Source organism: Melopsittacus undulatus, chromosome 6, assembly GCF_012275295.1.
Source record: "Melopsittacus undulatus isolate bMelUnd1 chromosome 6, bMelUnd1.mat.Z, whole genome shotgun sequence".
Taxonomy (NCBI): Eukaryota; Metazoa; Chordata; class Aves; order Psittaciformes; family Psittaculidae; genus Melopsittacus; species Melopsittacus undulatus.
In genome coordinates this window covers 46,133,688-46,377,480 of record NC_047532.1, presented here as the reverse complement: position 1 = coordinate 46,377,480, position 243,793 = coordinate 46,133,688, and the positions used below count along the sequence as shown (strand labels likewise).

The following is a 243,793-nucleotide window of genomic DNA, read 5'->3' as shown; positions in this document are numbered from 1 at the left end:
GTCCTTCCCTGGAGGGGGAACGGCAGCCCTTGCCTGCGCGCTCCTTAGCGCCTACGGGCGGTGCTCCTCGGCCTGGCGGGAGGAGGAGGCTCCACGCCCGACCCTCGCTCCTCGCTCCCGGAGGCAGTGCTACCTCCTCTCACCGCTCCGAACCACAGCTCCCAGCATGCACCGCGTCACAGGACTACAACTCCCGGCAAGCTCCCGGGGGTACCGGCTTTTCCCACCCCGGCCGAGCCCCGCCCCCGCCCGACCAGCCCCGCCCCGCCGTGGTAGCGCATGCGCGGAGGCGGCGGGGCGCGGGTGGGGCATGCGCGGCAGCGGCTCTGCAGTGATAGGGGGGGCTCGGAGGGAAGGGGGGGCGGTGGCCGCCATCTTGCGCACTGGGCAGTGAGCGGTGGCGGGCAGCGGCAGGTGAGTTGCTCCGAGCCGTTCTCCTGCTCCTCGGCGGGCTGTGCACACTGCTTCTCTTCTTCCAATGGCCTCCCGCGGCGGGGCTCGCTCTGCGACCGCGCCCGGGCGGTGGCTGAGGTGCTGCGGCTTCCTCGGCGCTCGCCGGGGATAGGGGTCCGCGGGCCTATCCCGTGGGGCGCGGCATGGCCCTGACAGGCTCTGGGAGTGCTCTTGGAGAACGAGGCTCCCAGCTGGCTGCTCCCGGGAATGGGCACAAGAGCGGCCCTGGAGCCGCACCGCGAGAGAAGCAGGGCTTCCCTGGGACTCCTTTTCCTGAGAGCCCTATGGTGGGCAGCCGGCCGACCCCAGCCCCGCCGAGGCCGGCTCACCTACTTGCATGTTGCTTGGGGTTGAAGGGCTTATTAATTGTTTCTGTTAATCATCTAGCTGTCTGGCAGCCCTGCGGTGCTGAACCGGGTGCGGGTGGGGATGTCGTCAGGCTCTGTGTAGCTTCCCCGCCAAGGGAAGGCCTGCACTGATGCGCTAGATCAGCCTGAGCAAACGTCTTGTCATTGCATCTGGCAGGATCTTCCCTGAAATTTCTTTGCCTGTGCTATGGATATAAATGTGAATTAGCTAGGTCATGGCTTGCACCCTCTAGCTTCCTGCCTGGAAAACCTGCTGAGGCAGAATGTGATGCTGCTGAGGGTAAACTGTGTTTGTTCTGAGGCTTAAAATGGGCTCTTTCCAGTGGCTCTTCTAGATGCATTTCCACTTCCATTCTTTCCTGGGCTAGGTTTTTGGAGTCAGTAAAGCTGCAGGAAACAGGAATCATCCAGTGCAGTTGACTTATTTCCCCACCGGGAAGTGACTTGCTTATGATCTAGCATTCTACCCATAAGCTGTGTGATTCTGTGATCTGTTTTTTGCTTGCTTTAGTATGACAAAGCTGCTATCAAGCTTTAGCCTCAGGCTGACAAAATGTGAGTCTGGAACTTTCCCAGATAGGTGAGTCTGGATGGCTTCTAGGGCTTGGAAGCCTAGGTATTACTGGTTCCTTACTGCATACATGCTCACGTGGTGTCTTGTTGGGTAGCGTTTGCTTGAAAGCTGTCAGAGCTGTAGCTACTGTTTTTTGCTATTGTCTTAACTCTTAGTGGGTTTATAAGAATGTCTAAGTATGTGGTCTGTATGTGATGCTCTTCATGATTCTTTTTTTCTATTTATGGGTTGCAGTAGAAGTTACGGGAATGCAGCAGAGTAGGAAGTTTTGCTTGGAGGGGCAATCTAATCTGAAGACATGCTGCCAAACTGCTTACATATGTTCCCTGTCAGAAGGGAGGCATCTTTTTTCTGTAGAGAGTTCCACGCTATTGACATCTAGTGGCAAAGATACCTGGGCCTTCTTTGGGCTGCAAACTGGCTTTTTTCCAGGGAGAGCATTTGAGATATTTTTTGAAGGGGACTATGCCTAGCTGCTGCTTCTTCCTCCTGAGACAGCACAACTATGGCCTTTGAAGAGTTGAGGCCTCAGGCTATGAAGGATTATATCTTGAGTTTTTTGGAACACAGATGACTGGAACTCCAGTTTGGTGGTATCTCTTTTCATGGAATGGGAACAATCACTAAACAAAATGGGCTTTGTAAAGAAACTTCCTGTGGCCCTAGTTAAAATCTTCTTGTCTCATCCCTGCATCAAGAAGAGATAAACCCAAAACTGTTGTTTGCAGCGCAATGTCTTGCACTGATTTTCTCAGCTTATACTGCTGAAGGGTATTAGAGTATTTAAAGGCTCTTTTTTGAGTCACCTGGAGGATGGACAGAAATATAGCCTGGGGTGTCAGAATATAGTTGATCTGTATGGCAGAATTAGCTTCTCTCCTTTAGTAAATGACCTACAGAGTCAAAAGTTGTCAGCAAGCCATATATATTATTTTGATCTCAGGAGGAGGTTGGCAGCTTAGCTAGAAGCTTGCAGGTTGAGGCACAGGATGCGAAATGCAGTTATCTGCTCTACAGTAGCAGGAGAGAGAGAAACATTAGGGCACCTAGACCACTACTGGTTCACAGAATATAAGCTCTTACTCAGTGCTCAATCTTTGTTAGAAGATTAATGGAATGCAAGTTAGTGTTCAGGTTTCTAGCTTAAGAGTGAAAAGCAAGTTGAAGATGCTTCAGATTGACTTTAAAAGTGCTTTGGAAGAACAGGTAGAAATGAAAGAAGGCATTGGGGCTGTTCAGAAAAGGTTGGACTCAAGGTGGGAAGGTGTGTTAAGTGTTGTTCCTGTGATGTTTTACCAGAAAAAGGGAGTTTTTCATGTTTTCCTGTGTCAGTATTTGTCTCTTGCTACTCTACAGACTGGCTGTGTGCAGTATGGCACTGAGAAGTAGACCGTAGGAGGAGAGCCTGGTAAGAGCTGAATGTGCTTCTCTTCCTGCCCACTGATTGTGGGGATTTATGGGATTGGGTTTAAAATAGGAACAGTTTCTTTGAAACTGATGGGTTTATCTCTGTAGCTCTTTAGCTCACGGTATGCCTCTTAATTAAATTATAGAGCCTATCTTCCCCAGGACGAAGTGATTGCAGCTACTCTTGTTGAAAAGCAAGTGCAGCCCATGGCCTCGTGGAAGGTGGCTAATGCAGCCCTCTAAGCAAAGCTTAGATGCTTGGATTAGCTGGTGGGGTGATGACATTGTTGTAAACTGTAAGCTTTCTGGCTTGATAATGGCTAGTCTGAAAGGACTGGTTTTCTGAATAACTCCAGTTTGCCAGAGCAGCCTGACTAATCCCCTTCCTGTTTCAGTTTTTGTCGCTTGTCCAAGATCATACTGATTTCTGGAATGCAGGAACTGTTATAGTTGGTAACTTATCCTCAGCTCTGTACAAGAGCTGCAGTACCACTCGCTTCTTCCTGGAGAGAGCTCTAGCAGCTAATGTACCTTGAACTGCTTAGTTAGCTAAGCTCATTAATGCACAGAAGTCTTACTGTTAAGTCAGAACTCAAACTTTCTTTTAATAGACTACTAAATGGGTTGGTTAATTTACACTAGCTTATTAGCTGACTTGTGATTGCTGTTTCCTAGGTGTGCTGTGTAGAATGGAGAAATAAGCATTCCTGGTTTAAATCAAAGTAATGTCTGTGCTGTGGAAAGCTCCTGGCCCCCACTCCTGAGAGTGACAAAGCCGAAGTAGCTGGGTCTTGGGCTCACTGCTGATCATCTTGTGCTTATTTGTGTTCTGTACTTGATGACACAGGGAATTTGATTATGCTGACAGCTTGTCTCACAGTGGGGCTGTAGCCAGAATGGCTTCACAGGTGAGCAGGAATCCCCTCAGCTCTGCTTATCAAGCCTCAGTGGGTTGCTCTGTCAGTGGCTAAGTTGAAGGCATCTTTATCTTTCCCTGGACTCTCTTGGTTCAGACTAACCTGCTGCAGACTGGGGCTTTGTCTAACATGTTATGGTTTGAGAGAGGGATACTCCCTAATACACATCACCTGCACAGCATGAGCAAGGACATGATTTGAGTATGCTTGATTCTTTAAGAGGATGCATGGTACCATGTCCATCATTGAAAGTTCAGCTAATCCTGCTGCTTTTAAGTGGTATAACTACTGGAATGCATTCAAATCCACATTGTAGTATTTACATTTTATCCATGTTCTTTTTTGTAGCTGGATATTTTAATGTTGTTACTTTGTCACAGTTGCTATAAAGGTGTATCTTAATGCTCTGACTTTCACTTGAGCAGGAATGCATTTCAATCTAGCCTTAACTCTTAGTGGGTTTATAAGAATGTCTAAGTATGTAGCCTGTATGTGATGCTCTTCATGATTCTTTTTTTCTATTTATGGGTTGCAATAGAAGTTATGGGAATACAAGTACTTGGCAGCTGAGTAGGAAGCCTTAGGTGTTTGTAGGAGCAGCATTCAGATGTTAGAGTTTACTCCTACCCCACTAGCTAGCTGCTTGAAGAATGCTGAGTGTATTGGGAGAGAGACCTGTTCCTATATTAAGGTGATTAGTCACCACATGGTGTGAATTCAACTTACATGGGGTGTCTTCTCTGTACCTTAACTGGAATAAATTCGCCCATACTATAACTAGACACAGGGTAGCAGTGTGGGGTAGGTTGCCATATGTTCAAGCTAGTGAAACAAGGAGCAGAGCTGGAAAGCTCTAGTAATGCAGTTGATGGACCATTAACTCAAAGGCTTCAGCTAGAGTCATCTTGTTTTCGAGACACTTGGTGATCAACAGTTGAAAAAGCAATGGACTTTGCTCTTAAACTATGTCTGGCAATCAGCTATTAGCCTGAGGAAACTCAAAACCAGTGTAGGGCAGGCTCCCTAGAAAAGGCTGACCGTGGAGAAGAGCAGAATGAGTCATTGAAAACTGAGCGATGCTGCAAGCTTTCTGAGTCACGTTGCTTATGCACAGAAAGCAGATGAACCCATCTCCTGTGGTGAATTTCATATTCTGGGGCCTTCTGATTCCAGCAGCCATGAGTCACTGAATGTCAGTCTCAAATTAATTTGAGCCCTGTTCCCTGCAGTTCTTAACCATTGCAAAGACTAGGATCTTTCTTTTTCGAAAAGAAAATTAGAGGGAATTTAATCATCTGAAAACAAAGCTATGCATTGTTTAAAATGTGTGAAAGATCATACCAACTGTACCACTAAAACCCCTATTCTAATTATAATGTAACCTTGAAATGCTTGAGTCTGTGAAACTTGTACAGAAACACAAATGAGGATCAAAACAAAGCAGGCTTGTTTTCACTGCAGTCACTTCAAGGAAAGCCATTGTCATCTTAAAGAGCCATTTTTCTTGCTAAGCTTTAAGCAACTTTCTTTTGCATGCTGCCCTTTGTATAGATTTCCTCTCATCTGTTCATATGTCTCTGGGCTAGTCATTTCACCTCTTGAGTGTCCATCTGCGTGGACATGCTCCAATTGGCTGATAGAAGTAACTGTAGTGGGGAGGAAGCATGGTCACTTTTGTTTTGTGGATCTTGTGTCTGGGAGGCATGTAATGCAAGGCTAGAGCAGAAGGCTGGGCTGTTGTCAGTGTTCCCTAAACTTCCATTGTAGGCAAACTTGGTGAAGGCTGGCTGAGAGAATACCACTCCCTGGCTGCTGTTGTGCTGGCGGCTGTGCTTGCAAAGCTTGGAACTCTCAGGATGCTGGACTGCAAACATTGAGCAGAGCAAGGCGAATCTGCTTATAATTGAGTTCAATATTTTGTGCACTTGAGGCCACTTTGGTCCCCAGTGTCATTAGTGGGAATGCAGCAAAGAGGTTTATACTGCATGTATCCTTCAATTCCTGCAGAGACCTGACAAGTCACTGGTGGAGTTGGTTTAGCTATCTAAAACCATTTCCTTGTCTCTACTGTCCTTAGCCCATGTGACTTTGCTTGGTACCTGGAAGCACTTTTATCAGTTGTCTGATGCAAATCAAGTTAGGTAACTTGAGCTTAAATATGAATTCAGGTTTAATCTGCAGAGTTGTAGAACTGTGCAGTTTTCCCAGTTTTGAGGAGAATCATGACTGGTATGGAGGCAAGCTCATACTACATGTGAAACAATGCTAGTGCATATCTCTCAGGAATATTTAAGCTGGTAGGCTGCCATTCTGAAACAAACTGGCAGAATGGTCCTGATCCTGTGGCTAAATCTGAGCTACGTGAAACTACCACCTGAGGTATTAGCCAGGGGTTTGCACAGCATGGAGAGAGTGTCTTTCTGACTTGGAGCAGTTGCTCAATACAGGGTTGCATTACTGGTGTAGCACAGGTACTATGCATCAACTGGCTCATGGCAAATCTCTCTGTGCTCCTGTTTTGTAGAGAATGATACACATTAAGAGCAGTCCTGGTCAGTAGGCATGGCATGGGGTGTGTGTGTACATAAGAGGGTATTCACAATAGTAAGGGCAAAATAGGTCAAAATCAACACTGAGGTGCAGTGATGGGACTATAACTTGGGACACTAAATTCAAGGTATGTAAATGAACAGTGGCACATATAGCGGATGGATTAGGGAGCAAATTCTTGCTTTACTTGTAATGTGGTTAATCACCTTGAAGATAGAATTCAGTGTGATCTTAGAGTTATGGTAGGTGATTAAATGGTCAGCTTCTTGCTGAGTGATAGTTTAAAAATGTAAGTCAAATACTGAGAATCACTAGGAAAGGATCAAAGCAGGTTATGTATGATTGTCATGTTGTCTATATTGTGGCTTGCTGACATCTTGAATAACTTGTGCAGCTGTATGCTCACATTCAGAAGGGAAATATTTAGAGGAAGGCACTGAGAAAGACCAAAGCATAAAGCAATTTCCCTGCAAAGAACAACTAAGTTGGGAACATCCCATTCTGGGAAAGGGGTAGTGAAGGCATTGGAGAAGATCTACAAAATCCTCAGTGGCCTGGAGATACAGGGTGGGGGCTCATTCATAATTGCTTCTTCCTGCATTGAACTGGAAGACATTAAACAAAGTTGGAGGAAGAAAGAAAAATCAGGCTTAAAACAAAGAAGATGTTTTAGGCTGTGGATTTTGGTTTTCTTTTTTCCATAAGATGCTGTTGATGCATAGATTCAAGAGGAAACTGAGCAAATACTTGTGGGAGATCCACTGAGAGTTCTAAAATAAACAACCCAGTACAAGGATCTCCTGGAGAGTGGTTTGTTGTTTGGGTTTTTTGACCTGTTCTTACTGTTAATCTGACTGTCCTTTCATTGCTGATGTTGAAGACAAGACACTGAGCTAACAGATCTGAAGTATGAGCCTGTGTGGCTCTTAAATGTGCAAATTAAGCTGGCTAGGTTAGGGGCTAATTCTGTGTGGAAAGTTTGAAGCCTGAACTTAGCTCCCAATGTGTTTGTGTAAGGAAGCAGCCTAGCATTTTATTTACATTGACAAATAATTTTTTTTTTAAAGGCTAAACGCACTTGAATCATGTTGTGTTCACTCTCCATCTAATATGTTTTTACTAATGTACAAGATAAGCAAGCAGTTGACTCGGCTGCCTAGTAGTGTGATGCAATTAAAAATGCTCATGTTTTCACCTGTAACTTAAGTGAAGCTGTTAGAGTACGTTCTAACCTAACCAATTAGAAAGCGTAGTCTCATTATCCCAGTCAGCCTTTAAAGTTTGTATGTCTTCCCCAGAGAAGGTTTTCAATGTTTAACACTAAGCTTGATCAGCAGTCTTTTACGTGTTTTGTAATAATGTAGTAAATATTCAAATCAATGCTTTTTCAACAAGCAATTGGCTTGTCATGCCAGCAAGCGGCTTTGTCTTACATATGCTGTGTGTCTGATCCTGTTGCTCATCAAAGCAGACATTTCCTTTATGCAAAAAATAGTGAAACAAATAACTTAAGCAGTATTAAAACCCAGGAGGGATAATTTTTTTTTATAAGACTAGGATACGCTTTCTAGGAATCTTCTGGAACAGGTTTATTGGATTTATGATCCAGCTTTGACCAGTTACATAAGCTTCCATGGAACAATTCAATACAATGTAAGTCTTAATTTGGTTACAAGAGGCCCTATCTGAATGTGGAAGCCAGCAGTGTAGTGGTCTGAAAAGACATCTTATGTGGAATGAAAAAATACTAATTAGGGAAGTATTTTCTAGAGCAGGCAACAAGTTGCTTTTGTTATCGTAATGGTTCTAATTCCTTTTATCATTTGGTCTATGTGAATGACCTGACAAATGTTTGCTGAATTACAGCTTCTGCATCTGCCAGACTTGTGGTCAACTACATTTGAACAGATATTCCCTGTGTTTTGGGGTTTAGCCCTCCATATTAACCTTTCAATTATCTCCTGCATGCCTCTCAGCACTGTGTATCTTTCATGTCCATAGTCATGTGCGTGGTACAGCCACTTCCTTACACTTGAGAACCTGGCTTGTTCTGTTGATGAACTGGATTGACTCCATCTTCTGGCATGGGGATGCTGGCCTTGCTGCCAGCTACACTGTGTAGCCTCAGTTCCTTTACGTGGGGCAGTAGGCAGCTACAGGAAGCTTTTCCCACTCTGTAACTACATGGGAATCTCAGACTGTGTGATGCCTTTGTCTTAATAAGTTTGGCTACAGAGTCTGATCCTGGAAGGAAATGAAATGCTTGTATCCTGAAGTTCTAAAGTGTCACTAATGGGAATAGAGGAAAAACACATTTGAAAGCCTATTCTGTGCTAGTCTCAGACATCAAAAAATGTTAATGACAATGCCACATGAAGCCACTGACAGTGACAGGAGGCAGCCTGTTAATAGCCACAGACACTTGGTCAACAGAGTGTGGGAGGAAAAGCCAGGAAGCTCACTATTGAGCTCTGGGAAAACTGCCTGTTTGTCTGTTTCTCGCTATTTGAGCTTAACAACTGACTTTTTGATTCCCCCACACACTTTTAACGAGCAGAAGCAGCCATCTGGTAGCTGAGGACCTGTAGCAAAGAAGTATGTGTAATGTTAGTCTGAGGACTCACTAGGTGTAGCTAAAATTGTTGGTGTAAAGGCTTATGAAATTTAAAGTTCCTTTGTTCTGCAATTCAAAGTAGAGGCTGTACTGTAAGTCTTGTTTTAGTGCAGAATTCATGTCTGCAGTAGTTCCTTCAAATGGACAGCTAATTTAGGTTTTTGACTATAACTTTTAGAGAGTAATGCACCAGGCTTCTACCCTGGAAGTTCTTTTGTCCCTTGATGTGTATTGCTTCTGCCTTTTTTTTTTTCTCCTCTGTTTTTTCCCCCCGACCTTTGAGATGGTCTGGGGCTGGGTCACTTCAACTTCATGTTGCAGTGTTCCTGAGCAAACACATATCAGGTCACTGTCAGCATCTGTTTGTAGGCTGGCCTCTCCCTATCCTTTCCATCCACCCTGGACAAGTGGGTGTAGGCTAACCCACCCTAACAGCAGTGAAGAGATGGTTGGTTATCTAATGCTCTGCAGTGCCAAAGCTGAGAAATACCTCTGTGATCACTCCAAGACCTAGTCAGGAGGCTTGCCCTGACACATCTGTAGTGCTGTTCTCTGGACTAAGCCAACCAAGTGGTTGCTCGAGTGGGTATTGTAACTTGGACCTAACTGAATAGGGTTGCATATGACTACAGGAATATGATCTGGTGAAGTAGATGTGTATTAAAATAATCTTCTGCATCAGTAATGCCTACCAGCTTTATAGCTATCTTCAAAACAATCTTCTTTTGAAGAAAAAGAAGATTAGCAGTCTAAGAAGGTAACCTCTGAGGCATTAGCCCCCAGTTGAAGTGGGTCATGGTTGAGATCTTCCTTTCCAGTGGCTCCTTGTGGCTAAACTGCTCTCAGTTTGGACTCTGAAGTGCTTCTCAGTTCTGGTGCTAGGGATCAGCAAAGGCTGCAATGTTGCTCTCTAAAATATATATAAAAGCAATAATAAACCAAAGCATACTTGCTGCAAAGGACACCCTGCCCTACAGCGGTAGGTTTAGTGACACGTCAAACACTTCTGTGAACTCTCTGCAAGAAGATTTACTATGAATTGCATCTGATCCGTGTTTCAGTCACTGGGGAGATAGATGCTCTATAATAGAAATAAAGGGTCTTTGATTTGCTTGTCATTCCAGGCTTGTTTCTTTCCTTGCATTCAGGGGAATAGACCAGGTACTACTAATAGTTGAGGCTTGATCCATCTGTGCTGAGGAGTGAAAGAGGTGTAAGCCTGCGTATATTTTGGTGCTTATTTTAAGCTTCAGGCCTGGCTACAGATTGCTGTCACGTTCAGAGCCTCATGTGTTACAGAATGTACAGTAGAAGTAGGTCCTCACCTAGACCTCAGCTCTCTTGGGCTGCTTCAAGCATGCTCAGGAAGTCACTCAAGTGGGTCTCTGTCAGGATTCCTGTGGTGGCTCCTTAGGTCTTGAACAAGGCAGTTGGTTCCCAGTCTTTTCCTTCACTGAATCCTTTGGTGTGCCCCTGAGAAGCAGTTCTGCACCAAACATGAGAGAATGCTGATCAGAGAGACTGGCTTGCAGTTGTGACTTAGGTCTGTTGTCATATTTACAGTCTGTACTGGGACTGAGAACACACACTTCTCTGTATCAAACCCCAGCAGATCAAAAAGTACAATCTGTAACTGCAGCAATAAAGGCTACATTTCTCCTCTCCAAAGTAAAACACTGTTTCTAATAATCCTTTATAAGGGGTCTTGTACTCTGCTCTCCAGGATGTAAGCACAAGGCAGGCAAGCATTTCCAGCGTCTGAGCTGCTCCTGAGTGAGTCGCTGGCTGCCTTACAGGGCCTTACCTATAGTGTGTGTGCTATGAGGTCAGTACCACAGGTACTGTAAGAAGCATCTGGTTGAGCATGTGTGTAACAAAAGGTGTCTGTGCCCTGGCTAGTAGCCAGCAGGTGTCAAAGTCTGTGCCTGCTGCACTGCTTGTTTGCTGTGCAGCTTCTGATACATGCTCTCTCTTGCTTCAGGTCTTAAGCAACATGGAAAGAGAAGACTGAAGTTCCACCATGATCGGCGGCTTATTCATCTATAATCACAAAGGAGAGGTTTTAATCTCTCGAGTCTATCGGGATGACATTGGGTAAGTGCTTCTGTTGCATCCCTGGTCTTTGCATTTCTGTCTCATTTTGGTGTGGACAGCAACCTGGAGCTGCTTTATTATGCATTAGCTATGCATGCATGTAAGACTGCAACTCAACTTGCTGCTCTAGGCTTAGTGCAGAGGCAAACACCAGTTTAAGCTCGGGTTACCTACAGAGGGTAGTAAAGAATGGCCTGCAGGCAAACCTGGGGCTTTTTTTTAGATGGTAGAGATCTGGTTGTTACTCCAAAGGCTTCAGTCACATGGGCTACCCCTGTAGGAGTCTACCAGCACCACTGTAGTTGCTAAAGCTTTATGGGAGCAGTAATGTGGGATCTGTCTGCCACATACTGTAACCAGGGCTCTGAATTAGTTTAATACACTGATATTTAGCATCAAGTACAGGCATGCAGAAGACTGTCTATGGCCTGGGGAAGTTGTCTGCAAGCAGTCTTATCGTAACCATGGCTATACAGTTAAAGCTGGCATTCTGTACCCCAACTTTGTATGGCAGCCTTGTATGTCAACAGCTTACATTCCTGGATAGTTAAAGTTGTGAGAAGCACTGAAAGCCTTTAGTAGGTTGTAGGGGTGTCATTGCACTTCCCAAAAGTATTACAGTGCTTACTTAGAGTGGAACTGTGCAGTCCTTAGGCTGTTAGTTCCCAGAAGGCACCTGACTAAAAATTTGTGTCTTAAGGGAGTGGATAGTGCTATAAGGAACCCAGTATTAAATGATGCTGCTTCTTGGACTAAAGCCATGAAGTGGACTTCTTGCAAAATGCTACTCTTCCTAGTGGGTTTTCAGTAGTGTTAGACATTAGGTGGAAGTTAGTAATTAGTTAATGGAGTTAAAACATAGGTAATGGAAGCAAGGCTGTGGTAGGTGCTAATTCAAAGGCCTGTGAGAGAGATCCTTCTCTCTAGTTTAGTTAAAAATAGTTTGTATCAGGTCTCCAGAGTGAATAGTAGCCTGATGTGCTGTGAAATAGCTTGTTGCCTTGAATGATAAACTGTCAAGCTGGTGTGCCTTCAGACTGCTCTAGTCTGAAGAGTTTGTCCTTTCTTGTTATTAATTGTCTAGTGGAGATTAGAAGTTGAGGTAGAACCAATAGCTACTTAGTGCTTGTGCTGGTCATTGATGGGGTAGCAGTCAACACACCACTTGTAATAAAGCTTCACTTAATAAGCTTTAAATCTCTCTGCTTGTTCTAAGGCCAGTAAGGCAAAGTAGCTGCTCTAAGGTTGCCTAAATTATTCTAAGACTTCCGCAGAGATCTGACCCAAGAAACCATTGTATTTCTGAAGCAGAAAACTACTGGCTATGAAGTTTTGCCTCTCTTCTGATGTACTAATTCATTTCAGTCTTGACTACTTGTTAGCTGTAGATCTTCAAAGCAGTTCGTATGCTAGAACTTTGTAAAGTTCCCCTACTGAATAGTTATCATAGTGATCAAGCCAAGCCAGTCTGGATTATAGATAATTTTTGAATTTTGAGAATATGTTGGGGGAGGACAGGGACGGGATTAGGGATACTGTTACTGCCATTACTGGCAAAAATTTGGGGTGCTTTTTGTTTTCTTAGTTGGGTAGGGTTTTTTTTGGTTGGGGGTTAGTTTGCTTTGGGTTTTTTTGGGAGGTGTGTTGTTTTTTAGTGGCTTGCAAACTTAAAGCAGTTAAAGATAGGATTGGGCTCAAACTGATATTTATTCAAGAAGGCCTTTTAATTTGAAGGGCATTCTGGCTGTGGAGATGTAAACTGGTGAGTGAAGTAGCTATTTTTAATGTAGTTATTTTTAATGCACCGGGTTTTCTATTGCTTTTTATCTTGGCTCGCTGCTCTTGCAAAGTGAGTGACTTGTGTTCCGTACCTGATAAAGTACTTCCTGCTGGGTGGACAAATGAAACTAGAAAAAAAAGATTTCCTGCCTGTTCCTGTCTTTTTCATTTGGCAGAAGGTGTCAGAAAGAGTCAAGTGTTTTCTCTAGGACTTCGGAAGTCAGTTTTCCCTGGAGTGAAGTCCTCCATTCAGTTCCTGTGAAAGTGTCAGTCTTGTGACTTAATAGCCAGCATCAGCTCCACCTAACTAAGCTTCTTCCCCAGTGTTGGATTCCTTCTGAAACAGGCCTTCACACCTTGTTTGGAATCTTTTTAGACATGTAACCTTGTAAAACAAGTTGTCTTAAAATGGCTGTGTCTCGTGGTGTAATCTGCACCGCAAGTAAGTGAGTATCTTGTCATTTCCTAGTGTGAACATTGGCATCAATACCAGATCTACTTTATAAAAGCTTTTAGTATCCTGGCCTTCAGAAGGAGGTAGGGAAAGGAACAGCTATGGTACTGTAGCTTGTAGTCTGTAGGAGTTCTGTTTCCAACCAAGCAACCAGGTAATAGACTTAGGAATCAAGAACTGTATAGTATTCTATATGTGGCAGATCTGAAGTTCTGAGCCCATCCATCTTACTGTGTGGTAGATTGAATTGGAAATGAGCATAGCTGCCTGTCTTTGAGTATTTGACCCTTAAGACTCCTTCCTTGGCCTTGGCATTTTTTTTGGCATCCTGAAACCTCAGCTGATGTGCTGGGAGAGATTAAAGGTTAACTGTGGTTATGAGAACCCTTCTCCTTGCATAGTGTAAGGATCTAAATAAACACATACTACCTCAAATGTTAATGAGCAAAGTGATAATGAAGAAGCCCTTCCACTGACATTGTTAAACACAGGAGTACCACAAAACTTGACCTTTCTTTGCTTGCAACTTAGAATGGCTTCAGTGCATGTAGTGCATCTGTCCATACAGCAGCTAGCTGCATGTAAAGCAGCCTCTTTTTAAAAACAAGTGCAAATCACTATGCATTTACTTCAGGATACTGTGCAGGGCTCTACTGAGATTGATAAGTGGCTTGTTCTTCAGTGACATGGTCATTGGGAGAACCTACATGCATTTAAAAATGTAGCTATCTAACAAAAATAAGCTATTTGAAATTGAGCAGCTTACATGACAAACTGCATGCATTTTAAGTGTAATAGGCATTTGGTTTCTGAGCTTCTAATACATCACTTCAGTTTCGTGGCTCTTGATCCATAAGGAAAAAGTGCAAGGTGGATAGAGCAGTGTCTGAATCTGCAGGATGTGCCCTATCTCTCCAGATGTGCTCCAGCTCTATCAGACTTACTGTATTTCCTGCTGGCTGCACCCAGCCAGAAAGCATCAACCCAAACAGCTTCAAATGAGAAGTATGGTCATAGAAATGCCCACTCAGACTTGCAGTCCTGTTCTGAGGCAGACTGGGAAGAAGATACTTGATACTCTATGGTCCCCAGGTGATGCCTCAGACTGAGGCCTTGGGGCTTTTCCCCTCCAAGGCCTGCTACGTATGTTAGCAGAGCAGATTGGGTATCACTGATGTGATAAGGATGCAGCTCATCTGGATTAAACTCCCACATAGCCCTAAAATTCAGCCAAACACAAGTCTGTCCATGCTGGCAACCTGACCATAGCATGTCAGTGTTGTGCCTTGCGAGGGCTTCATTGCTGCCACAGCTTATTACTGTCCATCCAATACCACCTTGGCCTTTTGTGCCCAGGAGCAGGGGGAGGGGGTGCTGTTTGGTCTCTTCTTATCTCTTTAGATTCATTGTGCCTTGTGTGTGTGTTTCTAACCCTTTCTCTTGTTGCTGTCACTCCTCCTTTCTCCGCTGGCGCCATTTCTGTCCATCCCATCTCATTGGCTGCTGTAGCAATAGGTAAGAGACGCGTGGTTAGCCCATGACTGGCACTTCATAGTGGGCAACTGGTGTACTAGAAAAGCTTCATCAGGCTGAGGCTTCTGCTCTAGTGTGCACCAGTCTGATTGCTGGTTCTGATACTAGTTCTAGGGGGTTAGAGCTTGAGGCTGGGAGGGCTAATGTTCCAGAACAAGCTGAATTTTCCTCGTGAAGCTTTCTGGAGGGGAGGAGTGGGGCTTTTAGATACTGTTATTTTATAATAGATTAAAATACAGTCCTTTCTACCTTTGTTTTTCTATAATAAATATTAATGTAACTCAAACTTGCAAACCTTCTAGAGCACTAAAACTTGACCTATTTGAAGGCTGGAATTTTGCGTATGGGGGAGCATATTTACTGATGAAGCTTCTACATACATATCTAGACCTTCAACAAGCAAACACGTGCTGTGGTAGCATATGTTCCTTGAGTATTCTTTTATCTTCAAACTTAGAACATTCTGCTGGATTGTTGACAACTCTCAATGCTTACAAGCATTTGTATGCCTGTATCCTTGCTTGCAAGGGTGATATTACTGTCTGCTCTCAAACATGGCTCTGCATAGTAAGTACCGTGGCCTTGATGCTGCAATCAGGAGCCCCCATGTTCTACTCAGTGTGTGAGAGTATGGGCAATAAAGCACAACTGGATGAGTCTTGACTCAGTGTGTGGACTATAGCTTTAAGTCTTGGTCTTGTCATGTAAAGCACTTAGGCTTCCTTCCTGTATTCTTAGGATTGGCAGACTTTAATCTGGGGAGTTTATCCTGGCCTGGATAAGGGTCCTAATCCTACAGGATAAGGAAACTCATGTGAAAGAGCTGGCATCCAGAATACCCCTTGGACATACTGATTTACCCAGGAGGGATTTGTTCCCGGTCACTAATGTACAGACAGTGTGGACTGAAGATGACAGCAGCTGGGAACCTTGCACAGCACCTTTTCAACACTGTGCAGAATCTCCTTACTGTAAATGGTATTGCACCATCAAGTGCATGTAATGCAGTGCTACTAGAACATTGCACTGTGGGGACCCTATGTCTATGTGCAGGAGACCTTTTCTGAAGCCTGATAGGCTTGAGAGGCTGTGTAACTGGAAAGTCAGTGTTCCTCATCCTGCTTCCTGCTTTGAGCCTGCCCTCCATGGTGTGTGGGGGTATGGAGGTGAGGTGCATCTGAGAGCTGAGGCTTTCTTTTGTGGTGTACCTGGGCACTGACAGTGTGTCAAGTTTTGGTGTTTTTTTCCTCAGAGGTACACCTGGGTAAAACTGCCATTGGTATTATCTTGGGAGACTATAGCTTGCCTTGGGGGAAGAATAAGAAGGCCTGAGCATGAAGAATAGACAGTAACTAGGTGTTTGGTCAAAACTGGTCTGCTCTTGGAGTCATAAGTTGCTACTCTGCTCCCAGCTATGGCAATCAATCAGGAGTTCTAGCAAAATGAAAAGGATGGTTCCTTTGCTGTCTGACTCCAGATGGAGGTTAGCTTCTCCTTCTGACTACAGTTACACTGTGGTCCAAAGCTCCTTGGAGACAAGTAGCACTCTGTGTCTCCTTTAGTTCATGCAGAATTTAATGTCCAAGTCTGCTCAGAGCCTTCAGTTGTCCCTCTTGGAGACATCCCCAGGCACCCTTCCTGAGCAAGCTGGGTGTATGTAGTTCAGTGTCTGACTGTAAGTGCATAAGCAGAACTATGCAGCAGCTTGTTTTCACATCCTCTGTGCTAACTCCTCTTTGGTGCTGATCTCGTAGGCGGAATGCTGTCGACGCCTTCCGCGTCAATGTCATCCATGCACGGCAGCAGGTGCGCTCACCTGTCACCAACATCGCCCGCACCAGTTTCTTCCATGTCAAGCGTTCCAACATCTGGCTGGCTGCTGTCACCAAGCAGAATGTCAATGCTGCCATGGTATTTGAGTTTCTCTACAAGATGTGCGACGTGATGACTGCCTACTTTGGGAAGATCAGTGAGGAGAACATAAAGAACAACTTCGTGCTGATCTATGAGCTACTGGATGGTGAGATATGTCCTTTATCTGCTATGTGATATTGCGCTTGGTCATTCTAAAAGCATTATCTTGGTTTGATGTCGTAATAATCCTTGAACTATTTTTAACATGTGGTGAGTTCAGAATTACTTGCACTGCTTTTTAACGCCACCTGTGCTGTACATGTGGATAACATCCCAAGCCTATAGCCTTGTGTTGGCTGTTGCTCGCTTTGCTGAAGGGTTGGGAGCTGTGCGCTTGTATAAATGAGGCATCTGGTACTGGACCCCAGATTCTGAGTATATCCTGTGTAGTTGTAGGGCTGTTGTTATACTGAGGTGTATAAAAAGGGTTATCATTAGCACCTCCAAGGCCAGGCATCCCAGCTAGTGCCCCGGTAGCTCTAGCACTGTATGGCAGCAGTCACCCAGGCTGCAGTTGGTTGCCACTCTTAGGTTGCCTTTTGGAGGCAGTTCTGAGACAGAAGATCAATAAAACCCAACTTGATTTGTCCAAGCCCTACCTCTCCCAGTGATACAGGTCTGAATTTTGCTGAAGATGAATAAATGTCCCTTCAGTTGCCTGTGGTATCAGCCTGCCTGTGGAGATTGCTCTTGAGCTGTCCTGTTCCACATAACATGAGGTTTTTTTTTTTTCTTTTTTAGCTATGCTTCAATTTGTTTTACAGACAAGGCATCATGTCCACGTGTCCTGGGACTCTTAGCCAAGGGTCACAGTGACGGATGTTTAATCTGTTCTCTCTGGGCAGATCAAGAGGCTGGTGTTTCTCTGCTTTGGTCAGTTACTGCTGCCTTCTAGTAGATGCAGTGAGATCAAACCCTGTCAGTGTGGCTTTACAAAGTATTCATGTGTAACATAAAGGGCTCTTTTCTCCCCTGTGAGTTGTCTCTCTTGTGGGTTGTTCCCTTTCTCTTTGAGGGAACTGGGTACTAAGTGCACCATCTATAAGAAACATCTGTTCTTTCCCACAGTGATCATTCTGCAGTGCCACTATTCTGCTATAATTTAATCTTTTTAGGGTTTGATTCTTATTGCATCTTCATAAGAAAATACAAATCTAATGAACATGCAGTGAAGATAAATTGTTCTGCTGTTGGATAAACCCTTGTTATTGTCCCTTGGATTTTTTTATTTTTTTTAACTACTTGGTGTGCTCTATGCACATAACTAGATTGGTTGGTAGTTGCTTCTTAGTTCTGAAGAGCAGTTATATTCAAAGCCTAGCAAATTGATAAGTTGGATAGCTTTTCATTGCCTCTCCTCTTCAAAATACTGCACTGGGCAGTCAATTTAGCAAGGCTGTTCCTTTTCTTCTGGTAAGGAGTGCTCCATCAATTCATCTAAAGATTTAGTGTGTAAGCAATGTCTGTGCACTATTGGCTCTGTCCCTGTAGGAATGGTTAGCATGGCTGGCACTTTTATACCTTGCAGCTCTGGACTAACTTTCTTTTACTTTTCTTTAGAAATCCTGGACTTCGGCTATCCTCAGAACTCTGAAACGGGGGCTCTGAAGACCTTCATCACTCAACAAGGCATCAAGAGTCAGGTAACCAGGGGAATTTGGGATACAGCACTTCTCTGCTGGTAAATTATCTGTAAGCCTGTTCAAGAAAGTACAGTCTTAATTACCAGCTAACCATTTGACCTATGCTGGTTGGAGGTGCTCGAGTAGATTAAGAACACCCCAGCAGGGATGTAGCTCAGTAGCATCTTGTTCTAGGTGTCTCTATGCTTGTGTGACCTCATATTCCCTGGCATATGGTGCAACGTGTGAGAAAGGGCCCTGAGCTAGAATAATGACAGTCCCTTGTATATAGATAATGGCTGGCTTCAGTCCCTGTTCTGTGTCAGCTTCTGACAGAGGATAAACAAATCTACCTGCTGAACCAGAAATAGCTCTTCTGTGTGTGTGGATCTCACCAAGCAGGTCTGTTCTTCACCAGCCTTCAGTGTTTTAGCTGTCAGGCCTTGTAATGAAGTATCGTTCAGACTTGTAAATCTTCCTGTCAGTCAGGAAGCTGATGTTATTCTGTCACTACCTGTAACAATATTGCAGATCAGCATCAGTACAATCTGAGCTTTCTCATGTTTAAGGATTAGAATCTCTGCTGTGCATTTGGCACAGTATGAACTCTTACAACAAATTTTACATGGAAGTGCACCTGGGGAAAAGAGACTTAAGTTGGACTGTTAATGTGTATTAAACTAGCTCTAATCCTACTTAGGGCAACAGCCCTCAAAACTAGGCTTCCAATCTTTAAACAGCTCATTCTCACTTCAGAAACCACAAGACTGTTATAGTCACTGTTTCTCATTTCCCCAAGGAATATTACTCACCTTGTCCATTTCACACAACTGTGGAACTCATAATGAGGACTTAGCCTAAAACTTGGTCCTCTCCCCAGCATAGCAGGTGAGTCAAGAAAAAAGCTGGGAGTCAGTTTGTACTGGAGCTGTACAGCAGAGACCTGGGTGAATCTTCAGCTTCAGGGTACAAACAGAAGCAAAGTGCCAAGCAAGAGCCTGCCTACCTGACAACTGTGTTTAGGATAAGCAGAGGTCAAAGTTTCTGGAGGTTCTGTTTCTACTCTGCTCATCAGCACTGACTTCTGAAGAGCTTTGTAAATTTTTAACCTACTGATAACGAGGCTAGCTGCATCTCAAGGAGGTGAGAGAGAAGCTGCCTCTAAGCAGTGTATTTCCTGCCAGAACAGCAAACAGTGTTTTGCAAGAGAGTACACATATCAGTGGCCAGATGTGAGTGCATCCGGTCTCAGTGCACCATCCCAAGCCCTAGTGTAAATCACTCTTGCCTTTTGCAGTGTGACATTTTGGGCAGTCAGCACTCAAGCTGGCTGAGTCAGCTCCTGTTCCTAGAAAAGCTTTAAACTAACCACCACCCTCATTTCCTTCCCTAGCTCTTTTGGGTTTTTTTGCTTTTGTCTGTTTTAACACTCTTATGCTGTTTGTGTGCAAACCACTGTCACAGCATCTTGCTTTATGCAACAGCAGGTTTAGTCCTTTCTGTACAAAGAGGAGTTTGGACTTCTGCTTGACATACAGAGCAGAATGACTGCTTACTTGTTGGAATTTTGAGCAGCCCAGTTTAAAAAACAGAAGTAATCCTTTCCGGGCACAATATGGCAAAGAGCAGCAACTGAAACAATTACTTGCAATCTTCTGTTCTCTACTCTGGTACATCTAGCCTCCACCTCCTCTTTCACTTACAGCCAACTTCTGGCAGGTACCTTGAAGCAGAATCTGGGTCTGGGTGGCCTGTCTTCCATGTTCCCTCATGCATGCATAGTTCCTGATGATGCTTTCTTGGGCTTGTATCCTTAGGAATTTAAGGAGCAAAATCCCCAGTTGTGGCAGAATTTCCAAACTCAACTTTTAAACTTTGTCCTTAATGAAAAATTTTAGGCATACTGAGCTGCTGTTCTCTGAACGCCCTCCCTGTATGGCTGCAGTGTCCTTTTCAGGCCTGGTGATTGCAGAATAAAAGATCTGCCGTTTTTTTAGTGTCTGATATTGCTGCATTGCTTGCCAAGGGAAATGCCCCTGTGCTCTGGGAATGGGGTGATGTGGCATGCAGGTTTTAAAATGTGCTGGTGTGCAATGTGGTTTCACTTCTAATCTTTACCCACAAGGTTCCTCACTACTCCAATAGCAGGACTGTACGCCATGCCAGTGTTGTGTATCAGAACTGATGTTCTTCCAGCAGAGGCTAAACCTGCTTTTACAGTTCAGGGTGGGCTCTGTACTCATCACTCTTTGATCCGGTCTGCATCTGTCCTGACTTTATGAACTAGATAAATGCTGTAACTTTCTTCCCCTCTTAAATGCTTTCTGGGAGTGTGACTTGGTCAACTCTTTAGTTACAGCATTTCTCCAAACCTTAGGTATACTTTAGTGCTAAAATGCTATTGTTACTTTTTGAAAGTGAGGAGCAGGCTGCCACCAGCTGCAGAAGCCTGGAAACCTGCTGGTAGCTATCTGCCTCATCAACATGCTGGCAACTATGTACAAGTACAACTGGGTATTTCTTGTCCTAAGTTAAAGCTGGCTTATTTGTCCAGTTTGAGGAAGCTTCCAGTTCTGAGGAGTTTCAGACCCAGGTGCCTTCAGTCCTTCACTCCCTTGGGGAACATTCATGCAGCTGAGTGCTCTTAGCTTCAGTACTCTCCAGGCATCTGCTTCTAAATCTACCAAGTCACTTTCTGTAGCAGCCAGCAGAGGTTCATAGCACTGATGCTGTTGCAAGAGATGGGAAAGTCAGCACATGAGCAGTGTCCTTTTGGAAACCAGAGAACTGGGTGTTATATCTGTGTGTCTTTTATTCCCCTTGAGCCCAAACAAGGCAGATAAGGAGGCTTTTTTTCTGTGGGACAGACAAGGGAGGTGCTTTGTGTGGCATTGAGCACTCGCCTAGGCAGTTCCCAAGGGAGTGTAAAACTCTGTCTCTTAGGTGTTATAATAAAGGCTCTGCTTGCTCAAGGAGTGATCTCATCTGTGGCAAGAGCATGTGTGAAACCAAGCCACTGTTGATTTAAAGCTGAGATCATGTACTGCCACCCTGTGGGCCCAGTGCAATGCTGCTGCAGCAAGACCCACTTGCACAGTCTATGTTGTGCAGTTGTGGTGGAAGAGGTAGAGTTAACCAGGATATAACTTCATACAGGACCTGGGCTTAAGATGTTGGCAGTCCTGAGTGCCCAGTGCTTCCCTATGCATCTCTGCCATGATAAATAGTCAAGGCTTGCTTTAGGAATGACAACATCAGGAGTTCAGTCTGTGAGGGATCATTACTGGGTGTGGTATTGGTCTGTCTGTCGCTCCCTCTGCTCTATCTTATATTTGGGTGGTGCATAATGGGTCAGGTAACTTGGGTACAAGTTACTCCCGGGAATATTCCAGTTGGACACTAAAGGGGAAATTTTCACAATGGGAACTATCAGCCATTAGAATAATCTCCCCAAGGAAGTGATAAATTCCCCAATGTTGGACACTTAAGATTTGGCTGGACAGGGTGCTGGGCCATCTAGTCTAGGTCATGCTTTGCCAAGAAGGGTTGGATGTGATGATCCTTGAGGTCCTTCCAACCTGGGATTCTGTGATGGAAGTCTGAAAAGCCATTTCACTGTTAGTACTGCTGGCTTTCCTGAGGGGAGCTGAAGGGCAAAGCCCCTCATCTTGTTTGTGGTAATTAGCTACTAAATTAGTGATGAGTGGCCTGCTTTGTTCTTGTCCTGATGTAGCCTTAAGCCTAACCTGCCTCTTTCTCCCCTTCCTCCCTTTTCTTGCTACTGACCTGCTTGCCTGTTAACCCTGTGTGCACCACACTTGCTGCTATACATCTTCTTGACTTTCTGCGTGTGACTGGACCCCACCTGTAGCATCAGGTAGGAAATCTCCCTCTGCCTCTCAAGACAACCCTTAGCACTTTTAGGAGGTTTAGAGCCTGGATGCTGTTAGATGCATGCTAGGTTAGTGTTGGTATGTAATTCTGACTGCAGTCATTAAGAAGCAGTCCTTGGAGACTAGCTGTCTTGTGGCCCTATGGTTTCATGTTGGATAAGGGTGCAAACTGGTCTGCCAGCTGCTTCTCTGCTTAACATGGATTGATGCAACACTGTGAAACATGATTTGAGTGTTACTAGTTCAGTCCATGCATCCCTGCCCCTAGATGTAGCTTAATGGACTAGCTAACAAAATGGAAGAACCTTTCTTGCTGTCATTGTGGCCAATTTTTAGTTATCTATGGAATTTGCTGTATTGAGGAGAGAATGACCAGACTGGGGGGGATGTGACAGCACCCATATCTACTTGTCAAAAGCAGCTGTGTGTAATAAATGACAGATGGTTGGTCTTAGCTTTAGTGCAAGGTTTCTTCACCTTTGAATTTCTCTGGAGGTTTAAGATGCCATTTTTTTCCCTTCAGACTAAGGAAGAGCAATCCCAGATCACTAGCCAGGTGACTGGGCAGATTGGATGGAGACGTGAAGGGATCAAATACCGTCGCAATGAACTCTTTCTTGATGTGCTGGAGAGTGTGAATCTTTTGATGTCTCCCCAGGGTAAGTAGGAGGTGATGAGCTGTCATTCTTCCCTTCAGGCTTTGTAAGTGAGCACTCATGTAAGTGTTCTGAACTGTGCTTTTCTCTACACCAGGTCAGGTTTTGAGTGCTCACGTCTCTGGCAGAGTGGTGATGAAGAGTTATCTGAGTGGAATGCCAGAGTGCAAGTTTGGCATGAATGACAAGATTGTAATTGAAAAACAGGGCAAAGGGACTGCAGATGAAACAGGGAAAAGGTAAGAGACATTGGGCTAAAAGCCACTGCCACTAGGGACTCTCAGGGAAGGGCAGCAGTTAATAGCTTATCTGATCTCATAGACAAAGCTGGTTTCTTCTTCCTTCAGATGTTACTGCTACTTTTTTTCTGGCTAGAGCAATTGTCTGCAAGCTACAAGCCTGAGGGCCTCAGTACAGAGGGCTTCTGTCCAGTTCTTCAAGTATTAAGATTCAAATGTAATGTTAAGTGTGGAGCTCTTGCAGCCAGAAACACTTCCACAAGATCTATTTTTCCCTGGAATTTGTGTCCGTAGCAGTTCTAATCAGCACAGAGACTCTTATTCATATGATGCAGTAGTAGTGCTCCTTAGGAACTGTAAAGGAACCTCTCTGACCATAGCCTACTCTACCTGGACTGTGCCCAGACTAGAACAGCTGACACACAGGGGATCAGTGGCTGTGTGGATTGGAGGGAGGCTTATTCCTTCTGGGAGCTCAGCTGCTTTCCTTCCCAGTTGTACCTCAGTCAGTGCCCACACTGAAGCTAAAAACTGGGTCTTGCGCTTTTTCCAGCCTTCCTGCTTGGGGTGAAGAGATAAAAGCAAAGGGACTGCCACTGTTCTCTTGCTAACCATTTTCAACTCAACTGTGTTTCTCTTGGTTGTTTTTTGTTTGTTTGTTTGTTTGTTTTTTGCTGACCCCCAGTGAATTGGGAAGGTAGATAATCTGCTTGAGCTGTGTGTGCACTCTGCACTCCCCCTGTCTCTTGCTTTATGTTGACTTGTGCATGTAACTTGGATCTCAGACACTTTCCATGATGGTTCCCGTAAATGGAGCTGAGCTGCTATTTGCCTTTTCTCTCAGAACCAAGCCAAGAGCTATCACTTCACTGTCACCCTTAAGCCATCTTTCTTATACCTGAACCTACCTAGTAAAATGGATGAGCCTCAGATGGCTGCCTAGGGGAGATATATACTCCACTGAAAATGTCACCTGCGTAGGCCTCTGAAGAGTCAGTAATGCTGTTCCACAGCTTCTATGCTATGACTGTGTTTGCCTTTCAGTGTGCTATTGAGTTACAGAAGCAAGATGGACACGGACTCTTGCTAGGTGGTTCTCCCTAGCTGTGGTTCTCTAGTTGGAAAGAGCTTGGAGGTGTTGCTCTCCAGCAGTATTTAGTTATGAGGTGACCAAAAGGAACAGCTGCTGCTCTTTCTTTTTTTCTTTTTTCCTTTTTTTTTTTTTTGCATCTAGCATGTGGCAGCCCCAAGCCCCGAACAGTTCTGCCTGAGACCTGGAGCAGTGCTAGGCTGCAGGGATTCCCAGCAGTTTTCAGAAGAAACGGGAACTTCTGAGCTAACACTGGCTGTCATCTGGACAACAGATTAGGGAAGAATAACTCCCGCTTATGAAACACAGACCATACCACTGGGTTGTGTAACTAAATAGCTAGTCAGCCTGGGGTCACTCTGCTTCCTGTTTGTGCAGGTAATGGTGGCCCCTAGGGCAGCTGAACCTGCTTGTAGTGCTTATACTATCTCAGCACACTTGCATGGTTGTTCTGTTCCTCCCAGCAGTTGAGGCAGCCTAGATATCACAGTACTACACCCCTGCTGCTGCCTTGTTTTCTGGTCACTCTCATATCTGAGAGTTCTCAGCTGATCTCAGGACCTCTGTAGCAAGGAATGTGTTCTCAGAGACCAGAACCCAGCACAAGTCCTTTGCTGGCAGGTTAGGCTACTGCACCTATGAGGACAGATAGTAGCTCTGTAGATTTTTACAAATGAGAGATGCAAACTTTTATGGCATAATAATTGTCTTTGGCAAATGGGCTCATAATCAAACCACCTGCTAGCAGTGTGGAACTCAACAGCTGTGAAGACATTTCTGAGCAGAAGACCCTGAACATGGCATTTCCTGGCTGTGTGGCAGTGGGATAGCTTTGTGGACAGGAAAGTGGTTGTTTTTTTTTTCTCCTTTGAACTGTGCTGTGAGAAGACTTGGGCTAGCAGGGTTGCCTCTGCAGTTCTGAGGTGCTCCTGGCAGGGAGACCTAAGCATTGTGTTGCTGGCTGTGACAGAAGGGTGCTCCTTTAATCTCCCTCCTCTCCTTAGAGAGAAGGGAGAAAATTCTTTCAAACAAGCTTCCTGAAATAAGATTTTTGTGGTGGTGAAACAATAGAAGTCTGAGCCAAGAGGCTGCTGTCCCCTAAGTCTCCTTGCCTCCCCATTTCCTGGATACCTGTGATGGCATCATGCTCTGTAGAGTAGTTACTGCCTGGGCAGTCTTTGCACCAAGATACCAGGGCTGCAGCTTGCACTTGTTTAACTGTGTTTTGTGTTTTTAGTGGCAAACAGTCAATCGCCATCGATGACTGCACTTTCCACCAGTGCGTGAGGCTCAGCAAGTTTGATTCTGAGAGGAGCATCAGTTTCATTCCACCAGATGGAGAGTTTGAGCTCATGAGGTACTGTGGTGGGGAGATGAACAGGTTGTTGTTGGCATTTGCTTGCTGCTTTCAAATAGGCTTGCAGCCCTTGAGCACTGAATAAGAATGCCCTTGCCTTCTTGTTTTCAGATTGGAATCTGTAGGGTGTCCCACAAATCCTTCTGTTAATAGTAGCAGCCTAGCTGTGTGGTTTTTCTTTGCCACAACCATAGTGTTTGACATGGGTTTCCTTACACTTTAGCTTGCTGTATTTTTTTTAGTGCTTAAAATTGGTGTCCTTGAACAGAGCCATTGGCAGGAACCAGATATAAAACTTGGGACTCAAGAAACCATCACTGCCCTACAGCAGCATTATATCTCACTGCTGCTTCTTCCTGGGATGGCTCCCTTTCTGGCTGATGTTTCTAAGCCCTTTCCCATATGCAGAGGCTGTACTACAATTTGAAACTGTAAAGGAGTTAACTCCTCCTTAGGGTTCACTGTTGCTTCTATCCCTGCAGATACAGAACCACTAAGGACATTATCCTTCCCTTCCGTGTGATCCCATTGGTGCGGGAGGTGGGTCGGACCAAGCTGGAAGTGAAGGTGGTGATCAAATCAAATTTCAAACCTTCCTTGCTGGCCCAGAAGATAGAGGTAAGAGAATAAAAAACTATGGTCTCCTGTACTTGAGAATTGTACCTCTGCTTTGTCCCTGCTGCAGAGTCCTTATAGGTGATCCAGTAAGTCCTCAAGCTTGTACAGAGCTAACAGAATGAACTGGAAGCCTCACAGATGTGTGGTGCTGCTGTGCTGGGGAAGGGAACTGCTGTAAAGCAGGAAGGCAGAAGTTATTTTCAGTTGCACAGCCATACTGGCAGAGGCCTCATTCCCTGCAGCCTGATTTCCCCCCCAGTTCACGTAATGTCTTGGCTGCTGTGAAAAGTTCATGTTCTTACTTCTGTGTGATCTGATGGTGTGTCAGACATGCAGCAGGCTATAAGTTGGTTAAGACAAGCTAATGGTGGTTTTGCAGCTTAGCCGCTCCTGGGAGAGGCTTGCTGCTGCAAAGCTGGACTGTCCGGAGCCTGGTGCAGCTAGGCCAGCATTCTGGGCTCATCTGCCTGACACTAGGCAGTTCAGGCTGCAGGAAGACTGGCGGGTTCCTCATTGACTGTTTGGATTCTGAAAATGTGTTTGAACTTCAAAACAAGAAACCAGAGAGCTAGCCTAGGATGCCCTGGAACATCAGTGGTAGCTGATGTTCTCTTGAGATGGGAGGGAGAAAGCAGAGGGTTCCAGGACAGGTGGTCTGCTGCTGAGACTGCACAGAGTGCCCAGGCTGCAGCCTTCATGCCCCTGTTCACCAGGCTCTGCCTTCCAGGTCCGGATCCCAACACCCCTCAATACCAGTGGAGTGCAAGTCATCTGTATGAAAGGGAAGGCAAAGTACAAGGCCAGTGAAAACGCCATTGTCTGGAAGTAAGCGATTGTGTTGGGTCTGGGGTGCTGCAGGGGAAGGGCATGGGGAGCCAGAGTCTGTTTAGTGCTTCTCTCTGCCCCGAGTATATGTAGTGGAAGGGAGAATAAATTCTGGCACCTTCTCACTTCTGGGCTTTCCCTGGTAGGATAAAACGAATGGCTGGAATGAAGGAATCCCAGATCAGTGCAGAGATCGAACTGCTGCCCACTAATGACAAGAAGAAGTGGGCTCGGCCCCCGATTTCTATGAACTTTGAGGTGAGTCCCTGTCTGCCTTCCAGGGAGCAGCTAACTTTGGAGAAGCTTTGTCAATCCAGTCCCTTCTGCCCTCATGGGAATTGCATGCACTTGAATGCTCCCTGTCCCAGGCTGGCATGTGACTTAACATGAGGCCAGCGTGGTGGCAAAGGTAATGTGTAAAAATGGCCCTTGAAGCCTCTGGAGTCTGCCAGCATGCATGCAGGGAACAGGGAAAGGAACTGTGGCTCTTGGTGTCCATTCCTAGATGCATAAGCCAGAAGTTCTGGGGCATTTCTGTATGAAGAACATCTTACCCTTCAGTTCCAATGCTCTGTTGCCTTTCCCTTTCTCAACAGGTCCCATTTGCACCCTCTGGGCTGAAGGTGCGCTACCTGAAAGTCTTTGAGCCAAAGCTGAACTACAGTGACCACGATGTGATAAAATGGGTGAGGTACATCGGCAGGAGTGGGATCTATGAGACCAGATGCTAGCCCCAGCGGGCTGGCGGGCTCCCTGTTCTCCAAGCCATTCTCCGCCTCTCCTTGGTCGTCAACTACGTTCAGAGAAAACATCTGCCTGGCCCCTCTACGCAGATTGAAAGACCCTGTGGCTCACCTTGGGTGCGGACTCGCCTGCCTGTGCTGTTACCACTCTCGCTGCAGCTGAAGTTCAGAACCTAGTCACGCGCAGGGGTGCATCCAGCCTCCTGCTCCCTATCCCAGGGTGAGGAAGGGCTAGTCTAACTCCCATCCTCGTGATCTTTCTAGGGAATGTCCACCATTAAACTCTTCTTCTGTTGGTGTCTCACTACTTGCATCATATCCTAGTATTTTTGAAGTTCTTGTGCATATGTACCAGTAGAATAGACCTAAACATAGACTGGACAAATCTGAGTTGAAGTTACCCTGGCTTCTGTACTAGCTATTGCTGTTGTGGTAGATGTTGCTGGCCTGTCCAAGATGCCTGGGGTGGTGAGTTTGTCGGGCCTCAACCAGAGGAGATGGTGGGCTCGCCAGATCTTGTCACCACCTTCTATTTCTTGCAAAGTTATCAGTATAGAGTCCTGCTGTGGGAAGGTTTGTGACCAAAAAGGATGAGGGTTTAGGCTCTTGCTGATGTGTATGTGGGTTGCATGGCATTTCAGGCCCTTGGAGCACTTACCCCACCCACTGCTGGCTGAAGCCAGTCTGTCCTTTCCAAGCCAATCAGAGATGTGGCCCCTCTGTCCCAGGGATGGTGAGCCAGCTGAGCTCTGTTAGGATGTGAACAGGGTCTGTCCTCGAGGAATCTAACATGTAGTTGGCAGTAAGAGCCCCCTGCCCCAGCCCACCCTCTCTACACTTCTACCAAATGCTTCTGGGCCATAGGAATGCTGCTGCTACCCACAGTCCTGCTTCTGGTAGTGTGGTCTCCATTTTGTACACTTTGTGATTTGTCCAGCTTTGAATCTAATAAAGTATGTAGAATGGAGAAGGCTACGTGTGCTGCTCTCTGGGATTTGTGGTGTGAGAGCCTGACTTGCGTCTGTGGCTCCCCCAGCCCTGGGCTGCCTCTAGATTAGCGTGTCAAATGAGCAAATGATGCTTCGGCTTTCAGCTGCTGCTGCAGCCCGCCGGGGCAAGGAGGGTGCTCCAGGCTTTCCCTCCAGGGCTGGCTCACGGAGACCTCCGGCTGGGATGAACCGATCCTTGCTGCCCCTTTCCGGCACGTGTGCCGCGCCCAGACACGGTGCCGGTCGCAGGCCCTTGCCCCTGCCTGCTGCCTCGCTCCCCTGCAGGCGCCGGAACTGCCCTTTCCCGTTCCCAACGGTGCACACCGACGCCGGCCCGAGCGGAGCCCCGCGCCGCTCCCCGCGCACGCGCGCCCCGCCCCAGACTCCACTTCCCGGCAGCCCCCGCGCGCGCCGTCCCTTCCGCCTCGGCCGCGGCGCCGGGCTCCGTGCGGCGGCGGCAGCGGAGCCCGGTCCGGCCCCGCCATGGCGTCCTGCGCCGACATCCTCCGCAGCGAGTTCCCAGACCTGGACGGCGAGGTCTTCGCTTACGTGACGGGTGAGCGGCGGCCGCCTCCTCGCGGCTCGGCCTCCCGCCCCGCCGCATGTCGCGACACCTCCCGGCTGTCGCGACAGGCTGCCGGGGAGGAAAAGGGGTGGTGGGAGAGGGTGGGTGCCACCTGCCGGCCGCATCGCGACACGCGGCCGTCCGTCGCGACAGCGCTCGAGCGAGCGGAGGGGTGTGCATCGGCGGCGCGGTGTGCCCGCAGGGATCTTGCACGGCGGCGGGGCCGACTTCGAGTCGGTGGACGACCTGGTGGAGGCGGTGGGCGAGCTCCTGCGGGAGGTGTCGCAGGACACCAAGGACGACGGCGCCATCCGGGAGATCTGCCAGCGCCTCTTCAACACCCTGCAGCTGTAAGGGTCACTGCCCCGGCCCCCAGCGCCCTCACACCGTCCTGAGCCCCGCCGCCTCTTCCTCCTCCTCCTCCTCTCTCGCAGGGATGACGCCCAGGCTCAGCGCTGCAGCCAGGTGCTGCTGGACACCCCTATCCAGCTCTCCCAGATCACTGATGGATGTGGTGAGTGCTGCCTCCAAGGATCCCTGGCCATGCATATCACTTCCCCCAGCTCCCACGCTCCATCAAGGGTGCCAGCAGCAGGGATGGGCTCGGGGCACTGAGTGTACATGTGCTGGACCTCAGGGAGCAGCTCGCCCCACCACTATGTGCCTCGGGCTGCCACTCAGAGGTGCTGGCCTTCTTGCTCTTCCCACTTTTGAGCTGTGGCCAGTGGCACCCTGCTGCCTGCTGGGTGCAGGGAGAGGAGACACCCTTTGGTACCCCCATCCCACCGGGAGAAGGGACAGGCATGTCTACTCACAGGCAGATGTTCAAGCAGCACTTTGTAGAGCCTCCCTGGAGCACATGCTCACCAGCCCAACCATCTTGTTGCAGCCGATGCCAGTGCGGACATGCTGCCGGGGCTGCTGCTGAAGAGAGGCCAGACCTCGGTAAGTGGGGACCATGCCCTTGTCTGTAAGGCAGCAGAGCTGGTGGGACCAACTGACATGTAAGGCTGCAGGTGTCCTGCTCCGGTCAGCTTGAACAGCCAGACACCCTGGTTAGGGACACAGCTACAGGGGGTCCTGCTCCTCCTTGTGAGATTCTCTGTGAGTTGGGAAACTTGATCTTTGTCTGGTAAAGAGGCTCAAGAGGAGATAATGGTATATCAGTTTGACAGAACCTATTTTGCTGTGATTTCTTAATGAGCTTCAAAAGGTGGTTGATGCAGTGGTGATGCTCAGAGTGCAGCTTCTCTCTCATGAAGACATCTGGCTTTTACAGCAGGGCCTTTGATTGAGCAAACAGGAAGTACTGGGATGACATCTTGTCATAGTCAATGAGATAAAATCCCAGTTCACAGTCTGATGTTGGGATGTTACTGGTGGGGAGTTAGCAGGGAGCAGCTGATTTCCAGAGAGCTGCTGTGGTTAGGTTGTACGCCCAACTTTAGCAATGTCTGCTACAAAATACGTAGCTGCTCACTCAGGAGTGCCTTGGCTTCCTCTCTGCACTGGATGTGCCAGCGTTTGAGTACAGGTGAGATGTGGTGGTGCATCTGCAAAGCAAGGGCAGCTGTAGCTGTACAGGGTGGGCAGTCCCTCCACCGGGCCAGTCTCTTTTAGAGCTCTCCCGTTCTGGGGTAACGTATTGAGGATGAGAGCTCCTCACTTAGAGACTGAGGCTGAACGTGATCCCCACGTGTCTGAATGGAGCCCTAGGTGAAAGATGGCAGCTGTTGCTGGTTTTGGCACTGGAGCTGTTGCTGCTGGGTTCACTTGCTGGCTCTCGTGTCCACAACTCAAAAGGATCTTCACAAAAATTGGAGGAGGTCTCGGGATGCCTCTCAGGCTGTGGAGGACATGTCTTACTGGGAGATCCAGGGAGATAAGTGCAGTTTACAGAGTGACTCAATCTGTCTGTAGGTATGGGGTCACAGCTTCAGTATACTCTTCAGTCTAGCATGTAGGTCTGTAATGTGCTCTGGTGGCTGAAGAATTGCCTAGAAATATCTAGGAGTGTTCTTGGTCAGCCACAAGTATTTGACTTGACACAGGAATAAGCTGGAGTGGGCTGAGAGCCTGGCCAAGACACGAGGCAGGTTAAAACACTTGGCTCCTTCTTGCCTCCAGGTTTAATTAAATGCTTTTTGTCTCTGTTGTGATCGATCCGTTGCATAAACTGAGTTTTTTCCAAGCTGGCTAAAGTTTAACGTGTCAGGAAGGAGAACACCTCAGGATCTAGGGAAAGGCTGGGTGCAGGGTGTAGGGATTGCAGGTTGCTGCTATTGAAGTGACTTGGCTGACCCAGCTCCCTGGAACTACAGAAACTGGCTGTACCTTAGGGTCAGCCAAGCCCTTTGCCTTGCTGTGGCAGAACTGTTGCCTGTGAGCCATTGATTTATGACTTCATTCCTGGAGTGACTTCCTGGCCTGATTAGCTTCCTCAAAATGCAGTTGGATATATCACAGTTCGCCTGTCCTACCTCCCTCCTGCTCTCCCTCCTTTCCATTCAGGCTTGAGGGGTTGACTGATCTCTTCTCCTGGAGTTGGGCTTTGCTTCTCATCTTTAAACTCTGTTTTGTGCCCCAGATGGTGAATGCCAAGAAACTGGAGAAGGCAGAAGCCAGGCTGAAAGCCAAGCAGGACAAGAGGATGGAACGGGATTCCTTGAAGACATCTGGCCCTCTGTGAGTACAGAGGATGCATCAAACATTCCCATTCCATCCTGCTGGGATCTGACTGTACCAGAGCTTTCCAGTTGAGCCCCTTTCTCTGTCCTCTGCCTGCCCACAGGGTCCTTGAGGAGGCATCTGCTAGCCAAGCTGCCAGCAAGAAGGAGACTCGCATGGAGTCATCAGGCAAGAACAAGTCGTATGATGTGCGCATTGAGAACTTCGATGTGTCCTTTGGTGAGCGGTGAGTGCAGGTGGGGAGGTGGGAAAGATCCTGGCTGGGGCTTCGGACTATGGGGGATTGAGACTGGATTGGAGAGTGGTTGAGAAATGACAGAAGGTATGGAAAAGATCAGAGAGGAAGGTGTGCACCTACCCTCTTGCCTTTGGTCAGAAGTCTGTGACAGTTGCTTGCCTCCAGCGCAGCCTGAAATATGCTGTATGCAGGTGGCTGGTGGTTATCTCCCTCTCTGTGGGGCATTCTGATCCCTGCATGCCTGCTCTCTTGCTGTAGTGTGCTGCTGGCAGGAGCCGACCTGAACCTGGCGTTTGGACGGCGCTATGGGCTGGTGGGCAGGAACGGGCTGGGGAAGACCACACTGCTGAAGATGATTGCCAGCCGGAGCCTGCACATCCCCTCGCACATCAGCATCCTCCACGTGGAGCAGGAGGTGGCAGGGGATGACACACCGGCGCTGCAGAGCGTGCTGGAGTGTGACACCACTCGTGAGAGCCTGCTGCGAGAGGAGAGACACCTGACAGCTAAAGTTAATGCTGGCAGGTGAGATGTTGCCACAGCGTTTCCAGCCCTTATATGGCCTCTTGACCATCAGGTCTTATTCTGAGATCTCTTCCTTCAAACGAAGGGCTCCGGTAGGGCTGAGCTGGATCTTGCCCACCTTGGTCCTGCTTGTGGAGATCAGCCTCCCCCAGCACTCAGACCCTGATCCTGATCAGTTCCACATGCTCCTCTTTGTCCTGCCACAGGGGAGAAGGAACAGAAGGTGCCAGGCTATCGGAGATCTATGCACAGCTGGAGGAGATTGAGGCAGACAAGGCCCCAGCAAGGTGAGACGGGCCCTGAGGGCACTGCTGTCTGTTGGCATGGCCAGAGCTGGGGAGTGGTACAGGGCATGGAAGGGTGATGCTGTGGCCCTGGGATCTGGCATGTGGGGACAGGGGGCTCTCCCGACTTCTTGTCTCTTCTGTCTTGTCAGCTTCTATCACAGCTCTGCTGGGTTAGGAGTAGTCGAGCTTTCTCCCGATGCTGCAGGGATTTTTTTTGCCCCAGATGGCTTGCATTGTTGCTGCTGCTCCTCAAAACTTCCCCAGGTTCCTGCTGTCTGGGAAACGTTTCTGGGATGTTGGTGGTAGTGACTCTCTTCCTGGTCAAAGAGCTGAAAACTTGCAAATCATCTTGGACTTCATGTGGATGCTGTTCCCTGCTGGGCTGCATATCCCAGCCAAGCGCTGCTCTTGGGTGTGCAGGGAAGTTTTCCTGCACCAGAATGGCTTTAAACCAGGCAGTAGAGCCCACTTGGTGGCCATGGGTCTGAGACCTTGGACTGTGCTCTGCTGTTGGATGCTGTAGCTGGATTCCTGTTCTCTCCCCTTTTCCCCAGGGCATCCGTCATTCTTGCTGGGCTGGGTTTTAATGCAAAGATGCAACAACAGACAACCAAGTAAGTCTCCAAAGCCCTGGGCACTGAGACAGAAATGGGTCTGGGGAGATGCTCCTGGTGAGCTCCCAGGCACTGCTCTGGCTGTAGGGGAGGGAAGCCCCGTGTGGAGAGCAAGGATCTATTCCTGCTGATCCGATGTGGCCTTCTGCCCTGGGAGTGCCTGCTGGGCCACTGATCTTGTGCTGTTCCCAAGATCCCTGCAGAGACAACGTGTCTCTGGGTGACAGCAGAGCCGAAGAGCTGCTGGGGAGCAGGGAGCCTGGCAGGCAGGTAAACTTAGAAGGGTCCTGCATTAAACAGTAACCCCTCTGCAACCTCTTCTCTCCTCAGAGAGTTTTCTGGAGGCTGGAGAATGAGACTGGCCTTAGCCAGAGCCCTGTTTGCCAGGTTGGTGTCCAGGCCTTCATGCTCTGGAGTTAATGCTCCTTGCTGCCTGTGCTCTGAGTTGCAGGGATGCTGCCTGGGGGTCCCCTTGGTTCAGACTCTCAGAGTGGGAAGCACTGGAGGCATCGCAGCTCTGAGTGTGTGATGAAATGTGCTTTTCATTAGTGATCCTGTGCTCTTTGTTTCTCATACCCATGTCTTGTTTTTCGTAGGCCAGATCTCCTTCTCCTGGATGGTAAGTCAATACTGCGAGTCCCCTCCAACACTGCTGCTGGACCTGCCTATGCCCTTGCTGGGGTTGGGAACACACTGTGGCCTTCAGCTGCCTGCTCAAAATAGTCCTGTGTGACAGGGCTGGACTGGCAGGGCTGCTGGTGCTCCCCTGGCATGGCAGTGGTGCAGGGAGTTCTGCTTGGGCAGCCGCTTTCACTGCACCCAGCAGAGCTGCGTGTCACCCTGCCCTGAGTGGTCCCTGTGATGTGCCCTGGCAGCCAGCCCACACTGGGGAGTGTCCCTTCACTGCAGCGGGTGACTCTGGGGCCAGGAGGCACCCACCTTGGGAGGAGGTTCTGGGCAAGATGCTGCTGCTGGGCATCAGGGTCTGGGTGCTGGTATGGTGTGTGGGGAGCATCCCTGCCCCTGTGCCCACACTCCATTAAAACCTACATGTGTGAGTCCCCTTGAGCTCGGGGGCGTAAAGGTCCCTACGCAGGGTCTCTTCCTCCAAAATGCTGAGTGCTAGTCTTTCCTATGTAAAAAAAACATAATCCAGCCATCCTCATCCCACCTGATCTCAGTGCCTCTCTCCCTTCCTTCAGAGCCAACAAACATGCTGGACGTGAGGGCCATTTTGTGGCTGGAGACCTACCTGCAGGTAAGGAGTGGTGGGAGGCCCTAAGACAGAGCAAGGGTCAGGCTGGTGTCTTGCCTCACCGGGTAGTGGGACTAAGCCATATGCTTTATGGTGCTCAGGCCTCCCTCTCGCTGTCTCCTCCAGACCTGGCAGTCGACCATCCTTGTAGTGTCCCATGACAGGAACTTCCTGAACGCGGTAGCCACAGACATCATCCACCTGCACTCGCAGCGGCTGGACATGTACCGTGGGGACTTTGAGAACTTCATGAAGATCAAAGAGGAGCGGCTGAAGAACCAGCAGCGAGAGTATGAAGCCCAGCAGCAGTACCGTGAGCACATCCAGGTACTGGGAGAAGCCAGTAGTGCTGAGGCCCTTCTCTTCAAGCCTTGTCCCTTCCTCCATGCTTCTAGACCCATGACATACCTGTATTGCTGCAGGAGGTCTGGCGGCAGAGCAGGGTGGCTGGGGCTGAAGGGGACATAGAGTTCTGTGATACTTTTCTCTCTTGTAGGTGTTCATTGATCGCTTTCGCTACAATGCCAACCGGGCATCCCAAGTGCAGAGCAAGCTCAAGCTGTTGGAGAAGCTGTGAGTGCATCTTCTTCTTTTGGCAGGTGGGGAAGGGGCAGTGCTCATGGGAAGAAACAGGTTCCCAGTGTGCCTGGGGGTTACAGTGGTGGTTTGGGCTTTTGGGTGCTCTGTCTCTACTACAGAGGCTTTGGCTAGGCTGAGGTGTTGCATAGCTGAACACTCTTGTCTGGGCTTCTGATGTGGGAACAGACCCCCAGTGCAAGGCACCTCAGTTATGTATCTTCTCTTCTTGCAGACCAGACCTGAAACCTGTGGACAAGGAGTCTGAGGTGATCATGAAGTAAGTGTCTCCTGAGCCCTTGCTTGGAGAATGCCTGACTGTTTCTGATGTGAGCTGCTCTTGGGTCCTGTCCTGGCTGGAATAACCACCCCTTCCTGCAGGCCAGCCTTACTTACTGTGATGGGGAGCCCAGACAGACCCCTGCATTCAGACTGGGTTCCCTCCTGGGGCCAAGGCTGCAGATCTGTGTCCTTTTCTTGTGATCATCCTTCCAAGAGGCCCTGCACGTCAGGGAGCATCCCTTGCCACCTGGGGGGTTGCAGAGGCTGTCCCAGGAGCTGGGAGCAGGATCTCTAAAGTTCCTCACCATCTCTTGCCTCTTCCTGTCTTCCCAGGTTCCCCGATGGCTTTGAGAAATTCTCCCCGCCAATCCTGCAGCTGGATGAAGTAGACTTCTATTACGACCCAAGTCACTACATCTTTCATTCCCTCTCTGTCTTTGCTGACCTGGAGTCCCGCATCTGTGTGGTATGTGGGGTTGCAGAGTAATGGTGGCTGTGAGGGACTTTGGAGGTCCCTGCCCAAAGCAGGGCCAGCTTTGTTGTTAGGTCAGGTTGCGCAGGTCCTTGTTCAGTTGATTTCTGGTTATTTCTAGGGAGGACTGTTTCTCCCATTCCTCTGGGTCCTATTGCAGCATTTGATTACCCTTGATCCTGTTATCGGGTGCCTCTAAGACGAGAGTGGCTCCATCTTCTCTGTAACTCCATGTTAGCTGACAACAGTGGGAGCTCCTGCTACACTGGATGGGGCAGCAGAGAGACACTATGGTTTGGAAATGAGGCTGGGACCAGGTAGTCCTTAGGCTCAAGGACTGGGGAAGAAACATCTTCTAGCACTGCTGCCTGTGCTGTTCATCAGTGATAAAAATGGAGCTGCCAGGTAGCTGGAGTCACTGGTTAGAGTCTCAGCCTGCTCCCCTCTGTTGCGTTATCATCCAAGAGAGCTGAAATTCCCTGATCACTGCCCCGCTCTTCAAAGTACCTTGGTGGGTTTCATGGTCTCCAATGCTGCTGCTGCTGCTTCTCTAGGTTGGGGAAAATGGAGCTGGCAAGTCGACCATGCTAAAGATCTTAATGGGGGAACTGGCACCAGTCAGAGGGATACGACATGCTCACAGGTACCTGATAGGAAGGGCTGGGGGACTGGGAAGAATGGTGCAGCTGCAGGACTTCTGGGCTATGCTTTGGAGTGATGGGGGGATGGGGATGAGTCCTGCACACCCATGCGTGTGCCCCCTTTCCTCTAGCTGCAGCTGCGAGCACTGGCTTTGCAGGGCCTAGTACCAGCTCCCAATCTCTATTACTCTGCAGAAACCTAAAGATCGGTTATTTCAGCCAGCACCATGTGGATCAACTGGATTTGAACATCAGTGCTGTAGAGTTACTGGCAAGAAAGTTCCCAGGTGAGTCTGCAAGATCCCAGAAGATCTGGGACATTGAGGTCTCCTCTGCTGTGTGTGGAGTGACATTGATTTGTTCCATGGCCCTGGGCAGAAGGCTGTGTCACATCAGTGCCTGAGGGACACGACCTGCTCAGGGTTATCTCCCCACGTCCAGCCAGGTTCAGGACACCAGCCATGAGAAGTGGGTAGCTGGCAGCCTGCAGACCTCAGGCTGGCGCTCCACGGTGGCCAGGTTTTGGGGACAGATGACCCGCTTTCCTCCTGGGTGCGAAGTGAGCCCTGGCTCCCCCTTCCCCAGCTCCCAAAACCTCTGGCTCCCTCCTCCATTATAACATGGTGACAAGGGGACTGGGTGCACCATCACTCAGAGCCCTGCAGCCGCTGTCCTGATTGTGTCAGTCAGGTTTTCCCCACAAACCCCCTGCTTGGGAGGGAATTTCCTGGAAGCAGATACTGAATTCCTCCACCACCACGCTGGTCTAGCACACACTGCTCAAACACATGGCACTGGACACCCTGTGTTACATCGGGTGTGCCATAGCTGTGTTATGACACGTTCCTGCAGGAAAGACTGAGGAAGAGTACCGGCATCAGCTGGGGAGCTACGGCATCTCGGGGGAGCTGGCCGTGCGCCCTGTGGCCAGCCTGTCCGGAGGTCAGAAGAGTCGCGTGGCCTTTGCCCAGATGACTATGTCCTGGTAATTTTCTCCCAGATGCTGTTAATTTTGGCATGGCTTCATCCCTGGAGCCTGCTTCTCCAGGAGGAAGGCAGACATCCAGGGACTTTCCAACGCCCTGTGGAAGCCTTGTCCTTGGCCCTTTGTGGGGAGGGAGGTTGTCAACTTGGGAGGACTGTGTGGAAGGAGGCAGGTGGTTTTCTCCTGTCTTGGGATAAGAAGCATCCCTGGAGCTGGGCAGTGTGGATCTTGAGCCAGGCACGTGCTGATGGCTGTGGCTCCAAGCAGCTAAAGCAGCAGCCTGGTGCAGGTTGCATCAGTGCAATGGGTGCAGACCCAGCTGGGGCCTATTCCCGTGTGTGCTCAGAGCTGTCTTCTCTTCCAGTCCAAACTTCTACATCCTGGATGAGCCGACAAATCACCTGGACATGGAGACTATTGAAGCATTGGCAAAGGCACTAAATAAATTCCGGGTAAGGATCTCGATTTCTGTAAAGCTTCCTGCAGCCTCCAGCTCAAGTTCCTGGGTATCTCAGCCAGAGGTGGATGGTCAAATACCAGTATTGGCTTTAAGCCCAGGACAGTATTTGGGGGGTTGGTCACGTTTCAGCCTTAATTGTCCACCCTGATAGTTTGTTTCACTTGTTGGCTTTGGCTGGGAGTGGCTGAGGCAGGCAACAGCAGACCAGAGAGCCCCCATCTTGCTGTGACTTCTTGCATGCCCCATGTGGCACTCAGCCCTGCCTTGGGGCTGCTTGGATCTTCCTTAGGCATGTTTTATGGCTGATCTCCAATGATCTCCAGGTACCTCTGTGATCACTCTGGTTCTCACTGTTCAATAGTTGCTCAGGTTGGGACAGTTTTCTTGCAAAAGAAAAGCTTAACTGAGGTTGCTTTGCCCAGCCACATTTCAGCTGTCATTGGCTCTATCTGGAATCTCCGTCCCTAAAGTTGTCAGAGACCTGGAAAGCCAGTAACAAACCCTGTGGTCACCTTCTGAGAGCGGAGGCTAAATATGTTTCTGCTCCACGTGCCTCGTCCAGGTGTGATCTATCTCTCCCCCTGAAGGAAAGAAAGGCTGGGATTAGGTCCCTGCCAGTGAAATACCATTCCATTTTCTCTGACGCAAAAGGAAACCCAAGGTTCTGGGCACAGGCTGGACAGGGGCTCAGGATCTCTCTGCCAGCAGTGCTGGGCCCTGGGTTGTGCTCCACTAAGTTCCCTCTCTCCCCACCTTGTGTGTCGGCAGGGTGGTGTAATTCTGGTGTCCCACAACGAGCGCTTCATCCACCTGGTGTGCCAGGAGCTATGGGTCTGTGAGAATGCCACCGTGACCCGCATCGAGGGTGGCTTCGAGCAGTACAGAGACATCCTGAAGGAGCAATTCCGGAAGGAGGGTTTCCTATAAAGGAGGCGAGAGCCAGACTGCGCTTGGGCTGGAGGGTGAAGCTCGACTGCCTTGGCATCCATCCCAACTGTGCCTGGCAGAGCGCCGAGGACGCTGCTGCCCGCATGGACTGTCAGCCATGCCATCGAACTGCTACCTGAACTGCTCTCCCGGGGCCGGGTGGAAGGACAGTGAGGGAGCAGGAGCCCGGTGCTGTGTGTGCCTCTGGGGACACTGCTGCCGGCCTGGGCTGTGCCTGGTGCTGGGCACACGGGAAAGGCTGTGCCTGGAGCTGCTGCTCTGCTGAGAGGAGGGAAAGAGGTGTCACATCCCGACCCCCCGGTGTCACTCCGTGCTCTGGAAGGCAGGAGAGGAGCTGTTGTCCATGTTTCCTGGCTTCTCCCTCTACCTTTTTTAGTTTGTTTTTTTTTTGTCCGGCTCCATCTCATGCCACCATCCTCCTGCCACCCTGGAGGGAAATGAGGTTTCTGCTGCTAAAAATTACCCCGGCCTCTTCCCCCAGCCCCTGGAAGCTGGGGCTTGCTTGGCCCGTCCTCCCCCGGGGTTTGTGTTTGTAGTGCCGAGGGAGCCAGTGCCCGGCTCTGCCTGGGCCCTGCTCCCGGTCCTTTCCCTGAGCTGCTACCGGCGCCTTTGTGCCTCAGCACCTGCCTCTGCTTGCAAACCGGCCCTGGGGTGGGCTGTCCCGGGTGGGCTGCCCCGGGGTCCCTCCTGCCTCCCTGCGCAGAGGTTGCCGTGTAAATAAACCCAGGATGCAGTGGGTGCAGTGCTCTCTGTCCTTGGGGGGGCTGCGGGGCTTGAGTGCGGGAGGAGGCAGGAGGGGTGTTTCTGCTGCCCTGGCACAAGGCAGCCGGGGGGGGGGGGAGATGCTTTCTGAGTGGGTGTCTCCAAATTAAACGGCTCCCCCTTGGTGTGTGGGAGGCGGGTGCCCGGGCCGGGCTGTGCGGAGCCGCGCCGCTGTCCCGCTCGGCCGGGAGGGGAGGCGGGCTCCGGGTGTGAGCCCGGGCGGGTGCAGGATCGCGTTGTTAGGGGACGGTGAGAGGAGGGGGCAGCGCAGGTACCCGGAGCAGGCGCTGCCGGTGCCCCGGGGCTGTGTGCGGCGGACCCGTTCCGCGGCTCCCGCCCCGCGCCGATGGAGGCTCCCCCCCCACGCCGGTCCTCCCGAGGCGGCCGGCGCGAGGCTCCGCCCCCGCCTTCCCCGCCACCAGGTGGTCCCGCCCCTGCGGCCGGGGCGGTGCTCGAGCCTCGGTCCGACCGGCGGCGGGTACCCACCGCACCGGGCACAGCACGGCACAGCACGGCAGGGCAGGGCGGCATGAGCGCTGGCGGGGAGGCGGCAGGTGAGGGCCGAGGGGCCGCTGCCCCCGGAGCACCGTTCCCCCATGGCGGGCCGCGCTCGGCGGGGAGCAGCCCCGTGCCCAGCCCCGGATCCCCGGTGTCCGAGGAGGTGAGCGGGGCTGGGGGGGACCCTGAGGAGGCTGTTTGTGTGAGGTGCGGGGTGAGGGCCCGCCGTGGGATGCGGGGGGACCTCTGTGTGCACGGGGGACCGTGTGTGCTGGGGGGGGGGTGTCCTCGTATCGAGGGGTGCTTGGAGCTGCGCTCGGGGAGGGTGTGACTGAGGGAGGCTTGGTTGGAGTGGGGGGGCTGTGTGTGGTGTATGTGCGAGGGGGGGAGCGGTGTGTGTGTGCTGGGGGAGGGGGAGGCGGGTGTTTGTGTGCCCCGTGTGAACGGGGGGCGGGGGGGATTTGTGTGTGCGCTGGAGGCCTGTGTTCCCCATATGAACGGGGGGGGGGAGCTAGCGGCTCTGTGTGTGTTCGCTGAGGGGGGGGGCGTCTCTCTGTGTTCCCCTTGAGAACGGAGGGGGGGGGAATGGCTCTGTGCGTGTGCGCGGGGGGGGTGTCTCTGTGTTCCCTATATGAACGGGGGGGGAAGCGGCGCTCTGTGTGTGCTGGGGGGGTGTCTGTGTGTGCCCCGTGAGAACGGGAGGGGGGAGCGGCTCTGTGTGTGTGCGCCCGCAGGCGGCTGTACCTGTGTGAAGAGCCCAGAGGGGCGGCTGTGGGCAGGGACGGGCGATGGTGCCGGGAGAACGGGAGGGGGGTAGCGGGCGGGCGGTGGCACACAGGGTCCGGGAGGTGCTGGCGGCGCGGCCGGGGACCTGCGTGGCCGGGGTGTGTGTGTATATGTGTGTGTGCATGTATGTGTGTGCATGTATGTGTGTGCATGTATGTATGTGTGTGTGTGTGTTTCGCGGCGTGCTTGTACCGGGGCGGGCCGGGGGCTACCGGGGTGTGTGTGTGAGCGGTGTGCGCGCGCTGTTGTGCGCCGGTTCCGGAGGTCCCGTGCCGGGGCGGGTGTTACTCGTGCGGGGGGGGGAGGGGGATGCCCGTGTGCGGGAGCGGGGTCTCCCCCGCCCCCGTGCGCCGCATGCCCCCCCCCCCCCCCCCCCCCCGCCGTCGGTCGGGGCAGGACCGGGAGCGCGGCGCCATCTTGGGAGCCATCAGGTGCCCGGCGCGGGGACGGGCGGTGGCCGCCCCCTGCCCTCCCCTCCCCGCCGGTTCCGGCCGCCCTGTGCGGAGGGGAAGCGGCGCGGCCCGGTGCCGGCAGGGATGGGGGGGGGCGTCTGCTCCTGCGCACACGGCTGTGGGGGCGCTGGCGCGGGGATGGCGCTGCCGCGGGATCCCGGAGCTCCGAGTGCGGGACTCGTTCCCGAGCGGCTCCGGCCTCTTCCGGCTGAGCCGGGGAAGCCCCAGTCGCCGTGCACCTTCTCCCTCTGGCCCTGAGTCAGCCGCTGTGGGCGGACGTCCCTGGCTCGGAGCTCCCGAGCCTCTGACTCACGCTGTGCCGGGCGGCTGCTGGTGCTCCAAGTGTCCCACCGTGTCCCCCTGCGGTACGGGCTCTGACGGGAAAGGCTGCATCTGGCGAGCCAGGTGATGCAGATGGGTTAGGGGATGGATGGATGGATGTTTGGATGACCTAAAAATCATGTGCTTGTATAATTGCCTGGTGGTCCAGCACTGCCTGGCAGGATTGGTTGGGATGCTCAGCTCAGGTAGGGGTATGGGGCATGGGGCAGTTTAATTGACACATGGTGTTTGTTGCAGCCATTGCAGAAACGACAGAGAACCGTGGAGGATTTCAACCAGTTCTGCACCTTCGTTTTGGCCTATGCAGGTTACATCCCCTACCCTGAAGAGGTAAGCAGGTTTACAGGGTGTTCCTCTATGAAAAGACTGGTTTCTCTGGGCTCTCTACTTTGTGCAAACACAGCTTCTAATTTCTTTTCTCAAGAATTGTTCTCCATGCCCAGTTCCTTCCTCCTTACCCTTGAGTGTCTGCTTTGCAGTCTTCCATGTTAGTCCTGCGTCTTCCCCTCTTGCAGAATGAGCCCTGGACCCATGGAGGCAGCATGAGTCCCCAGAACAGCACGGGGAGCACTCAGGACAGTGATAGTTGGGCCTCATCCCACTCCTCTGACTGCCATGTCCTGACAGATGATGGGAAGAGCAGGAACACCATGGCCAGGGGGGCTGTGGAGAGCAGCTTGCTCATGAGCTGCCCAGCCTTCCCCACCAGCTTCTATGATATCCGGCCCCAGCAAACCAAACGGAAGAAGCCACCAGCAAAGAAACTCATTTTGGAGCCAGAGGCGAAGAGTGTGCTGCTGACCACTGGGAAGGGCTTTGGCACAGAGCAGGATGGGGTGAAGGAGCCGGCTGCACCAGAGGGACAGATATTTCCCGTGAAAGAGCAGCTCTTGGACCCTTCCCTCAACACGGCTGGGGACTCCCAGCCCAGCTCCCTCCTGGAGGAACTGATGAAGGAGGAGAAGGACTGGATGCTTAGAGAGCAGGGGACCGAGAAGCCAGCAGGAGATGATCCTCAGCTAAAGGAGCACAACCTCTGCTCTGGAGGGAGGAAAAGCCCCAGTTCTTGTAGTACCTTGGACCAAAGCGAAGAAGATGCAAGCAGAGGGAGTTCCCAGCTTAGTGGTGAGTGCCTGAGGCAGTGCAGAGGGCTCTGTTGTGCTGCAGCCAGTGACCCCTCCATTAGCTGGAGCTACCTATGCTGGCTGCAGGGAGGCCCTGTGGATGGCCCAAGCCTCTCCCAGCAGGGGGAATACCACTGGGACCTGGAGGGGCCTGAAGAGCAGAGCAGCTCTGTTTGGCAGCTCTGTTCTGTGGAGTGTCTGAAGTGGGGTGCAGGGCTCTCTGCTCATCTGATCTTTTTTCTTTTCTCCCCTTTTACAATTCCAGCAGTTGAATTCACAGCAGCACCCAACACCAAAGCAGAAGGTGAGTGGGGGCTATCCCATTTATCACCAGTGGAACTGGCTAGTCTGGCTGCAGCTGGTAGGGTGGTTTCTGACCAGTGTCTCTTTCCCTGACCAGATGATGATGCCTGGGATCTGATCACCTGCTTCTGCCTGAAGCCCTTTGCAGGGAGGCCCATGATTGAATGTAACGAGTGCGCGACTTGGATCCACCTCTCCTGTGCCAAGATCCGCAAATCCAACGTGCCTGAGGTTTTCATCTGCCAGCGGTGCCGCGATGCCAAGCAGGAGATTCGCCGCTCAAACCGGGCTCGGACGGTGCCCCGCAAGCGCTTCTGTGACTGAAGCTCCTGCAAAGCAGGGAGGTGGGGGTCCCCTTTTCTCAATCGCTGACTGTAGCCTGGTTTGGCTAGACAATCAATGCACAGTAATGGCAGTGGAGGGGCTGGGCCAGGGGCTGGACTGTCCCCCTAGCACTTCTGACTCCTGGAAGCTGCCATGTGTGTCCTCCCTGAGGATTGTGTTGGCCGCAGAGGTCGGTTACCCCAGAGGTGCGGGGGGGGGGGGGGAGGAGGGTGGCCCAGCCATGCACTAGGTCATTCAGAAACATCTCTGTCTTTGCACAAGGCTGTCCCAGTGCCTTTCCCTCAGGACAGCCAAGGAGAACCTAGTCCAAGTAGTTTTTCTGTGGTGTAGTGGAAGCTTACACTTACACTAAGATGTGACACCCCTTCTTTCTTTTTCATCACCATTTCCCTTGAACCTTCAGGTGTGCTGCAATGGCAAAGCCCCAGTGACCAAAGTTCTCCAGCAAGTAGGTGCAGTCCAGGCAGGGCTATACCTACTTGCTACACTACATCAAGGGATGTAGTGTGCTGCTCTCCAGGATAGGCAGGGAAGGGACATTGGTCCTGTTGATGCCTGAAGCAGACTGGGGCTCTTGCATTTTGGGGCATTGGTGGAGCCATCCATCTCTGGCTCATCAGCCTTGTAGGCTGCACAGGGGAGGTCCATCCCGGGGTGATCCTGATTTTGTTTGCTGTCCCCGTAGCCCCAGGATAGCCCTGATGGGTCAGGCTTAGCAAATGCATCCTCTAGTAGATGATTGCAATGACTTATGCTGAGCAGCCCTCCTTGGTTTATGTTCTCCAGCTTCACTGAGGTCTCCTATGTGAAGAGGGGTGAGATTCCTTGTAGGAGACTGAAGTTATTCTCTGAGCTGGCTGTGGCAGGGCAGGCAGCCCTTCAGAAAGGGATCAGAAGAGTGCTCTGGTTAGCTTTCCATGTTTTCCACGCCCAGTTTAAAACAACTGGAGCTTGTACCCTGAGGCCATTTCCTACCTGCAGGGCTGCCTGGTGGAGCATGTGGTTCAACACCAGCTGGATGCTGAGACTTGAGCTTGGATGGAGCCAGGAACTGGGAGGCCTTTGCTTCCCAGCACTCCCTCCATCACTGAGGTTGTTGGGTTTGGGTTTTTCTGTCCTGAATGTGTAGTTAAACTTAATGACTTGTCAAGAGTGGGCCCTGAGCCCCTTCTGCTATGCAACTGCTGCTCCGGAGACATGGGATGTGCCCTCTCCAGCCCCCTGGTGAAGTTCGGCAGTGGAAGACTTTACCCCCTCTGTGTTCCCTGTGCGCTGTGTCTGTGTGTGATCTCCTGGGGCCCCACGTGCACTTGGATCCCACCTCCTCCTCAGAGCCCCTCCAGAAAGCCTGGCCCACGTGCCTTCTGCACTTTCCCTGGGGGACACAGCCTCTGCTCCTGGCCTGGTGATGCTCAGCTCGGCCCCCGGTGCGCTGCTGACTGAAGCAGGAGTGGTACAGCCCCCACAGCTGTATTTCTTAACTGGGTTCTTTTCTACTTGTACATCTGGTTACTGTGGGACCACAGCTTGGGGGAGAGTGTGGGGCAGCCCCTGTCACTCAGCAGCCCCCAGGCTCATCCCTGTGCCTCTCCTCCTATGGAAAGCCTGGGCCCCAAAAGTGCTTTATGTTTTTATAGTTATTTTGTATTGATATGTAAAATAGTGAATTCTGGTCCTTGCCCTGTGGAGTGTGGCTGGAGTCTTATGTATATAATAAAATACTTTTGCCATAACGGTGGTGGCTTTGGGTCTCATGTCCCTCTGGGACACAAGTGCTCCCCTTGTGCTGTGGCTGGGAGGGGACCTGGTGTGGGAATACCACTCAGCTCTGATAACCCACCCCAGGTAAACACCAGGGTACACAAACAACAGGGAATGAGCGGGCCAGTGCATCTTGTGTTTAATAGAGTGATGACCACCTCCCCACCCTGCTGCAGTGCACAGGGATGCTTCACAGGAAGGTCCTCTGGAAGCGGATGGGCTGGGGGATAACCTCTTCAACAGACGCCATCTTCCCAAGGCTGCAGCCAACTCATTGTGAACATCATGGGTTACTCCAGAGAAGAAGCAGGTCTGATGGTTCAAGGAGGACATGTGTCCACGTGCCCTTCCTGTCATTCTTACAGTACATCACTATTTAGCTGAAAAGCTGTTTCATTCTTGGGCTTTGACAAAACTTCCCTGGCTCCAGTTCAGAGCTACAGTTTAGTCCTGACAGCAGTTGAGATGCCAAAGGATCCAGTTTTCTCTACAAAATAAGCCTGTTACTCCAGCATGGAGGTATTAATGGCTTCCCTTGCAGATCCAGGGGTGTATGAGCTTCCATCAGGGAGTGTTGTTTGGTCAAATGGGGGATACAATGAGGGTGACAAGACAAGAAGGCACTAGAGGTTACTGTTCATGGAGACCCCCACCAAAGCAGGGTCCTGCTGGCAGTGCTTCAGTCCTGAGACAGAGAACAATCGAAGAACAGCAGCAGACCCAGGAGCATTTTCTATGCCAGGGACCAAAGGTGGGTTTCTGGGGCAGATGAGCAAGATGGGGCAGGGGGTCTACTCTTCTTTGGCCAGGGCAGAGCTGCCTGCCTTCTGCTGCAGGTGGGGAAGCACTGCCTCAGTGTAAAACTTCTCCAGCTTGGGCACTGTCTGTTCCCAGAACTCAGAGTCAAACTTCACGGGGACCACGGCTGTCTCCTTGTTGGTGTGCACCACGAAGTCGGCTTGTTGGAAGCCGGTGGCTGCCAGCTGGCACTGGACCTGAGTGAAGTAGGCATGATCCTTCTTCAGGGCATAGGAGTCCCCATCCATCTTCAGGCAGAAGTCCTTGTCATTGCAGGCATCACGTACCGTATTGTTCCTGTGCTTGTAGGGACACTTCACTTCCAACAGCCCTAGGGCCTTCCCTGTGGCTGCCTCCTTGATGATACCATCTGGGCTGGCAGCGATCCACTTCTTATCCCGGTCAATGAAGAGGCCACAGTCCTCCACCCGCACTGGCTTGCCCACTGCCTGCGACTTCAGCTGCTCATAAGCCTGCACGGCCACCTTCTCATTGTCGATCCCCCAGGCCATGGCTCTTGTCTGCACACCAGGGCTGGAGTCCACCACCGCTTTCAGGTAGGACTGTGGCACCTTGTCAGTCTTGCCATTGGCAAAATTGCTGTTGGCGATCCTGGGGGCCATGGAGGCAGTGATGCGGTTCGCCCGCCACTCATACCACTTGGGGTTGCTCCGCTGGCCACGGGTCTCCTTCTCCACACGTGGGATGTCCTGACTCTCCAGTGGGGGCAGGAACCAGCCACAGGCCCTGCTCAGGTCATCCTCAGGCTGCTGCTTCTGCAGACATGGGTTAAGTCTGGCTGGACTGGCAGCTGCTTTGGTGTTGGGTCTGGCTGGACTGGCAGCTGCTTTGGTGTTGGGTCTGGCTGGACTGGCAGCTGCTTTGGTGTTGGGTCTGGCTGGACTGGCAGCTGCTTTAGTGTTGGGTCTGGCTGGACTGGCAACTGCTTTGGTGTTGGGTCTGGCTGGACTGGCAACTGCTGTGGTGTCGGGTCTGGCTGGACTGGCAGCTGCTTTGGCATCTGGTGCCTTCTTCTGGGTTGTAGAATAATTCCCAGTGGATACTCTGTGCTGGTCCCCAGCACCTCCTTGGGCTCTGCAGGATGCTGTGGGTCTCTGCTGAGAGAAGTCTGGCTTTGCTCCCTGCCCCTGGCGGGAGCCAGTAGCCCTGGCAGCTGCAGTGCCCCTTGACCTGCTGCCCACAGCTGCAGTCCGGACCTGGGTAGCAGAGGCAGAAGATGGTGGTGTGGCAGGGGCAGTTTTGGGGGCGGTGGTGGCCAGCCGAGGGGATGACCCACCGGTGGCATTCTTCTGGGGTCTCCCCATCACCGTACGTCAAAGGGTGTGGTGCTGTGGGGACAGAATGAAGTTAAACACACACCCCCTTTCCCTTCCTCTGATCCTCCCTGCACCTGCCCCTGGATGCCGACATGGCCTGCCTGTGCAAGCTGCCATCGCTGTCTGTCCCCACACCTTCTCCCCGGTGACACAGCCCAGGGGTATGCTGCCACCCCCCCAAAACCCACCCCTGCGAGAGACCGGGGCAGCCCAGGCAGGCTGTGCTCCTGTCCAGCACAGGGGTACAGGGATATGTTCCCCAGGCCACCTCCGCAGCGTCAAGGGAGCGGTGCCCTTGGGTACAGCGGCAGCACCGGGACCTGGCCGGTTCCCCGAGGGCCATCGCGGGACACGCGTGGGGAGGCGACCCCAGCACTGCCCCGGGAGCCCCAACCCGTGCCCCAGGCCGTGGAGCGAGGCCCGCAGACCCCCCCGTCCCAGCGCTGCCCGCTCTCACCGCTCCGGAAGCGTGACCCGCCCGCACCACGTACCCGTAGGAGCGGGATGGGGCGGGGAGCCGGGGCTGGGTGCAGCCGGCCCGGCCAAACCGCTCCTTCCCTTCCGCCGCCGCTCCCCGCTAGAGGGAAGCAGGCTCTCAGCCATTCCCGCCAGCGGGAATCTGCCCGGGCATGCCCGCATCCGGTTCCTTTTCCCCGCTACCGGTGCCCCCAGCCCCGAGCCTTTTGGGATGGTTTCTCTTCCCGGTTCTCTTCCCCCGTCCCATCTCCCTTCTCCCCACCCGACCTCTCCAGCCCAATTCCTCAGCCACCGCTCCTAGGAGGGGTTCCCACCCCCCTGCACCCTATCCCTGTCTCCGAGCCTGGCTGGGAGGCAGGCCAGCACAGCCCTACCCGGCATGCAGCATCCCAAATTTACCCTCGGGTTCCCATGCAAAGGGACAGACTAACCTCATGGGACCCACTGTGTTGCTGAGCCCCAGTTGCTGCTGACACTGTGTTGGCCTGAGCTGGTCTGAAACACCACAGTCCACCACCACCCGCACCTCGGAAGATGATTAGCAGTGAGAAGCTGGAGCTGTAATACATACCCTTGGGCACACCGCTGCCGCTGCTGCAAAAGGAGGCTCCCCGTGGAACCTGCCTCAGAACCCGGGCAAACGCTTCAGCCTCTGTACAGGAAGCAGAGGCAGGCGTCAGCAGTATGTCGGGTTTCTAGTTCCCAAAACCCAAGGAGTTTCACTTTCAACAGCAAGCTTGATGCCTCAGCAAGATCTACAGTGAGCCAGGGTTAGGTTGCAGAGTGAGCCCAGCAGCCCCATGGGGTGGATGCTGCGAAATCCCTGTGCCCAACCCACAGCTGAAAGCCCCACTATTTTTGGCTGTGGAAAGAAAACCCAGCAGCCACCAGTGCATGTCCTGGGTCTGTGTCAGAGCTATGCCTGCTTGCTCCAGCATCCTGGGAGGGCCTCCATTAAGTCTAGGCAGGAGCACTGGCAGCTTTCCCAGCTCTTTTCCCCAGGGGTTCCTGATGTCTCCATATCTCTCTCTGCTTATGTTTCATTTCCTGCTGCCTTCTCCCTCCACTCCTGTAAATCCCTGCAGCTGAGCAGGCCAATATTACACAAGTTAAACCAAGGCGTGCCTGATTTCAACCAGAAACACTGCCGGCATTCTCCTCATCCTCTATGGCTATCCATCCTCAAGATCTCCTTTCATTTGTTCTGATTAATGAGCAGCAGAGAGCTGAACAGGACACACCTGCCCCTCTCCCGGCAGGCAGAGACTCTGCCTGGGAGCACAGCTGCTCCTATCCTGACACCAGTTGTTATCACCTTGGGCTTCAGGTTATTTCTTCCCATAGCACTAAACTATCAGTGACTCAGGACCTGGGAGCATCTGTAAGAGTGTTGTGGTCTATGCTTCCCTCCAGCCAGCCTATCTCTGTGTGCTAATCCAGCTCAATAAACCCAGCACAAAGTACAGCTGATTGGGGGATAAATACCCAGATCAGGACTGGTCCCCTGTGTGGTACTACTGCTGGTGAGGGCTTATGGGCTGAGCCAGGCCTGCGTTGCAGTGTTTAATGCACACCTGAGCTCAGCTCTCTGCTGAAAGGCAATGCTGAGCTCTCAGGCATCCATTTGTGGCTATGACGAGCTGCTGTTGGGAAGCTGTGACAGTGCAGAGCAGGGACACGCATGCCTGTTGTCTGACGCTGGTGTGAGAGCTGTATGGAGCCTGTTTGGACCTCCCCAGGGCTGCTGTGGATCACCAGTGGGGTGGGGGAGGCTTGGTGTGTCCCGGGTGATATGCACACCATGGTTATTCACCTGCTGTAATGCTGGGGCTGCAGTGTCTGATGCTGTGGGCTGGCCAAGTCCATCACCCCAGCTGCTGGCACCAATGCAGAACTTGCATTTGGATGCTTTTCTTCACCTCAGCTTGGCCTAGAAACAGTATCTCAGAGAAAAATCAAAGCTTGCGGGTTTTTCTCTGGGACTGGAGCAGCTGTGACACTTGCCATGACGATGGGAGTGGGAACCCTGTGCACGCTGCAGGCTGTGTGGATGTGCTGTGGCGCACGCTGTGCCTGCAGCAGCTCACAGAGCTTCCGTCTGTCATGGGGGTATAATATATGGGTTAGCATCCTCCTCCTGTGGCCATAAATGATGGGGAAGGAGAGCAGCTGCACGCTTTAGCTCTCCTCTCTCCCCTTGCAGCACAAGGAGGGGAAGCAGTGTGCCATGGGGTATCTTGCATGGAGAGAGGGAATGGCTCAGCATGCTCTTGCAAACACCCCAGGGACATGTAGAGCACCTCTGTTCCAGACAATTGTGTTGGCTGGAGGGCAGGGTAAGGGGTCGGGAGTGTGCTCTACACTTCCATGTGCAGCAAGGGGTGCCTTCCTCTGAAACTTTCCCCCTTTGCTCCTGCTGCCACCAGTGAAACCTGTGCCGAGGGGATGGAGCCATAGCAGCGTGTGGGTCGGCTTAGGGGAGAGGTCTGGTGGGGAGCCCCTGATGTGCCAGGCCTTCTCGCTCTGGTGCCACTCCGAAACGCCCTGCCAATGACCAAGTAGCCCCTGCCGGTGCTGCCTGCTCCGTGTGCCCTGGTTCGTGCCGGTGTGCCTGAGCCGGCTCCAGGCTCGGTGCGGTTGAGGCGCCGGCAGTGTCCTGCGGTGCGCGGAGGGGGTGTCTCTCCTCTGCATGCTCTATAAAAAGAGCAGCGGCAGCACAGCCCTATCTATAGCAAAGCGAGGGAGCTGCCTGGAGAGGCAGCGCAGGGATTAGCCCCAAATCTGACGGTTTTCTCCTGTCCCGCTTGGGAATGCTGGGCCGGCAGTGGCAGCTGAGGGATTCCCACTATGCCCCGGGCTGTGAGATCCTCCCTATCAGAAGGCATGTCCTGGCTTTGCAGGGTTTTCCTGACTGTCTGCACCCTCCCCAAGGGGGCTTATTGTCACACTTGTCACCCAAAGACTGGGGACTCCCCAGATCCCCCCTGTTTCCTGCTGTTTGGGGCTGGGATTTCACAACAGCACAAGGTGGCTGATGAGGATATAGCCCTGGTGGGACTCCAGGACACTGGGTTTGGTGTGGATGCTCAGCATCCTTCTGTAACCGATCCTGTTGTGGTGGTCTCAGGACAGCTGAGACCTTCCCTAGGGAACCTGGTTGTGAAAATTGTGGCCCATTGTATTTGTACTGAAGAGCTCAGCTGACTGATGAAGTTTTGCCCTGTTTTGTTGGGGGGGGGGGGGGGGTTGGAGCGGGGGGGACACAGGGAATGGCTACACACGTCCTGAGCAGCTGAACCCCATGTTTGTGGGTGCACAGCGTCACCGTGGGGTCTCACCAGCACCCAGGTTTGGCTGGACATTGCCATGCTGTGGATGCAGAGCAGCCCGCAGGGTTGGGCTCTGCTTTTGGCCGGTGCCTGTCACCCTCTGGGCGTGCTGGCCATCCCCTGAGACTGCCAGCGCCACCCGTGAGAGCATCTCCCGGCCCTCCCCGGGGTGCAGGTACCAGGGAGTGTGTCTCTTTAATGAGGCTGGGCTTGGAGCAGCTCTGCTGCTGGCACAGGGAGCGAGGGATGGAGCGAGGGCGGTGAAGGAGCCAGTGCCAGAGAGGGAGCCTGCAGCAGAGAGAGGCGGGGAAGGACCGCTCATCTCCCCTGGGTATCGCAGACCCCAGACCGAGGGGCAGAGAAACCCCCTGCAGGGCAGAGAGCTTTGCGGAGGGCAGGACCCCAGTGGGTGCTGAGCCGAGCCTGGAGCCCCTGTGTCATCCTTCTCCTCCTCCAGGTAAGGGCCAGGGAGGGAGGGAGGGTGTCAGGGGCCGCGGTGAGCCGGGACCCTGCGGGTATTCTGCAATTCCTGCGTGCCCCAAGGTCGCATCCCCGCTGTCGGGGCAGCCGCGGATAGCAGGGGGGTGAGAGGTAGGGAATGAGGCAGCAGGGCCACAAAAGTGCTGAAATCACCACCCGGCACGGACCCAGCTGGGCTGGCTCTAATAACTGCTGGGAATGTGCCCCAGGATATCAGCAGCTGGTCCCTGGTCCACGCCACAAACATCCCGCGGCTGGAGGAGCAGCGGGATCCCTCTTTTTGGCTGTCCTGCCGGGATGTGCCTCTGTCAGGGGAAATCCGTGGGGCTGGGACATTTGTTTTGGGGATGCCTGTGTTAGGGTGCATCGGGGGCAAGTAATTCCTGCTTTCTGGCACGGGGCTGGGCTTTTCCAGGGGTCTTAGCAGCTCTGGGTGGGAGGCGAGAACAGCAGCACAGGTCCTGGAGACCGTGGTCCTGGATGCAGTGTGTGTGCCAGGGCATGTGTGCATGCATGCACGTGTGCATTTGGAGCAGACCCTACTCTCTGTTTCAGCTTCCCAGCAGATGAAGCAGCAGTACCAGCCAGGGGACAGCACCCCCTTCACCCTGTCCCCTTCGTCTGCAGCTGCCACGGAAATCCCTTTCCCCTCCACTCCTCCTCTTCTTTGGTCTCTCTGCAAAACACACCCCACGGGCACTGGGCAGCAGCGCTGTCACCTCCTTCTTCTGTGGCCTCCTCCCTGCTCCAAGAGTTGGGATGGATCCTGCTCTCTTCTCCTTGTGCCTCAGCCTAGCAGAGTGATGCGGGGATGTCCCACAGGGAGCGAGGGAAGTAGGGGTAACTCAGAGCAGCAGGAGGGGCAGCGATATCTCCTTGCTCCAGGAGCTACTGCAGAGGTTTGGGCTCCTCTCCTTCCATCCTTCTCTCATACCGGCCTGTGCATCTGTCACCAGTGGAAATTTCCATTGGGTTTGCCTGTGCAGGGGCTGGCCTCATCCTTCCCCAGGATGAGGAGGGACGAGGCACCCACAGGCACAGGGTTCTGAGGGCTGCTGTTGCTGCAGCAGCTGAAACTCTGACAAGTTCTCAGGCAGCTCAGGAGGGTCGGCTGGGCTGAGGCTCCTCGCTTGCTGCAGCAGCCTCACTGCAAACCCCAGCCTGCCCACGGGTGAGAGGAGACGTGAAGTTATTCTGACCTACTGAGGAGTTAGCTCCTCCTGGCCTTCACTGAGGGCCTTTTGCTGGTGCTAGCATGGCGAGCTGCCCCCAGCCCCACTCCTGCTGCATCGCCCTCCGTATCGGGGGTGCTGCTGGTTAAATCAGCTCCTGTGGGCAGCGGGTGGGAAGGGAGGAAGAGGAGGGAGCTGTGAAAGCACTGGCAACCACGCTGGGAACAGGGAGGGGGGTGGAGATGTGTTGGTGATGCCATGCTGGCAGCTGGGGACAATTTGATGCCCTGGAGGAAGAGGACGAAGAGGCCAGGATGAGGACCATCAGGTCTAGTTTTATTCATTACCACAGGGCTTAGAGCAGGCAGCACAAAGCATAGCAGGGACAGATGGGTCCTGTTTACTCTGCGAGTATAAATGTAAAGCAAAGTGATAAAAAGCAGCCAGGATGGCTTCTCCAGTAAGTCCCTGGTAAACAACCTGGCAGTGCCCCGGCCAACGGGCAGCATGGCAAATAGTAGGCATGTTGCTGAGCATTAAGCCAGTGCCTTGGGAACAAATGAAAGGACTTTGGGGTAAAATCCATCTTTAATTGCTCAATGTGGCTGGGATGGGGGAGTCACAGTCCCCAGGGCCTAGCTGGGTGCTGTGGTCAGAGAAGAACCTGACTGATGATGTTACCAGCAGTGGCATGGCTGGTGTAGAGGAAATAACAGTCTGTGCAGGGACCCTGTGCTGCCTTGTGTGGTGGGAGAGCAGTTTAGGGGGCTCAACATCTTGCACACAGGGTGGAGGATTGATGATAGTAGGGAGTGGCTGGGCAGGCAGGACCTGCAAACATAACTCTGTGATGCCAACTGAGTATGTAAACAGCTCCCCTCCGGCATAATGGACTTACTTTCCTGGGGTGCAGCCATGTTGCTAATGTACTTCCATGCTTCTCAGGGGCTCTCTGCCTCACACCAGCCAAAGGCTCCATCCTGGTGCTGCCTCCAGGGATGTAGCCCTGCTCTGCTTGCAAGAATGCTCTGCGAGGTGCATCCTGTGACCGTGGGCAGAGGCTGCCCTGAGCCTTCCATTTCCAAATGCTTGTACAAGCTGTTCCCAGGATGAAGGCCACCAGAGCGGGGGTACAAGATGGTTCACTTGTACCTGGCCTTGTCCTTGCCCCAGCAACGCTGTGCGTTGGAGCACCAGCACACAGTGTGATGCTGGGACATTGTTGCTGTTGGGTTGCAGGCACTTCGAGTGGGCAGGGGATGCAGCACGGAGGTGCATACCCATGCCTAGAGCAGGACCCACACACGTGGTCCATGTATAGGCAGGACTCAGGCTGACCCAAATACTGTATGTGAATATTTGATGGCACAGACTGGGGGAATGTTGGAGAGATGCCTTGGCTCTAGGCAGTCATTTGGGATGCTGCTTCCAGGTGGTTTTCTCAAAGGGAAGAGGGGTGTGGAGTGGGTTCATGCCCTAGCTGGAAGGCATCCCCACCACCTTTCTTCCAGCAGCCAGTGCCGAAGGGTGGGCTGCTGGATGTATCCATCTCTGGGCAAAGCATTACTCACACGGATGAAGACAGCATCGTCCCCCAAGCAGAGCTCCCCCCCTGCAGTGCTTTCCCCTCTGTGCCGCTCTTTTGTGCAGCACTGACCTTGTTGTTAATTATTAAACCCCAGCAAACACTGCTCATGGCTTTGCCCCAGATACACTGTGGACTCCTCTCCCTTTGGTTTTTGTTTTTTTTAACCAATTACCCTGGTAACCTCTGTGGGTGGATGAAGATGGGAGCAGTAGATGCTCCTCTCTCAGCCAGTGCAGGAGATGGCCTGGGGAGGCTCTGGAGCCACTGAGCTGCTGTGGGGTGTCTGAGAGATGGGCTGCATGTGGCTGTCCATTATCTGTCCTGTGTAGGAGTCCCTGCTTGTCTGCTGGGGCTTGGGGCTTGCATGTAACTGCTGCTACCCATGGGAGAAGACATTTCACTGCCCAGGTTTATTTACCTGTTGGGTGGAAGAGCTTTCTGCAGGCTTTTGTGGCTCCAGACCTGGTTTGTAGGTGGGCTGGGGTCCAAGCAGAGACCTGGGCCCAGGCCCATGTGTTTCGTGGATGCTGCAGGGCAATGTCTCTGGAATGGGAAGGGCTGGGGACCTGCTCCCCTCCTTGCGGGCTGGGTGGATGGGAACAAGTCACATGCAGAAGCCTTTTTGTGGCAGATCCTGTCCCTAAACACCCAGCGCCTGCCTCCCCTCTGCCTGCAGCTGCCCACTGAGGGATAATGCCAGGCCTGTACATCCTGTCCTCCTGGGAGCCTCTGCCCCTGAAGAGCTCCAAGGTGAAGGCTTGTGCCAATGGGTACTCCTTGAGCATCACTGCTCACCTCACGTACACCAACCCCCATGAGGAGCCCGTGGAAGGTAAGAGGGAGCTATGGGGGCTGGCAGGGACCTGGGCTGCCTGCATAGCCCCCTAAAATCACCCATGCTGAAGAGCATCCCAGCCCCACACCTTGCTCAGTTTGGAGAGTAAAGGTGGTGCGATGGCGGCACCAAATGCAGCATCGCCCTGTGGGCAGGAGAAGAGTGAGGCTGAGCAAACCCATTCCTGTTGCTGAGGAAGAGGGGGATTTCATCCTCCCTGCCCTCCAGGCTAGTGAGGCTCTGGGTCTTCCCTGTGTGTTACCCGTGCACCTAAATCACCCTGCCAGTCAGGGCGCTGCTGCCATGGGCTGTACTGCGCCACAACAGGGTCCATACCTGGACCTGCCTCAGGGCTCTCTCCTACCCACAGGCATCTTCATCTACCCACTGGAGCAGTCGGAGGTGGTGGCCAGCTTTGAGGCAGCAGCAGGCAGCCGGCGGGTGACGTTCCAGGTCCAGAACCGGCACCGGGTGCAGGACTGCTGCCTCCAGTGCATCCCAAACCCCAGCCAGCCGCAGCACTGTGCCAGCGGTAGGTGCTGCTGCACAGGTTGTCCTGCTGGGTCCTCCTGGCTGGGAGGCTCAAAGGAGCAGGGATGAAGCGTAGGGGGATATGAGGGGCTGACAGCCCCTGCCAAGCCACCCTGGTGCCTTGGGACGGCGTCTTTGGGGTGGAGATTTCAACATTTCCTTTCCCCTCCTTCCACTTCTCCTGGGGTTTACCTGTCCCTTCACATGGCCATTCTTACACCTGCACTCTTGTCCCCTTTGAGAGTAGCTACTGCAATTAATGTCCCCCCATTTCACACACCACTGACCCCCAAACTATCCTTCCTCTGCCCAGGCCACCTCGTCCTGGACGAAGATGTGGAGCGCTCCACCTTCATCATCGTCACCGGCACACTGTGGGCATTGGAGAGCCTGTCCATCACCCTGAGCACAGCGCAGGAGCTGGCCACGCTGCCGGATGGGGCCCTGCGCTTCCTCCTGCCTCCCGTCCTCACACCCCGTGTCCCTGCCGACCCCGAGAGCGAGCCGGCAAGCTTGTGTGACGACAGGTTGGCCCTATGGTGATTTTCATGGCTTCCTCAGTCTCCGCCACCCCGGGGGGGGGTGGGATGCCGATGCCAAGTGAGCAGGGAGAGGAGCGGGAGCCATCACCACCTCTCCCCTCACAGCCCCACCAGCTGTTTTGGGGGGCCGGGTATCCGGAGCCAGCCGCCCCCCATGGTGCCTGTGGAGAGTGTGGACATCTTTCGAGGCCAGACCTGCAACCCTTTTCCTTACGAGTTTGCCTTCGAGCTGCTGGTGAAGGGCCCTTGTTTGCTGGCAGGTAGGGGGGCAGCTCAGGTGGTGGAATTTGGTTAGGCAAAGCCAACCCCAAAACGTGGACACTGTCCTGCTGGTCCCTCCATGCTTCTAAGAGGATGTGATACCCCTTCCCCCAGCATTGCCTTGTATTCCCTACATGCAAAGAAGCCCTTTCCCCATCTCACCCCCAGGGCTGGGACCCTCCAGAGTCACCCCACAGATGGCTTTGAGCAGCTCTGGCTCGGCAGCCTCCTTCCCTGGGAGATTTGATGGATGGGGGAGAGGATGAGCAAGGAGGGGATGTGGGTCAGTGGGGACACAGTCCTGGCCGCTGGCCCAGTTAATCTCATTAGAGCTGGCAGCGAGCAGCCACAGCCACAGTGCCGGGTCCAGCACAGGCACAGAACCCAGCGGGTGGGGGGCCGAGGGGCTGCCCTGCTGCCACCTCTTCCCTGCAGGGCTGGAGAGCCCATCCCATGCCCTGCGAGCCGACGCCGACCCCTGGGCCAGCTCTGCCACCACCACCTGTGTCACCCTGGCTGAGCCCCACCGCTACGACAGGGACGTGGAGATCATCCTCTACCCCTGTGGTGAGGGGGGACGGTGCCATCGGCGGGTTCGAGGGAGATGGGGCACTGCTCTGAAAGCATCTGGAGCATCCCCCAGCCCCCTGCAGCACAGGGCGGCTCTGAACATCCCTGTGCCCCACAGAGCCCCATCACCCCCACCTGGTGATGGAAGATGGCACCATGACATACCCTGAGTATGAGGCCCTCGTTCGGAGCCGCCGGGATTACATGCGAATTGCCAGGAAGGACAGCAGCGGCGAGAGACAGGTGACATAGCATGGTGGAGAGGAAGAGAAGAGCAAGAAGCAGTGGGGTGTGGGTGAGGAAGACCTTGGTATGGGTCAGGGGTATGAGAAAGCCCCTGGCCTGCCTGGCTTGCAGGTAGCTTTCGTGCAGAAGCGTTTCCACAAAGACATCTTCCCCAACCCCGTGCTGATGCTGAACTTCTGCCCAGCGGCAGAGGGTGTCCCCGGGAATCTGCAGAGCATCACTCGCGAGGTCCTCTTCCTCATCGACTGCAGCAGCACTATGAGCAGCCCAGACCTTGACAAGGTCAAGGTGAGGCACAGCCATGGTGTCAGGAATGCTCCTTGGGTGGCCAGTCCTCAGCAACCCCCCCCGATCTTGACTGTCTCCTCAGGAGGCTTTGCTGGTGGCCCTGAAGAGCCTCCCATCAGGAACACTGCTCAACGTGGCCAGCTTCAGTGCCAATGTGAAGCCACTCTTCCCGTCCAGCCGCCTCTGCAGCAACGTGAGTGCCGCCAGGCAACCCTGCACCAGCCCCGCTCCAGCTCCCTGCTCCCTGGCATGAGTCATGGCTGGCAAGTCAGGGACCACTGTGAGCCCGGCTCTCCCTGTGGGCAGGAGACGCTGCAGCGCGCCTGCGAGCACCTTGGCCGGCTGCAGGCAGATGCGGGCAGCACCAACCTGCTGGCAGCCCTGCGCTGGGTGCTGGCACAGCCGCTCCACCATGGCTACCCCCGCCAGCTCTTCCTCTTCACCAACACGGCAGCAGGCAACAGGGGCAGGATCCTCCGGCTGGTGCGCAGGCAGGCCAGCACCATCAGGTATGGCACTGGCACCGTGACAGAGTCCTCTCCATGGCCCCTGGGCTCTTCCCAATGATTTCTCATCCTGGAGTCCCAAATCTCACCTCCACCAGCCCTTCACCCATCACATCTCCCAACAGCAAAGGCTCAGCTTCCCCCAGGATTGCACTAACCTGGCATGCAGCTGGGGTGGCATCTCTGGCTATCAAACATCCCTACCCATTCCTGCTGCAGGGATCACCACTAGGCTGCCCAGCCCCAGCACCAGTCCGGCCATGGCGTCCCATTGCCTGGCTCTCTCCCACAGGTGCTTCAACTTTGGCATGGGCCCAAGGGTGTGCCGGCGGTTGCTGAAGGGCATGGCCAAGGTGAGCCGGGGCCGTGCTGAGTTTCTGAGCCCAGCGGAGAGGCTGCAGCCCAAGGTAATGGCCAGGCAGGGATGGAGGTTGTGGGGAACATGGAGGCCGCTGTGGTGCCTGGCACTGGCTCCTCTCCCTGCTACAGCTGATCAAGTCCCTGAAGAAGGCAATTGAGCCGGCCGTCAGCGACATCACCATCGACTGGTACGTCCCCGACAGCATGGAGGCTCTGCTCTCGCCCACCGAGTTCCCAGCCCTCTACCCCGGCGACCACCTCATCAGCTACTGTGTCCTCTACAGCATCGCCCACTTCCGCAGCAGGCGCCCACAGGTATGGCCAGCACTGCCCTGGCACGGGGAGGATGGCACATTCCCGGTGCCGCCGGCTTCTCCCTGTGCCGGGGGTGACAGCAGTGCCCTCTCTCTGCCAGGGCCGGGAAGGGCCTCGCCGGGGCTCAGCCTTTCCCTCCCAGGAGGATGTGCCCAGCCCCGGAGAGAGCTGCCATCCGCCCCAGCGCACTCCGGGATCCGGGGACATCTCCCTGGAGCTCCTCACCAGGAGTACGGAGGCATCGGAGCAGAGTGAGTGGGGCTGAGGCTGGGGCAGGGGTCAGGCATGGGGGCTGTGGGCTGACGGGGTGTGCATTTGCCGGGCAGGTGTGGATCCTGCATCAGGGGGAGACATCTGGAAGAGGATTTACCAGCCGTCCTACATCCAGGAACAGTACGTCCTGACACATTGCTCCGTCAGCACTGACCGCAGCCGGGGGCTCCTCTCCCACAGCTCCACCAGCAGTGAGTCCACCGGCTCCCGGGACGTGGCCCCCGAGGTCCCAGGCACTGATGCCACCTCCCAGCAGGGCCAGAAGAGCCTGTCCCTCTGTGAGTCCTCCACCAAATCTGCCCCACTGCCCTCTGCCCCGGCTGGCACCAAGGTAAGAATGACAATGGGGTTCAACAGCCCATGCATGGGGGGTTGCTGCCAGCTTACCCAGGGTCTCACTGCCCTGCCGTGGCTGGACACGTGCCTGCAAGGCTGGAAACTGGAGTGCTGCAGCCTGGGTTTTAAGCAAGGGTCAGCTGTGAGAGCCACAAGAAGGCTCCTCAGGTGGTTTTGCCCTACTGGAGTGGGACAGCTGGGGACCAACGAGATGGTCCGCCAGTTTCGCTAGCCAGGAGCCAGCTGCGTGACTAACAGACCCCATGGACAGCTCAGTTCCTCAGTGATGTTGCAGAAATCGCGTGAAAATAGCTGGGCCAGCTCGAGGTAATAAGCCTGCCAAGCTGGAGAGGAGGGGTGGGCTGGCTAAGCTCCTGTCTGGCTCCTTCAGCCCTCTGCCAACACCACCTGATGCTTCGTTAAGTGATTGGTCACATCCCTGCTGCTTCATACTTGGGTTTAAAACCCAGCCAGGTCAGTGTGATGGGGAGAGACAGTTCCCTGGGTGATGCTGGCCCCGAGGCCAGGTGAGGCCAGGTGTCACTCAGCTCCGGGACACGCTCCTTCCTGGTGACATGGGGCTCCTGCAGCACAACAGCGCAGCTGGTCACCTTTGCTGCTGAAATGTCAAGCGTAAGTGATTTCTTTGCTGCATAAATGATCCTCCCCCAGCTCCCTGCTGATGGGGTGAGAGGTGGCATGGGTGCTGCTGCCCTGCCATAGCTTTTAGGTGAAGCACCTCATTGCGGGGACACCACTCTGCGCTGGGAACTGCATCCCACTGTAGCGTCATCCAGCCTGAGCAACAGTGCCAAGACGCCCCACACACAGACACAGAAAAATCCCTGCCAACTCCTCCTGCCTGGGCGTCAGCTTGAGTCAGCCCCAGGGATGTTTGCAAACTCCTGTCTGGGTGCCATCAGGCCTTCCCACGTGTATGAGGAGCTTGGCGCGCATCAGCCACTGCCCTGGGAGGCTGCTGGGTGCCATCCTGTGGAGCAGTGGGGCTGGGTGACAGCCAGCAGCTCCGGACAGCAGCCAGCTGGGGCTGCAGGTGCCCTATCACGGCTTGGTGCAGTCTGCGCTCTGTGCCAGTGCCTTTGCCGGGCTGGCCGTCAGCCTTGCCCCCACCGCAGGTGATGATGGCCCTGAGCATGGAGGATCTGGCACGGCAGAAGAAGGTGCTGGCACGTGCCGCCCTGGCCAGCCGCAGCTTCTCCTCACCGCACGGGGAGCTGGACACACACCGGCTGTACCAGGCCCTGGAGAAGGTGTCACAGAAGAGGAACCAGTCCCTGGAGGGGCAGCTGGATGAGCTGGGACCACAGGGACAGCAGCTGCAGCCCAGCACAGTGGAGTCAAGTGTGTGCTGGCTCTGAGGGAGGGTGGAGGGCAGGCCTGGTAGCCCTGCCTTGCTGAGCCCATGTCTTGCTGTTCACAGATAACCTCCTCTCACCCACCCACCTGGACTGGGACATGCTGGTGGAGCCCTCCTACCTCTTCAGTGCCTCACCAGTGCCTGAGCCAGGGGAGCCCAGCCTGGGCGATGCCAACCTGCCCCTGCGCTGCCAGGTGGTGATCCATGCGCTGCAAGCTGGCAAGCCGGTGTCCTGGGAAGTGACGGCCTCACTGGAGTCAGTGATGCAGCCCCGGCCCGAGGGGCCAGGCAGGGAGGACCGCCCGCAGCGGGCGGGCAAGGCCTGGGACAAGCCTCTGCACCGCCTGGCAGCACGCTCTGTCATTCGGGACAACGAGAACGCGGCACAGCGGGAAGCCGAGCTGGAGCAGGGTGGGTGCCAGTGTGTGTGCCCCAGCCCCAGCACAGCCCAGCATCTCCCCACCTCTGTCTGCTCTGTTCTGGGCAGGTTTTGCCCGCCGGTTCCGCCTGAAAGCTGTGCAAACCAGCAAAGCCTGCAATGTGCCTTCTCTCTACACCCGCCTGGTGCCCATGGATGGTGCCACACAGGCAGCCCTGCCTGCAGCCCCCGAGGTGTGGGGCACAGGTACAGCCAGGGGTCCTGGCATGCTGGGGATGGGACAGCGATGGTGCAGAGGGCTGAGGTGGTACTGTCCCTTGCAGCCGGTCCTACCAGGCAGTCACGAGCCACTGCAGCAGGGAGCTGGCACCACAGGAGCTCTTCAGCAGGTCTGGGCCAGCAGCGGGATGTGGAAGGGCTGGATGAGGCTCCTGTCACTGCAGGTACTTGTATCGGCTTATGCTCCCCAGGGAGCTGCCTGAGCACTGGAGTGAGTCCCTGTGGACCCTTGGCTCACAGCTGAGTGGGGCATTGTCCTGACTGGAACACTGGATGCCTGGGAAGAGTCATCTGCCCCATGCTTGGGAGATATGGGGGGGAGCAGCATAGCAGCTCCTGGCAGCAGCTGTGGGCTGTGAGGGTCTTGGGAGCCTAGGGTCCATCAGGGCTTCACTCTTTTGCAGAGCGAGGTGAGACCCCTGCATCTCCAGCCAGCGTCTCCTCCCCTACCTATGGCTGGGAAAAGCAGAACTTCTTGAATGGTGAGCCCAGGGTGGAGAGGGCCAAGGGCTGGATGGTGGGGAACGGGGGTGCGCCCTAGATGCCAGGGAGCAGGGTCCACCTTTAGGTGCGCCATGACCTCTCATGCTCAGTTCCCCCCCCTTGCAGGGCCTCCATCCAGCCCTTCCACCACCTCCATAGGCTCCCAAAAATCCACAGAGAGCATCACTGGCTCCAGGTGAGGCTCTGGGTGGAGCTATGCAAAGGCTGCTTCTTGGGTGCTGCACGACTGATGTCCCCTGTGAGGTCCAGCAGAATAAGAGGGGTTGATGCTCCGGCCCCTTCCCTGCAGCAGGCTGAAATTGTGTGTCCCCTCTGTCAACTCACCTGTATCCCTGCAGGTTTAGCCTGAGCAGGCGCAGGGGGCCCAGCCTGGCACTGCGCCTGCAGGGCCTCAGCCCGGAGACAGAGCGCTCCAGCAACCATGACTACCTCCCACTGGTAAGGACCCTGTTCCCATCCCACCCTGTGGGGTTGCAGTCGCACCACTCAGGCAATGCCTGGAAGCACTAGCACACAGTACACTGGGCAGTGCCTGTGCCCCAAGGACACTCCTGCAGACCCACCAGTGGGTGCTGGGGGCCGCAGTGGGTCTGTGCCCCTGCCTGCCCCACCCCAGTCATCTGCCCCGCTATTGCAGGTGCAGCTGCAGCAAGCCAGGGGCCCATTCCAGCTCACCGAGAGCTTCTCTAACGTGGTGCAGATCCCGCTGGACCGCCTGCGCCGGGCCTCCCCCTATGCCTCCCACCGTGCCAGCCTCAGCCCTGTGTCCCCAGGTGCCAGGAGCAGCCTCCAAGCAGGGCCCAGCTGTGAGGAAGGCGAGGAGCCCACCACAGCCCCGCAGCCCAGCTCATCCCCATCCCAGAGCACTTGCTCTGAGGTGCCCAGTGCAGCTGTGTGGGCACAGGCAGACAGCGGGCACGGCTCTGAGTCTGACACCGGCCCCCACTCGGCTGCCCCCTCCGAGGCTGGCATGAACTGGCAGGATGTGGGGCCGGAGGACCTGGAGAGTGCCAGCTGGGCCACAGCAGTGGCCTTGGCATGGCTGGAGCATCGCTGCGCTGGCTTCTTTGAGGAGTGGGAGCTGGTAGCAGCCAAGGCGGATGCGTGGCTGCAGGCACAGCGGCTGCCTGAGGGGGTGGATGTGGCCTGCCTCAAAGGGGCAGCCAGACACTTGTTCCTGCTGCTGCGTCACTGGGATGAGAACATCGAGCTGAACATGCTGTGCTACAACCCTAACAACGTCTGACAGCTGCCAGAGGGGCCAATAAAGGTGACCGGCTTCACGCTGCATGCACAAGTGTCTGTTATGGGCAGGGAGGTGTCAGCCCTGTTCAGGTCACACTGGGGCTCCCCACAGCCCTGGGGAAGAGCTCTCCCCTTCCCAGCCATCTCCTATGGGAGGGAGCACGCAGGAGACTAGGAAAAACTGTACTGGAGGGATCAAGTACAGCTTTGGGCTGCATCAAGGCAATTCAAACCTTGAGGCAAAATAGTTCTGCAGATCTCTTGCAACCTTACCCCAGAGTCTGCTCCCCTGCCCTGGGCAGCACTCTCCCAGGGTTGGGAAGGGATCTTCCACAGGCTCAGCAGCTGCTCTGCCTTCCCACAGGTGGGGCAGACCGAGGCATGGCCATCCAGACACCATCATGGCACAAAGATGCTGCAGCTGGAGAAGGGCACACAAAGCCCCTTTTATTGGGGAAGTCCTGCCTGTTGGGGGTTCCCACACGACCCCCTTTGCACAGTTCCAGGGCTCGCAGTCCCTCCTGGGATGGCTGGAGGCAGTCTGGGAGCGAGGTGGGAAAAGAGCAGGCAGATGAGGCAGTCCCAGAGGCCATTTCCCATCCTCCAGCTGGCTCTGCTCTCACTGGGCCTTCTTGGAGATGGCTGCAGGCCTCCTGCTTGGCGGGGGGGTGTGTGTCACCGGCGGGGGGGCTGTGCCGTACCACAGCTGGAGCAAGACGAGTCCATGACAGATGTGGAGGGAGAGGGAGCTGCAGACCGTGGAGGGGTAGGTGTTCCAGCAGAGTTCGATGACACCCAGCAGCAGCACCCTGCAGGGGAGGAAACTGTAGGTTATTATCAGAGGGACACAGCAGCCCGTTTGCTCCCAGACCCCACCAGCAGATGAGTGGTCCCCCTTCAGGGCAGCACGTACTTGGGCATGTGGGCAAGCTTGGCAGTAGGGGTGCACCACAGTAAGTAGGGCAGTGTGTGGAAATACCAGACATAGAACTGGTAGTGCAGGGAGCGGCTGCAGCAGACACCCAGAAAGTTGGAGGAGAAGAGGACAAAGATGATCTGTGCACTGGCGTTAAGGGGACATAGGCAGGGGGCTGGAGGTGCAATGCAGCAACAGCTCCCAGCTGTACAGCACAGCTCCTCCCGCCAGGATAGGACAGTCCTAACAGCACCAGGACCAGGTGGTGCTGTTCACCCTGTCTTCTCCCCCCTTTCTTGTTGCCCACCCTGCCAAAGGATATTGTTGACAGTCAAGGGAGGGGACGCATGTTTCCGTTTGGCAGGATCCTTCAGCAGAGCCAGGATGCTCTCTTTGGACCTGAGTGGGAAGCATAAACATTGATGTCAACAGCTGCTGAAACCCCTTCCCACCCGAACCTTCCCCTGTAAGCCACACTGCCTGAGCAGTGCACTCCCCAAACCACGACAGTAACTTGCCCCTACTCCTGCCTGCAACCCCAGAACTGCAGCAAAGTGCAGGCACAGAAATCACAGACCCGTATCCTGCACCATGGGGTGCTGACTGAAATGGGGTTCCACGGGGGAACCAGCACCCATGGGGAATACTGAGTCTCACCTGTGCCACCGGTGCAGTGCAAAGAGCCCCAGGCCAGCCAGGTGAACCAGGAGCAGCATGGCATGGAAAGCCCGATTCTGGAAAACCTCTTCTGGGAGGAAGCGCCAGTTTACTGTCCATTTGAACTGGAACTGGCGGCCCAGGTCGAAGGAGCGAGTCAGGTACCCCACAGGGTTCACCAGCAGGAAGGGCAGCCCCAGGACCACCTGACAGAGACACACCAGCAACCTCACAGCAGCTGCAAGCCAGGTCTCCATCCACCATTTCCACTTCCCGAGAATCCCAGCAACAGAGACAGTCAGCCAAAGATGGGAGCCCCATGATTTAAATTAGTTGTGAAGCTCCAGCTTGCTGCGTGGGGCAGACTCAGGTGCCTGTGCCATTGTGCATCCACTCAGAGGCCGCCAGCCCCCAGGACACCCAAACAGGATGTTGTGATGCAGGAAGGAGAGCCCTCTACCCCTTACTGATGGGGCTGCCAGCCTGCCCCTGCACTGATGTCTCGAGCAGGGACTCACCTGGAGCAGGGCACAGATGCAGAGCTTGGGGATACAGCCCCAGAGACCAAACTGTTGGAGGAGGAGGAAGAGAAGTCCTGGTGCGAAGAGCAGGATGTTCATCTTCACGGACACAGCCAGGCTGAGTGGGAAGCTGCATTACTGCTGTGGCCCCCACCACGGGTGCCCAGGCAGTCCCTGGACCAAGTGCAGTCTCCTCCCTGGTGCTGAGCTTGTTCACACACACAGCACACCATGGAAGGCAGCCACCATCTGACCCCAGACCCTCACCTGAAGAAGAAGCATCCCCAGGACCAGTGCTCCTCCAGGAAGAGGTTGATGGCGAGGAAGAGGATGGCCATGGCCACAGGGTCGTTAAAGAGCCGCAGGACAAAGATGGAGTGGATGCGGTAGGAAGCACAGCACATGAAGAAAAAAACATATGGGGGGACCTTGCAGGGGACAGAGAGATACGAGGGCAATCAGCATCCTGTCCCAGACCCCTTTCTGCTGCCAAGCCCCTCCACACCTCCGAAGCCAGCCCTGATTTCCTGCCCTGTGTGAAGGCTCAGCAGAGCAGGACAGTCCCCCCCAGCTCCAGGCTACCTTGTTGGTTCGGCAGTAGATACGGAAGACGAGGAGGAGATTGAGGAGGTAGAGGCCGGCGAAGAGGTACTGTGCCAGGCGGATGTCAGTGCCGCGGCCCGTGGCATAGTACAGGCCCAGAAAGATGTAGACGAAGCCGGCAGGGTAGCTGTGGAGAGACGGGAGTGAAGGGCCAGGCCCTGCTGCCCCCCTGGGACCCCGGTGTGGGCAGGTCCGCCACCCCCGTCACTCACACCAGCGGCCCGGTGTCCCCCTTCAGTCGGGTGTAGTCGAGGGTCCCGTTGGCAAACCCCTCCACCTCCTCCATGTAGGCCTTCCAGTCGATCTCGGTGTCTGCGGGCACGGAGGGGCTCAGGTGAGGGGCGCTGGGGGCACGGCGGGGAGGCTCCCCCCGCCAGACTCCCGGCCCTGCCCCGCGTCCCGCTGCTCTCTCCCAGCCGAAGCTCCGTGTGTCCCCCCGGGTGTCCCCGGCCCCGTTCAGGCCCCGCCGCCGCCCTGCCCGGGCGCTGCTGTCACCCTGACACCCCGCGGTGCCCAGGGCCCGCTCCTACACCCCCCACCGCGGGGCCCGGCCTGGCTCCGGCACTCACAGGGGACCCTGCGGATGACCCATAGGTTGACACCGCCCTCCGCCAGGCAGAGGCAGGCGGCCACCAGCGGTGTGTAGCTGGGCTCCAGCAGTGCTGTCCGCCGCTGCCGCCAGGCCCGCCGCAACACCGCCGCCCCCCGCCCCGCCGCCATGGCCGATGCCGCTCCGTTCCGCTCCGTGCCGCGTTTCCGGCCGGAGCGCTTAGGGCGATGCAATCGCCGAGGCCGGAAGCCGCACGTGGGCCGCTCCCCCGCCCGGCATGGAGCGGCGGCACGCGCCCGCCGCGAACCGCCGGTACCGGCAGCGCCGCTTCTGGGACGAGCTGTACCGGCAGGAGGGCGCCGAGCCCCGCGAGTGGCTGGGGGGGCTGTCCCGCTTCTTCCCGCACCTGCAGCCTGAGCTGCGCCCCGCTGACCGCATCCTCGTTCTCGGTACGTGCCCGGTGCCCAGTGCCGGCCGGGCGGGCAGGGCTCAGGGTTCTTGCCGCCGGATGCGCTGGCTCCGGCCGCGAGGGGGCGGTGCGACCCCGGGCCGGTACCGGGGAAGCGCCCAGCTCAGCGGGGCCCGGTACAACGAGCCTGTAATCCCACCTGCGGGATGATCCAGCGCTGATCCGTCGCCCTCCCGGCAGGTTCAGCCGCGCCGGGCGGGCGGGATTAGGCGGTGTCATCACCGATCCTGTTAGCGGATCAGCCGCCGCCAGCTGCGATTAATGACCCCCAAATCCGCCCCCTCCCGGATCCCTCTCGGAGCCGCTGAGCCCCGGCGGAGCGGCTCCCCCGACGAGGCGAAGGGAAGGCAGAGGGACTCTCCCCTGCTTGTCACACCGGGGACCCGTGTCCTGCTGGAGCTGGGCTGGCACTGGCCGAGCGAGATGCTGGTCCCCTGGGACAGCCGTTCCTCCGTCCTTCTGTCTGTCCATCCCAGTTAAGTCCCCCCATATGTAGCACGCTGCCCTAATTTGCCCCTGGTGCCGGCCCCACAGCAGGCTCGTGGGGGGTACAGTCATCTCCTGCCCCATGGCTATGAGGGAAACACTTGCCACCCCCTCCCACCACCAGCAAGCCCACGCCGCCCATGCATCCCACCGGGGTGGGGTGTGCGAGGGCTGCTCTCCCCCTGCAGCCCTGCAGAGCCAGGAGCCCAATTCACCCACCTAGGAACTAGCCAAGCACATGCTAGTTAACAGCAAGGTGATGACCTGCTCCCTCTCTAGATGCCCTAGCCCACCCGCACACTTCCCTGAGTCTAAGGGCATGGGGTTGGGGTGCTGGCAGCCCCTCCATGGGCACCCCACACCCTGGCTGAGCAGTGCCCCACGCAGGCTGCGGCAACAGTGCCCTGAGCCACGACCTGTACGAGCTGGGCTACACCGACGTCACCAGCATCGACTACTCTCCTGCCTGCATCACGGCCATGCGTGCCCGCTACGCCTGCTGCCCCAGCCTGCACTGGGCTGTCATGGACATCCGTGCTCTTGCCTTCCCTGACGCCACCTTCGACGTGGTGCTGGAGAAGGGCACCCTCGATGTGCTTATGGTGGAGGAGACTGACCCATGGAATGTCTCGCCCCAGGCAACCGCCGCAATGCACCGGGTCCTGGCAGAGGTACAAGGTGGAGGGAGTTGTGGGGGGGGACAGAGGGTGAACCCCATTTCCATTTTGGGTGGGTGAAAGTACAGAATATGTCAACACCCTGCTTTCCTGTGGATGCTCCAGCCAGTGCCTTGCCCTCCCCTCCCCCCAGCTGGTGCTGTCCCCTCTGCTGCCCTGTAAGGGGGCACCTGGGGGGCTTCCAGCACCCCTTGGAGTAGTAGACAACCCCCCCACACACAGCTTCTCCCCTGGGAGGTGGATAGAGACAGGTGTGTCCCTGGGGACCCTGGGTCCTGCTGGGTTGGGGGGGACCTGGGTGATGCTTTTCTTTATTTGCACCCTGAACATGAAGGGGTGGCAGAAAAAATGGACCCCATCCTGGTATGGGTGGGTATAGGGGCACCCAAGGGTGCCTGGAGGGGCATGGTGGCCGTGCCTGCCCAGGGTGAGGTGAGGACTGCAGGGCTGTGACAGGCGCTCACCCCTCCCCAGCTCAGCTTCCATCTCGTTAGTGGGGTCCCCAGCTCTCATCTGGTCCGGGGTTGCCATGGCAACCCCCGTCAGCATCGACATGGCCTTGGCGTTGCCACGGGGATGGGCGATGCCTCTGGGCCCTGATTAATTGGTGGTGTGGGAGGCAGGGAGAAGATTGAACCTACTCTGGTGCAGGGTGTGGGTCATGGCAGCCTGCACTGCCCTGTGGGGATAACTACAGGGGGGAATGACCACTGTGCCCCATGGCACCCCTGGCAGCAGCAAGGGGTGCTGGGGTGCTTGGGGGTATTTGCCCCCCATCCTTTCTTGCTCCTCTGAGCCCAGGTGGGAGCAGAGCCCTAGTGCTCACCACCCATGCCTGGCCTGCCCACAGTGCTGCCTGACCTTGTCACTTGGCCAAATGGCAAAGGATTTAGTTCTGCTTTTTTCCCTGTTTCCCTTTTTAATCCCCTGCTCAATCCCTGTGCTCCCCCAGCATCACTGGGCACTGGCCTCCACCTGCAGCTGGTCCCTGCTGTCCCTGTTCCCAGAGGGATTCACTGGCTGTTCCCACCCACTCACTGCTTTGCCAGGCCCTGTGCAGGGGTCCAGCAGTGGCTGGCACCCCCATTCTCACTCCTATCCCTCTTCTCAAGGCAGGGAGTTCATAACCTCTGTCTTGCTGTCCCTGGGAGGAGTGGGGAGGGGCAGGGACCCACAATGCACAGGATATATGGGTGATAGGGAAGCAAAAATCCACCCTGTCTGGGGGGATGCCTCTGGGACACCCCTGTCCTGGCCATCAGGGAGCTGTGGGGGGCATGTCAGAGGGGGAAGCAGCTTGCCTGAGCCAGCTGTCGGATGGCAAGGTTTCCTGCACCCATCTCTAAGCAACGGCCATTAGTGCTCTATTAATAAGGACGGGATGCAGGATGCCTTGCTCAGCTCCAGCTGGAGATCCCTGCCTGCCTTCAGCCCTAGGGACCCCCATGCATCCGGTGCTTTGTAGGAGGGATGCTGAGCTGGGTGCTGGGGGGGGGGAGTGCAAGGACATGCTTTCCTTTTCCTGACCAAATCCAGTAAGGTTTGGTTTGAAAGCCACTGCCGCAGCAGGGGGGAGGGACACACACAGAGGCTGGCTGTCCCCTGTGTCCGTTCCTGGTCCCAGCCAGCACTGAGCTCTGGAGCTTCCCAGCAGGATTAAACCAGAGCTTGGGAACTCCGCTTGGCCCCCAGCCCTCTCTCCTGCTGCAGTGGCTCTTTGCCCTTGCGGGGGGGGAGGGGGAAACTGGGGGTGTCCCTGCCTGGGGCAGAGTGCCGGGGGGTGGTGAACGGGGGAGCTGGCCACCCGCCTGCCCCAGGCACTGCTTTTGCATGCCGAGCACATGAGCACTGGCCGTAAAAGCCTTTTGACATTGGATAAAGCCAAGCAAGAAAATTGATGTTCTTTTCCATCCTGTTAGTGGGGGCTTAATTCCAGCAGGGACAAAATGGTGATTAAAGGGGTCAAGTCCTTTCCTATCCAAGCCTTCCCCCTCCCACCTTGGATGCTGGCTGTTGGGGGGGCTGGCACTGGGTACCCTGAGGAGGGGTGGATGGGATGGGGATCCCATGCTGCTCTGGGAGGGTCCTGTGCTTGGGAGGGTGAAGCTTTTCTCCACACTAGGGTTGGGTCTCTGCTGTCTGCTGGGCATAGGGGTGAAGAGTTTTGGGATGCAGGGAGAGATGGTGCATGGGGACCCTCATTCCTCATTGCCACTGGGCTACAGGGGGTCTGGGTAAATGCCAGAACCAGGGTGGGTGTCTGTGGGGGTGGGGGGAAGGTTAGGACAGGAGATTTGGGGGTGTGATGGGAGAGGCTGGGGGGGATCTTTGGCAGATGGTAATGTGGGTCCCTGGGGACAGGGCTGTCTGTGCAAGGGGGGTGAACCTCACTGTGTCCCCACCCCATCCTGGGGATTCTGCCGCTGCAGGTGAGCCGGGTGCTGCGCCCAGGGGGCTGCTTCATCTCCATCACCTTCGCACAGCCCCACTTCCGTAAGCCCCACTATGCCCAGGAGACCTTCGGATGGTCCCTGCGCCACGTCACTTGCGGGGATGGGGATGCTGGCACCTTCCACTACTTCCTCTACGTCATGCGCAAGGGGCAGCCCCTGGACCCCCTGGACCTGGCCCTGGGGCGCCATCTACACCAGCCCCCTCCACCTCCCGACCCACCGCCACCCCCGGCCCCCCCGGACGATGAGGACTACCTCCTTGCCATCCAGCTGTGACCCAGGGCCTTCCCTGGCCTCCCCCCACCCAATAAAGCCTTAAGCTTCTCTGCCTTCACGGTGGGGGACGGGGGACCAGTGCTCCCTCCTCACCCCACAAGCTGCCCGGTGATGTGAGCAATGGGGAGAAGGGGGGGGGGGCTTGGCCCCCTCCTGGCCCTTCCCTCGCCCAGCTGGAGAGCAGCCAGGGCTCCGGGCTTTGTGGACAATAATGAAACCAAATCGGGTTTAATTCCACCCATCCATCTTGCAAAGAGCAGCTCCCTGTGTCCCACCCACCCCTCTGGGGGCAGCTGGGCTGGGGGGTGCCCACTGTCCTGCACCAGGACCCCTGCACCAGCCTCCTTGGCCACGGGGCTGTGCAAGGACACCATGTCCTTGTCGCCCCCCAGCTGAGTGGCAGGAGGTCTGGGATGGGTTGTGCCATATATGCCTATGTACCCCCTCAATTCCCACTCCTGGATGCCATGACAACACTGGTGTGCCACACACCTGATCTGTGATTTCCCGTCCCTGGGGCTAGCAGCACAGTGACACGTGTGTGCTGGGGCTGGTGACAGCCCTGCCACTGTGTGCTGGTGGGGCTGGCTGCATGTGGGTGCTGGCATGGCAAGTGGCACCACGGGTGTCCCCACTTAGGCACCAAACCCCCTCAAGGTTGGTGACACTGATGGGGGGGTGCAGAGGGGACCTGTCCTTGGGGGGACAGTGGTGACACCAAAGAGGCAAAGCTGCCAGGCTGCTATTCCTGGCAAAAGGCATAAGTGGGTCAAGCACTGGCTCCCCCCACACCGGGAGCTGGGGAAGAACTCTGGGCTCAGCCCCCCGCCCAGCCATGCCACCCCATCCCACCGGCACCCCAGAAACCTGCCAGCACATGGCAGGGACGGAAAGGAGCAGGCGCTGCCAGCCTCACCTTGGTACATGAATGTAGTTTATTCATCGCATTTTGTTCACCAGTACAGTGAAAAATGGCATTTAAATTTACAATGGATCATTCGTAGAACATCATGACACAAGTATCTTTTTTTTTTTTTCTTTTTTTCGTGTTTTTTTCTCGGTTTTTTGTTTGGGATTTTTTCTCTGTGTTGTGGGGTTGGTTTTCTTTTTGCGTTGTAGTCTCCATAAACGCCACTCGCAGGTTATTGAAAAAGATGGCGAGTTCCTCATGCACATCAGACCCCCGAGAAGCCTCTTAAAAAATAAAATTAAATTAAAGTACAAAATTAAAACCGACTCAGGCCGGTCCCTGCCCCCCCGGCTCCCCCCGCACTCCGCGAGGGGCCGGTGCCTGCCGCTGCCCCGCTGGTCTCTGCCCGGTGCTCCGGAAGGGCACTGCGGTGGCCGGTGGTGCTGTCCCACTGCCGGGGCTCGGGCCGGGGGTCCCCGTGCTTCTCCCCATGCCTCTGGCTTTCCTCATGCTCCCTCCGTCGCTCTCGCCCCCTTCATTTCCCCCCTCCCCTCGGTTTTTTCTTCTTTTTTTGTCTTTTTTTCTTATGGAAAAAAAATATGAACCTTTTTTTTTGGTGGTTTTTTTTTTTTTCTCGTTTGCGTGTTTGTTTTCTCGGTGCGGTTACTTCGACATCTCAACGTCAGCAGATCGTTTTTAACAAATATTCGGATATAAAAATACAAATATGAGGAGTTTCTGTTTAAAAAGAAGCGTGCCGGAGTGGTGGGGCTGACCCTCGGCCCCTGCACCGGGCGCCCGGGCCACCAAGCTCATGCAAAAAACGATGGAGCAAAAAATGTCTCTGGACAGCAGCGCTCCCCCCTCCGTTCGTGGGGCCGGGTCCGCCCCGGGGTGGGGGGGGTCGCGCCGCGGAGCGGGGGGCAGGACCCCCCGCACCCCCGGGGAGAGGGGGGCTGTCTTTGCCCAGGGCGGGGGCTCGGCGGGTCGTCCCTCTCCCGGGGGAGGGGTAAAGTGCATGGCTGGGGGGGGTTGGTGTTGGCCGCAGAGCCCCCCTCCCGGGCCGGGGGAGGGGGGGCACTGGCTCGGCCTCCCCCTCCTCGTCGGCGGTGCAGCCAGCATGCGGGGCCGGGCAGGCTGGGAGCGGGGCACAGCCGGCGGGTCCTGGCGGCGGGTCCCGGCTTACACCCCCGGCGGCGACTTCTCCGTCATGCCCTTGAGCACCTCGTCTATCCGGTCATCCTCGATCACCACTGCGGGGACAGGCGGGGGGCTCGTGGGCGAGGGGACGCGGACCCGGCTCCTGCCCCACACCCCGGCTCTGGCCCCGCTCGCCACCACAGGAGGGCTCCAGATGCGCCCACAGATGTTGGGGAGCAGGGCCAAGGGGTTCAGGTGGGTGCAGTGGGAATGGGGGGGTGCCCCCCTTCTCCTTGCCAGGTTTGGATAGGGCAGCATCCCCCCTCCCCCGTAGCCAGGCGGCCGCCTCTGGATGAGCGGTTTGGGAAGGGGGAGCAGGAACAGACCAGGAAGGACCCCCCCCTCCTCTCTGCGGCAGGCGCTGATGAGAGCAACAGGACTGGAATGGGTAATGACCCAGCGGGGGGGGCACCGCTAGATCTGCAAGGGGAGCAGCCAGACCCCTGCCAGCATCACCCACTACACAGGACATCCCCCCACCATCGGCATCACCGTCGGGGGAGCCAGGCAGGACCCCAACCCTCATCAGCATGTCAGCCTGCACAGACCCCCAACATCGCTATCACCATGAGGGGCTGGACAGCCCCCTGTCAGAATCACCCTCCAGACAGACCCCCCTCAGCATCACTTGCTGGGCCGTCTCCCCCCTTCCACAAGCATCACCAGTGGGAGGCTGGACAGACCCCCATCAGCATCACTGTCAAGGGGCTACACAGACACCCCCTCTCCCCCCACATCAACATCACTGGTTGGGCAGATCTCCCACAGCACCATCATCCCCAGGAGTGGAAGGCAGAACCTCTCCTATCATTACCGGGGTGGTCAGCAACCCAACCCATCACCACCCTGGGGGTGAATTGGTCAGGCACCCCCCCAACACCACCATCACTGGGGAACAGCCATAGCTCCCCAGCACCAGGGAGGGAGATCTGTCTCCCCCATCACCTCCCGGGGGGTTGCTAGACCCAGAACCACCATCCCAAAGGGGGGCAGGTGGAGCAGGCAGTGGCTCCACTGACTCAGGGCTGAGATGTATTTATGCTGGAGGGGGGAGCTCTGGTGCCCTCCCCTTTTGCCCCTGCAGCTCAAAGAGGGATGTTTGCCTATAGACATCCCCCCAAGCAGGTGGAGTGGGCGCTGCAGGGAATGTGGGGGCCATTCTTGGGGTCTGTAAGGCACCGGGGAGGATCGATGGTGGCAGATCAGGGTGCAGGGAAGTGGGGCCGTTTATTTGGGTTCTAATAGAAGCAGAGGAGCTGCTGAAGGGGGTCTCTGCGGCAGGGAGTAAAGCAGGTGGGGGGGGAGGAGCAGGACACACACAGGCTCATGGAGTCCTGGGGCGACAGTAAACCGGGGGGGGGGGGGTTGTTTGTTGATCAGCATCACCGGCTGCTGCTGGTGGGGGTCTCTGCGGCAGGCAGAAATGTGGAGGGAGAGAAGGTGATGGAGCTGGAGGGGCAGTTCCTGGTGATGGGGGGGGGGTGGGGTGTTTATAGGTAAGGGGGGGGAACAGTCCGGGGGGATCCGGGGACAATCCCAGGGATGCTGAGGAGCAGTTCCAGGGGGTCCCGGGGGCACTCGCAGAAGTGCTGGGGGGCAGCTCCGGGGATGCTTGGGGACAGCCCCAGGGGCAGCCCCAGGGATGCTGCAGGGTAGTCCCGGGGGGAGCCCCAGCCTGCCAGGGGTGTGGGGCAGCGCTGGGGGGACAGCGCTACTGTCTTAAGCTGGGAAAAGGGGCTGCTGAGGTTTTGGGGTGATGCTGGGTGCCATTTGCAGAGCTGGGGGTCCCAGGGATGCCGGGGGGCAATGCCAGGGATGATGTAGGGCAGAAATGGAGATTCTGGGATGCCTGGGGCAATGCTGGGGATACTGGAGGGTAGTGCCAGGATGCTGTGGGGCAGTGTCAGAGGTACTCAGGGGACAGTGCTGGGGATGCAAGGCAGAGCTGGGGGTCCCAAGAATGCTGTGGGGCAGTGCTGGGGATGTAAGAGCCGGTGCCGGGGTTGTAAGAGCCGGTGCCTGGAGTACTGGAGATGCCGTGGGGCAGTGCCGAGGATGCTGCAGAGCAGATCCGCGGGATGCCGTGGGGCAAAGCCGGGAACACAAGGGCAGAATCGGGGCTCCCGGGGATGCTCTGGGGCGATACCGGAGGTGACAGGGATGCACTGGACAGTGCTGGGAATGCCGGGGATGCGAGGGCAGAATCACGGGTCCCGGGGATGCTGTGGGGCGGCGCTGGGAATGCAAGGGCCAGTGCAGGGGATGTGGGGGGCAGCGCCGGGGATGCTACAGTACAGATCCGGGGATCCCGGGGCAGAGCCGAGGATGCAAGGACAGATCCGGGGGTAGCAGGGATGCTGTGGGGCAGCGCTGGGGATGCAAGAGCCAGCGTCAGGGGTGCCGGGGATGCCGCAGGGCAGACACGGGGGTCCAGGGGATGCCGCGGGGCAGCTCCGGGGCTACCGTGGGGGCTGAGGCGGGGGTCGGTGGGGGGCAGAGGCGAGGGGTCGGGCTGTACCTCTCTTGGCGCGGCCGATCTGTCCCAGCTTGGGGGGCCGCTTGCCCTGGTTGCCCCCGAAGAAGGCGTTGGTGTCCTGCAGGCGGCAGCTGAAGGGCAGCTCCCCCGCCTCGGGCTCGGCGCCGTAGCGGCCCACCTTGTCCTCGCCGTAGGGCAGCACCTGCGACATGGCGGGGCCGAGCGGGCCGAGCCGCGCCGCGCCGAGCCGGGAGCCGGTCTGCGGCGGCGGCGGCGGCGGCGGGGAGGAAACCCGGGCGGAAGGATGAAGTCATGCATCCGGGGGGAGCGGGGACCCCCCCGGCGGGGGGCGGCTCCGGAGCGCCGCGGCCCGGCCCGGCCCGTCCGGACAGGGACGGAGACCTCCGCGGTTGCTGCCCAGTGCCCGCCCTGTTGGGATGGGGACACCCCCCCGCCCTGCCCGCAGCCCCTGCCCCGTGCCCAGCGCAGGACTTGCTGCGGCGGTCGCCCCAACCCGGGGGTGCCTCTAACCACGGGGTGCCCCTGTGGAGTGGGGATCCCATGGCACAGCCAGGTCAGATAGGCTGCGGTCCACCAAGCACAGCCAGGCGCTACCCGAGCACACCGAGGTGATGTCAAACAGACCCCCCAGCACCATGCTCTGGTCCTTTTAAACCCCATTCCTCCTCCAGCAGCCCTGCAGGCTCAAGCCCCCCAGAACCTCCAGGCCAGCTCCCACTCCGGGGCTCCCCAGCCAGGTTGTCCCCACTGGTGCCTGTTGCCCAGCACCTAGGCAGCATTCCCTCGCATGGACTTCCCAGTTTTGGGGCCCTCCCTTGGAGCCATACCAGCTCCAGCCTTTTCCAGTCCCCTTGGCCCCCACAAGTGGGCCCCTGCACATGTGTGTGCATGTTTGTACACATGTGCTCTTTGCATGTGCTTGCAGGAGTGCAGGGGGCACACTGGTGTGATTCTGCAGGTGCTATTGAGTCTGACCCAGATGGGGACCATGCCCTGGGATGCCCCTTGCTCCATGGGTTTCCCCTTCCCTGGGGGTTCTCTGTGGACAGGGGGAAGGGTCATCCCCCATGGGGGACTTGCCATGGGTCACCAAGGAGAGAGCCACACAAGTAGCCTCAGTGTCCCCCCAAAGCCCTATTTGTGTCCCCTTTGCACATCCCTACCACAGATTTGGACTGACCCTTTCTGCCTGCATTTTCTGCTGCTGGGACAGTGGTTGCACTTGGCGCCCCTGAGCAGCCATTGGTGCCCCTGAGCAGCCTCACCTGGCATCCCCCATCAGGGTCACCTGGGCTAGGGGGCTATTTAAGCTTAGGCTGGTGCTGCTGTTGCTTCTTGTCTGAGCTGTGGGTGCAGCTCTGGTATCTGGGTCTGGCTGGTCCCTGGACTTGGAGTAGTGGCAATGGCTGGTTGGAGAGGATCATCCTGTCTTGGGACAGCTCTGTTCCTCATGCTCCCTCACATCCAGGCCCCACTGCTCACCTGGGTGTGCTGGGTGGTGGCAAAGCCAGAGCCTTGTGTGGGAATGGCAAGTACCAGCCCCATGAAAACCTGCCTCTGGGTATTTCAATGGGGCAAGAGTGGGATTTTTACAGACAGTCCTGTGGTCCATCTCTTCCATGGCCTGAGATCCTGTTGAAACATGCTGCAGAAGAGCATCAGCTGGGCTGGTCCATGCAAAAGGGCAGGTACATCTATTTTGGGAAAGCTCAGCCATGCCTTTCCCTTTGTAGCCTGCTCTGCAGAATGTTGCTCCCCACCATCCCCTCCCAAAGCAGAGATGAGGAGGGATGGGGCAGCAGTGCCTGTTCTCCTGGCAAGGCAGTGAGCGCCTTTATTCCTGCCTTTGCTGGGGAACCAGCTTGAACTTTTTAATGTAACAGCTTCTGCTCCTGTGAAAAGCGCCTGGGAAAATAGGCGAGAGGCCCACGCTGAGATGTGCCCTGCTTTCCCCACTGCCAGGCCCATGTGCTGCTGCTGTGGGCAGGGACAGGCAAGCCATGGCACGCGCGGGGCTGGGGATGAGCGGGAACGGGAGCAGATGGGCTGTGTGGGATGTGAGCAGGGCTCGTGCTGCACACTGGGAGGGCTTCCAGCCTGGCAGGCTCCTGAAGAGGCTTGAGAGAGGTCACCCTGAGAACGGCCCTGCTTCCCTCACACCTGTACCTGCACAGTGCCTTGCACCCCGGGAGCAACTTGGCTTGGCTCTGGGACTAGGGGAACTCTGTGGGGCTGGCTGGGGTTTGGGAGACTGGGAGGGACCTCCATCCAGGAGGATGGCTGGATTCATGCCAGCATAGCTGGGCTGTAGTGGGACTGGGCAGCATTATGCATCCAGGCACCGCATCTCTTTGGGACATCTCCAGTTGCTGTCTCCCCATGGGTGCAGCTGGTCACCCCTGGGAGGGGGAAAGGCACCAGGGCCCTGAATGTGGTGGGGGTGCAGGAGGGATCCCACCCTCACCCCTCATGATGAGCCAGACAGAGCGCTCTCCTTCTCCTGGCTCTCATCCCACCTTCATTATCCGCCTTTTAGCAGCCACATAATCTCCTTTCTCGCTTCCTTTGCAGACTTTTGTCCAACACAAAGCCAGCTCCAGCGGCTGTGGGAGTGGGAAGCTGGTGGTTCTTCCTGCCCTGGCTTCTTAAAGCTGGGCTACAGGCCAGGAGCTGGAACACCTTGAGGTGATGCAAGGGCTGGGGGCTGGCCATGACCAGTGTGGGGGGTATGGGGCCAGGCAGGGGGCAAATAACCAGGCTCCCAGCCATAGTGGGGCTGGTGATAGAGACGGTCCTACATTGCCTGGCATGAGGTGATGCTCTGGGAGCCCACTGGTGCCTGCTGTGACACAGCCCCACAGCTGGATGCTGCCCCTGAGCCCTTTACTCTTGGTGGGGATTTGGGTGGCAGCTCTTGGTGCTGTGATGGGGGTGAGCAGTTTCCCTGCAGTCACTGGTGCTTCAGGTGGTTTTAGAGCAGAGAAATGTGTGGTGGAGCATGTTCTGCCCTGGCTCTGCAGGGACCCCCAGGCAGCTGGAGCTGGACCGAATGGGAGCGATGAGTGGTCCCTGAGGCCTGGCAGGGATGGAGTCAAGTGACCTGGCAGGCAGCAGCTGGGTCACAGGGGGCTTAGGTGAGGTAGGAGGCATTGGCCACCAGACCTGGGGCTTTCTCTGCTACAGGTCTGGGAGCTCACCAGTGCCATCACTGCTAATGCCTCAGGGCTGGTGGCTGCAGAGGCGTGCCTGGAGGCTGGCTCAGGTGCCTCCATCTGTGCTGCTTCCAGCCCTGCCAAGAAACGTGAAATGGCACTTCTGCTCCACGGCAGTGGCAGCCGTGGTCTGGGGGCCTTGCAAAGTGTCAGCTCCCCACTGCCAGCACTGCTGTGCTCCCAGAGCACCCGTGCCCAGCCTGGTGTGGGACACTGGCAAAAGTAATCAGGGCGGGCAGGGTTGTGTCCATCCTTGGCTGCTGCTGCTGGCTCTCAGTAGCCAAAGCCCAGATGTAGGTGCTGCTGTGTGTGCTGCCTGTGCTACTGTAGGGCAGCTCCCTTATACGGGAGTTTTGGGTGACTGGAGATGTGCAGCCAGACTGGGTGCAGGTGGTGAGGATGACCAAGCCCGCTGATGGTTGTGTTGGCCCTAGTCACCATAGTGAGGAGGTGGTGGGGCACAGGGGACAGGCATCCTGCTCTGTAGCTGTGGGTCAGCCCAGGGCAAGCATACAAGAGCGGTGTGCTCCTCACCCTGGGCTGTCCCTTCCCATGGTTGGTGATGTGGGAAGATGAAGCTAAAAAGCCCTCCCTTGGAGGGACAGTGCCTTCCTTTCCCAGGGGGAAGGGCTCGAGCCTTTGCAGGGCAGCCAGCCAGCAGGTTGTCACTAGTGACATGAGTTTGTCTGCCCGGGTGCACAGGCTGGCTTCGGGAAGCAGGGGCTCCCGAGGGGAATCCAATCACTAAGTCGGGGCAGGTGGAAGGGGTATGTCACTGTCCCCATCCCTCACACGAGCTGCCCAGGCACAGCTGCAGTCCCGGTGATGCCAGGGCCGCACCTGAGCATGTGGAGCACCCTCAGCACTCCGCCTGGGGCAGCGACTTTGTTTGTGGAGGGTTCCCTGCCCAGACCCAAACAGCCCTGCTGGGGCGTGAGGCTCCATCCTCGTCTGTCGCCACATCTTGGTCACCATGACAACAGACAGAGAGAAAGGCGGGAGTGGGCTGCCAGCCCTGGGGGTGTGGATGGGGCCATGGCCATGGGCTGGCACCCACGGGCACCCTGCAGGGTGCGTGGGTCCCTCTTGGGCCCTGCATGGTGGGGATGGAGGCTGGCAGGGCTCAGTGCAGGACCGCGAGCTCCCTGCTCCGGACCGGAAGACCCTGAGGACGATGGACAGCAGGTTCGGCGGCGGTGCGGGCTGCGGCACGGCCGGACAGCCCCTGTGCCGGGCGGTCTGGCACAGCCAGTCCTTGGCTCCCTCTGAGCTGAGCGGTTGAGTCACGCTGCCGCCCAGCTCAGCGCCAGGCAGGGCTGCTCAGCCAGGTCCAGGCCATAGCGGGGCTGGTGGCTCCCCCGGGGTGGCAGAGCCCCCCGAGGGGTGTGGGGTAGGGCTGTGCCCAGCGTGGGGTGGTAGCCTCCCTGTGGGCAGGGATGTGTTCCCTGGGCAACTGTGGCCCCCCTGTGGACAGAGGGCAGCGGGTGGCTGCAGGTCCCTGCCTGGGTGTCCGTCCCCGTCCCCGAGTGGCTGCAGGGCCCCGGGGAACGAGGTGAGCAGTCTCCGGAGCATGGGCACCCGCCGCCCTCCCCGGCCCACACGCGCCAGCAGCTCTTGGCACACGGGGAGTGTGTTCCTGGCAGCCCAGCCCTCGCCCATCTGGTATTTACCTCCTTCCCGAAATCCCTCCTTGCTGCGGGGGGGGGGGTGCCCGGTTCCAGAGCTGGGGGAACACCCGGGCCCCACTGCTCACTTTGCAGTGTGGCACTCGCCATGCTGGCATGGGGAAGCAGCTGAGTTGAGACACTGGGTGGGGTGGAGGAAGGGAGCCACACAGACACCTCTTCCCCAGAAATGCACACGAGACCCAGGAGATTTTGCTGGGTGTTCCGGGGCATCATCGCTGCCTGCAAGCTATGGGGGCAACACCACAGGAGCACCTTTGCGCCAAGTATGCCCCCTGCCCCAAACTGGCAGCAATAGGGGCCCCTGCCATGGGAAGGGGCATCATCCCCTCTTATCCCAACACTGCTGTCTGGCTGCCAGTGCTGCCCTGTTCCCCTCTCCCCGCCCCCCCAAATAAATCCTGGGTGCCCCAAAGCCGCAGGAGCCAGGAGAGCCTGTGGGTTGCCTGGGCAACTGCAGCCAGGCAGTGATGGGGAGCAGTCCAGGGAGCAGTTGCCATGGAGACCAGAGGAGCACGATCGCCTTGGCAACAGTCCTGGTTTTCCCCCACCTCTGGGGCTGTATCCCGAGGTGATGCAGTCTAGCTGGGGGTCCCCTGTCCACCATTGGTGAGTGTGCTGAGGCCAGCCCTTGGTTGGCGGTGGAGGTGATGGCACTGACTTGAACCCTCTCCCTTCCTCCCCCTCCCTCCCCCCCCCCACCGGGAGAGCCTTGGCTCTTGGCACATCTCTCCAGTCCCCCGACTTGATGGTGCAAAGGAAGAGGCGAGGCCAAGCTCCACTCCTTGTTTTTATCACTCCACACACCACCACAACCCGTGCCTGCACTCGGTCCCGGCCAGGAGGCAGGCAGGAAAGTGGGGTGCAGCAGGGGCTAGAGGCATGGGCAGGCTCTGGGGTGCTCTATGGCTGTGCCCCTGCTCCAGAGGAGAGTGGAGACTCTGCAGAGATGGCAGAAGGACACTCTCCCTCCCTGGGTGGCACTGCAGATGGTGAAGGGGCACAGTTCATTGCCACCAGTCCCTGGGTGCTGAGCATGGTCTGGGCAGTGGCTGCAAGCACATGGGGCAGAGAGCACAATGGTGGCACCAAAGTGTGCCATTGCAGTGACTCAGGGGGAATTGGGTTTCTGTCACTCCACTGTATCCCACCAGCCCTGGTCTTGCCCCTGCCATGCTCCTCATAATGTCACACACCAGAAAAATGAAAGTCCCACATGGCTTTGGAGGGGCCAGGCCTAGGAAAAGGGCACCCTGGCATGGGGCAGGGGACTTGGCTCTTCAGCTCAGGCACCAAGCATGTTCTCCCCAAGCCTTCACATTGTGGGGGGCAGGGGCTTCTGGCAGAAAAAGGGAGCATGAGGAGGCTAGAACTCTCCACCTTCCAAAAAAGACAGGGGGAGGCACACCAGGACCCCTCTCCCCCAACAGGAATCACACAACTGCACACCAGGGGACAGCTGAGATTACTGCAGGCCCCAAGCTTGCTTCACTTTAACAATCTCTGGCTGCTCCCCAGATGTTCTCAGGCCTGGTAGAGGGGCACCACGCGGTCAATGGGCCCCCGGCAAATGGGGCAGAGGTGGGAAGGCAAGGCCTGGAAGCAGCGGAAGCAGCAGCAGATGTGGCCACAGCCCAAGAGGACGCACTCGCGGGGTCGTGACAGGCAGATGACACAGGAGTCCTCAAGCCCCCCGTCCTCGGCCTCCTCGCTGTCCAGCTCCTTGTCCTCGCGCTGCTGCCTGAGGCGAGCGTGGCGGAAGGCACGGCACAGGGCATGCAGCAGGACGGCCAGGCCTGCCACGGCACACAGCATGGCCGCCCCCTTCCAGAGCCCACTGGCAGACTCCAGCTCCTCCAGCACCGTCTGCCAGTCCCCCAGGCACAGGAAATAGTCCCCCCCCTGGGATGGTGGCTGGAGGTGCAGGGAGCCATCGGGGTGCAGAGCCAGCTCTCCGATGCCTGTCAGCCCAGCTCCCACACGCAGCAGTTCCTCTGTCTCCAGGATGCCCTTGGGCTTCTCCCCACTCAAGTACTGCCCCAGCAGGTCACGGAAGCCGTGGGCTGGCTGTTGGAACCTCTCATACACCACCTCCAGTGGCAGGCAGATGGCTCGGAGTGGGCTCTCCACGCTCACCTGTGTCACCGCCTCAGTGTCTGGCGAGGCCAGCAAGAAGGGGACAGTGTAGACCTGCTCTGAGAGCACCCGCTCACTCTCGCTCCTGCAAGTGGAGAACACAGCACGGGGATGTGGACAATATGGAGGAGCTCTGGACTCCTGCGACAGAGCCAAGTGTAGGGACTAGAGCATTTAACCAGCCCAATTTCTGCCTTGCCAGTGGCCCCAAAGCATGGTGGTTTAGGCCCACCAATACAAGCCTGCCCTCTTGCTGTCCCCTCCCATTGCTCACCAGCTCCGGGCCAAGCTGTTCCAGACCAGCCGATGCTCTTTCAGAAGCAGCTTCTGGATCACACCCTGCAGCCTCTCATGGTAATGGCTTGTCAGCGCAGCCTTGGCTGGCAGCACTATGCCTAAGGACCGTCGAATGCATTAAGGTTAAAGGAGAACCCAGCTTCTGTCCCCAGTGTGGGGCCACAGCATCTCCCTACCTTCTAGAGCAACATAAGGCAGGCACCTCCCATCAGCCGCAGACACCAATGCTGGTAAATCATCATCAACCTGGAGCTTTGGAGCCTCCTAAAAGAGCAGAGACTAAGAGTGAACCTGGGCAGGGGCAGACAGGCTGGCAGGTGGGTCATACATGGCTTTGTGAGGATCTCTGGCAAGATGCAATCTGCTTGGTCCTAGGCATCATGACATCAGTAGAAGATGCAGCAGGCTGCAGTCATTTAGTGAGGTGTGCCCAAATCAAAGGCTCTGGGCAGCAGGGAAGGGACAGTGGGGGCTGAGAGCATCTGAGGGATAAGGCTACCTGTATGCGTGCCACAACTCTGGTTTTCTTCCTGTAGAGGTAGTAGAAGAGGCCGGAGAAGGCGAGGCTGGAGCCCAGACACAGCAGCTCCCCGGGTGTAATGAGTGGCGCGTCCATGGTGCCAGGCTCGGGCAGCACGCCTGCAAGGTGAGCGTGTTAGCTAGAGGGCAGGGCAGGGGAAGGCAGAGTGGCAGGGACGTGCCACTGCCCCCGTCCCCAGGACACTGCTGCCCTAGGGCCAAGCCTGTCCCTAGCCCCGGCTGGAGGCAGTTCAGCTCCAGCACCCACAGGACTTCGGCAGCCCCAGCCCGACGCAGAACACCTCGCCCAGTCGGGTTCCAGAGGCGCCCTTTTTGCCTTGCACCCAGGGCCGGGCCGGGGCCCAGCCACCGTGACCCAGCCCAGGCCCTGCACCAGTTACCACCTGGGTCCGACACCCCCAGTTCCGGCCCAGCACCAGGCCCGGTCCCAAACCCCAGGCCCCGCCGCAGCCGCTCACGCCGGCCCGGCCGCGCTGCCCCCCACAGCCCCGAGGTGCCCAGGCCCGGACCCTCGCCCCGCCGCGCTGCCTGCTGGGAAATGCAGTGCGGTCCTCGAGGCCCGGCAGTGGGGCGAGCCCTGCTTGAAACTACGACTCCCAGCGTGCCTCGCGCCGAAGTACAGCTCCCGTCGGGCTGTGCGCAGGTCTACAACTCCTGGCGGCCTTTGCGGACCATTGAAGTTACGCTGTGCGCGGGTTTGTGGGGTCTCAATGCACACGGAGGGACCCCTGTACGGGGCATGTTGTCACCCGTGCCGTCACCCGTGCCCCCTTGCCTAGGGGCAGTGGGTCCTCGTGGCTGCTCTTTGCACCGGCGTGCCCTTCCCAACGGGGCTGTGGGGCTGTTGCAGCCCGGCTCCTGCCTTCGGTGACTCGCAGCCATCTCGGGGCAGAGCTGAGGGTCAGCTCTGCGGCTGCTGCCTCCTTCCTCGCACACCTGCCCCCCTCCCTCTGCCCGTCAAGACAGCTCATCCCCTGCTCCCATCCCTTGGTCCCTCGGATGTCTCACCTCCCGCTCCCCTCCCTCGGGATGTTTCATCTCCCTCTCGTCCCCCGGCTTTTGAGTCACCCCGCTGCTCCAGAGCCCACCTCTCCTCCCGCACCGGCACCGCGAAGGACGCGCAGCCGCCAAAGTGAAAACTGCTTTTAATCGTCAAATAAACTCAGCAACAGCCACCCACAGCGGAAGGCACCAGAGTCCCCGCTGCCGCTCGCTGGTCGCAGCAGAGGTGGATGGGGAAGCCAAGCCGGATCGGGAGGGGACGGGGGAAGAGCGGAGTCGGGTGGCCCCCAGCCTCCATCTCCGGCAGGTCGGGGGGACCCGGCTCTAATGCTCTCCCTGGGATTCCTCTGCCTGCCCGCACGGGGTGAACGTGGCACTGGGAGGGCTGCGCTGTGCCAGTCTCTAGCACATCAGGGTTGGGGGCAGAGCTGCGTTTTGGGGGCGCTACGGTTTCTCTGCCGGCCATGCCCGACTCCAGGCTGTGGATGGGGCTGCGGTGGGTGCCCGGCATGTGCTGGGGAGGGGGGCAGAGATGGGGCGAAGAGGCGCGCGGTGTGTGCACTGTGGGGACCACGATGGAGGGTGACTCGGGGAGTGGCCCCGCTCTCTGCCTGTGGGCCACTGCCGACAGCAGGCGAGGGCGGGGACACACACAGAGCAGAGCATCGTCCCCTCTGTCCCCAGCACCCTCCCCGTCCCTACCACACCTCACAGTGCTTGCCGGGGTTCATGGGGGAGCCCAGGGGACAGCCGAAATGTTCGACAAAGTCCCTGGAGTTGCTGAGGGTGCCGATGACGCGGTACTTGTCAGGGCTGTGGGGGTCTGTCACCAGCCCTTCGTGGGAGCTCTCGGGTGTTCGGACGGAGCACCACACCTGACGGAGCGGGAGTAGCCTCAGGGATGGACAGGATTGATAGGGGGCTGCGGGGGGGGGGGGGGGGGGGGGGGGGGGGCTCGGAGGGGCAGGAAAAGGATGAGGAACCCACCTCTGGGTGCCCTACCTGCGCAAAGCCCACAAAGAAGAGCTGGTGGTTGGTGAGCTCCAGGGCTGGCAGGCGCTTCTCCTCCCCATTCTTCTGCAGCCAGGATTTGTATGCCTATGGGAGAGATGTCCTGAAGCCTCTGGGAGGGACGGACAGAGGGGTCCACATCCTCTCAGGACAGTGGCACTCACGTTGTAGGCTGCCTTGAGCCCGCCATTGTCAGCGATGTTCTCGCCCAGTGTCTGCCGTCCATTGACCTTCTCGCGATGGACGGTGTAGTGACTGTACTGCTCCGTTATGCATGCTGTCCGGTTCTTGAAGGCCTCCAGGGAGGAGTTCTGCCACCACGGCCGCAGATTGCCCTCCTTGTCATACTCCCGTCCTGTGGGATCATCCCATGGGTGGGACCAGGGGACAATGGTCCTCTGCAAAGCCCCAGCTGCAGGAGATCCTGAAGCAGTGTAGGACAGCCCAAGCAGACACCGGGAGACCTGGCACCTTGGGTTCATGCCCAGGGGAGATAACCTCCCACTATGCCTGCTCTGTGTGGGCTCTGGCTGGAGCTCAGCCTGTGCTTGGGTCTCCAGCCATCCCCTCGTGTATCCCCACTATCCCAAGCCAGATTTGTCACCCCAAATTCCCCCATTGATTCCATCTCAGCACAGAGCAGAGCGGATGTGAGAGGGATGTGTCCCGCACCCTTCAGGGAGTAGGATGAGTGGGGCTGCAGACACTGTGTCCTCACCAAGCGGATGGAGCGAAAGCTGCACAGAGAAGCCTGGGGGAGATATCGGCAGGTGCCACCTGGGGAGATAGGATGATAGAAGCGGGGGCCAGAAGGGCAAGAGCACGCATGATGCAATGGATGGCAAAGCAGAACCCCTGTGAGCCTGTGGCACCCCTCCACATCTGGGGAGGGGGGGCAGCACTGCCCATGGACTCTCACCTTGGTCATCGAAAGCGTGAGTCAGCTCATGTCCCATCACCACACCGATGCCACCAAAATTAAGGGCTCTGTGGGGCCACAGGAGAGAGACAGGTAAGTGCAGGAGAATGACGCCACTGCAAACTGCCATGGCCTGAGCACCCCCTTCACAAGTGGCACCCCGTGTGTGTTCAGAGGACCCAGTGAGCCTCTGCTCCAGCTGGTACCTAGCTGGAAATGAGTACTGTTGGGGACCCAGGTGGCCCCACAGGTGCTTGTCTTGGCTGCTGGCTGTAAAGCCTTGAGGGACCCTCAAGCCTCCCAAGGCTTTGCTTCATGACTGTGGAGAGCTCTGTGGGGTGCTGGTCCTGATCCAGCCCATGCCCCCCCACCAAGGAGATGCTTCCATCCCTGTGCCAGGCTCACTTGGGGTGGTTGCGGGCGTAGAAGGGAGCCTGCAGGATGCCAGCAGGGAAGACGATCCCATTCTTGGTGGGTAGGTAGTAGGCATTGACGGTCTGTGGGGTCATGCTCCACCTGGGGCAGGGAGGTGGGACATGGGCAGGCAGGGATACGTCCCCTGTCCCCATTACCCTGCCCCACCATCCTGTGTTGTCTCCCACCACAGGTGCCCTGTGCTGCCCTGCCCAGGGCTCGCACCTTTACCCTCACCCATGACCAAAGGATCCTGTCCTGTGGACAAGCCAGAGGCACCCCGGGGGACATACAGTGCTGTGCTACCCCCTGGGGGGACCTTCCCGCAGTGAAGCAGTGCCACCCAGGCCATGCTGGGGACAGTGCTGTGGCACTGCCAGTGTCACATCCTCTGCTCCCCCGGGGCTCTCTCCCTTACTGGTCGCGGTTGGGGGGTTTCCGGAGCTGGTCGGCCATCACTTTGGCAGAGAAGTTGTAGAAGTTGAGCATGTTCTGGAAGAAGGAGTCCTCCGAGACCTCGTACTGGTGAGGAGGAGGAGGGATGAGGAGGAGCCCACTGGCTGGTTCCCCCCACCATGGCTAGGATGCGCTTGGTACCAGGGTGACTCCACACAAAGCCCCATCCCAAATGGGTCCCCCAAACAGGGACATTGCCCTGCCAGGGCTTGGTATAAGGAGAGACTGCAACCCCTCCCCACAAGCTGGATGCTCTCCTACCCCATCATAGACATCATCCAGCTCCTTGTTGTCCAGGATAAAGTCAGGGAAGCCGATCATGTCATAGATGGCATCTGCCTGTGTGGGGAGAGGCCCTGGCAGTGAGATGGAGCTGAGGGCTTACCAGGAGAGGGGGAGGTCTTCCACCTGCTGCCACCCCCAGTCACCTTTTCCTTTGCAGCCTGTCTGGTCGCCTCATCCATCCAGTCCAGGTGGTCCAGGGACACCTCAAAGGCTGCCCGGATCTCGCTGATCATTTCCTCAGCCTGGGAAGGGAATGAAGCCCCTCTGTACCCACAGCCCCTTGGACAGGGACAGGGTGTGCAGAGTGGGACCTCTCCAGGGCTGGGGGTCCCATTTCACTGCTCCATGCTTTCTAGCCCTGGGGTATGGGTGGGGAAGGGGAAGGGGAGGAATTCCCATGAATGCTGATGGGGAAGGGACAGGGGAAGAAGTGTCCTCACAATAGCTTTGCTGTCCCGGTCGAAGGTAGCTTTGACAAAGAGAGAGCCCAGGGCAAAGCCCAGCGTGTCATCTGTGTTGGAGATGCAGGTTTGCCAGCGAGGTGTGCAGGACTGTGGGAGCAAGATGGGGGTCTGTGAAACTCCCAGTCCCCTCCCCTGCTTCCCTCCTTCACCCAGCCCAGCTCTGCTCCCTTCCCAGGAAGGAGATGCTCAGTGGCTAAACCCCAACCCCAAAAGATGATCCCTGGCTTCCCTCTGCAGCATCCAGAGCATGCCAAGGGCATCCTAAGGGCAAAGGTGGTTCTGACTTCTTCCAGGCTGAGGGCAGAGGGGGCTCTGTCTGTTACCTTCCTGGTGCCATAGAGCGTCTCCAGCAGCCTCTCCTGCGCTGTCTCAAAGCGCTGGTCCAGGCTGGAGGCCGTCTTCTGCACCAGGTTCCAGATCAGGTAGTTGTTTAGGATGCTGCAGGGGAGCAGAGCGATGCTGTGGCTCACTATGCGCTAGCCTTCAAGCCACCGGTGAGCCCACAGTGTGCCCTCACCATGGGGACAGCCCCAAATGGGACCTGGCCAGCTGCCCAAGGGGGCCTCACCTCCTGTCAGTGCTATTGATGAGGTCGGAGACCTGCTGCAGGTAGGTGTCCCCATACACCACCACAGGCTCTGTGTCCGCCAGCTCCAGCGGGGCCAGAGCATAGGACAAGTAATCCAACCAGTCGATGGTGGGGGCCAGGACCTGGAGGGGATGTGGGGACACAGCACTGAGGTGCTTGGCATGGCTTTGCCCCATCCTGCCCAGTGTGGGGGAGCCTCTGAGGAAGGGTCTGGGCTCCCTGGGAAGGTCCAAAGGTCCCTCAGCACTCCAGATCCCTTCTCTGCCCCAAGCACCCTTCTTGTGGCTCCTTGCTGCTCTCAGTGCTGCTCTGAACCCCCTTTTGGCAGCTCCCCCAAATCCTAATGACCAGGAGGATGAGCCCTTCATTCCAGCACCCAGCACATGTCCCAGAACAGATGGGACTGCCCAGGGTGTCCTGGGAAGGGGGGCAGCAGCTTGGAGCCCTTGGTGTCCCACTGGACAAGCCCCCCTCATGTCCTCAGAGGGTTCCCCAAGCTGTGTTGTGTTGTGCTCACCTGCAGCTCTGCAATGCTCATCTTGTGGTAGATCTTCTCATCGTCCCGCCGTTCAGCCTGGGGCACAGTGATGTTGGCCAGCTGGGTTTCAAAGTCCAGCACCTGCTGCATCTGGAGGCGGGTGGGCTCCGGGACCCCCCCCAGCAGTGTGCCCAGCTCCACCATGTAGTCCAGGTATGCTGCCAGGACCTGGTGAGACCCCGTGCCCAGGCTCAGCACTGCCCACAGCTCATTCCATCTCCCTGGACACTGTGACACCCAATGAGCAGGGCGCAGGTGCCTCCCAGTACTGCTTGCATCCCACTGCTATGGGTTTCTCCCAATTGCAGTGTGCCCTGCCCCCAGCCTCACCCTTTCATTGGCGGTCTTGTTCAGGTAGTAATCCCGGGATGGGAGAAAAAGCCCCGACTGGTCCACCTGGAGAGGGGGAACATGGGTAGCGCGGTGCCCCTCTGGTGCCCGCTGCCCCTCCGTGCCAAGGTACCAACCTGGATGACGTTGCTGTTGGAACTCTTGGAGTCCGGACCCACGTACACCGTGAAGAAGGGGGTTGCCCGGTACGTGCCTGACACCATTTTGAGTACCTCCATGAAGCTCGTCTGGTTCCAGGAGCCAGTGATGTTCCACCCCCCGATCTGCCAGCAGATGGACCCAGTGCCTCAAGGAGGGGTAGGATCCGTCCCCGAGGGCTGCCCCCTCTCCAGTTACATGAAAAGCCAAGTGGGAAATGTGCTGGGCTGAGCTCAGCTCACGTGTGGATGGCTGCCCCACCTTGTCGATGAGCTCTACAAGGGGCTGGGAGCCCAGCTCCTCTATCCTCTGCTCCTTGAGGCAGGACAAGTAGTACCGCTGCGTCTTCCGCTCTGCCTCGCTGCTGGAGTTGAAGGTGGTGTTCTCTGCGGGAGGCTGCAGGTCAGCCCCGCGGATGCTGGGGCTCTGCCTGCCTGCGCCCAGAGGTCACCCCCCGCCATGAAACCCTGATGCCTACCTAGGAGATGCTTCATGATGGCCTGGTTCTGGTCCCAGATGCTATTGAAGGTGCTCCACTTGGAGCGCCCATTGGGCAGCGGGTTCCTCTTGATCCAGCCCCCACATGAGTACTGGTAGAAGTCCTGGCATGGATCTGTCTCCACATCCAGGGCCTCCAGGATCTTGCTGGCCACCCGCACGCAGGCATCCGTCAGGCACGTGCTGTGAGAGGGATCTGGCAGGGAAGGCATGCCCAGGGCTGTGCACATGTGCCAGGGGAAACTGAGGCATGGAGCTGGGCCAAGACCTGTCTGCACCCAGGGATGGGCAGAGCACCCAAAGCGGGAGCCCCTAGCTGACCTGTACCTCCCCATCCTGCCACGTTCCCCCCAGGTGTGGGAATGCCACCACCACCCTGGGCAGGGCCTCTCCCTACCTCTGCGGTACTGGATGGCCAGGGCGATGACAACGATGCCGAGCAGCAGGGCCAGGAAGATGGCGATGACGCAGAGCACCAGCTCCAACTGGCTGCGAGAAGCCAGGCGGCTCAGCAGCGGCCCCGGCCCCTTCCGAAACCCCACCTGGGCAGGAGCAGGACCTGCAGCTGTATCATGGGGAAACCAAACCTTGCCCCTTCTGCTTCACCCTCCCCACTCCCGTGCCTGGCTCAGCTGCATGATAAAGTGCAGCATGACGAGGTGAGGATCAGGGCATCCTCCCACGGGTCCCCAGGGCACTAGCCCAGGCAAGCTGGCAGTGGGTGCTGGTGACCCCCAGCCACAAGGAATGACAGTGGCCCAGGCACACTGCTGCATTTTGTCTGCCTCCCAGCACATCCCTGGGGACAGCCAAGGCTGGCTTAGCTCCCAGCTCTGCTACTGCTGCCTACTCGGCTGCAGGCAGGCTCTGGCTGAGGGTGAGGAGAGGGACCAGGGAGAATGGAGAGGGAAAGGATGGAGGGGGTCGGGGCAGACCTCACCTCCATGCTGTCAGGAGAGGTGCTGCCATCCCCCGCTGGCTCCGACCCATCGTCGTCCTGCAGTGTGGCACGCTTGTAGTCGGGCATCTGCCGAGGGAGGCAGTGGGCTAAGACGAGGGGTGGGGATGGCTGCCCCCCGCCCTGCCCCCCCTCCCGGCTCTTACGGCGGTGGACGGTGCCTGCTCAGCAAGCGCACAGGGGGCCGGGACAACCCCTGGCCCCCCTCGGCGTGCCTCGACCTCCCCCAGAGGTTGTCCCCAGCCCCGGGTTGCCCCGCGGAGCACGGGGAGAGCTGCTGGTAAGGGGCTCCGGGACTAGCGCCCGAACATCCCTCCACGTCGCCATGGCATCTGTGGCATCAGCCCTGCCGACAGGTGCCACATCTCCACGGAGACGTGGTCCCCGTTGCCGAGCAACCGTTGCCTAGCGCTGCTGTCTCACCCCTCCTCCCCTGCCTGGAACTTTCCATGCAGATGTGCCCCGTTCTGAAACATCTGGAAGCACCTCCTGCCCTATTCTGGCCCTAGGGGTGACCAGGGCACAGGGTCGAGCCCATGCGGGCAGAGACTGTGGGGTAGAGGGGGCACTACAGGGGCTGCAAATTGGCAGGGATGGGTCCCCTTTCCTTCTTGCCTGCAGAGCAGCCTGGCAGGGGCTGTTTGCACCAATACAGGCATGAGAGCTGCCAAGGATTCAGCCAAGAGGAAAGTGGTGGAGCTGAGCCAGCAGCTTTGGAAGTGGGGATAAGCTGGAAGAAAAAGCTGGAGGCTTTGGTTGAAGAGAATCAGCAGTGCTGCTGGTCATGAGCCATCCTTTGGCTTCAGACTGATTACCCGAGTGGGTTGCAGCTATGTGCTGCAGACTATGGTGGATGCTCTGGGACTGCCTGCAGGGCTGGTACTGGAGATGAGGAACGAGCAGAAAGGATGATGGGTAGGGGAGAAACAGAGCAAGTGCCCCATACCCAGCTCTGCCCAGTGCCACACCACCAGAACACGGAGGGGGCTTCACCAAGGGCTGCTGCAGTGAGGGTGTGAGGCTGGGATTGACAGCTGGCAGGAGCCCCCTGCCAAGCTGCTGGGAGGGACAGCTTGGCATCCTGTGGGAGCTCAGCCAGCTGGGCACCCCCACAGCCCCCAGTGCTCCCTTCTCATCACTTGGGTGGTCCTCATCCTCCTGAGCACCAGCTGGCAGCACCCTCTCCCCAGCACCTCTTGGCACCCTCGAGGCACGAGGAGGACATGCTCCTGGAGCTCCTCTTGCCCACTCTGTGGAGCTGAAACCCGCAAGAACAAGGCCCTCTGCTCCTTCCAGGAGTGCTGCTTTGAGGGGCACCCTATGAGCAGCATCACTGTACCCCAGGTGGGCTTCATGCCCCGGCAAAGCAAGGTTCGTGGGGCCGCCTCTGAACTGCCCCATCTCCTTCTGCCCAACCACAGGCAGGGATTTGACGGATCTTTCTTCCCCCTTCTTCCCCCCACCGTGGGGCACAGGGACCCTCCAGCCACGCCGTTCCTCCAGACCGGGACCCACACAGTCCTCCGCATCCCACAGCTTCTTGTTTCCCGCAGCCCCTCCAGCCCTTCCATCTTCTTGATCCCTTCAGCCCCGGGGCTCTCCTCTGCCCCGACCGCCCTTCCGTCTCCCGATCCGGTGCCCCCGGTCCCCGTACCCGCCCGTTGTTCCCTCCTTGCTCCGCCGCCACCTCCGGCCCGGCCCCCGCTGCTGCCCCGGCACTCACGGTGTGTCCGAGCTCCTGGAGGGCCACGTTCATCCTGGCCATCCCGGGCTGCCTCCCGCCTAGCTCCTCTCCCCGCCCGGGCCGCGCCGGGCCCCCGCCGCCGCCGCAGCGCCGCCTGCCTCCGCCGCCGCCATGGACCTTACCGGGCGCTGCGCCGCCGCCGGGACCGGGACCGGGGCTGGGCAGGGATGGGGCCGCGCCGCAGGGATGGAGCCGCCGGCACGGAAACCGGCGGAGCGCGGCCCGCAGGCAGCGGGAGGGGACGGCTGGGGCGGGCGACCGGGGGGTCGCTGGAGCGGGGGCACCGGTGCCCAGCCCTGTCGCACCGCACAGCTCCGCTCCGGCCGGCTCCACCGCCAAGGTGACCGCCGTGCGCACTGGAGGAGCTCCGCATCTAAAGCTGCACCGGTGCCGGCACCGGCACTGCCACCCGCACCCCCACCGGCACCCGCACGGGGAATTGCACCGGCGCTGGGACTCGGACCGGCACACACACCGGCACGGGAGCAATCGGGCTGACAGCAGGGCACCGACAATGGGCACTGGCACACTGACATACATACCAGCATTGCCATACGTTTTGGCACCGGGAAAGGCACACCTGTACTGCACAGCACTGGGCACCAGCAGTGGGGTGGTAATAGTGCACAGCTACAGCAGTGCACTCTGCTCTGGTACCCCGTGCTCACTCCAGGGCACTGGCAGGTGCCTGGGGGCATGCACACACACACACACACACACACACTGACTGACACCCCAGCCCCCGTAGCTCCAGGCACGCCGAGGTCATCCACAGACCCGTGCCATCATTGACGTGTGATATGACACGGTTGCATATATACATGCGTCCACAGACACAGTCACTGTCGTCGTGAAGGCCTCATACCCTACCTTGAAACCTCCCGACCCTGCGCCACTGCCTGAATGGGCAAGGTGTGACCGGCAGGTCACCCACCGGGTGCCCAGGGTGCTGCCTGTGAGGCAGCGACGTTTGGAGTGTCCGAATGCAGATACCCTTGTAGGCTGCCCCATACCCTGCGGGATGCATGACACGCAGCAGCTGTGGGCGTGTCCAGCAGTGCAGCCTGGAAAGAGGTCGGTGGGAGACGCCTGGCAGCACACCCATTGCCCAAGGTTTCCCCGGGGAGCACAGCCAGGGGTGCCCGGTGGGGCTCGGCCAGACAGTGCCGGTTGCCTGACCTGGGGGATGGGGAATGCAGAGCGGCACGGGTAGGCAGGAAGCGTATGTGTGTGCTCACGGGTGCTGGTGGCGTGCTGGGGCCTCGCCGAGCCCGCCAGCTCGGGGCAGTGCTCGCTCACTTGCCCGGCCCGGGTGGCACCGGTGCCCAGTGTCAGGGTGCAGAGCTGCGGGTCTCCGGCCCCGGCTGCCTCCCGCTCCCGCCGGGGCCGGAGCCGATGCACGGCGCAGCGGCACAACACGTACACCCGCCTCCCCCCGCGCCCTATCCTCCTGGTCCCGCCCTGCGCCACGCCTCCGGCGCGCGGCGGTGCCGTCACGGCAGCGCTGGCCAGTGATTGGCTGTGGGCGTGTGCGGCGCGCAGGCGCGGGGCGGCCGATCGGCGGCGGAGCGGCCATGGATGCGGGAGGCGGTGGAGGGCAGAGCCGGGTACAGGGTGGTCCCGGGTCGGGCGGCGACGAGAAGCCCACGCCACCATGGGGTCGGGACCGCCGGGAGCAGCCCGCGGGGCCCGAGAAGGAGCAGGAGCTGGTGAGTGTTCGCCGCCTCTGCGGGCCCGGTAGCTGAGTCACGGCACGGCTGGGCCCGCGTGAGCGGCGGCACGGGACGTCATCTCACGTCACGGGGGTGGCCGGCACCCCTTCGGGGGCGCCCGTGGCGTCACCGCTGGCTTCTTTCGGCGGGGGCGCGTGACGTCACCGGCGTGAGGGGATTCCTCCCGGGGGAGTCTGGGACGTCACTGAGGTGGGGGGTGTCACTCCGGGGGGTGCCGTGACGTCTTGGGGGTCCCGCGTGACGTAGTTGACGGGTTTCTGGCCTGGGAAGAGATGGGGCAGAGGGTCCGGGTCCAGTGTCACGGGTCTGGTGAGAGGACCCCGGGGGTGTCACTGTGCCCTGGTCTCGCCTCAGCTCCTGTCACGCTGTGCTGGGCACCCTTAACGCTGTGTTCTCCTGTGCATTTTGGCAGTCCGAGGAGGACAAGCAGCTGCAGGATGAGCTGGAGATGCTGGTGGAGCGCCTTGGGGTGAGTCTGTGCTATGCTCCTCAGGAGGAGCTGTGAAGCATGGAGACCTGACTGTGGCTTCAGTCCATTTATCCCATGCTTATAGTTGTTTCTTGTGCAATGGAGATGGGCCTTGAGTAGGGCTTCTCTTTATTCACTGTGGTCTGTCCCCCCACCTTGCTGCCTGTCTGACCTGTGCCCAAGGGACCTCTGCTCTCTCTTGTGTGGGTGACTTTCTGTCCCATTGTGCTCTCCCTCCCCAGTACTTGGGCTGAAGGAGGCAGCCCAGGGCAGGGGGTGGCTTTGCTTGGAGTCATGGCTGTGTTTGAGGACTGCTGGTGGGGTGGTGATGAGAGAACCAGCCTCTGCTCCCTAACAGGCAGCTTCTGTCTGCAGGAGAAAGATACATCCCTCTACCGCCCAGCCCTGGAGGAGCTGCGGAGGCAAATCCGCTCTTCCACTACCTCCATGACCTCTGTTCCTAAACCCCTCAAGTTCCTACGCCCCCATTATGGCAAGCTGAAGGAGATCTATGAGAGCATGGCTCCAGGAGAGAACAAGGTAAAGGTTCTTGGCCCCACCATCCAGTGTGCCTATGGGGCAGTGCTAGGGCAGATGATTGTAGAGCCCTCCAGACCCAGTGGTCTAACATCAGCCTCTGTGACTTGCTCCAGGGGATTATAACTTGCCAGAGCTGTGCCTTTGCCACCTATGGTGGCTTGTGGGTGTGGGGAGGGTGTTTGTGTGCCTGGCTGCTCCTGCTTCCCTGTGCCTGGCCTGTATCTGGACCTCTGCACTCTTTCCCCAGCGCTTTGCAGCAGACATCATTTCTGTTCTGGCCATGACCATGAGCGGGGAGCGTGAGTGTCTGAAGTACCGGCTGGTGGGCTCCCAGGAGGAGCTGGCATCTTGGGGGCATGAATATGTCAGGTAAGTTTGGGTGGGAGCAGGACCTGGGGGAAGACCAAGCCTCAGGGGGATTTCCATGAGTGGTTTGGCCTGTCTGGGAAATGCCCTGACTTGCTGGGCTTATGTTCAGCTGCCCCTTTCATGCCTGCACATCCTCTATCCACAGTGATTTGCTGGCTGCAGAGATCTCACTGCCATGGCTTTTGTAATCTCTGCTTTTAGCCCTATTCCCTCTCTGGGCTTGTCTCCTGTAAGATGTTGCAGGAACATAGGGCCCCTGTAAGCAATACACAGCCCTGACTAACTGGCACCAGCTGCTTCATACCCCTGGGCTGCATGAAGCTGTTTTCTCTGGTGGTGATTGCCCTTTGTCCACACAGGCACCTGGCAGGAGAGGTGGCCAAAGAGTGGCAGGAGATCGATGAGGCCGACAAGGCTCAGAGGGACACGCTCCTCACCCTTGTCAAGGAGATTGTTCCCTACAACATGGCCCACAATGCAGAGCATGAGGCTTGTGACCTGCTCATGGAGATTGAGCAGATGGACATGCTGGAGAAGTACATTGATGACAATGCCTACTCCAAAGTGTGCCTCTACCTGACCAGGTGAGGAGGCTCAACACTGCTGGAGGGTGCCTGGTCACTCACTGGATTGAGGTTGCCCGACATGGTTGTCACCCTCATGTTTGTTCCTTCCTCAAAGCTGTGTGAGCTACGTCCCAGAGCCCGAGAACTCGGCTCTCCTGCGCTGTGCTCTTGGCATCTTCCGCAAGTTCAGCCGCTACCCTGAAGCCCTGCGCCTGGCTCTGATGCTCAATGACGTGGAGCTGGTGGAGGACATCTTCACCTCCTGCAAAGATGTGTAAGCGGACACCCATTCTCTGCTCTCTGGGGCTTGCGCCCATTGTGGTGTGGTGCAGCTCCCTGGCTGGGCAGAGTTGTGTTGGATCCTGCTACCACCTGAGCTGTCTTGGGGTTGGACTGAGACTTTTGGCCCTGAAATCAAGACAGGCAAGAGTGAGTCACCTATGGGCTGCTCTTGTGTGCTTCTAGAGCACAGCAGGTTGGCTCACTGTGTGGTGAACGTGTGTTTGTGCTGGGTGTCCTGGGGTGTGGGCACTTGTGAAACCTCTCCCTTCCATGCAGAGTTGTGCAGAAGCAGATGGCCTTTATGCTGGGCCGCCATGGGGTCTTCCTGGAGCTGAATGAGGATGTGGAGGAGTATGAGGACCTGACTGAGATAATGTCAAATGTCCAGCTCAACAGCAACTTCCTGGCCTTGGCCAGAGAGGTGAGTGTCACATCTCGGAAAAGAGTGAGGCTGCCTCCAGCTGTGACTGTCCTGGCTGCTGGGCAGTGTGACAAGATCTGGGAAGAGATCTTTCATGCCTATAAGCTTTGCCAAGTACCTCTAAGAGAGGTTGCTGTGCTATGGTGGCTGCCCTGATGTGTGCTGGCCAGCAGGTAACTCCATTCTCTCTTATCTCTGTAGCTGGACATCATGGAGCCCAAAGTGCCAGACGATATTTACAAAACCCACCTGGAAAATAACCGTAAGGGCTTGTGTTGTGTTCTCTGTTGTTCCTGACTGTGGGGTGTTCCTGGGGCTGGAAGGCCAGTGCAGTCATCTCTGTATCCTGAGGTGGGCACATGGTTTGCTTGCTGTCTTTGACCTGGTGTGGGGCAGAGCCAGCTTCCTGCTGTGGATTTGGGCTTCTCCTTCCAGCTGGTGGTGGGACAGGTCCTCGTCCCGCCATGGTGTGGAATAGCTGTGTGGCGTGGGGCTGGCAGGGCTTCTCTTGCTGCCTGCTTCACTCTGACATTGTATCCCAGGATTTGGAGGGAGCGGTTCTCAAGTGGACTCAGCTCGGATGAATTTGGCTTCCTCCTTTGTGAACGGCTTTGTGAATGCTGCATTTGGGCAGGACAAGCTGCTTACGGATGATGGCAATAAGTGGTTGTACAAGAACAAGGACCATGGTGAGAGAGTCAGCTGGGCAGGGGCTGGAGATGCCCATGGGCTTGGGGTCTGTACCTTGTCCCTTTCGGGGTGCTGCAGGGCATGGCTCCCTCTGGGCTGCCCCATGTCACTGGATACCACAAGCCCCAGGCCTGGTACATTAAGTCAGGGCTGACATGGGCTCTTCTCCCCTGGTGCTGCAGGGATGCTGAGCGCTGCAGCCTCTCTGGGTACGATACTGCTATGGGACGTGGATGGGGGACTCACACAGATCGACAAGTACCTTTACTCCTCGGAGGATTACATCAAGGTCTGTGGCACCAATCCCAGCATGGGCTCTACTGCTGTGGGGGGTGGCCCTGCTGTGGCTTGGGTATACAGCTGGCTGGGAAAATGGCTGACTTTGCTGTGGGCTGCTGCAGGGCTTGGTTCCTGCCTGGAGAGGTGGTGAGTGCCCTGTGACCCAGGTTTCTGAGCAGATCATGGCAAGGTGGGGACTGCCCGAGGCATCTTTGGGTGCTCTGGTGTGACACATCTATGAGCTTTGGGACGCTCAGCTGGATCCAGTGTGGCATTACTCACTTGGTACTGATTTGCCCGTCCCAGGGAATGATTGTAATCTGTGGTGTGACATTAGTTACTGGCTGGCAGGGAGCTTTGCACGTTGGTGGCTGGTGTGTGACAGTGCTTCTGCATTGCAGTCAGGAGCCCTCCTGGCCTGTGGCATTGTCAACTCAGGGGTGAGGAATGAGTGTGATCCTGCCCTGGCTCTCCTGTCCGACTATGTCCTCCACAACAGCAACACCATGAGGATTGGAGCCATTTTTGGGTAAGGGCCTGGCCGTAGCATCCCTGTGCTGTGCAGGGTGGTGCAGCGCCCCTCACACTGCCCTTAACTTTCTGCAGGCTGGGCCTAGCGTATGCAGGCTCCAACCGTGAGGATGTTCTGACTTTGCTGCTACCTGTGATGGGAGACTCAAAGTCCAGCATGGAGGTAGGGAGCAAAGCAGGGTTTGCCTGTAGTTCCTGCATGCCCACCTAGTTGGCAAAAGCTCCTGGGAATGCAGGGGCTATCCCGCATCTGGTTTTGGCTCCTGAGAACAAGGCTACATGTCTCTGCTTGGTACCGTGCTGTGCCAGAAGAGGACAGCCCTATGTTCCTTATCTGAGCTGTTCCCATGATGGAATTGCAGTGGAAATTGGAGGATAGGATGGTAGCCCAAATTCTCACACAAAGTGGAGAGCAAGGGTACCCGGTGCTCTTTCAAGCTGGACAGCTGTCAAAGTGTGCAGACCTGGCCCCAGGCTCTCTGCCAGCTCACTCTGTGCTGTCCCCATACACAACATCTCTCCTTCCTTCCTTCCTTCACCAGGTGGCTGGTGTGACCGCCCTGGCCTGCGGGATGATATCAGTGGGCTCCTGCAATGGGGATGTCACCTCAACCATCCTCCAGACCATCATGGAGAAATCAGAGACGGAGCTGAAAGATACATATGCGCGGTGGCTGCCGCTTGGCCTGGGCTTGAACCATTTGGGTAAGGCAGTGCCAAGGGCTCATGGGCTGAGGGCTGGGGTAGGAGCATCCCTCCACTGCTGTCCTCTAACCACGGTGCCTTCCTTGGCAGGGAAGGGAGAGGCAATTGAGGCCATATTGGCAGCACTGGAGGTTGTGTCGGAACCATTCCGCAGCTTTGCCAACACGCTAGTGGATATCTGTGCCTATGCAGGTGAGTTGGGCTTGTCGAGGTGGGGGAGGCAGGAGTGGGTCCTGGCCTCTCTGCCTGCCTATCCTGGCCCTCTGCTCCCCTCCCCAGGCTCGGGGAATGTCCTGAAGGTCCAACAGCTCCTGCACATCTGCAGTGAGCACTTTGACTCCAAGGAGAAAGAGGAGGACAAGGACAAAAAGGACAAGAAAGAGAAGGAAAAGAAAGAGAGCTCAGCTGACATGGGGGCTCACCAGGTGGGAAAATGTGGGCTGGACCTGCATCCAAGGAGCAGGATCTGGTTTTGGGGTTTCCCTAAGGCCTTTGTGTGATCAGAACTTGTGGAAAACAGCCCCTGCCCCCATCCCCTGCTCTGCCTGTCTCCTAGGCTTAGGGTTGGTGCAGAGGCTAGAACTTGGATTTTGGGCTATATGCTCCCTGCTTGACGGTCAATGCTTGTGTCCCCGCAGGGCGTAGCAGTGTTGGGGATCGCGCTCATTGCCATGGGTGAGGAGATTGGTGCTGAGATGGCCCTGCGCACGTTTGGTCACCTGGTGAGTGACACTGGGGACAGCACAGAGCTGGGAAGGGACTTGGGAGTAGAGACTGGGTCTTGCCTTGCATCTCTTTAGCCCTTGCTGGCCTTGGTAAGCTGGATCTAACAGCCACCTCCTCTCCATGCAGCTGCGGTATGGGGAGCCCACCCTCCGTCGTGCTGTGCCCCTGGCCTTGGCCCTTATCTCTGTCTCCAACCCCCGGCTCAACATCCTTGACACCCTCAGCAAGTTCTCCCATGATGCTGACCCCGAGGTCTCCTATAACTCCATCTTTGCCATGGGCATGGTTGGCAGCGGTGAGTTTGGGGGACAGCCTTGTTTGGGGCTCGTGTTGGGGGAAAGAGGGAGACCCAAGTGTGTATCCTGCTTTCTGCCTACACCCCTTCTTCCCCAGGTACCAACAATGCCCGGCTGGCAGCGATGCTGCGACAGCTCGCCCAGTACCATGCCAAGGACCCCAACAATCTCTTCATGGTGCGGTTAGCCCAGGTGATAATCCTGTGCTTGCTGCTTGTAGTGGGGAAGGGGCAGGCTGGGGTCCTTACCCTGGATGGACAGTGGTGCCCTGGAGGTGTCACCAGGCAGGGCTGGGGGGGTCCCAGGCCCCTCTGGTCTCTCACAATCTTTCTCTGCCACACCAGGGCCTGACCCACCTAGGCAAGGGGACGCTCACCCTGTGCCCATACCACAGCGATCGCCAGCTCATGAGCCAAGTGGCTGTGGCTGGGCTGCTCACTGTCCTTGTGTCCTTCCTGGATGTGCGCAACAGTGAGTACTAGGGGCTCAGGCCCCCTCTGCCTGTGGGGTGGGTAATATCCAGCCCCTGCACTCACTTCTATCTCCCCTCCAGTTATCCTGGGCAAATCCCACTATGTTTTGTATGGCCTTGTTGCTGCCATGCAGCCTCGCATGCTGGTCACCTTCGACGAGGAGCTGCGACCTCTGCCCGTGTCAGTTCGGGTAGGACAGGTAAGGAGCAGCCTGATCTGGGGCTGGGGTGCTCTGGCATCCTTATGTGACCCCAGCATTTACCTTATTCCTCTTGTGCAGGCTGTGGATGTGGTTGGCCAGGCAGGAAAGCCCAAAACCATCACTGGTTTCCAGACTCACACAACGCCAGTGCTCCTCGCACATGGGGAACGGGCTGAGCTGGCCACGGAGGAGCATGTGCCTGTGACGCCTATCCTGGAGGGATTTGTTATCCTACGCAAGAATCCCAACTATGATGTTTGAGGTGGGGGGGTGGTGGGTAGGTGGTATGGGAGGGGAGGAAAAAAAAAACATGTTTATTTCTTTTTGTTATTAAGAATCAAGGAAATAAACTGTGTGTAGACTCCAGTGCTGCCCTGCCCGGCTTGTGCGAGAAGTGGGATCTGGGCAGCGGGGTTAAAACTGGGCTTGGGGTGGAGGCCGTTGGGGAAGTATTTTTAGGGAAGAAAATCCTGTCCTGTTTCCAAAATGGGCTGTGGCTGGGGCCGGCCCCACCCGAGCTGGGTGGCTGTGGGAGGCTGTGTATGGGTGGGTGTGTGTGGGGCTGTAGGGTGTTGGTGTGGGCTGCCAAGTGGGTTGGTGTGTACAGGGGCAGAGTAAGGGCCCGTGTCCTTTGGTGCCGTGTGCATCCTGCCATGTACGAGGTGCCAGGACCGTCCTTGGTCGGTGCAGCTCAGGGGTGCCAGCCCTGGGTGCAGGGAGATGCCCGGGGTGGTCGCTACCGCCGACGCTGCCTTGCCGGCTCTCTGCCACGTGCTCCCGCACCGAGAGCGCGACGGACAGCTGGACAGAGGGAGGGCGTGGCCTGGCGCGGGATGGGGGCGTTCTCCGTCCCACCCGACGACCACGTGACAACGGCGTCACGTGCCGCGGGCGGTGCCCAGCGCCCCGCCCCCGCGCGCCCCTCCCCCGCGGCGGCGCGCGGCCCCGCCCCTGCGCGCGGCGCGGCTCCGGAAATGGTCGTGCTGCGCTGCGCTGCGGCTGCGTCGGGCCGCGCGCGCTGAAGGAGACTGAAGGTAACGGGCGGGGGCGGGGCGGGCGCGCGCCGCGGGGGGGCGGAGGGGAGGGGAGGGGGGTACCGGTACCGGGCCGCGCGCCGCCATCCCGGGCCGCGCGCCGCCGGGCCCCGCCGCGCCGCCGCCGCCACCACCACGTGGGCGCCGCCCCGCCGCCGCTGGCTGCCCCCTCCCCCCGCCCCTGCCCTGCCCCGTGCAGCTCCCGTTCGCCGCTCGGCTCGGCCCGGCCCCGTGGTCCCGCGCGGCGCTTGCTGCGCCCCCACGTGCCGGCCGGTGAGCTCCGCCGCCTCGCACGTGCTCCCACCGCCGCGTCCGCCTAGGCCCGGCGCCGCACGTGGTGCGTGCCCTGCCGCCCCCGCCCCGCCGCGCCCGCCCGTGCAGCTGCCGGTGCCGGCGGGGCCGCGGGCCATGGCCGCGGCCGGCAGTGACACGTGTCCTTGGCAGAGGCCGCCGCCGCGGGGGGGAGCGGGGCCGCCGGATGCCGCACCGGGGCCCGCGCCGCGCCTCGCCGGCACCCCCCCCCTCCCGCGGCTTTTTCCCCTCCTTCTGTGTCGCCAAGATGGTGCCGGCGCCTCCTTGGGCCTGCCCACAGCTCCGATATGGGGCCGGCAGCGGCAGCCGTCTGGGCCGCCGCCGCGGCCTGGGGGCGAGGTCGGGCTAGGGCCTGGCTGCTCCTGGGCCAGCGCTGCGGCCTGGCCCGGCCCCGCCGCCTGGGACACCCGCCCCCTCCCTTGGGGCTGAGCCCCTCCGTTGTGCAGCCCGGTCTCCCTGTCCTGGTCATCACTTGGACTAGACCTGTCTGCCCGTGGCGCCCAGGGCCCGACCTCGGGCAGAGAACCACCGCCCCGGCTGCTGGCCCAGCACAGGCCAAGGCCTGGCCTGGATCTGCGCGGGGGAGGCAGCGGCTGCCGCGACTCCTCCCGTTGTTACCCTTCCATCCTCTTGGTAGTTCCTCTTCCCGGGTCGGGATCTGTCTCGCCGCAGGCCGGCCGGGGCATTGCTGGGCACGGGGGGGGCTCCCTGCGGCGGGCTCGGGCTGATGTCTTTCCCCTGCCTTCTATTGCAGTCAGTCGAATGAACGGTCTCTGCAGGCCCGCTCAGCCGGCCCAGGTTTTTCCCGCGGGGGGGTGAGTATGCTGCTCACTCCCGGTTGTGCCGGGAGTGGGGGCTGGGAAGGCCGGGGGTGTCCTCGGGTTTCCTCCTTCTCTGTGTGACACCTCTATCCCCTTTCTGGGGTGAGCGGTGCCCAGGCTGTGCTAGGGTACACCTGTCCCAGCTACTAGATGTCTTCTGTGGTGAGTAGGGGGCTGGTGGGAGCACTGGAGGGGTGCAGCCCATCTTCTGCCACCTCCTGAAACCCCAACAGGACCCATCTCTGCTGGGATGTGACTGGGAGGGAACTTCTGATGGAGGGTCACTCTGCCATGCTAGGGTGCAGCCCCGGGGGGTCAAGGCAACCCGTGTCCCGGCAGTGCTGGCATGGCCTGGTGCGGGCTGGACGTGCCTGCTGGTGCCCGTGGCGGGCCGGGGGCTGGCAGTGTTGACGCGGCTGGGCTCGAGTTACAGGAGGCTGCTGCTTTGCGCACTCTGGCTGGGCACGGGCTCACCGGCTGCCATGGGGTGTGGGGGACCCCAAAATGGAGCAGGGTGGGGGGCACCGCCTCTTCTTTCTGCCCGGCGGCCTTTGCACTGGGGCGGGGAGAGCGGCACTGGCTGCCAAGTCCCTCCTGGGACAGCTGGAGGGTGCTGGCGGTGGGGGATGTCCATGGGCTGCCCCAGGCAGGGCAGCGGGCAGGAGCGTCGGCAGCACCGAGGGACGCAGGACCTGCTCCCTGCCCTCCCTCTGCCGTAGGCGTTTGCGGTGTGTGCCGGGGACCCAGCACCACTGGCAGGAACAGGTTTGACTGGCCAGGGGAAGCACTTAGTAGGTCAGCCGGGGTGGAGCTGGCACAGCTGACGCTGGGGTGCCGCCGGCCCACCCAGCCCCCCGGAGCTGGTGGTGGCCTGGGTGCTATTGGCAGGTCATGGGCACTGGTGTCTGCTTGTGTGGGGTGCCAAGCCAGCCTCTGTAGGGTCACCTCAGGAAGTCAGTCCTGACAGTCGGCATGGGTTCATGGCACAGCGGGGGACTCGGCTCTGCAGGATGTGGGGACCTGCCCTGTCTGGGTGGCCTAATGGTGCCCATCTGTGCCCCAGTGGGGCAGGAAGGGGTGACTGGGGGTCTGTGCCTTGTTGGGATGCTGTCCATGGGGCATGGCTGGTGCCTGACTTTACACTCATGGTTCTGGAGATGCCCTTTTTCAGGGCTGACATAGATAGTAGATACAAACCTTGGGTGCTTCCATCTCCTCCAGCTTATGCCCGTTGTCCCTCTCCCCTCAGATAGCGAGGGGATCCTTATGCACAACCCCATGAAATGAACAAAGCTCCACAGCCCACAGGAGGAGCCCCAACAGCCCCTCACCCTGCCCCTTCTCCCGGACTGCCGCAGGTAACTGGGCCTTTCAGGGTGGGGTGTCCCAGCTTTGCCCTCCCCGGCGTGCATGGGGGGCAGCGGTGCCATCTTCTTCCCTCCCTGCCTCCCTCCAGCCGACGTTCCCACCCGGTCAGACGGCACCTGTGGTTTTTAACCCGGCACCGGCCTCACAAATGAATACGCCTTCTCAGCCGCGCCAGGTAAGGGCTTTGCCCTGGGTTAGATGGGGAAATCCAGCAGCTTTCAGCCTCCTGGCCAAGTAGCCCCCACTGCTGTGGGTGCCAGGAGCCCCGCGGTGCCGGCATGTGCCTGCGAGGGTTGAGAGCACCTGCAATCCGATCTGGATGGACCACAGCCACTGCCCGGGGACCTCCTGGCCCTGGGGTGGGGGGGCAAACACCTTTGGCCAGGGATGCCCACCGAGTGACTGCTCTTCTCTCCTTCCTCCCCTGCCCCAAACCTCCCTCTCCTCCTCTCTCAGTTTCCAGCAGGGCCTCGGGCTATTCACCAGCAGGTACTAACCCGCATCTCCCAGCCCGCATGCTGAACACCCTGCCCTGACACTGCACAGAAACACCCACTCTGGGCACGAAGGAGCCGGGTAGCACGTGGGGACCTGAGAGATGGGGGACAGGCTGGTCTGGGGAAAGTGGGGGACACCCACTTGACTTTGGGGGGGTTTCCATGCAGTGTCTCCCCAGTTTTCTCCTTGCATGAAGCCTGCAGCATGTGGCTGTGCCTGTGCTAATCCTGGCCCAGGCTGCTGTTTCTGCCTGTGCCTTTCCTCTTCCTCCTCTTTCTCTCCACTTTGGGGGGGTCTCCCAAGGCCCTGCAATGCTGTGCAAAGCTCTGGACCTCTGTCAGCCCTCTTGTGTAGAGGGACTGCTGGGGATAGTTCTGGTGACATCCTTGGCTGTGCCAGTTAGGAGCCCCCCAAACTCTTCCCTGCTCCTTGTGAGGTCCCTACAGGGGACCCTGGTGGATTTGGGATGGGGGCACTGGGCACAGGGTTCTCCAGCCTCCTGCCCCCTCCTCTGCCAGCCACCCTGCGTCCAAACCCTTTCCCAGTGCGGGTAACTCCTCTCTGTCTCTTTCCCCTTTTCCCTCTGTGCGCGCTTGCTAACAGGGAGGATTCAGGTCTCTTCAGGTAACGCTTTCTCCTTGCCCCAGGGTGCGTGCGTGGACCCTCCTTGCCCACTTGTTGCCGGGCTTGAGCTGCTTCTCCTGGGGATGCTCCTGCCCGGCAAAGAAGCTGGGTTGGGATGAACAGTATGAGCCAGTGGGGAATAGCTGGCTCCATGCTCCCTGGCTGTCCAGCTCTGGCTTGGCACTGCAGGACTACAGGTCCCAGCATTCAGTGCGAGCACCGGGAGCCAGTGCGAGGCACGCCGGGACCCGCTGCTGCCAAGCTGCGTGCGGCCGTGGCCGGCTCCGGGTGCTGGAGCTGCTGGCCCCGGCGGGCTGGGAGGGTGCTGAGCTGGGCATGAGCTGGGTCGCATGGACCCAGGCAGTCCCGCAGGTGTGTGGGAACAGGACAGTGCTGGGGGGCATCTTGGGGAGTGTGTGTGGGAATGGGGGGGACTGCATCGCGGTGGGAAGTGTCCCCCTGCGCATGGGGGTGCTGGGTAGGGGTGCTGTGCTCCACCTGATGCCGTGCCCCATCTCTCCCCAAGCATTTCTACCAGAACAGGGCGCAGCCTCCTGCTAGCGCGTCCCGTGTGCAGAGTAACACGACGGCCCGGCCCGGCCCCCCTGCCCATGTGTATCCGGCTGCTTCCCAGGTGATGATGATACCCTCCCAGATATCCTACACACCTTCCCAAGGAGCCTATTACATTCCCGGACAGGTGAGGGCCATACCCTGGACCATGTGGGAGGGGGCTGGGATGGGCAGGGTTGGAGCTACGGTCTGGTTTGAGAGGGTGCAGTTGTTCTGTCTGGCTCCCTTGAGCACCCATTGATTTGAGTGTGGTATTGCCCAGCTCTTTAGAGAGGCAGCAAGTGGTGCTGGTCCTTCTCCCTGGCAGCCCTTTGAGGCCTCTGGGCCCACTTTGTGTGCATGCTGCTCCCTGCCCTGCTGCCCAGCTGGTTCACAGGCAGGTTTAGGGGCACATCCGTGGTTTGGGGGGCATGTTTGTGTTCTGCAGGAGGGGTAACTGACCTTTCTTTACCCCCATTGCAGGGTCGCTCCACATACGTCGTCCCGACCCAACAGTACCCGGTCCAGCCCGGTGCCCCTAGTTTTTACCCTGGAGCCAGCCCCACAGAGTTCGGGACTTACGGTACAGATGGGGATGTTGTTCTGCTCCCTGCTGCTTTTCCAGGCCTTATACTCCATCCTTTCTAAGCTCCCCTGCCTCTGGCCTCCCTGCAGCTGCCTGCACTCAGGAGCTGAGTGCAGGTCCCTTTGCCAGCTTACAGGGGTTGTCTCAGTGACCCCATTATAGGCTGTTTTGGGGGGCAGGGGTGTTGCCAATGTCTCAGCAGCACTGAGGGCTGCACATCATGTCCCACTGGTCCAGCCACTCCCGTTCTTTTCCAAATCAGGGCTATTTAATGTTTAACCCTCCTAGCTGAGGGCTGGGGCAGACTTTATCCCCTGTTCCCCCTTGCTCACCATCAAGGTGAGCAGCTTAGGGTTGGTGACCCCCCTCAGTAGCCTGCTCCTTAAGGAGCTGAGCTTGGAGTGCTGGGGCCACTCCATGCCTGCCCTCTCCCGGCGCTGGGGAGCAGTGATGTGAGCAGCTCCCCCCTTTTTCCCCCCGCTCGCATGTGGCCACCCGGGCTGTGACTATATTTAGGCTTGGTCCTGGGAGGCCCGGCAGACACAGAAATGTGAGCCGAGGCCTTCGACCCAGCACCAAAGCATAAACTGGGCAGAGATGGGCTTCTCCTGAGCCAGGTACGTGCCCGTCCTTCCTACTTCCTTCCCTCCTGTGCTGGGGTCCACCTAGCCCTTTGGAGGAGGGAGATGGTGCCCAGCAGTGGTCAGCTCCTGCGCTCTGGGTTGCTTCTTTGTGCCCAGTGCTGGGGCATCCCTTTGGCTATCTGTGTGGGTTCCTGGGATGGATTTGTCCTCTACCTCTACTTTGGAACTGTGGCTGTTCCTAGGGGAGCTGGCAGCAGTGTGCCCCTTGCCCCCAAGGCTATATAGGTGGCCTGGCGTGGTGTGCCCCTGGATGGGTGAGATGGGCTGGTCTTTCTGGTGCTGAGGGCTGGGCAGCTTGCAGGCTCCCTCCCTGGCACATCCCAGGTTGCAAGGCTCATCTGGTTGCCCTGCGTCCCTGCAGGGCAGAGCAGAGGGGTCTGTGGCTTTGGGACAAGGCAGTCACCAGAGCACCATGGGCAAGTTCAAGGCTTGGCGCAACTGTGAAGGTGCTGGAGCCGGAGGGCGCTGGGGCCCGGGCCGAGCTGTGCCTGTCCCAAATCCTCATGGCACCGCTCTGGGGTGATGCATGCTGGGGTGATGCATGCGGATGCCCTGGGAGGAGCAAAGCACCTCTCGGGGCTGTGCCAGTCACTCCTCTGGGCTGGGCTTGCCGTGGGCTCAGGCTGCCCAGGGATCCAGAGCCCCTCAGCCTGGGTGTGAATGGAGGGTGCGGACTGGGCTGCCTGGTGCCGCCCTGGGGCTGGTGCTGGCCCTGGGGAGATAAGGGTGCCTGCAGGAAGGCAGCTGCCTGTGGAGCCAGGACACCCGTACCCGGCATGGCTGAGCGTCCCTGTGGGGCCACCGATGGCATGGAACTGGTGGGCACGGCGGGTGCCCTCGGGGCCTGGCTGGGTGTGGGGATGGCGCGGGGACGCTCTGCTTCACAGGGAAGGAATTCAGTCAGGCCTGTCAGGCGGGTTGGGACAATCCGGCCCGGATGCAATGGGGGTTTGGTGCAGAGCAGCACAGGCTCCCCACGCTCCTGACAGACCCCTGCGTTTGGGGGATCAGGCGGTCCCCTGGACGGACGTGCAGGATCTGGGTTGGCCAGTCTGACGGTCTGTCCTCTCCTCCAGCGGGTGCTTATTACCCGGCTCAGGGGGTGCAGCAGTTCCCGGCAGGGGTCCCCACTGCGCAGGTCATTGTGAGCCAGCAGCCACCGATCCCCCCGAAACGAGAGCGCAAGACGGTAAGGAGCCATCTCCCTCCAGGCATGGGGGCGGGGGGGGGGGGTTGGCTGGTGTTCAGGAGGGGACGGTGCCAGCCCTGGGTGCCTGCAGTGTGCAGGATGGGATGTGGTGCAGCACGCCAGGGAAGGGGGGCCTGGGCTGGGGGGCTTGGTGAGGGGCTGGGGGGCACGGTGGATGCCAGCGACCTTGGCTGTCCTGGCCAGCAGCATTATGCTGAGTCATGGCTCCTGAGGGGTGGGGGTGCCGTGGCTGCCAACTGCTGCCTGCTCCTGGAGATGCCGGCACTCGGAGGCCTCCGTATGGGGCCTATTTATAGCAGGGAGACGGCTGCGGCGTGGCCCTGCACCCGGGCAGGGGGTGCTGCTGTGGAGGGGAGGTGCTTGTGTTTCCTCAGCAGAGGGGCCTCGGTGCCCCTTCGGCTCTCTGCTTGCTGTCCTGGGAGCAGGTCATGAGTGGGGTGGGGAGAACAAGGCCTCTAGCTGCTCCCACCAGAGTCCTGAACCCATGTGTCCTCCCCACTTCCTCCTCCCAGCAGGGTGCTCTGTGGCTCCTGGTGCACCTATGGCAGGCATGTGACCAGTGAGCCTGCAGACATATGCACTGTGCTGGAGTGGCATGCAGCTTGCCATGACTTTTGTGTGCCAAGGCTGGTCCCTTGTGATGTCCCTCAGGCAGAGAGGGGTCCCCACAGCTCCTGTGCCAGCATAGTGATTCCTTGGGATACCTTGACCCCTGCACATGAGCATTGACCTGGGGACACGGTGCTGGCTGTGGCTGCCTGGCATGATAGCTTGCAAGGCATCAGGACAGGCTGGTGTCTGTAGGGCACCGTGCCCTGTGTGGAGGGGTGGTGGCACCTGTTGGTACCCAAGCTGCATGTGGCCAGGGCAGGCACAGCAATGAAGGAGCCTCACTTGCCTCTCCCTTCAGAGAAGGGGGTGTCCTGAGGGTGTCTGGCTTAGGAAAAGGGGGTGGCCCTTGTGCTGTTTCCCCCACCCTGCTAACAACTTTACTCTCTCTGCCCTGACCCGTGCAAAGATCCGGATACGAGACCCCAACCAAGGCGGCAAAGATATCACTGAAGAAATCATGTCCGGAGCAAGGACCTCATCCACTCCCACCCCTCCGCAGGTAAGGGGGCCTCCCTGCCTCGGGTGGTGGGATGTTTACAGGGCCCTGCTGAACTCCCTCTTTCCTCCCCCCAGGCTGGAAGCGGTTTAGAGCCACAGGCCAACGGAGAGACCCCCCATGTAGCAGTTATTGTCCGGCCAGGTAAGTGCCTTCACTGTGTGCTTCCAGGATCCCTGATGTTGCTGCATGGGGCAAGATGCCAGCCCTGCCATTCCTCAGCTAACCTGGGGCTTGTGGGGTCAAGTGCATTCTCTACGCGCCTAAGGATTGGTGACCCCATGTTTGGTCCAGAAGAGTTTATGGGGCTGACTGTTCATGCCAGCATTTCTGTGGGCACTGGAGGATGCCTGCTTCCTGTCACCTGTTTACGGTGGGGGTTGGCACATCTGTCCCTACCCCTCCTGCAGACAGAGGGCTCAGAGGGTGGTGTGCTGCATGAGGGGGGGATTGGAGAGCCCCTCAGTAATACCACCTACCTTGCAGATGACCGTCCGAAGCCTGCGCTGGTGGTGAGCAAGCCCGTCTCCCTGGAGCCCAGCAAGTCAGCATCCCCGTCACCTCCCCCTCCCCTCATCCCCGAGGTGGAGCCTGTGGTGCTCTCGGCCATGACGCTGGTGCCAATGGAGCCCCCCATGGATGCGGACACTAAAGTGGAGCTGGGCGAGGCGCCGCCCGACCCGCACAAGACGTTTAGCGCCATCACTACAGTGCCAGGGGCTGTGGAGCTGCCCCTCGTGCCTGCGCCCGACATGGATACAGTGGCTGTAGAGGAGGAGGAGGAGGAGGAGGAGGTTGCCATTCCCCTCCCAGAACCCACCCCACAGGCGCCTGTGCTCACTGAGGCACCACTGGCACCTGTTGTTCCCCCGATGCCAGCAGTGCCCCTGGTGCCAGCCCCACTGTCGCCACCACCCGTCATACTGCAGGCCCCTGAAGCACCCGCCAAACCTGCCTCCCCCAGCCCCCCACCGCCCCGGGAAGAGCCCTGCCCCGAGCCTGCTGCAGAGGCCAATGGGGTCTTGGAGGAGGTGCCCGAGCTGGTCCCTGAGGCACCTGTGTGCCAGGCAGTGCCGGTACCCGTGCCAGGGCCTGTGCCCACCCTGGACTCCCCCATTGCCCAGCCTGAAGAGCTGCCCGTACCCAATGGGATGGAGGGCACTGGCAAAGCAGAGCCAAGCGAGGAGCAGCCTGAGTCAGACGTCAGCCCCATCTCAGAGCCTGAGGAGCCGGCCCAACCTGGCACCCCTGCCTCACCCCCAGCAGAGGAGGAGGAGGAGGAGAGTGAAGGCCCTGGTGAGGCCCAGGAGCGGAGCTCGAGCCCGGCCCCTGCCCCTTCACAGACCTTGGAGGCGGCTGCACAAGGTTGGGATTGCTGGGCTGAGGTGTTGGGTGATGTATTGAGGTCACCCAGGTGTGGTGCTAGGCATAGGAAAGGAGGACGGGGTTAGGTGACCCAGGATGTTTGAGTGTAGGGTGCTGGGGGTGGGGTACAAGGTGCCCATGGATGGCAAAATGGGGAAGTGCAACCACGTACAGGAGTATGTGGTGTGTACAGAGAGGGGGGTGTGTGCTGTGTCCTGGGGAATGGAGTGCCACGGGGGAAGTTTATTTTATGTGATACTTTCTGTGGGGATGGAGGACAAGTGTATTGGGGTAGTATCTGAGGGTTGTCCCTAACTGTCCAGGGACACAGCAAGGTGCAGGGGGGATGCAGAGCTGTAGCTGTGTGGGGTGCTGTGTGTAGGGGTATGCAAGTACACAGGTGTGACTGAGGAAAGTGGCGTGCCCTGGGGGTGTGCTGGGGCAAAGATACATACTAATTTTTTTAAGCACTCTGCATATGAGTATGGGGGTTACATAGAAGTGCTGGTGGGAGGATGGGGGAGATGGGCGCACAGGTTGTGTTCATATGGAGCACTCTCTGCAGGGACATAGGGGAGCTATAGGAGGATGATCTGGGAGCAGATGTGCTTCTGGGGAGCACCTCTGTGTGGGGTGCTGTGTAGGGGTGCCAGGGAGGGGAGTGTATATGGGGGCAGAGGTATGTATGGGGATGTCCCCCTAAGGACGGCCCTCCAGAGGTATGTGGATGTTGCAGGGATGCCTTGAAGAGAATGGGGAGCACTGTGCTATGGAAGAGACACAAATGGGGTGAGGAGGCACACGGTAAATTGGTGTGCAGCAGTCAGATGGGGAGAGGTGCGAGGTGTGTCTTTATGGGGTGTTTTCTGGGCAGCAGAGTGGCTCGGTTGGCTGTGTGTAGGATCCACAGGGCTGCAGATGCCCAGGTGGGTACATGGTGTGTTTGGGTAATGGGGGCTGTGATGGGAGCAGGACTACATCCTCATGTGGCAGGCCCATCCTGAAGCTCACCTGGTGTTACTGGAGCGTTGCTGGTGACCCTGAACTGGTGTCAGGGTACATGGGGGACTGGGAGGGTTCCTGTTACCTTCATCTCCTTGCCTCTCCTCCCAGTCGCCGTCTCGGTGCCAAAGAAGAAGCGGCGGATGAAGGAGCTGAACAAGAAGGAAGCAGTAGGTGATTTGCTGGATGCCTTTAAAGAGGTGAGTGTGCCAGGGGTATCTGGGAGTTACCCTGTGTCTCATCTTCTCCCATGATGAACTCTGTTTTGTGCCATTGTGTCTGGGCCACTGATGCTTCATGATGGTAATGAGGATCTGAGGGGGGACATGGACGCCTGGGTCTGTGGTGAAGGGGCAGGACCAGGCTCATGGGATGACTGCTGTTCCTCCTGATGCAGTCTCAGATCAGTGACAGTGCCTCAGAGACAGAGAACAAACCCCCCACGTCCACTCCTGCCGGTGAAGTGGAGGACATGGCCCCTGCCCGTCCACAGGAAGACTCTGAGGAGACATGGGAGGAGAAAGAGGACAAGCTGGCCCCAGAGAAGGGCAAGGCTGCTGATCAGAAGTACCGCTACAAGGAAGGTGAGATGTGCCTTGGCCCAGGCCTCTGGTGGGAGCCTTTGCCTCTGCACTGAGTGGTGGGGACGGTGGGGGTCACTTGGTCCAGCTGTCCATGCTCCCTCCCATCTTGTCCTTGAGCCTGGCATGGGTTGGAGAACAGAGGTCTCAGTGTGAGTGTCCTCGGAGGAGACAGGCAGCTGGTGGCATCAGCCTCCAGCAAGTAAGCAGTGTCGTGCTCAGGGCACACCGGGCTGGAGTAGCTTTGTAGTTGTCTACATCCCATCTTGCTGGTCCTTGGGAGGGCTTGGACTTACCGCAGCTCAGTGTGGAAGATATGGGACAGGCCACATCAAGGCCTCTTTTTCCCCACTGCAGAGCAATGGAAGCCACTGAACCCTGAGGAGAAGAAGCGCTATGACCGGGAGTTCCTCCTGGGGTTCCAGTTCATCTTTGCCAGCATGCAGAAACCTGAGGGGCTGCCCCAGATCACGGACGTGGTGCTGGACAAGGTTGGTGCGGCCCTGGAAATAGGGGAAGTGTGGGTGGTGGCCAGGTGGGGGTCTGGATCCTGTTGTGCCTTGTCAAGGCAGGGCAGGCACTTGCCTGCTGTGCTTGGGGTCTTGTTGAAGCATCTGCAACAAGCCTTGAGCCTTGGGGGTTGGTTTGTGCGGGGCATCTCTGGGGCTTTCTTTCCAGTTCCTTGTCCCGGCGCTGAGGCTGGGGGATGGATCCATCCCACTCCTCTGCCCCCCGGGCATCCTCAGCCCTGTGTACCTTTGCAGGCCAACAAGACCCCACTGCGGGCGCTTGACCCCATCCGCCTCAGTGGCATGAACTGCAGCCCCGACTTCACCCCCTCATTCGCCAACCTCGGCCGGCCCGTCATGGGCAATCGGGGCCTGGTGAGTGTTTCCTCTTTTCACCCTTGCTGTCCCCCTCCGCCTGTCTGTGATGATCAAGCATTTGAGCCACTGTGTCTGGGCCACTGATGTTCATGATGGAGCTGAGGATCTGAGCAGGCTGATGGGGACACCCTGGGAGCTGGCTTGGCTGTCCCAGAGCAAAGAGCTGAGTTTGTTTTCCCTGTGCCAGCCCTCAGGGTTGGGTCCCCGCCGCTCCCAGCAGAGCCAGAGGAAGGAGCCCCGCAAAATCATTGCCACTGTGTCCCTCAATGAGGATGTTAAGCTGAACAAGGCTGAGAGGGCCTGGAAACCCAGCAGCAAGCGTGCTTCGGAGGAGGAGGATCCTGAGAACATCAAGACACAGGTGGGAGCTGGGAGCTGGGGTGGGTGGTGGGAAGGCAGGGGAGAATGTGCCTGGCTCTGGCTGACCCTGCCGCCCATGCAGGAACTGCTCCGCCGTGTCCGCAGCATCCTCAACAAGCTGACACCCCAGATGTTCCAGCAGTTGATGAAGCAGGTGATGGAGTTGTCCATCGACACGGAGGAGCGGCTCAAGGGTGTTATCGACCTCGTCTTCGAGAAGGCCATCTCGGAGCCAAACTTCTCTGTTGCCTATGCTAACATGTGCCGTTGCCTTATGGGGGTGAGCAGGAGCTGGGGAGTCTCTAACTGAGCTGGCAGGGCTTTTTCTGGGTGCCTTGGCTGAGCTCAGCAGGCCTTTCTGTGTGAGGTGGGATGGACAACCACGTCAGAGTTGTGTCAGGTGTAAGGTGTAGGGTGTAGCATGGTTGTTTCCTGGTTTGAACAGTGCCTGCACCTTAGCTGGCCTTCTTTTTTGGGAGACACGACTCATGCTCATTGCCTGGGTTGTGCCTCTCCTTGCAGCTCAAAGTGCCCACAACAGACAAGCCCACGGTAACTGTGAATTTCCGCAAGCTGCTGCTCAACCGCTGCCAGAAAGAGTTTGAGAAGGACAAGGATGATGACGAGATCTTTGAGAAGCGGCAAAAGGAGATGGACGATGCCAGTGCTGTGAGTTGGGGTGGGAGCCTGTGGCTGAGGGCTGGTAGGGGTGTCCTCAGGGCAGCTCTAGGCTCTGAGCTGCCCTGCTGTACCTTCCCTGCAGCCCGAAGAGAAGGCGCGCATGAAGGATGAGCTGGAGGAGGCGCGGGACAAGGCCCGCCGACGATCCCTGGGCAACATCAAGTTCATCGGGGAGCTCTTCAAACTGAAGATGTTAACGGAGGCCATCATGCATGACTGCGTGGTGAAGCTGCTCAAAAACCATGATGAGGAGTCTCTTGAGTGCCTTTGCCGCCTGCTTACCACCATTGGCAAGGACTTGGACTTTGAGAAGGCCAAGGTACTGCGTGTCCTGTGCTGCCTTGTGTGCTCTGCCCTTGCTTTTGGGAAGGGTGTGACCGTGACTCTATCCCTCTATAGCCCAGAATGGACCAGTACTTCAATCAGATGGAGAAGATCATCAAAGAGAAGAAGACGTCATCCCGAATCCGTTTCATGCTGCAGGATGTGATTGACCTCAGACGGGTAAGGCGTGTAGCCTGCTATTGCTTGGGGACTGTTCTCTGTCCCCTGCTTGTTCCCATGGAGCTGTTCGCTGGTGTCCTCTTGAGTGCCAGCAGTCCATGCATCACTGGCAGGGGAGAGGTGGGTGTGTAAGCTGTGTCCAGCCCCAAAGACGCTATGCTAGCCCTCCAGCTCTTGGTTAGCATGGTAGTGTTAGTGGGCGTAAAGTAATTGCAGCTGTTTAATACAGGGGGCTCCAGAAATTGAGCCCTTCTGTGCCAAAAGCTGCCACAGAATATGAGGAGCTGTGATGGCCAAGGCAGGAGAGTGGCCTGAGGCTTTGAGGGTGGGATGGCTAGGAAGAGGGAGTGTCTCTGTCTCCATCCTCCAGCCAACTCAGTACCCTCTTCCTTCCTTCCCTGCCCTCTGCAGAATAGCTGGGTGCCACGGCGAGGAGACCAGGGCCCCAAAACCATTGACCAGATCCACAAGGAAGCAGAGATGGAGGAGCATCGGGAACACATCAAAGTGCAGCAGCTCATGTCGAAGGACAAGAGGAGAGGTCCCCCAGGGCCATCCTCCAGCAGTGAGTGGCTGGGCTTGGGGGCAGCTAGGGCTTCCAGGGCTGGATTGAACCCACTAGGCATTGCTTGGGCTGTGCCTTATGTCTGTCCCCCTTGTACTCAGGTGCACGCGGGAGCTTGGTTGCAGATGATGGCTGGAATACTGTGCCCATCAGCAAGGGCAACCGGCCCATTGACACCAGCCGGTTAACAAAGATCACCAAGGTGAGGCTGGGAATGTGGTGTGGCAGCTCAACAGCTTCTTGGCCTGGATCCTGCCCTGGTGTGGGATTCAAAGCTGACTCTGTCTCTCCACCTGCAGCCTGGATCTATCGACTCCAACAACCAGCTCTTTGCACCAGGCGGGCGGCTGAGCTGGGGCAAAGGCAGCAGTGGAGGGTCTGGCGCAAAACCTGCAGATTCAGGTATACAGCGTGGGGGCTGGCTGGGAACTGTGGGACTGGGTGGGAGGGGGGATCCTGTAACGGGGAGGTGCCGAACTCTGAGACTCCCCTCTTTTCACACCCAGCATCTGATTCAGGGCGACCAGCCACAAGCACCTTGAACCGCTTCTCAGCGCTCCAGCAGTCAACCCCTGCTGAGAGCCTGGAGTCCCGCCGTGTGGTGCAGAGGTGAGGGGCCAGTTGGGCCATGGCTGTGTTGGTCTGCAGCCTGGGGCGGCACCCCTGGAATTGGGCAGTGGTGGGTCAATACATGGCACCTGTGCTGGAGTAATCCCCTGTGGCAAGATTGGGCCTTCGGCGAGCTCAGAGTCGGTGGTGACTCCTTGTGGCAAAGAAGGCTGACTCTCCACCCTGGACTTGTTTGGAACCTGGGGACCACACCTGGGTTCTTGGTCTGGTCTGGGGGCCTTGAGACCAGACAGGGTGGAGGGAGTCCCTGGAGGCTGGACTGCAAGGTCCCCAAGGAGAGCTGGGGTTGAGTTTATTCAGGAGGTATGGAAAGCAAAAGGGTAAGACCACAGTCTGCTGCAGGGGGAAGGTCTGGTCAGAATGGGGTCAGGCTCTCCTCAACTGTGCCAAGGGACAGAGCAAAAGGCAAAGGGCATGAATTGTAACTGGGATAAAACAGGGAGAAGTGTTCTCCACTGCAGGTGGTCAGGTGCTAGAAAAGGCCCTGGAAAGGTCCGGGATTGGAGTGGGATAGCCTTGCCTTCCCAGAGCTCTGCAGTCTGGTGTCAGGGAGGGTGGTGATGGGCTCTTCACACTGTGTCTGTCTTCCACCCAGGAGCAGCTCCAGCCGTGACAGGTCAGAGAAGGCTGGGGACAGAGGGGAACGGGAGTCACGTTCAGAAAAGGGCAGCGACCGCCTGGAGCGTCCTGACCGGGGGGAGCGGGCAGACAGGAACAGGTCTGCCCTCACCAAGCGGAGCTTCAGCAAAGAGACAGAGGACAGGAGCCGAGAACGGGAGAAGCAGCGTGGCTCCGAGGCCGTGCGCAAGGCTGCTAGCATGTCGGAGGAACGGGACAGGAGCCGAGAGACCAGTGAGCAGGAGGGTAGTGGTGTCTTGGGGACCTGGCTGTGCCCAGGGGCTCTGCTGGGCCTAGCCGGTGCCTCATCCTTGCTCTTGCCTTGCAGATAAGCAAGAGCCAGCAGATCCTGCAGCATCTCCCAAGCCTGCGCTGTCAGAAGAAGAGCTGGAGAAGAAATCCAAGGCGATCATAGAGGAATACCTGCATATCAATGACATGAAGGTGAGAGGAGGGGGTGGTCAGGCAGAGCACCAGGTGGCCCCTGTAACACGCCATTCACTTCTGTGGGCAGTATACCTGCTGGTCAGAATGAGGAAGAGGGGAGCTGGGACTTGCCATGGGGCAGCACTGACCCCTTTTTCCCCACAGGAGGCCCTGCAGTGTGTACAGGAGCTGGGCAGCCCCTCCTCGCTCTACATCTTTGTGCAGAACGGTATCGAGTCCACACTGGAGAGGAGCACCATCTCCCGTGAGCACATGGGGGTCCTGCTGTGCCAGCTGGTGAAGGCGGGCACGCTCTCCAAGGAGCAGTACTACAAAGGGTGAGGGGCTGGGGCAGCCTAGACACAAGCTGGTATTTGCTGGGTTTTGAACATGGTTGGCCCTGCCCCAAGCAGGGCTCATCACTGGGACCTCCTGAGGTCCCTCCCAGCCAAGGGCAGGAGGGCTGCTGGATTCCAACAGCCTCCCTCTGCGCTGCAGGCTCTGGGAGATCCTGGAGATCGCAGAAGACATGGAGATTGACATCCCGCATATCTGGCTGTACCTGGCTGAGCTCATAACCCCCATTTTGCAAGAAGAAGGCATCCCTATGGAGGAGCTGTTCAGGTGAGAGCGCTGCCCATCCACAGGGCTGCCATGGGGTCCCAGGAAGGCTCCTGGGGGAGGTAGCTCAACCAGGTCTCTTGTGCTCTGCAGGGAGATAACAAAGCCCCTGGTGCCTATTGGGAAGGCTACCACGCTGCTGGTAGAGGTGCTGGGCTTGTTGTGCAAGGGCATGGTAAGTGCTTGGGGCTCATGTAGCTGCCTTGGGGACTGGCAGCGTGCTTAGGGGGCAGGTTGGCAGGCAGGGACTCTGAACTACCCTGCCACCAGAGAGATGTCAGGGGGAATCCCTTGCCACATCTGGGTCATGGGGGTGGCATGGCCAAGCTTGCAGTATCCCCTTCCCTGGAGATGGAGGGCATGGGGTGCTGATGCTGGCTGTCCTGTAGGGCCAGAAAACCGCAGGCAAGCTGTGGCGGGACGGGGGCCTGAGCTGGAAGGAATTCCTGCCTGAGGACCAGGATGTCAACAAATTTATCACAGAGCAGGTGGGAGCTCAGTGGTGGTGAGGGACAGAAACAGTCCCTGCAGGGACCCTGGAGGGTCCTGCTGCTGGGAACATGGTGTTCATGCTGACTGTAATAGCTCATCTCTGCTGCTCCCACAGAAATTGGAGTACACAATGGGGGATAGCTCGGACACACCGAGCTGCAAAGAGCTGACCTCGGAGGAGCTGTGCAAGCAAATGGACAAACTGCTGAAAGAGAACCCGAACAACCAAAGAATATATGACTGGATTGAGGTGAGGTGCAGCACAGGCACGTCCAGGGGCTCCCTCCCAGCTTCCCCTCACCTCACAGCCCCTCTGCTCTCCCTCTTCTAGGCCAACCTGAGTGAGCAGCAGGTCTCGTCCAACACATTTATCAGGGCCCTGATGACATCTGTGTGCCACTCAGCCATTGTCTGTGAGTATGAGGGTCAGGCAGGGGGGTCCCCTTGCCCCCACCGCCTGCTTCTTATGCCCCATCTCCCTCAGTTGAGAACCCCTACCGCGTGGATGCCCTAGTGATCCGCAACCAAGCCAAGTTGCTGCAGAAGTACCTGCGGGATGAGCAGAAGGAGCTCCAGGCACTCTATGCCCTGCAAGCCTTGGTGGTGAAGTTGGACCAGCCTCCCAGTGAGTGTTGTGGGGCAGGCAGGCTGAGGGTTGGGGTGGCAAGCATGTTACCACCCCAGCAGTGTGGCTGGTGGCTGGGCAATGGCAAAGGTCCCTCTTTTGTCTCCCCCTAGACCTGCTGCGGATGTTCTTTGATGCTCTCTATGATGAGGATGTCATCAAGGAGGAGGCTTTCTACAAGTGGGAGTCCAGCAAGGACCCAGCTGAGCAGCAGGGCAAAGGGGTGGCTCTCAAATCAGTGACAGCTTTTTTCACCTGGCTCCGGGAAGCCGAGGATGAGTCAGACAACAACTGAGCAGCCATGAGGAGGAGGAGTAAGAGGGCAGAGAGAGTGGGGCACTCCTGGGAGTGACTCCATCCCCTCCCACCTGTGGTCCCCCTGGACTTGCTGATGCAAGGTCCAAGGGACCCGCTCTGCCCCCTGCAGCCCCCCTCTCTCTTTTCAGTTCTCCTCTCCCTCTTCCCCACATCCCGGTTCTGTTTGCGAGGCCTGTACTGGTTTGTCACGATGATAATAAATGGATGCTGGTGGAGGCGGCTATTGCGGTGGGTCCCCTCAGGGTACCTCCCCTCCCCTCTCTCAGCACAGGCACACCGGGTCTTTGGGAGCAGGGCGCAGAACACCCCTGGACTCATGTCATGGAGAGGGAGGGCAGGATGGGGACATAACTTTTCCCTCCTCTCCTCCCTTGTCCTTCCTCCTCCCCACTTCTTGCTGAAATATAGAGAGATTATATATATATAAACTTATTAAATTTGGTTTGGGGACAGGAGCGTGATTTCTCCCCCTCCCCTGTCCTCTCTCTATTCCTCCATCACTGCCTGGACCCCACCTCTGTGGTTTTTTATTTTAAATATAAATCATTCCCCCCCAGCTCCTGCTCTGACACCTGGGGAAGGTGCTGGGGAGGAGGGAGGGGTGACCCCTTCTGTCTGGGCCAGGCTGAGCCCCTCCTCCCTCCCAAAGCCCCTATCCTCCTCCCAAACGTTTAAGGCCACAATTGGGCAAGCGACAGGGCGGCCCCCATCCGCGTCCCCTGTATTTATAGAGTGCCGGATGTGATGAGCCGCATGTGTAATTATTAAAACAAGGATTCAAGTACTGGTCACGTGAATTTGTAAATAATTTTTTTTCCTTTTTTTTTTTCTTTATGGAGTATTTAATTGAAGATTTAAAGGCATCTTTTCACCTTAAAACTGGAAATAAAAGAACATTGCTAAATAATGCCCCGTGTGCCGCTCTTGCCGCCCCATGTCCTTTGAGCCTGGGCTGGTGTGGGGGTGCCAGCCTGGAGCCCAGGCAGGGGCCAGCCTCATTCGGCACCCTGAGGCAGACAGTAGGTATCCCCCACCCCAGGGCTGGGAGGGTGGCAGGGGGATGTGCCTGCAGCAGGGACCCCCCTCTCCAGCTCTGCTTGGCACAGGGTGTTCTATGGTGGAGCAGGCAGCCCTGCCAGCACCCTGCCTGCAGAGCAGAGCCCCATGTCCCCAGGTATCCCATTTCCCATGGGCACCAAAGTGGCAGGACCTGCGTGCTCTCCCTGGTCTCTGCTGGGAGATGGGTGCTGTGATCCCCTCATACAACTTCCATCTTGGGGGGGCTTTTTCTCTCAGCACCTTCCAGTCTTGGCTTGCAGATAGGGTGGAGATGGGCAAGACTGGGGGCCCCCAGTGGGGTGTCACTCTTGGGACTGAAGGCTAGTCTTTGCTGCATTGGGCTGCCTCTTGCTGAGTCACACTGGCCATGGCCCAAGGGAACAGAATAATTAACTGGAGGCTGTTCCCCAGATTAGAGGCTGATCAGTCTGAGCTGCAGCCCTGGCAGCTCTAATGCTGGGAAGCAGTTGGCATAGAAAGGCCAGCAGGGCCAGAAGGGCGGCTGGGGGCGATACTGGCCAAAAGCTTCCCCCTTCCCCTCAGTGAGTGAATAAAGGAGGCCCTTGGGCTGTTGGGTACCTTGCTTGCCAAGGGACAGGGTGGCACCCTGGCAGTGCCCCTCTGTGCCAGGGAAAAGGTACTGCAGCATTAATCGCCACCAGTAGGTTTCAGAATGAACAGAGGTCTGGCTGCAGGTTAACCCCTCAGCCTGGCACCAGTGCTGGCCTGGATCTCTTGATGTGGTGCCCAAAGCCTGCACCCCCCTGCCCTGCACCTAGGTCAAGTGAGGGGGTCATTTGTCATAGCTGTGTGCTTCCCCCCCTACTGCCATCCCCTTGGAGCAGTGTGAGGGGGACGGGCAGGGCCAGAGCCACAGGCCCCCTTTCACGGGCAGGCCCGGGCTGAGGGGTCCCTGTCCCTGCCCCGGGGGCTCTGGGGGCAGCGGGACCCAGGGCCGGGCGGGCCGGCGCTGTCCGCGGTGCTGGCACGGCGCTCTCCGCGGTGCCCGGCCTTCCTCTCCTCCTCAGCCCCCTCCTCTTCTTTCGTCCATTCTCCTCCTCCCCGGGCCCCCCTCCTCTTCCTTCATCCCCCTCTTCCTCTTCCTTCAGCCCCCCTCTTCCTTCATCCTTCCCAGCTGCCTTCATTCCCTTTCTCCTCTACCCATCTCCCCTTCCTCCTCTTTCCTCCCGCCTCTCTCCTACCCATCCTTCTCTTCATCCTTCATCCCCCTCTGCTTCCTCTTCCCTAGCCTTCCTCCTGCCCTTCCTCCTCCTCTTCCTCTCCCTCCTCCCTCTTCTCCCCATCCTCCTCCTCTTCCTCCTCATCTCCCTCCCCCCTCCCGCTTCCCCCTCTCCCTCCTCTTCCTCCCTCAGCAGTGACGTCTCTGGACGTGCTGCTCCCCGGCCCGGCGCAGGCACCTCTCGGGGCTCCGGCACCGCGGCCCAGCCCGGCAGCAGCCTCCGGCGGGACACGGGCGCTGTCCGGGGCCGCCCATGCGACCGGGGGACGATGCGGGCGGCGCGGAGCCGGCGGTAGTGCCCGCACCGGGCTCCCCCAGGGAGCATGGGCTGCATCGGCTCCAAAACCACCATCGGTGGGTGAGCGGCACCGGGGGGATGCAGGGTCGTGGAGGGTGTTAGAGTATGGAGCGTGCAGGGGGATGTGGATTGTATGGGGTGCGGGGGCTGGGGGAAGGCTGCTGGGGGGTGTCCGGAGGTATGGGGGTGATGCTGTGAGGGTGTTGGAAGGATACAGGGGTGGGGGGATGTAGGAAGCTAAGGGTCATGGGGATCTGGGGTATGGGGTGGTTTATGGGGGAGGCTATGTGGGCTGGGGGCTGTGGAAAGGTATGAAGATAGGGAGGGAGACACGGAGGATTAGGGTGCCTAAGGATGGGGGAAGATACAGATAGCTTGAGGGCTTTGGAGGGTTTGGGTATGTATAGGAGGATGGGGTCTATAGACAGGTGGGGATCTGGGGCCTGGGGATGCTGCTCTGGGCAGCTGGGTAACCAAGAGCTTACAGGGAGTTAGAGGGGGTGAGATTGGCAGGGACTGGGGGAATTTGAGAGGCTGGGGTGCAGCTTTGTGGGAGCTGGTGGGTAATGGGGAGGATGACAGGGGGCTGAAAAGGGGGTGTGGGTCTAGGGGTGCTGATCAGAGGCCTGGGAGGGTATAGGGGGTGCTATAAGGGGGATAGAGGTGCTTAGGAAGCTATTTGAGGCACTATGGGGGCTGGCAGGGGTGTGCTGCGGGGGTATGGGGTGCCGTGGGGATGCTATGAGAGTGCTGCAGATGTCCTGGGGGTGCTGCAGGATGGATGTGGGCTGTAACCATGATCCAAGGGTGTTCTGGGGGCTGGGATGGTGCTGGGGGTGTTGCAGACACAGCAGGGAGGCCCTGGGGGTGTTGTTGCTAGGGCGGTAGGGGTGTTGATGCTTGGGCATCACCACAGGATGCCCCTGCCCACAACCGGGGGTGTGATTGGTGCCATTGGGAGTTTCTCTGGGAGCCAAAGGCTACCCTCAGATAGGGGTTGGGGAAGAACACTCTTCAGCCCCCCCCCCATCCCACCTCCAGGATGGTTTACGTAAGCTGGGCCCACCTTAGTGCAGGGGGAACGAAGCTGCTCAGGGACATCATGCTCTGGCCCCTTGGGGGCTGGCCTGGCTGGGGAGCTGTGATGACAGAGGACCCTCCCTGGCCCTGGAGCTTGGCAGTTTGGGATGCCAGTGCCAGGAGGTCGGGCTGCTGGGGTGGAGGATGGGAGTGGGTGCTTTTATCACCCCCATCCTTTTTTCACTCCTTTTCCTCTTACCTTTCCTCTTTCTTCTTTCCTTTTCCTCCCGGGGAACTGGGGAGGGAGATTTTGCAGGTGGAGGAAGAGCAGCAGCCCCCTGCAGAGCCACATCCCCCCATGCACCCAGCGTCTGGCTCAGTCCGTCCCCCCAGCCTGGTCCAACTGCCCCCACCCCTCCCGAAGCAGCAGCCAAGCTGGGACTGGAGCCCGGTCCCCACTGCCTGGCTGGGGCTGTGCGTTACCGCTGATACAGGCATAAGAGTTGCCTGTGTGTGAGTCACCTGTGCTGCAGCACCCGGCCACTCGGAGCACCTCTGCAATGAGTTCTGCCTGGTCTCAGACCAGTCAAGAAGCAGCTACCCTGGGAAGGGGGGACTGAGCTGGGTGCTGGGGACATGGAGGTGCTAATGCCAGCCCTGGCTCTTCCCGCAGTGGCTGTGGACACAACGCTGTGTGTGGAGTGGAAAGAGGTGAAAGCGCTGTCTCCGCTGAGTGCTGCTCGCCCGCTGCCCCGCCTGGTGCGCCAGGCCTCCTTCGACAGCCAGGACTTCCTCCAGGTACCCCGGTACCTCACAGTGGGACACCCTTCCTGGGGTTTTGGGGTGCACAGGGCCCCGCTGCCCACCAGTCTCCTGGCCACTTGGACCCGACAGCTCGCAGCGGCTTGGGGCTGCTCTGACGTCAGCCACGAGCCGGGCTGTATCCTGGGAGAAATCAGTCCACGGTGCCTCGTTGCCATGGCAATGCAATTTGTTGCGCGCCTCCAAATCCTACATCGCTTCCCCCGTGGCCATGGGCTCAGGGCCTGGCATGACTGGGACAGGCAACAGGGACAAGCAGCAGGACTGGGATGCTCTGGCATGGCAGTGGCCTTGCACGAGCATGCATGTGTGTGCGTGCACAAGCCGGGGAGGACACTCAGTGGCCCCAACTCGCATGGGCCATGCACGTGTGTTTGTGTGCGCGCAGGTACAGGTTACATGTGTGTGCACAGTGAGCACGAGTGCGCTCAGTGAGGTCATATGTGCGCATGGTGAGGAGGGCCCTGTGTGTGTGTGAGTTTGCATGTGTACGAGTGCCTGTGTGTGTACATGTGTTTACATGAGCAGGCATGAGTACACGGAGGATGTCTGTGTGTGCACGTATAAGGGTGCAGTGTGAGCAGCAGCTTACGGTGTGCTACGATGAGAGCACACACACAGGCACAGGTGTGTGTGCATACCTGCTGCCCTGCCTGTACTGGCTGTGATCATCCCTCTGCACACAGGCACACGTGAATCTGTAGCACACGTGTGTGCACAGACAACCCAGCCCCAGGGAGTGGGCACCAAGCGGGGCTGAGCCCCTTCCCAGAGCACAGGGTTTGGTGGTGGTGGTGATGGCAGGCAGCAGGTAGGGGGGGTGGCTGGGGACCATGACATCCTTGTCTGCCCCGGCAGGTCAATGTTGAGGACACTGTCGAGATGCTGCCCAAGTCACGGCGCGCGCTGACCATCCAGGAGATCGCTGCCCTGGCCCGCTCCTCTCTGCATGGTAACTGCTCGCCTGGCCCAGGGTGTGGAGTGCCCGAGGGTTCACCCAGGGAAAGGGGATCTCCTATGGGAGAAGGGTCTGTGCCTCTTGGGAAGGGCATTGAGGTCACCACTCTGGAATTTGAGGACTCAAGGTGTACCTGGGTCCCTGGTGGTACCCAATAGGAGGGCATGGGGCTGCCAGGTCCAAAGGGCAGTAGATGGGGGTGCTGATTCATGAACTCATGGAGGGCACTTGGAGTGCTCAGGGAGTGATGACGTGGGGGCACATCTCGCAGGCATCTCACAGGTGGTGAAGGAACATGTGACAAAGCCGACGGCCATGGCACAGGGCCGTGTCGCCCACCTCATCGAGTGGAAGGGCTGGTGCAAGCCGGTGGAACCACCCACTGCCCTGGAGAGCGCCTTCAACTCCTACTGCCACCTGAGCGAGGGCGAGCAGGAGGCGCGCTTCGCTGCTGGTGGGCACCGCATGCGGCATGGCTGGCGGGCATGTCCCTCACTGCGGCCAAGGGCAGGGCTGGTGGGGTGGGTGGTCCCCATCCCTCCATCCTTCCCTCCATCCCTCCCTCCATCCATCCATCAGTGCACTGTGGGCAGAGCCACTGGGGCAGGGATATTTTGGGGCACCTCCTGGTGTGTGTGTGACCTGTGCTTGTCCCGTAACAGGCGTGGCGGAGCAGTTCGCCATCGCCGAGGCCAAGCTGCGCGCCTGGTCCTCAGTGGATGGGGATGACTCCAATGATGAGTCTTATGATGAGGACTTCATGCCCTCCACAGATTGCTCTCAGCACACAGGTAAGTGCCATGGGAGTGGGTACCCACTGGGTGGGCAAGGTGTCCTGCTGTTGGTGTTGGTGTCCCGCTGCTGGTGCCAAGGGTTGAAAGAGTGGCATGCTCATGCCTGTCCATGTTCCCCAGCCCGGCCACCCCATTTTGAGGACATGCCCCTGCCCTGCACCATGGCAAACGGCACTCGTGCCAGGCATGGGAAGCCCTGCACTGTCCCCAGTGCCAGAGCACTCTTTGCTTTTCATGTAATGATCACCAGCACCACACACACAATAATCTGTGGGCAGAGGAGGCACGGTGCCTGACAGGGTGCTCCCACCCCCTGGGGCACAGGATGGGGGGCAGCTGGCACCCCTGGTGCATCAACCCTGACTGACCCCGGGCATCCTCGTTCCCTGCAGAGCTGCCTGGCTCGGTGCCTGCCAGCGCGCTGCTGCGAGACCTGCTGCAGGGCCACCTGTGCCAGCTGGGCATGCGGCATGGCTCCTGCGAGCCCGAGAGCGACTCCTCGCACACGCTGTCCCCTGAGACTCTCTGCTCCAGCCTCTGCAGCCTGGAGATGGTGTCCCCCTCTGAACTCACTGCCAAACTGCTGGGCTCTCTGGGCGGCGAGGACCTGCTGGTGCCCAAGCTGCCCCCCCCGGCCAGCCAAAGTGCCTTGCGGGGCCTGGCACGGCTCCGGTGCCAGGACTCCTTCTACTCCGTGTCCTACGCCGAAGCCTGCCTCTCGCCTGCTGAAGATGAGGTGGTGCTGAGCAAGGACTTCCCGCTCCGACGGAAAGTCTCCGACGTTGCATCCTCCGGGGTTGCATCGCTGGAGGAGGAGGCTGAAGAGCCCTGATGTCCCCCCTGGGGTGCCCTGCCTCTCCCGGCAGGGGTCCACCCTTCTGCCGGACCCTGTGCTGGGCAAAGGACAGCCCTGCTGCTGTGCCCCCTCACTATCTGGGCACAGGGGGGTTTTGGGGGGCTGCTGCAGGCCCCCGGCCATTGTGCCCCCGCCCCGCTTGGCCATATCGTTGCCCTCCTGGATTTTTGCATGAGAGCGGGGAAGGGGCACAGGGAAGGGCTTGGTGGGGTCCGACCCCCACCCTGATGCCCAGATGTGCCCCCTAAAACTGACAGGACTGAAACAGTGGGGCTGGTTGTTCGCATGTTTCCCCCCCAGACCACCCCTGGCTCCCCTTTTGAGCACAGGTTCCCCACTGGCGTGGCTGAACCTCTTCGAGCATCCCATGGTGCCCCTGCCCCATGCCTGCACCCTCGGCTTGGGGCAGTGGGAGGCATGTGGGGAGCGGGGGATTTCCTCCTCTCTCCCCAGCCAGCTTTTATCGGACAGAGTTTTAAACTGTGAACTGCTGCCCTGGGGCCAGGGAAGCTCTGGGGTCGGTCCGTGGTGCCGGGGTTTCTATACTTTTGTACTTGTGTGGGGCTGGCATGGGAAGACTGCGGGGCAGAGGGCGGGCATAGGCCCCAGGCTGGGGGCTTTGGGACATCTATGGCAGCACCCTCAAGCCAGTCCCGCAGCAGGGGGCTCAGCCCAGCCAGGGACCCTCAAGTCTGCTGAGGGGCAATGTGGGGTGGAGATGGGAAGGGGCACCGGGACCAACATCCCTGACCCCGAGTCACTCACCCCTAGCAGGGAACCAAGTGCCTACATGAAGGGCGACCATTCCCCCTGTCTTGATCGGGGTGGCACCCTGGCTCAGGGGCCCCCCAGGGCCATGCCGGGGGTCCAAGCACGCTGTTTGGAGAAGGAATGCTATTTTTTGCCAACGCTTGTGCCCCCCTTCCTGCATGGCATGTGTTCTTGTAGGGCCGCTTGCCCGCTGCATGCTGCTCCTTGCCCATGGCCACAGCACCCCTGGCCCTGCACCCACAGGTGCCCCAGCACCTGCTCCAGCTCTGCTCCTGTGTACCCCCCAGGATCCCCATCAACCCCCGCCAGGCACAGAACCCATTTCCCCTCCCTACTGTAGGGTGCCCGGCATGGGTCTGGCTCCCCTCTTCCTGCATGGCCAAGCTGTGAAGGGGTGCAGGGGCCAGCAGGCCTGATGCCATCCTGATGGGCTCCCTGCCATCACCCTCTTTCTGTGGACATCGGATGCTCCCCGCGGCACTGGGATGAGCTGCGGGGTATGGGGTGCCTGCGGATGGGTGTGGGGCCTTGCTCTGTGTGTGTGCATGTGTGTGTTCGAATGTGCACATCTGGAGTGTACATGCACATGCACATGTGTGCATTACCCACAGCAACCTGAGCCCCCACCCCGCTGTGGCAGTACCCGTGGGGTGCCCACCCTGGCACCCCTCCTCCATCCCACCACGTCTCCAATAAAGTCCATTGTGCGAGCGCTGTGCCGGGTGCCTCTTCTTGCAAGTGGGGGCACATCCTCCCAGAGGGCAGGCTGGCCCTGGTGGCAGCCACACATCCCCTCCTTGGCCCCATGGGGCGATGGCGGGGCCTCAGCCTTTATCTCACATTCCTGGGGCCAGGGTGCCTAATTATGGGCATGTGTCGGTCGGTGGGGGCGGGCGGGCGGCCCCCTCCTCGCAGCCAGGCCCTTGGTGGGCACAAGCAGCAGGCGCCATGGCCTCGCTCAGCTCAGCCTCCTCGTACCGCACCGAGCGCATCGGCACCTATGGCCCGGGGCATGGCGAACCCCGCTTCGAGGGCGACCGGCGGCACGGGCCCTTCGGGGCACTGGCACATGAAGCCTTCGGGTTCCCAGGTACTTGGGATGGGGGGCAGGAGGGAGTCCCTGGTATCCCGGGGAGGGTTACGGCAGAGTTACCAATTGCCATGTTCTGGGTTCACATGGGACCCCTTCCCCAGCACAGACCAGGGGGGACTGCCCCTCAGGTTCCCCATGGCTCTCTGGACTGTCCTCCAACCCTCCCAACCCCCCAAGCCCATGGTACCCTCAGTGTCCTTGTTGTCCCTTGATCCACTGTGCCTCCACCTTCCCCTGCCCAGACCTCTTGGTGTCCCCTGGTAGCTCTCCGCATTTCTGTACACCCCCAGATTAAACCCAGTGCCCCCCAGTCCACTCTCCCTAGGTTGTCCTGTTTGTCCCTGTGTCGCCAGCCTCCTCCACCGCTACCCTGCTGTACCCAGGTCCTTCAGTGCCCCCAGACCCCTCGGGTTCCCCCAGAACCCCCATGGCCTCCTGCTAATGCTGGACCACCTTATACCCCCATATGCATGGGAGATCCCTCTTCCCCTGCAGCCCCCAGCATCTCCAGTGTTCCCAGACCCACAGTGCCACCTGCCATCCCCAGCCTCCCCCCAGTGGCACCCGCTCCCCACAGCCCCCAGTGCCCCAGCCCTTAGACCCCTTGCCCCTGTGCCTGGCAGCCCCCTGATGCCCACAGGGTCCCCAGGTGCCGTGTGCCCCTGCAGCCTGGGCACCTGGGTGCGTGCCCAGGGTGACACTTACCAGGTGGTGGCCGACGTCAGCCAGTTCGAGCCCCCTGACATCGTGGTGACGACCTCCAACTGCCACATTGTCATCCAGGCTGAGAAGGTGAGGCACGCCGGGGCGGCAGCATTCCCACCCCTGGCCATGGAGTGATGTGGGTCCTGCACCATGACACCCACTCCTGCAGGGGTGGTAACTGTGAATGGCCCCTGCTGGCATGGGGTTAACAGGGAACTCCAGCCCTGTTGCATTCTCTGCTGGTGGGGGCAATTGGGAACAGTCACTGCTGGTGCTGGGGTAAATGAAATTTAACCCACCCCCACAAGGCTGAGGCAAGTGGGACCTGGTCCCTCCTGCCAATGGAGTAATTGGGAATTGTCTTTGAGTCACTGGTAACTCTTCCCTGTTGAGCTCCCTGTTGGAGCCGGGATGACCGGAAGCTGCCACATCACCAGCACTGCAGTAACTAGGAATGTGCTGTGTAACAGCATGCTGTGCCCCAGGCACTGGTGCTGCCTTCCTGCAGGTGGCCGAGGATGGCACCATCTGCGACACCTTCACCCACAAGTGCCAACTGCCCGAGGACATGGACCCGATGTCGGTGAGCTGTGCCCTCACCGAGGCTGGCACGTTGGTGATCACTGCGCGGCGCCATGCTGGAGCCCGCCCCGGCGAGCCCCCACAGACACTGTACCGCAGTGAGGCCACTCTGTGAGCAGCACTGGGGAAGGATCGGCTCCTTGCCCCAAATGATGCCAACCTCGGCACCATGGTGTAGCTTTGGTTGTGCCCATTGGCTGTGCTCCCTCCCCACCTCCAGCCCCTCAGTGCTCTGGCTCTGTTTATAAAGTCCTTTTATTAAATTAATATAAAAATCTCTGTATTTACATGGGGAGGATGCACAGCAGAGTGGAGGCAGGTTCCCCACGTCTCAGCCATGAAGTGCTGAGAAGAGAGGCAGTGCCCACCTGTGTCCCTGTGGGCACCCTGGCCTGCTGCCCCTCTGCCCCCTGTGCTACCCTGAGCAGGGACAGTGTGGTGCCTGTGGTTTGGGGTGAGTGCAGTGGCTGTGCCGGGGGGCACCAGGGGCTGGGGGGGCAGAGGTAGTGAAGTGAAAAGCCCCAAAAACTGGCAGGGGGTGGGGGTCAGAGGCAGGCTAGAGGGCACCCAGCTAGCCCCTGGCACAGGGAGGGGGCAGTGGTTCTGGATTGAGGGTGCCACCCCTATGAGGAGCTTGGCACAAGTGGGCACGGGTGCCAGAAGCCCTGGGGACAGGGGGTGGGCACCCCCATCTCACTGTCCCTTGGGGCTGTCGTCATCTTTATCACTCCCGAGACTGGCCTCGCGGGGCATGGGGTGGTGCTGGTGGCGGTCCCAGAGCTGGTGCAGGGCGGTGGTGTCGGGCTCACCGGCACTGGCGGTGCTGTCACGGAAGCTGGCGAGTGGTGGGCGCATCTTCACCCCCTTGGCTGTCAGAGAACCCTCGATGGCCTTGCGCAGCTGCGGGCACGCCAAACACATGGGCAGGTGGCTCTGGGTGCCCCCTTGTGCCCCTCCCACCCCACACCAGTCCCTGCTCACCTCCTTGAGGGACACCATGCCCACCAGGCGCCCAATGCTGGTGACATACGCATGGTCCAGGCCCAGCAGTGAGAAGATGGTGTGGGTCTGCAGGAAAAAGGGTCTGAGTTGGGGATCTGGGAGGTCAGGGAGAAGGTCCAGAGGGGCACAAACGTACCTTGTGCAGTGAGGTGTGCTCCACCAGCTGGAACGGTGCAGGGTCGATCTTGGCACTGCTGAAGTCCACCAGCTGGTCCAGCTGTTGCTCCTCCCACTCCAGGATCTGGGAAGGGATACCATGGGGCAGGGTGAGGGGACTTGGCCACACAGGATGCCAGTGAGGACCCTCCCCTGCACTCAGCATTATGGGGATATTGGTGTTGTCCATGTCCTGTCCCCCCTCCACTGCCCACCTTTTGCCTCAGCACCCAATTGGTCCCCTGTGGGCAGGAGGGTCCTGCCTGCCCCTGCCCACCCCCTCACCTCTGCCGGGGTCATCCTGTCACCCAGATCCATCTCCTCCTGCAGAAGAGGTGAGCGTGAGCAGCCCGGCAGGGCAGTAGGCAGCATGACCACACACCAGCCACAGGCAGGGAGCAAGCAGGGTACAGGCAGGAGCAATGGGGCTGCAGCAGCATGGGTAGGGTGCAGGCAGCACGTGCAGGTCAGGTAACATGATTGGTTGAGAGGACATAGGTCACACCATGATTGGCTAAGGTGCGACCAGCCAGCTTGTGATTTGTGGGGAGAATGCAGGTTGTGCCGTGATTGGCTGAGCAAAGTGGGGCAAATAAGACAGCAGTGACTGCCCGAGAGGCTTCAGGTCGCACTATGATTTGCCATTAAGATTTGGGCTTGGGAGAATGCACACTGTGATTGGCTGAGAAGAATCAGGGTGGACTGATTGGCTGCACACATAGAGGCCAAACATGACTGGCCAAACAGAATTTTGCCAGGTCCCCGATTGGTTCCGACAATCCATGCTGGGCTCTGATTAGAGGAACCATGCTCAGCCTTCCATTGGCTGAAGCTTACCACGATGGAAATGCGGACGTGTTTAGCCTTGCGATAGGCTGTGCCCTGGGCCTGGCACCATGCAGGGAGAGACAGCGGTGTTAGGGCATGGCAGGGTCGTGCCATGGCAGGGACGGGCAGGGATGGGCAGGGATGGAACAATGGCAGTTCTATGTGCCATGGGCAGGGATGGGCAGGAAGGGGCAAGGATAGGCAAGGACAAGAATTGGTGGGCAGGGACTGGGAATGGGTGTGAAGGGATGCAAAGGAACTGGAGTGATGGGAAAGGATGGCAGTGGGTAGAAAAGGCCAGGCAGGGCTGGGTAGGGCCATACACTCACCTCAGTTGGCTCTGCGGTGGGGTTGGCACAGAAGAGGCTCTTGAGGGCAATACCTGAGTGGTCGGTGGTGCCAGCTGTGGGTGGGGAAGGGTGTCAGTGGGGGTCACAGCAGGTTTGGGGAGGGCCTGTGCTGACTTACCTGGGGGACTCTCGGCTGGGCCGCTGGGCACCCGCTTCAGAGCTGGCTTCAGGGGCTTGTGGGGGGTGGCACGGGCAGGGGTGCCTGACGAGGCCTCTGTGCTGATCTGTGGGGAACAGGTGGTTGGGCACAGCGCTGGGTGCACCCTGGCCAGGCAGCCCCTGCAGTGGCCGCCCCCCTCACCTGGAAGCGGATGCTGGCATCAGACAGCCGGTGCCCATTCTCAGTCAGCGCCTTCTGCTGCAGGGCCTGGAGCCGGCGCTGGGGGCTGAGCTGGTGGCTGAGCAGGGCCCCCACCTGCGTCCGCTCGATGGAGCCCAGCAGGATCATGGACTCTGATGGAAGCAGTGAGGGGCCACGTTGGCTCCTGATCCCCTCTTTGCCATCCCCACACACATCCCAGCACATCCCACAGCTGGGGCAGGCATCAGCAGAGCCCCCTGCCCACATCTCACCGGCTGACTCCACCAGTGGCAGGCTCTTCAACTTGGTGCTGTGCAGAACGTGCTGCAGGTCTCGGTACTTGCAGTTGAGGGTGACGTAACGGATGTCCCTCACCATGATGTCCTCCACCCGCACATTGTATTTCCTGCCCCAAGAAGGTAATGGTGGCCTTGCTGTGATGCCACCGCTTACCCTTGTGCCTGGCGAGGGGCTTGGGGACAGAGTAGGGGACAAACACTCACTCGTGGTGACCCCAGCCCAGTTCAGGGAGGTAGGGCAGCTTCTTGATGCGGATGATGCTGTCGTAGAGGGAGGGCTGGAGGCTCTGGGCTACAGCATTGGCCAGGATGACGGCAATCATGACAGGCAGGATGTGAGAGATCTGCCCTGTCAGCTCAAAGACGATGACGGCCGTGGACACTGTGTGGGTGACGGCACCTGACAGTGCAGCTGCCCCTGCATCCATCCCGAGAGACAGACGGGCAACTGTGAGGTGCTGCCTGCCAGGCTGGGTCCCCACCCCAAGTGCATCCACCAGCCCAGAGCCCTTGGGACTTCCTGGGGACATTCCCATGGTGGTGTCAGTCCCAGCCCATGGGGATAGCACCTCAGCTCTGGGGAACCCACCAGCTCCTTTGGAGGTTGCCCAAGGGATGCACACCATGGTGCCAGCCCAGTGCTTACCCACCACAGCGTAGCCCCCTGGCACAATGCGGTAGGTGTTGCTGTCAGTGTGGATGCCGTCAGGGAACCAGGCTGCCATGCTCTCCCCCACCAGACGTCCAAAGGCTGCTCCTGCCCACAGAAAAAAGCTGGGAGTAGGCACAGGACTCTCCCAGCACCTGACCCAGCCTCATGTCCTCTCCTCTACCCCAGATCTGCTGGGGAGGGGACAACAGGGACACACATAGGTATCTCCCGCTGTGCCTGCCTGGAGTACGGGTTCTCACCGATGACAAAGACAGGCATGAAGGCTCCACAGGGCACTGGGATGGTGGTGGCCAGGGCTGACATCCAGAACTGTGTGGGGATGCAGACACACATCCTATTAGTTTCCATTCCCCATCCCAGCCCTGCCTTTTGCCCCTGCCATGACCCACAGCTGGCTGGTGTTGTGCAACGCATGGGCACTGCACTGTGCCATGGGATAGCCCCACTCCTCCCTGTGGGCACCTTGCCAGAACCACCCCGGTGGCACCTTGGTGCCTCCCAGCCAAGATCTCTGATGGCATGTCAGAGCACCCAGCCAACACCTTTGTGGCCTCTGGGAGCAGCCACCCAGTGCCACCTTGCTGGCAACCATCTGGCACCTCCCTGGTGGCATTTAGAAGGCCCTCTCCAGAGCCTCCTGGTGTCACTCAAGGGCTGGAAGGGGCAGGAGGCACTCACCTTCATGAGGATGAAGACAACAAGGGTGACGAAGACGTTGGAGCGGGGATGGTGCCAGGCCTCCAGGATGCCCAAGTATTCGAACTCATTGCTGAGCCCTTGTTTGGCCCACGTTTGGTTATCGAAGAGTGTCACCAGGGTGTCCTTCTGGGTGAGCTGATGATGGGCAGGCGTCAGCTGGGGCTGGCAGAGGCCCTGGGGTGGGGACCGGTGTGTCACCCCATGGCGGGTACCTGGCCGGCCATGAACTGTCCGAAGCCGGGTGGGAAGGTCAGCGTGGAGATGAGAAGCGTCACCAGGGCAGGGAACATCAGGCGCCTGGCAGGGTGGCATGGGGCGGCTGTAACCTTGGTGCAGCCCCAGCTGCACCACCCCAGTGCCAGGGACCGACAGGCACCTACTTCTTCATGAGGAAGCGGTTGATGGTCTTCTGCCGGCGCATGAACTGCACAATTTTGCGGTTGAGGTAGACGAAGAGCGCACCCCCAAAGCCGCTGGCAATCCTGGCCAGAGAACATGTGAGTGCTTATCCAGTGCCACCACTGCCACTCACACCACCATCACCACCTGCTAGCAATGCCTCTGCCGCCCCAGGCCCATGGCACGGGTGCCAGGGTGGCCACACTCACCCAATGACGGCAAAGGCAGGCAGCTCCTGCAGGTCGAATGGGAAGTCGAGGCGGAAGCGGGTTTTGAACAGCGCTGTGATTGTCTCTGGGGGATGGCAGGGGTCAGGGGGCTGGCAGGGGTCAGGGGGCTGGTGGGCGGACCCCCATGCCCCCCACCCCACCAGGGATACCTTCATCCTTGTTCCAGACAGCGAGAACACGGAAGATGAAGGCACTGAAGGTGGCAGCGAAGAAGCCACGCCAGTAGTTGCGGACGGCAAAGAAGGTGGAGGTGACCTCAATGCTGAAGAGGACGCCTGGCACCGGGGGGAAGCGCACAAGGGAGACGGCGAAACCCAGGTGGGCCCCTGGTGCCTGGCATGCTCCCTCCCCCGAGCCCATGCTTGTGCTGGGTCCACAGGGGTCTGGCCAGCCCCACAGACACACTGTGGTGTGGTTCAAGGGCTTCCCTGGCAAAGCACAAGGCCAGTCCATAGCTGGCTGCAGCGGACACAGCAAAACAGTAGCTTGCAAGAGCGAGAGGGTAGCGCAGAGACACGAGCAGCAATATGGCAGGTGGCACTGGGGTGGGATGGGGCACATGCAGGCAGACAGACAGACATCAGGCAAAGGGCAAGGAAAGAGTTAGACACATCACCAACCTACGGGCAGGGCTCAGCGGGGCTGGAGCAGGGAGCTCCCTGGAGCGCAGCGCGGCAGGGAAGAGGACGAGAGCAGACGTTACACCTCCAGGAGGATAGCGCCCGCTCCCCCCTTCCTCCTCCCTGCTAAGCGGCACTGCCCTCTCCCACGCCAGCTGTCCTGGGGGCCCTGCTTGCCTTACTGGGCAGACCCGGTGCCCAGGTGGGAGGTGTGGGGTACGCGGGGGGCCTAGGATGACCCTACCTCCGATGGGGGCAGCGAAGCAGCAGCCGACCCCGACAGCACAGGCGGCTGCCAGCATTTCAATGTTCCTCGCCTCGTTCTGCATGAGAACCAAGGGTGAGTGGGCACTGCCCCTGTCCCAAGTGCCACCAAACCTGCTGGGGGGCACTGGCAAAGCCCCCTGGAGCCAGCCTGTGCTGCTCACCTTATAGATGCCCCCAAAGAGGGAGAGGAAGCGGCTGAGCAGGGCTGCACACATGCTGGCGATGTGGACGAAGGGACCCTGCAAGGACAGCGGCAGGGCTGAGGATGGTGTCCCCCCATTCCCCTGCCTGCCGTGCCCAGGGCACTGCCCTCACCTCCTTGCCCAGGGGCATGCCGCTGCCCAGGGCGCATGTCAGCCCGATCACCTTGGCCACAAAGGTCTTGAAGGTGAGGTACTCCTTTAGCACGATGCCCCGCAGGATGGTCTTCATCTCAGGGATCCCTGAGCCTAGCACCATGGAGACAAGCTTCATCCATCGCCATAGAGCAGGGACACTGGGCAGCCCCAGACCCATAGTTCTTGGGGGGACCCTTAACACCCTGCCACACCCCAGTGCCATATGGAGACTCCAGAGAAACCTCTCCCCACAGCCCCCACGGCCATATAGGGACAGCTCAACCTATAGATCTCTGGGGACTCCAATCCCATAGTCCCCAAGAGACCTTTTGAAGGCCAGCTCTTAGCCCTAGGAAGACCCTATAGCTCAGGACATCCACACCTTAACTCACAGGAGACCCTCAGAAGACCAGCCCACAGCCTTGCAAGACAACCAGCCCCAGGAACTGGTGAAATCACTGTCCCTGGAAGTGTTCAAGAACCGCATAGATGAGGCCCTTAGTGACAGGGTTTAGTGGTGGCCTTGGCAGTACTGGGGTAAAGGCTGGGCTTGATGATCTTAAAGGTCTTTTCCAACCTAGCTGACTGTATGATTCTACGACATCCATTCCACAGACCCTAGATCTTCTGAAGACTAGCCCATAGCCCTGGGAAACTCCTCAGGACCTCATAACCCAGGAAGTCATCTACCCCATAGTTCACAGAAGACCCTTTGAAATACAGCTCATAGTCCTTGGAAGACTTCCAGGATCCCCAACCCCACAGACCAGAAGGAAACCCAGACATCTCCCAACCCATAGCCTCAGGGAAATGACACCCCATTGGGGTGCAGGTGCCCCCCAGTGCCCTACCCACAGCCTGGGGAGCAAGGATCTGGGTGAAGCCAGCTGAGAAGGTGATGAGCACGGTGGGGTAGGTGACCCAAGCCAGGTACTGCAGCAGCACATTGGTGTCCAGGCCCCCATACATCCACTTCTGGGCTGTGGGCACATACAGACAGCTGGGTCACAGGGACCAAGGGCAAGGGCATGGCACTCCAACACGGCCATCCCATGCCCCACCATGGTCCCGGGAGCCCACCAGTGCCCACTCACCTTGGAGGCAGGTGGCGATGGCAAAGTCCATGGCCCAGCTCACCAGTGCCATAACCAGCCCCAGAAGGATGAGGAAGACCCAGTCCTCCCCCACCTTGGAGAAGAGGAACTGCCGGCACTGCAAGGCGCAGACTGCGGGTACAAAGACATGCTCAGGGCCAGGCACCCCAGGGGTGGGCACACTGGGGTGGCAGGGCCAGGCTGGCAGGGACACAAGTGCTCACAGCTGGTGGCACCAACCCAACACCACTGGCACTACCCGATGCAGGAGCACCACAGTGCCACACCACAGCCACTGGCAGACAGGAACGGTGGGATCAGTGCACTCTGGCCGTGCACAGCAGCACACAGCATGCACCTCCCACCAGCATGGCCCTCCTGGCACGGGCCCAGGCAGAGGGGCTGGGGCCCCCTGGTCCCTGCGGCATGCCTGGCTATTTTGGGCCATTGTGTCTCTGCTGCCCGGCAGGCAGGTGGCATTGTCCTCGGCGCCGGTGTCCCATGACAGCCAGAGAAACCCTACCTCCCACTGCTGCGGCAGGGTGGGCAGCCATGCCCAGACCACATGTTGCCTTGGGGCTGTGCCCACTGCTGTCCCCAACCGCCGTGCCCCTGTCACCCGTGGCCCTTACCTCGGCAGGGCGCACAGCGGCCCTGGGTGTACTCCAGCAGCTCGGAGGGGCGGCGGGGCCGGGGGGTGTCCCCCTCCCTGTGCAGCCGCAGCCGGGCCGCCTCATCCTTGGCAAAGGTACCCAAGTCCTGCGTGTAGCGCCCATACATCTGGGGGGGAAGGAATGGGCATGGGGGTCATGGTGGGCTGACACCCCGGCTCCTGCACACAAGGGGGGAAACTGAGACAGGGGAGCATGAGCACGCTGGCATAGCCAACCAGCACCGGGGAATGCCAGGAGACGGGACAGGCGGCCCCAGCACCCAGGGGAAAGGGCGGTAGTGCCTCTGCGGTTCCTGGGCTGCCCACAAGGGTGTGGGAGTGGGCTGGGCAGATAAGGTGTGCGGGGATGGATGGCGACCGTTTTGCTCACACACCCAAGGCAGGCAGGCTGCACCGCTAGTACCAGTCCCAGCCCTGCCCAGGTGCCCCAGGCACCGGTTGAGCTGGCAAAGGGTGGGGAAGGGCCTCCGGTGATGGGAGCAGGGCCAGCCTGGCCGGAAGACTCTCTGAAGGCTGGTATTGGGGTTGTGCTGGCACTCTGCAGGCACTTCCCCTCGCCATCACTAAAAGCAGGGCCAGGATGTCTCCCCCGGGAGGCAGTCTCAGCTTTTTACACGTGACGTGAGCTGGCCGGTCTCAGCCGGCAGCAGGGGACAGGAGGACAGCGGGGGGGCATAGCATACCCTCAGTCCCGGTGGGGGAGGTCACAGCATCAGGCATGGGGCAGTCCCTGGGCTATGAGGAGGGGTTTGGGGAGCAAGGAGGTTCAAGGGGGACCCCCTCCTCCTGAGTGCCTCCTGCCTGTCCATGGCACGTGTCCTGGCCCAGGCAGGGGGTGGTTCTGGCAGTGCCCCCCGTGCTGGCCACGAGCTCTTTGTGCCTGTCCTCCCTGCCGAGCCGGGGACATTTGTCCCTTGCTGACGGGCACTGCCAAGGACTCGGTTGCTTGGTTTCCGCCTCGCTCCCCCCAGCACGACCTGAATGCCAAGAGCCAGAGGTTGGCCTGGCACAAAGGGAGGCTTCAGGGCTGTGAGGCCCTGCCAGGCTCCCACATCGGGGCGACGTGAGCCCCATGCCGATGGCATGCCCACCCGCCGTGCCGTGCTAGCGCAGCACGTGGCCACCCAGCCAGGGCACTGCCCATGCCAGTTCCAGTGCCCTGTGGAGGGGTATCACCACCGGTGGGCACCGTGCTGGGCATGTGGGCAGCTCAGTCCCAGCTGCCTGGGTCTCGTTCACAACCCCCAGCCTGCTGGCACGTGCTAGCTCCCTGTGGGGATGGCATGAAGGTGCGTTTCTCACGCAGCACCACTTCTGCCCAGGTCCCTTTGGCAGGGAGCAGAAAGCAGCCAGAGCGGCGCCAGCTGGATTCTCTGCTGTCTAATACCTGGGTTGTGCTCAGTAGTGGGAGGGAGGGTGGGGAGGCAGCCGGTGGAGGGGGTGCACATGCATTTCCATTGCTTATCCACCTCCTAGCATGGATTTCCCCCCAAACTCCAACTCAGCAGTTTCTCGCCCTATGAGAATGTGCTGGGGGGAAGATACAAGCAAGGCGGAGATGCTGACATGGCCACCTTGGGGGCCCAGATCCGGCACTGGCTGCCAGAGAAGGACCCTAGCCCTGCACGGGGCCCAGTGTTCAAAGGCTCCCTTCGGGCAAAGCTTGTTTGCTCTGGAAGACAAAATGGGTCAACTCTCTGAGGAATGCTGTCCCCCTGGCAAGCACCCGCCTCCCCTGACCCCACTGCTGACCATGGCTGGCCCTGGCTGGGACTGGGGTACTCCCAAGCTGAGTGCCCCCAAACCAGCTCCACTCCCACCTCCTGGGACTGTGCTGGGGCTTCCACACTGGCCCCCAGGCATTGGGGTACCCCACAGGTTGCCCAGGCCCAGGGGGTCCAGCCTGGCTGGGGAGGAAGGATTCTGCTTCCCCTTTCCCCTTGTTTGCAGCCAACCCCACCTGCAGCAACAGGGATGTAACCGAAGGGGCTGTGGCACCCCACTGCCACCCCGTGCCACCCTGTGCCACCCCGTGCCACCCCTCTGATCCTTGCCATGGCCCTGCAGGCAGGACATGGGACCCCGGGCCTTCAGCCCTGGCTGTGGTGAGGGCCAGTGGTGGGCTCTCCCCTTCCTCCTCCTCCTCCTCTTCCCGCTTGGGTTATTTTTCCACAAAGGCCTTTTGAAACACAAACAGCCCCGGGACTCCAGCCTCCGCCGCGAAACAGCTGAACAATCACAGTGCCGGGCAGGCAGGGAACGGGCATGCGGAGGGGGGTCTGGTGGGGGCACCCGGGGACACGGGTGCAGGCCAAGGCTGCTATGTGGGTCTTGGGCTCTTGCACCCTGGGCACCTGCTGTGCTGCAGCCCCCAGGCAGTGCCAGCCCACAGTGCCTGCTGTGCCCAGGCAATGCTGCGCCTGGGGCGGGTGCTGGCATCTGGCACTGCCATGTCCCCGTGCCACCCTGTCCCATAGCACCCAGCCTGCCTGGCAGCAGTGCCCACCTCTGCGATGCCAGCCAAGCTTTCCCCCAGACCCTGATCCTCAGGGGGATATTTTAAGGTAGGCGGGTGGGGAGAGGTCTCCTGGACTGGCAGCAGGCAGGCGGAGGCTGGGGGGTGCGTGTCACGCTGCCCGTCTTAACTGGGTTCTAATCACCCTGAGTGGCTCCACTGCGAACAAGGGAAGTTTGTCAAGCTTAATCCCTCCCTTCCCAGGGGCCCTTTGCTCCCCACTATGCAGCCTGGCATGTGGGGGCACTGGGTATGGCATGCACCCTAGCACTCTGTGGGCTCAGCTGGAGGTTCACATGGGTGCTTGCCCAATGTGGGGTCTCCAGAGAGTGATGCTGCAGCCTGGGGAGACCTTTAAGGCTGGGGCTATGCCAGTGGCACCATGGCCACAGCACACAGGGCTGGTAAAATCTGGTGGAGTAAGGACGTGGGGTGGGGATGGGGCTCTTCAGGCATGGCTGGGCACAGTCCTGCAACCTGGCTGTGATGCCCTGGCTTTGGGCATGGGCAGCAAGAGCTGTCCCTATGGCTGTCTGGCTCAGACTAGCCTGTGCCAGGCTCCAGCTGGATCCCAACCCTCCTGGCAGGTGCCAGCAAGAGCTGGTGTTGGTTCAGATGCACTGGGGGGGGGGGGGGGGGGCTGGGCACCCCTCCTGCCCAGCATGTGCCCAGGCAGCTCCCAAAAGCCAGGCCTGAGGCTATGGGACAGGAGCTGGCACCCAGCCTCACCCATGAGCCCCAGGTGGATTCATGAGCCTCACCGCTGACCAGAGGCCAAGGGGATGGGCACCCTAGGGCACTCAGGGCATGGGTGCTACCGCACCCAGAGGAAAGGAGGGCAAAGTCTGCTGGCACCATGCAAGGCTGCCCCGATGCCAGTTCGATGTGCCTCTCCCTCCCACACTGGCCACAGACCTCTGTGCCCTGCAGTGCCCAGCTGGGCTGTCCTTTCTGCCCACCAGACCGGGACACAGCACTGAGGAGCAGTCGGGGGGCAGGCAGAGGGGGCAGAGGCACCCACACTGCTCACATCCAACAGTGCCACGTACCCCTGCTTGTGCCCCCAGCAGCTCCCTGTCTCAGCCCTGCCAAGGAGGCACCACGGGGCTGATAAGGTCATGGAGATGCCAGCACAGCCAGGGCTCCCATGGCCAGTCAGTCCCCCACAGCTACCTGAGAGCAACAGGAAAGGAGCACTGAGTGGCACCCCCGGTCAGGGGCTTTGGGTGCTTGCAAAGACACGTGCCTATGTGCTGGGTGGGCAAACCTCATCAGAGCCAGCCCTGTTTGCAGCAACCGGCCCAGGGTCTCAGCAAACTCAGGCAGCTGGGGGCACAGGTACCCTGCAGCAGCTCAGCCCCTGCTTCCCTGCCCACCTCCCCAGCCCTGCCTGCCTGAATGCCTTTGTCAGGGCAAAGTACCCATTCGCTGATTCTCCCTGGGCACCATCCCAAGTGGACGCCAAGGAGAAGCACCTTTGCCCAAGATGTCCAAGGGCTGTGGGCATGACGTGGAGGGAGGACACCCCTGGGTCATCTGGGCACCCGGGTGCCAGCAGGGCGGCCTCGGAGGGGAAGGAGTGATAAACATGGGGCTAAGATTGCAGGTGGGGGAGATACCGGGAGAGATATGCTATCTTGGGGGCAGAGGGCTGGGAACACACAGGACAGAAGGTGAAGGGTGCCTAGGCGGTGCCTCTGGGAACCCTCAGTGTGGGCATCACCTCTCCAGCGATGAGGGGTTTTGTGGAGGGCTGGGGTGTGTGTCAAAGTCCTGCCTTGGGGTTGTGGGCTCAGTTGGGCTCCTCCACTGCCGGGGGGGGCTGCGGGGTGGCACCCGCCCAGCCACAGCCTGGACACGGTACTCCAAACCGAGCACAGCGGAGCTCATCAGCACCGCAACCGCGAGCGGAGCTGCACCCCGGCCCCGGCCCCCGCCCCCCGCCGTGCCACCGCCCGGGGTCCCCCCTGCCCGGTGCCGGCCGCACTCACCAAGGTCTGCTCATACTGCAGCGCCCGCTGCGCCTCGCTCTCAGTGGCCATGGTGCCGCTGCTGCCGCCGCTCCTGGCCGTGCCGGTGGCCGCGGCCGCGGCGGCTCCTCCCGGGCAGTGCGGGGCGGGCCCGAGGCACTGCCCGGGGGAGGGACCGGCCGCGCTCCGCCTCCGCCGGCATCACCCGCACCCAGTGCAGAGCACGCAGCGCCGGGCAGTGTGCCTCCGCCCGTTCCACCCGTGCCTTTGCCTACGGGCTTCCCAGTGGAGGATGGCACCCGCGGGCAGCCGATGGGTGGGTAAAAGCTGGCATGGGGTGACCGCCGGTACATGGGATACATTGCTCCCTTTTCCCACGGGCACAAGGGGCTGGCGTGGGGCTACCACTGGTCCCTGCTTCCCCGTCGTTTCTCCCCGGTGGGATGTGGGCATCAGGGCAGGCAGGACAGCGCTGGGGGCACCACGGGCAGGCAGCCCCCAGGCTCATGGTCGTGCCTGGCTGGGGATCAGATTGGGGTGGCAGAGTGCCTGGAGATCTTGGCACTGAGGGCACAGGGGGCCCGTAAATGCCCATTCGTGACAGGGCACTTTGACACACCACAGTTATCCCCAAAGCTGGCAGAGAGCTCGTCCTTACCGTGGTGCTGCTCAGTGTCCCGTGACTGCCAGCCCCATGAAAGGCAGATGGGCTCCACTCTTCGCTGCCGAAACCGCTCGGCAGCAACAGCTCAGCCTGCTCTGGAGGGTCACACGGGCAGAGTTTGACACCGTCAGTCCTTGGACAAGGTGCTCCAGCATGGCCATCTGGCTGCTGGGACCTCTGTCTCCCTGTGCCACGGGCTCAGGGGCAGCTGGCAGAGCCGAGCTCACCCTCTGCCATGCCCTGGGGCACAGCACCTTCGTGGCAAGAACTGAATGCAGGGATAGACGAAGCTGTGGCACTGCTGGACGGGTGCTGTAGGACCAGGAACAGACTAGTTCTTGGCGCCCGGGTGCCACCCTCCGGTTTGACGTTGGCACCCCCAAGGGTGGGTAATGATAGCCAGGCTGGGGGATGGGATACGTCCTGCGCCAGCCTGGGAGGGTTCATTGCCGGACATGCACCAGTTTGCAGCAGGGAGGTGATAAAATGGACTGCCTACTCATTGTGTCCTTGGGCACAGAGCTCCCTCCTTGCCTGTCAGCTCCGGGCTGAGCCAGGATGTTCATCCAGAGGGGCAGCCCTGTGCCAGGACACATGCTTTGCTGCTGACAGTATGTCCTGTTCTGGGCCACCAGCATGCTGCAAGGCCACCGTGGGTGCTGTGACCCTGCTAGCACAGGCACCCATGCATCTGTGGACATGCCCAGGGCAGGACACCCAGATCAGCACCCAGGACTCTATCCCAGTCTAGTATGCCCTAGTGTCATCCTTCTGTTGCCATACCATTAGCCCAGTGTTGTTTTGACACAGACCCAGTACAATCTAACACTATTCCACCATGGTGTTCGTATTATGCCAGTATGCCTCAATACTGTCCCAGCAGAGACTAGTGTTACTTTCCCTACAGCTCCGGCACTGTTCCAGTATAGCCCAGTATAGCTCTGGTGCTGTCCCAGTTTCCGTGTCTGTCCAAGTTTTCCTGCACTGCACAGTGGTGTCCCCAAAGGTGCCCCAGTCCCCTGCACTGGGACCGAAGGGCAGGTGGCAGCACTGCAACTTCCACGGGCCCCATGAGCCATGTGAGGTCTTAGTCCAGTGTGGCTGTACTGGGGTGGCTGGGGAGCGCTGCCCCAGCATGTGTGCTAGCACAGATATGGGTGGCTGTGTGGCACACCCAGCTCTGGGCACCCAGTTTGCTGTGGGCAGGTACCCCTGCGGGTGGCAGCTGGCTCAAGGCGGCAGGCTGCGCTCTTTGTGCCAGCATGGACATGCGGGGTACAGAGCCCAGCTGTCTCTGTGCCAGCACACACCGGCAACCGGCCTTGCATCCACAGTCCCCACTGTGGGCCCTGGATCCTGCTCTGATCCTCTCCAGTGCCACCTTACAGGCACCACCCATGGTGGCTCCAGGCTTGCACTGGCTCCCAGACCCATGTTTCCCAGTTTTCCCTCCCAAAATATGCACCCCTAAACTCATCAAGGCCTGCAAATCCCACTGGAGCCCAGCGTGGGATGCAGAGACACAGCCCTGCAACTGCTGCTAGAGAAAGAGGCAGGGAGCCAGGTGGGCAGTATCTCTGGTTTTAATAAATACATCAGGACCCCCGTCCATGGGCACCATAAATTATGTGATGAGCCCGGCCAAGCCGGGGGGGGGGGGGGGGGGGGGGGCACAGGGAGACGGGGGCTGGAGGGATTTTACACTATGTACAAGGCGGGCACCATGCCCACTGTGCCCACTGGCTGAGGGGGCTCGAAATGGGAGGGCAGTGGGTACCTCCACCAGCCCAGGCACTGCCCAGGGGCATGAGTAGGCAGGACAGCCCTGGCACCGTGGACGGGCCAGGAAGAGGTGCCCAGACTGGGCGCCTGGCTGTGTCCACCTTGCCGTGTTCCTCTGTACCCCCTGCCCTGCATGGGGGCAATGGGCAGCCGGGAACCCCTCACAGCCACCCTGCCTCACTGCATGCTCACCCCACTCTGGGCAACAGTCACTGCTCAGCGGCTCTGTGCCTCTGCCCTTGCATCTTGGACCTTCTCCCGTGCATCCACAGGGGCATCCGGGGCTGCAGGGGAGGGGAAAGTGGGGCTGAGAGATGTGCATGGCAGGTGCCAGGAGGGCATTTGGGTTGGTCACAGCCCTGGCTCAGCACCAAGGGAGCTGGGAAGGTGCAGAGGCCACCACAGAGTGTCTGGGGGAGTAGTGGCACTCACCACGGCACTTGGCACAGCAGGAGTTGTCCCTCCTGGCAGGGTTGGTGCAGGCAGCTGGCGGGCACTCTTGGCGCTGGCAGTGTGTCTCCCCTGACTGTGGGGCAGAAAGAGGGTCTGAGCATGGGGGTTTGGTGGCTGGTGGCTCCTCATGATGTAGCTAAGTCTCCCATCCCTGAAGTATTGTGGATTGGCACAGGGGCTCCTTCCCCTGCTGTCACTCACCACACACCAGCACAGGATACACTTCATTTCTCCAAAGGGGGGCACTGAGGGATGCCAGCTCTCATTGTTGAGGTACCAGCGGCGCCCAAAGCGGCATGCCCGTGGCCCATCCGCCTGCATGGTGTCGGCCAGCTCAGTGACACTCTTCTCTGGGGCTGCAGGGAAGGGCACTGGGAAGCTGCCAGGCCCTGCAGCACCACCAGTGGTGGCATGCAGGGGCTGTGCTAGGAGACCATAGAGCAGGAGGGAGTGCAGGTACCTGGGCACTGCTTGCAGCAGTCAGAGGGGCTGGCACGCACAGGGTTGGCACAGGTGAGCCGTGGGCACTGCACCTTCTCACAGTGTACTTCACCCGTGGTGCCCTGTGGGAAGTACACTGCGCAGTCAACACAAGACCCTCTCCCTGGTTTGAGACCTTGCTACAGTGACCAGTAGCTGTGGGCACCCATGGGTCCTGGAGCAGCTCTGCCACCAGACCAGGTTGTGGGGCAAGGGGGAGCTGGGACTAGCACTCACCTTACAGGTGCAAATGGCACATTTGATGAGACCAAAGGGGGGCACAACAGGGTGCCAGCGGGTGCCAGAGCCTCGCCATGTCTTGTCCCCATCGAAGTAGCAGCCTGGGAGAGGAAGGGAAGAAACATGAAGAAGGGGTGGGCACAGCCCTCGTGGAGATGCCAGGGAGGCCAGAGGGGCAGAGGTGCCCCTTCAGCCTATGCTTGCTAGAACTCACCCTCACTACTGTCCCGTGCCCGCTCCAGCTTCAGCTCCTCTTGCCCAGTCTTCTTCTCTGCAAGGAAAGATTGAAGAAGGCCATGAGGTGTACACAGTGCCAGCAGCAGAGGCTCAGAGAGGGACCCCCCACCCTGCTCCCATAGGGAAGTCCCTGTTCCCCCAGCCCACTGGCCTGGGACCCCCTGTCCCCCAGGTACCTTCACAGATGGGGCAGCACAGCTCCTCGGGGTGCACCTGGCGGGTACAGTTGAGGGGATGGCACAGGATGGGGTCGCAAATCACCGTGCGCTTCTGGGGGCAGGAGGTCAGTGGTTGTTACAGGGGGCATTACTGCCAGTGCTGCCCCCCACCCCCAGCATGCACCCCTAGCTGGTACCTGGCAGCTGCAGATGGAGCACTTCTTGTCATAGTCAGGTGCCCAACGAGAGCCGTGTGCTCGGTGCTGTCCCTCAAAGAAGCAGGAGTTGGAGTCCTTCTTCAGCTGCTCCAGATCCCTTGTCTTGGTGCCCTCAGGGAGCTCGGTCTCCCCAAGGGCTTGCCCCTGGGCCAGGCGTGTCCCTCCTGCATGGCACTGGTTGGGGATGTGCACCTGGAGATACAACAGGGTTGGCAGCACCTGGGAATCCTCTTCCCATACCAATGCCCAGATTTCCTCCATGGACAGGGCTGGTGGAGGAAGCACCCATGACCACAGTACACACCACACTGGGCTGCTGGGACCATTCCACAGCATGGCCTCCTTCCTGTGCCCTTCCCACTCTGCTCCAGGCAGTACCATCCATCTGGGGACCCCAGGCAGTGGTGGGGATGGGAACAGATGTGTGTGATGTGGACGTGTGCAGATGAGGGCCTACCCGTCCTCGCATTTCTCCATTAGGGTGGGCTTTGGTGCTGACTTGCAGGAAAGCAGTGCCCTGCGCCAGGTGCTGCAGCAGGTCAGCATCCAGGTCCTTCACCACCCCCTGAGCCTGTCAGGATGAGAGGGGCACCAGAGGCAAGCACATGAGAGCGGGCCTGGCCACCGCCATGGAGCTCCCCACCCAGATGCCCACCTCACCTCGGTGCTGTAGAAACCCTTGAGCAGGCGCTTGTGCTGGTGGGGCCGGGTGCCCATCTCACCCAGTTCAGCCACGCCATGGAGATGTGCACTGATGGTGCCATCGGCCGGGCGGCCCAGCCCTGCCACCGAGATCTCGTAGTGCAGGTGGCAGTGCTCATCCAGCGAGAGCCAGGCGTGCCCTGCCGCACCGCTGCCCACCGGGGGGGACACCAGCTGCCCCGCCAGCACCATCGGCATCTCTGCACACAGACAGGAGCCATGGGAGTCAGCAGGGGGTGGGGGCTGCCCCACTGCCCCCCCGTTACCACCCTCAGTGCCCCCCAGTACCTGTGTAGCGGGCGAGCAGCCCACTGTAGGGCAAGGAGATGACTTGGCCCCGCAGCTCACCCTCCGCCCAGTCCTTGGTGGCCACATTAAGGAAGAGCTCATTCTGCAGCAGCATGTGGGCATCGCGGGCACTGGGGTTCTGCCAGGTGCCCCAGGCCTGGTACCACAGGAGACCACACAAGTTGCGATGGGGACTCATCCAAAGTTCCTATGTTAACCCCCCCAGTGCCACTCAGTGCTCACCAGCCCATCCTTGTAGCTGGGTGTCATGTCAAACAGGATGTTCCTCTTGCTCTTCCGCCGGGGTTTGGTCTCCAGCGTGATACCCACCACCTCACTGGCAGTGCCCACAACCTGCACCTGTGGGCAAGGTACTGAGGAGCAGTGCCAGAGGGAGATATGCTCCCTGGGATCCCCTGGAGGGACACAGGTCCCCCAACCTACCTGGTACTCCAGGGTGCCATTCTCGTGCAGTGCCAGCTTGGCTGAGCCTGCAGCCCCGGTCTTGGTTGGCAGCAAGGCGTCTGCTCCACACAGCACACTTTGTATGGCTTCAACCCAGAGAGAGAGGCATAGGGCAGGGGATAAGGTTGGCATGGGGGCCACAGACACCCCTCCTGAGCCCTAGGGTGCCTGCCCCATGCTCACTGTCACAGCTGCGGCGTGTGGTGATGGTGCCTGTCAGCTGGCGTGCATGCCGGCCCTCTGTCTCAGCTATGATGCGAAGTTGCCCCTGCACCAACCACTGCAGCTCACGGGCAGAGAGCTCACTCAGCACCTCCGCAAAGTCAGGGTCCTGCCAGGGGCAGTCACAGTGCCACAGCTCAGCCCTGGCACGGAGGGCACTGTGGCTGCCGAGGCAACATGGGTGAACAGAAGGCTTTACCTCCACGGTAATGTTGGCATGGACCTCCCTCAGTGTCTGGCCCTGGTGCAGGATGCGCACGCGCAGTGGAACCGAGGGGAATTCTGGCCATGGCAGAGGGGGTTAGGCCCACTGGATGGGGCCTGTGACCACTGTCCCTCTGCCCCCCAAACCCACCCTCTGTGTTCACCACCACCAAACCCCAGCACCCGACCCCCACTGTCCTGCATGCCTGGACACTGCACACATAGTGAACCCCACCATTCCCCTCTGCACTCTTCAAATCCTTGCACAACCCACATCCTAAATCCATCCTTCTGCATATTGATCTCCCCACCCCCTATGCCTTCCAGCATACCCTGGGCCCATGGCTCCCCACAGGTACACACCACACACACCCCAACCAGTGCAGACCCTAAATCATGCAACAACCTCTATGAACACCTCACCCCCCCTTCTAAAATGCACAGCCCTATACCCGCCCTGAGCCCTGCACCCAGCCCACACACCCCCACTGACTCCTGCACCCTGAGCTACATCCATGTCATGGACTTCCCAGCCTTACTCAGCCCCCCACCTCTACCCCGGCAGTGTCAGGACCCGCAAGGTGCTTGTGCCCACCCTCAGCCCCAGCACCAGGCTCCAGCAGCCCTCGGGCCATGAGGATGAAGTGCAGGTTGTTCTCAGCGTCACTCAGCGTCAGCATGGCCATTCCTCCAACACCCAGGTGTGTGGGGTCCGATGAGGTCAGGATGGCACTGAATGTCTCTGTGTGGGGAGAGGAGGTGTGAGAGGCATCATGCTGGGCACCCACCAGCTGGGCAGGCGGGAGCAGGACTGACCAGCAAAGAGTGCCCGGTGCTTGAGGATGTGCCCATGGACCTCTCCAGAGGGCTGCGTACGGGTGACAAGGGACACACGGAGCTGCTCCCCCCTCAGCAGCTGAACGTTGGCCTTTGACACTGTCCTCCACATCCCGCAGAGCTGTGGGTGATGGCAGGGCTGAGCAGTGGCCAGGGTCACCGCATACCCAGGGAGGGAGAGGAAGGGGTACCGTACCCCGTGCCCTCCCTCCCCCTCTCACCATGCCATCCTCGGAGGCAGCGGTCTTCTGCACGGGGTGTTCGAACAACACATTGCCCTCAGGGTCACTGAAACGCACCCGGCTCGGCCGCCCCAGCCTGCGGGCATGCACGGGGTGAACAAGGACCTCCTGCCTGGCCCCGTGTCCCCTGGCACCACCCTCGCTCAGCACTGGGCACAGGGGTGCATCGAGGAGGGCACACTAAGAGATGTGGGGTGGGCAACAGAAGGGTGACATCCCCTTGGGGGGTCCCAATAGCCGCGCTCTGCCAGCCCACACCCGGCCTGCCATCCTGCCGGGTGCCAGCTCGGCACTGGTCCCCTGGGCTCCCCTTCTGCGGAGCGATGCCAAAGCGGCTCAGTGAAGGAGCGGGGTCCCCACCGGGAACGGCGGCAGAGCAGGAACCGACAGGAGCCGAGCGCTTGCGCCTGGCTGTAAATTAGGAGCATTTTCGGCTCCGTTTGGCTCCCCCGATTGGAGCTGGAAATTAGTCACCACTTTACTATGCAGAGGGGCCTGGAAGCAAGGAAGAGCAGAAGAAACTGGAGCGGGAAGGAGGAAGGGAGGGAGAGGAGCGGCTCGGCCGCCTCCGGGCATCCGGGGAGGGCACGGCGAGGATGGGGGATCCCGGTGGCAGAGCCTGCGGGGCGGCAGAGCGCCTTTGCCCCACTGCCCCTGCGTCCGCCGTGGAGCCCTGGAGCCGTTCCCGTTTGTTCGCGCTCCAGACCTGGAGGCGAAGGGGTGAGGCCCGGCCGGCGCCATGCGTATGCCAAAATCCCGGCTGCTCACCCAGTCTGGACCCCCAGCACACCGACCCCTCCTCAAATCTCTAACCTTGCAGTGCAAGTCTGTGGCACCACGGGTGGAGGTCAGGAGGGAAACTGAGGTACAAGCACTGCTGCATCCCCCCTTTTCTGGGCAGTGGGTGCCTGCTGTGACAGCCTGGGCAGAGAACAGGGAGCAGGACTTACCGCTCGTAGCTGATGGAGAAGAGCAGGTAGGAACGGAGCAGGGTAAAGCGAGCCTTGGCCACCGCACTAGACGTTGGGTGCCACAGCTCTGGGCCACCACTCGTCAGCAAGGCCACGAACTCTGGGGAGAAGATGCTGATGACGGTGGGGAGCACGGGGAGGGGGCACACACCACTTCTGCCTGCCTGGGTGGGCAGCTCACCTGTGCGGGCATCATCACGGGCCAGCCCCTCAGAGCTGAGGTAGGAGCGATCATTGTAAGGCTTGTCCAGGTCATCCTCCTTGTCCTGGAAGTACTCAAAGGTGTCGAGGGCAAGTGCAGGACTCTTCTCTGGGGGTTCTGGCAAAGCTGGCATGAGATGGGCACAGATGGAGACCACTGCACCACACTGCTTGTGCCCAAGAGCTCGGCGGGGGGAGACAATAATAAATACCCCCTCCAAAGACAGACTGAGATGTGCCCTGTGAATCACCATGGGGCTCCAAGCTGGCATGTGGGGGCATACTGGGCACAGGCAGAGGGATAGGCAGGGTGTTGAGCCCTAAGCACCCTCCCGGCACCCCTCCCAGGATGATGTGGGGACAGCTGTTCCCACCAGGGTTTCCACATGACCACCACCTTGCAAGCATCCCGCAGGGCAACGACAACCTCCATAACAAAGCGAGCAGCCCTTTTTGGAGCTGTGCATGCAGTACCCCCTTCCCCAACCCACGGGGGACCATCCTGCAGGGAGGCAGCCGCTGGCCTCACCTTTGGGGCAGGTGTGGCAGCAGTGCCCGGGCAGCAGCGTGGCCCGGGGGCAGGTGGGCACCGGGCAGTCCTGCTTCATGTTCTTGCAGTTCACTTTTCCTGCTGGCTTCCCTCGGCGGTTCCTCTGCTGCGGGAAGAGCCCGGGAGAGCCGCGTCAATGTGTGCCCCCCCGGCCAGCTTGGATCCCCCATCACAGCCCATCTGGAGCCCCCGCGGGAACAGCGGACACCTTGCGCAGCCCCCAGCTGCCTGAACGGCAGCCAAGTCCGGGTCCCCTCCCCACGGCCCCCAACCCCTTGCCCAGCTGTGTGCGGCCCCGCCAGCCCCGGCCCCGGGGGGCTGCTCAGAGGGAAGGAGGGGGCCGGGGGCCATTCCCGAGGAGGTGGAGGAGGAATGAAGCCTGATCCTTTAAACCCCCTTCTCCTCCCTTCTGCCGCGGGGGAGGACAATCAGGTGTCCGGCTGGCTGGAGGGACCCCGCTCCCCTTCTCCGTGAGGAGGGGCTGTATTGGATGAAGGAGTCGAAAACTCCCCCTCTTCCAGTTCCCTCCCAGGAGGGCCGGGTCCTGGAGGAATCTCTCGCGGGAAGGGGGGTACAAGGGCACTCACCGGCTCGCAGTGGCAGATAACGCAGCGCATGACCCCGAAGGGCTCCCCCAGGTCCGGGTGCCATGTCTCCTCCAGGGCATAGAAGTGACCCCCGAAGGCGCAGCCTGCGGAGACCCCACCGCCACCACCACCGTCGCCCCGTCACCTCTGGGCCGCGGACACCCCCCTGCCGCAGCCCTGGACAGCGGCAGCCACCGCCCCGCCGCCCGCTGAGCACGGCGACCGCTCCCGATCCCGCTCCCGGTGCCGCTCCCGGTGCCGGTCCCGACCACCCGGGAGACCCGGAGCGGGATGCGCGGTGCAAGAAAAGGGGAGGAAAGGGAGGTGCAGGCATGCGGTGCAAAGACGGGGGTGCGGGTGGCAGGGACAGGGTGGACGAAACGGGACATAAGAAGGGGGGGCGCGGCAGCGGCTTGGTACAGGACGGGGGGTGGCCGGAGTGGAGGAGGGAAGAGGATCTCCTACCTGCAGCCCCTCCGGGAGGCAGCGGGTCCGTGTCAGGCCGGATGGGCAGGGCGAGCTTGGGGCGGGCGGCGCGGCCGGGCAGCAGCAGGAGCAGGGCGAGCAGCAGGAGCAGCGCGGCGCGCATCGTGCCGGCCGGCCGGGGCGGGCAGGCGGCCGGGGGCGGGGAGGGGGGGCCGGGCGCTGCCGGTTGCTGCCACCGCCTCTGCCCGGCTGCCGGCTCCGGCTCCGCTTTATAGGAGGCGGCATGGGCAAGCGGGAGCTGCGAGCCCTGTGCAAACAAAGGCCCCGCTAATGAGGCGCAGGCAGCGACCGGTCGGGGGGGGGACGGGCCCCCGCCGCGCTCTGACCCCCCCCCGGGGTACCGAACCCGCCGGGCACTGGCCATCCCGCGGCACCCCGGGGGGCGCAGCTGCCCCGCCGGGCAAGGAGTAACCTCCATCAGGGTGTCCTGGGCCCCCCCCCCATCCACTGCTCCCCTCCCCGGGTCTTGGGGTTGCAGAGCATCCCCGCTCACATGCCAGCCCCAGGGCATGTGAGGGATGCCTTCATCCACATACCCTCCTGCAGGGCATGGGGCACACCCGGGAGCTGGGCATCTTGAGGACACCCAACCGCGCAATCCACATAACACCCCGGGACACAGGACACTGTGGAGACACCGCTATCCACATTCCTTCCACAGAGCGCAGGGTGTTCCTGGGCACTGGACTTCCCAGGCATGCCCCCATGCATATGAACCACTAGGGAGTCCCTCATCCGCATAAACCTCCTTGTGAATAAGGCATCTGTGGGGCACCCTCATTCAAATGCTCCCCTCCTCAATCCATATACTCTTCCCTAGCATGGGCATGTTCTGGGCACATGGCATCCTGGGTCCTTCCCATCCATACAGCACTCCCAGGGCTTGTAGGGTTCCCCCAGGCATGGGGCAGCCTGGGGACTCCTCCATCCATTCATCCCATTCTCAGGCTACTTGGCACTCCAGGGCATGGGGTGCTGCAGGGCACTGTCCATCCACACTGTTCCCTGTGGCACATGGACCTGCCGCAGACCTCTCCCATGCAGCCAGCCTTTCCCCAGAACATAAAGATTATCCATCCTCAGCAGCCCTGAGCATGGGCCCCTGAAGCATGCTGCACCCCTCCAACCCACACTGCATTCTGCAAAGTCACACGCACCCCACAACTTGTGCCCTCGAAACCACTAAGTCCCTCTGGCTGGCATCCACCCTGGGCAGAGGAAGGCTCCAGGGCAGGACCCCTGGCTGCTGCCCACCAGTGACAGTGGCTGTGGTGGGACAGGACCTGGGGTGCCTGGGTTACCTTGCCTGGGGAGGGGAGGGTGCAGCTGTGGAAGAGGCTGAGAGAGCAGCAGCCAGCACCCGTCTTGCTCATCACCCACATGTGCCTGAGCTGGTGAAGATGGTGGGCAGTGAGTGCACACCATGGAAAAGCCTGGGGAGAGCATAATCCAGCTGAGGAAATTGAGGCACACACTGTGGGGAGGAGAGCGTTGTGTGCCACCCATGTCCCTGCCTTGGGACCTCCACCGAGGGTGGCAGGGACGGGTGGCGGGTGCGTGGCGGGCAGGCGCCCCTGAGGGGAAGGCGCATGGGAAGGGAGGAGGGGGAAACGCTGAGCTGCCAAAATCAACTCCGGGCGGTACAAACACCCGGCCAGCTGCGCAGTGTAGCTAGGGAAACACGGCACAGCTGGAGCACAACAGGCCCCTGCCTCCCTAGAAGGCTCCTCCTGGGCCTCCCCATAGCCCAGCAAGCAGCTGGGGGGGGGTTGCAGCCCACCGCCCCGTGCCCCCGATGCCAGCCCACGTGGAGCTGCCTATCCCTGGCTTGGCCGCAGCCACCACATCCCGTTCCCTGCCCGTTTGGCGTGTATCCCTGAGCAGTGGGCACCTCTCCAGCAAGGGCAGTGGGGCTGTGGGGCTTTGGCTATGCTGGGGATCTGCCCATGGCAGGAGCTGGTGCTGCCAGGAGGCAGGGAGGAGCAGATGGTCTCCCCCCAGTGGGATGGCCCATGGCATCGCCAGGGCTGGGACACTGCCAGGGCCTCAGGCATCCCCTGGGCATGGCAATGCTCAGTGCCCTGATGCTTCCAAGAACTTTCTGCACATGGGGACCACACCTGATGGCATGGTACCCCCTGGCCCCATGCCCTCCCTGCTGTCCCCCGCAGTGCCACTGACCTGTCCCCGCTCCTCTCTCCCAGCGTCCCCGCTGGCCTGGGATTCGGCAGCACGATGGGCAGGGGAAGGCTGGGGTCTCTGAGGCCGTGCCAGCGTCGCAGCACAGTGTCCACTTCGGCACGGCAGTGGCCCTGGGGGACGGCGGGACGCGAGCACGGCTGAGCAGGGAGGAGGCAGGCGATGGCTCCCGGACGCTCCACCAGTGCCAGGAATCTGTTGCTGGCTTCGCAAACCCAGAGCTCGTCACAGTCTCCTGGCTCGGCTGCGGGACGCAGGGAAGAAGGGAAGCGGCAGGGGAAGCTCCCTCCCCTTTCCCAGGGAAAGGAAGGAGAGACAGGGAACCCGCTTGTCTGCAGTCCTCGGCATGGGGGAAACTGAGGCCCAGGGTGGCAACGTGAGGGAAAGGGGGGCTGCGAGGGTGACGTGGCACTGCCAGGCTGGAACAGGGGTGGTATGCTGGCACAGGGCCTGGCAGTGCAGGAGGGCAGCCCTGCTTGGGGAGGAGGCATTGCCACTGCAATGGGGGCATGCAGGCAGGGGTGAAATGGATAAAGGGATGCCCCAGCTGTGCCTGGGCATCCCTCATCCACAGCCCTGGCTGCCCCTGGAAATGCCATGGGGTGCCTCCGTGTGAGGGCAGAGGGTGGCTTGTCAGAGCTTCGGGGGTCTCTGGGCTGGTGGAGAGGAGGATGGCGCCGGCACTTGGGAAAGGGTCCTGGTCTCAGCAGCTGCTTCCCAGCACCCGCACATGTGTGCTGGCAGCGCCCTGCACAAAGGCGGCTCTGAGGCACTCCAGAGCCAGGCCTGGCGCCGGCACATCCCCACTGGGCAGCCGGCTGTGGGCAGCTGGAACCACATGGGGATGGAGCCTGCTGGCCATGGGCAGCCCCAGCCACCCTGCCAGGGACCCACACCCTTCAGCACCTCTACCAGAGCAGGCACCCAGCTTGTCCCTGGGTGGGGAGACAGTGTCCCCTGTGGGAGCCACCCTAGCACAGAACGGGTGGGATGTCCTGATGACACCCTCCAGAACAGCCACCAGGTCTCTGTGGGCATGTGCCCTGCTCGGCGGCAAAGGTCCTGCCGAAGTTCCTGTGGGCCACGGTGCCAGAGCCATGCCTGGCATGCGGGTATCACAGAGGCTCTCGCCAGCCTCCTGCCCCACGCAGCTCGCTATTGTCTGGCCTCATTAGCTGCTGCCTGCTTGTGGCTTTGAACATGAGCAGGGCTCCGGCGGCGGCAGGAAGGAGCCTCTGCTCCCCGGGGATGGGGTCGAGGCAAAACCGCACACCCCAGGCCCCTTCCCACTGCCTCCCGGGCACCCCAGCAGCCGTGAGCCAAGAGCCAGGAAGGGACAAGGGGCGTTCCTTGCCGAAAGGAGCCCCCCTTGACCGACCCAGGGTGCAGAGAGCCGTCGGCCTCCCCAATATTTTGAGACAATCGCGGCTTGCGCCGTGACTAATCCCCCCGGCCTCGCACACACGCGGAGAGGTGGGGGGGGCCTGTCGTAATGGGTGGAAATATCTCATAATTCACGTTGGACACGGGGATTACAGCCGTTCCAGCAATATTTGCACAACTGGTAGGCGGCTTGCAGCACTGGGCTGCCCCAGATGAAGGCCAGGGGGGTCTGGGGATGGAGGGGGTTTTGGGGGTGGCAGGTACGGGGAAGGGGATGCAGTTTGAGGGGGTGATGGAGGACATGGAAAGTGGCTGTTTTCTGTCTGTGAACATAGGACTTTATTATGGATGGTGCATTGCTGGCATGGCAGGGATGGTTGGGGCTCTTGGCTTCATCCTGGGCTGCTACAGCAGGCACAGCTCAGGGAGCAGGATGGAGACCCCAAAGCAGCCTTGTCTGCCATACCAAGCAGACCCTGGCTTTGTCCTGGAGTACCATACCTGCTTCTACCACCCATCAGCTCCATAGGAGCACCCAAAGGTGCTGGTGTCCCTTTGGCCCCAAAAGTCTCCTCCTCCCCTTGCTGGGACAACCCCAGCAGGGGTAAGGTGGGAGCATGCAGGGCATGGAGGGCTGTGTTTGGCATGGGGATTAGCAAGCTCCCAGAGTGATGGTGGTCTCTCCCCTCCCCACCGGACATGCAGGCAAATATTTGTGCCCAGACTTCGCAGGACAGCGAGAAGGAATTTCATTCTTGCGCCCACCTGCGGCTCAGCCGCCTGGCATTAACCCCTTCACCACCCCGTGGGATGGAGGGAGAGGGCTGGGGTGCCCTTCTGGCACCCCCTGTGCCCCTCATTGGAGTGGGGAGCTCAGCTGAGGAGTGGGATAGGAGAAGGGGACATAGTGGAGTAACCCCAAATACTGGCAGAGCCACTGACACAAGGTGAAAGTGAGCGGATGCAGGGTTCCCCTATGGGCATTCTCTGGACAGCACCCAGGGCTTTGTGCTCCCTGACGGGCAGTGTGTAGCCTGCTGGGAATTAGGAAAGATGGGGAAAACGCTGCCAGCCTTCACCCCGTGAGCTGCAGCACCCCAGCCAAGATGTCCTGTGCAAGCGGCTATGCCCAGCAGCACCATGGGATGGGCTGGCAGGGAGCAGAGCCTGGTGCGGAGGGCATGGGGAGCAGGATCTGACCACGGATGTTTATTGGCAATATGCAAATGTACAATGGCCCGGAGGGGTCAGGAGACACCCAGCCCCCGGGGCTGACGGCACTCAGGGAGCGGACCGGCCTGGGTAGAAGGTCCCCCACTGCCTGGCTCCCCCAGAGCCCTGCTGTGCTCTTTTCCCTCGTTTCGGGGCCAGCTGTGCCCTGAGCAAACGGGGCTGTTTGCTCACGCCGGGATTAGCTGCTTGCTTTGTTCCTTTGACTTTCTCCTCCCTTTATGCCGGACCCTTTCATGGGGGCTTCAAAGGGGGCTAGGACCCCCCTCTCTGTCCCTGGAAGCCCAGGTTTGCTTTCCATGCCTCCCCCCCTCCCCGCCTTGCACTGATATCCCTGGGGGTGCCCACCGAGCACATCTGGGTGGCCTGCGGGTCAGCAGCTGTGCCACACGTCTCCCCGTCCCCCCCCCCCCCCCTTCCGCCTGGCACCTCTGGCTACCGTCAGCACCTTGGTGAAGTGGGTGCAAACAGCTGCCCCCCGCAGTGGGATTCCCGGCACTTTGCACCCTGTAAGGAGAGGTGGGAAACTTGGCACCAGGATCTGGCCAGCTGCACGGCCCCACAGCCCCCCTCCCCCCAGCTTCCTGCCCCCTGCCAGATACCTGCTTACCTCGGCCAGAGCCTCCATGCCCCACGGAGCTCTCTGACCCTCACTCACTACCTCCACGACCCTTCCCTCCACAGCATGCACCATCTCTGGATTTGGGCTGTGGAAAACAAAGTGGACCAGCAGCAGGGGCTCCCCGCACATCCCGTTCTGTCTGCCTGCTGTGGTCAGCAAACACTGGCATTGCCCTTCTCAGGAGAGGAATACCAGGCTGCCCACAGGAACGGGCTTCTGCTGCCCACCAGCTTCTGGCGTAGCTGAAAAAGAGCATTTTGAAGTAAAGGGACTGCTGAAGGCAGCTTGGATGCCTTGGTGCCCACTGGTGTCCAGCAGACTTCCAGTTTCCAGCAGCTATTTGCTTTCCCTTGATGGGTTCATTTACCTAGTGATGAGGACAAGTAGGGAGTGCAAGGCACTGCAGCTCTCCAGCCTGGCATCATCAATGGCTTTGTGCCCTGGGAGGCATGGGGACCTGTGCGTGGCAGGGACTGACACGGGGCCAGTGGCAGGAGCAAGGCCAGCACTGTCAGAGGGGCTGAGGGTGCTGTCAGGCGTGTTTGCAGCTTGTCACGTCCGCAGAGACGAGGCATGGCTGAGCAGGGGAAGCCCGGCGGCGTTTGACCCCAGTGTTCGTGGCTCCTGCCAGGCGTGCCCCACACGAGCCAGGCTGCCAGCCTCATCCCTGGAGACACAGCACCAGCTGGGCCCCCATCCGGGCACCCCATGACCTGCAAGGTGGGCTCTAGGGGCTGAGCAGGGCATGGGGCAGACGGAGCGGGGCTGAGGTGTTTACTCTGGCTGTTGTCACCCAGCCAGGCGCTGCCGGGAACCGCTGGCCACAGGGACAGGGGTGGGAGCGTGCGAGAGCAGCGGTGTGAGAAGGAAGCGCAAGGCTGCAGGGAGACCAGGAGCTAGAGGACATCAGCTGGAGGGGTCCCCTACCAAAGGGAAGCGTGTGGAGGGCTGCCTGGCTCCCAGAGTTATCCGAATGCACATCCTGACACGTGCTGCAGGAAGTGTGCATGTGCATACGTAGGTCTGAGGGTGCACGTGGGGGGATGCTTATACGTGTGCTATTTGAGCACACACATGCTTGTATACACAGGTATGGGTGTGTGTATCCCCCACCCCAGCAGCCAGGGTGCTCTGGGGCGGAGGCTGGGTTTGCCAGGGGGTATGTGACAGCCACACCAAGGCCTGGTGCTGGACAGACCCCCAGTGGTTCTCCTACACAGGGAGGGGATATTCATGGGTACTTCCCCCATCCACAACCAGTATGTCTGGTGAAACAGCCCCAGGGACCACGTGCCAGACAAACCCCTGGACGACACCACCTTCACCGGCTCGGAGGGGTCCCCATGCACCACAGCCACACCACAGACCTCCAGGATCCTGAGTCACCCCTGAGTGCTGGATGCAGGGAGCAGAGCCCACCTCTGGGCAAGGTTCACTGGGGTTGGGCTTCACCTCTGGGTGAGGATCACCAGGGTTGGGGGTCACCCCTGGATAAAGTTGACCAGGGATGAGGTCTGTCTCTGGGTGAGGGTTGCTGGGTTTGGACCCCATCTCCAGGTAAAGGTTTTTGGTAGCCTTCGTGCCTGGCTGCCACAACCAGGAGCAGGAACCTGTCAGGGGTGATGATCCCAGGGTCACCCAGCTCAGGGTCACCCATGCCATCCATTCTGCAGGTACCAGGGCCACCCTCACCCCCTGGCCAGGCACAGCTGAGGCGCTGACCATTGGAGTGCCAGCAGCCAAGCGCTCAGGCCAGGGGCCAGGTGAGCAGCCCCAGGGACGCCCTTCCCGCGCCCCGCGCCAAGGGAGGAAGCGGCCAGAGGCAGGAAGCCGTCCCCCGGGCCCGGGGCCCCCGCTGCAGTTTTGCTTGAAGGTCAGTGGCGACACAACAGGAAATCGCGCTGCCTCGGCTGGGCGGCCAGGCCGGAGCCGGAGAGCCGCGCCGTGCTGTCCCGTCCTGGGAGCAACCCCGGCCCCCGGCCCTCCATTCCCACTGGGCAGCTCGCGGGGAGCCCGCACCACCACCGCCCTCCATGGAAGGGGGACGGGAGGCAGGGAGCAGCCGCTGGCCCCGGGGTGGAAGATGCAGGGCCGAAGCCCCCAGCTGAGCATGGAGCTGAACAGTGAGTGCGCAGCTAAAAGGGGGGACGGGAGCGAGCAGGAAGGGGCATTGCTTTGGCAGCAGACACCATGGCTGTACAACCCAAGCGTCCGCTGCATGGGTACCCCAAGAGATGAGCCCCACAAGTGGGCAGCAAACCCCCAGTGTGGCTCTGGTTTGGTTGGACCTGGCTCCTACCAGTGCTTGAGGGCAGGCAAGTATCTCTCCATGCCTGCCCTAGGGAACAGACCATGCAAAAGCCTTCTGGGGACAGGTGCAGTGCCAAGGCAGGTGGATGCACAGAGGGTGTTTGGAGAGGAGATGCCTAGTGCCAGGATGCTGCAGCTGTCTGGCCAAGAGACATCTCTGGCAGCAGTGTGTCAGCAGTGCTGTGGAAGGCAAGCTCTTGGCCAGAGCAGCGGTGAACAGCCGTACACTGCAGGATGCTGCAGGCAGGGATTCCCCATAGTGCACGTGACACCCAGAGCTGCTCCTGGCATAGATCCGGAGGGCTGGCCCTGGCTGCACAGGGAGCATGGCTCTGCTCCCTACTAGCAGCCCAGCCCAGAGGAGCTGAAAAACCTGGTACAGATGTGGCTGTGCAGCCCTCCGCACACACCACCAGCACAGAAACACCGGTTCTTCCTGGCACCTGTGCTGACAGGGGTGCAGCACCTCACACCCTCCCTCAGCTCCCCTACACCTCTCCCTGTACCCCCACCATCCTGCCAATGAAGCCGCCACTGGGCTGGGGTGAAGGTTGCTACTGCAGGCATGGCTCCAGGGCTGAACCTGAGCAGGAAGGATGGCATGGCGCCCAAGGTAACCCAGTTTCCCCCAGGACTGCTCCTCCTCACATCCTTTCTCCTGCACATGGAAGAGGGCCATGCCAGCTCAACACGGCTGGTCTGCGACAACAGACTCATCCAGAAGTACATTGGGGAGGCCAAGGACATGGAGAAGAGAGTGGTGAGGATACAGTCCCCCCTGAACCCAAGACGAGCGATGGGCACAGCTCCTGGTATCTCACCTCAGCATCTCCTGTTCCCCACAGGGCCAGTGCCAGGTGCTGCCTGCACTCAGCTGTCCTGCAGTGCTGCCCTTGGTGGACTTCAGCCTCCAGCAGTGGAAATCCAAATCGGTGAGAGGGGCTGGGAGGATGGTGGTGGCACTGTGGAGCTCATGGGGCTAAAGAAGGAAACTGGTTTGGCAGAGGCACCGTAAGCGCCAAACAAGATGTCTGTGGGCACACCTGGGAGTACAGGGGAGTGGAGAACCCCCCTCCAGACCTAGGGTGGGCATATGAATGAGCTAGGCCTGGGGTCAGCCTGCTTGCTGCCTGCTCCCACAGAATGAGACCAAGCGGCGGGAGATCCTGTGTGACATGGCACTGCTGGTGGGTGCTGTGGTAGGTGCCCAGGGCCAGGTGACCAACCCGTGCGGGGCCAGGCAACTGAGCCAGCTTTACCAACACGCTAACTCCTTCCTCCTGCTCCTGCAGACCTTCAGCTGGGAGGTGAGGCCTCCCACCTTGGGCCAGAATACCCTGGGGCAGTGCTGGCTGCACTGTGCTGGGTATGGCAGCATTTCTCACTTCTTATCACACTCTCAACCCTCAGGCAGGACCTTGGGAGCCAGGCTGCTCCCCACGCTCCATGGAGCAGACCCACATCACTGGCATCTTCCTCACTTACCGGCAGTTGGTGCAGGGCAAGCTGCGCTTCTTCTTCCACGACCTGGCAAAGGACTTGTGCAAGCAAGGCCAGTCAGGTGGCACAGACCCTCGGTGCAGGGCCCGATGAGGCTGTGCACAGGGCTCACAGCCAGATGCCTAGCTGTACTCTGGGTACCCAGGAAAGTGGCCACAGGGAAAGGGTTGGCTGCTGTTTAAGCCTGCAGTGCCCACACAGCCCATGGAGACGAACAGCAGCAACACCCACACACTGGGCACATGCTCCGCTCCCACCCAAGCAGGCACCTCTACTGTGAATGCTTTACAATTAAAGAGCTATTTTTATAACGGGCTGTTTGTGTCCTTTCCTGCCGCCGCTGTGGCCCTGGCAGGGGCCCGCACCCCCCCAACGGCCTCACTCAGTAAGCGGCAACCGCTCCGGGTCTCTCCGCAGCGCCCAGCTCCCTCCCGCGGCAGCCGGCAGCGCTGCAGGGCGGGCGGGCTCCGGCCGGTACCTCACCACGTGCACCTGCCTGCCGGTCCCTAGCCCCAGCATGCAGTGCCCGGAGAGGTGGCACAGGACAGCCCGGGGCAAGTTTGTACTGCCCATCCTTTGGGCAAGTGGTACAGGGTCTCTCTGCCCCCAGCACACAGGCACATCCGCTCCTCCACAGCCCCGTCTCAGCCAGCACAGACAGATCTAGAAAAAATACCCTAGTTTAATGAACAAGCCCAGCTTGCCTCAGGATGGCTCCTCAGGAAACAGTGCCCAGCCCTGAGGCAGAGAGGTGGCTGTCCTAGTCCAGCTGCCCCTAGCCAGAGCCAGGAGTGCAGAACCAGCTGGTCTCTACTCAGCCATCAGGTACCCCTCTCCTTGCAAGAGGGAGCTACAGATCCCAAGAGTCAGAAGAAGCCAGGATTTGGAGGTGAACTGCTCCCCCTTCCCCAGTTCCAGAAGGGCCAGATAACGTGGACACTGAGGTGAGATTTGGGATCACAGGGCTCCTATTTGCTTGCCAGCAGAACATCTCTGGGGTAGCCCACAGAGGCAGGAAATTTCCTAGAAGGCCAGTTTCTTCATCAGCAGGTAAACTCGAGAGTCCACTTCAAACCCATGCAGGTTGTTTGCATCTCCCTGCAGCCGCATGAGCAGCCCCCCATAGGACACGTAGGCAGAGCTAGGGTAGGAGAAGAGGAGCAGAGTGAAAAATTCCACAAGAAACCTGGACCGAGATCCCAATGCCTCCCCCACTCCACCCCTGGAGCTCCACATCCCCATGCTTCCACCCATACACACTTACAGGCGTGTGGCTGCCTCCGTGGAGGTCTCATCCCCCTCAATCCTGTACACCTTGCCGTACATCACATACTCGAACTGGTCTGCCCTGAGAAGAGTCAAATTCAGGTATTCCCTCAGCTGAGCATTCTTCAGGGAAAAGAACCTCAGCACCTCACCCCCCTGACACACCCGTGTTCCCACCTGGACCCCCATACCTGGATGGTCTGTCATCAGTGGGGTTGTACTCGCCATCATCCAGCGTGCCATCTTCATACAAGGTGCTGGCAATAACCAGGCGGAATTTGTCCCCTGGGAAGAGAGGGCAGAGGAGCAGTGAGAAGGTGAGGGTGCAGCCACACCAGATCTCAGTGTGATGGCAAAGAGATGTCCTGGCAGGTTTAGCACAAACCCATCTCTGCCTTCGGTCCTCCAATAGGACTGGGGAACAAGGAAAAGGTCATCCTGGATCATCTGTCTCTCTGCTCCCCACGGATACTGGTCACCACCACAGAGAGAACAGAGCCACCAGGGTACCACTGCTGTTGTTTTCATGGCATAAAAACAAGATATTTACAGGAAGAGTCCCAGAGGACTTGGCTGAACCCTGGGCAGCAAGTGTGAGACCCTGCAACAGAAGCACCAGCACTTCTGTGTTTCACTGAGGATAAGACCCTTTCCACCTAATATATTTAGTCACTGAAGCGCATTTTTAAGGTGTCTCTCAAAGCTTTGTTGCTACCAGCTGAGGCAGGTTCACTAGACAGCATCTCTGGGGACAAGACCAAACACAGTCAGTGAGGCAAACCAGAACCCAGTTCAACACCAGCATGCTGAGAGTGCCCAGCACCTCCTGGAAACAAACACAGGGGTCCAGGGAAGTCTGAGGCAGCTCATTCCTGCCCATAGCTAATTTAGCCACCCTCCTCTAAGCACCAGCATGCACCTCTAACCTCACCCACCCAAGGTGACATTGGCTCAGGCTTGGCACCCCCTGGGCTAGCAGCCCAATGGCTTACCGAGGTCCACGGGATAAATCTGGATGTTCACATCCAGGATGAGGTCCATCTTGAAGGACTCACTCTCACAGTGCAGACGGGACACTGTGGAGAGCAGCAGTCAGAGATAAGCACAAAGACTCCAGTGACTGGGTGGGAGCAGGGCTCTTACCCACCCCTGGTTAGCACCTGAGCTACTGGGCGAAAGGGACACACAGGGGTGGGCTCGGGGCTGGGTACCAGGGCCGCGGAGCAGGCCTCGGGACACACAGGCAGGGAGAGCCACGGGAGCAGGACGCACCGGGGAGCCGGCGTACGGCAACCCACGGTGGGCGGATGCCAGGGGCAGTGAGGAGCCACCGCCGACTGGCAGGGCAGAGAGGACCCGGGACAGGCTGAGAGTGGGCACAGGACTGCGCGGGAGGACGGAGCCGGGGAGCAGGGTCCCCACTCACCGCGGTCGAACTTCTTCCCCTCGGGGTCGATGTCCTTCACGTCAAAGATGTCCTCGAAGAGGATCCCGGCCATGGCAGCGGCCCCGCTCCCCCGCACACCGCACCACACCAACACACCACCGCCGCGCAGGCGCCCTTCGCGCCGTGGGGAGGAAGTAGCCTCAGGACCCAAGGGGCGGTACCCGCGGCTGCGCACTTCCGCCGACCGGCAGGGGGGTCAGCGCGGCTCTAGAGTCCCTCGGTGCCTGTGCGGCTGTTTTCCCCGCTGTGGGGGGCACTGCGCGCCCTGCAGTTATGGGGTGGGGCGTTGCAAAAGGGGTGCGGTGGGATGAGGGAGCGCTGCATCGGAGCGGCGTTGCAGGGCGGGGGTATTGCAATGGGGAGGGGCACAGCAGTAGAGGGCTGCCAGGGCGCTTGGCTCCCTTCGGTAGGGTGCCTTTGCGGCACGTGTCGGCAGGGGGAGCTGCGAGGCCGCGGATGGCACCGCGGATGGCACCGCGCAAGCCACGGCGTTGGCCACGGCTATGGCCCCAGATGGCCCGGGCCCGGAGACGCTCCAGCCAGCGGACCCCGCGTTCGGGGTCCGAGCTGCCCCACGGGGGCTTCGAAGCCCCCTTCCGCCGGCCCCGAAGCGTGGGACAGTGGGGCCTCACCCGGCCCTCTGCGGCTGCAGCATCAGTGTCATGGGCTACGCAGACTCAACCAGCGACGAGGCCGCGGGGCAGCAGCCTGCGGCAGCTCCTTCCCCTTCTCACGACGGCTTTTTGGGGAAGGGAGGTGCGGCGGCCGCCACCCGTGTTCTGCCGATGAACCGTGAGGGCAGCCGGCGTCTGGCACGGCTGGGGGCAGCTCACAGCTGCTGCTTGCACCCCTGGCATCTGGTGGGGAGCCGACGGCCTGGGGTGGAGAGTTCATCCTTGGCCTTCCCCACAGCACCTCGATACCACAGCCAGCCTGCCTTAGCTGGGTTTTGCCTGGCTCGGTTGGGACGTGGCAGCTGGGACCCTGTGCCCCATTTGAGCAGGGGGTGCCTGCGTGGATGTGGCATGGAGGGGGCTGGCATGGAGGCGGTTGGTGGTGTTCCACTGTTATGGGGACTGGGGAAAGTGGGTGGCAGAGCACTCACTGTCCATGCGGCACATGGCAGCAGCTCACTGGGAACCACGAGGCTGTGAGCATAAACAATAAACATCCATGGGACATGGGTCGCCGTGTGTGGCCTTGGTGTCTACAGCGCATGCTAACCCCGGGAGCCAGGCATCCCTGCAACATGGCGTAGGATGACACCCAAAGCCAAGGTGTCTCCAGCATCCATGCTGGGATGCCTGCTGCAGGATGTCTGTGGTACCCAGACCCACCAGGGTGTGACCTCTACACAGTGTGTCCCCCCGTGACACAGGGCCCCTCTGACTCGGTGCCAGTGCACCCCTCATGTGTGCATGCAGTGCAGGCAGTGGGATGAGGCAGGGTGGTGACATGCACTGGAGACAGTGGCATGACGGGAGTGCTTGTGTGAGGGGCTGGGGGCCCTCGGGGGAGTTACACGGAGGGGTCACCCCACAGCAGTGGCACTCAGCAGGGACAGCCTTAATGTGCTGCGACATAACCTCGGCTCCTTCTAATCATCGTCTGGGCGAGCAACCCCCCCCCAGCCCCACACCCCCTTCCCACTCTGCCCACCCAGGCACAAACCTGTCTGCCACAGTGTTGGGTACATGCCCAGGCACTCAATTTGACAGTGCAGGATGTGGGGTGTGAACACCCCAAAAGCTCCCTGTGCCCTCCTTGTCGTCCTGGACCCTGGGGTTCCCCTGCCTGCTGTGGGGAGTGCGAGGCTGGGCTGTGGCATCCTGGGCACCCCTGCGTGGGACGCTGTGAGGGGGATCAGCGGCTGAGCACGCTGCCAGGGGGTGGCAGCAGCACACCGAGCATGGCAGAGCACCCCCAGGGTGTGCCTGAGGGGAGACCCCTGCCCCCGCCAGGCTCACCGGTCCGACCAGTTGCTCCCTCCAGCACCCGCAGGATGCCATCCTGAAGGGATGTGACCTATCAGGCCGGGGCCAGCCGGCCGGGGCCCATGTACCAGCCCCGAGTGTGCTCAGGGGTACCCCCTGGGAGCCCAGTGCGATTCAGACAGGGAAGCCCTGGCACAGCCGTACTTGGACGTTGGCAAGGCCAGCGTGGGGTGACACAAAGGGCTTATCCCCCCCGGCTGTCCCTGCCTGCCCCTGCTGAGGCCTGGCAGGCCGGTGCAGGCCGGCGGGCAGCCGGGGCTGTGCTCACCAGCCGGCGATGCTGCTACCCACAGACCCTGCCAGCCAGCAGTGCCGTCTGCCTCCCTGCCCTTGCGGGACCGGGCACACCTGAACCCCGACACCGAACACCCGCGGGCACGGCCTCATGCAGGGGTCATGGGCACGCAGCCACCTGCAAGGCCAGCTGGCTGGGGGCAGGTTTCCAGGTGCCCTCCAGATGCCACGGTGGCAGCAGGAGCCTGGCACAGCCCTGAACCTCCAGGCACTGGCTGTGCAGCACAGCCATGGTACCAAGCCCCCTTCTCGGCCCCAAACCCAGGCAGCCTATGGGGCAGGATCAGATAGGGGCTGGCCTGGCATAAATCCAGCCAGGATTGGCAGAGGATGTTGTATCCCACTTTTCCCTGCACTACAACCCCAACTACCCTCACTCTGCCCATGTGCTTGCTGCCTTGCTGACCCCGTGTCGTGCTGTCCCATGTCATGCGGTGCTGTGCCACAGGAGTGTAGGTGGTCAGAGGGACCCACTAATGCCAGGCTAATGCCAGCCCTGTGCTGCTGGGTGGGGAGCAGATGGTCCAGGGGTGGGTGCAGGGGGGTCAGCATGGCCTTTGGTGCTGTTGCCTGGGGAGCGCCCGTTTGCCAGCCAGGTGCCTGCCGTCGCCTCCTTATCTGGGATTAAACAAACCCTTCCCAGATCCGGCGTCAGGCGCTGCCCCTGTACCCACAAAACCAGTCCTCCCCTACCTTGGGCTCCCCCCATGCCTGCTGCCCCCCCCCCCCCCCATGCTGTGTTGCAGAGGTACCCAGGCCATGAGTCCCTGGGGTGATGAGCCATCCAAAACCCCAGGTGACCTGGATCTGGTCCTGCCTTAGCCACTGTGGTCTCTGCACATCGGGGCAGCCAGGGAAGGCATGCTTGGGAAGAGGGAGCATCCAGCCAGTGTTCCAAAGCAGGGCAGAGGGTGGCACTGTCTCTGCCCCTGCCTTGGGGCAATCCTGAAACATCCCAGTGCAAAATGGGATCCACTGGGGTGTCACCTGCCCTGCCATGGCCAGGGAAGTGCCCATGCCCCCAGTGTGATGGATCCTGGCAGCCCTGGTAGCCGTGGTGCCTGTCTCCCTGGAGTGGGGGTGCAGTTCTCCCCCCACCCCCGCCCTTAGCTGTTATCTCCTTCTGATAAATCATACAACTGTGCTCCTTTGAAATGCAGCCAGGCCTCCATCCGGTGGGGCAGCCTTTGGGTGCTCAACATCAGCTATTTCTGGGCTGCCTCCAGCTGCCTTTGCTGGGGAGGGGGATAGGGATGTGGTTTCGGGTACTGCCATGGTAAGAGAGTGCTGGGGATGGGCTTCTGGGCTGCAGTGTGACCCTGAGGGCAAAAGCAGAGGAACAGTAGGGCTGGGAAACCTGCCTGCACCTCTGCACTCCGTGCCCACACAAACTGCTCGCAGCCCTGCCAGTACTGCCACCCATCCCTGCTGGCATTCCTACCCATTCCCCTTGCCTGCATCCAAGGCTCTGCCTGCCTCCCTGCCTGCATCCCTTGCCCATGCCCCACATGGCTGGTGCCCAGTTGGGGTGTCAGCAGTGCCTGGCTGCCAGCCGGTGCTTCAGAGGCGGCGGTGGACCCTGTTATCTGCCAGCACAAAGGAGCCGAACCGCCACAGCCGTTGCGGATACGGGAGCAAACAAGAGCAGGGTGAGGCCAGAGGGTTGGCAGCCGCCGGCACCTGCAGCACCCACCCTGGTGGCATCACTGCTGGCAGCAGGGTGAGGGCAGGGTGGCACTCTTGCCATGCTCAGGGATGGGGGTCCCTCCTGTACGCCCTGGTGTTGGGAAGCCAAGGCCGTGAGGGCTGCCTAGGGCAGGGCTGCCTGCCTATGTGTGCTGTACACACCTGCATGCATACATGTACTCTCCCACCAGTTCTGTAGGTGCCCCCAAGGGGTGCAGCAATGGGGTGCACTGGCCTTCATTATGCCCATCCCTACACCCTGCTGGGTTGGTCCCCACCTGGGCTGGGGGTTGGCAGGAAGAGACTGAGCCGAAATTAAGCTGTTAATGAGCCTGTCTGTCACCAGTCCCCCAATTACCCAGGCTGGGAATGAGGAGATGATGAAGGCTGGCATGGCTGGAGGAGGGAAGCAGGATGTTGGGGTCCACAGCTTAGGGGCAGCTCAGAGGTGTCATCATGTCTGGATAGCTTCCCCACCACCACCTACCACTGGCCCTCCCAGGGGCTGGCAGTCATGTCCGGCACTATGGGGAGCACAGGGGACAAAGGGGTGGCAGGGCCACAGCCATACCAGGAGCCCGGGGGGACCTGGGTAGGGATTAGCCCCTTCTCCTCCTGCTGAAGCCCTGGGTACAGAAATTAGATTCCGGGGAAGTAAACCCCAACCACTGTCCCTGTTTGACCCAGGGGGTGTTGCCAGTGTCGTGAGCTGGCTGTTCTCTGCACTTGGGTCATGGAGGGGCACATGGGAGCAGAGAGAGTATCCCGGGGATGCTCCCAGGCCTTCTGGTTGCTCCTGGGAAGTGGCACAGCAAAGAAAGGGATTTATACGTGTGTTCCTCCGCATTGCCCTGCTCAAGGCTGCTGTGGTGCATAGCAGAGGCCCCTGTCCCCAGCTAGGATGGGCCAGGGAGGACAAATTCCTTTGGGCTGATGCTGATGTCAGTTTTTCCGCGACACCTCCGTGGAGCAGGGCCGGGTGCCTGGTGGGGCTGGCGGAGGACAGGCCATCTCCCCAGCTGTCATCGCGCCCGCCTGTCCCTGGGATGGCCCTTAGCAGCACCAGGGGACTGGTGGATTGTCGGAGCCTGGGCTTGGAGCCTGCTCCCTCATGGTGGCAAGGAGCTCTGTGCTGGGCACCGGCAGTGTCTGGCAATACATGCCATGCCCCTGCCAGCCACACTGAGCCGGACCCAGCTGAGCAGGGGGACAGGCTAGGATTAGAGCATGGGGATTTCACTGGGCTCTGAATTAATGGCTTTGGAAGACTAACATATTAGGGAGCTGTGGGGATCTGAGTGAGAATCAGCTAAATTGGAAGCAGAGGCAGGCAGCAGCATCCTGGCCAAGCCCCATTCTCCCTGCAGAAACCCCCACCCAGCCAAATCCCTGCAGCACCCAGGCCTATCACCTCCCTGCCAACCCTCAGTCCCTCCATGGGTTCCTCGCAGTCCTCTCCCATGGCCAAGCCAGTTGCAGGGCTGGTCAGGGCAGGCTCTTGCCTCTTGTCTGGCTCTTGGCTGTGCATCATGAACATGCAGGTGTTGCCTTCCCCTTCGCTGCCCATCCCTTTCCCACTTTCTGTGCTGCCCCTCCCTGCCATCCCCTTCCCTAGCATGCTGCATCCCTACCAACATCCGCACCCTGGCTGTGTCCCCTTCACATCTTTCCTTGCATCCCCCAAAGCTGCTGCCCCCGAAATAAGCAGTCCTGAAATAAGCTTCCTCCTGGGGCGCCATAAATATTGGCAAAGCACTAAGTCAGGGAGCCAACCCTGCAGCCCCCTTTGCTGTCAGGGTGCCTGGTCCCCACCATGTCTCCTTGCACGCCAGGGGCTTGGGGCTGCATTGCCACCCTGATAGCATCGGGTCTCCAGGACAACCCTGCTCACAGGAGATCAGATCACTGGTAATGAACAACATCTGGATATGGGGGCTGGCAACAGAGGGGAGGGAGGGGACAGCCCTGTTCCCCTCCAGCAGCCAGGCACATGTCTGGGAACACTAAGCAGTGCCAGACCAATGGGCTTTGCTGCCCGTTTTGGGGTGACACCCCCATGGCAGGACACCCAGTACCATTTGCACTCTGAGCCCTGCAGGTCTCAGCCGGGCTTTGATAGTACAACAGGGACAGGGTGGCCTGGGGGTCTCTGAGGAGGAGGAGGCCATGGTGAGGAAGGCTGGGTGCGGGGGACAACCTCCTGCTGCCGCAGCCCCCCCGGTGGCCCCGACCCCCTCCCACCACCGCTTCCTGCACAGGCGGTTCAGGGAGGCGATGAAAGCAGCCCCAGCAGATGTTTCTGGCTTGTTTTCATCTCATTAACCGTTTCCTCTTTTATTATGGGATAAATTATTAATTGTTCATCATGAAGAAGAAAGGAAAGAGAAATCCTGACGGAGAACCCGCAGGCCGCAGGGAGGGCAGCCGTCAGGGGCTGGCACAGCATGGAACAAGGGGAGGGCAGGGGGGGATTTGGTGTCCCTGCCGTGGAGGCAGCTCCTTACAGTGCCACCAACCCCCAGATCTCCCCATAAAAGTGGGGTGATCAGGGTGGGGCGCTCCGGAGCAGGGCAGGGGCAGGCTGTGGGGGGGCTGCCAGCACCTGGCTTCTGTCAGCAGCCGGTGGAAGTAACCCAGGAGACAGGATGCCGGTGGGGCCGGGTGTGGGGCACAGACCGCCAGGCACCCGCCTGCAAGCCCCAGCCTGGAGTTCCCCAAACTTTCCCCCCTGCCTCCTCTGGCCCCGTGGGCTGAGAAGCGACACACTCATTGCATCTCCCACTCAAGGACTGGACTCAGCCCCAGCCCTGCTGACCCCCTCCCCATAGCTCCCATGCCCCTGCCCCTCTGAAATATTCATGGGCCACAATGATGAGTTAATTTAATTGCCCTGATGAGAAGCTGAATAATTTACGCTCTTTGTGAGTAGGGTGAGAGGCATCATTAGCAGCTGATCTCAGAGCAGGGAAGCAGCCAAGCCCCCATCCCACTGCTCAGGGACACCAGGTGGGTGACAGGGACCCAGAAGTGTCTCCATCCTGGTGATCCCATGGCTGGGTGACATGTAGCAAGGTCCAAAGCATCAGCCCCCCTGCCCACCCTATGGCACTGCAGTGCAAAAAGATGGCCTCAACCCTGTGGGCCACGGCTGCCCCAGTCCTGGGGTCCTGGTGGGCTGTGGGGCACAGCCTCCCTCCATCCCATTGCCCCTGCTTTGGTCCGTGGCCAGCAGCAATGGCTGGGATGAAATATGGCTGGGAGAAGGGGCCGGCGTGCTCCGGATTCCAGAGATAATGGGGACAGGCTGGACAGGGACCTTTATTTACATTTTTTCCTTGAAATTTTGTCTTCTCTCTGGTGAGACCCCATTTGGCTGCCATGAAGATAAGAGGGGCTGGCGATGGGGATTGTGGGGGATCAGGATGTGTTTCAGTGGGCTTATTCCCTGCCAAACCCCGGTGCTCACCCCAGTCCATAAGACCCCATATGGATGAGAGGCACAGCTGAGCACCAAGGTGGGGCTACAGAACAGCTCCTTCCCCATAAAATCCATGCTTCTTCGTCTGCACTGGTGTGACTGGGACCTGGAAATCCTGATCCACCCCTTCCCCTCACCCTCGAGGGTCAAGGGGAAGCTGTGTCCAGTGCCGGCTCGGACCCCCTCAGTGGAGACGGCAAAGCCCGGGATAACGCTGTTGTGGCGGTCATGTCAGGAAACTTGAGGCCAGAGGCCGCGGTGGAGGCAGGGGCTGCAGCCGTCAAGAGTGCCTGCATTTCCTCCGGCACTGCCCGGCGTCCGGCCGGTGGGGAGGGTTCGGTGCGGAGCCGCAGCACCCTGAGCCCCCGCAGGAACAGCCCCGGCTGCCCCGGGGGACACAGCGCAGCCCCGCAGGGGTCCCGGCACTCCAGCAGTGCTGGGGTCCCAGGGTGTGCCCCTCTCCCAGCGCTGGGAGCATCCCGTCCTGCAGAGGCACAAGGAGAGGGGCTGCTGCGACCCGCAGGTGCCTCCTCCACCTGAAGCCCCCGGGGAGGGTCCTGTCCCCGCTGCCGCCCCCAGCGCAGGGCTGGCCCCCACGGGGTCACTCGTGGGAGGTGTCCTGGGAGGGCCGGCTTGGCTGCGGGGGGGCAGAGCCGGGACCCACCGCAGCTATCCCGGGTGCTGGGGCTGGCCGTGGGGGGCTAACAGGGCTAACACATTCACACACACAGACCCACAGGTTCGCTCTCCTACATGCAGCACTGACATCCCACATGCGCTCACAGACACAAGCACACGCTTCTCCACGTGCTCAGACACACACAGATGGCATGAACATACCCGTTTGCACACATGTGCACATACGTGTACATGCATACACTCACACACATACACAAGCATGTGCAGATGTACACATCAGCAGACATGCAAGTGTGCACTCATACACCTGCATACACATGCAACTTTCCCAGTGAGAGCACACACACAAATCCACAGGCACACGTGTATGTGCACATGCTGCACACTCGCCCTTGTGTGCACGCACACGTGATCCCTGTGCACATACACACCCGTGGGGAGTGCACACACACAGACATGGACTCAGACACACGGTCCTGCCCCCCCCGGCCGCGCTCTGCAGTTTAGGAGCGAGGAGGAATTTTAAATGCATTGACCCCTGACCCGGCCCTGCCTGCGACGGGAAGTCAGACCCGGGCTGTCCCCAGCCCAGACGGATGGGCCGGGGGTGGCCGCCTGGCTGGTGAGCCCTCAAAGCGGGCAAGGGGAGAGACCTGCTTCACCCCCCTTTCCTGCAGCCCGTGTGCCGGCTGCCTCGGGGAGCACCAACAAGGGCCACCCCAGCACCTCGCTGCCTGCTGCTGTGCTGCAGCTGGATGCCCCACACCACACGGGTTCTGTGGGGACTGGATGCCCCTGCCATGCCCCTCTGCAAGGGGTCCTCGGCCCGCTACACTGTTCCTGGCCAGCTCCTGGCATCTCTGCCTCCTGCACAGAGGGGCTGCGGTGATGGTGGTGTAATTAAAAACGCAATTAAGCGCTGCCACTTAGCAGAAAAGTCATACAGTTTGGGGATAATTATCTGACAATATAACAAGTTGCCCAACATTAATCAGGCTCTGATCTGCTCCAGCAGCTGCGCTCCCTGCTCCGGCCGCTCCCTTAATGGCATCCTTCAGGAGGCAGCAATCAGTCAGGCCCTTACAGGAGCCCCAGGGGCAACACGCTGTCCCCTGCCTGCTCCCTGCCTGCACTGGGAGTTATTTTAAGTGCCAAAGCAGCACCCTCCCCACCCATCCACGGCGTGTTTCTCTCCTCCTATGAGCACTGAGAGCCACCCAGGGCTGTGGGGCTGATTCCAGGGGTTCAGCCCTCACCCCAAGTGGGGGGGGGGGCACCCCTCAAAGGAGACCCACTGAGTGAGATGCCCCTTCTATGCTGAGGGGCAGCAGCACCCCCTGCCCTTCCATGGGATGGAGCTGGCAAGGGGTCCCCGAGTGGTTGAGGGACACAAGCTGTGATGTGGGCACACTGGGTCCCTAGCCCATCAGTGATGTGAGGAATTAATGGGTACCTATTAACGCTGGCAAATACAAGCCATAAAGTCTTTGCACTGGAACAATACTGACTCTGAAGCAGAGGAGGGTCCTCTCACTGCATCCCCTTTAATCACCTAGGGACCATCCCCATGCCAGGCAGTCCTGCCCATTGCCCTTCTAGTGCTGTGCCCCGGACTGAATGCTTCATGCCAGTGGGACCCCTTGGTGCCACATCTGCCTGGACTGGAAATGGGCCCCTTTTCCTCCCTTCCCCAGACTAGCCCCATGGTCAATGGGTTGACACAGCTTGCTTGATGTCGGTTCCTTCTGTGCTCCTTTCCCACAGCCCCAGGCTCTGCCCATCCTTGTCCCCATCCCTGTCCCAGCCTGCCTGTTTTCAGAGGGGGGCGGACACAGCCCTGTACAGCTCCAACTTCTAAGGGCTGGAGATAAAAGCAGAGCTCCTCGCCTTTGTTCCAGCTCTGGCCAGCGTGGGCTGGGTAGGGGGAACCAGCCAGAAAGAAACCAGCAGCTTAACACATTCACTTCACCCCTAATTTGCCGGTTCTGCCACAAAATCCCATTACAAAGGGCTTAGTGGCTGCGCCCAGGAAGAGGTCACCGCAGAGGGCCCTGAGGAGATTTACTGGCCACAAAAAGTGCGAGAAAAGAGCAACCCCAGCTCCCTCAGGAGCTCCCTGGCACGGCGAGGGATGGGCACTGTGCCCTGGGGTCCCACCATCCCCTGCCTGTCCCCTCCACCTCACACCTGGCACCGGGGAAGAGCGGTTGGGTTGATTCACCTTTACAGCTCCAAAAGTAAACAAAACGGGGCTTGGCATTGATCTGTGGGCATTGAGCAGGGCCATAAAACACCAGTGCTAACCAACGGGCACTGCCTGAGAGCCGGCTATGCCACACCAGGCTGGGTCTCTGTGATTCCATGGGAGATGTGGCTGCAGTGGTGTCCCAGAATGCACCAAAGGGATGGGGTGGCCCCACAGTTGGATACACAGGGAAGATACTGGGAGCTGTGGGGAGCCCAGAGCCACTCATGCTGTCCCTGTGCCATGGGGACTGGCTGTGCCAGGCTCGGCAGAACACCCTGCCAGCCTGGGGCACCCTGCTCAGCTGTGATGGAGTGACCTGGGAGAGCCAGAGGGCTGGGAGCATGCACAGGGGTCAAGAAAGGGGGGTGCACATGGCTGGAGGTGACCATGGGTTGGTGTGTGTGCACAAGTGGGTGCACCCATGCAGAAAGTGCATTCTCAGCTGCACACCTCTGACCGTGGCAGCCTCTGCACGGGTCTATGGGAAACCCTTGCTGGGATTCGGAGAGGCGGCTCAGCAGCTACCCCGTGCAGCAGCGGCACACACAATGGCACGGCATGCCGGTGTGCAGGTGTGAGCCCGGGATGGGAACTGTGCCGGGCTGGGGCTTGGCATCGCTTCCGCCAGGCTCCGGCATGCCGGCAGAGCCAGGAGCCAGGCCCGGCGGCGCTGAAAAGGAGCGGGGCGAGCGCCCGGGCAGCATGGAAATGAGCCCCCGGGGGTCCGGCAAGCACAAAGGCTCCCGCTGGGGTGGGCCGAGACCTTCCCAGCCCCTCGCCACAATGTTTGCAAATACCGGAGGCCACTTGCGGCGGGGAGGGAGAGGGGGGCTCCCGGCATTCCCCTGCGGCCGGGTGTCCCCGAGCACTGCCGTGTGCTGGGAAGCAGCGCTGGGCACAGAGCCCAGCGCCGGTCCTGACAGTGCCCCACAGATGCCCCATGGCACCCCAGATGGCGGGGCTGAGGCAGGCAGGGGCTGTCCATTGCCTTTGTCGGCAGCCCCGGCTTGGGAACCAGGGGAGCAGGGAGCAGTGGGTAGGAATGTCCCTCTCAATGCCCACCATGCCGGGGCTGACAGCCCTGAAATTGGACTGTCACATCCCGTCTGGGCAGCCGTTCACCTCCATTTGTGGGGGACTTGTTCTGCTCCCATTGCATTCAGCCAACACAAACAGCACTTAACCCTCCGGCTCCCACCTTCCCGGGGTGCAGGGACGACTGGCCCCAGGCAATACACTGGGCACCGGGCTGTGCCATGCCACCACCATCCTGCTGCAGCATCCACAGGGATGAGGTGAGGTGCCCCATTGTCAGGCTCTTTGAAAAGGGTGGTTTAGGGTCCCCAAAACCCCACCCCATGGCACTACTTGATGCCCTGAACCAGGAACTGATGCCTGCCCCGGGATGGGGGGGCCTCATACAACCGCTGTGACACCCTTCCACTACTGCCTCCCTCCAGACCGCATGACCACCCCGAGACCCCTTCCTACCCCCCAGGGGACACCCACCCCAGCTGTGGATGAAAGCAGGAGCCTTTCCTTTGACACAATTAAGCAGCCTGAGGTCCCAGGGCCTCGCTTCACCGCAGTGTGTTAAATTAATGTAGCAGAAAAAATCATTATGCAGGGACACAGATGGAAGTGACCAAGCAGAAAATGCGATGTGCAACGGCAGAGGACCCCTCTTACCCGTGTAAACACCAGGGGAAGGGCAGGTTTCCCAGCTCCCAGGCGAGGAGGTGACCGCAGCCTGCCGCGGGGGCTCCCCCCCACATCGCTGCTGGGCAGACCCCAGATGGAGCCGGATGCGGGGGTCCCCGAATGGGTGAGGGGGATGGTGGGACCCCTCCGGTAGTGGCTAACCCTGGTGCGGCAAGGGCTGAGCTGTGAGCCGGGCAGTGCGTGTGGCCGGGCCTCCGCTCGCAATTACCATGTCATTATGTGCCGGCACAGCCCTGGCTAACCGAGCAGAAAAGCTCAGCACCGCGGGGAACGGGGTGAGGGGGCTTTGGAGGGCTCACGAGTGCACCCAGCTACACATGAGCATGCACCCATACATGCACCCAAAGCATCCCCCTGGGTGGGCATTTGTTCCCTGAGCACCACCAGTGCTGGGAATCTCTCCCTGGGTGCACACCCTTGTGTCTCCTGCTTCTGTGGCCCCAAGGGACCTACACCCACCCTGGGGATCCCAAGGGAGCTGCTCCAGAGAGGGTTTCTTCTTCTCAGGGAGATAAACCCAGAGCAGACAAGACCCCAGGGCTCAGCTCTAAGCCATTCAGCAAACACTGAGGACTGCAGAACTGTTCATGGGGACCCTGCACACTGGTAACCCCAAAAGCATGCTGGAGGATCCCCACACTGGGGTCCGACGTGGAGCACAGCAGGATGCAGGGTGGATGGAGGGGTACTGAGCATGTGAGAAACATGGGACCTGATGCCACCAAGGCAACCCACCCCACTCCCACCAGGTCTTACCACTGCTTGGACAGAAGCTGCAACCACCCAGTTTGAACCCATGGATGCTTCAGGGGCTGGAGCTGCCTTACACCCCACCGGCTTCTTCAGCCTGGAGTTTACACCAGCTGGCACCCTGTTCCAAACGAGGGCTAATTATACACTTCCCTTCCTTTGCTGAGAGCTCCCAGGTGTTGGCATTTGGGTGCTTCCCGTGCCACCTCCCTCCTGGTTCATGGTGGCAGGACATGGGGACGGACGGGTGGTCAAGGGGTGGCTGGAGGCTGCTGTCTGCCCCAGTGCTGGCAGGGGTTATCACACTGGGGTGATTGGGATGATAACCAGAGCTCCCTCCTGTCGGCACTGCAGGGTGTGAGAGCATGATGGGGACAGGGATGGTCCCAAGCCCCCATCCGCTGCCTTGAGGATGCCTTGTGATGGTGGGGTGCCTGCTTTCTGCTGCCTCCTGTCCAGCTTTGTTTCCACAGGGTTGTGTTCCCACCCGCCCAATATTCATGTGGGCCCCTTTCCTCCCTGGGGGGCTGCTAATCCCCCCCGAAATGGGCTGGGGGATTGTTGACCGAGCTGCCATATCCCTTGAACAAGCAAACCTAGGCCTCACAGCTGCTGCCGGATTAAGAGACACCCTTTCGCTGCCACAGCCCCCACATCCAGGCACTCAGCCCCCCCAGCGTGATGCTCCGGGGGGGGGGGTGCAGGTGGGAGGCCAAGGGGACGGTTGCTCAGGGCACTCTGGCAGTGAAAGCTGACAGGTTTAGTGTGGCTCCCCTGTACCCAGATCTGCTGTGTCTGGTGTGTGTTGGTGGTGCCTGGGTTTGGGAGCTGGGAGTGTTCCACAGTGCAGGGCTGAGCCCAGGGAAGGCACGTCTGCTGGGTGGCACCAGCGCTGGCAGCAGTGACTCCCCTGTCCATCGCTTCTCTGCTGCCACCAGCCATGGCATGGGCAGAGCTGTGCATGGCGATGGCAGAGTGTGAGGAACAGATCTCACGCTCCAGAATTGTGGGTCATCGGAATTAGATTAATTAGTATGTGCTAATGGCAGCTAATTAGCACCTGGCTGTGCTGATGCAGAGCTTGCTAAACTGGGCACCTGCCCCTTGCCCTGCTGCCTCAGTTTACCCACCTGCAGCATGGGTAAGCCTGACACCCTGCTATCCATGATGTCAAGAGACACCAAACCAACAGGGAATACTGTCACAGGGAGAGGGGACCAGCTGCTGCTTTGTTATCAAGGCTGGCCCTGCCAAGTGCCCCCGGCTGGGGCAGCCTCTGGCTATCTTGTTATCTCGAGAGCTTGTTCTGGGTCAGGGTGGACATGTCCGCATGCAGAAGTAGGTGTTGCTGGATGCCCAAAGTCACCCTGCCCTGGGCACAGGCATGTCTTGGGGGGTGAACAAATAAGGGCGGGAAGGGCTGAACACCATGTCTCTGCACTACTTCTGCTGTGGGGGGGACAATGGGGCAGCCCTTCATAGGGGAAGGCAGGCACCCAGGGGTGCTATTTGTACCTGGAATGGTTACAAAACACCTTTTAGCTCTACTGATGAGCTGCCGGAGCTCCACAGCAGCATTCATCCTGGTTGAGTGGACAGGGCAGATAAAGGGCTCTCAAGAGTCCCCAAGGAGGTGGCTGAGACACTCGCTGTCTCCAGAGTGTGTTTAGGGGGCAAACACCCTGTCCCTCCCTCACAGGAAGCCTCTGAGTCCTGCGGCTGACCCAGCAGTGGGGTGTTAAGGGGAAAAGCCCTTTCCCCACTCTGTGCCCATCCTAGCAGCTCCTGGAGAGCCTCTGGCTCCAAGTGACTTCTGCTGGGACATCAGCTCCCAAAGAAGTGGACTCAATCCATGCCATTCCCCAGTGGATGGGCTTGACCCCCAGTGCTGCAGGCATGCCCTGGGGGTGGTGGCCAACAGTTTGCCCCAGCTCCACGGGATATGGAGGGCTCCCAGTGCTGGCATTTTAGAGCATTTTGGGATATTTTGGGGCCCACCTCATGTGGGCAAGGGGGTGGCACACAGGGAAAGGCTACTTCAGAAATTGCAAACGCCAGCACAAGCTGTCCTGCCTTCAGTGCAAGCGGCGAGTGTGAAGTTAAGAGATAAAGAGGGAATTAGGAGATAAAGTCTGTGTAATCCCAGTTGCTCTATGCAATTAAAATGAGCTTCACCCCACTGTAATTGGATGGAAGCTACCTGCCAGCGTCAGCTCAACCAGGAGCGCTGGGTGAGCAGGCGCAGAGGATTCACCATGCCGAGCACGGAGACTTATCTCCCTGCCAGAAGAACCAAGAGGGCAGCGGCACAGAGAGTGGGAGTTAATGAGATGAAAGTGGAAAGCCTGGCACAAAGGATTAGCTCCCGGCCGGCTCTGCTGCTGAAATCCCAATGTTCTCTGTGAAGACTTTCCTTGCACCATGGCCACATCCTGCTTGGGTGCGCTTGGCAGATGAGGGATGTACTTGGAGCAGCAAAAGTTGGCTGTTCTTCACTGGTGCAATCTCTCAATGGAGACTGGACTGTCCTAGCTACCAGCTCCCCTGCTCCACTCCGTCCCTGTCCTGGCACCAGGTCCCCATCCTGAGGGTCCCTGCACAAGATCATCCCTAACAGCATTTACAGCTGCTGGTATTAAGCAGAAATAAAAACCACCAAGTGCAGATTAAAAGGACACTGATGGAATGTCAGGAGAAGAATTACAGCCCTAATAAACCACTGCCTTCTGCTGGGGGTGGGTGACAAGGGGTTTATGAGGCCATTTAAGTTTCACTGTCAGAAAGGTGTATTAAAGCCATAAAGGCCCCGTCGCCTCTCCTGTCCCATGGATGCCGGAGCACGGCTGCCATCATAAATCCACCTGCTTGCAGCTCAGGGCGAGGGGCCCAAAGCCCCCTGTCCCTGGGAAAAGCTGTGCAGAACAACGAGGCCTCCTTGGCTGGGGTCTTGGGGGTGACGTCAGCCCTGGAGTGAGATAAATGCAGGCCGTGGGTCGGCGGTGCTGGCAGGGATGGGATTATCTCGGCGCGGAGGCTGGGACATGCCTCGTCCATCACCCACCACCCACTCATGGGGAGCATGTGAATGGAAGCCCATGCCCCCCGTGCACCCTGGGCCCTGCCTGCCGCCCGGGCCCAAGGGGACAAGGGGACATGGGCTGGAAGTGCAGCATAGCTGCCATAATGCTGCCAGGGACAGCTCTGCTCCACAGCAGCCTACAGATGTGCTGTGCTGGGCCTCCATCACCCAGGTCCTTGACTCCATGAGCTCCAGATCAGGGGCTGGCATAGGATGGGCTTTCCCCATTCCCCTGCCTGGCTCTCCACCATCCATGCATGGTCCCGCAGGTTTGCTTGCGCAGGGCTGACAACACTGCCTCAGACACCTCGGGGGTCTGTTCCTGGGCTTGGTTCATTTCCTGCTCCCCTTCCTGCAAGGCTTGAGTATGGACAGAAACTCCCACCACCTCCCCAGAGCTTTTCATCTCCCTCCCTTCTTAGTGGCTCCCATGGGGCCTTTTTGTGCTGTGGCACATTGCGGGATGGGGATGGTGTTGGAAGGTGCTTTCCAGCACAGAGCACCTGGCACAGCCTGACTCACCACCCGTGGGATGGGTCATGGTTTCAGCTTCATCTTCCTGGGGTGCAGTCCTGGCTCCCTGCCTGTGTGATGATGGGGACAGTGGGATGGGGGAAAACTGTGCTGAGGGAGGTGGCAGATGTTGTGCCACCTCAGAGGGTTGTGGCGTGGGGCACTCTTGGGCATCAGCATGGGGCTGCTGTGGTGGTGAGGATGTGCTGGGGGTCAGTGGGGATGGCGGGGGAGCCCCAAGAGCAGGCAGGACCCCATGAGGGATCAAGGTGGGTGGTGGGCACCTCTCTTCCACTTATATGCTATGCTAAAGGAGCTGCCCACCTCCTCTACTCCTCCAGTATGGGGGCCCTCGGCCCTTGCTGCTTCCCACGCTGGCTCATTAAGAAGCTCAGAGTGAGGAATGGCACAAAACAACTGCAGGCTGTGGGGAGTGTGTGGGGAGCTGAGCCCAAACTCTCGTGCAGAGCCGGGACTGCTGTTTTTCCCCTTCCCTTTGAACTTCCCCAGCCGCCTGGAGCTGCAGCTCCCCTCAGCATGGACAGGGCCAGTTGGGGCAGCAGGGTACAGTGGGGTGCAGCCCTCGTACACCCCCCATGCCAGCCCCAGGACAGCGCATGGGTTCGAGGCATCAGAACGGGGTGTCTGGCTCTTGCAGCGGGATGGGTCACCGAGGTTGGTTTTGCTGGGCTCCCGGTTATGCCATCCCCAGGGGAGGTGGGGGGGGAGCTGCGAGAGCCCGGGGAGCACCAGGCCGGCGGGGGAAGCCAGCGTGCCGGGAGGTGGCCCGCACACACCGCGGTGACTCAGCGCGCCCCGGCCGAGGCAGAGGTGGGGCGGTGATACCGGAGCTAAAAAAAAAGCCTGGCCCAGCGCCGGGGAGAGGAAATTTCTCATTAGCCAGAAATGTGCGGCTGAACCTGTCTGACACCAGGGGCGGCCCCCAGCCCCCGGCAGCGATACTGTCCCCGGCTTCCTTCGAGGGAGATCAAAGCGGGAGCAGGGCCGAGCGCTGCCCCAGGAGAAGCCAGATTTGGGTGGCAGGAGGGGCTGGGCGGCAGCTGCGTGGTGATGCCGCCGTGCGGGTCGTGGGCGGTGATACCTGCTGCAAGGATGGTCCGCACAGACCAGGCACCCAGGGATGGGCAGGGGTGACGGCCTGCAAAACCTGGGTGAGACAAGCTGGCCTGGACCAGAGCATCTCTACCTATTGTTCCCGGCCGTGCAGCAGCCCCTGTGCTCTGCTCATTTCCAAAGGAGGCAGCGTTTCCAGCTGAAGCAGCCCATGGTGGGAGTGATGCAGCCCTGGCCCTACCAGCAAGGACATTACAGCTTTCCCTGTGACTTCTCCCTGCAGACCCAGGCTTTCCCCAACACCAGACCACCACCTTGGTCTTGTTTAATAACCCAAAGATGCTTTCCTCCTCCTGATCCGGCGTTGGGTCAGATTCTGCTCCTCAATGGAGGCAGGCAGGCAGGCGCAGGGTGATTAATTCAGTGGGTGCGTTCATTCGCTGGCTGTATGCTGCCAAAGACGATGTCAGCTCCCAGGCATCTGGAGGAGAGCTGCCTCCTGCTCACAAGGCAGCCCCCCAGCCCTAGGATCCCCTTTCTGTTTGCATCCCAGGCTGGCTGGCAGTTCCTGGAGCAGGGATGCTGGGCACAGCTCATAGGGTCCTGTCCCCCATGGTTCCCCTGGGGACACTCAGCTCTGCCTGACGGAGCCAGAATGCAGTCCCAGCAGCGGTGAGCAGGGAGGACAGGCTGCATTGGCAGCCAAGGCACTGCACCATGTGCAAGCCCCCCACCAGCTACCAAAGGAGCCTGGAAGGAAGGAGTGGGAAGAAAATGATTAAAACTATTTCTTTCCTTTTTTTTTAATAAAAGAAAAAAAAAAAAAGCCCTGGGAAAAAGCTGTGTAGGGTCCTGGCACGTGAACAGAGTCTGTAAGTGGTCTTAAAAATTACCAATAAATAATCTTAACGGGAAACAGAAGGAGCAGAGCCGGGGCGCTCGTGGGTGTCTCGCAGCTCCTTGTGAGCATGGGAAAACTCGCCGGGTCCCGTCCCTCGGGCTGTGGGGACAGCCCCTTCCCTGCCCGCAGCGTGTCCCCCCGGCTCCGGCCATGAGGCAATGACCCGCCCGGCCGCCATCCGTCCCCCCCTGGCAGAGCGCGGCGCGGCCCCGGCACGACCGTGCCGGCGGTTCCCATGGGCGCAGTGTGGCAGCTGGGGGTGAGGCGCAGGGAGGGCGATGGCGGTGCCCGTGCCCCGCTGCCCCGTGCCCCGCGCTGGCTTGCCGGGTCGCGGCCGCGCTGTGCTGAGCCGTGCCGAGCCGTGATCCCTTCCAGCTGTGCCGGCCCCAGGCGGCTGACAGGGCTGCGGGATCCTCTCCCTGCCAAGTCGTCGAGGTGTCAGCCAAGAGTTAGCAGGGAAAACGCCAAGCAGCCGGCGAGCCGGCCAACCCATCACCCACAGCCTTCCTCCTCCTGCTCTGCTGCGAGAGCCTCCCACCCCCCCCGCCCTTGAGACCCCAGCCCACCCCACAGGGGTCCCCCCTTAGCGCCGCTGTGCCCTCGCCCCAGCCGTGCCCCTGTGGGGACCCTCCTCTACTGCTCCCGGGGTGTCTCCATCTGGGGCGCGCATCTCCCTCCTCTGGGCCTGTCTGGAAAAGGACGATCCCCCTCCCCGAACTTTCCAGCTCTCTGCAGAGCGGGAACAATCGTAGCCTTTGTCTTCCCTTAATCTCCTGGTTAGGAATTAAAAGGGGGGAAAAAACCCAGCAGCACAAAAGGCTCTTTTGCGCCTGCTGGGAGGGGGGAAGAGGAGGGCGCAGGCGGAGCAGAGGCAGGGTGCAAGCAGGACTTGCCTTTCCCCCCATCCCAGGCTGACCATCATGCTCCTCAAGGGCCACCCCATGCTGTCCCCATCCCCACTGCCCCAGGATCTCCACAGCAGCACCCGAGGACTGCCCTCAGCCCCCAAAAGTTGAAAAGGAGGAGACTTTCACCCTTATGGGGCTAAGTGGCCCCTGCTCACTGCCACGGGCCTGTTTTTACACACACAAGTACTCAGACATGCCCACACAACCCACAGTGCAGAGGTCCCCACCACCCAGAGCCCCCCAAGAACCACGCAGGCACCGCAGACCTCCATAAAATTCCTTAAATAATTTAATTGAAAAAATGTCTTTCCGTTAAAAAATATTTTTACAAACGCACGCTCGCATTAATTTCCCTTGCTGCTGTTTTTTGCTGTTGCTTTTCCCTCACCATCGAACACAACTTTTCCCCTGCAGGCATCTGTGTGGCAAGGGAGGCAGCAGGCACAACACATGAGGAGCCGCTGAGAGCAGCCTTGGGTGCAAACCAGGCAGCATGGGCACCGAGGCTGGGGGAGACTCGGGGCTGGCTGCAGGGACCCTGAGTCCAGCCCCACTGGGAGCAGGGTGTGCATGAAGGCTGGGAGAAGGGGTTTGTTGTGGGTTTAATGCTTAAAATGAGCAGATCCCCCCTTCCAAAGCAAAGCCAGGCCAGAATGGAGTAGGGTTGAGGTAGGGATGTTTGGGATACACTGGGACTGTTGGGGCCCCAAATCTTGCAGCAGCAGGGGTTAGGGGAGCAAGGGCTGAAGGGCCAGTCCCTGAGCCCCATGGTACTTCCAGCCAGTGGGGCTGGAGAAAGTTAGCAGGCCCAAAATGGGCTCTGACATCTATTTTACCACTTGCTTTCAAAAGCCTCCCAATGCCTGGGAGAGGGGTGAAGTCCACCCTGTGCTGCCATTTGGGGTCCCACTGTGGCAGGGACAGTGGAGCATTAAGGTGGGGAGCAAGCCGGGGCAGGCAGGGCTAGGAAACCCCAGGGAAACAGATCTGTGGTGTCTCCAGCAGCCAGCATCCCTGGCACATCCTGCAGAGGAGTGATGGTTGTATGCAGGGAGACTATTCCCTGGCACAGGACCTGCTGCTGACCACCCTCCCCCGGGGAACAGGACAGGATTAATGAGAAACCCAAGGGCAGGTGAGTTTCAAGGGAAGGGGAAAAATAGCACCTGCCTGATCACTCTGGGGAGAGGGGAGTGGGGCCTGGCACACAGAGAGCACAAGGGTGCACCCCCCATTTTGGGAAGCACCTGCTTGCTCCTCTGCACCACCAGCAAAGCAGCCTGCAGCCAGCGGGATGTACATCAGCCAAGAAGTGTTAGGACCTGAAACTACCCAGCATGAGCAGCTGGGGAACCAATTGGCTACTAAGAAGCAATCCCCCCTGGGCTAAGGGCACAGGGACCCCCTGGCCCTGCTCTGCCAGGGATGGCAGCCCCTGAGGGAAGGGGTTACCCTGCTGCTCACAGCCGGGCCAGCTGCCTTGGTGTGCTCCTACCTGGTGCAGCAGCTGCCATTTTGTGGACAGGAGGAGCGAGGCTGGTGATTCAGGGGTGCCAGTGGCTGTTGCAACACTCCTGCACAGGGCTGGACTGCCTGGGGAGAACAGAGGAATGGAACAGGCTCTGGGGAGAGGCCTGGGGCTGCAGGGACCCTCCAGCCCTGGGATAGGAAGCAAGCACGGCTGCTCCCTGCTTTTTTCACACACTGGGTTTGGCTCCCACAATTCCAGCTTGACTTGAGGAGGGGACAGTGGGCAAAAACCATAATCAATGAATGTATTAGATGGAACTTCACCATCAGCTCTGCCCTGGGACTCATAACCTATGCACCTCCATGGGGGAGCACACTGGGTCCCCAGACACTGCAGGGTGGGTTCAGCATCACTGCCTGGTTTGGCCCTGTGGGACACTCAAATACATGACAGCAAGAGAAGGGCGGGAGAAGAAAGGGGCACAGAGCCTACGTGGGGCAGGAGAAGGAGGATCCTGGTGAGCAGCGAAGCTGCAGGCACCCAGGCCCATCCAGAGAGAGCGCGATCGAGCAAAGGAAACTCCGGTAAAATTCTTATTGCCTTTATTCTGCCCATTGCCTCACACAGTCCTGCCGGCCAGCACACACGCACGCACGCATGCACACACTCACGCACACTCAGGCACGCTGGGAGTCTCTCCCTCAGCTTGGAGGAACCGGGCTGCAGTGAATCCTCAGGGAAAGGTGAGTGAGTCTTTTGGCAGCAATCACAGCGTGTGTCAGGAGCGGGGTGGCCGCGCCGGCGGCTCCCGCTCCTTCTGCATAAAAGAGGAGGCTGCGGAAGGCCGGGCCTCGGCCCCCGGCGCAGCCCCCGCCCCAGCCCCGCTCTGCGGCCCCTTGAGGGAGCGCGGCTTGATCGGTCCCGGGGCGGAGGGTCCCTGTGCAAACGTGCTGACGGCCTCGCTCTGCAGTCCAGAGCCGGCCAGGAGAACCAAGAGGGTAAGAGATGTGGAGCCGGGCTCCTCGTCCCCTCCCTCCCCTTTCTGCTCCCTCTTATTTTTTTTTTTAATATATCTCTTTTTTTTTTGCTTTTTTTTTTTTTTTTTTTTTTTTTGCCTAACTCCCTGCATAGTAAATCAGGTTCAGGTTCTGGCGTGCAAAGCCAAGAAAGGGAGCAAAGCCTTCCCTTCGGACACGTTCCAGTGCAGACCCTCGGGCAGAGGGGCTGCCAGGGCTGGAGGAGAGGAGTGATTGTCTGGGGCAAATTGCCCCGGCCCTGTTGCCGGCTCAGCCTCCCCAGCTGCTTCCACACGGGGACCAGAGTTAGGGAAGGCTTCGGATGTGTCTGATGGACTCAGTGGACAGGTCAACAGTCTGTGGCCTCAGGGAGGGGAGGGAAGTGAGGACCTGGGGGGGAGAATAGGGTGAAAAGAAATCCAAGAAGCAGAACAACTCTTCAAACTGATGAGCACCGAGACAGGGCAGGAAGCGGGATGTGCCATCTCTGTCCCATAATCCATCTTCAATATGAAGATGCGTTGCTGCCTCGCCGCTCCAGGACACGGGACGAAAAGCTGGGCTCCCTCCCGGCACGAGTGCCTCCGATCCAGGGAAGGGCGGCCCATCCCGTCCTGTCCCAGGTGATCGTCCGAGGCAGAGGAGTGCCATGTGAAAGGGGAAACAGGAAGCCGGGCTGCACCGCAAACTGAACCTGGTTGGCAGGTTCCCTCGGTCCGTTCCAATGCAGAGTCCCCTGTGGTCAAACCTGCACTGGCAGCGTCTGGTTCATCTGCAGCCTCATGTCCTGAATGCTGCTCAGGATCTTCTTCTGGTGCCCTGCTAGCGTCACCCCTATCCTCAGCAGGTCTCTGCAAGCAGAAGGTGAAGATTCAGCTCCTGCCACAAGCTATACCAGCATGTGGCCCTGCCTCATTTAGCTACTGCCAAGGGACCCCTATCCATCTTCATTACAGCCCTCTGCCAAGTTCCACTGTCTCTCTGACACCACAGGGGGACTGCATGCTGAATCCCAGAGCTTCCCTCACTTGGGAAAACTCCATGCACAACTCAGCCCTCCATATGCTAAGGCTGGAGGAGCTGCCTGCTGGAGAGGAGAGGGACAATGTGCAGCAGCCCCAGCCCCAGCCTTATCCCTCCTCTGCAAGCAGGGACTTACTCTGCAGTCATCTGCGCCACCAGGTCAAAGGAGGCAAAGCCGGCATTGACAAAGCTCTCCTTGTACCGTCCCATTTTGATGGCATCCAGCCAGTCTCCCACAGTGGTGAAGGTGGTGTAATCTGGGACGGTGCGGTCCAGGAGCGGCTGGGAGATGCTGAAGGGCAAGAGAGCCACAGGTCACAGGGAGCAGGAGACACAGGTGTAACTGGAAGTGTATCCCTGCCCTCCCAAATCTCTAGTCCCAACCCCTCCAGCTTTCCCTGGGCTGGAGGCAGGGACACCACTGACCCAGACTGGACGCTGGCGATGACTTTCAGGCTGGCAGCGTTGCGGATCAGCTTGTCCAGCGTGTTGACGATCTGTGCAAACTTGGGCCGCAGGTTGCGGTCCCGCACCCAGCAGTCCAGCATCAGCTGGTGCAGTGCTGTGGGGCAGTCCATGGGGGGTGGCAGGCGGTAATCCTGCTCCACTGCGTTGATCACCTGTGGAGAGACATGCAGAGGCAGGCTGTGAACTACATGGGCTCCCATGGACAGCCCACAGCTCCCTGCTTCCCAGGGAACACTTACGTCCTGGTTGGACATGTCCCAGTAGGGTCGCTCCCCGTAGGACATCACTTCCCACATGACGATGCCATAGCTCCACACGTCGCTGGCTGATGTGAATTTGCGGTAGGCAATGGCCTCAGGAGCTGTCCATCTGATTGGGATTTTGCCTCCCTGCGCAGATACACAACTCCATTATTTAGCACATACCTGAGGTGTCTCCCCCTATCCCCAGATCAGTTGATCCCCACGGGCATCCCATACCAGGGAGCTGGTGTAGGTGGGGTCAGCTGGATCATCCTCCAGGAAGCGAGAGAGGCCAAAGTCAGACACTTTGCAGACCAAGTTGCTGTTGACCAGGATGTTGCGGGCAGCCAGATCCCGGTGCACGTAGTTCATCTCTGAAAGGTACTTCATGCCGGCGGCGATGCCTCGCAGCATTCCCACCAGCTGGATGACTGTGAACTGCCCGTCATTCAACTGCCATAGGAGAGATCAGAAGGGTTTTCAACACCCCAGATGGACGGGGGGAGGATCCCGATGTGCTACCACCACCTTCATCCTTCCTACAGGCCCCTCTTCCCCATGCCATGGTGCCTATGCATAACTTAGCCCTGGGGATACCAGCATGACAATGCAGAGGGATGGAGAAGGAGGCCTTGGAGCTGCAGCCCCCAGCTGGGGCAGAGGAGAATGGATGCTCACCCGGAGGAAGGAGTCGAGCGCACAGTTCTCCATGAACTCCGTGATGATCATGACAGGGCGGCTCTTGGTCACCACACCCTCCAGGTGGATGATGTTGGGGTGGTCGAACTGGCCCATGATGCTGGCCTCGCTCAGGAAATCCCGCCGCTGCCGCTCCGTGTAGCCCACCTTCAGCGTCTTGATGGCCACAAAGATCTCGCGGCGGCCAGGCAGCTTCAGACGCCCGCGGCACACCTCGCCGAACTCCCCTGCAGTGGGATGGGGAGAAAGGGGTGGCACAGTGAACCATGCGGCAGGGTGAGGCGGCAGTCTCAGCACTGATGTGCACAGCCCCGGGACTTGCCTGCTCCAATGACCTCTTCAATTTTGACACAAGAGATGTCAATCTCTTTGGCGAATTCCCGGACAGCTTCATTGGGGTCCTCGTAGGTGAAGGGGTCAATGTAGACCTTCATCCCAGGGGTGACTGCAAGGGCAGAGGAATCATCACCAGGATGGACACAACATGGGTGACAGATGCCAAGCCAGCTTGGCTGGCTGTCAGCCCATCCCTCCCAGGCCCTGGCTAGCAAAGCCTGCCCCTTCGCTCGCACATAGAGTAGGAACTGAGAGGGAGCAGGATTTGGGAGAGGGCAGGCAGAGCTCATTGCTGGGCTCTCACACTCACTGTATTGCTGCAGCTTTTCTGTGTACTCGGGGTCCGTGCTGTTGCGTTGCTTCCTGCCCAAAGGAGATGAGAGGAGGTGTTCAGTAACCATTCCTTTCCTGATGGGGCAAAGACATTCACTACCAGCTTGTAAATCCCAGCACAGACAGCTTATGCCAGAGAGCTTCCCCTCCAACAGCCTGTGAGCAGAGACATCTCTGCTTGAGGTGCAATGGGAGAAGATGGCCTAGTTGTACTGAGTGAGGATGGCAGGAGCTGCTGGGGAAGCAGTGATGCACAATCCTCCCACAGGACCTCTGCTCTGGTCCTACACGACAGGTCCAGTCCTTCATTCCCAGACTGGAGCTGCCAGAGCTCTATCCACAGGCAAGGGGGAAAGCTCTTGGGCAAACATGAGCAACCCCGAAATCGAGTTCTGAACTCCCTCCTCCCTGCAAAGCCAGTACCTGAAGCAGACGATAGCGATGATCACTACAACGATGACGAACAACAGTCCCGCAGTGGCTGAACCCACAATCAGAGGAAGCTCCTGGAAAGTCTTGCTGGTGGAGCCTGATGGAGGAGAGGCAGGAATCAGTGTCAAGCTGGGGAAGGAGCATGCATATTACGGGTGGGGGACAGAGGCAGCCCAGTCCTGGTACCTACCATCCTCTGCAGTTGTCTGAAACTCTGTCGGGAGGCTGTAGCGGCCGTACCCAGCCACTGTGCGTGCCCGGACCTGCACCATGTACCGAGCATTGGCCTTCAGCCCGTCCAGCCGCACTGAGTTCTTCTGGCTGGTGACTGTGTTGGCAATGCCATCACTCTGGCCTTGCTGTAGGGGAGACACGTGGATGTGACCTCTAGGAAGTGATCCCCCCTCTGCTGGCTCCCACATCCCTCACGCACTCTACAGGGACCACTTTTGCCATGGTGCTGATGACCAGCCAAAAGGGCTGGAGGAGGGATAAGGCTACTCTGCCTTCTGCTTTACCTTCTCTGAGTACTTGATCTCATAGTCAAGAATGATGCCGTTGGGTCTCTCTGGGGGAGTCCAAGACAATGTCATGCTGTTCCCGGTGCTGCTGTGCAGGTGCATTGTAGGCACGGCAGAAGGGGCTAGGAAAGAGGGCAGAGGAGGAATGAGCCATCTGTGCTAGGCTACCCACCTCCACCATCCCACATTGTCATGGGTGAGTATCTGCCTGGGACCTGCTCAGATAACCTTGCTGGAAAGGCATGGAAAAGCTTTGAGACTGGCATCCCACAAGTCTCCATAGAGAGCTGCAATATCAAAATTTTGCACACCTAAGGTGATAAGGGACCAAGGGGAGCCTCAGAATTAGCACAGAGGTAACACTTCACCCCATGCCTAGCTGCAAACTGTTCTGGGGAAGCCAGCCCAACCTGGGGCTCCCTCCTCTCCTCCACTTGCCAGGAGCTCCACACTCCACCCCACTGATGAGACCCGTGAAATCAGATCAGAGCGTGGTGGCTGGAGATTACCAGCATGCTGGAGCTGGGCCAGAGTGGGAGGAAGCAGGGAACGGCAAAGCACTTGGCTGGCTGTGAAGGTTTGGGCTGGTGCTGAGCCTTCCCAGGCCCACAGGGGAGAAATCTCATTTCCTTCCTCCTCCCTTCGCAGCAGGCACAACATCTCTGGGGTAGGTCTAGGAGATCCAGAGCTCTCTGGAGCATCTGCCAACCCTGCCCTTCTCTGCTTGCATGCATTCTGATCTCATCTCCTCCAGGGACACGCGTTAAATGGAGAGGACAATTTACCCAGGGGATTAGATGCAGGCGCGAGGAGCCAGTAACACGGCAGCACAAAGGACTGCAGCCTCCAAGGCTGTCAGCAAGAAATCCCTGCTCTGCTCTGCAGCAGAGAGCCAGCCCCCACTCTCCTGCAGCAACACTGACCTGCCTGGTTGGTGGTGATGTTGACAGAGGCAAAATGGGGAAGGTAGGGGTTCTTGTTGGAGATGCCATTCACAGCTTGGATCTCAAAGGTGTACTGGGTGTGGGCCATCAGATTGCTGATGTAGATGCGACGCTCAGTGAGGCCGAGCTGGCGTGGCACGAACTCCACGTTGTCGTCACAGCGGGTGCAGAGGTGCCGCTCCACGCTGCACTTCTTGCAGATGACATTGTAGAGCAGGTCATCCCGCCCGCCCGTGTCCTGTGGCTCGCTCCACTCCAGCACCAGCGATGTCTCGTTCACATTAGAGATGACATTGCGGGGGGCAGAGGGGATGCCTGTGGTGAGAACGTGGGGGTAAGGGATGGTGCGGCCCTGTGCCTGGCTCACCTCTGGTGTGAGCACAGCACACTCTCCACACACCAGCTGCAGACCCCATCACCTCTAGAGCAGCCCTCGCCTTCCCTCCTAGCCCCAAGCAGGACTCACTGGTGCAGGCGCTGTCTGCGGGGTCTGTGTCTGCCCGGAAAAAGCCGTTTCGACAAGTGCAGACTGTTGCTGCTCCGGAGGTGGTCCGGCTGTTGGGAGGGCAGGGAGAACAGGGACCTTCCCCCTGCTTAGACTTGAAGGTTCCCGGGCCACATGCTGGAGAAAGGGAAAACAGAATCATAGAATCACAGAATAGTTAGGGTTGGAAAGGACCTTAAGATCATCTAGTTCCAACCCCCCTGCCATGGGCAGGGACACCTCACACTAAAACATGTTACCCAAGGCTCTGTCCAATCTGGCCTTGAACACTGCCAGGGATGGTGCATTCACAACCTCCCTGGGCAATCCATTCCAGTGCCTTACCACCCTAACAGCAAATAATTTCTTCCTTATATCTAATCTAAACTTGCCCTGTTTGAATTTTAACCCGTTACCCCTTGTCCTGTCACTACAGTCCCTAATGAAGAGTCCATCCCCATCATCCTTATAGCCCCCCTTCAGATACTGGAAGGCTGCTATTAGGTCTCCACACAGCCTTCTTTTCTCCAGGCTGAAGAGCCCCAGATAGACTTGAGTTATAAAATGCACCCAGAAAACATTCCTCAACCTCCTTCCCAAAGCTGGGCAGACCGTTCCCCACTGTCCTGCCAAATCTCTGATCAGAGGCTTGGGGTACACAGGCCACCTACAAGCCTTCTCAATGCCATCAGCCATACCTGGGGATGCAGGGCCCCTGGCTGGGGCCAAGTGGGTTAGAGCAGCCTGCTGACAATAAATAGGCAGGGGCACCCACCAGCACAGGCACAGCTCTGCCCCGGAGATGCTGTGCTCCAGCATTAGACCCAGGGCAGCTGGAGATGCGAAGGGCTGACTGCCACTAGCACTATGGGAGTCAGGGCAGGTCCTGCCAGGATAGCACATCCTCAGTTTTGTTTCTTCACTGTGCTTCCCCTGCTGGCTCCCAGACCCAGCACCCTCCATAGGACCAGTGATCTGTGGAAATACGGCTGGGAAGGAAAGGACCCCTCAGCACTGCCTGTAGCAGCCCCCTGCGAGGGGCCTCTACGGCCCAAAATGCAGCCACTCAGCCCCAAACTTTCTGCCTCAGGCTCTTCAGCCACTTCTGAGCCCTGAGGCGGTGGCACCTCTGCAGGCCTGCTCAAGTGGAGCATTAAGAGAGATTAAAACATTCCTGCAGGTCCTTGGCTAAAGAGCTGCTTCAGCATTGCTGCCACCTCCTACGCCCACTTCCGATTAGGGTCCTTTAAGGAGCCACAAGTCCTGGGACCCTTCCCGGTTGGCACCAGGGGTTGTTTGGTTGTAATGAGTGGCACGTGAAAGGATTAACAGCACTTGAGCCAAGGACCACTGTGGGCTCAGGAACCCAATGCATGCCTCGAAATAGCCTGATTTATCGCAGTGCTGCCCCTGGAAGCAGGTCCTGTGCTCTGAGTTCGCAGCTGGATGAAGTGGTGAGTGACCTGCTGGTGCCAGCTCTGCTTTGGCATCACTCTGTTTACCACAGGTGGGGCAGCATCAGCACTGATGTCCCATAGAGGAAGGAGCATCCTCCTCACTCTCCTGGGGTTAGGGCAGCTCCTGAGGGCACGTAACCCTCCTGGCAGCCCAGTCCCACCTCCCGTGCCTGTCCCACATCACCCCTGTAAACAGGTGGATGTTTCCTGGTGCTTCACTGGGCTGTGGCAAGCGGAAGTTTCCTGCTATGAGGCATCTCCTGACACCCTCCGTGGAAGTTTTCTGGCTGGTTGCAGCCCCACGTGTGGGGTGTGGAACGCTGAGTCACACGCTGCCAGGCCGGCTCCACAGGGATCCACACACAGCTCTGGGGTTCCAGGGGACGTGTGAGCAGCCCCATGATGGGGGGAGGCCAAGCAGGGGACCTGAGGACCCTGTGCTCTCTAGCTCCCCTGCATGGAGGGGCAGCAGGAGTCGCTTACAGGGTGTGAGCCTCCTGGCAAGGAGACTCCTCTTTGGTCAAAACAGGACCAACGACACGGCTCAGCTCGCTCCGGCTCCTTCACCTGAGTTCACCCAGCCTCTGAGCCTTCCCTGTGGAAATGAAAGCTTAGCCCATCTCAACTGTGCAGGCTGGAGGGCAAAGGAGTGCACAGACCTGCTCCTCTCTGAGCAATGGAAGCTCCAGACCAGCTTATCCAGGGCTCCCGACCCTCAGCCCAGGCTACCCTCACCACCACAAAATGCAAAGATATGGACAGCAGATGGCCAGAGGTAGCGGAGAAGCCTCAGCCCAGGCAGACGCACCCCAGCTGGAGTCCCAGGCGGTTCAAACTGGGTGGATGCAGATTCACACATAAGGAACCAGATTGCTGAGGAATGAGAGATGACTGAAACCTCTTGGACAGGAACGTTCTGGGCTCAGAAAGCTGCCAAACATGCTTCGGTTATGGACAGGAGCCCAGATCCATCAGGGACAAAACCCCCTGAAATAACAGGCTTGTTAGAGGGAGAGCGAAGCTGGAGCCACCAGAGCTTGTGTGAAGCTGACAGCCCAAGCATGGAATGGCAGCTGGGGACAGCGAGGTGCCCTGCAAAGGATGCAGGAGGGATGATGGCACTTGGTGCCTAGGGCCACCTGGTGCCACTCTGGTGGGTTATGAGCATGGAGGGAACAGTGACCTCCTGTGCAGGGAGGACAGGCAGAACCATCCTTGGGCAGCTCCTTGCCATTGCACAGGAGTGCCCAATGCAGAGACAAGGGATAAAGGTAATTTCTTCACACTCTCATGTCACTGTGACAGGATGGGGATGACCCATGCCTCAGCCTTGTTAAGCAAGAGAAAAGCAGGAGGACTGAGGCCCAGATGCACTCCAGTGTTGAAGTTTCCAACTCTGCTTAATAAATCAGAGCATAAAGACCTTGGTGGCAGCATGACAGCTATCAGCCGCCACATTTGAAGGCTGTAACCAAGCTGAAAGCTGATCCCAGGTCCCCAGTGGATAAGCCGCTGTGTCATCTCTTCTCTGCAAGAAACTGCCTGTACAACAACCACTGTCTTGGCCGGCATGCCGGGGAATGAGCCTGGGAGCTCTAGAGCAGGAACGTGACTCCATCCAGCCGGAGCTGGGGAGCCAGGCTCCCTTCTCGCTACTGAGAGGCTTGCATAAGCACCTTTCCTGCTGAAGTGTCCTCAAATAAAATAACAACCCTGAACCTCAGCACACAGATCACATCTCCTGGTGCCAGGCTGTGGCCACCTCTGGGGAGAACATGACAGTCACTGACAGCCAAAGGATAACAGGTAAGGGAAGCAAAGCGGAGCTGCCCAGCCTGAGGAGGAGCCACTGGTTTGACAGGAGGGAGATGTAGCCTGGCCTCACAGTGGGGATGAGCTGCAGAGGGGATTTGTGCACAGTGTGGGAGGGAGAGTGGCAGTAACACAGCCCAGGGGTTGCTGCAAAACTGCCCCTGCCCCCTCTACGGGTCACCACGCACAAAGCATGGCACGGCACCAACCACTGCCCATCCAGCTACTTCTGCCCACCTCTGGGGCCTGATCCTGCCTCACAGAACAGCAGCACAGGGCTGGGGGAAGACGAGGGCACTCTTCCCAAAACAATCTCCACCCCGGTGAATAAAGTCCAAGGGAGGGAGCTGAAAAAAACACTTCCTGGCAGCAACAGTGAGCAGTGACTCATCCCGCAGGCAGCCTCCATCATTGCATGGGATGTGGGCAAGCAGCAATGAACCCTGCATGCATCCCCAAAATTCTGGAGTGCCCTCCCTTGGGAAAGGGAGGAAGCAAGGGATAGCCCACAGCATATTGGGGAATACCAGCCCCAGACTACCCTGTTTCAGGTCTTGCCTGCTTTCCCATCCACACAATGCTATTCCAGGCCAAGCAGCATCCTTCCAGCTATTTCTCTCCTTGTAGGACTGAAACAGAATGCCTCGCTTGAGCCTAGATAAATTAAACTGATCACATCCTTTTGTCCAGCAACCCTATAATTTCTTTAAAGGCAGCAATCGAGTTTGCCTGGGACTGTCTGTGCTTTATGAACCTGCACAGCTCGCTCCCTTCCCGCTTTCGTAAGCGACTGCAGATGGATTAGAGCTGTGGAAGGCAACAGCCTGGCTACAACCGAGGTTGTAACTCCGGTTTTAAGTCTCTCTTAAAAGGCACTCGATTTAGAAAAAAAATAATAATAATGAAAAAAATCACCCTTTGGGTAGAAATATTTCACACTAGTGCAGTCCAAAAATGAATGGAATAAATCTGAAGGGGAGAGAAGGGGAAGAGCCCCAGGGGGTTGAACAGTGGCATCCAAAGAACAGGCGGGAAACCATTTTACTTAAAAAAAAAAGGGGGGGAAAAAAATTCAATAAGCAAAGCTGCCTCTGGAGCCACAGCAGGTCACAGGCGGGACAGCAGGGGCATATTTCCTCGACTGTGTTACAAGTAACCCATTGTGGAACTGCCTGGCTGTAAACCGGCAGCTCTCCCCTGCCTGTGCTGCTGAGCTGCCTTTGATCTGGGAGCCCGGGCAATTAATAGCAAGCAGTTTCACTTCCTGGGTTTCATGCAGCAAGCCCGTGTTGCAATGCAAAGCTGCAAACAGTTGGCAAGTCTAATGCTTGCTTGGCATTTTTGTTTTCTTTTAATACAGGGTGATGTTTCCATTAGTCACTGATTACACGGGAAATTTATTTCAGCAAAAATTCAGGTTTTGGCCTCAGCCTGACCTGCTATCACCTACTGGCAGCACCCAAACATGCAGTGCCTGGTGTCATCAGAAAAAGCGATGTCAAAAAGGCTGAGAAATGGGTCCAAGGAGAGAGTCTCAGTCCCCTTCCTCAGCTGGGGACAGGCTCTGGGGGCACTATGGCCCCTTTGCAGGACCCTCCATGGGATTGATCCCAATGAGAGGAGCGGGCTTGCTGCTAGTGCTGGCGTGGAAACCTGCCTGACTTCAAACCTTTCTGTCTTTGGGTGAACCCTCAACACGAGGGGTGCAAACCCTGGTGAATTTGGCATGGGGAGCACATGCCCGGGAGCATTTTCGGGGAGGTGCCGCAAGCTGAGTTGCTCTGTGAAAGGAGCCCCGCACTACTCAAAGGAAACTCCCACCACCTACCTATGCAACATGGGGAGCACCTTGACACCAAATCCCTCCAGCGGTTTGGGTGCTTGCAAACCAAAAGGAGGAGGGATGGGGCTGCGGAAACGCTGAACCCCGGGGGCTACAGGGGGTGAAAGCAGGGCACCCCTGCCTGCGGAGGCATGCAGGAGCCTTCATCCCCCTCCCTGCTCAGCAGCTCTTCATCCTCAAGAGCCGCCTCTGCAGCTCTGCGTGGCAGGGAGCCTGTGGGAAGCAGCACAACCCCCAGAAGGGCCGTGTGCTAATTAAATAAAGATAATGAGGCTGAGAATGAGATGCCAAATCAATGCTGTGGCAACTCAGGACTAGAGCGCCAGATACCAGCCCGGCGTATCGCATTACAAAGCATGCCAAAGAAACTGCCTTCAGCCGGGCGGGATGAGCCCTCGGCTCCCGAGGGACCGGGATACAAGCTGCATTGTAACAGGTCTGAATGCAAGGTCTAATCCTGGCTCTGGATGGAGATAAAGAGGAGGAGGAGGAGATCTTCAAAGGCCACTCAAAGTCTCGGGAAAGGGAGAGATTTACAACAGGGCTTATCCCATCTAAGCAGTAACTGGGTATTGTTATTTATTAAAATGCCATCTGGCACTCAGAAGTGCTCCTCGCCTGCATGGTGAAGCCCTGGCGGGCTCCCCGGGGCTGAGTGCCGAAACCCCAGCTCCACGGGGCTGCATCCGCATTGCTCCCCACACCGCGGGGGCTGAGCGCCTTCTCGGCTTTGCTGGGCTGCTGAAGCTGGGTAAAGGAACTTCCAGCCAAGAGCAGAATAGGGAGCTGCAGCTCCAGCTTCTCCCAGCCCTTCTTCAGCTGTTTCCACTTAAAACACACGATCACATGGCGGAAAATCTGATCCTACAAGCGCAGCACAACTTTCCCAGAGAAACGTGAGGACACCACCGCTTCTGCCCAGCAAGAAGGCAGGCTGCCGGATGGAGACATGCCCACAGCTCAGTGTGGCTTCCCTGCAGGCTGGGGAAGAAGCTGGGGCCTGGCGGGGGATATCAAAGGAACTGGGAGAGCTGCCGTGTGGGTGTCTGCCCATCTGGGGTGATGTGGAGAGGGACCTCACCCTGGGCTGTAGCGATGCCCTGAGCCCAACACAAGGTCTTTGTCCTGCCTTGGGATGCCCCTGCTCAGCACAGACCGGATGCTCTCTGGAAACTGTCACCTTGTGCCCAAACCCTCCCACACCCTGTATGGTCTAAGATTTCCCAGTCCAAGCAAGAACAAAAACAGCTCTCCAGGAGCATACACCCAGCACATGCTTAAGTATGGGCTCTTCACCCAGCGATGGATGCTTGGCACTGGTGTCCACCTGCTCCAAGCAGAGCCAGACAGGCTGATGCAGGGGGCCAGGGCACCAAAGCTGGGGTTGTGCTGGCATTGATAGTGCTGGAGGCTCTGGTCCTTCAGGCTGAACTCTCCCCAGCCAACCGCAGTGGCATGGCTGATAGCTACACTGCTCCCAGAGTGAATGGAGGGGCCAGCCTGGCTCAAGCCCCACGTTATGGGCCATCCCAAATCACATCACCCCTGCCAAGAGCAAAGGGCTGGTGCCAACCATGCCGTCATCAGCAAGCACAAGGCATCCAAAACTGGGGGCCCAGCCAGTGTCCAGCTCCCTGTGCAATGCCTCCAGCCAAAGGGAGCAGTGACCTTTCTGCCCCAAACCCCAGCCACGCCAGGGTAGGGTCCTGTGTACCAGAGACCACTTCCAAGGACAGAATCATCCCAAGGGAGAACAACATCCACCTGGGCAGATTTTTCCTTACCAGCACACCCAACCTGGGGTGAAACAGCCACACCAGAGCCACTACGGGAGAGCACGGCAGCTGCAGTACCTGCACAGGACTATCCTGCTGCCCACAATGTCTCTACATCCCAAACACCTCCATGTATAGGATGCTCTTTCCTCCAAGCAGGGACAGGGGGCTTTGGCTGCCCTGTCTTTGTGGCACTCACCACCTTCCCCATAGCAAGGCCTCAGTACTGGCAGGAGAAGATGCACCTGCCACATGGTTTCTATCAAAGCCAGCACAGCAGGGCCCTGCTCACCACCGGCATTTCAGAATACTGCACAAGCAGCATGAAATCATGCTTGCCAGGAATAATCAGTTGTCCCAGCCATGAGCGCCACAGGAAGGAGAGAGGGGAGACACTGGGCACATCAGCAGGGTGAGGAGCTTTCAGTTAACACTCAGGGGCTGGATCCCTGCTGAGGACCATGCCTTGAGCTGCGACTCCTGGTGAGGAGATGCATCCCTCAGAGGATAGCACTGGGGGATGCTAACCAGTGCGTCACAGCAGACACTGTGCCAACCCAGACCATGAAGTCTTTAAAGGCTTGCAGATGCTGAGTCAAACTGCAGACTGGTCCTCTGAGATATCACCCTGCCTCCCTCCTCGGGGAGCCTGCCCAGCTCCCAGGCCTCTGAAAGCAGACTAAGCTCAATGCAAAACTGCCTCTTCCACATCAACACATTCATGGAGACAAGAGCCATGCTCACTCTGCCACACACATACCTTGGCACTGGGTATCCTTCATGGTTGGCTCATATCCAGCGGCACATGTACACGCTCCCACGGGTACCATCCACTCGCCATCGCCATTGCAGTACAGCTTCAGTGGTACAGACACCTCCACTGCGTTGGGGATGCAGGTGCCTGGCGCGATGACCAGAGAAGTGGGCTCAGCTCCTGTTAAAGTCTCCGGGAAGACAGCAAAGCCAGCAATGGTGTTGGAGCATTTCTTGTAGAAAGCCCGGACGGAAATGAGGGACATGCAGGCTCCCAGGTCTTGGAAGGCAAGGTAAAAACCATTCTTGGAGAGAGGGCCAAAACTGCGCACCTTGGTGTTCACACGGCCAGACTCCAGCTTGGAGAAGCTCTCATCCGGGGCAATTGTATCCACTTTGATATAGGGGTTCTCCATCCAGAAAGGGCTGTTTGCAGAGGCAGAATCCGTATCCGACTCATAATAGAAGAGGTTGAAGGTCTCTTTGCAGGAGCCAGGGATGTTGGGGATGCTGTTGCAGTCCCGCACAGTGAACTTCAGCTCCACATAGACACGCTGGACGTCCTGACGCTGGATGAATTTGGTGCGAAGCCAGTTGTTCTGGTTGGCCTCCCGCACATTGCACACCTGGTATGTGCGGATGGGGTTCATGGCCTCATCGTAACCGCTGACTTCTTCCCACTGCAAACGAGAGAGAAGCATGTTAGACCCTCAGCTGGGGAGATAAGTTCCATGGACACACTGCAAATGGTGTGGGGTCAGGGGGAATAGGCAACAGGTAACAGGGAGGAGCAGCAGCTTCATCACCACCCGTCTCAACCCTCCTGGTCATAAAGGTGACAAACAGCAACCTGGGCCAGGGACCACAGTGCTCACACTCTGCCAGAGCCAGAGGAGATGGTTTCATGAGATGAGAGGATGGGGGGAAGGGGGAAGATGCAGCCAGCTCTGCAAAGGCGCTTTCGAGAAGCCCTGATTTCTGTGAGGCTAGGTCCAGCCGTACCCCTTGGAGGTCAGGACTGGGGCTGGTTCCAGACTTACCCCTGTCTCTGGATGAGTTGTCCATGCCAACTCAGAGGTCACCCACTTCGTGTCCATCAGGGTCTCTGGAGAGAGAGGGAGGAGAGAAAGAAGTAATTGGCGATGAAAGCCAAAATTAGATGGAAAAAACCCAGGAGGAGTGGGGGAGAGGAGAGCCGAGCCTGACATTTCTGCGAAAAACAGCAACTTGGGGGGTGAGACGTGGTGGGAGGAGGGGGAGCGGCACAGACAGGCTCCAGATTTTTCTTCTCCCATCAGGAGAACAGGAAGAGCTCCCCAGGGAGCTGCGCCGGCGCAGGGAAGCAGCATGATGAGGAGCTGGGCAGGTGGGGACAGGGACAGAGTGCCACCTCGGCCACCAGTGCAATGCCATGCCTCCTGGCCAGCTTGGGGGGATGAGACCAGGCACCCCCGGCTGCGCTCTCCCCCTCTATTTTGGCAGGGCCTGTATTTACTGTGGCTGGGGTTGAAAGGGCCCGTTCCCATGACAGGGCGGTGCGGGCCAGGCAGGTTTATCCAGAGGAGGAGGGACTGGCAAGCTGATCTCCCAGAGACGCCCCACATCACTCATTTTACAAGAGGGGAGAAGAATTTGACCGTCTGGCCAACATTCCTGGAGCAGACTACAAGACAAACCACCCCGGCAGCATTCCCCAAACAGCCCCAGCCCCAGCCTTGGGGGAGCGAGACGCTTGTCTGGGAAGAGCTGCAATTGCAGGCAGCTGTCGCTAATCCCAGGCAGAGCCGCACGGCTCCGCACAAGCACCGTGCACAAAACCAGAATGAAATGCAAGGATGGAGGACAACAATGTGCTGCAGTGCCAATGGCCCCTCTGCGGGCTGCTGTTTGGTGACCCCTGATCCAGGGATGACCCATAGGCTGTTTGGAGGGGAGCAGGTACCACTGGGGTCCTCCAGACTCTCTCCCGCCTAGGGTTTTTTGGGGCAAGGGGGATGTAAATGGCAGAGCTGGGAAACAGACCCTGGAGACCTCAATGTGCTCAGAGGGACTTTGGTGCCAGCCCCAAGCAGGGCCCAGCAACAGCTCCAAAATGCCTCCCTGCTGAAGGCACCCCCATCCTGGGCTGCAGAGATGGCCCCATCCCAGATGCTGCACAGCTCAAGGGGTGTCCATCAGTCCATCCCTCAGCCCACTCAGTCCTGAGATGCAGGGCAGGCAAGTCACGGCTCTTTAGCTGCTGGGAGCTGCTCCATCTCCATAGCTGGGGCACAGGATGTGCTGGGGCAGCTCAGCTGTGCCAGGCACCATGGCTCAGCCCCAGGAGCGAGAGGCAGTTTCAGATTTTTTCCTTCCACCCCAGGAAAACCACACGCTGGCCCAGCCAGGGAGGAAGCACGGAGGAGGAAGGAAGTACTGGGATAGTACTTCATCCAACAGGATGAAGCCTGGTTGGAGATAAACACCTTCCTCCCTTGTCCCAACCCAGGGAGACCCATCAGCAGCTCCTGTGCCAGCACCCACAGCCAGGCCAGGAGCATGGGCTGTGAGTGCCACTGCAGGACAGATAAACAAGCACATGTGGGGACACATGGGCTCCCTGACCTGCGTCGCTGTTTGTCAGGATCCCAGCCTGGCTGGCAAGTCTGCCTTTCACACAGGCTCTTCACCTGGAGCAAACACAAACACAGTCACATTGCAGGCTGGCGGCACTGGCAGCAAACAGGACACTGTGGACAGTGAGGAAAACCCCTCACAGTGCCAGCTCCTAAGCCAGGAGAGGGCCAGGGAGGCAGCATCTAGAATAGGAAGGACAAACTAACACCAGCTATTGTTTGCAAATAGGAGGAGTGCATAGGTGGTTATTGGACAGTGGTTATTTGCTGTTTCTCAAGAACACAAACTAGGGATATCTGGCAAAAAACAAAAGGAGAGAAAGAAGGAGCCCTCCGTCAAGCAGGTAATGCAGGGCACTTGAATGAGGACATCACGAGGGCTGGGGCACAGGATGTGCAGGATAGTGCTGTGCACCCACAGGGCAGCCTCTGCCTGGTCCCAAAATACTGCCTGTCCAGGGGATGCAGTAAACCACCATCCCTCTCCCCTCCTGTTCCCCACAGCATCATCTACCAATGGCTGGCATGGGCTCCCACAACCATAAGACATCCCTGAGATGCTGCTGTGCTCCCCAGACTCCAGTACCGGGGTGACTTCCAGGGACCATAGGGAAGCATGTTGTGGAGCAGGGCCACCCACACCTCTCTGAGGGACAGGCACAGCCCCAGCTGCCCTAATAAGGGCACAGCGGTGCCGTGCAGGGCCCCAGCACGCCGTGCCGGCAGCAGAGAAGAGCCAAGCGCGTGCTCGGCACTCATAGCACACCGGGCTGCCAAGGCCTGACAGAGACCCTGCACGGGTCCCGCTCCTGGCACAGGCTGCAGCAGGGCTGGACCCAGCAGGAGGAGCAGGGAAGTGATGCACTTCGTGTTCAGGGCTGGTGTGGGTGAGTGGCTGCTGCAGTGAGTCAGACCAGGGACCTGATGGGGATCTGGGTGGCAGGGTGTGCCCATGAGCAGGGAAACACAAGGATCCCATGGCCAGCTGCAGTAGAGCTGGGCTGGACCTGACCACATAGGGAGCTTTGCTCCCCAAACCTGCCCAGGGTGTGTGGGAACTCCCCTGCAAGCCAGCAGGCCCCATAAAGGCAGATATTGACATACTGGCCCAGCCCAGGGCAGGACAAATGGGCAGCCATGCCCTCCGGCAGCTCTCTTCCCCATCAGTGCCGGCCCAGGGCAGAGACACGGCTTAGAAAGGAGGCTTGCTGCCTGCATCCTAATTTGGCAGCATCTCCCATCTGACCAGCAGTGGAGGGAAAAAACCTGACAGAGCCAAGCTGACTGCTGGTGCAAGAGCCACGTAAACCACACAGAGAGAGCGGGGAGGGGAAATCATAAAAACAAAATCACTGGGCAATTCAGCTAAAGGAAATGGCTGAGCACGGAGGGCACAGGGGTTTCCTGTAGCCTTGGGAGCAAGTGGGGCCAGGTGGGCTCAGCGGTGCTCCCCAGCCCTTCACAGCCTCTCACTGTGAAGGTCGCAGATGGACAGCCCTGTGGGCTGTGGTGCTGCATGATACCGTGGCCCGCAGCAGCACGCTGAGCCGAGCCACAGAAACTGCTCTCTGCCCTTAAAGCTACCACAGAGACCTCAGGACAGCCTAGCACTGAACCCATGTCCTTTCTGAGTTTCCTAAGTGCTGGTCCCCCATAAAAATGCATGGGGAGATGGGCAAGCACTGGGTTTCAGTGGTTTAGCAGCACCAACTGCTCTTTCCCTCTGGCACACAGTGCCAGAGCTGGGCTTAGAGGCAGCACTGGTGGTTTCCCAGCTCAGTTCAGATTTGCAGGTGCTTCAGAGGGACGTGAACAGTGTCAGGGCTGGCTAAGCAGTGAGTCAAAGCCACCTCAATCCTGAGTGCCACAGCAAGATCCCGGTCCCATTAGTCAATGGGAAATTGGCTCCCAATTTCACCAGCTTGGGGAAGTCACCTTAAGGCTTGCTTTATCATTGTCTGTAGTGCTGGGGAGTTGTCCTCTCCTCACCTTCAGCTGGGCAAAGAAAGGGATGCACTCAGCAAGTGCAGCAGGTCATAGTCAATCCCGTATAAAAGCAGGATTTCCATGGCAGAGTGGGATCCCAGGGCAGGGAAAAAGCTTCATTCCTTGGGCAGAGCTGTGTGCATTGCTCTAGCTGCCTCCTCCCTGCCCTGCAAAATCTCCTCCCATGCACACCCTGAGCTGCAAAGACCAGGGGTCCCCCACCAGCAGTCCTCCCATCATCTCCACAGAGTCCCCAGCAGTTCACTAGGTGTTTGAAGCCCTGGCGGGGACCCATCTGGAGCTGGGGAGCTCTTCCTCCCCGTGCAGGGGCTCAGGAATGCAGCATGCACAGTCTCAGGCCAGCAAAAACGTTTGAACTCCCCCCCAAGAGGCCCAGAGAGCCTGTCTCACGCTGCTGAGTGGCAGACGCGCGCAGCATTGATGGCTGAGCCAGAAAAGAGACGGGGGAAGAAAAAAAATCAAAATTCTTTCAAGATGAAGCCACTGGGGAAGACTCAATCATCTCCACCAACTGGCTCCAATTTGAATGCTCTCGCCTTTGAACATGGGATCTGCCGGCTTTTATCAGGATGCACTGGCAACGTAGGATGCCAGCTCCTTGCCCCGATGAGGAGAAGGCAGCTCGCACAAGTCCAGAGCATCCTGAAAGAAGGCAATGGAGGATAGTTAGTAAAGACACCCACGCAGCCTTGCCACAAACAGAGGAACCTGTTCTGCAACGTGCCCATGCTCTCCAGGAGCTATGCACCCATGGCACCACATCTACAGGAGCTCAGAGTGGAGCGAGTGGGGTGGCCCAACCACACAGGCCACTCGCCCCACGCTGGGCTCCTGTAGGCAGCATCGATAGCTAGGCCATTTTCCCCAGGATGTGGCTTGTCTTCTGCTGTGGTGGCTGCTCACGGCAGTGCTGGATGCTTCTCCCCCTTGCTGCTGTGCTGTGCTCCTCTGGAACGAAAGGCAGCTTGTTTAGGGATGTACTTTGAATCCTGGTGACTGCCTGCTAGTCAAAAAGCCACCAAAAGGGGCATCTCCCCACATATTTTAATTTCCTCCTCAGTTTTGAAGATAATTACAGCAGGAGTGAGAGGCCTTGCACACTCTCCATTCAAGCACCTATCGCTACAATTAATCCCAGCACCGTTCTGAGCAGTGGCACAAAGGGCCTTTGGTGTAAGGTCCTTTATCTGGGAACAAAGAGCTGCCTGTGGGAGAGAACCTGAGGTTGCACTTTTCCCGCTGACGAGTGTTTCCTGTACACAAAAGCTGAGCCACACATAGTGCCCTGCATGCACGTCAGGTCTGGGAGACCCCGCAACATATTTTCCTGGAGCGTGCCATGCACCTGGATCCCTCCTCCTCCTGGAGGGAACTTCCCTCTCTCACCACATCTAAACTCCGTGGCCATCCTCCTCCCAGGCAGGGGATGACCTGGCTCCAAGGCCAGGGGACTCCACAGGCTGCCTGCAAGGGGAAAGCACTCCCATCCCACTCAGCCCAAGGCAGCGCATGTGCACCGTGATGGGGCACCCCACAAATGGCTGCTTTGGAGCTGTTATGTGCACAGGAGGTGACATAATGGGAGATTTCGGCACTCGCAGCCCCTCGTGCCCAAACTGCACTGCAGGGAGGCTCTTGCTGATGCAGCCGAGAGCCAGGAAGAGCGGTGAGGAAGACTGCATCCAAGGAGGGAGGGAGGCAGCACCCAGGGTGGGCCGGTGGTACTCCTGGCTGAGGTGGCAGGCATGGGATTTGGGAGCCTGGCGAAGGTGCCGGCAGACACTGTCTGCCAGCTCCCTCTGCAGGGACGGGGCTGGCAGCACTGCCGGCATTCCGCACAGCCCGCGCCCCCGTCCTGCCCGGTCAATCCCGACTTTCCCGGGGAGCCCTCCCGCACACCGGGCTGCCCAGCGGCCGGCGGAAGGCCGGGGGCCGCGCGGGTCCCACCGTCGCGGCTGTCGGTGCGGGCAGCGCAGTTCAGCCCCAGGGAAGGGCTGAGCACTCCCTACTGCTGCCCACGCTGGGAACCCGCTCTCGCTCCGTGCGGGGCGCCTGCTGCTCCCCAGGGCCGAGTGAAGGATGCCAGCCCCACAGCCTGTCCTCTCCAGGGGTATGCAGAGCTCGGGACACCCATGCCCACCAACGCGCCCTAGCCCCAGGTGTGGGGTGAGCTGGCAGCTTGCCAGCGAACTGGGAACAAAGGGAAGAGAGAAGGGGAGGAAGAAAGAAAAAAAAAAGGGGCCTGTATCACAGCTGTGGCCCTTCATGCCAAGGGCGTTTGGCCCATCATCAAAGGGGACTGGATTTGCTGAGGCAAATGATGACACATCCACTTCAAGCGGGGCAGGTTCTGCCTGCTGCTGGAGTCAAGCCAGCAGAGTGAAGAAGTACTGTGGGCACTTAATAATAGACTCATTATTTCTGCATTATGGCAGGGCCCAGAGGCCCCAACTGAGATTAAGGCCCCTTCACACACACCACACATGCATGCACAGGGCAGGCCCCAGAGAGCCTGGCCAAGGATGGACAGCACCACTGGTCCCAGCACTGTGGCTGGTCCTGGTCTGGCTGGAACCACAATAAGCTTCCTGCACAGGCAGAGATGCCAGTTCCAGTGATGCTGGAACAAGGATACATACTCCATTTCCCAATCCCACTCCCACACCAGGATATAACAACCTCACTTGGGGAGACAGCCCCATAGCTCTGAACCATCAGTTGGGTTCATCTCGCTTGCAGTCTTCTCATCCGACCCTGCACTTTCTTATGGGCCAGATCCAGCTCCCAGATGACCAGGGGCTGCCTGGCACGTGGGACTGAGGGGGACGGGAGCGCTCCCCCTCCATCCAGCCCTGCCGGCTAACTGGCTGAAGAGGGTTTTCCGGCCGCATGCTCCTCACCAGGAGCTGTTTCCTGATGACCGCAAGACAGACTGAAGCATGTGAGAGAGGACAGGTGCCAGCTTTGCAAAAAGCAGATCAAGTGGCAGTGCCTGGGACGTGGGGAGGCACAGGCACTCATTTCCTCCTGGTCATGCACTGAGTTGATCCGGGGAGGACAGATTTCTGCCATTCTGTGCACAGGGACATGCCAAGCCAGGCTCCGGCACCCGCAGGCACCCACGCTCTGTGGACTCCCCTCCAAAGCACAGTACTTGGGGCCTGGGGCTTCTGCAGGATAGCAGGCTCCTGCCTTGCAATCGCATGCCAAGGACACGTGCAGCTCGCTGCCCAAGCCCTGCCAGGTCCCGCTCTCGCAGAAAGGTCGTGCTGATGCCGGGAGAGGACGTGAGCCAGCTGCCCAAGTCCAGCCCTGCACTGCAATTACTGTTCTATTAATACCATGGGGATTTCGGATGTCAGAGCCTGGTGTGCCACGCCAGGGTCAGCTCGGACAGGGAAGAGCTGCCATCCCTGCCCACGTGGTGGATATGCCCTGGTGCTCGCTGCTTCAGCTCACCCAAGGGGTAAAGCTGCTTTTGCTCTGCCAGGCTGTGGGCAAGGGGAATGGACAGACCCCACAGACAGCCTCTCAGCCTTGCCTGCTGCCAGACACACTGCCACCCTCAGAACAATTGCTGCCCACTCGGGATGGGCATGTTCCTGCCCAGCCCATGGGAAGGGGCAGGCAGGAGCTCTATGGCCAGCAGGCAGGAGAGATTTATAGATAACCGTCCCCAGCAGAAATGGCTACACAGCAGCCCTCCAATGCCACAGAAATAGCTCATCTGATTGAGAGATGCCAGACCTGTTTGAGCTGTGAATGCCATCAACCAGGACGTAGGCAGCAAATTGTTCTGCAAAGCCACCTTTGTTTCCAGGCCCTGCTATGATGGGGACACTTCTGCTACCTCCCTCCACAGCCCCATTGCCCTGTGGCTGTGGCTTCATGGGACAGGTGTCCTCATAGGGCCACCAGGCTGAGCTGGGGTGGCATCGGTGTATGCAGAGCCCCAGAGTCCCTGGGGAAAGGAAGGGAATGTGGTTGGTGCTGCAGGCCTGCCTCTGCAGGGCAACTGTTTGCAGCAGGCTGACGTCCAAAAGACCTCTCTCCCCACTCCAGCTCCATTTTTTTTCCAGGTTGTACTTTTGGAAAGGGCCCAGGCAAGGAGTAATGATATCTCAAAACAAAAGAGACGCCGCCCCCTCCCCAAAAAAGGTTACTTGCTGCACATCCAAAGGTTCGCCCCACAGACTGGGTGGCTCGGCTGCCAAGCTCCATCCCATCCCGGCAGTGTGGAGCAAGACTTTCTGCCAAGATCTCCCTCCTCTCTCCTGCCTGGGGCAGTTACCCAAATCTCCGCGCTGTGCTACGCTCGCTTCCTCGGCTCTCCTCGAGCACCAAGCCCATCTGGAACTGCTTAAACCCAAATATCCCCCCCTCCTTCACCACCTCCCCCACCCCCAAAGTCAGATTCTTCCAGAGTTAAAACAAGCACAGAGTCAGGAGGGGGTGCCGGGCCGGGCTGACTCGCTCCTTCATTTCAGTTTAATTTCTGGGGAACTAGAATAAATCTGTTCCTGGCGATCGTTCAAGCCCTGCACATTTTTCTCATTAATAAAAAAAGGCCTTGGATAGCACACCGCGTGTGCGTGTGCGCCCGCCGAACACCCCCTCCCTACGGGGTCCCTCCCGCGCCCCAGCCCTTGCCAGACAGGCGGCTGAGCACCCAAGGGACAAGCAGGACTGGTTGTGTGTGTGCGGGGGACAGAGACACCGGCATCCCCTCCCCGGGACAGGGACGGGTGTCAGCAGCCCTGCATGCACAGCCACACCTCGGAGAGGAACAGGGAGTCCCAAATCCCCCTGCAGCTGCCATGGGGCAGGAAAGCCCCAGGGGAGGGCTCCCCACGGAGGGGTGTCCCTGCTGCCCCCGCAGCCCCAGTGGGGCCCCCAGGCATTCCTGGGGAGGGGGCTGGGAAACAGGTGTTTGTCAACAGCTCCTGCCACATGTGTGAGAAACGCCAGGCCCCGCGGAGCTTAGCAATGGGCAAAAATAAAACGCAAGGGCCCCCATGGCAACCACACCACACAGCCCTTCCCAGGGACCCCCGCGCCATGGAGAGGGGCCATGGGGCCCGCACCCGGCCCGGCTGCTGCACTCCTGCCTCTTCCTAAGATGGCTCCCTTCCCTCTTCAGAGGGGCAGCCATGCAAAGCTGGCCCTGGGAGCATGGGCAGGAGGGCTCAGCAGCACTGAAGGAAAGCAGGCGCTGGGCAGGGGGGGCTCTGTGGGAAAGGGACACATTCCCGCTCTTAAGCTCAGCCCCATGAGGCCTCCATGATGCCGAAGCCATGGGAGGCCGAGACTGAGGCCTCACCAAGCACCAGGACTGGCCTGCCACAAGCAGGCTGCCCACCCACCCTGCTGCATGGCTCCCGCTGGACTCCACACCGAGCCTGTGTGGGGCTCAGCTCCACCAGGGGATGGCTGTGCCCCGCCACCAGTTCCACACTAGCCCGAGCAGCAACAAAAATGCAACAAAACACCCCAATATGGAATCAAACGGGCCTGTCCCAGCCAGGTGGGAGTGCCACTGCATCAGGCCTTCAAGATGGCAGCCTGGCCCCATGCTACTGCAAGAAGCTTTTTGGTCATGGAGGGGCACCCCCATCCCCACTGTCCCACAAACAGTTTTCTTTGGAACACGCCTGTTCCAGAAGAGACGTCAACTTGTTATGGCTTTCACCCCAGAGACGCTCAGGGTGATGGTGGCCACCGGCTCCACCGCAGCCCACAGGGTGAGCCCCCTTTCCTGGGGTTCTCCTCAGGGGGAGGCTGCCACCCATCCCACCACCTCTGCCAGCCAGGAATGGGGATCCCGACCCCAAGGCCGCCTTGGCACCCTTCCCCCAGCATGGCTCCCAGGCGGAGACGCTCAATCCCGACAAACCAGTTTGACTCAGCACAACAGGAACAGCTACAATTTTAAAAACATGCAAGTCTGTGATTCAGATTGCTCAGGCTGCTTTAATTAAGCACCAAGCTCCCCTGCTCCAGTGGCAGCAGCAAACGGCTCATGGAAAGAAAATGCAACAAACTGGTTTCCCCAAATATCTCCTGCAGTAAGTCATCACAACAAAACAAGGAGTTTCGGTTCATTCCGTAAAAACCAGAGGCCGCTATTCCCAATTGCGAGGGTTGGATGGTCACAGCTCTGCAACCTCGCTGGCTGTGCTATATACTGGGTGAGAAACATAGGCCTGCAAACAGACCAATGCTGGAAGTTTTCCGTCTTCCCTGGCTCTCTGCATGCTCCGCCTGACACAAAGGAAAGCCCTTCTTCTCCCCGCCTTGGGAGCATGGACGGGGCGGGCTTCATCAAGCAGAGCTTTTAGCAAGGAATGGGAGATTTAATGAATCCAGTGAGCACTGCAGAGCCCCAGGACCCACTTTCCCTCACAGCCCTACCCCAAGCATCAATAAAACAGCAGGGCTAGCTTCCCCCCATCACCCTGGCGAGAAACATGCCATTTCAGTGAAAAGTAATTAAACGGAAAGCAAATCTCCTGCCAAGAAAATACCTGGCAGTTCCAGTACAAGGGTCAATTAAGCAGGGGCTTGCTGGTGCAGAGAAGAGCATGGTCAGCCTGTGTAACGCCTGGTTGGGGTTTGGAAGCTGCCAACGGGAGAGGCCAGCGGAGGAAAATCCCCCCTAGAAATCCTCCTGCTTCAGGGGAGTTTGGGTATTTCATTAGAACCCAAGTTGGCTTGGGGCTACACACAGCAATGCGGTCCCTCTGCACGGCGTTTGTGGGGGAGTACGTCGGAAACCCCAGCTTTAAATAGAGTCCCATGCCCAGAGAGGCTGCTCAGGGCAGGAGCTGCCTGGGAGCATGGATCCTGGGGAAAGAAGGTCCCAGTCCCAGCCCACCTGCACCCCTGTGGCGACGGGCAGATCGAGACTGTGGCTATCCACACTCCCTCGGGCGGATGTTTTGAAGCCTAGGGTTTTATCTCCGGATGGTTGGCAGGGGCCTTGCACAAAGCACATTCCCCATGCTGTTTCATCGTGTCTGCTGCCCACAGGGCCTCTGCTCCCACAGTACCACTGGGACAAACTCCTCGGCTTCAACCCCTGCACTGGAGAAAGGATCTGCTGTTGCCCCTGGATAGAGCATTCCTTCTGCAGCCGGCTTGGGGACTGCTGAACCGGAGAAGAAAAACACATTGTGACTTCAAACAGACCCAGCGCACTTACAGGATCTGGAGAGAAACCATTTTCTCCTCGGCAGCACAAAGCCCTCACTGAGCTGCTGCCGAGCGCAGCTTTTCCCCTCCACCCTCGTGGGGCCTTGTAAAGAAACCCAACTCCCCGCCAAGCCCCTGGGAATGGCCAGCGCCATCTAGCCCCAAAGCCCCCAGCCCTTCCAGCTGGGCACTGGTCAGAAGCCCAGCCTGTTGTCCCCTCAGAGGGGACAGTAAGGTGGCCAGGTCCCGGGAGCGCTCACTGTTGTCTGCAGGACACAAGTGCAGATTTCTGGCCACGCCAGATTTATGATCAACACTAAAACATTTGAACAAACATGCACGCTGGATTTACAGTAACCGCTTGAACATGCTGATCTCCATTAGGAAGCAGCATCGCTAGCTGCCAGAAATGCCCAGTGCAGCAGAAGCACAGGAGCTCACTGACCCCAATGCAAGCAACGGCTTCCTAAACCTGTGCAAGGCAGAACCTCTCCCGGCCCAACTGCAACTTTCCCTTCAGCTCACAGAAGGGCAAAGGGGGAGAGACAGAGAAAAAAAAAAAAGGAAGAAGGAAGGAAGGAAAGAAAAAGAAGAAAATCCCAAGGGAACTGGGGTCAGCCCCAAAAGTGCTGGGTGGCTGCCAGCCAGCACTGAAGTGGTCCCATCGGGCAGGCACCCAGCTGGGCCCTGACCTCCTTGGGCAGCATGTTTGTCCCCTGACCCCTCTGCCAGCTCAGGAAGCTGAGAAAAAACAGTGACTCTTCAGCAGGAGCTGTTTATTTTCTCTTCATCTGCTTGTTCACACCGCTCCATCTTCAGACAGTGGCAGGGGACAGGCCGGGGCTCCCTGCCTTCCCAGCGACTGGAGGGACTGTCCCTAAGCGATGCCCGCTGGTGCTGCCAGCCACCATGCCGACTTTCCTTTCCCAGTTCCCAAGCCGCTGACGGGTAGGAGCGAGGGGCTGCCTAGCAGGCACGGGGCCCCGCAAAGCTCCCTGCTCACAACTTCATCCTCCTGCACCTCTTCCAGGGCTCTGCCCAGTGCAGTGGTCCCCGAGAACCTTCATCCCAAGAGGGCTGGCTGCAGGCAAGCTTCTCCCTTCCCCTCCTGCCATGGGGCTCCCACTCAAGCCCGAGTTTACGGACCGAGCTGGCCCACAGCTCTGTTTCCTACGGCATACGAAGGAGAACTAGCTTCAAAGGGTTGTCTTTTTTTGTTGTTTTTTTTTAACTCCCTTTAAAAGAATTGAAAAAATAAAAAAATAAAATAAAAATCGGAGGGAGGGAGAACGAACTGAAACGCGGGCAACAAACACCCCCAAACTTTCGACAAAGCCCGAGGAACCGTGTCCACCAAACCGCAGCGGGGAAGGGCTCCTTCCCACGGCCACCCCCGGTGCCGCAGCCCAAACCCCGCACCGCTCGGCAACGGCGGCGGAAGCCCAAGCCCAAAACTGCCTCCGAGCAAGCGAGAGCCCCCGCCACCACCGGCAGCTCCTCTACTCCTGGAGTTTTTCCCTTCCCGCCGCTCCGGCGGTGGGTTCGGTTACCGGACACCGGAGTGTCGCCGCCCCCGGTTGAAGCCGAGCATACTCTGTGCCGAGACAAAACCCTGCTCGGGCCCCCGCCTCCCCCTCGATGCGATACGCCTCGCTCGCCCGGGGACCCCTCGATCCGGCAGCGGAACTAAGACCCACGTTTCTCGCTCAAAGCACAGAGGCGACGGGGCTGCCCCGTGGGCCGGGATTCACCCTACGAGGTGGAGACAATTAAAACCCCTTTTATATTCGACTCCAACAGAGCGCGGGGAGGGATTCCCTTCTTTTCCCACGTTCTCTTCCCGCCGGAGAGAGCGGCCGAGCGGCGGGGCTAAGGGGATGGATGCGGCACGCGTGGCCACCCGCCCCGGCGGTCCCACGCCGGACCTTCGGGGGTTAAGGCGACAGGCGCAACGAGCCCTGCCGGGGCAGGGATGGAGCCGGACACGGCACACGGACACTCCTCCGGCGGCCCCGCCAGTTCTGGCACGCCGCGAGCTTCCACTGAAATAAATATTAATATTCCAGCCCGCTCGATCGTGGCGAAAAGCCTCGGAACGTGAACCGCGTATCCAACGAGGCGCCGCTCCCTGCCAGCGGCTGCCGCGCCTCGGCCGCACCGGGCTCGGTTCCACGGGGCGTTGACTCTGAAACCTACTGAGGGCGGCTAAAAACTAGGAGCTGGGTTGGGGAGCGCTGCGGCGGAGAGCTTCCCGCGGGGACAACTGGGCGTCCGCGGAGCGACGAGCTGAGCTGAGCCGAGCCAACAGCAGACGCCGAGGAGGCCCGTGGGCCGGGGACACCCTGGAAGGTGCGTGCATGTGTGTGTGTGTGTGTGTGTGTGTATGTATGCGCGCGGTCGCACGGGCCCCGGTGCGGCGGCCGGGCACGCCCGTCCGGTACTCACCCTCCAGAGCGCGGCGGCCGCCGGGGAGCAGCAGGAGCAGCAGCAGCGGGAGCAACGGCGGCGGCGGCGGGGGGGCCCCCGGTCGGGCCGCGGCCATGGCGGGGGGCGGTGCGGGCGGCCCCGCCGGGCAGTCCCGAGCTCGGCGCCACGCGCGGCTCCTCTCGCCGCCACGCCACGCTCGCGCTCTGGCGCCGCCGCCGCCGCTGCCGCCGCTGAGCCGAGCGGGGCGGTGCCCGCCCGCCAATCAGCCCGCCCCTGACAACCCGGCGCCCCTGGCGACGGCGAGCGCGGCGCCCATTGGCTGGCGGTGCGGAGAGGGGCGGAGTAGCCGCGGAAAGATGAATTGAAGGGGGCGGGCACTGCCCGGCGCGCCCCCGGTGGCTCCGCCCCCCGGCGCGGGAGGTGCAGGGCAGGGAGCGCGCCCCACCCAGCGGCCGCCGGTGGAACTGGGCTCTTAAAGGGGCCGCACTCCCGGCTTGCCCCGCAGCCCCAAGCCCGCCCTGCCCCCCTTTCCCAAGTGCGGACGAGTGCGTGAGCCTCTGCGTGAGTGAGTTGACGGACCCACGGGCCTCTCTGCGCCCCAGCGCTGGCATCTGGTTTACCTGTGCCACCCGCTGCTGTCCTATCCTTTACTGTCCTATGCCATCCCATTGTCTCATGCATTCCACTTTGTGCTATCCAGCTCCCCTCATTCTGTGCCAGCTTAGCACATGCAACCCATCTCATCCCTTAGTACCACATCCCAACCCATCCCCACCACACTATAATTCCCACCACGGTGGCTGGCCTGAGTGTTGGGATCCTGGCCAGTGTGACACCACACAGAGAGCACCCTCCAGTGAACCCTTTTTCCAACATCCACTTCACCCAGCCAGGGTGCCTTACCCACCCCACTCCTTGTGGAGTTGGTGCCAGCTACTGTGCACACAACCATGGCGTCTTGAGCCTGCAGGTATCTCAGTCTTCTTCCCCCTGTCTCCTGCCATTGCCATGGGGGAGGTTTTGCGGCCCTGTGTGGGACAGACTGTGCTCTCTTGGGGGGTGTGCACACACACACTGTCCCTGTGGCCAGAACCAGCATTACTACATCCTTCAGAACAGACATACGTGCTGTGCCAGGCACGGGATATGGGCTGTGATCCATCTGGCACTCTGCACTGCATGTCTCCTGCTCAGATGCCTGAGTATTCTGGGTTTGGTCTTAACAAAATCGCCCAGGTCCATGATTTTGGGGTGTGCTGATGCCCCTGGCTCCTAGGGTGGCTGGTAACCCCAGCAGGCCCAGGGGTAGTGGGATGAAAGGCTGGGTGCAGCACCCCACAGACTTGCTCCTGTGGCACAGCAACTTGTGCTGCCCTGCTGTGGCCGCCTGCCATCTGCAAGCAGCACCACACCACAGTGCTCCTGCTCCTACCCTCATTGTGTAGCTGTAGCCCCGGTCTGAGCTGCAGGGGTCCTCAGCCAGGACACTGTGCTCTGAAGGCTGCCACAGCTCCCCAGCACCCCTAGGCATAGTTCTGGAAGGAGAAAGCCACGCTCAAGAGAGCCGGTGTGCTAATCTAAGATGGGACATGACATGTGACTGTGGTAAATCTCTGCAAGGCACAGGAGAAGCAGAGAGTGGGGTAGTGTTCTCTCCAGGTAAAAGGAAGTAGTTTGGAAGCAAAGTAGCAGAATGGGGGTTGCGCTGGTGAAAAATACCAAAGTTTGAGCAAAGAAGCAGAAGTTGTTGGTTTGGACACACTGGCAATCCAGCAGATGAGTAGCAGATGAGTGACAAAGCTGGCACCGTTAACGCATGTGCTGGGGTACGGGTGCTTTGTCAGCAGGGAAGGACAGAGGCAGGGGTTGACAGAGACACCAGGACAAGAAACTTAACTAAGGACCATACTTAGGGTGGGAAGATTTGCTGTTTCCCCATGAAATCACTTCCAGGAAACCTTCCCTGCAGAGACACCATACAACCCCTGCAGCCAGAGTCTGCCGGCTTAGCAAGATGCAGAAACCTCGTTTATTCTGCAATTCCAGAGCCCTGAGTTACCCAAGCACAAAATTTCTGAACCAAGCACATGGGGAAATTGCTTATTCACACTTGAATAACTCAAAAATGGCTGAACCAATTTTACTTAAACTTTCCCCAAGAATTCCCCTTGGAGCCAAGCCATGCCTGGCAAATTTCAGCCCAAAAGGAATTTATTTCGGAAAAGGATGAGAAACTGGAGCAGGGAGCTGGGGGGCAGGGGCCAGGATGAGGATGCTCTGTATAATCATCTCTCTCCCCTCACACTATCATTGATGACACCCACTTGCTCCTGCCAAGCTGGTGCTGGTGGTGGACCGCTCTACAAGCCCTCCTGCCCCACACTGCAGTCCCAGATGAGGGTGTCTGGGGCAGCAGCGGTGCAGGTAGCTGGCCTGGGAGCACTGGGTCACTGCCTGGCTATCACAGCTGGCAGGCAGCCAGTGGAGCAGCACTGGCAGGGTTCCGGCACCTGCACAATAGGAAATAACTGTGGTAACTGTGTGGTGTTTGGTGGTAGAAGCTGGCTCTGAAATACCAACCCACCTCCTTGTGCAAAGGCTCGGTGCTGAGGACAGTGCTGCTGTAGCCCCTGGAGAATGGGCTAATGCTGTGGCTGGGGTGACACACATGCCCATAGAAACATGGGCATCTCCCAGCTCTACAATGTCCCTGCACACACACACAGAGTCAGCTCCAGTCCCCTCCACCAACACCTCTCCAGCACCTCGGAGTGATGGCTGGAGCTGGACAGGGCTGTTACAGGGACTGTGTTGACATGATGTGGGCAGAGATGTGCTGAGAGGTGAAAGACAGGGCTGTTACAGGGGCTGTGTTGACATGATGTGGGCAGAGATGTGCTGAGAGGTGAAAGGCAGGTCTGTAGGGTATGCAAAGGAGTGCGTCTGCAGCACTGACCTGAGTTAGTGATGCTCTGCCTCAGAAAACCCTCCAGCTAGCACGGCAAAGCAATGGTGCCCATGGTGTCCCCAGGAGGCATTCCTGGGCAGACCAGGAGCAGCAGGAGCTGTTAAAAGACATGAAAAAAGATTCACGAAAAGCAGCAATGGCTATGGCTATCCCGAGGACAAACCTCCTGTCCCAGCCCTCTCTCCCTGAGAGATTTCCTACCCAGAGGCCCCATCCGGCTGGAGCAAGCCTGATTTTCACTCCCTGCTTCCTAACACAGCCCCAGCACATTCCAGTGATGGCTGTACCTCACACCAACACATGCACGGTGTGTATCAAGCCATGGCCATACTCATAGGTGTACCCACAAAACCTGTCCCCACCCCTCCTCTCGTTTGTATGCAGCAACCTCAGCTGCAACTTAATAAGGAGAAGGTGATTAAGGAACAATTATCCCTGTTTTCTTGGAAGATCTAAGGGGCATCAAATGAAATTACCCAGCAAGAGTTTTAAAACAAACAGAAGGGAGTGCATTCCTCACCAGGCAGTGAGCCCCCGGAGAGCATCACTGTGAGACAGATACGGGGACGAGTGTTCTAAGGGTGGCACTGAGGGCACGGGATAAAAAAGCCCTGCAAGAGGCCTCTGTTGCAATCTTACCAGGAGCACAGCTATGCAGGGGATGTGACGCTGGGGTGGGGAAATCCCCCCCTGTTTCTGGGCTGGGTACCGCTGCAGTGAGGCCTTTGTGACATTTCCATGCCCCCTGTCCAAAGGGCAGCTCACAGAGGGGCAACACCTGTGCAGGCACCAGGTGCCATGCAGCTGATGGGGGCCCCTGTGCCACCCTGGCACAAGGGGGCCCTGGATGGCCCCATTGCCCCGTTCTCAGAGCAGGGAGTGCCGCTGCGTGCCAGCTCGCCCAGCCGGTGCTTTTCCCGCCAGGTCAGCGCCGGCTCCAGCCTGTCTCCTTCCCAGGCTCCCTGGGCCCTCACCCCTCCGGGCACTCCTCCCCGTGCTGCCTGGCTCTTGGCGCTGCCAGAGGGATTGGGGCGCCCGGCAGCATCCGTGCCAGCCCGGCTGGGCCCCGACAAGGCGGCCACCTCCTGACACTCCTTGGTCTCCACTTCAAAACCCTCTCCCGTCCCACCCACATCCACCACCCCTCACCTCTGGCAGCTTCAGGATGCAGTTAAACACTTCAGCACTTAAAATTTCAGGTGCTAATTGCTTAGTAATGAAAACTTTAATCACAGGGCAATTAAAACCTTAAGTAGCTGTGGGAGATCCATTCCACGTCAACAAAAAAAGAGTGCCGTCACTGGTTGGGCACCACCCTGGCACAGCCGCACGCAGCATGGTGCGACTGGGAGAACCCATCCTGCAGCCCCCATTGCCCCTTCTTTGGGGATCTGGGGAGCCCCCATCTCCCACACTGAGCGGGAAGGGTCCGAGGAATCATCATCTACCCCGTAAAACTTAAACCAAGCTAATTTCGGATTAAGTGCCATATGAAAGGGTTTTGTTATTTTAAATCTCCTACTTTTCAAATTCCCAGGATTAAAATTCTCTGCATTTATTTTAACCACATAACATTTGCAGACAAATCACTTCTCCTAGTGCAAAGTTTGAAGCAGGCTTAGGATATAAAACCCAGCCACAAGCTCCAGAGTGGAATTGCTGCAGACGCCTGCCAGTGGCCATCAGCCCTGTTTGCCAGCGTGCGCTTGCAGGAGAGTTCAGCCACCATTTCTGCGGGGGGAAAGGGCCCAGCAGTCGGGTGCTGTAGCCCTGGGAGGTACGATGGGGAAAGAGTGGCTGGAAACCTGGCTCCTGGGCTGATTGCTGCACTGGGGATGAACCCCCAGGAAAAATCCGACGAGGTTTGTGTGTTTGCAGATCTGGCCCCTTCTGTGTGCCTCAGGGTTCATGTTGCAGGGTGCATGTTGCAACCGTCCTGATGCTGTCCAGGTGACACTGTCCATTTCTGAATTATCCCTTTCTCATCAGATGCTAACAAATGCTACGTAAAAATTAAAATAGAATCAGTGTTTCTGCCTTTCCCCTGCTGCTCTGCAGCCTGCTAGGCCCAAAAGGGAAAGGAGGTGTCTGGTCTCTTGTGGCTTCAGCTCTGCCAAGACAGCACCAGGGGAGCAGGTTGCATAGGTTCTAGGACCAGGGGCTGAGGCTTGGCCCTAGCTGCTGGGAGGTGTGGGTGCCTGTGGGGAGCAAACTGCTCCTCACTCTCTATCAAAAGCATCATTGGTGTCTGGCAAATGTCACTCTCCTGCATGCTTCCCTGCTGGAAGATCCATTTCCTCCTGCTGCCTCCCATCATCCTGTTTCCCTTGCTACCTCCAATCACCCCATTTCCCTTGCTACCTTCCAGCCCTGTGGCAGGATGGGGCACAGTGGGATGAGGCACAGTGGGTTAGGGCACAGTGGAACAAGCTTGTGAGAGGGTGGCCATGGGGCTGGCAGCCAATGCAGGGATGTCAATTGGTGATGCCCCATGGTGGGGTCCTCACCCAGCCCGTTGCTAATTGCTGGCCAGGGAATTAGCAGCGTGGTCCCATTAGTGACATTTTAGGGGGATGCAGCTGAAATACTTGTGCAGACACTCTTGGTATGCCTGGTGCTGGGCTGGTGACAGCCCAGTGCCTACCTTAGTCATGGGGAGCAAACAGAGAATTTAGAAGCTGAATCCTGCCCTGCACCTCAGCTTGACCCAGCAGAGCCACTCCCAAGTGGGGGATAGTGACCCCCAAGTGGGGTGACAAGGTATTTAGGGTTCATGCTCATATCTGAAGCATGCGGAGGTGCTCAGCAGACTCTCCTGGATGCAGAAAGCCAAGAGATCTCGCTTGACACTTCATGCTCTGCAGAGCTGTTTGCTTTTCTGGACTAAACATGCAAGCACTGATGCTGCATCTCATCAGGGCTGCATGGGAACAGCTAGAGGTGACAGAGGCAGTGGGCACAGTGGGGCTATGGCAAGACCAAAAGCAGAGTCTGGACCCCACCAGCCTCCCCCTGCCCACTCCTCCAAGTGCTGTGGGCCAGGGCAGTCCTCAGAGTGGGGAGCTTTCCTGGACTCAAGGGCAAGGCTTTGGGATCCCCCAGCCTCAGGGGTATCCTTGTCCTGCCTCCCACCCCACCTGGAGCATCCCTTGCCCAAAGCCAGCTCCGGATACTGTGCCTCCTGTTGCCATGGAAACCCCCATCCTTGCAGGGTTGCCATGGCTCCCCAGCCCCCAGCCGCAGCCGCATCCTCAGTGTCGAGAGGATCCAGTGTTTTGGGTCCTCAGGGGTTCCCACCACGGGGAATGCTGTGTGGGGCCTGGGAATAGAGGGGCAGGGAGGAGGGCTGACAGTGTGCTGGCATCTCCACATCGCCCTGATACCACAGGGAGACAGGATCAAGGACCACCTGGGACCGTGAGGGGTTGGTGGGGGCAGGGTCCCTGAGGAGCACCACTGATGGCAAGGAGGTGGCACCATTTCATGGGCCATTGTCATGCTTTCCAAACTTGTCTCCTTCCCGCTCAGAGTTTCTCCACATGGTGCAGCAGCCCTGGCCCTGCAGGGCTGTGTTGGTGGGAAGGCATGCAGGTGCTGAAGCCCTTTGGTGTGGCTGCGTGCTGGTAACATCGACAGAACCAAGCACACATGACCACCCTCCTACACCCTGTTGCCTGCTGCCCACTGTCCCCTTGAAACACTGTCCCACCCACTGCAAACACATCACCAGGCCCTTGGGGAAACCTCAGCATGGGGCTCCTGCTGCTGAACTTGCTGCGCTGGGGTTATGGCTCTGCTCAGCAGCAGCATGCGAGCCCAGCGGGCTCCAGGCTAGCCGTGCTAAATAAACACAGTCACCGTGAGAAAAAGGCAGACAGGAATAAATAGTCAAACAAAATAATAAGCTGAAGGAATAAACAAAGTGGGGACGTGCCCAGACATGGCACAAGTCTCTGACATAGTGCTTCCAAGCTGGGCTTTGACCCAGCCCCAGTGCCTCGCGGGCGATGGAGCCCAGCCTGCTGCCAGCGCCCCGGCTGGCTGTGCTCCCCCATCCCTCCTGGCTGCAGGGATCCCCTCTCCCCGCCATGCCACATTCCTGGGGCGCCCGAGGATGAGGGCGTTTGGAGAAGTGCCAGGCAGAATCCAGCCTGCCCAGGATTTGCATCCGCTGCCCTGGCGCTCAGCTCAGGAAGGATAAGCCCAGACTCAGCTATTGCCTCTACCAGGGCTGGCTCCCAGTTCCTAACTAGTTTTGCTCTTTCCCACACTAACTGGGGTGAAAGGAGCTGTGTGGCCTCTGTCGCTTCTCTCCCCTCCAGTGCTAGGGAGCTTTCATGGTTTAAAAACTCTGCAGAAGTAGGAAAGGAGCAGCCCTGAGGGCAAGGGTCTGCAGCTGGGGTGGCTGTCAGCAGTCGCCAGGGATGTGGGTGACCTGCTGGAGGACTGCAAAGCTGGGGTGCAGACCCATGGCTGCCCCCTTGGATGAGGGTTGGGTGGTGGTATAGGTGCCCGCTGAGAACCTGCAAACTCAGTGCTGCCCTGGGAAAACTCACAGCATGGGGTCTTGCCAGCAGTGAGGGAGAGGGCAGCTCGAAGGATTTGGGGTCTAACATGCTGTCCCCATCACCACAAATCTCCTTTAAAACTCTCCTCAGGGCCCTGACACTTCACCTCCCTCCCTCTTCAGCTGGCATCCAGCAGTGCTCAGCCAGGGAACAAAGGAACATGGTTTAAAGTAGCCAGTTATTTTAAGAGCCTGCACTGGCAGTAACAGGCAAAAAATAGAAAGAAAACCAGAATAAGTGACAAAAGAGCATTCCCTGATACATACTTTCACAGCAGTCCAGGCATTTGGTGTAGAATCTGTTGCAGGTAAAAAAACCCTGAAATAAAAGGAAAACCGCTGCAAAGCCCATCTGAAAGCGGCACCTGAGTGTCTTAATGGGGCAGGATGCTGGCGACACAGCACTATCAGCAGATGGGTGCTCAGCTGACAGGATTTTGCTTTTTCAACCTGAAAGTATGGATACAAACCAAATTGCTGGCACACCGTGCTCCACTCCAGCAGCTGGGCAGACGGAGCTGATGGGGCCCTGGCGCAGCCCAGCTCTCTCCAGGAGCCAGCAATGGCAGAGCTGTAGCTTTGGCTTGGCCCGAACATCCTTTGTGTCCTCTGGCACACTTCTGCTGAGGTTTCCAAGTGGGTCTTGTTTGATCTTTGCCTTCGCATGTCTGGAGGAGCAGCTCAGCTTCTCTCTGGCTCTGGTGGGATTATTTCCCATGCTGCTTGGCAGTGAGGTTCCGGAGACTTGCCTTGTTGCAAAGAGATTGGCAGTGTAAGAGTCATCACCCTGTGGGCACTGTATTCCTAAAAAGAGCCTGTCATGGTGCAGCCCTCTCCCCTGCACCCCGGCTGGGATGCTGTACCTGCCATCCTGGATCCCCTGATGGCCCCAAAAGCCAAAGCTAAAAGCCTTTGTATGCACCTTTACGCTGGGGAAAACTGGTGAGGAGGAGTAGAGGAATGTGGGATGTGTTGCTCCAGCAGCATGTGGGTGCTGAGGCCAGTTTGGCAGGCCCATGGCTGGGTGACCCTGGTGTGACCCTGCCTGCCACCTCCACAGAAGCTTGGTGGCATGGGGAGAAGCAGGGTGGTGAGGGAGGACCTGCCTGCCCCACACCAGCGCAGAGGAGATGGCAGTGGAACAGACAGGCAGAGCAATGAGCTTGGGACTGTGCTAAGTGTTTGGGCAAACAGAGCCTCAAAATGCACCAGGCGGAGAGCTGGTGTCCCTGACACAGGTGGGGACCTGCTGTCCTTTGGTGGATCCGCTCCCCTTGGCCATGGCACACTGCAGGGGAGATTGCCACAGCTCAGCTGGCACAGAGTTGGGGGCCACATGTTCCCCAAATCAACTGCACCTCATTCGAAAGCAGCAGCTCCTGACTCAGCCAGATACTGCTTTGTCCCCTGCAGTGGTTACCCAAGATGCTGTGGCACAACCCTGAAGCCCACAGGCCAGCCTGCTTTTTTCCTCCTAACTGCTTACCAGCCCCAGAACACCATAGAAAGTACCCTCCAGCCAAGCTGCTGGGATGCTGTCAAGGCTTGACCAGCAGGAGCATCCCTGCTTGCTCCATGCTGGACTCCCAGACTGTCCCCACACTGTGACCTGCACCATTCTCACCTGCAGTAGGAATGGCAGCATGTGAGATGCAGCCATGGGGATCAGAGGCAGGGACTGGGGATATGACACTGACCCCCAACCTTCCCTTTTGGTATGCACAGAGACCTCTGGATGATGCCTTGAAGGCAAAGGTCAGGCTGGAGGGGTGCAGGGCACAGCCCACAGGACAAGCAGCACCCCCTCCGTGTTTGGGACAGGAACCCCTGGAATGCCAGGGACCCTCACCCAGGGGCTCAGCAGGTGCAGCTGCGGGTGCCTTGTGTCTTCCCCCCAGTTCCTGGCCTCCAGCAGAGCATTCAGGGGGAGGTCAAGCATTTTCTTCTTTCTCTCCCCCCTCCCTTCCCAAGATGAAGAATTTAATTTTAGTTTTTACAGCTCCTCCTAGGTGGATAAATCCCTTTCTGGCGAGTCCAAGCCCTGGAAAATCTTGTGAATCTAACGCTAGCCCTTCTGGCAGTCACTGCAACAATTCCTGTTTCTCTCCAGCCACACTCTGTAAAGTTTTATAGTTTCCTGGTTGTAGCTGCAAGACCCCAACCGTGCCGAGGATGGTGGCGGGGGGAGAGCCCGGCACTCAGGAAACTCGAGGCCAGGGAGGCAAAGCAGGGAATTGCAGCCAGGTGGGATGCGCTGGGGAGCCTCCAGCCAGGGATGTCTTTTGTGCAGGGTGGCAGGGTCTTGTGCATGGGGGTTCAGTCCGTTACAGTTGTCATCCCACCCTGGGGCAGCTCTGGGCCAGCTCTGCCTGTGTGCTGTGGGGTGGTGGTGGGGAAATGCCATCCATCACCTGGCATGCATGTGCCTGGGGAACAGGCAGAGCCGCCAGAGTCACAGCCCCACTGGGTGCGAATGGGGCCCCACGGTGAGACCCAGCACTCCTCTGAGAAGTTCTCTAATGAAAGTCAGATTTATATCTGCTTTATATCAGTTCAGCGCTGCTTGGCCCCCAGGGCAATGAAGAATGTGGATAGCAAGCATTGCCATGGCATCACCTTGCTCATCCCCATGAGCCATGTGTGTCCCTGGAGGGGTAGCTTTTGCAGGTGGGAAAGCAAGACACAAAGGTGTTCTGTCTGGAACCAGCTTCATCCAAGAGCAGGACATGATACTTCACTGGTCAAGTGAAGGGGAGCCCTCTCTTCTCACTTCCTGTGGCAATGGTGGCAGTGCTCCCTGTGATGCTCTGTTTCCCAGGGAGACGAGAGCACCCACATACAGGGTGGATGAAACACCACATCGCCAAATCTCATGACTTTCATTCTGAGCCTTACCTGTATTTGGCACCTTCTGATGAGGCCAGGGGTGAGAGGACGGGTCTGGTAGCTGTGGGAGGCAGCCCCTGCTAACTGCAATCATGGCTAAAAATCCTGGTTGATGCTAGGCTGTATCAGTGAAGCTGTGAGAGAAGTCAATGTCAATAGTGCAATACCATCAGCTCTGTTAATGCTCTTGGATGCCAAAGTTACTGTGCTCAGCTTTGGCTGCTCCATCACCAAAAAGATACTGTAAAAATAGTCTGGAGAGAGGAAGGGAGTGTGATGAGCAGGAAGGTGATTTCTGAAAGAAGAGGGATTAGTGCATAGAAGAGAGGAATTAAAGGGATGTGACAGCAGTACACAGCTTCCTGCACCAGCCCGCACCCCACCATTGGGTCTTATGGGGCTGTTTGCAGCTTCACAGGAGGATCCAGGAGACTGTGAGTGGGATGAGCTTGGCTCTGTGTGAAACAGCATTTCCTCTGCTGACCCTGCGCAGGGGCTTTCCCACAGCAAGGGACCAGAGGGTGCCTGTGGATGCTGGGGTGGGCTGTGGCATAAGGGGAATCCAGGGACCAGGATGCTTCTGAATGAGTGCCACATGGGGTAATCTCTTCTTGTCTTCCTGCTGCAGCCAGGCTGGAATGTCCCCATCCCCTCTGCCAGTGCGGTGTTGCTGGAGGACATCATGGGTCACTGAGCAGCAGAGAGACCTGCCTCACCCTTTGCACCCTTCCCAGAAACATGGGGCCAGGGAGAGGCAGTGAGGGGGGCCGTAAACTCTACATTACCACTAATTAAGCACTTGGCTGTCACCAAGGCTTCCCAACACGCCTCTTTCTCTGACACTTTTACTGTTTGGGGAAATGGTGTCTCAGGCCTTTGATGAACTCGCTATGAAGTTGAAAGGAGCTCGTGGCGTGGTGCCAGGGCCCGCTGCAATTGTCTCTCAGGCTGGGGATGGGAAATGACCCATTTATAAAAAGTGAGGTGATAAATTAGACCTGGAAATTGGAGCCATTGATTCTGTGGACAAAAGGCAGGATGGGCCGGACTGGCTGCTGGGAACCCTTGCTTGCCCCCAACCCCAGCAGACAAAGGTACAGCTGGGCTGAGGTGAACCCAAGGTGGGGCAACCCTTGTCCTGCTGCCAGTGCCAGCCCAGCACCCAGTCCCTGCTGTGGTGGGGCACAAGCTGGCGGGGAAGGTGGCACTATGCAGAGGATGGCTCCAGCAGGGTTATTTATAAGAGGGCATTTTGGGCTGAAGCAGATTCAAAAGCTGGAAATCCAGGGCAGACAAGTAGGAAAATGCCCTGCTCCCGGGCTGACAGGAGGAGCAGCAGCAGTTTGTGTCCTAGCACAAAGCCAGCTTGTTGCTGGTGCTGCAGCACAGCCCCACATGCTTTGCCTGGGGAACGCGCGGCCAAGGGAGCTATTGGAGCCCCTATGTCACCAGGACAAAAGGACTGCCCCTTTGGAGGTGACAGCGAGTGCAGCCATACATCCTGTGTCGGTACCCTGCAGGTATAGACTCTCCTGTTACAAGGGGCCAAGTCCATCCCTGGGGTCAGGGTGGGCCATGGGGGCTGTCTCCTGTTGGGTTGCAGAAAACCTACAAGTTCATTTAATGCAGTGTGAGCCATGGCAATGGGGGACTCCCAGGCTGCCCATATCCTGGACAACTAAGGCGTGATCACGCTGAAGCCTGAGATCAGGAGCCATCACCCGCAGCTACACCTCCAGCCACTCTAGAAGTGCTCCCTGACCCCAGCATCTGACCCTTGCTTCACCTCTATCTGGCCATGGACTCAGCTCCAGAGTGGAAAAACAGCAAGGGGACTGCACCTCAGGGTCACTCCAGCTTAGCACAGGGCAGGTCCCAGGAAGGCAGCCAGTTCCCAACTGCTCCAATGCCCAAACCCGTGGAGTTAGGCCTGCAGGAAGGCAGCAGCTGCCATTCCTATCCCTATCCCCATCCCCAGCCCCATCCGTCACAGGAGACAACACCTATATCCCATCCTCTATATCCCTCAACCCCCCCCCCCCCCATCTGCATTTTAGGGTGTCCCCTATGTCCTTGCTCTTTGCCCCACATTTTCACATCTGTCACCCTGCAAAATTCCCAATACATCGGAGCCTTAATTCTTTTTAATACTATATATATGTGTGTGGGGGGGTGTATGTATACATATATCCTCTCTGCATTGTATTTCTCATTAATTATTTACATCTCATGAAACAGGAATGAAAAGAGATTGCATGATGCTGGCCTGAGTCTTGCAGGAGGGAAATCAGCCCAAAGATTTCCTGCAGCCACTGCTGAACTCAGGCATGAAACCCTTTGCCCCAGGGCACAGAATGCTTGGTGTCAGGGACCTCGCTGAGCATCACAGCACCTGGGGAAAGGGATCCCAAACTGTAGAGAGACTGTGGGGAGCTCCTTGGCTGTGTGGGGTGGGGGAAGGAGAGCTCTCCTGGTGAGATCCTGCTGCAGTGTGAGACCGGCTCCAGCCCCCGGCCACTGGGTTTCATTACATGTTTTTGACTGAAAGAAATCCCTTCCCCATGGAGGGACGTGCTGACTGCTATGGAGTCACATCCTAACCTCGCCTGCGATAGACTAAATAGACAGGGTCCTGCCTTAGCCTCCCACTCAAAGGCAGTTTCCCATATTCCTGAACTCCCTCCAATTTTTCCACGTCCTGTCTCAAGCTGGGATGCAGCATATGGTCCTGCTCTTACCCACCATACACAGAGCTAAGCACATCCTTCACCTCTTTCCACCTTCTCCCCTTGAATATGCCTACCCCAGCCAGCACACGGGTGCTGTGCCCTGGAGTCACTGATCCACATGGATGGAAACCGCTGCTCCTGCTCCACCCAAATAGCACTTGCTTGTTAAAATAGCTCAACCGTGTCCTTGTTATTTACAAATCTGATGTATATACTTGATTGCTTCTATTTTTAAGAGGTTATCAGGAAGAAAGGGCTGAAGTAGGTCCCTCTTCATGCCCTTCTAGCCTTTAGCCACATTGCCCTTTGCCCATCATTCTTGCCCTCTGCTCCTACACGTGCTGGCAGAGCCGTGTTGATTTAAGCAGTGATACTGCAATATTTCCACTGCTTTGCTCCATACTCTCTGCCTATTGTAATATTTTCTTCGCTCTTTTGACCATTAGCATACATTGAATAAGAGCCCTTAATTGAGCTGTCTGCATTGACATGTTGGGCTTGTACTTAGTGGCTGTAATTAATTTAGGACAATATATGTGAATTATCTTGATTAGTCTATCCAAGATGCATCATCTTGCATGGGCTCATGGTGAATGTCATATATCTTCATGCAATCCTTTCCCACAGCAGCAGAGTCCTTCAGCCTTAACTAACCTAAATATGTCACGTTTTCACTAACACACTGCCTTCTACACATCATTAATGAGCATAATAAACCACACCGATGCTAACACTCAGCAGCCCGCCTGGCCCTCTACTAACCTCCTGCCACAGGGAATAGTGACTCTCTTCCCACAGCCTGAGGCAGAAACCAGGACCTGGTCGAGGTGAAGGTGCCTGGATACCCAGCCAGACACTGGGATGGTGGTGACTTTGTGCAGTAGATGCTGCAAGGACTTTCCCACCTCTCTGTTGGGTTGGCTGACAGAGAAACCAGCCTGTGAAAGGCTCATCTGTGCTGCCTTGGTGTGCTACACTACGGTAAGAACAATGTTCTTGAGATGCAAGGCCACGTTTTCATGTCTTTAGTGCCTTTTTCTGGAGGGGGTGTGTGTGTCTCTGTCAGCTTTCCATGAATAAGGAAATGGGATGGTGCAGATGCTCAGCCCTCCTGCTGCTGTTGATTCCCCCACTCCCCTTGTCTCTCTACAGCCACATTTTGGGCACATCCTTCTGCACCCACTGCTTGCCTCCTGCAGAAAGCCCTTCCTGGCTCTCTCCTGGAAGTGCTCAATGATGTTGGAGCCTGTTTTCAGGCATGGCAGGCAATCCCGTGCTCCTGCGGGAATGCTGGCATGACTCCAGAGCCGCCACCGGTAGGACGGGTTATGCTTATGGGGACGTGTAGTGGCTTGACCTTGAGAAGGGCTGGTGCTGCCTCTGGGGCAGGCCCTTTTTTAGAAGCGGTGTGCATCACCAAGACCTCCTTTGATAGTTGTACTACAAACAAACACAGAAACAAACCAACCAACCCTTCAGATATCACTCGGGCAGAAAAATACAATTACAGGGCTCAAGTTTCCAGCATCAACCTCATCCTGGCACTTTGGAGAGCCCTGAAACCAGCAACTGCTTAACTGCATCCATTTCCAGGTCTCTGAATTTCCCAAGTGCTGCAGAGGTGTTTACCCAGTGCAACAGCGCACCAAGATGGAGGAAACTCGACAGCCCCGGCGATGCCTGGTCTTAAGGCAGCAGGGAGGTGTGGAACACAAACCTCGGCACGCCAGCAGCCTGACCTTGCCCAAACAACCACATGCTGCAGGATCCTGTTTTGGACAGACAAGCAAGATGGGAGAGATATTTAGGCTAAGTCCTCGGTATTTAGCCATCGGAATTTAACCCCTCTGGTTCTGATTATGGCTCAAGAAGTTCAGTTTCCATCCCAGACCACCGGTTTTGCCCACTTAAGAGCAGCCGGTATCACCTCTGACCCCCCGGCAAGCTTTATTGCAGCAGCCTTCAAGGAAGCAGCCACATTGGCTGCCTCATAAACCCCAGGCCTGTGGAGGGGTGGTGCTGGCAAATAAAACCCCTGAAGATACCCTCAGCCCCCATGTGCTCCCTGGAATAACTCATGGCCACCCAGCATCACGCTGGGTGAGTGAGAGAGGAACAGCCATGGGCAGCCAGAGCGATTCCACTTAGTATTGGTAAATGGTCCCTGGGGAAGGCTCCAGTAGGGACACCCCTCACTGGCATGGGGCTGGGGTGGCATTTCCTTGCAGCAGCTTTGGTCCAGCCACGAGTTGGTAAGGTGCCAATCCCCACCTTGCAAGCACTGTGACTGAAGCCATGAGCAAGCTTTCCTGTTTCTTATGTGATCACTGTGTGGGGATCCTCACAATCCTCCACATCTCCCCTGGCCCTTTGTTGAATTACTGACACCCAACAGAGACAGGAGGGGAGCTAATCCCTGAAGCAGCACATTGCTTCGCTGCTTTAGGCATTCTGTACCTCCTGGCCTTGCTTGCAGCCTTGCCAGGGGCACATGGAGGATTGCAGGGAGCAGCCCCTTCCATTGAGTCTCTCTCCCCACTGCCTGGCAGTCTGGGGACCAGGGAGATGGCCCCAGGTGTTCCCATCCCCACTGAGATATCTTCTCATCCTGAGCCCACTTGCTTGCCTCCATCTCAGCTCCTTCTTTCTTTAGAGGCTCTCCCTGGCATACATGGTCCCTGAGGCTGCCCCTGCTCATCCAGGCTTTTGACTCCATGGCCTGTCCCAGGGTGCTTGTATCAGGGATTTCTCCAGCTGGCCTGGGACTTCCCTGAGGCCACCACAGCCAGCACTTCTGCTCCTGGTACACGAGCCAGCATGAGCTTCCCTGGCATCCCCTCTGCAGCACCTCCTCTTGCACACCTAGATGTTCCCAGCTACATCTGCTCTTCCTGCCATGGCCTGGGGGTAGGAGACTGGCACTGGTGGCACCTTGGCTCCTGTATCCTTCACCCTGGCTGCTGTACTGCTGGGAATCCTCCTCCAGGGAAACTGAAGGAAAACCTCCAGGACCTTTCCTGTTTCTGTGTGGTGAGCCAAGGCTCAGGATTTATCTTGGAAACTCTCCCAGGGGAGGTTTTTTGCTTAAATTTTTGTTTCCCCTTGCAAAGATGAAGTGTGCTCAGTTTGTGTGGAGCCCAGGGAGACAAAACTGCGTGCTGGCTTGCAGGTCCCCTCCAAGATGACACAGTGCTGTACATGGCCAGTATCCTCTAGGAGAGCTGAAACTCACATTGCTAACATGCACAGCAAGTAAACTCATGGGTGTTTAAATTAAGGAAAGCTAGTCTTCCAGGTTTCCCTGTGCCTCATAAAGCACCACAGAAAGGACACCCACCTGTGGTCCCCCTTTCCAGAAGATTCCTAAAGATGGTGGCTGGTGCCAAATGACTATGTCCTCCCCAGCACCCAATCCTGCAAGAGCTCCAACCCATCACAGCAGCCATCCCCACCTTCTGAGCCAAGGAAGCTGCATCTCTCCCTGCATGACAGACAGAGGAAGGAGGCACCCCGGGGTGCTCAGGGAAGGAGGCAGACCTGGTGGTTGGTACCCAAGGGAGCTCAGGGCCCCAGAGTTCCCTCTGGATGCTGTTGGTGCCAGGACTGTATCTCCTGGCTGCTTTGGCAACAGAGGCAGGCAGGGTGGCTTTTTAGGGGATATAATGAACAATTCAGGCTAAGCTGGAGGCCCCCATCTCCAAACCTCTGTGTGCATGCAGCAGGGATGCACAGGCAAACAGCTGGCCCCAGGGATGTTCTCCCCAGGGACACAACGCCGACGCTGATGCTCAGACACTTCAAATGGTACCGGCCAAAGCCCCCGGGAGCAGACTGACGGCAGGGCTGCTGGCGCCATCCCCAGAAGGGCTCCTCGGGTCCGAGAAGGGCTGAGAGTGCTTGCCTCTCTATTTACATTACCAGGAATGCACAAAACAGGGGGGTGCAGGCTGGCGGGGGGGGGGGGGGGGGGGGCTGGTATTGGCTGATTGTTCCCAGGATCCCCTTGTCAGAAACCCTCCCTGCTCCGTTAGTGTCTCTTGATATATGGCTTGCATTAGGGGATGAAAGTGAGGCATAGCTTGGGGTTTTGGCACGACAAACCCCATTAAACTCTCTCTGGGAAAGTGAGTCCAAAAAGTATTTTGGGGGGTTGAGTCACTAACTGAGCTGTGAGAGGCATTTACCTGCACCTCCGCCAGCCTGGCCTAAAAACCCAGCCAGGGCAGCCGAGGGTGCTGTGTGCTAGCAAGCAGCAACAGCATCCTGCTTCACTCACCACCCCTAGCACCCATCTTCCTACAGAGGACCTGGTAGCAATGGGCAGCTGGCCCCAGCTCTGCCAGGGGTGTTGGTCTCAAATCCAGGCACCCCTCTGCCACCTGGAAATCTGGGGCTGGGTAGGGGAGTCACAGGATTGGGCATTTCCCAATGGGGTAGCTCCCCCAAGGTGGAGGGTATGGGGACAGGACCTTTCCTCATCATGGCAACCTGAGCTGGGGGTCACCCCAAGGCCTCTTCCCTCGGGTGCTCAGTGGGATGCACCCTCCTGGTACCATACATACCTGACCACTTTCACCAGAGACAGCAGGGCAAACCAGGGGACACCGAGCTGAGCCCCACTTTGGAGTGCCAGGGGCCTTGGTTCTCTGCTGCTTGGAGGTCAGGAGGAGCAGAAGCTAGCCACCCTGAGGGATCACGGTGGGAGTGAGCAGCTGAGGGAACCCTCTTCTCTCTCCCCAGAGGCCAAGGAATCAAAGCCAGGCAGGAATCAGGGTCAGCGCAGCCCAGAGCCCCCCAGGCCCTCTCCTTGCCGATCCCAGGCTGGGGTGGGGTCAGGCAGCACAGCCACCTGCCTGCACCTCCCAAGCCCCACAAAGGCCACTCTGCAGGTGATCTGCTCCAGGGCGAGGGGAGGGGGCTGTAGAAAGCTTTCCATCTCCCAGGGAGGCAGCAGGAAAATCCCCACAGAGGTGAAGTCAGGAGTCACAGCAGCAGCAGCAGCAACTGCTGAGCACAGGGAACTGAAAATTGCTCCTGGCCTGGAGAAGGCAATCCCCCCCACACCCAGCCCCTCTCGCCCTCTCCTCCATGGCCATGCTGGGTTTGCTCCTTTCCATGATGAGAAGACACTTGAATCCTCAGGTGAGAGTTGTGCAGCAGCTAGAACATGCCTGACCACAGGTATCAAGAGCAAAGCAATAGGAAAAATGGGAAGAGGGTTAGTGAGGACCTTATTTGCCCATGTATCCCCCTCCTCCCTACCCTTGCTGTGCTGCTTTCATCCCTGGTTTCCCCACAAAAGGAACCAGAAATTTGCTGGGAGCTGGGGACAATGAGCAAAGGCAGAGCAGGGCAGGAGGCAGAGGAGCAGCCATGAAGTGAGCATCACAAAAGCTTCTGGTTTCTGACCATGTTGGGCTCCCAAGGCCCCTTCCTGAGGGAGACAGTGGGGATCTGGACTCCAGTCCCCAGCACCTCTCATGGTCCACGGGTCCAGGGACAGCATCCCAGGACAGGTGACATGTGGGGATGGAGTGACACTCAGGTCTCCATCCTGTGGAACATCAAATCTCAGCTTCCCTGGTCTGCCATCCCTGTTCAGTGCTGATGTCCGAGGCACCCTCAGCATCCCACAGCAGGGTGATACCATGGGGGTGTTCAAGGCAGCTGTGCCTGGGCCCCGGAGGGGAGGGGGTGGCCATCAGAAATGAGAAGCAAGGCCCTGGAAGATGTCCAGCTCTCTTTTAATTAACCTGAACAAGCCAGAGCTTAAGTTTCCGAGCCAAGCTGAAGTCTCCCTGTTAGGAAAAGCCTGCAGTACCTGGCAGTAATTTAATAACCCTCATTTCAAGCTCTCTAATAGCAGTGCTGTGGAACAGCTCCAAACCCGCTGGTCTCCCTGCCTTTCTGCAATCAAGTTACCTTTATTGCTTTATAGGAATATTAACAGAGATACCAGTGTTAATGCCTCACCTCAAACTCAGCTGTCAGGGACCTGGCACAGTCAAGAGGAAACCCGGTGGTGCGTGATGGGGCCGGGCCGGCTGCCTCCCAGCACACACTCCAGCACCCAGTATGGTGACTATGCTGCTCTGCTCCAGTCCCGGTGTCTAGCACATGAGGGTGACCTGTCACCCCCAGGATGGGGACTAGCTCTGTGGTACCCCAGAATGCCTATCCTCAGGAATATCTATCAGGTGACACCATCACCCTGGAATCAGCTCTTTTTGGGAGATGCTTGCATTGCTGCTTTCTCAGCCACCACAGGAGCTGCCAGGATCCATGGTGGATGTGGCACCAGCCTCCCTTAGCCCTGCCCCAACAGGCTCACTTATACAGCACAGCAGAAGCTGGGATGCCCTGTATGGCAGGGAGAGCCTGCCCTTCACCCCCCTTGCAGAGATGCAATTAGCTTGATTGCGCTAACCTAGAGGAGAACATCCATGGCTTGAGGTGCTTCAGAAACACTCCTCTACCAGGAAGGGCAGGATGCCTTTCACCCTTCACACCCACAAGCAGAAGGACAGGAGAATAAGATAAGCGGTTAAGTTCCTCCATAACCTTGCTGCTCTGCAGAAAATACCCATCACACATCTGTGGGCATGGGAGCTGTTTATGGGAGCCCCATCACTTGCAGGTGGGGCTTTCCCTGGCTTTGGTCTCCCACAACTCAAGCCTGTGGCTGATGTTCTAAGGGGGTTCCCCCCAGCTCTGCCACAGGTTTGTGGTACAACCTGCATACTGCTCTGAGAGCGTTTCTGAAGGATGTGCTTCCTCTTTGCTGGCTGGGCATTGCAAGGAAAACTTGTCCAAAAACACAGACTTGACCAGGGGTCATATGCATGTCAGGGGTCACTCTGCCCTCCCTGGTCTCTGCTGGGTTTGGGAGAGATCCTAGCTAGCCTGGGTGGCAAGGGGCAGATTTGTCACGTCTACCATGAGCACCCGGCTGCAGTGAAGAGGAGGAAGGGCTGAGGAAGCAGCTGGTGTGTGGCATCTCAGCTCTGCAAACCTTTGCAGCACCATGAGCAGAGCGGGGTGCTGGTGTGGGGAGGGGCACACATGACCCGGCCCCATGTGTGGTGGTGGCAGCACCATGTCCCCAGGGAGAGCAGGACAGTGTAAAAGCCTGGCCACTGGTGTGGGAGCTGACAGAGCAGCACTGTTCCAGTTTATGGGATTGGAAACTGCCTGTGGGACGTGGACAACCTGACATGGCTGGGACAGCATGGGCTGCCTGGGGGGACAGGCTGACACTGAGCACATCAAAGCCCTGCTGGTCCCTACTGACTTCGGCTGGGATCTGGTCTCGGGCAGCAGAGACTCCTGGGACCAGCCGTGGTTCCTTGCACATCACCCAGCTTAGGTGGGAGGTTTTCCCCTGAGTCGGGGGCGCGGAGCCGAGTGTCAGCCTGCATGCGGAGCTGCTGCTAATACCTTCTTTGCTATTTTTAGCTCAGCAGCCTCGTGCTGTTGGATTCAGCGTATATTTTTTCCTCCCAGTAAATTCCAAATCTTTTCCCTCTTTCACCTTCTATTCCAGGATGCTGCCTGCACCATTTGGCTTTGATCTGCACTGATGCCAAGTGTGTTTTGAAACTCTAAGTATAGCACATCCCTTGAATTTCTCTTATCTAGCAAAGCAGTAATATCCTCAAAGAGCTCCAGCAGGCTGGTAAAAATCCTGACATTGCACGGCTCAGTCCACACTGGCTACTCTTCAGCCTGGTTCCCAGGCATCCTTCCCTCCAGAGTGCTCCATGGGCTTGTGACCCAGGCTGTGCTTCGCTGCTAGTGTCTCAAAGCTGCTGTCAATCTTATTTTACAGCTCAGAGACTGAAAAGGGCAGCTAGGAGTAAAGAGGGCAAATACTTCCCCTTTCTTCTTTTCTTTTTTTCCCTGAAGATGCTGAGTGCAGCCTCAAATTCTGCATTTGTAAAATGATTGCAGGTAAAAATAATAGTATTTAGGACTTCAGGATAACTGTTTTTCCAATGTAGGCAGGTAAGCAGGTGACTAAATGCAGTCATTTGCGACTCGCAGTGGATTGCAATGGCAAAGATCTGAAGGCTGCTCTTAAATCTTGTTCCCAAAATGTCTATTGCTCCATACCCAAATACTGCAACAAATTGTTGTCAGATGCTACACTGTGTATAATTATACAGGATTTAGATTGGCAGAGCCAGTAAATTGCCATGATTTACATGAAGCCCCTACCCAGAAGTCTGCACCCACCACTGGTTCATTGTCACTGAAAATCCATTCTTCAGTGGGAAAACCCAGGACTACCTGCTCCCAGATTGGCTCAGTCCTTCTGGCCATTATCCTGGTGGAAAACCGGGTGCTGTGCACTGCTGGGCCTCAAATGTAGTCTCTGGGTGGGGCATTGATGCCTGCTTCTTGGCATGTGGGTCATCAGTGGGAAGTAGCAGTGCTGATAAACTTTACATAACCCATGAAAGACATGTACAGCAGGCAGAGCGCTAGGAAGCACCAATCTCAGTAAACCTTTGACCTCCTTTCCCCAATATCCAGTATGAATTAAAAAAAGAAATGGAAAAGAAAAAGCCCTCATTCCCTAGTTCTCATTAAGAGATAAAACCAATCTGGCTTAACTAAGCCAAGCTCTGGCAGTGGCGGGTGCGTGAGCGGTGCGGGTCTGCTCCAAAGTGGAACCAGCTCCTGGCCCCATGCTTCAGGAAACGTCTCATCCAGCGAACCTCATATTTTTCCCACAAATTCCCCTCGAGCTGTAAAGCACATCTGGATAATTTTAGGCAGAAAGGGATTTTCCCAGAAAGTTGGAGGGGGAGGGTGGGGGAGGAGAGGGGCTGGTTATATATGGAAACCTCTTTTAAGCACAAAGACCCTGTCACGGCTGTAGCATCGTGGGGTGATGCTAAGTGGTGCGGCACAGCAGTGAGGATGGCTGTTGCACCAGCATGGAGAAATGTCTCTGGCAGCTATTTGTTGCAGCGGTTTCAGAGTTTGACTCCTCACAGCTGAATTTTGGGGTGCACTGCTCCATTGGTTGCCCAGTTTGAAGCGGGGAGGTGGTGAAATCCTCCAGAGATTTGGTTCATTTGCTCTGGGGCAGCTCCAGACATGGCATTGCTCAAAAGCAATGGAAAGGCAAAAAAACCCATTTTGAAAAGACAAAGTGCCCCAAAGGCCTCAGGGCACAGCCAAGCATTGCTCAGAGGAGCCAGCATAGAAGGTAAGAGGAGGCAGCTCATCAAGGCCTTATTAGCACAGGAGCTGCTGAGTGCAAATTAACGTGCCAGGCTCAGGCTCGTCCCAGCCGTACGGTGAGTGCTGTGCACGCAGCCACACTGAGCAGTTTAATCAACTCAGAAAGCAATTTGCTCTCTCCCCGTTTATAACCTTGACAAGCTAGTGGGTTATTTTTAAGCATACTGGCAAAGGCAATTCCCAGGCGAGAGGCAGCTGGCAGACAAACCACCATGCCAGGCAGGTGAGCAGCACCCTGCCACCGCGTTGGCAAAACCCTTCCCCAAGCTCCAACCCCTTCACCTCTGTATGCTCGGGTCAGGGGCACGCTGCTGCAGGCAGGATCCACTGCCCTGGGGCAATGTGACGCCTTCATATCATTGCCCTGGGGACATGCGCTCCTCCGGTTAGCTCTGCCTTGTGCTCTGGAGAAGGTCAGAAGAGCTGAGTGGGGCACAGGGCTCAGTAACTGAGAAGGAACAACTCAAGCACAGTGTTTCCCCAAAGGGAGGGAGAGTAATTGAGAACTTGTAGTGACATTGCTTGCCTTGCCTAATCCCTTCCTCCCAGAGAAGGCTGTCCCCACATGAGGGAATGGAGAAGACAGTGCTGTGGGATGACAAAGACCCTGTCCACAGCGCTGGCTCTGTCCCTGTGGGATGCAGCCTGCTGCACAGCCCACTCCTTCACCTCTTGCATCCAATCTCACAGTAAAGGAGGGCAATAGGCAAGGCACCCACTCTACGTGCAGCCTGCCCAAGATCAGACAGTCACCAGCATCAGAGCACCAGCCCAGCTCTCAGCCAGGGCAACCTCCCTGCTGCAGCATTCCTCCTCTTGGTTGCAGTGCTGGCCAGGTTTGCCCTGCAGAGCCTCCTTCTTTCTGGAGGCCAACTGGACCGCTGCAGTGGGAGAAGGGAGACCTGGAAACTGGAGAGTAGGTGCAGCTGCCTCTGATGTGCTCCCCGTCCTCAGGGCACTGGGCCATGTTTGCTTTGGCCTGCTGCTGCCCCGGCAGCTGCTCAGATGTGCTATGATAACATGATTAGTAGCTAATTGGTTAATGCTTTCCCAGTGAGCAGGATGCACAGGGTGCTGAGGCCACTCCAGAAATGCTGGGTGCTCTTGGGGATGATGCTTCCACATAGGTCCCCTTTGCATAGAGCTGGAAAGAATGTAGGGAGAGGGACTTCCTCCCCCATGATGGTATGGTTCAGTGCCTGCACTTCCAGCTGATTTAAAGCAATGCCCAAGTTTATGGAGAATTATCCAGACTACAGAACGTTATTTTTCTTTATTAGGTTAAAGGGTAAGCAAACACAATCAATCTTGTCATGTATCACAAGATGTCAGCAACTTCCCACCTCAGCCAGAAAATTACCAGCTCCTAAGTGGATTGTGGAATTACATTCGTAACCACAGAAAACAAATATACACATGTATATTTTAATGGAAACACTGAAGGTCGCTACATCACATCATCATCACAAATAAGTTACTTCTGAGCTAATTTAATCAACAACCAAACCCAGGCTGTGGAGCAACCCCCGCTTGGCGGAAGATACAGCCCACATAAGGAGAAGGTGGTGCTGGTGAAGGAATCTACAAAGGACAGAGCTGGAAACACAGTATCAAACACCAGCCTAACCTGTGTCCATGGGGAGCTGCTGCTTCATTCCCCAGCTCTCACCCAGCCAGTACAGCCATATTGTATTGCTCTGCCCTGGGTTTTAGTGGTGTGGCCATCCTGCATCGTCCCTGCTCTAGCTCTGTTTGGCTTCTTCCTTTAACAGCTTCCTAATTCAATTGCTGTCATCCCCATCCTCTCCTCACGACTGCTGGTGCAGATAACCTTGCTGAGCTCCTCTTGGAGATTTACCAGCAGGAGGGAGCCCATTAACTGATCTAAGCTTCAGAGTTGCTAATTGAAGCTAATGAATTAACCAAGCGGGTGTTGATTTCCAGTCTGAACCTTTAAGGGGAGGGGCAGGATCTCCTCTCTCCTCCGCCCCATCTCGTGCATCCCACCGTGGTCCCCTGCCCTGACAGCGCAGGATGTTCCCTGCTCCTCTCACCCTGCCCCGAGTTCCACCTGGCTTCGGGCCAGGCAGGAGTGATGCGAGAGCAGAGCCCCTTTGAGCTGGAAAAACGAAAACAATAATTGTAATAACGGCCAGTAAGACCTGCGCTACCTGCCAAGAGCACGAGCTGCTCAGTGTTGAGGCTGAGAGGCAGCTGGCAAGCACACGCTGCCCATGGCGGTGGTGGGGCAGAGGGCAGGGGATACAGAGAGGTGAGGAGAAGCACCAGGCCGCAGGCTTTCCTGCCTGGCAGGATTACGGATGTTGGCCAGCAGGGCCAGTCCCACCAGCACGGGCACCGTGCCATGAAGGAAGCTGTGTGTGCCGACTGCACTGCTTCTGCACCATGTGTGACCTGGCTTTGACCCTGCTCTCCCCGTGGTCTGTGCCACAAGGGCGGCTGAGTGATGGTTTATCCAGGACCAGGCTGTTTTGCTACACATAAACTCGCTCTCTCCTCTCTCAGTTAAGAGACAGGACCTAATCACCTTCCTGGTAGCACCAGACTGGGTCTCTTTTGCAGCTCCAGGGCCCCAGTTCCGCTGTGTCCACACATCAGAGCCAAATCCAAAGCAGAAATGTTAGGTGATCCTCAGTAAGGTCTCCTGGACTACGGGCAGCAACAGAAGAGGGATGGCCCAGGCAAGCAAACAGATGTGGCAGGGTTTTTCAGTGCAACCTCCACCAGCTGGTATGCAGGGCAGATGCTGTTCTGTGCCACTGTGACATCATGGCTGAGCCAGCTGGTGCCATGGTGGAGCAGGAACGAGCCTGACCCTGGAGATGCTTGTGAGCAGGTGCTCTTGGCTGTGCATCCTTCCTGGAGATGATCTGCACACAGAGTTGGCAATGCCTATTGGCTCCAGTCAGGTCACTGTCCATCCCTGTCCCACCTGCCTGCAGAGCTGCCCTGTGAAGTCTCTGTCACCCCTGTCACCCTGTCTGGCAGAGCCATCCCTGCATTTAAAATACTGACCAGTGCCCAGGCTATAGTGATGGGTGCCATAAAACACATCTGCACAAGCAGATGCATGGCAGTGCCAATGACTGCCTTGCTGGCTGCCTGCCTCCTCTGGAGAGCACTTTCCCTGATTCAGAGGGCAGGCAGAGAGCAGCCACGGTTGCCTTGCCTGCCCAAGGCTCCTCTGGCACTGCCAGAGCTCTGGCACAGCCCTGGTGAATTGCAGGGAAGCTGCAGCAGCTCAGAGCTGTGGAAACAGCACCATGTTACTGAGATGGCACCACTTGCCTGGCTGATGTGGGCTGGCAGCTACTGTGCATACACTGATGCTCACTAGGACCCACAGTGGGATGCTGTCTGTGTTCCCTGCCTGGGGAACACTTGCCTGTACCACCTGCTGCCCATCAGACACCAATGGCTCATGTGTGCTAACTCCAGGGCAGGAGTGCAAGCCAGCGGCCTGCAGCACAGCACTCACACCAAGCAGTGTGCCATGGGAAGCCAAAACACACGCAGGCACAGACATGAGGTGGACAGCCCCCTGAGCCTGGCAGCACATGCAGAACCCAGCCTGAAGCCAAGCTCCTCCACCGGAGCCCAAGGCTTTCAGCTGAACCCAAATGCTCTTAAGCAATTAAATAAAAAAGTGTGATCTTTCAGCAGGGCACAAGGATGGGCACGTGCACCAGGACAGCAGTGATAGGGCTGCACTCTGTGCTGCAGCACTGGCTGTTGCAGCTGGCTGCCACTGCACGGGGAGGCCAGCCCGAGCCTGCCCTCATTTATCTCCCCTCCGAGTTGTGAATGAACCAACTTTCTCCCAGAATAAATAACAATCGCTCAAAAGTTATTTTAGGGCTGCTCTCAGTCGCTGGAGTTTCCGCGCCTGCCGAGGCCCATCACATTGTTTTCTGCGGCTTTCCTTGGCACGGCCCCAGTTCAGGGTTCAGGAGTTATTACTATAAAAGTCAAATTGCTTTGAGGGGGGAGAGTGGGGGAGGCAGGGCTGGGGGAGAGCTTGGGGATGGGATTCCTGGAAGGCCTCCAGCCAGGGATAATTGGAGCTGCACGGGGTTGGACTGGTCTCCGCTGAGCTCAGAGGAGCCTTTTGCCTGGCCTGTGGCCAGTGGGATCAGGGGCATTGCAGGTACAGCCCCCCAGCAAGACGATGTTCTGGAGAGGTCCTGGGAGGCTCCAGGCTTGGTCTCTGTCACATCCTGAAGAGCTTCAGCCCGTCATCCTCTTTGTGGCCCCTTCAACCTGCCCTTGCCCTGCTTCCATTTGACGCTGGTTATTTCCCCACCTACAGTGCTAATTACTTTCCTGCTTTTGCACCGAGGACCATCTTAAGCCCTGAGGCATTAGCGTTTTATTTCCCTTCTAAAACTTCCTCTTTCAGTGTTCACCACCACAACTCTTAGTAAGTTTGGCCATCCCTAAAAGCAATGCCCTGCTCCTTCACACCAGTTGCAGTAAAGCTGGTAACAAGATGCCAGTGCCCATACTGCACTGAGCACGTTCTCCCTCTGTTCTTTGGGCCTGTTCACCACTCACTCTGCAGGACAGAGCTTGTCCTGGACCTTCCCCAGTGCAGTGGGGCAGGAGCAGCTCATGGGACCTCAGTGGGGACATGGGGCACAGCCCCCCTGTGACCTCATGGGATGTGCCCTGGCTGCTGTGATCCACATTCTTCAACCTAAATTTGATGTCCCTCTGACCTGCACCGCAGCTACCTGCCCCAGGGCTTCCCCCAAAATAAAGCCTGGCACCTCAAATCCACCATGACACATGGTGTCAGGAAACTGCTGTGAATGCTCTGCAGCCAGGAATCCTGGGCTGGGAACAGGCAGGAACACAGCCAGGAGATAAGATGTGACTCAGCTTTGATATGTGCAGCTCGTATGCCTGGAGCAAAATCATCAAACATAGGTATCCACTCGGCAAGAAGACTGCCGGGCACCATGGCTTCAGGGGGGGCAGGGAGCTGCAACAGGAGGTTTACTAGCAGAGGGATGTGGCAGCAGACGTGAGCTGCAGTGGTATTTCAGAGAGGACACCTTTGTGGCATTAGTACCTGGAAGAGCCTGGTGCTGCTCCTAGTTCTCTCCTGCTGGCACTCCAGCGCAGCTCAGCCAGCCTGGCATGGCATGGCACATCCCAGCCCCTTCCCTGCCTGGGTGATGGGATGCTGTGGTGCCTGTGGTGCTCAGGTGAGCAAATACAAAAGCACTAACTGAGTACAAAGAAATAAAATGTGAGTAAAGCAGAGCAAGCAGGGTGAACCTCAGCTGCCGTGGCAGGTAGGAGATGGGCAGACCCCCCTGCCTTAGGGGGTATGGAAAACCCTTGTCCCAGGGCTGCCAAGCTGCTCTTCCACACCTGCAGTGACCCACTGCAAACCCTGGGTATGGCTGCTAGGGAAAAGCTCTGCTTCTTGCAGCTTAAAGCCAGCAGAAAGCATCCCTGGGGACACATCCAGCCCGGCCGGTGGGGGAGGTAGGCTCCTGGCTCCTCTGGACACTTTTTCCACCTAACCATCCCATTTAATCCCCCGCTGTGTGCCCCTACCACAACGGCAGCCCCTCCACCTCTCCCGTGAAAGCCATCCACCAGGCACGGCTGGTTCCTTCCCTAATGGATCTGGCAGCTGAGCTGGTTTCGGTTTCTCCACGCTGGGTTTGGTTGCACAGCCCGGTGCAAAGCGAGAGCCGGGGCCGGCGGCAGCGATGGTCCCCTCGGCCCGGTGCAGCTGCCTCGCCTGTGGGTCATCCTGCCCGCACCCTCTCAGGCAGTCATCGGCGCGCTGGGGAGGGGAAGAAGAAAATGGAGTCGCAGGAATCAGATTGTGAACTAATATCACATGCGGAAGAGCCTGTGGGGAAGGGGCTTCCAGGGCTATTTTTGCCCAACCAAAACTGCAATTAATTTGCGAAGGAAGTGGCTCGGCATTAAGAAACCCTCCGGGCAGAGCCCGGACCCAGCGACGCACATCACATTATTTCCTCGTTTAAAAACCATCGCGGTGGTGAAGGGGTTGCTCCCCCTGGGCTGGCTCTAACGGGGAGCTGAGGGGGCTGGGGAAGGGGGGGAGCTGGCTCCGGAGGGGCAAGCGCATTTGGAGAGGGAGAGAGGGAGCAGAAATTAACCTTGGAAAGCATTCAAATTAGTCTGTGTAATAAGAGACCCACTTCTCTGGGTAAATTTGTTAGGATTAGGGCTCACTGAGCTGTTGAGGAAAACTCAGTGTGGCTCGGAGCCAGGGTGAAATGAAGCTTCTGGCTTGGTCGGCTGCGGGGAAGTCCAGGCTAATGGGCTTTGGTTCAAACTTTGATAGGAAAAAAATCCAGGAACAAAGGCACTAATTCTTCCAAAAGCCCCCAAATCTCAGTTTATACATTTCTGTTTATGTTCATTCATAATAGATATACACAGCTGTTCTTATTATTCATATTCAAATTCCATATGCATCTTTAGCAGTTATTACTCCTGCCTCAAAAAGAAAAAAAGAAGAAAAAAAAAAGCTATATGGAAGACTAAAAAAAACCCCAAACCAACCTGCATTGGGGTGTGAATTCTAGCATCTGCATCGAGCTCAGATCCTTGCATTGGGGTCCAGCCTTAGGGCGGGAGAGGAGCCCATTGTGAGCTTGAGCTGGGTATTCTAGGGACTTGTTTGAGGCTCTTTGTCGCCTGCCATGGACCCTTTGCCCTGAGTAGTGAGTGGGCTGGTTGGGGTTCACCTTGTGCCGCTGCTTCTGGGACCTGCCAACGGGGGCATGGCTTCCCCCAGCGATGCTCTGCAATGGGAGAGGAGTAGATGAACCTGACCTGCTCCCCAGCTGGGCTCACACTGCCCAGGGTTAGCAGAAGGAAACTTCTACAAATTCAGTGTTTTTAAGGGAAAAAAATAAAATAATTGTATTTTTATTTTATTTGGTCTTTTATTTTAATAAAGTTTGTCTGCCTCACAATCTAGAGGATCTTTCCTTGCTTCCTTAAAAACTTATCCCTGGACGCCAGGCTAAGGAACAACAAAAGACATTTAACTTGGTGTATCTCACAGAATATTTGCATCTTTAAACCTCACTTCTTTATCCACAGAGATTGCTCTTACAGGACAAACCTAGTGCATTTAAGTAAAGCTCATCAGTAAGAGCTGGCTGCTAGAATGATCAGCAGGGATACAGATAGCACAGATACTTAAAGTGTTGTCACTAGGTTTCGGAGTTAATCCTGGTGACAAGTTCTCCTCTTAATTCTGAGCTGTTCCACACAGGGGGCCCAGAGACATTGCTATTGATTTTCAGGATTATTAGGGGATGGCTGAGACTTCGTCTCTCTGCCAGTGGGCATGCGACCTGTGGTCCCTCACTGTGGAAAGCTGGAGCAGCAGCGGTGGGACTGGCTTGCTTCAACAGCCTCTATCCCTCCTCCTCCTCCTCACTTCTGCACAGTACCCAGGCGAAACGTGGGCTCTCCCGTCCGGTGGCAAGGACGGAAGATGTCTGAGCTGTCGCAGGCAGCTCTCACGCTGGTCCCAGGGCCAGGAGGGAGTGACGCGCCCCGCGGCGCAGCGTGCCGCGGCCGTATTTACATTCCAGCGTAAATTGCTTTCTCCTCTCGTCTCTCACGCGTCCTGTCCCCGTCCCCTCCTGCTGCACGTTCCCCGGCCGACGCAGCCCCTCCGTCTGGTTGAAATATCCTTTAATCGGGAGCTCATGTCTTCCAGCCGCAGCAGAATGGAGCATCAGCCTGGGGACAGGGGTCGATGCTAGCCAGACCAGCCACGGCCCCCCAGCTGGTGCCCTATGCCCCCCACATGCTGTGCCCTGGCATGGTCCTTGGTGCCCGGGGAGGTGCACTGAGTGGTACCAGTACCAGCACCT

At 58.2% G+C, this 243,793-nt stretch overlaps 19 protein-coding genes, 1 long non-coding RNA gene and 2 other non-coding genes across 45 annotated transcripts in view; 12 read left to right on the top strand and 10 right to left on the bottom strand.

Moving 5' to 3' along the window:
• The first annotated feature begins 321 nt into the window (after nt 1–321).
• AP2M1 (adaptor related protein complex 2 subunit mu 1) lies at nt 322–28,670 on the top strand. Of its 4 annotated transcripts, none has more exons than XM_013131025.3 (12): nt 322–414; nt 10,865–10,977; nt 16,498–16,763; nt 18,218–18,300; nt 22,151–22,156; nt 22,696–22,831; nt 22,926–23,067; nt 25,395–25,514; nt 25,997–26,132; nt 26,860–26,957; nt 27,104–27,215; nt 27,554–28,670. In XM_013131025.3, the coding sequence occupies exons 2-12, from the start codon at nt 10,904–10,906 to the stop codon at nt 27,686–27,688; spliced, it is 1,308 nt and encodes a 435-aa protein (XP_012986479.1). In that variant the 5' UTR covers nt 322–414; nt 10,865–10,903; the 3' UTR covers nt 27,689–28,670. The 4 variants fall into 4 exon arrangements, with proteins under 4 accessions (XP_012986479.1, XP_030898856.1, XP_030898855.1 ...); XM_031042995.1 differs by lacking the exon at nt 322–414 and adding an exon at nt 2,785–2,803 and having other exon boundaries at nt 27,554–28,007; XM_031042996.2 differs by lacking the exon at nt 22,151–22,156 and having other exon boundaries at nt 27,554–28,007.
• A 439-nt stretch (nt 28,671–29,109) lies between these two features.
• ABCF3 (ATP binding cassette subfamily F member 3) lies at nt 29,110–39,963 on the top strand. Of its 3 annotated transcripts, none has more exons than XM_034064048.1 (21): nt 29,110–29,245; nt 29,408–29,604; nt 29,689–29,768; nt 30,144–30,199; nt 31,842–31,939; nt 32,046–32,168; nt 32,439–32,705; nt 32,912–32,992; nt 33,547–33,606; nt 33,937–33,993; nt 34,203–34,225; nt 34,809–34,864; nt 34,988–35,188; nt 35,358–35,434; nt 35,673–35,717; nt 36,053–36,185; nt 36,746–36,834; nt 37,028–37,119; nt 37,685–37,817; nt 38,182–38,269; nt 39,046–39,204. In XM_034064048.1, the coding sequence occupies exons 4-21, from the start codon at nt 30,161–30,163 to the stop codon at nt 39,202–39,204; spliced, it is 1,821 nt and encodes a 606-aa protein (XP_033919939.1). In that variant the 5' UTR covers nt 29,110–29,245; nt 29,408–29,604; nt 29,689–29,768; nt 30,144–30,160. The 3 variants fall into 3 exon arrangements, with proteins under 3 accessions (XP_033919939.1, XP_033919938.1, XP_030898901.1); XM_034064047.1 differs by having other exon boundaries at nt 29,173–29,245; nt 29,457–29,604; nt 39,046–39,963; XM_031043041.1 differs by lacking the exons at nt 29,110–29,245; nt 29,408–29,604; nt 29,689–29,768; nt 30,144–30,199; nt 31,842–31,939 and having other exon boundaries at nt 32,054–32,161.
• Nucleotides 39,964–40,443: 480 nt separating this feature from the next.
• On the top strand, nt 40,444–44,045 carry LOC101874277 (PHD finger protein 13-like). Of its 2 annotated transcripts, none has more exons than XM_034064357.1 (5): nt 40,444–40,648; nt 42,303–42,395; nt 42,581–43,190; nt 43,458–43,493; nt 43,590–44,045. In XM_034064357.1, the coding sequence occupies exons 1-5, from the start codon at nt 40,517–40,519 to the stop codon at nt 43,814–43,816; spliced, it is 1,098 nt and encodes a 365-aa protein (XP_033920248.1). In that variant the 5' UTR covers nt 40,444–40,516; the 3' UTR covers nt 43,817–44,045. The 2 variants fall into 2 exon arrangements, with proteins under 2 accessions (XP_033920248.1, XP_033920247.1); XM_034064356.1 differs by having other exon boundaries at nt 40,447–40,648; nt 43,455–43,493; nt 43,590–44,044.
• A 1,668-nt stretch (nt 44,046–45,713) lies between these two features.
• Nucleotides 45,714–49,054, bottom strand: LOC115945358 (uncharacterized). Of its 4 annotated transcripts, none has more exons than XM_031043035.2 (2): nt 48,782–49,054; nt 45,714–47,745 (listed from the first exon to the last, which is right to left on the bottom strand). In XM_031043035.2, exon 2 carries the CDS (start codon nt 47,719–47,721, stop codon nt 46,390–46,392), a length of 1,332 nt encoding a protein of 443 aa, XP_030898895.1. In that variant the 5' UTR covers nt 47,722–47,745; nt 48,782–49,054; the 3' UTR covers nt 45,714–46,389. The 4 variants fall into 4 exon arrangements, with proteins under 4 accessions (XP_030898895.1, XP_030898897.1, XP_030898898.1 ...); XM_031043037.1 differs by lacking the exon at nt 48,782–49,054 and adding an exon at nt 48,642–48,725; XM_031043038.1 differs by lacking the exon at nt 48,782–49,054 and adding an exon at nt 48,225–48,243.
• A 2,863-nt stretch (nt 49,055–51,917) lies between these two features.
• Nucleotides 51,918–63,628, top strand: VWA5B2 (von Willebrand factor A domain containing 5B2). The gene is made up of 22 exons (XM_031043042.2): nt 51,918–51,996; nt 55,456–55,611; nt 55,985–56,146; nt 56,459–56,684; nt 56,793–56,947; nt 57,384–57,515; nt 57,637–57,761; nt 57,876–58,052; nt 58,135–58,245; nt 58,359–58,561; nt 58,851–58,965; nt 59,048–59,233; nt 59,334–59,484; nt 59,560–59,837; nt 60,979–61,204; nt 61,284–61,631; nt 61,708–61,845; nt 61,923–62,042; nt 62,283–62,360; nt 62,488–62,557; nt 62,721–62,820; nt 63,020–63,628. Exons 2-22 carry the CDS (start codon nt 55,473–55,475, stop codon nt 63,626–63,628), a joined length of 3,849 nt encoding a protein of 1,282 aa, XP_030898902.2. The 5' UTR covers nt 51,918–51,996; nt 55,456–55,472.
• Nucleotides 63,629–64,126: 498 nt separating this feature from the next.
• On the bottom strand, nt 64,127–67,384 carry ALG3 (ALG3 alpha-1,3- mannosyltransferase). 3 transcript variants are annotated; one of them, XM_034063745.1, is made up of 9 exons: nt 67,281–67,384; nt 66,537–66,636; nt 66,304–66,451; nt 65,989–66,149; nt 65,719–65,839; nt 65,201–65,406; nt 64,866–64,942; nt 64,541–64,685; nt 64,127–64,436 (listed from the first exon to the last, which is right to left on the bottom strand). In XM_034063745.1, exons 2-9 carry the CDS (start codon nt 66,608–66,610, stop codon nt 64,247–64,249), a joined length of 1,122 nt encoding a protein of 373 aa, XP_033919636.1. In that variant the 5' UTR covers nt 66,611–66,636; nt 67,281–67,384; the 3' UTR covers nt 64,127–64,246. The 3 variants fall into 3 exon arrangements, with proteins under 3 accessions (XP_033919636.1, XP_033919637.1, XP_033919638.1); XM_034063746.1 differs by having other exon boundaries at nt 67,221–67,372; XM_034063747.1 differs by lacking the exon at nt 67,281–67,384 and adding an exon at nt 66,894–67,083.
• EEF1AKMT4 (EEF1A lysine methyltransferase 4) lies at nt 67,133–72,754 on the top strand. The gene is made up of 3 exons (XM_034063748.1): nt 67,133–67,323; nt 68,217–68,500; nt 70,936–72,754. The coding sequence occupies exons 1-3, from the start codon at nt 67,152–67,154 to the stop codon at nt 71,233–71,235; spliced, it is 756 nt and encodes a 251-aa protein (XP_033919639.1). The 5' UTR covers nt 67,133–67,151; the 3' UTR covers nt 71,236–72,754.
• CAMK2N2 (calcium/calmodulin dependent protein kinase II inhibitor 2) lies at nt 72,749–76,094 on the bottom strand. Its single transcript, XM_034063749.1, has 2 exons — nt 75,864–76,094; nt 72,749–73,398 (listed from the first exon to the last, which is right to left on the bottom strand). Exons 1-2 carry the CDS (start codon nt 76,030–76,032, stop codon nt 73,328–73,330), a joined length of 240 nt encoding a protein of 79 aa, XP_033919640.1. The 5' UTR covers nt 76,033–76,094; the 3' UTR covers nt 72,749–73,327.
• Nucleotides 76,095–81,516: 5,422 nt separating this feature from the next.
• Nucleotides 81,517–84,269, bottom strand: LOC101880812 (mitochondrial ubiquitin ligase activator of nfkb 1-A-like). 3 transcript variants are annotated; one of them, XM_031047143.2, is made up of 5 exons: nt 84,222–84,269; nt 83,672–83,811; nt 83,349–83,436; nt 83,150–83,270; nt 81,517–82,960 (listed from the first exon to the last, which is right to left on the bottom strand). In XM_031047143.2, exons 2-5 carry the CDS (start codon nt 83,786–83,788, stop codon nt 82,264–82,266), a joined length of 1,023 nt encoding a protein of 340 aa, XP_030903003.1. In that variant the 5' UTR covers nt 83,789–83,811; nt 84,222–84,269; the 3' UTR covers nt 81,517–82,263. The 3 variants fall into 3 exon arrangements, with proteins under 3 accessions (XP_030903003.1, XP_005147004.1, XP_030903004.1); XM_005146947.3 differs by having other exon boundaries at nt 84,171–84,222; XM_031047144.2 differs by lacking the exon at nt 84,222–84,269 and adding an exon at nt 84,096–84,144.
• Nucleotides 84,270–84,840: 571 nt separating this feature from the next.
• Nucleotides 84,841–94,501, bottom strand: ECE2 (endothelin converting enzyme 2). Of its 3 annotated transcripts, none has more exons than XM_034064201.1 (19): nt 93,950–94,501; nt 91,318–91,404; nt 90,775–90,919; nt 90,358–90,573; nt 90,141–90,265; nt 89,858–90,004; nt 89,721–89,786; nt 89,370–89,558; nt 88,832–88,974; nt 88,587–88,701; nt 88,240–88,350; nt 87,943–88,041; nt 87,776–87,853; nt 87,477–87,580; nt 87,050–87,160; nt 86,645–86,712; nt 85,890–86,080; nt 85,717–85,812; nt 84,841–85,589 (listed from the first exon to the last, which is right to left on the bottom strand). In XM_034064201.1, the coding sequence occupies exons 1-19, from the start codon at nt 94,088–94,090 to the stop codon at nt 85,413–85,415; spliced, it is 2,409 nt and encodes an 802-aa protein (XP_033920092.1). In that variant the 5' UTR covers nt 94,091–94,501; the 3' UTR covers nt 84,841–85,412. The 3 variants fall into 3 exon arrangements, with proteins under 3 accessions (XP_033920092.1, XP_033920093.1, XP_033920094.1); XM_034064202.1 differs by having other exon boundaries at nt 85,413–85,589; nt 94,259–94,501; XM_034064203.1 differs by having other exon boundaries at nt 85,413–85,589; nt 94,318–94,501.
• A 97-nt stretch (nt 94,502–94,598) lies between these two features.
• PSMD2 (proteasome 26S subunit ubiquitin receptor, non-ATPase 2) lies at nt 94,599–101,656 on the top strand. Its single transcript, XM_005146946.2, has 21 exons — nt 94,599–94,788; nt 95,225–95,281; nt 95,657–95,821; nt 96,069–96,190; nt 96,550–96,774; nt 96,872–97,030; nt 97,315–97,459; nt 97,661–97,721; nt 98,002–98,148; nt 98,332–98,438; nt 98,830–98,957; nt 99,035–99,122; nt 99,502–99,664; nt 99,755–99,856; nt 99,944–100,089; nt 100,303–100,386; nt 100,517–100,685; nt 100,784–100,878; nt 101,031–101,157; nt 101,240–101,358; nt 101,440–101,656. The coding sequence occupies exons 1-21, from the start codon at nt 94,654–94,656 to the stop codon at nt 101,620–101,622; spliced, it is 2,727 nt and encodes a 908-aa protein (XP_005147003.1). The 5' UTR covers nt 94,599–94,653; the 3' UTR covers nt 101,623–101,656.
• A 656-nt stretch (nt 101,657–102,312) lies between these two features.
• On the top strand, nt 102,313–120,577 carry EIF4G1 (eukaryotic translation initiation factor 4 gamma 1). 4 transcript variants are annotated; one of them, XM_034064310.1, is made up of 33 exons: nt 102,313–102,395; nt 103,462–103,522; nt 104,778–104,886; nt 104,985–105,071; nt 106,545–106,718; nt 107,054–107,153; nt 108,877–108,989; nt 110,029–110,121; nt 110,196–110,262; nt 110,605–111,483; nt 112,597–112,685; nt 112,883–113,069; nt 113,424–113,557; nt 113,813–113,950; nt 114,141–114,314; nt 114,396–114,593; nt 114,836–114,982; nt 115,077–115,313; nt 115,394–115,498; nt 115,910–116,063; nt 116,165–116,265; nt 116,363–116,465; nt 116,582–116,672; nt 117,289–117,545; nt 117,640–117,755; nt 117,903–118,075; nt 118,236–118,361; nt 118,452–118,533; nt 118,748–118,846; nt 118,966–119,100; nt 119,182–119,263; nt 119,335–119,475; nt 119,589–120,577. In XM_034064310.1, exons 3-33 carry the CDS (start codon nt 104,812–104,814, stop codon nt 119,768–119,770), a joined length of 4,839 nt encoding a protein of 1,612 aa, XP_033920201.1. In that variant the 5' UTR covers nt 102,313–102,395; nt 103,462–103,522; nt 104,778–104,811; the 3' UTR covers nt 119,771–120,577. The 4 variants fall into 4 exon arrangements, with proteins under 4 accessions (XP_033920201.1, XP_033920202.1, XP_033920200.1 ...); XM_034064311.1 differs by having other exon boundaries at nt 113,831–113,950; nt 116,570–116,672; nt 119,589–119,770; XM_034064309.1 differs by having other exon boundaries at nt 116,570–116,672; nt 119,589–119,770.
• On the top strand, nt 112,731–112,807 carry LOC115946177 (small nucleolar RNA SNORD66). Its single transcript, XR_004080287.1, has one exon. It is a non-coding gene; the product is annotated as a small nucleolar RNA SNORD66 (small nucleolar RNA).
• LOC115946178 (small nucleolar RNA SNORD66) lies at nt 113,991–114,067 on the top strand. Its single transcript, XR_004080288.1, has one exon. It is a non-coding gene; the product is annotated as a small nucleolar RNA SNORD66 (small nucleolar RNA).
• Nucleotides 120,578–122,213: 1,636 nt separating the features above from the next.
• On the top strand, nt 122,214–128,321 carry FAM131A (family with sequence similarity 131 member A). Of its 2 annotated transcripts, XM_005146944.3 has the most exons (6): nt 122,214–122,446; nt 124,084–124,208; nt 125,091–125,184; nt 125,462–125,644; nt 125,853–125,981; nt 126,377–128,321. In XM_005146944.3, the coding sequence occupies exons 1-6, from the start codon at nt 122,416–122,418 to the stop codon at nt 126,814–126,816; spliced, it is 1,002 nt and encodes a 333-aa protein (XP_005147001.2). In that variant the 5' UTR covers nt 122,214–122,415; the 3' UTR covers nt 126,817–128,321. The 2 variants fall into 2 exon arrangements, with proteins under 2 accessions (XP_005147001.2, XP_030902971.1); XM_031047111.2 differs by lacking the exon at nt 125,462–125,644.
• Nucleotides 128,322–128,559: 238 nt separating this feature from the next.
• On the top strand, nt 128,560–130,106 carry LOC101870159 (heat shock protein beta-7-like). Its single transcript, XM_005146964.3, has 3 exons — nt 128,560–128,701; nt 129,345–129,496; nt 129,918–130,106. The coding sequence occupies exons 1-3, from the start codon at nt 128,560–128,562 to the stop codon at nt 130,104–130,106; spliced, it is 483 nt and encodes a 160-aa protein (XP_005147021.1).
• Nucleotides 130,107–130,247: 141 nt separating this feature from the next.
• On the bottom strand, nt 130,248–142,477 carry CLCN2 (chloride voltage-gated channel 2). The gene is made up of 23 exons (XM_034063858.1): nt 142,427–142,477; nt 137,880–138,027; nt 137,248–137,379; nt 137,005–137,133; nt 136,131–136,264; nt 135,977–136,054; nt 135,793–135,871; nt 135,078–135,203; nt 134,908–134,992; nt 134,680–134,781; nt 134,512–134,596; nt 134,279–134,434; nt 133,840–133,909; nt 133,574–133,684; nt 133,132–133,345; nt 132,901–133,034; nt 132,629–132,780; nt 132,446–132,551; nt 132,307–132,380; nt 131,435–131,473; nt 131,130–131,234; nt 130,973–131,059; nt 130,248–130,891 (listed from the first exon to the last, which is right to left on the bottom strand). Exons 1-23 carry the CDS (start codon nt 142,475–142,477, stop codon nt 130,685–130,687), a joined length of 2,604 nt encoding a protein of 867 aa, XP_033919749.1. The 3' UTR covers nt 130,248–130,684.
• Nucleotides 142,478–144,761: 2,284 nt separating this feature from the next.
• On the bottom strand, nt 144,762–152,510 carry CHRD (chordin). 3 transcript variants are annotated; one of them, XM_034063893.1, is made up of 23 exons: nt 152,372–152,510; nt 151,907–152,010; nt 151,299–151,425; nt 150,750–150,896; nt 150,548–150,668; nt 149,577–149,673; nt 149,335–149,476; nt 149,114–149,260; nt 148,514–148,596; nt 148,276–148,423; nt 148,072–148,178; nt 147,871–147,987; nt 147,628–147,784; nt 147,298–147,539; nt 147,095–147,208; nt 146,617–146,829; nt 146,438–146,531; nt 146,239–146,295; nt 146,022–146,125; nt 145,765–145,867; nt 145,506–145,660; nt 145,284–145,377; nt 144,762–145,135 (listed from the first exon to the last, which is right to left on the bottom strand). In XM_034063893.1, exons 1-23 carry the CDS (start codon nt 152,493–152,495, stop codon nt 145,068–145,070), a joined length of 2,865 nt encoding a protein of 954 aa, XP_033919784.1. In that variant the 5' UTR covers nt 152,496–152,510; the 3' UTR covers nt 144,762–145,067. The 3 variants fall into 3 exon arrangements, 2 of the variants coding, with proteins under 2 accessions (XP_033919784.1, XP_033919783.1); XM_034063892.1 differs by having other exon boundaries at nt 145,506–145,654; nt 152,372–152,495; XR_004549698.1 differs by lacking the exon at nt 144,762–145,135 and having other exon boundaries at nt 145,506–145,619; nt 152,372–152,495.
• A 7,426-nt stretch (nt 152,511–159,936) lies between these two features.
• THPO (thrombopoietin) lies at nt 159,937–161,729 on the top strand. Its single transcript, XM_005146962.1, has 5 exons — nt 159,937–159,949; nt 160,769–160,896; nt 160,982–161,068; nt 161,279–161,443; nt 161,547–161,729. The coding sequence occupies exons 1-5, from the start codon at nt 159,937–159,939 to the stop codon at nt 161,727–161,729; spliced, it is 576 nt and encodes a 191-aa protein (XP_005147019.1).
• A 571-nt stretch (nt 161,730–162,300) lies between these two features.
• POLR2H (RNA polymerase II, I and III subunit H) lies at nt 162,301–164,474 on the bottom strand. Of its 2 annotated transcripts, XM_005146939.3 has the most exons (5): nt 164,329–164,474; nt 163,895–163,978; nt 163,094–163,187; nt 162,901–162,984; nt 162,301–162,777 (listed from the first exon to the last, which is right to left on the bottom strand). In XM_005146939.3, the coding sequence occupies exons 1-5, from the start codon at nt 164,399–164,401 to the stop codon at nt 162,660–162,662; spliced, it is 453 nt and encodes a 150-aa protein (XP_005146996.1). In that variant the 5' UTR covers nt 164,402–164,474; the 3' UTR covers nt 162,301–162,659. The 2 variants fall into 2 exon arrangements, with proteins under 2 accessions (XP_005146996.1, XP_005146999.1); XM_005146942.2 differs by lacking the exons at nt 162,901–162,984; nt 163,094–163,187 and having other exon boundaries at nt 162,680–162,777.
• Nucleotides 164,475–185,691: 21,217 nt separating this feature from the next.
• EPHB3 (EPH receptor B3) lies at nt 185,692–213,599 on the bottom strand. 2 transcript variants are annotated; one of them, XM_034063990.1, is made up of 16 exons: nt 213,503–213,599; nt 200,285–200,349; nt 199,252–199,924; nt 191,587–191,742; nt 191,100–191,435; nt 190,174–190,298; nt 189,846–190,014; nt 189,647–189,752; nt 189,201–189,298; nt 188,877–188,999; nt 188,534–188,781; nt 188,093–188,308; nt 187,853–188,002; nt 187,572–187,765; nt 187,282–187,437; nt 185,692–186,973 (listed from the first exon to the last, which is right to left on the bottom strand). In XM_034063990.1, exons 1-16 carry the CDS (start codon nt 213,597–213,599, stop codon nt 186,865–186,867), a joined length of 3,021 nt encoding a protein of 1,006 aa, XP_033919881.1. In that variant the 3' UTR covers nt 185,692–186,864. The 2 variants fall into 2 exon arrangements, with proteins under 2 accessions (XP_033919881.1, XP_033919882.1); XM_034063991.1 differs by having other exon boundaries at nt 189,201–189,253.
• Nucleotides 213,600–237,133: 23,534 nt separating this feature from the next.
• The window catches only part of LOC115946169 (uncharacterized), a 10,339-nt gene continuing 3,679 nt past the window's right edge, over nt 237,134–243,793 (bottom strand). The window contains exon 2 of the long non-coding RNA XR_004549701.1: nt 237,134–241,710. This is a non-coding gene — a long non-coding RNA (uncharacterized lncRNA). The remainder of the gene's footprint in view (nt 241,711–243,793) is intronic.

What these genes read in the sequence shown, in the direction of transcription:
- AP2M1 (XM_013131025.3), top strand. Translation starts at nt 10,904, where the DNA reads ATGATCGGCGGCTTATTCATCTATAATCACAAAGGAGAGGTTTTAATC. An exon ending in TGCTGGCCCAGAAGATAGAG is followed by an intron (nt 26,133 to 26,859) that starts GTAAGAGAATAA and finishes TCTGCCTTCCAG; the next exon opens with GTCCGGATCCCAACACCCCT. An exon ending in CGATTTCTATGAACTTTGAG is followed by an intron (nt 27,216 to 27,553) that starts GTGAGTCCCTGT and finishes CTTTCTCAACAG; the next exon opens with GTCCCATTTGCACCCTCTGG.
- ABCF3 (XM_034064047.1), top strand. Translation starts at nt 29,173, where the DNA reads ATGGCGTCCTGCGCCGACATCCTCCGCAGCGAGTTCCCAGACCTGGAC. An exon ending in GCTAAAGTTAATGCTGGCAG is followed by an intron (nt 32,706 to 32,911) that starts GTGAGATGTTGC and finishes GTCCTGCCACAG; the next exon opens with GGGAGAAGGAACAGAAGGTG. An exon ending in GGGATACGACATGCTCACAG is followed by an intron (nt 36,835 to 37,027) that starts GTACCTGATAGG and finishes ATTACTCTGCAG; the next exon opens with AAACCTAAAGATCGGTTATT.
- LOC101874277 (XM_034064356.1), top strand. Translation starts at nt 40,517, where the DNA reads ATGAGCGCTGGCGGGGAGGCGGCAGGTGAGGGCCGAGGGGCCGCTGCC. An exon ending in GATCCCCGGTGTCCGAGGAG is followed by an intron (nt 40,649 to 42,302) that starts GTGAGCGGGGCT and finishes TGTTTGTTGCAG; the next exon opens with CCATTGCAGAAACGACAGAG. An exon ending in ACATCCCCTACCCTGAAGAG is followed by an intron (nt 42,396 to 42,580) that starts GTAAGCAGGTTT and finishes CCCCTCTTGCAG; the next exon opens with AATGAGCCCTGGACCCATGG.
- LOC115945358 (XM_031043035.2), bottom strand. Translation starts at nt 47,721, where the DNA reads ATGGGGAGACCCCAGAAGAATGCCACCGGTGGGTCATCCCCTCGGCTG.
- VWA5B2 (XM_031043042.2), top strand. Translation starts at nt 55,473, where the DNA reads ATGCCAGGCCTGTACATCCTGTCCTCCTGGGAGCCTCTGCCCCTGAAG. An exon ending in CGGAGAGGCTGCAGCCCAAG is followed by an intron (nt 58,966 to 59,047) that starts GTAATGGCCAGG and finishes TCCCTGCTACAG; the next exon opens with CTGATCAAGTCCCTGAAGAA. An exon ending in TACGGAGGCATCGGAGCAGA is followed by an intron (nt 59,485 to 59,559) that starts GTGAGTGGGGCT and finishes TTTGCCGGGCAG; the next exon opens with GTGTGGATCCTGCATCAGGG.
- ALG3 (XM_034063747.1), bottom strand. Translation starts at nt 67,044, where the DNA reads ATGGCGGCGGGGCGGGGGGCGGCGGTGTTGCGGCGGGCCTGGCGGCAG. An exon ending in TCTACTGCCGAACCAACAAG is followed by an intron (nt 66,150 to 66,303) that starts GTAGCCTGGAGC and finishes GTCCCCTGCAAG; the next exon opens with GTCCCCCCATATGTTTTTTT. An exon ending in AAGCTTGCCCACATGCCCAA is followed by an intron (nt 64,437 to 64,540) that starts GTACGTGCTGCC and finishes CCTCCCCTGCAG; the next exon opens with GGTGCTGCTGCTGGGTGTCA.
- EEF1AKMT4 (XM_034063748.1), top strand. Translation starts at nt 67,152, where the DNA reads ATGGAGCGGCGGCACGCGCCCGCCGCGAACCGCCGGTACCGGCAGCGC. An exon ending in TGACCGCATCCTCGTTCTCG is followed by an intron (nt 67,324 to 68,216) that starts GTACGTGCCCGG and finishes TGCCCCACGCAG; the next exon opens with GCTGCGGCAACAGTGCCCTG. An exon ending in TGCACCGGGTCCTGGCAGAG is followed by an intron (nt 68,501 to 70,935) that starts GTACAAGGTGGA and finishes CTGCCGCTGCAG; the next exon opens with GTGAGCCGGGTGCTGCGCCC.
- CAMK2N2 (XM_034063749.1), bottom strand. Translation starts at nt 76,032, where the DNA reads ATGTCGCAGGTGCTGCCCTACGGCGAGGACAAGGTGGGCCGCTACGGC. An exon ending in GATCGGCCGCGCCAAGAGAG is followed by an intron (nt 73,399 to 75,863) that starts GTACAGCCCGAC and finishes CTGTCCCCGCAG; the next exon opens with TGGTGATCGAGGATGACCGG.
- LOC101880812 (XM_031047143.2), bottom strand. Translation starts at nt 83,788, where the DNA reads ATGGACGCGCCACTCATTACACCCGGGGAGCTGCTGTGTCTGGGCTCC. An exon ending in GCCTTATGTTGCTCTAGAAG is followed by an intron (nt 83,271 to 83,348) that starts GTAGGGAGATGC and finishes GACGGTCCTTAG; the next exon opens with GCATAGTGCTGCCAGCCAAG. An exon ending in AACAGCTTGGCCCGGAGCTG is followed by an intron (nt 82,961 to 83,149) that starts GTGAGCAATGGG and finishes CTCCACTTGCAG; the next exon opens with GAGCGAGAGTGAGCGGGTGC.
- ECE2 (XM_034064201.1), bottom strand. Translation starts at nt 94,090, where the DNA reads ATGGGGCAGCCTACAAGGGTATCTGCATTCGGACACTCCAAACGTCGC. An exon ending in CAGGGTCGGGAGGTTTCAAG is followed by an intron (nt 91,405 to 93,949) that starts GTAGGGTATGAG and finishes CTCCCTCGGCAG; the next exon opens with ATGCCCGACTACAAGCGTGC. An exon ending in AAACCCCCCAACCGCGACCA is followed by an intron (nt 87,161 to 87,476) that starts GTAAGGGAGAGA and finishes TCCCTGCCCCAG; the next exon opens with GTGGAGCATGACCCCACAGA.
- PSMD2 (XM_005146946.2), top strand. Translation starts at nt 94,654, where the DNA reads ATGGATGCGGGAGGCGGTGGAGGGCAGAGCCGGGTACAGGGTGGTCCC. An exon ending in CCTGGGCTTGAACCATTTGG is followed by an intron (nt 99,665 to 99,754) that starts GTAAGGCAGTGC and finishes CTTCCTTGGCAG; the next exon opens with GGAAGGGAGAGGCAATTGAG. An exon ending in TGCGCACGTTTGGTCACCTG is followed by an intron (nt 100,387 to 100,516) that starts GTGAGTGACACT and finishes CTCTCCATGCAG; the next exon opens with CTGCGGTATGGGGAGCCCAC.
- EIF4G1 (XM_034064309.1), top strand. Translation starts at nt 104,812, where the DNA reads ATGAACAAAGCTCCACAGCCCACAGGAGGAGCCCCAACAGCCCCTCAC. An exon ending in CGCCTTCTCAGCCGCGCCAG is followed by an intron (nt 105,072 to 106,544) that starts GTAAGGGCTTTG and finishes TCTCTCCCCAAG; the next exon opens with CATTTCTACCAGAACAGGGC. An exon ending in TCCCGCCGTGTGGTGCAGAG is followed by an intron (nt 116,673 to 117,288) that starts GTGAGGGGCCAG and finishes TCTTCCACCCAG; the next exon opens with GAGCAGCTCCAGCCGTGACA.
- FAM131A (XM_005146944.3), top strand. Translation starts at nt 122,416, where the DNA reads ATGGGCTGCATCGGCTCCAAAACCACCATCG. An exon ending in CGGCTCCAAAACCACCATCG is followed by an intron (nt 122,447 to 124,083) that starts GTGGGTGAGCGG and finishes CTCTTCCCGCAG; the next exon opens with TGGCTGTGGACACAACGCTG. An exon ending in AGATTGCTCTCAGCACACAG is followed by an intron (nt 125,982 to 126,376) that starts GTAAGTGCCATG and finishes CGTTCCCTGCAG; the next exon opens with AGCTGCCTGGCTCGGTGCCT.
- LOC101870159 (XM_005146964.3), top strand. Translation starts at nt 128,560, where the DNA reads ATGGCCTCGCTCAGCTCAGCCTCCTCGTACCGCACCGAGCGCATCGGC. An exon ending in TGAAGCCTTCGGGTTCCCAG is followed by an intron (nt 128,702 to 129,344) that starts GTACTTGGGATG and finishes TGATGCCCACAG; the next exon opens with GGTCCCCAGGTGCCGTGTGC. An exon ending in TTGTCATCCAGGCTGAGAAG is followed by an intron (nt 129,497 to 129,917) that starts GTGAGGCACGCC and finishes GCCTTCCTGCAG; the next exon opens with GTGGCCGAGGATGGCACCAT.
- CLCN2 (XM_034063858.1), bottom strand. Translation starts at nt 142,477, where the DNA reads ATGGCCACTGAGAGCGAGGCGCAGCGGGCGCTGCAGTATGAGCAGACC. An exon ending in CTTCGCTGCCCCCATCGGAG is followed by an intron (nt 135,204 to 135,792) that starts GTAGGGTCATCC and finishes CCCCGGTGCCAG; the next exon opens with GCGTCCTCTTCAGCATTGAG. An exon ending in CCACCGCAGAGCCAACTGAG is followed by an intron (nt 131,474 to 132,306) that starts GTGAGTGTATGG and finishes CCTCTTCTGCAG; the next exon opens with GAGGAGATGGATCTGGGTGA.
- CHRD (XM_034063893.1), bottom strand. Translation starts at nt 152,495, where the DNA reads ATGCGCGCCGCGCTGCTCCTGCTGCTCGCCCTGCTCCTGCTGCTGCCC. An exon ending in TTATCTGCCACTGCGAGCCG is followed by an intron (nt 151,426 to 151,906) that starts GTGAGTGCCCTT and finishes CTCTTCCCGCAG; the next exon opens with CAGAGGAACCGCCGAGGGAA. An exon ending in GGCACGGGACAGTAGTGAGG is followed by an intron (nt 146,126 to 146,238) that starts GTGAGTTCTAGC and finishes TTCCTCTCCCAG; the next exon opens with GCTGCTACTTCGATGGGGAC.
- THPO (XM_005146962.1), top strand. An exon ending in AGGACATGGAGAAGAGAGTG is followed by an intron (nt 160,897 to 160,981) that starts GTGAGGATACAG and finishes TGTTCCCCACAG; the next exon opens with GGCCAGTGCCAGGTGCTGCC. An exon ending in AGCAGTGGAAATCCAAATCG is followed by an intron (nt 161,069 to 161,278) that starts GTGAGAGGGGCT and finishes CTGCTCCCACAG; the next exon opens with AATGAGACCAAGCGGCGGGA.
- POLR2H (XM_005146939.3), bottom strand. Translation starts at nt 164,401, where the DNA reads ATGGCCGGGATCCTCTTCGAGGACATCTTTGACGTGAAGGACATCGAC. An exon ending in ACTGATGACAGACCATCCAG is followed by an intron (nt 162,985 to 163,093) that starts GTATGGGGGTCC and finishes GACTCTTCTCAG; the next exon opens with GGCAGACCAGTTCGAGTATG. An exon ending in ACGGAGGCAGCCACACGCCT is followed by an intron (nt 162,778 to 162,900) that starts GTAAGTGTGTAT and finishes CTCCTACCCTAG; the next exon opens with CTCTGCCTACGTGTCCTATG.
- EPHB3 (XM_034063990.1), bottom strand. Translation starts at nt 213,599, where the DNA reads ATGGCCGCGGCCCGACCGGGGGCCCCCCCGCCGCCGCCGCCGTTGCTC. An exon ending in CGCAGACAGCGCCTGCACCA is followed by an intron (nt 191,436 to 191,586) that starts GTGAGTCCTGCT and finishes TTCTCACCACAG; the next exon opens with GCATCCCCTCTGCCCCCCGC. An exon ending in GGGACATGTCCAACCAGGAC is followed by an intron (nt 187,766 to 187,852) that starts GTAAGTGTTCCC and finishes GTCTCTCCACAG; the next exon opens with GTGATCAACGCAGTGGAGCA.